The sequence below is a fragment of the Pongo abelii genome, chromosome 17 (assembly GCF_028885655.2).
Source record: "Pongo abelii isolate AG06213 chromosome 17, NHGRI_mPonAbe1-v2.0_pri, whole genome shotgun sequence".
Lineage (NCBI taxonomy): Eukaryota > Metazoa > Chordata > Mammalia > Primates > Hominidae > Pongo > Pongo abelii.
The window spans coordinates 49283064-49538482 of NC_072002.2; the positions used below are offsets into that span (position 1 = coordinate 49283064).

Sequence of the window (255419 nt, forward strand, 5' to 3'; positions counted from 1 at the left end):
GGAGCATGAGGGAAGAACTGAAAGTTCCAATCTTCTAATCATAACTTGGTCTTTCTGGTGACCAACTTCCATCTAGGAGCCCACAGAAAGTTGCCTTGTTAGAACAAAAAATGTTCCTATCTCCCCGGAAACTCCAAGGGATTAGGACCTCTGTGTCAGGAGCCAGGGCCCAAGACCAAACATCAGCACAAAAGATGCACCTAGCACCACTATCGCTCAGGAAATTAAAAGGGTTTGAGGAATTCTGTGCCAGGAACCAAGGCACAGACCAAATGTATATTTCTTATTATATCACAATATGACAGTAAGAAATTTGTAGAAATGGAATGGCTTGAAAGGCATTGTCATAACTCAATAAGAACATGCTTTGACAGTTTGTTTAATAAACAATATGGAGAGGATGGAGAGTTAAAGAGGAATCATGCTATGGTTTTACAATGCTCATGATTCCATAAGAAGGAAAGGTAGGGTCAGGTGCAGTGGCTCACGCCTGTAATCCCAGCACTTTGGGAGGCTGAGGCACGTGGATCACTTGAGGTCAGGAGTTCGAAACCAGCCTGGCCAACATAGGGAAACTGCATCTCTACTAAAAATAGAAAAATAAGCTGGGTGTGGTGGTGCATGCCTGTAATCCCGTCTACTCGGGAGGTTGAGGCAGAAGAATCATTTGAACCCGGGAGGTGGAGGTTGCAGTAAGTCAACATTGTGCCACTGTACTCCAGCCTGGGTGACAGAGTGAGACTCTGTCTCAAAAAAAAAGAAGGAAAGGCAGGATCAGAAAAATCATTATTTCTATAGCACAATGAAAGAAAATAAATGACCCATTTGCACAAGGTTTTAGGTGATGCAAGAAAGACTATCTTACAATACACTGCAGTCTAGAGAACCCTTGAGGAATAACAAAATAGTAAACATGGAAAACCAGAAAAGAATTATATACTTTTAAAGAGGTCATTAGAGTGCAAAACTAGCCTAAATGTCCACTTAAAATTCTAACATTGTCTGGTAATGATGTATTGCCATTACCATTATACAATGCAGTAATTGATTATTAATCATTTTCATTATAAATAATTATAAATGTTAAGCTGTTACATTAATTTATCTTTAAAGGAAGGGCTATTTTTTAAGGTCAGCTGTTGTAGAAAGGGCTACAGATTGAGAAATTACAGCTACTGCAAAATCTGTATCTTTAAGCTCTCCTGAGCTTAAGATTTTTATTTAAACCACCCATTAGACATCTTTCCAGAATCCCTTAGGGATCTCTGACTTGACATGTCCTAAAGTGAACTCAGTATCATGCTTGATATCCCATTTCATCGTCTCTAGTAACAGTTCTACCATCCACTTAGACTGGCTAGCTACAAACCTGGGAATAACCTCTCTCTCTCTCTCTCTCTTTCTCTCTCTCTCTCTCTCTCTCACACACACACACACACACACACACACACACACACTCTCTCTCTCTCTCTCTCTCTCTCTCCTACTGAAGATCACGTGTTTGGTGATCTCTCCTCTCTATCATCATTATCACTGTTTCAGGCCAGGTCCTCATCAGTTTTCATCTGGATCACGATACTTGCCCTCTGGCTGATCTTCTAGACTTCAGTCTCTCGTCATCTGTTTCATCCTGTGGCTGAAGTCATCTTCCTAAAAACAAACCAGATCATAGACACCATTTCTCTAATACCGTTTTTGGTTTTCCTTCTGCCCATGCACTCCTATAAGTAAAATGTTTATCTCAAATACACATATCCATTTGTAAATAGCATATATTATACAAGTACTGCATTAATATGTCATACACATAAGAAAACATAAAAATTGAAAAATTAAAGGATGAGATGAAGATGAAATAACCCCTATTTTACATGCCATTTATTTATTATTTTTGTTATTTTTTTAAGAAATAATGTCGTGCTCTGTTGTCCAGACTGGAGTGCAGTGGCATGATCATAGCTCACTGCAGCTTCTAACTTCTGGGCTCCAGCAATCCTCCTGTCTCAGCCTCCCTAATAGCTGGGCCTACAGGTGCATGCCACCATACCTAGCTAATTAATTTATTCCATTTATAATGGTAGATAAAAACCTTTTGCCATTACTAAAATGTTGTTTAGTGAGAGTAATATGGTTGAATATTCTTCACATTTTTTGGAAATTTTTATTGTGATAAGGCAACTTACAAATATGAGTACAGCTTATTTATGTTTAGTTTTTATGGCTGTCAGAGCTACAGAATACACCTCACATAGAACCACATATACAAACAGAGGAAGCATTCATTGGATGTGCTTATGAAAGTATGATACTCATTTTTCAAAGACCATCCACCAGTTTTGCAAGGACTTTTGTTAAAATTTATTAACATTTGAAATATTCATGTTATTTCAATCTTTTTAAGTCATTTGTCCATTCTGTGAGGCTTAGGTTTGTCAATCCAGATAATATAATACATAAATCCACTTCACTGAGTAACATAAATTGCTGATAAATTGTAATTTGCTTTAAGAATGAACAAGGTCGTTAAGGACACCCCTCAGTGCTGTGGATCCCAACCTTCCCTCAGAATTCCTTGCACGTAGCAGTCCCTCTGTCTGTCTGATATACGGACCAAGTGAGAGCACCAATGTCAATCCATGTTACTTATTAGTAAAGCATAAATCCTTTCTCACATTTTTGGGTAGATAGCCAAGTTTTAACACTTTCTTCCCACACCCCAGTATATCACTCACAAAGCCCTCGAGTGGTTCTCACCCCATTTTGGAGACCACTGGCCAATGTATTACATTCAAATATAATATCAGCTGGACATACAAGGACTTTCCTGGTCACTCTGAGCAATCTCTCAATTCCTCAAAGCCTACTTATCAGCCACACTGAACATTTCATCATCCTCGAATCTGGTAATAGCTTTGTTTTTCACATTTTCTGTCTAGAATACTCTTACCCACACAATGCCTTATCCAAAAACATCTTCACCTAGTACACTCTTCTTCATCCTTCAAGACACACACAAATTAGAGCACTTTGATGTTCTTTCTGCCTGCCCAGTGTTCTGGGCACTCTGTTCACACCTTTTAATGCCCCTTGAGCCACACTATGGACACATATGTCTTTCCCTATGCTGGAAGCCCCTTGGAGCCAAAGACCATTTGAGTAATCACAGAGCCTAACACAGAGACTTCCCAATAGAAAGCACCACAAAAAATATTTTCTGGATATTACAACTTAGAAAGATTGAGCAATTTTAAATATAAAAAGCAAAGAACAGCAAATATTTGTTGAAGAATTGAAGACCAAGAGGAAAAAGCTTCTGAGGAGAGTCAAGGAATCAACTCCCTGTTATTCTTACACTGGCTGACCAATTCATAGGTAGGATATAAGGGAGCTGCAAAGAAGATGCAACTGGCAAGGTAAGGTTTAATTAATCAAGAATAGCTTTTGATTCAACAAAAACTGGCTGCATTGTCTTCCAGAAGATCCCACGATGAGATAGTGGTGACCCCAGTGATCCCTAGAAAGCATTTGGGCATTGTACTCCATAGAGCTGCAACAGAAAACTGGAAATTCCATGTCAGCCTCAGAGACTGAGGGGGACTGAAAAGACAGCTTTACCTTCTAAGAGATAATTACTAATTAATAAATTAATTAAATCTATTGACTTCAAAATGTATGGAACTGATTACCTTCAGCTACACCTGTTCCAAGCAGTATATAAAAAAAAATCCAACTTATTTCTTTGCATGTGAGTTTATTTTGAGTGTGACATAAAATCATAAACATTTCTATCACACGATGGTTTTGCATGAGCCAAAGTTACAATTTTTCTCCTTTTGATATACATTAAACATAGCTTATAATATACATCCCAATGTATATCATATAATAATTTTGCTTTTCCATTCTATGTTATCTTATGGAGGCAGCAGTTTTTGCCAGTGGTCATAGCTAGAAATTAGGACATGGGTGAGTCATTTAAGCTTTCTCCTGAACTTCACTTAAAAAATGATGACACTTTTTAGCTAACTCACAAATACTCCTAAGAGCCCACAGAGTTCTTTGAAGGTGGTATTATTTTTTATTGCAACACTTACTCCGTGAATAAACGCTAGAGTCATCATAAAGCAGTGATCCCTGCAAGCTGTCATTTCATGCCACCTTTGCTACTCATCTTAATAAACACTATCATATCTTGGTAATGAACATTTCCATCTCAGTTTCACAGGGTATTGCCGATATATTTATAAGTAGTCTACTGTAGCATATTTCTTGAAGTTATGATTTATATTTAAAGCAATATTACAACTTAGCAAAGACTCAGAGGCAAAAATTAATTATATAAAATAAAAATAATTTTAGTAAACAGCTTAAAACATTAATTGACAAACTCTGCCTCTCCTTTTTAGTCCCTTGTGCTAGATATTTTTGGAAATGTGTGTTTGAAATTCTCAGAATATCAGCTTTGGGAAGATGCTCATATTATATAAAAATACTTAATTGGTAACAGTCTTATAAAGAAGTAAATGTTTTAAAAGGAGAGTAGATGTCACTGATGGATGTGGGCAAAGACAACATAAAACTGTTGAGATCAAGAACACTATTCAGTGCCCAGAAACACATTACAATATCCTAGATCTGCATAGCACTTTAGAGTTTACAGCATCCATCAGTCCTTTATCTCTTCTAAGCACGTGAAGTTTTGGGAGATGCAGGAAGCAAGTTTAGTTGACATAATCTCTGCCCTTTGGAGAAAGAAACCCAAAACTTATTGAAAACCATGATTTTATTTTTCTCACATTGATATCAGTGTTTTTTCCCTTTGTTTATGAACTGAATTTTACTCACAAAGCTTTATTTCAACATTCCCATGAACATGACAAGAAAATTATTTGGCAATGCATAATCAGATAACCATGGGAAAAACATAGGACAATTTGATACCACTAAAATATTTCATTTATACACATAACTTCACTCCTCAAGGAGAGAATGACCAACAATGTCATCAATATTAGCAAATTTATTTGTGTTAATGTCACCTTACTTACCTAATGGTTGGTGTGTTCCCTAGGGTATCATACAGACGATCTTTCCTGAATGCTGTGTCACAGAAGAGTTTAGATGATCAAACTGCACTCTTACCTGGAGTAGACTAACCTTGGCTAAATCATAAGATAACCCTGGCAGGCAGAGAGAGAGAATTTGTCACCTTTAAGTGTTTTTCTACATAATATTGTATAATGATAACAACAACATTAATGTTTCCCAAAGACTCTACATGTAACTGAGTACCTTCCTTGAACTGGTAACCTATTGCTTAGCCTCTACTATAGCTAGACTATTTTCAGTCTAACTTTATCCCTAACCCTCCTATGTGAAATGGATCCTTGTGGCAGGCATTACTCAGAATCACCAAGATTCCTATAAAGTAGGATCTAGAATCTTGGTGATTCCTAGAAACATAAACATAGCCCTTAAAGTTAAGCAATGACCATGTGACTTTCCTTGACCAGAGAAATGTGAGAAGTGACCTGTATCACTTCTGGGTGAAAGCACTTGAGGTTTGGTGTGCAGTTCTCCACATCCTTCCTCTGCCATGGTGCTCATGGAAATGTCACAGGAATGAAGCAGGCTAGAACAATGAGTCACTGTGATAGCAGCACTGGAAATTTTGCATGAGAAGGAAATTTACTTTTGTTGTACTGAGCCACTGATATTTTGATGGCATTTGTTACAGCAGCATAATTTAGCCTACCCTGACTGATACAATCTCTCACTAGCTCGGTCACCATTTATATAGCATCCCACAACTGCATATGTGACTGTCACACCAGTAGGTAGTATATACATATACATGAGTTCACTCCAGTCACTGTTGAGAGCAATGTCTCAAAGAAATACCTAGAAGCAGCAGGAAGGTAGTTGGGATAAATCACACTGGGTTCCACACCCTTGCCAGGTCCCTGGATTAGCACTGAGGGCTTCCCACTGCAAATAACCATCTTGATTTATCACCAAGGAGGTATCAGTTTTATGGGAGGAGAAAGGGGTTTAATTTAGAACACACTAAAATCTAGTGGGTAGCCACATTGACCAATAGAATAGAATAGAGAACACAGAAATAAAGCAACATATTTATATGTTTATATAAATATATATAAACGTATATATTTTTATATGTTTATATATATAAACGTATATATATATATAAACATTTACAGCCAACTGATCTTTGACAAAGCTGACAAGAACTTACACTGGGAAAGGACAGCCTCTTAAATTAATTGTGCTGAGAAAATTGGATAGCCACATGCAGAAGAGTGAAACTGGACCCCCTATCTCTCAACATATACAAAAATAAACTAAAAATGGATTAAAAACTTAAAGATAAGATGCCAAACTACAAAAATACTAGAAGAAAATTAGGGAAAACTCTCCTAGACATTGGTCTAAGTAAAGAATTTATAACTAAGACCTCAATAACACAGACAACAAAAACAAAAATAGATAAATGTGATTTAATTAAGCTAAAAAATTTCTGCACAGCAAAAGAAATAACAGAATGAAAAGACAACCTGTTGAATGAGAGAAAATATTTGCCAAATATTCATTTAAATATATAAACATTTAATATATGTTTATATATTTATATAAACATAAAAATATATATGTTTATTTATATAAACATATAAAAATATATATGTTTATATATATTTATATAAACATAAAAATATATATGTTTATATATATTTATATAAACATATAAATATGTTGCTTTATTTCTGTGTTCTCTATTCTATTCTATTGGTCAATGTGGCTACCCACTAGACTAATATCTAGAATACATAAGGAACTCAAACAACTCAACAGGAAAAAAAAACAAACCCATTAAAAAGTGGGCAAAGGACATGAGTAGACCTTTCTCAAAAGAAGACTACGAATAGCCAATAGGCTTATGGAAAAAATGTCCAACATTATTAATAATCAAAGAAACTCATATCAAAACCACAATGAGATATCATCCATCATACCCCAGTCAGAATGGCTATTATTAAAGAGACAAAAAAATAACAAATGTTGGCTGGGATGTGCAGAAGAGAGCTCTTTAATACACTGTTAGTGGGAATATAAGTTGTATAGCCACTATATAAAACAGCATGGCAATTTCTCAAGAAAACTATAAATAGAATTACCATCTGATCCAGCAATCCTACTATTGGGCATCTACCCAAAGGAAAATACATCAATATATCAAAGAGATACCTGAACTGCCATGTTTATTGCAGCACTATTCACAATTTCAAAGATAGGGAATCAACATAAGTATCTATCAACAGGTGAAAAGATAAAGAAAATGTAGTGTATATACAGAATGGAATATGATTCATCCATAAAAAAGAATGAAATTGTGTTATTTGCAGCAAATGGATGAAACTGGAGATTATCATAAGTGAAATAAGCCAGGCACAAAATTATATAGTATGTTCTCACATATTGTGGGAGCTAAGAAATCTGAACACATGGAAGTAGAGAGTGGAAATACAGACAAAGAAACTGAGTAGGGTGAGTGGAGTGACGGGGAGGAGGATGAAGAGAAAGAGGTTAAAGTGTACAAACATAGAGTAAGAGAGAAAGAGTAAATTTAATGTGTGATAGATAACAAGATGACTATGCTTAAAAATATATATACATATTATACTCAGGTGATGGACACTGTAAATACCCTGACTTGGTCACTACCCATTATATACCTGGGAAAATCTTTCGGGTACCCCATACATTTACACAAATAAAAATATAGTTCAAGTGGAAAAATAAATAAAATTTTAAAAGCTCGTGAAAATGGAAATTCCTAGCAACTAAGGGAAAGGCAGAAATAAGGCTTGCAAATGGGTTAAGAATGTGGGTACGGATTCAGAAGTAATCCGCTCACACTTGAAAGATGAACATAAGACACACATAAAATTTCTAAAGAAAATGGCAGAGTGGGAAAAAAGGCAAGAAATTCGTCTGAGGAAACACTCATATTTGGAGGACAGAAAGAGGAGGAGAAGCAAGGAAGGAAGATACGAGAACTATGATGACAACAGCCATTCATTTTGAGAGCTAAGAATACCATATCTTCATTAATAAATTCATTTAAATTTAAATTTCAAGGTTTTTAATGAGGATAAAAAATGTACTAAACCTTAACAATCCATGTACTGTCTCAGATATTAAAATAGATTACCCATGTGACAAGCAGCTGGACATTATCTGTAATAGAAAGCAAAATGATTTTTTAATTCAATGTCTCAGAACTAATTTATCACGATTTAAAGGAGAAGCAGAACTTTTTGAACACATATGATCTGTTCCACATTAGAGTCATTTATTTATTCATCAAACTTATCCTATACATCTGGCACATGCTAGGCATTACAGGGCACAGTCCTTGTTCTTGGGCAGGCTACCTCACCTTTGTGCCCATTTCACACATTGCTCCCCCTGCAGCCATGCTGCACTTGGTGCCAGCTTTCCCCCTGCAAGGATGACCTCTACAGTGACTTAGCTAGCATTTTCTGAACCCTAGGTTTGTGTGCCAGGCACTACACTAAGTGCCTTATATGGACTTCCTCACTTAATCTTCAAGATAACCCTATGAGGTGGAAATTAGTATCATCCCTATTTTACAGCATGTGAGGCTTAAATGTTGAGAAACTTGCCTAAGATCATATAGCTTGCAAGTGGTGTAGTCAGGACTCAAAATAGGCTGGCTAATGCCAAAGCGGTGATCAACACCTCTCTACTGAAAGTGTGGTCCTCAAACTAGCAGCAATGCCATTAACTGGGAGTTGGCTAGAAATGCAGAATCTCAGGCCCAACTCTAGACACGCTCAAATTTGGCTTCAACAATATCCCCAGGTGATCCCTCTTAAAATTTGAGAAGCACTGTGCTAAATCACTCCACTACGAAGACTTGGCTTTGATGAACGCTGGGGGAGACATGGACAATCTTTCCCCTGAGTAGCAATGTGTAGGGCACAGGGGGGAAGGTATATAATGTGTTTTCCAAGGGCTAACAGAAGGATTCAGACAAATCCTTGCTGTTTCAAACACTAGAGATCACTGCGATCAGCACCGATCGGGACCACTTCCAAAAGCAGCAGATCTTGAGCTGGGTCTTGAAGCCAGAACATTTTCTCATTTCATTAAAAATAGCTGCTGTTCCAAATGGACAAGCGCCCACATCAGTAAACTTCTGGAGTTCGCTTCTCCAGCCTGCACTCCATTTTCCAAATAGAACCCAAATACCAACAGCATCAACAAGCAGATTTGAAACCCCCCCCAAAAAACCACGCTATTATTAAATTGTTAATTGTATTAGAATTGTCTAGTTTAATTAGTAATATTCATGACAAAATTAGTTTGCCCCTTATCATCAATCGTGCTCCAGGTAGGAGTACAAACACTTGGTGTAAAAAGCAGATGCACCCCTGTTGGTGTGCAAGCCCCCGTTTGCAGGTAATTAATTCACAGTGTGGCGGCCCCTTTTCAAGCTCCCTCTGCAAGCCGCGCCGGCCTCCTCCCTCTCGAGTGGGGTCAAACCACTTAGTTTATTTCACCCGCTGGCACTTTCTTCCCTGTCACGAATTCAGCCTGGCTTCCTTTGGCCTGAGACAGCGTCTTCAGGCGGGTCGGCTCGGACCTGCCCAGTGGGGCGCCCACCCGCACCCGCACCCGCACCCGCACCCGCGGGAAGGGGCGGCGCTGGCCGGGGTCTCTCGGGTGGACTCGCGGAGCGGCGGCGGCGGTGGCAGACTGCAAGTCACGTGCGACAGAGGAGGCGGAGCGCGGCGGCCGGGTGGGTGGAGAAAACAAAGCCCCCAGCTGTCAGCAGAGGAAGGAGGCGACAGCGCCGGAGCAGGTGAGTCAAGTGCATTTAAAGCGGTACCGCCCTGGCGCACCCCGACACCCCCTGCCCTGAAGCAGTCCCTCCCAGGCCAAGGGCTGGCTGCGCCTCCTCCGGCCGCTGAGGTCTGCCGCCCGCGGGGCTCGGAGCAAGCGGAACCGGGGGTCCAGAGTCTAGCAAGAAGTTGTGCAAGGGTCGGCTAGGCGGTCTCCGGGTGTGCACCCCGCCGCTCTCCCGCGGGCCACATCTCTGGTTCGGTGCCCCAGCTCTGTGCACCCCAGGAAAGGGGAGGGAGGGAGTTGGGGCTGCCACGCTGGCAGAAGCGAAGTGGACTGGTTCTGAGGGGTGAGGCTGGGGCTGTCCAGGGTAGGAAGACGGCGTTGGTGAAGGAGGGGGGCTCGCAATTACGCGACCGCGGCGCACGACCCTCCAGGCTCTAGTTGGGGCGCCGGGACTGAGAGAGCTGGGGGCGCTGGCAGGGGCTGCGTGCTTGGAGGCAGATCAGGAAGTGCAGCGCGCTGGCGCTCGCCCGCTTGGGAGCATCCCCTGGACCCCGGGCACTTCCCCTTCGGCAGCCACCACTCTACCACTCCGACGCCGGCCACCATCCGCGCTCCCGGGACTCAGGAGCCGGGTGGGTGCAAAAGGAAGCGGGTTGTTATTCTGCGCCCAAGCGTCTCTTCTGCAGGGAGCCCCGGGAGCGCAGGGCGAAGGCTACTCAGCGACTTCGCACTGGGCTTAGTGGGAAATTCTTCGGTCTGCCCTTAGAAGGGCTGTGCGGAAGCCAGAAATCCCACAAAGAGCCGGGAGAGGGGTGGACGCGGAAAGCCGTCCCCTCTGAACCTGGGTCGCTCGATAAAGCTGACTTTCAGACCCCAAAAGGGCTAGTGGGTTTGGTCACTCCTCCAGTGACTTCGTCAATCCAGTGCTAAGGGCAGAGCCGTAACCTCGGAGAAGGGGCGCTGCAGCCATTTGATCAGGAGAAGCCTTTGTCTTAACCCCCAAGCCCCTCCTGCTAGTCCTCGCTGGGTCAGTAGCGCTGGGAGTAATTAATATTACGAACATTAGCCTTTCCTTCACCTCCGCACCAGCCAACACTGCTGTCCCCTCCCTGAGTGTGTTCTCTATCACTTGCTCACATCTCCTTTTCCAAAAAAAGAACAAAAGGAAAATAGTGTAGACCCGCTAGGCAGGAAGAGGTCACTAAAAATACTATCGTGCTGTCAATGTAGAATGAAGGGTTAAGCGCTCAAACCCGCGCCCGCGCGCACCGAAACGGAAGAACTTCCTTGATTAGCATAGTATCGACCCTGGGGCCGCGCTGCGAGGCGGAGGTTCGGTCCCAGCTGGGGTGAAGTGTGCAGACCGGTCGCGATTGTGGTCAGACGAAGCACCTACTTCTAATCTGAGGACCCGCGATTTACACCTTTGCTGAATAGGACACTGTGGAATGAAACAGAACAGAGATCAAAAGGTAATCTGAAGAATGGCAACATTTCCCCTGCTTCTCCTGAACGCTAAATTTGGCCAAATTTTTATCAAGCAAAAAGGGGTATGGTTCTTGGTTAGCCAGTGTCCCCTCTGGAAATGAAATGCTTCCTTACTTTGCTTTCGTTCTTTTCTGCCAAACTGATTAAAGACATCAGTAGGGGTAAGATAAGAGGTCCGGGAGCTCACCGAGTGATTGGTAGATAAGCTTAACTGGTAAATTTTCCTTGCGTGGGTAGAGCTATGCTTCTTCAAAGCACTGGTTCTCAAATTTTGCTGCATAGTGGAATCATCTGGGGAGCTTTGAGAACTCCTGATGTCCTGATCACATCCCAAACTATTTAAATCAGGTTGTTTGGGAGTGAGAAATAGGCATAGTATTCAAAAGCAAAAACAACTCCAGGTAACTTCATTGTGCAGCCAAGTTGGGGAAACTCTGTAGCAAAGGAAGATTTCAGCGGCCAGCAGCAGCAGGCATTGCAAGACAAGATGCCACTTTAACTACTTGAGTGGGTGAGAGGAAAAGACGCTGAAACTGGAGTGCGGATGACTAACACCCTGGGGCGGGGAACTGTCATCTAGCAGCCTAGCTGGTGGTGACACCTACCACATCATTTTTCCCTTCCCTGGCTAGGGTCTGATTGGAAAGATCGAAGCTTACTTCAATGCCTGGTTTCTGCACTGTTGTTAAGGGAGACGGATAGAAACTTCCATTCCTGTGATGACTCATGTGTAGCAGGCAGAAGGGAAACCCAGCAGAAACATACTCCAGCAGCCTGGTGAGTCAGCAGGCTGCACTGCGATCCCAGTGAATAGGAAGTAATTACAGCGAGTAGTTTGTTGACATGCACAAACTGCACTCCTTTGAAAGCATATTTTAATATCTGATGAGGATCTACTTGCTTGCAGGAGCCACTCCCTTTGTGGCACCCCATTCTGCCTGTTTCATATAATGCTCTCTTCTGTTAGAAGGGGAAACACAAAGCTAACTAGACATCCTGTAACTTCCTTGGTGGGAAGCATATAAAAAAAATTGTTGGGAAAGTGTAAACTGGTTTGGGTTATTTCAGTTATGTGAAGTAGAAAGGTTGAATATGTAACACATAAATTTTGCATACAGAAAAGTCAAGTACTACTTGATTATACATCCAGGAGTGAATTAAATGATCTATTTAAATAGAAATGGTTACACTTAACATTTTACATAAAACTTCATGTTGGCTATTAACCAAAGGTTTCCTGCCTTTAAAAAAGTCATCCCGAAAGGATTACTCCAGGATAACCTGTTATCTCTGGTTCTCTGGATCTTTAAACAGGTTATCTTAGAGTCATCAAAAAACAAACTTTCTCTTTCTTCTTTCAGTTTTAATACCTCTTCACTATTTTTAATGTCACTATCACTCTCTGTACTGTTATCTAAATGCTTTCTTCCCCATCCTCAATTTCTTTTTCTTTCTTTTTTTTTTTTTTTTTTTGAGACGGAGTCTCACTCTGTTGCCCAGGCTGGCATGATTTCGGCTCACTGCAAACTCCGCCTCCGGGTTCAAGTGATTCTCCTGCCTCAGCCTCCTGAGTAGCTGGGGTTACAGGCACACACCGTCATGCCCAGCTAATTTTTGTATTTTTATAGAGATGGGGTTTCGCCATGTTCGCCAGGCCGGTCTTGAACTCCTGACCTGAGGTGATCCACCCACCTCGGCCTCCCAAAGTGCTGGGATTACAGGCGTGAGCCATCGCACCGGCCCTCGATTTCTTTAAGGAGGAACAACAGTGTCTTGCACACAGCAAGCACTCAATATTTTTGGCCGTTGAAATTTATCTGAACCTCTCTTAGAGCATCTATTGTAGCTTGCTTGGTATTCTATTTTCTCATAGGGGCCTTAGTGTCTGTAGCCCCCAAAGCAGGGGCACAGACTCTGTGAGTTATTGATACTGCTTGTTCGTACTGAAGAGTATCAAAAGATGGGAAGAATATTGAAAACCAAAGCATCCTGAGTACATTCAGTTTGTTGTTTTCCAAGACAGACATTCCAGATATATAGAAGCCAAAGTCCTGTTACAATTCTTACTTGCTATGATAGCTTATTTGTTCACTTACATTTTATACCCAACAATTTAGCATTTTGAGCATAACTAATAATTGTTATCACATTTAACCACACTCTGATGGGCCAAAAAGCACTTCACAAAATTTCACTCTCTACCCTTTATTATGAAAAAGTACATACGAATTTATTGAGCTAGGAGAAACATTATAGAATAGATTAATAGTTAAGTAGCTTTTATTTTCACCTGTGTATTGCCCATTAAAATAGCATAAGTACATTTAAATAGCCACCATATTAAAAGTAAGAAGTTGGATGTATTTTATGATAAGTACAACCAAAACTAAATGTTAATAAGAATTTCCAAAGGCCAAAATGATATAAATACATTCATTCTCACTTCTTTGCAGCTTAGAAAAAGAATGGGGGAGGCACTTCTGAAATGTCAACACCTTTTTGGGAGGCATAAGAGATAAAGTAGTTTAGAAAAATAGAATTAACTTTGGGAGGCCCAGGCAGGTGAATCACCTGAGGTCAGGAGTTCAAGACCAGCCTGGCCAAACATGGTGTAATCCCGTCTCTACTAAAAATATGAAAATTACCCAGGCATGGTGGCACACACCTGTAGTCCCAGCTACTCGGGAGGCTGAGGTGAGAGGATCGCTTGAACCTGGGGAGGCAGCAGAAGTTGCAGTGATCCAAGATTGCACCACTGCACTCCAGCCCAGGGGACAGAGAGGGAGATGCCATCTAAAGAAAAAAAAAAAAGGCTAATCGGATTACTCCATATTAATCAGAAACTATTTCTCAGAGTATGATATATACCTAGCTCTGTAATATTTACAAGTAGGCTAAAAGAGGTAGAGTAGAAGTGTGTCATCTCAATTTTATAAGCTCTAAACTGTCTGAGAACAGACGAGAACCACCCAGTCTTATTACCTTGAATTTATACAGCCCTTTGGTCTTACTAACATATCAGGGCTTAAACATAATTGGGTAAATGGTATTCCCAGGTGCCAAATTACACAAGTGAATCCAACAAGTTAGGTGATCCTGGCAATGCCAAGGCATTGACTCCTGGATTATTGACTCCTTTTCCAGTGTTCATTGCATCATACAGGTTTTGATGTAGTCTTGCCTGGAGGCTTTGGCTACACAAGACTTGTTTGAATTAACTCCTTCCTCCTTAAAAAGTAGAAACTTCACATACATCATTCTCTCAGCGACTTTATTCTTCTTTTTTTTTTGGTGGGGGGGTGGGGGGGCACGGAGTCTCGCTCTGTCGCCCAGGCTGGAGTGCAGTGGCGACATCTCGGCTCACTGCAAGCTCCGCCTCCCGGGTTCACTCTATTCTCCTGCCTCAGCCTCCCGAGTAGCTGGGACTACAGGCGCCCGCCACCACACCCGGCTAATTTTTTGTATTTTTAGTAGAGACGGGGTTTCACCGTTTTAGCCAGGATGATCTCGATCTCCTGACCTCCTAATCCGCCCACCTCGGCCTCCCAGAGTGCTGGGATTACAGGCATGAGCCACTGCGCCCAGCCAACTTTATTCTTGAATAATTAACATTTGGAATTAACCAACCCCAAACATGTTGAGCCATCTTTAGCTTTTTATCTAGGTAACCAAAATAATAAGTTCTTCAAATCTTTTTCCAAGTCATAGAAGCATAAACTTCACTAGAGACCCTTAGAGATTAGTTCCACTGCCCATAGAAATCTTAAATGCCTGGTGCTTCTTCACTAAGGAGTCCTCCAACTTATGCTTGACTGTCTCCCTCAAAGCACATTCCCATCTCTCCTTGCAGCATTCACCTATCGGAGGCCACAAAGAATAAATCCAACTCTACATAATTCACCCGCAACCATCTTAAACATTGAAAGAGAATTTATACTCTTTAATCTGAGATAAGGAAAAGTCTGGCTTTGGTATTTCAAATCTCTTAATTTCACAAAATTTTTGTTCCAAATTTGCAAGATTTGAGAAGTATCCAAAATTGTGTTTCTTAAACCAGAGCTTTATAGAATAGAATTAATTGGTAAATTTGCTTCCAATAAACCTAATCTAGTAATCTATCACTTCTAAAATCACTGACAAACTTCATACAATTACATTAAGCTGTGTTGAGATAAAACTCACGACTCCATCTGTTTCTAGAATCAGCAAACTATGACCCGTTGCTTGTTTTGTATGACCTTGAAGCCAAGATTGGTTTTTATATTTTTTCAGTCATGGAAAAATATCCAAAGAAGAAAACACTTGAGAACACTTGAAAATTATATGAAATTCAAATTTCTGTGTCCAAAATAAAGTTTTATTGGACTGCAGCCATACTTATTTGTTTACATCTTGTCTGTGGCTGTGGCAGCATGGAATTGTTGAACCAAAGACTGTATGCCCACAAAACCTAAAATATTTACAGCAAAACTGCAGACCTCTGATTTACCCCAGTTTAACATACTTCAAATTTTAAATAAAAATTTGTTCACTTAATGCCTTAGTCTTTTTTGTTTTTGTTTTTGTTTCCCTTAGAAAAGGTTAAGAAAAAAAGTAGTTACCAACCATAGGTCAACTAATCACTAAAAATAAAAGAGAGTTTATTTTCATAATCTTCTTGTGTATGTACTTTGTGAAAAGCAGTATACTTCTAAATATATGAATTTTAGTGATATGGTCAACCATAAAACTTCTGAATCCAAACAAGCCCAAATAGTGCAATACTAACTAGTAATAGTTTCCAGAGCTCTAGAAAATGTGAAAACATGTCCTTAAGAGCAATCCCAGTGTGAACAGTTGCCTTAACTCTTTAGTCAATGTTTTTCCAACCTATGAGGGCCTTCGTATGCTTGTTTTAGTATATGAAGACATAATTTGGAAATTTATTCAGATTTAGAAACTTTTTATTGACTGTCACTTCAAACACTTAACATGATGTGGAAACTTGCTGTTTTTGGAAATAGCTCTACTATTTTATTTCTTTTCGTTTAATTTCATTTATTTTGAGACAGTCTCATTCTGTCTCCCAGGCTAGAGTGCAATGGTACTGTCTCGGCTCACTGCAACCTCCACCTCCCAGGTTCAAGTGATTCTCATGCCTCAGCCTCCCAAGTAGCTGGGATTACAGGCACATGCCACCATATCCAGCTAATTTTTATGTTTTTAGTAGAGATGAGGTTTCACCATGTTGGCCAGGTTGGTCTCAAACTCCTGACTTCAAGTGATTCACCCGCCTCAGCCCCCTTAAGTGCTGGGATTACAGGCATAAGCCACAGTGTCTGGCCTGGAAATAGCACTCCTTTTCTAAAACATGCATTTAATGTAAATTGCTTGCTACTTGTAATGGCAAGGATTACTAAATACGAAAAAGATATACACGGTTACTAACACTGCTAAAGCTGACATTGTGCTGCGGACAATTTTGTTTAAAATTTCCAAATTCAAAAGTAGACCAGATTATAATCCAGAAATTCAAAATTCATCTTAAATTATTTCCAGTCAGCTCAAAGCTGGAAAGATTACTATTAAGATTCTAGAAAGGATATTTGAAAATAATAACTACATTGATGAGAACTAGTCTCAATTTTTTATTGTAAGTGTTGCTTGTCATAAAACTTCCTTCAGCTAAAAGAACTTCCTCCTTTTGACGAATTGTTAATGCCACAGAATGGGAGTTTGCTATGAGTTTCACTTAGATAATAGAGCAACTTTAAGAGTTATATATAACTGGTGTTCTCTTCACCCCTTCCAGAATCAGCTGCAATTTATAGACTGAAAAGACAAAGGGATTCCTTTTTCACCAAATTAAAAAACACATTATAATTAATATAAGTTTTGAGGTACCTAACGTCAGCTAAATTATTTCTAAAAGCAAAAACTTGCAATTGTATTTAATCCCACCCTAACACTATTGATAGTAATGGCATGTTAGGTCACTAACTTCCACGTTAACCCCTAGTGCATCTGATGGGGGAAAGGAGGAAAGGGATGGCTGGAGATTGATATATAACTCCCATGCTGACTGGGTAAGGAACCAATCCAAGTAAAATTAACTGCCCTCGTTTATCATAATCTACATTCACATTTTAATAATGTATTAATATATACAATATATATTTATATATATTATTTAATATATAGTTATATATTATATAATGTATAATATATAAAAATATATAAAATATATTATACAATATATAAAATATATAATATAAAATATATAAAATATAATATATAATATATAATATATATAATATATAAACTATAAACTATAATATATTATACGTAAATATAATAATTAATATATAACATATAAATATATAATAATATAATCTATAATATATAAATATATATTATATAATGTATAAAATATAAAATATATTATATAATATATAATATAATAATATATAAATATATATTTTATAATATATTATATATTATGTAATATATAAATATATATTATATTTATATAATATATAAATATATATTATATTTATATAATATATAAATATATATTATATAATATATAATATATAAATATATATTATATTTATATAATATATAATTATATATTATATTTATATAATATATAATTATATATTATATTTATATAATATATAAATATATATTATATAATATATAATATATAATATATATTACATAATATATTATATATAATATAATATATAATATATAAATATATATTATATAATATGTAATATATAAATATATATTATATAATATGTAATATATAAATATATTATATAATATGTAATATATAAATATATTATATAATATGTAATATATAAATATATATCATATATTTGTTTAATACCTTGTTGAAATAATCCTTAATAAGCTGTCTCTTTTAACCCCCTAGAAAAGAGGTAAAGTATCTTCCAGGTATGAAATATATAGCCTATTCTATACATGTAGCACTAATAGTTCTCTCCAAATTAATTTCTATAATTAGAAAATAGTTAGGCTTACTATATTTTTACTAGAGCAGGGACTTCGTAATTATCAATTGCTTAAACAGAGGCAAATATCCAAAAGTCTTCTGCTAACAGGCAAATCTTGGTCCCAACTTATTATAAACATCATGGCAGGAATGACTATCGGTATTTGAAGTAGGTAGGAGGTGGGTAAATACACAAGAAAAGGTACCTAGAAATGAGTAGATTCCTTTGTTTTGCTGAAGTACCTGAAACTATTTACTGCACATCATACATAAAAATGAAATGAGATGATTAGCTTGCCCCTTTAAAAGCTGGTAAAGGCTTTCAAAAACCGGTAAGAGATAACAGGGCCTGAAACCACCTTGTACATTCCTTCCTTCTTTCAAAGATCATCTTAAATCTGATCAATTTAACAACATTTGATATTAAGAAGAAAAACCTTTCATGATTCTTACCAAGAAACTACTATCTTAGCTTTCCCACTGAGCTGCTTCAGCTCTCCATAAAGTGGAAAAAAACAGAGATCTTACAAGAAAGACCTTGCTGGTTTTGCTCCACCTGGTTCTTCCTGGGAAAGAAGCTATTGATATAAGTAAGGCTCTTCGGTAGTTTCACTTCCAGCTTGCCCTCTATTGTGATTTTTTTAAAAGTGTGGTCTCCTGGGCACAGATCCCCTAAAAGGAGCTTCCACAAATTAGCAGCAGTAATAACCAAGTGTGTGATGTAGTATTGGCAAATCCAGAAGCAAGTCCCTCTACAGTTGAAATGTTTAGGCAACACGGTCAGTGGGTCTGTTAATTCTCCATCCCAGCACCTGACCTTCAGCACTTCAAGATAAATTACAATCTGGAGATATGCTTTCCTCTAGGGTTGCCAGGTAAAATACAGGATAACCAGTTAAATTTGATTTTAGATAAGATTTGTTTTAGTGTATCTGAATTTGAATTAACCAAGCATTTCATTTTTCTGTTATTTGGTTTTTAATTTTTATTTTTGCTAAATTCAGCAATCCTACTTTTATGATACAATAGATTTCAAAATGACTAGCTTTCCTGGTCTGTAAAAGATCTGAGGTTATATTTATGAGATAATGAATTAAAAATGTCTTAGCTGCCTTCACTTACTAAAGGAAAAAAAGCCATTAACTGAAGTTTTTTTGCACAATTTACTAGATTGAGAGGAAATAAAAAGTAAAACAAGAACTAGAGAATTAGCAATCTTTTTAATTTTGTAAGATATTTTAAAGTACTTTCTATTCTTTCACCAATTTTTTAATAGAATAAATACTTCAGTAGGTATATAGTTCAAGTAGGGCTAACATGAGAAATCCATCAATGATGTCAACAGTATGTTCCTAATCAAAGTGAGATTCCAAGTGGTTGCAATGATGCCTTGCTACCTAGATGAGGCATCAGCATCACCTAGGAGTGTCTTAAAATGCAGAATGTGAGACTCCATTCCAGACTTCCTCAATCAGAATCTTCACGTTAACAAATGAATACAGGTGAATCACATGCATGTTGAAGTTTGAGAAGCCCTGAACTAGAGGATTCACTTTTTCCACACATTAAATTGGTATTTTTGTTTAATACCTTGTTGAATAATCCTTAATAAGCTGTCTGTTTTAACCCCCTAGAAGATAGATAAAATATCTTCCAGGTATGAAATCATTGTATTTCTATTTTATTCATACAAAATTCCTAAATGGCCATTTATAATATTATGAATCAATGTGGAAAAATATTTTTTTTTTTGAGACAGGCTCTCTCTCTGTTGCCCAGGCTGGAGTGCAGTGGTACAATCACCATTCACTGCAGCCTCCACCTCCCAGGCTCAAGTGATCCTCCCACCTCAGCCTCTTGAGTAGCTGGGACTATAGCCGCATGCTGCTATGCCCAGCTAATTTGTGTATTTTTTGTAGAGACGGGGTTTCACCATGTTGCCCAGGCTGGTCTCAAACTCCTGGGAACAAACAATCCACCCACCTCGGCCTCCCAAAGTGTTGGGATTACAGGCGTGAGCCACCACGCCTGGCCTATAAGTCAACTTTTTCAAAGACCTCATGGAATAAATGAACAACCTAATATATAATTCTGGATTGTCCTTGATTAACCTGTAAATTAGGTGGATCACAATTCCTGGCACTCAGATCACCAGCAAATCTCTTTTGTTTTTCATTTTATTATTGTAACTTACAGAACAGTATTTATATACCAATACCACATATTCATATACTTGTATCTCCAGATTCCTCTAAAACTGGACAAAAGGAGATCCACTTGGGTCTATGGGAGATTCCAAACTATTCTTGTGAAATTTAAAGTTTTTAAAAGTAACAAAAAGAGTCCATAGATAATCCTTTTTGAGTTCTAAAACCTCACTTCTTTATGCCTGCTTTCCTGTCTTTTAGAAATTATGGTATTGTATCATAGAATGAATTCTGAAATTGGAGGAAGAATGCCAAGTAGCTTGAGTTTTAAAACTGATTCTGCTGCTAACTGGGTAACTTTAGAAGTGTTATTAACATCCTTCATCAACATCCTTCAAATTGAGTTTTTTCATCTGTCAAATAGAGAAAGCGAAGTCTGACAAGAGTTACAAGATCAGATAACATCTGTGTACATCTTTATGACTGTAGGACGTACAGTGATGTCCTAAGACTTGTTTAATGATCTGCTTCATATAGGGCTGGCAGTTGACTATTATAGGATGTGGTTTCCTGCAACATGCCTGATTTTGAAGAAGGGTGATGTTCATTTAACTGTTCCATCTACACACTGGGAACAAAGCCACAGAGCATGTATCTTACATGTAGCTGCTGGCTATATATGTCCATGTCAGCCACACACTCCCTTCTGCTCCTCAGAACCTTAAAGTTCTCCTCATGGCTGGGGAACAGTGATGTGCTCCAGGGCACCAAGCAATGGATTCCTCAGCAGACATTGCTCTGTGAAATCAAAAGACAGGTTTTCTTTTGTTTTGTTTTTTTTCTTCTAGAATTCTGTATAATCTTGCCTGCACTCTCTCTCAGGAAATGATTATTACCACATTATTACATAATTGTGATTAGTTATTCAGTAGCTTTTTATCTTATCCAATCATACAACCCCAAATTGGAAGAGCCTGAACAGTCATTTTCTTAAAACATCCCAGGGCAGAATTTCCACCACTAGCACACAAAGGAGAAATCTATTTATCCTTTTGTTGTTTTAATAAACATAGATTCATTAGTGAGAGCTCAAACCAAAAAAGGAAGGAGGGGTGTGGGAGGAAGTACTCCTAATGTTAACCACCCTCATGCAACTATTACAAAAACTATTTTTATTATTGTGTAAAGTTCTTCTTGTCTGTACTTACATTCAACAATGTCTTACGTAAAATGTTCCCTTAGCATTTTTAATGTTCCCTTTATCCAGCTTAATGTCTCTAGCTTTGGGGTCTTTGCCTGTGCCTTCTCTCGCTCTTCTGTCTTGGATGTCTTAGTTGATTCAAGCTTGGACTTTGTCTTATCTCAGGTTCTTGGTATGCAAAATGTGTGGTTCACCTGTGTGTGGTGGCTCATGCCTATAATGCCAGCATTTTGGGAGGCTCAGGCAGGAGGATTTATTGAGGTTAGAAATTCAAGACCAGCCTGGGCAACATAGTGAGACCCTATGTTTACCAAAAAATTTTGAAAAAATTGCCAGGCATGGTGCTGTGCTTATAATCCCAGATGCTTGGAAGGCTGAGGCAGGAGGATCACTTGAACCTGGGAGTTTAAGGCAGCAGGGAGCTATGATCACGCTACTGCACTACAGCTCGGGAAACAGAGTGAGACATTCCCTCTCTGTCTCTCTTTTTTTTTTTAATTGCGGTCCACTGACCAGTGGCATCAGCATCACCTGGGAGCATCTCATAAATGCAGAACCTCAGGGTCTTCTACAGACATTCTCATTCAGAATCTGAACTTTAGGAGGATCCCCAGGTAATCTGTTGTTTAGTATTAATATCTGAGAAACATTGATATGGAAAGCCTTTCCTAACCTCCTAACCATGGTCTCCACCCATCTCAATGGGGTGAGTTAGGTGGCCCATATTTGCTTTGCTTTTCATCCCCCCTGCATGTCAATCCATTGAAGATTGCAATAAACTTGCATTCATCTCCACATCCCCAGATTCCAGCACAGTGCTTGATACAAGATTTTAACTTTGGGAATTGTTTCATTTTCCAATACAATGATTTATAGATGAAGAATTGCAATGAGAATCTTCTTGTGCACTCAGAAAGGGTGCTCTCCACCATGGGACTGCTGTTTGTTAGAGGGTCCCCTTTCACTGCAGTCTTTCTTATAAAAAACATGCTTGGTGGGGAATGCTTCTCTGTGAATAATTTCTGGAAATCCACTGCCAAAATTTCATTTCTTCTGTTTTGTTAAATACTAGTACCTCTGGGAGGTATGGCATTTGAGGCTTGGTGTGAGGGTTGACCAATTTGCAGGTTTTGGTAAGTGTTTAGAAGGAACAGAATGCTTATCTGACAGCAGAGGGTAAGGAACACTAGGAAAGATATATGGTGGACTCTTGGAGAATTGATTTCTAACTCTGCCAGGTGTTGGGATATTTTTGTCTGGAATCTTAATGTAGGTCATTTTTTTCATTTAGAAAAACCCACATTTCTTATCTAAAAATCTCAGATGTGACTTTTTTCTCCAATCCTGACTCTCATCTATGACAAATTTCATCCGGCGCTACATTCAATGTAAACCACTGATGCCCTAGGGAATTTTTTTAGATGTTTGTTTTAAAATTTTAGACAGTCAAAAGCACGGTACTTCTACACTGACGTTTCTAAGTTATATTTAGATTTATCAGGCTGGGCATGGTGACTCATGCCTATAATCCCAACACTTTGGCAGGACAAGGCAGAAGGATCACTTGAGGCCAGGAAATCAAGGCCAGCCTGGACAATATACTGAGACTCCATCTGTATAAAAAGAAACACACAAAAAATTAAGCAATAACTGAACTATAGGGAGCTTTCACTGTATCCATGGATCCCTTGGTCTTTTCATTGTGGAAGGAATGTTTTGTGAACTTGGGGACAGATAATCTGATGTGGGGAGGATCAGCTCCTGAGCCTCTGCTTTTTGTTTTTCAACTTCTATTTTAGATTCAGAGGGGCACCTGCAGATTTGTTATAATGGTATATTGCATATGCTGAGGTTTGGGGTACAGCTGAACACATCATCCTGGTAATGAGCATAGTATCCAACAGGTAGTTTTTCAACCCTTGTCCACCTCCTCCTCCCTCTTTCCTCCCCTCTCTTCCTCTTCTCTCTCTCTCCCAATTCCCTTTTGTAGTCCCCAGTGTCCATTGTTCTCATCTTTACGTCTATGTATACCCAGTGTTTAGCTCCTACTTCTAAGTGACAGCATGCATCATTTGGTTTTCTGTTTCTGTGTTCGTTCCCTGAGCCTGTTTTGAGTAACAGGAGAGACCGAGTAGAGCTTTGGAACCAAGTTGTGCTCAGAAACAAGAAACGTCTGTCCTACAGAACTATTATTTGCCTTATTTGAAAGGAACGAGAGGCTCCTGGTACTGCTTACCCACAACTCTCACAATTAGCCACACAGACTGCAAGACTAAAAGGAGTATAATTATATTCCAGAATGTGTGGCCTTTTTTCTCCTCTTGGGAGTCTACCACTATATTATACTTACCCATCACCATGGACACAGCTCCAGGCGAGTTGTGAATTGGAGGTAGGTTCATCTCTTTAGTGGAAGAGTATGTCAGGCTGTCTTTCTGGAATCTCTTATCTGAGTGTCTGTGATGATGCTATTCATGGTAATTTGCCCAGACCTGGGACCTTGGGTGGGGTTTGTTAGGAGTCATCTGGCACCTTTAGAGTATAACTTGTTGAGCAATCTGATGCAGGTAAGCCATGCGGGATAGGTGAAACAATTGTTGTGTTCTGTGCTCTATAATATCAAGTCATATTTTGAGTCATATTTTCCCATGGGGTTTGTGGCCCATCCCAACGGGAAGAGATTTTTAACATTATGTTCTTGTGAGGCCTAGTGGTGTTTTAAGGGTTGCTATTGGAATCTGAAAGCTGTGTGAATTTTTTTGTTTTTTTATATTTTGGGTTTTCTTTTAACATTAAAGAATGATTCATAGCCCTGAGCTTTGTTACCACCCTGTTAATAATTTTGTGTGACTTTGGTTGAGCGACTTTTGGACTCTGATTTCTCTAGCTGAAAAATTATGTAAATATTGTTACTAATCATGAGTAGAGGCTCTAGAGATTAAAAAAATTAAAACAGCAAAAGTATTACAGACAAGTAAAATTAGAGAAATGATAAAGTGGAGGCAGCAATAGCTACTAAAATATTCAAAAGAAAACATGAAGTAAGACAAAGAATGGTTGTCTCTAACTACCCCTCTTAGTTCAAAGTCTGTGCAATGATCTTCACTCAAAACTTTTGCAAGTTGAGCACAACATCATTCTTATTGTTCTTTATTATATGAACAATAAGTTAATTTGAACTGATTGTCAAGGGACCTAGTTCTTGCCCCAGCTGTGCTTAAAGTACAATCTAAGCCAACTCAATTCACTTTTGTGACCTCTGGTCTCATAATAAAATGAAAGCATCCTACATAACTTTACCCATCCTCTCTCCACAAAATATCCCAGTGCTTGGAAAGGTGTTTGTTAATTCATTTTCTTATAATAAAATATAATAGAAAATAGAGTGGGAACTATATTTTTTTCCTTTGGGGAATCCATAAATTACATTTTAAACGTGAGGAAAACATGCAGTTTTGATAGTCCATTAGCACATTGAATTCTTTAAATTGGAATAGGCAGATGCAGTGATAAGTTTAAACATCCATTTAACATATGGAGAATGCCATTATAGCTGTTCAAAATACGAAAGCGGTGTGATTTCCGGCAGATCAGACACATTTTAAAAAGCACCCACTCAGAAAACTTCCTGAGCTCACGTTTCCCTGTGCATGTGGTTTTTAGTGTTGGGTTGTCTCTCCCTCAGTTGGTCTAGGCTGACAAACAAAGAGTCCATATATCATATCCCATTAGAGATAAGGGAAGACATGGAAAAAGCAGAACCACTGATCGAGTCCAGGAGTGAGTTGGATTGTGCTGCCTCAAAGTACAGGTCAAGACACTAAGGCCTGAATCTTGTGATTTTGTGCTACTGCACGATTACTGGACACTGATTTATTTATAAATGAATGAATGAGTGAGACAGGATCTCACTCTTGCTCACATTGGAGTGCAGTGATACAGACATAGCTCACTGCAGCTTCAAACTCCCGGGCCCAAGTGACCCTCCCAAGTAACTGGCAATATAGGCATACACCACCATTCCTGGCTTTTTTTTTTTTTTTTTTTACTTTTAATAGAGACAAGGTCATGTTTTGTTGCCCAGGGTGGTCTAGATCTCCTCGGCTCAAGGGATTTTCCTGCCTCTGCCTTCCAAAGTGTTGGGATTACAGGCATGAGCCATTGTGCCTGTCCCGGGCACTGATACAGCACCTGCCTGAGGCACTAGAGCAAGCAAGAACAAGAAGAAAATAGACTTAAAACACAGGGAGTGAACCAACTATAACAACCTTTTCTTTAACCCTAATCAAAGGGACTTCCCCTTTTTAAGACTGTAGTTGTGTCATGCTAGTGAGTACAGAAAGACCATACATCAACAGTTGTGAACAGAAGTGGGAATCATTTCTTCTCTTATGGCCCTGGCACCTAAAAATTAATGCCAAATGATGCCCAAAGAGGGATCTGTGATGAGCAAAGCCTTCTCCTGGCCAGGCCGTGTTGTTACTGTACTCTGGACCAGAGGTACAGCTCCACGACACTTTCTCACTCCTGATGGGAACAAATGAAGCTAGTTGTGTTTCTACCCATCTTGAATGTCTGGTATAATCAGAGGGTTGACAGAGAGGGTCTCACAAAATCAGTACATAACTCTTGAAATATACACCCTTCATTATTTATGCCGAATAACAAATTAAATGAATCATGGTGTTTTAGAGCTGAGAGCAACCTTGGAGATGATCTCATTTAATGCCATTTTATAGATGAAAAACTGAGGCATGGATTTTCTTTTCTTTTTTTTTTTTTTTTTTTACTAAAACCACTAGTAATTGCAAAGTTTTAAACGTTTATAGCACATCATTTGCTTTTGACAGTGCTTTGCAGATCATCTGAGCTGCTTCCTGGCTCTCCAGTACATTGTACTAACTGGGAGCATGGGGAGACATTTGCTGTCCCCATGGGGAATGAAAAAGGAAACCATGTGGGATGGGCAGGGGCAAGAAAGAAGAAAAACAAGCTCCTCTACGCTCCAAAAAATTTGAAGGAAATAAAGATATTAAGAACCGTGTTCGATGAAGTGATAGCTACAAAACATGTAATCCGTATAACAATCTTATGACACTATTCAACATTAAGCTAACAGAAGAAGTCTCAGTTGTGGTCAAAAGGTAGTTTTGTTTTTTGGCTTCTGTTTTTTGCTTTTTTCTTTCTTTTCCTAGGCTGCCAACCTTAGAGAGATGATGGTCAAACTGGGGCTGCCAAGGTCATGTATTACAGAAGAGGCAGCAAAAAAGGCCTTGGCAGGGCCAGAAAGGCCAGAGAAGGTCCTGTTCCAAGGATTTCTTGGAGCCCTTTTTATCGAGTCCACATCCACATGATCCCTGAAGATAGGTATTCCCTCCCATTCTGTTTAAGCTGTTAGTTTTCCCTAGATTTGATTCTATTTTAATATTTTATGTCCCTATAATCAAGTCCAAGGAGATATTTTCAAATTCAATAATAATAATGATAAATTTAATAAGTATTTTCCATGTACATAGAAATTTATAGTTGCTAAAGATTTTTATATGTAGCAGCAGCTCTTTAAGGAGCTGTACTTTACAGAAAACTGTAAAAACTGGGTCCCAGAGTTTAAGTGGCATGCCCAAAGTCACATAATTGGGAAAACCTCAAACCCAGGGAATGATACCCCAAGTCCCAATGCTGTTTATACCAGGCAGCTTTACAAATGATAGTTGAATTCTCAGGGTAGCCCTCAAAGATCCCTTTAACCCATAAAAGTATTAACTTATACCAGTATCTTAACCTCTGACCAACTCATATTTCCATAGAAACAGGCATAGGGTTTTAAAAACTTAGGTAAATACATTTTCTGGACACATCTCCCTGTGGATGAGGACTCCTGATATTCTAGCATCAGTGGTCACTTCTTTTCCCTCAGTTTGAAAATGCAAGTGCACCAAGAGAGGAATGTTATTATAAAGTGCAGACAATCTCAAAAGTCATTTTGAGCCTGACACTTTTAGGCAGAATAATGGTCCCAGTACGGTATACAGTTGTGGAATCAAGTAATGCAAAGTTTTTAAGTTTTTTAGCTCATTGTTTGCTATTCACAGAATTTGGCAGGACATCCAAGCATCTTCCTATCTCTCAAGCACTCTGGATATATGTGTGGCAACTTCATCTGATCCAATTGCCTACACAAAAAAATAACAGTGGCTTCACTGAGGGTGCTCATGTAACAAGATCCAGAGACAGCCATTTGAGTCAGCAGAGAAAAAATAACAAATTTTTGCTAAAACACTCTCTAATGCATTTGCACAAACTAGTTAATCAATTTGATACATATCATCTTCAAAAGGGGAGAACTTCCCTAAGAACCTGGAACTCTGGCTGAGTATGTTACCACTGGGGGCTAGGAATAAATACAGGAAGGAGGAGCAAGAAAAAAGTGGTGTGCACCAAGGATGGACTTCACAACCTTAGTTTTGCTTGCTTGGTGGTAAGGTCTAAGCTGTATGTTTGTGTCCATTGTTTGGTAGTAAGGTCTAAGCTCTACATTAGTTTATCTCAGTTGGGATCATGTGAGTGAATGGCTCCTTTACCAAGCGCATGTTAATCTGTCACCATAGCAGATTTTAGAAACAGCCTGAAGCACAGAGAGTGTGTGTGTGCCTTGCAACTCAAGGTGTGGTCTTTAGACCAGCAGCATCACCTAGAAGATTTTAGAAAGGCGGATTCTCATACCCCTCAACCCCTAGACGTACTGAATCATAACCTGCATTGTAACAAAATTCCCAGGTGATTCATAAAGTCAGGAAAGCGCTGTCACAGATGAACCTGATAGTTAAAATGCTTGTTTTCCTCAAATTTTCAGAATGAGAAAAACAAATGATCTTCAAACTCTATATGCTCCCCAAGAAAACAGCAGTCAGGAATTTTTCCACCCCTGCTGTCAATATCATTGCATTCACAGCCCTGTGATATGATTATTTTGTGTTTATTACCTCGGTGGTCCTCAACCTTTTTGGCACTAGGGACTAGTTTCGTGGAAGACAATTTTTCCATAGACTAGGGGTGGGGTGGAGGATGAGGGATGGTTTCGGGATGAAACTGTTCCACCTCAGATCATCAAGCATTAGATTCTCATAAGGAGCGCGCAACCTAGATCCCTCATGTACACAGTTCACGATAGTGTTTGCGCTCCTATGAGAATCTAATGCTGCAGCTGATCTGACAGGAGGCAGAGCTTAGGTGGTTACCCAACTAGACTTAAGTCCTGGGTGCCTGTTCTGTGTCTTGTTCACCCTTAGAATCCCAGCACCCAACATGGTACCTGGAATCTAATAGGTGTGTATGGTGGTACTCAAGAGTCCCGGCTTCAAAGTACAACAAACATGGGTTGGAAGCCTCAGTTCATGCATCTATGAGATGGGATAAAGAATAACACCTCTTATAGGGTTATTGGGAGGAGTAAATGAGCTGATGCATGTGACATAGCAGAGCCCCTGGTGTTTTGTAGCTACTCATAAGTGGCTAATATGTTGAACAAATGAAAGAATAGAAATCTTGTATACAAAGTCTTCAGAGGTCTGTTGCTTCAAATATATGAAATTGAATTTAAAAACAATATGCAAAGGAAGCCTGATAAACATAAGAAAACGGTAGAATAGATCCATGAGAAAAGCCTGTGATTTGGAATCACAAGACCAGTGTTTGGGTTTCAACTCTCTCCTTTACTAGCTGTGTGATCTCATGCAAGAAACAAGCTTCCTGAGCCTCAGTTTCTTCACCTAAAGGGTGGAGTTAATAATCCTCTTCTTTTCATGGCGTTATGCTTAAAAAAGGGGGGTGGGAGGTTTACAACTTGCAACATTCATTCATTATTCATTTTTGTATCCCTTATTCATTTTTGTATCCTCCTTATTCATTTTTGTATCCTCCTTATTCATTTTTGTATCCCTACCTCTCCTGACAAATAGCGATGCTTGATAATGCCTGTTTGCTCGAATGGATTACAGCATAAACTCTCAAGGGGAATGAAAATTGGATATTGCAATGGCTTGTGGCCTCCAAAGGTTAAACTTTATGGACAAAATCTTATTCCACAGCATTTAGGGGATCCTAAAGGATTTCTTAGCATCCTTAGGGGATACAAAGTCTCCTTGTGAGTGGGGAGGAGGAGTGAGGAAGATGATTTTTAAAAACTTTGAGAAGCACAATTAGAGCTCTGACTCTTCAGCTTGGTACCACATGAGAGCTCTTCAGGAAAAAGCATAAGGAGAGAAAAGCAGCTAACTAAAAGGCAAGCAGAGTGAACCTCTAGAAGAAGTAATAAAAGAATTACCATTTCAGCTGGGCACGGTGGCTTACACCTGTAATCCCAGCACTTTGGGAGGCCGAGGTGGGCAGATCCTCTGAGGTCAAGAGTTCAAGACTAGCCTGGCCAACATGGTGAAACCCCATCTCTACTAAAAATACAAAAATTAGCCTGGCATGGTGGCAGGCACCTGTAATCCCAGCTATTCAGGAGGCTGAGGCAGGAGAATCTCTTGAACCCAGAAGGCTGAGGTTGCAGTGAGCTGAAATCGCACCACTGCACTCCAGGCTGGGCTACAAGAGTGAGACTCCGTCTCAAACAAATAAACAATCAAAATGAATTACACTTTCAAGATCTGGGTGATGTGATATATATAAAATAATTTTGCAAAACTAAGAGTTATAAACAAGTATAATTACTAAAGGAAAAGCCTTTAAGAAATATTTTCAAGTTGTATATGTTACCTGGATTTATTTCCATTAATATATTGATTTCCCCAGTAGTTGTTTTATCCCTGACAGTATAATTGGGGTATCTGCTCCACAACTTCACCGGGATATTTCCCAGTGGAGTGGAATTTAGCATGAATTTTTTTTCTATCAAGGAATTTAGTTACTGATGTGGCCCCCAAACCTTTTGAAAGTAGATTCCTTTGTAAGGCAGACCCCATAGCAGGGACCCCAAGAGCAAAGCTGTTTGTTGTTATATCAGCATCCTGGGGTCTTCACATTGGCTCAAACAGGCAACTTATGGACGGAGGCTATGCAAACATTCCCACAGGTCTCTACAAGTCCCATTCACTGAACAGCATTTTTCTTTTTTTTTCTTTTCTTTTTTTTTTTTTTTTTTTTTTGAGACGGAGTCTCACTCTGTCGCCCAGGCTAGAGTGCAGTGGTGCCATCTCGGCTCACTGCAAGCTCTGCCTCCCAGGTTCACGCCATTCTCCTGCCTCAGCCTCCCGAGTAGCTGGGACTTCAAGTGCCTGCCACCACACCCCGCTAATTTCTTTATATTTTTAGTAGAGACAGGGTTTCACCATGTTAACCAGGATGGTCTCGATCTCCTGACCTCATGATCTGCCCGCCTCAGCCTCCCAAAGTGCTGGGATTACAGGTGTGAGCCACTGTGCCTGGCCTAATTTTTTTATTTTTAGTAGAGACGGGGTTTCTCCATGTTGGCCAGGCTAGTCTCGAACTCTTGACCTCAGAGGATCCGTCCAACTCGGCCTCCGAAAGTGCTGGGATTACAGACATGAGCCACTGAGCCTGGCCAAGGCCGAAGTTGCAATTCTTTTTCTTTTTTTTTTTTTTTTAGACAGAGTCTCACTCCAGACTTGGCCAAAAATGCTAAAATATAATTTGAAAAGATTTCCACAGAGCACAATACAGCGCAAAAGGTCACAGTAGCCCTTGATACCCAATGTCTTTTCAGCCCTTTTGCTACTGTCAGTCTTACTTAGATTTCACATGTAACTCTTAGTATGTTACTGTGTTCCTTCTTTGCATGGTCAAAGGAATTACAGACTATAAAGACGGCAAGCATGGAAAGCAGGGCTTTAGTTTCCACTATGACCCAAACACTAAACTTGAACCCTGAGCTCTGAAATCGAACCTCTCTCTGTGCTACTTTGACACATAACATGCATTCTGCCACGTAACATGCATTCTGCCACATTTCATTATTAATTGCACACATGAGGAGAGGAGCTATTCTATGCTTACGACTCTATTTTCAAAAATATCTGATTAAAAATGGATAAAAGGATAAGTGAAAATAATGTAATTATAGAAACACTTTACGGAACTATAATATATGTGTTATTTCCCATATATGTAGTTTTGTCTCATGTAATTTTTTGAAAGAATTTTACTTTTGTACATTGAACACTATAAATATTCTATTCTAAAATAGAAAGGGCAATCTTAAAAAATATTTTAATTCTGATTCACATGGAAAGTACCAGATGGATAAATGATGATTCCAAGAAGAAAGGGCTCGGCTACATTTGTATGAAAAGAACTGAATTTTTATTTTATTGTAGCTATCATTTTAGGTATTTTCTGGGGATTATCTTTTATTTTTATAGAAACCTAAATCATATGACCATCAGTTTATAACATCATTACCATTCTTAATATATACCACCAAAATCCATTTAGCAGTGAACTGTAATTTTTTTGATGTCCTTAAATATACAATATGGGTCATTTGGTAGTTTGTCTTTCTTAAGGAGAAGAATGAGTTGTACCAGACTTAACCCAAGATTCAGTGTAATCTGACCTCCTTTACTTGCCAGATACGCTCATTTGGTTTTTGGTTTCCCTGATGTGTGCTCAGCTCTGTGCTTCCTGGCAGTCTTGCCCTGGGGGAGTTGCACAGGAGAGGGGAGGGAGTCTGGGCTTCCCCTCTGCTGCCCCTAGAGAAGGCCCTGAGCCCAACCCAAGACCATTAATTGAGGCAGTGCGTGGCGGAGGCAGAGCTCTCTGAAAGATTAATATCTAGTAGGCTCCACCTCAGGATTAATGGCCTGTGACCTTCTGCTAATGCTGCAAGCTGCTTTATTCCTAGAAAGCTATGGACCTCCCACACTAAAGAATGTGATCTACAACTGAAGGGATTCAATATCTCAAAGTGGCCATGGGGAGTTTGGAATTCAGGATACAGCTTATTCTGGAGATCCAAAGACAGCTTAGTAAACTCCCTAGACGAAAACTTGGGCTCAGGCCCCAGTAATGTTCTCTTCTTGGAAAAGCTGTGAACAGCTGGGGAGGTGGTAATGCTGTCTCTTTGTGAGAAGATGCTTTAACCTTGTGTTGACCAGAAGCCTCACTGGTTAAACACATAGCAATGAAGAAAGAATGAAATCTTCTTTCAATGGCATGGCATGATTCGAAATATTTTTACAAACATGTTTCTCATTCTGATATATCTTTCATGTTCCCGTAGTTTTTGTGGCCAGACATGAAAGTAGTAGTCTTTGCCAGAGGATGGGGGGACTCCCTAGCTAGGATAGAGGTTCTGCTGCTATGCCTTGGACATGGGATGCTGGAATTCTGGATTTGTTTGTCAAAGAAAGAGGATTTGACATTTCTAGAGGATGGGGAAAATGGACCTTTGTAGAAACAGAGAATGTGCTTTGTTAAAGAGTCATGACTCTTATCCTAACAAAGATATTTGGTCTTTTCAATGAAAACAAAACCAACAAACAAGCAGAGCCATAAGCCAGAGAAAGCAGTTGGCTTATGGCTGCTCATTTCTGAGGAGCTGCCCTAATGCTCAGAATGGCTAAAGAATAAAAGTCAGTATGATCTTTCCAAACGTGAAGGGGGATTTTGCAAGTTCCTCTGTGTGTGTTGGCGATTAAAATTCTGTCGTTATTTAGTGTATGGTCCAGTTTTGAATACAGAACACCTGCCTTGTCATCCATAAAATAGTACCACAAAGGATAAAATTCCACTCCATACACGTACCTGTAGTCCCAGTGACTTGAGATCGATCTGGAGGCAGGTGGATCACTTGAGCCCAGGAGGTTGAGGGTGCAGTACATTGTGATTGTGCCTGTGAATAGCCTCTTGTACTCTAGCTTGGGCATCACTGCAAGACCCCATTTGTAAAAATAAATGTTAAATATTCCATTTCTATGCAAATAAGATGTGGACATTTTATAAGATTTTGAAAATTCCTAGATAGTGTGAACTTAAGGGTATGAGTGATAAGTTAAAAAATACAGGATTTATCAGCTGGGTGCCATGGCTCACACCTGTTATCCCAGCACTTTGGGAGGCCGAGGCAGGCAGCCTCACTTAAGGCCAGGAGTTCAAGATCAGCCTGGCCAACATGGTGAAACCCCATCACTACTAAAAAAATACAAAAATTAGTGGGGTATGGTGGCACATGCCTGTAATTCCAGCTACGCGGGAGGTTGAGGCATGAGAATCGCTTGAACCCAGGAGATGGAAGTTGCCGTCAGCAGAGATGGAGCCATTGCACTCCAGCCTGGGCAACAGAGCCAGACTTTGTCTCAAAAAAAAAAAAAAAAAAAAAAGATACATGAAGTATCAAGCTGCTATTTCAAACTCACTTCTTGTTTTGAATATGTGTATTGTGAATTTTAATGGATTAAGAAGGTACATGAGGGAGAAAGGGGAATAACAGCAAAGAAAATTCCAACATAGGCAAGATTGGATAGCAGAACATTGGCAGTGGTTTCTGAATGCTAAGTTAGTGTGGGTGATTTTTTTTTTCTTGGATCTGTGCAAAATGGAGCAAACTCCTGGTCCATCTTGCCCACTGCTTTGGAGCTTTTGCTTTTCTTTGAAAAGGTAAGAAAATAAAACCAATGTATCTTGCTCAATTCTAGTTCCTGTACAATTACCTGATTTAAAAATATATATATTTTGAGATAATTGTACATTAAGATGTAATTGTAAGAAATAATATAGAGAGAACCCATATATTCTTTATCCAATCTGCCATGGTAGCATCTTGCAAACTTACAGCACAATGTCACAACCAGGATATTGATGTCAATACAGTCAAGGTTCAGAACATTTCCATCACCACAAAAATATTTGTGTTGCCTTTTATAATCACACTCATTTCCCTCCAGCCCTCACCCACTCCTCTTAACCCCTGGCAACCACTAATCTGTGCTCCATTTCTATAGTTTTCCCATTTTAAAAATGTTAGATAAATGGAATTATGCAGTATATAACATTTAAGGACTTTCTTTTTTCACTCAACCTAATTCTCTGGAGATTCATTCAGGTTGTTACTTTCTATCAATAGTTGGTTCCTTCTTATTGCTGGGTGGTATTCTGAAGTTTGGATGTAGCACAGTTTGTTTAACCATTAACCAGTTGAAAAATATCTGGGTGGTTTCCAGTTTGGGGCTACTATGTATAAAACTGCTATAAACAAGTTTTCATTTCTGTGGGGTATATGCCAAAGTGAGCAATTGCTGGGTGATATGGTAGTTGCATGTTTAGCTTTTAAAACTACAAAACTGTTTTCCACAGTAGCTCTACCATTTTGCATTCTCAGAAGCATTGTATGAGTGATCTAGTTTCTTCAAACCCTCACCAACATTTGGTGTTGTCGCTATTTTTTATTTTAGCCATTCTGATAGGTATGTTGTGATGTCTCATGTAGTTTTAATTTTCTTTTATCTATAGGCTAATAGTGTTGTATATCATTTAATATTATTTGCTCTCTGTATATCTATATCCTCTTCAGTTAAATGTCTGTTCATGTCTTTTTCCCATTTTCCGACTAAGTTGGTTTATTTGGTTGCATTTTGAGAGTTCTTTATTTTAGACACTAGTTCTTTGTCAGATATTGGGCTTGCAAATACTTTCTTCTAATTTATATCTTGTATTTATATCTGCTTCACATGGGCAAAAGTTTTTAATTTTGATGAAGTCGAATTTACCAATTTTTCCTCTTACAGACTGTGTTTTTGGTGTCAAGGCTGAGAACACTTTGCCAGCCCCAATACTAAAGATTTTCTCCTGTTTTTTGTTTTTTTTCTACAAGTTTTGTAGTCTTACATTTTACATTTATGCCATGATCCATTTTGAGTTCCTTTTTATGTAAAGTGTGAGACTTGCAGACAATAAGAGCTCTACTCCTACCAAACACAGCAGGAGCAAGCTTTGCCTCACTCCTATCCCCACTAGCAAAGGCTGCATGGGAAGGCTAGACCTCTATCCTTGCAAGGCTGGGACTTCTTGAGCACCTACCGTATGCTAGGTCCTGAACTTATGATGGTGGAGCGAAAGCTCTCCAGGTATTTCTAATCTACGTCAAATGACTGCTATTAAGGTATTTTAGTGTGGACATACAGATGAAAGAGAAAGGAGATAGATACTGGTCTGCCAGACTCAATTAAGATCTATCCCTTTCTAGCTGCATGATATTGGGCAAATTGCCCCACTACTCTGAGCCTCTGTTTCTTCATTTATAATAAGATAGTTTTGAGGATTAAATTAGATAAAATATGTGAAATGACTGGTGCATAAGGTGTTCAATAAATAATGTCATTCTTCTCCAAACTGATCCATTGCGGCTGCTGAAAAACTAGCAATGGATCATTGTCAGAAAATAGAAAAAGGCCAATTGTATACAGACAATTCTGAATTTACTAAGGGCTAATTATCTGCTTTATAGATAAACTAGAAACCTTATATTCCTGCTTCGTATCTTGGTGGCCAGTGGCTTGCACAGCTACTGGGTACTATTAAATAAAGTAGATAAATGAAAATTTCATTCTGATTCAGTTGAAATTTCTGAAAAATTGAAGGACTTAAGAATAGAAACTGACATGGATGGGAACCAATATTGTTAAAATCTGAATTTAGGTTTATCAACTATCATTCAATTATAGAAAGATATAAAGTATTCATAAAATTAAATTCTGCTGCAAAATATGTAAGGAAATTCAACTTCTTGTATCTGAAGGAAAAACTTAGATTGTAGTCAATATATCTAGATTTAGATATTGACACTATGTACACTATTCATGTTAAGTTTTCTGATTTTTAAACAAGCCCAAGTTTATTAATTATTTTTGAGATCCTTCACTGAGTAGTATAACAATTCAGTTGTCACCTTTACTTTTATTCTCTTGACTCTTGCCATTTTGTTTTTTGCCTTTTTTTAACTAAACATCTCCTTTTTCCCTTAGAGAAAAACTATAAAATGCCACCTCCTCCCTTTTAATTAAAAAAAATAATAATTCTACCAGCAACATCTCCAGAACTGTGTCTGGGAATAATCACATCGTGTTGGATCTATCAGAAATATTTTATTTTTACACAATTGATTTTAAGCTAAATAAACACCAAGTCATTTCTGAAATGGTCATAGAAAACACAGAAGAGCAATGTAGGGCTTAGGTGGAAAGTGGGGAAGAGAGTTAAGGCTCATATGTATATGCAAGTCAGGTCATTTATAGCAGCATCCGATTAAAACATAGCAACCTCCTCTGTAACCGTTCATCCCCCAAACACTGGATTCTCAAAGCAAACTCAGACTCCTGCATTTCTTAGCCTCCAGAATTGGATTTGTCCCTCATCAGTTTACTGTCTTACTGCCTCATTTAGTCAAAGCATATTTTGAAAATAAATAGCTAATTCATATAAAGAAAGTCAATTGGCCGTGCACGGTGGCTTACGCCTGTAATCCCAGCACTTTGGGAAGCCAAGGCAGGCGGATCACGAGGTCAGGAAATCGAGACCACCCTGGCTAACACGGTGAAACACCGTCTATACTAAAAATACAAAAAAATTAGCCGGGCGTGGTGGCGGGCGCCTGTAGTCCCAACTACTCGGGAGGCTGAGGCAGGAGAATGGCATGTGCCCAGGAGGCGGAGCTTTCAGGGAGCCGAGATCGCGCCACTGCACTCCAGCTTGGGTGACAGAGCGAGACTCCATCTCCAAAAAAAAAAGAAAGTAAATTACTGAATTACTGCTTATTGGTATGTACATTTTAAAGTCGTTTATAATGCTTATCCTGTCGAAATTAAAAATCTTTTTGACTAGAAAAAGCCTGTGTTGATACTAAATATAAAACCTGGATAAACCTAAGTTTGGGGAATTCAGTACTTTAATTGATGTTGGTATTTGATACCCCACTAAAGGCACTGCTCCTTGGGGTTATCCGCCGACATGATTCCCGTCACATCAGACTATCAGGGCAGGAGAAAAACAAAAGAAAAATTATTTTCATAGGACTGACATTATACTAAATTTTTATCAACTATTAATCAATATAAGAAATGATCTAATAATATATATTGAGAGTATAATTCTATTGTCTGGCTGACTTAATCGCTTTCGTATGGTAAGATCGATTGACTTTTGGATATTTGGCATGTATTTTTTCTTTATTTTTTTTCCATTGCTGGCCACACACACTAAACTAAATTATAACTCTTTGCTTCCATATTTTCATCATATTAAATGCTTGCACTCTTTTTTTCTTCCATTTTTACTATCCCAGTGTCCTGTTTCCCAGAGGAACAGTTCATTTCAACAGCCAGGGAGAAAGCCTGGATGCTCAAGGTAAGGCTTATATAAATTACATTGCATGACTCCTTGCTTAAAAATTAATTTAAAGTGAGTAGTAATATTGTTATTGTAACAAATTTATTTTCAAAATTCCAGTACACAATTAAAGCCAATATCTGAGTAAATATGCTCTTTTAAAACACTATTTTTCAAACCAAATTCCATTTCCCAAGTGTACGAAGGGCTAATTAATTGCTATTAGCAATTCCTCCAAAAATGGTCAAGCCAATTAATTAAAGTTTAATTTTGAAAAATCTTATGATAGGTGGGGAGGATAAAATATCAAGATATGGTCAAAATGAACTCATGACATCGCTATTTATAAATAAATGATTTTTATTTGGTATTGTTAAGAATCAAGAAAGCCACTCCGTTGGCTTTGAGAGGCAGAAAGAGAGAGTGAGAGTGTGCGAGCGTGCTTCTGACAGAGATGAGGAACCTGGAAAGCCTCATTTTTTTCAGTTTGGGATTTGTCTTTGAGATGCAATCATTTTGACCCTTAGTTATTTCGAACTAAGACTCTAAGTCTCTGTAAGTAATGTCTTCAAGAGTCACCTCCAGGAGCCCTTAGAACAAAGGAACAATTAACTGAAATTCCACCAGATGGCAATATTTGGAAAGCCATTCAGAGAGGTCCCAAAGCTACAAGCTATTATTGTTCACACAGAATAGTCTCACAAAGTGTGGTGTAACATCCTATATTTCATCAAAGGTACTCTAAACATCTTTTGTTTTACTCCTATTTCTCCACAGCATCAAACATTTTTACTTAAAAAAAAATGTGTGGGGGCGTATGTGTTTTCTTCTTTTAAAAAAAAATTCTGGAATGATTAGAAACCTCATTCTTGAATAGTAATTCTCTAAACAGTAATAGTGACTATTAAAAGCTCAAATCATGAATAATATACCATATTTGTTTTGGGGCCTCATTGTAATAAATGCTGTGACTGGTGGTAATTTTTTAAATATTTGAGAAGAGAAACTGAAATTCTTCCACTTAAGAATAGCATTTTAAGAAGTTGTCTTGATATTAAAATTTGCAGGTATAAAATTCACTGTATTGACTTGGAATAATTAGTTTATTTAGTGTGGAAGAATAGGTGTTTTCTCCTGTTGCTCTAGTGAAAGTGGAAATATGGAGCACTTTTGTAGGCTGAGGTGGGCAGATCACCAGAAGTTAGGAGTTCAAGACCACTCTGGCCAACATGGCAAAACCCTGTCTCTACTAAAAATATAAAAATTAGCTGGCATTGTGGCGCATGCCTGTAATCCCAGCTACTTGGGTGGCTGAGGCACAAGAATCACTTGAACCCAGGAGGCAGAGGTTGCAGTGAGCCAAGATCGTGCCACTGCACTCCAGCTTGGGTGACAGAGCAAGACTCCATCTAAAAAAAACAAACAAACAAAGTGGAGATATGGTACCCTGTATGATGTCCCAACAGCTGGAATATTCTGGGGCCAGAGCAGGCTCTAGGACAGAGTTGGGACAGGGCTCAGTGGAAAGGTACCTGAGGGCATTAGAAATAGGAAGAACCAGGAAGAGAAACCACCTAAGCTTTCTGTGTCTATAGCCACAGATCATAAGTGCCCTTTGAAAACTGATCTTGTACTGCTAGCCCTTATAGTAGATGATCCATATGTTGGGTTTGTATGGGACAATCCTGGTTCAAGTCTGTGTTCCCGGAAAATAGTCTAGTTAGTACTGCCTTTCACCCTCAAAACGTTTCATTTTGGATGATAAATCATATGATCAACTATCTTCCAGGCTGGTGAAGAAAAAGTAACAGGAAAAGGTGGCCCATTATCTAAATAGGGTGTTGCTTTATAAATCTCCTTATATATGGGGGTATGGGACAAATGTGTCTTTAAAGAGCCAAATTGTAAATATTTTTTGGCTTGCTGGTCATACAAGTCTCAGTCAAAACTGTTCAACTCATTGTAGTGTGAAAACAGCCAAAGATAATACATAAAGAAATGGCCTTGGCTGTGTTCAGTAAAGCTGTTTACAAAAACAGGCAATGGACTATACTTGGCCTGCAGGCCATCATTTGCACATCCCTGATAGATAACAGAGATGAGTTAAGGTGGTAGGAGATGGCAGAGAACCAAAGAGACAACCATCATTAGTCCCTCTCCCTTCTCTCTATATCCCTTCTGGGTTGCACCCTCCTTTATTTAACCCTTTCAGGAGCTAGTACAGTTGACCCTTGGACAGCATGGGTTTGAACTGCACGGGCTTACTTATAAGTGATTTTTTTTTCAATAAATGCAGCCGAACTTCCATATCCGTGGATTCCAGATCCGCAACCAAAAGTAAACTGAAAATACAGTATTTATGGTATATGAAATCAAAGGCAGCCAGCTTTTCATATCGCTGGATTCAGTGGGCCAATTGGGGGACTTGGGCATGAATGGATTATTGTGGGGGAAGGAAGGTTCTGAAACCAATCCCCTAGGGAAAGCTGTATTGATCATTTCCTTGAATGAGTAATCCTATCTGCTATTAAGTGGTTCCTGAGATTCCTTTACTGGGTGTCACTTCTTGTTTCTCATCCAAATCTGTTCCTGCACCACACACAACATGCTTGTACTTTATACCTCGTGATGTATAAGACTCAGGTGACACCTGAGTCTTAGTGTTAAATACTGAAGCAATAGCTCATTAGTAGGCAACTTCATTTTATGCTTTGATCCTCACTAAACAGTTATCTTTGGGAAATATAATCAGTCACATTAAGGAAAAGTTCATGTTGACTATACCAAATTTTTTATTATATTAATGAAAAGTAACATAATACATTTAAAGAAAACCTTGAGGAGAAAATCACCCATAACAACACCATCCTAAAATAACTATTTTTCTATTTTTGCATATTTGGTCTTCTCACAGGCATTCCTAATTTTCCACAGTGCATATCATAATGAGTGTGAACTTTGTATTTTACTTACTGTGAGTCACAGCGTCTTTTACTTTCATGGGTCATCAGAACTATCATTGGAATAGCAGTATAATGTTATATCAACATGCCATAGTATATGCTTTAATTCTTACTATCTTCCCATTTTCACTATAAAAAATGCTATGCTAAATTTTTATACAGATCTTCTTGTTGGTTTGATTTGGTTTGTGTCTATTCATCTATTTTCTAAGGTCACAATCCCAGAAGTGGGATTATTTGTCAAGGATAGACCATTTTTATGACTTTTAATCTAGTTTACTACAGAGATTTGGAATAATTTACAAACATTTATAGTTTTAGGGTACTAGTTTCACCATAACATTTTCAGAAAGCATTTAATTTATTCAATAGCATTCACTGAATGACTACTAACTGTAAAGCATTGTGCTGAGTTGAGTGTTTTGGGGTGTGTGTGTGTGCACGTGTGTGTGTGTGTACATATTATACGTATATATATATGAATGATGTGCTCATTCTACATTTATTTTGTGCCTACTATCAGCTAGGTATTATAGTTTTTCAATGGTGAGCAAGAGATAGCTTCTATCTCAGAGCATTTGACTTTACTGGGGAACTAAGATATATGTAAATGACTGTAATAAGAAAATAAGATGCACCACAGGAGAAATACAGTTACAATATAATGGGAGTTTGGGGAGGGGGAGGTACAGGTGACATCTGAGCTGAGCCATGAAGGTCAGTTGGTGTGGAATACTCAGGGATGGTGAGATTAGCTATTCATTCCATAAACATGTATTGATCACCAACTCTATGCCAAGTTTTATGGTAAAAGCTAGGGATATAGAGGTGACCAAGGCAGAGCTCTTAAAGCATACCGTCTAATGGAGTAAAGCATATTTTTAAAAAAATCATTATAAGGGTGATAAGCAGGCTAGCTTGCCTGGCAGAAGATACACAAGGTTAGGGACGAATGCGAGTTTCCCCTGGAATGAAACTTTTCCATGGCTTCTCTTTTGAAAGGCATAGCCTTCTTCATCAGTTATTGTGTCAGAATCTGTGGGAGCATCTGCTTCTGGAAGTTTGAAGGTTCTTGTAATTGCACTTGTACTGACCAACATTCCAACTAAAGTTGGCCTGCATTGACAGTCCCCCAAATGAGTACATTTACTGAGAATGCACAGAGGATAGGCCTGGGATCAGTGAGACCTACAACTTCGCCCTCACCAGATGATGATGGAAGTAAATCACTAAGAATTGTAGGTTTCATTTGTGTTTTGTCTTTAAAACAGCTGGAAGGAACCTCATTGATAATCTAATCCAACATCTCATTTTACAGGTGAACGTTCCTGAGTGAGGAGAGTTTGAGTGACTTTTCTAGGGATAGACAGTGGCATTACCACAGCACCAGAACCTTTGCTTCTGATTCTTCTTGTTCTATGGTCACTGCTTTAATTAGCCCTGCCTCATCTATACCATAGAGGTAGTAAGAATTAGGACTAGATTAACCTAAGCATCCCTTATATAATAAAAGCAATAAGATAAATTTTACCCATCTCATACCACAGTAAAAATTTTTTAATTTACAATTTTTAATTAAAATTTTAATTTAGACCAGGCATGGTGGATCACGCCTGTAATCCCAACACTTTTGGAGGCTGACGCTGGAGGATCATTTGAGGCCAGGGGTTCAAGACCAGCCTGGGCAATATAGCAAGACCTCATCTCTCTACAAAAAAAAAAAAAATTAAAAATTAAAAACAATTAGCCAGTGTGGTGGCCCGTGTCTCTAGTTGCAGCTATTCAGGAGGCTGAAGCAGGCAGATCCCTTGAATCCAAGAGTTCAAGGCTACAGTGAGCCGTGATCGTACCACTGCATACCAGCTTGTGAGCTGGACAAATAGCTTGACCTCACTAAGCTCCACTCTCATCTTAAAAGTAGAGATATAATACATCTTGTTTGTTGTGAGAATAATTAGAGGTAACATAATTGTTGGGTGCATCATGGACACTCAGAAAATACTGAAATATTGATTTTCTTTCCCCTTCCCTCCTAGAGCTACAGGTTCTTCATGGGATTCCTTTTGTTTATTAATCAAGTTGCCTTATAAGACTTCTGAGAATTAAATGATGGAATGAGGGTACATTTATAAACTGTGGTGCAGAGATTAACGTTCTCATTTCTGAGTTTTACTTAACTAGGCTTAAGTAGAGGTTTAGAGATTTTCTTTATGGTTCCTTTTCCTCCTTTTCTTCAGTAGCTTATCTTACGTGTTGTATGCATGTGTTGGTAAGACTTAAGAATTCACTTGTTTTCTCTGTGCTTTACCTTAAAATAATGTGTCAAATAAATATAGAGAGGTAGATGGTTAGATAAAGAAAATATGGCTAAATGTTAACAATTGCTGAATATAGCTGGTGGGTATGAATGTCTGTTATACTATTATAAGATTTTTTTTACCCTTCTGGAGATTTGAAATGTCTCAAGCAAAATTTTTTAAAGCATTATGTATCAGGTATTAAGCTTCTACCATGGCTGCATCACTGTTCAGAGGCAGAGGGTAGATTTTGTGTGAGACAGTCAGAGCTCTCAGCCCTGATGGAGATATGGCCCACTGTAGGGAATGTTAATGAAATAGGCAGTTCCATTCCAGAGTGCTGAGTGCTGTGGTGGGAGAAGTACAGGATACTGTGGGAGTCCTCAGCGCAAAAGCTAAGCCAGAACTGGTGTGCAGAGGCCAGACAAGGCTTCCAAGTTTTGAGGCGTCTAATCTGAGACCCGAAGGTAAAGGAAGAGCTAGCCAAGTGTTGGGGAGAGGAGGACTTCAGAGAAAGGGAAATTGTTTGGGCAGAAAGAGTAGCAGCTTCAAAGATATGGAGGGAAAATAAGAGAAGCATTTGGCATATTAATGAAATTGGAAGAAGTTAGGTAACGAGCTGCGGCATTGAGGGAATAGTGACAGGTAGGGCTGGAAAGACAGATCAGGAAGGGCCTTGCCAGGCTAAAGAAGAACTCTGGGTTGTATCGTAAAAGATGTTGAAGTCCTTGAAGCGTAGAGGTAAGACTACCTGTTTTATATCTTCGAATGGTCACTCTGATGGCTGTGTAAAGGAAAGATCAGGAAGGACATGATCAGACAGCAGACAGACCAGGTGGAAGATGATTAGCATCTGGCTATGGTGGTGACAGCTGTGGTAGAGGTTAATGGGTGGATTTGAGTACTATTTAGGTGGCAAAAAAAGGAAAAAAACCACAGTTACTTTTGCACCAACCTAATAGAAAGGATTGGGGAAGGAAGACGTCAAGGAGTTATTCATTCATCTAGCAAACGCATAATGAGTACTTGCTATGTGTTAAACGCTGTTTCAGTGCTATGAAGAGAAGTAAAGAAAGGGGGACAGGAATACAGCCTGGGGAGGCGCTATTTTATGTAGGGGGAAGTAATGGAGAGGGATTTTCTAGAGGAGAACACATTGACCTTTAAGGACCCTCTTAAGGGATGGCAAAGTGAGAAGTAGTCACCTAAAGATCTTGGGGTTCAGTGGGATCCCTGGGAGCTCCACAAGTGGCAGTGCTGTGGTTGGCAGAAGATAGTGCCCAGTGTCTGGCATGAGTAAGTGGGGGCTTTGGTGAGTGTTATTTACTGAGACAGGACACATTGTAAATGTGAGGACAAGAATCAGAAGCCCAGTATTGCCCATGTTGTGCTTAGGGTGCCTGTGACATTAAAAAAGATATAGATATAGATATCTTTATATATATATATGGATTTGAGACCTGAACTCTAGAAGAAAAAGAAATGAATTACAGCTTTGAGAGTCACTAGCATGTAAGCAGTAAGCCACAAGTATAGATAAAATTGCCCAAGGAGAGTATAGAATGAGAAAGGGAGTCCAGAGTAGAACCTTGAAAATCACCAATATTTAAAATGTAGATTAAGAAAAAGAGAGAGTACACCTATGTTCACAGCAGCAGCATTCACAGTCACCAAAAGGTGGAAACAACCCAATTGTCCATTTAGAGATGAATGGATAAACAAAATGTGGTATATGCATACAATGGAATATTGTTCAACCATAGATAGGAAATTCTGACTCGTGCTACAACATGGGTGAATCTTGAGGCCAATGCGTTAAGTGAAATACACCAGTCACAAAAAGACAAACACTGTATGATTCCACTTATGTGAGCTATCTAGAGTAGTCAAATTCGTGGAGACAGAAAGTGGAATGGTGGTTGTCAGGGGCTGACAGGAGGGGGAAATGGAGAGATAGTTATGGAGTTTCAGTTTAGGGGAATGAAAACGTTCTGGAGAAGGATGGTGGTGATGGTTGAACGAGAATGTTAATATATGTAATGCCACCAAACTGTACACTTAAAAATGGTTAAATTGGTAAAATTTTGTTACATGCATTTTACCACAATTTGAAAGTGAGAGAGACGAAGATTAGCCAGAAACACAAGAGAAAGACCAGTTGAGTATGCTATCTTGGAAGCCAAGGGAAAACAGCATTTCAAGAATAGCAGGGTCGGGAAATACACATGCCCATAAAGGTTATATAAAATAATAAGGACTAAAAATGCCTATTGCTTTAGCAACAAAGAGGTTGTTAGTGATCTTGGTGAGAATAATTTCAATGGCATGATCAGAATGGGAGCCAGATGCAAGAAGTTGAGGAGTGAGGGAGAAATTGAGAAGTGGAAAGGGCAGGTTTAGATAACCCTTAAGATATTGACTATAAAGATGGAGACAGAAAGCAGGACCTGTGGGGAAGAAGAGTTGATTTAAGGTAGAAGAGACCTGAGTGATTTAAACACTACCTGGAGGCAGCCAGTGGACAGGGCATAGGAGAAGCTGGTAGAAAGTTACAAACTAGAGCTTTTTAATTTTGTTAATTGACAAATAGTACTTGTACATATTCATGGGGTACATAGTGATGTTTTGATATGTATAATGTAAATAATTACATCAGGGCACTTAGCATATCCATCATGTCAAATATTTATCATTTCTTTCTGTTAGGAACATTTAATATTTTCGTTCTAGCTATTTGAAACTATATGTTATTGTCAACAATAGTCGACCTACAGTGGTATGGAACCCTAGAACCTATCCCTCCTGTCTAGCTGTAATTTTGTATCCTTTAACAAATCTCTCCCTAACCTTTCCTTCCCCAACCCTTCCCAGCCTCTAGTATCCTCTCTTCTACTTCTTACTTCTATGAAATCAACTTTTGTTTAATAATAGCTTTCGCATATTAGTGAGAATATGCAGTGTTCAACTTTCTGCTCTTGGCTTATCTCACTTAATATAATGACCTCCAGTTCCATCCATGTTGCTGTGAAAGACAGGATTTTGTTCTTTTTCATGGCATTGTGTGTATATACTACATTTTCTTTATTCATTCATCTGTTATTGGACAGCTAGTTTGATTTAATATCTTGACTATTGTAAACAATGCCACAATAAACATGGGGGTACAGATCTCTTTGACATAATGATTTACTTTCTGATTTAAATATACCAGGGCTTTGAAAAGGCAGGAGGCAAGAGGGGAGGACATAGCCCTTTATTGCAACAAGCAAGAATCTGAATAGGATGACAGTCCTTTAGGTAAATATGTAGGTTTGGGGACAGAAAAGTTAAATTCTGGTCTAATGGCTTCAATACCTTCTGCAAAGTCAGATGCAGGGCCATCTGCTGAGGGAGGTGAAGGTGGTAGGGTCAGAGATATAAGAACACTGAAAAAGTATCTGGTTTATGAATAATGACAGAACCCAAACTAGGGAAACAGAAGGGTGATTTAGAAGCATTGAGACCCACTGGGTTTGGAGGCCATCAGTTTACAGTTGTGCTAGTCTCCTAGGCAGGGTGATTTTTTTTTTTTTTTTTTTTTTGGTCCCAGCAGGTCTCGGCAGTCCATATAAGGCATATGTACCTGGCAGATAAAAATAATATAAAAGCTCTTCTTTGGGGAAACGTGAAAATTGATCATGAGGGTGATACATTTATTTTTAAATGGACTAATGCTTTATTTCTTTCTCTTTACAATGTTGTAAGAGCCAAATGACTGGGTTAAGAGTTGCAAATTGTTTGGCTTATAATGAGTTTGTTATTGGTACAGAGATTGTAACTAACTCTCCAGGGCCCTCTGTTGACTACAGAGATAATTGGAGACCAACCTTAATTATCAATTGATCACTGATCGGAGTGAAACTTTGAACAACTTACTGAGTAGTTTGACGGTGTTACATCCCCCCTCACAAACTTGTATTCTCTTTTAAGGGTACTGTGGCCCCAGAGACAAGCACTGTGTTGCATATACAAATACCTCTGCACTCTGCTTAGTGCACCTTTACCAAGTTGTAAATCTATGGCATTGCCATAGATTTTTGCCTTTTGCATCGAGTACCAGGATCTAGTTAAGTAATAGTCATTTTTGCTAGCAAAAATGTCACTAAAATTACTCTGAAGTTGACATGTCTTATCAAAATTTTCTGTACAAGTAGGCTGCGGTATGTGGAAAGAATGCTACTGCTGTCTCACAGGCCAGTGCCTAGAATGCTTGTATATATTCAGACCCCTAATCAAGAAATGTGTTTCCTCTACCGCCCTTCACTTTCTGACTTTACTTTCCTGGCCAGAGAGTCACTAAAAATAACAAGTCCTGCCATCAACAAGTTGGTGATAGCCTAGGGATTCTGGTCCTGGTGAGGGTGAGTACAGGGGAAGGAGAAAGATCTGTAAACAATCCACCAAGCCAAGGTGGATTCACCTTCATTTCCTAAACTGTGTAATACCTGAACACCAGACCCCTGTATATAGGGGAAAACATGTGGGAGAATAAACTTTATTTGATGCCTACGGTGTACCAGATACTCTGCTAGCAACTTATCCTCATATGTTCTACATGAAACTTTGTTATTGCTTTTTACAAATGAGGAAATTGTTTCAGAGAGGTTACTGACTTGTTCAAGGCATATAGTTAGCAAGTGGTAGAGCCAAGATTAGGACCCAAGCTGGTGTGAATGCAAATTTGTTATCTACCCTAACAAATCACGTTTTATTTTCCTTCTAGTCCTCATTCACATAATTTTACACAGTTGGTGGGTGTGTATAGGGGTGGCAGTGTGTGTGTGTGTGTGTGTGTGTGTGTATTTTTGCCTTTAAGCCCTGGTCGGGAAGAATTTTTTCCTTTCTACAGTTGTCAGATCATGAACAAAAATTCAGAACAAACCCCAGTAAATTGCAGAAACACTAACTAAAATCAAATGCTATTTTTTACAGTTGTACTTTTATTTTAGATTCATGGGGTACACGTGCAGGTTTATTACCTGGGTATATTGCACGATGCTGACATTTGGGGTATAACTGATCCTGCCACTTGTGTACTAAGCAAAGCACCCAGTAGTTTTTCAACCCTTGCCCCCTTCCTTCTGCACTCTAGTAGTCCCCAGTTTCTATTGTTGCCATCTTTATGTCCATAAGTACCCAATGTTCAGTTCCCACTTACGAGAATATGTGGTATTGGTTTTCTATATCTGTGTTAATTTGCCCAGGATAATGGCCTCCAGCTGCATCCATGTTGCTGTAAGGGACATGATTTCATTCATTTTTATGGCTGCATAGTATTTTATGGTATATATGTACCACATTTTCTTTACCCAGTCCACTGTGGATAGACTCCTAGGCAGATTCCACATCTTCACTATTGTGAATAGTGCTGCAATAAAGGTACAAGTGTATGTGTCTTTTTGGTAGAATGATTTATTTTCCTTTGAGATATATATATATCTCTCCAGTAACGGGATACCTGGGTTGAACGTAGTTCTGTTTAAGTTCTTTGAGAAATCTACAAACTGCTTCCAACAGTGGCTGAACTAATTTACATTCCCACCAACTATGCATAAGCATTCCCTTTTCTCGACATCCTTGTCAGCATCTGTTGTTGGTTAACGTTTTAATAATAGCTATTTTGATTGGTGTGAGATGGCATCTTATTGTGGTTTTGATTTGCATTTCTCTAATTAGTGATGTGGAGCATTTTTCATAAGTTTGTTTGCCACTTGTATGTCTTCTTTTAAGCAATGTCTGTTCATGTTTTTGCCTATTTTTTGATGAGGTTATTTGTTTTTTGCTTGTTCCGTTGTTTAAGTTCCTCAAAGACTCTGGATATTAGACCTTTGTTGGATGCATACTTTGTGAATATTTTCCCCCATTCTGTAGCTTATCTGTTTACTTTGTTGATAGTTTCTTCTGCTGTGCAGAAGCTCTTTCATCTAATTTGGTCCCATTATCAATTTTTGTTTTTGTTGCATTTGACTTTAAGAATTTAGTCATAAATTATTCCTCAAGGTCAATGTCCAGAATGGTGTTTCCTAGTTTTTTTCTAGGATTCTTACAAAGTCTTCACTTAAATCTTTAATCCATCTTAAGTTAATTTTTGTATATAGTGAAAGGTAAGAGTCCAGTTTTATTATTCTGCTGCATATGGCTAGCTAGCTATCACAGTATCATTTATTGAATAGGAAGACCTTTCCCCATTGCTTATTTTTGTCAATTTTGTTGAAGATCAGGTGGCTGTGTCCCTTTATTTCTGAGTTCTCTACTCTGTTCTGTTAGCCTGTGTGTCTGTTTTTGTACATGTACCATGTTCCTTTGGTCTGTATATACAGCCTTATAGTTTAAAGTCAAGTAGTGTGACACCTCTGGTTTTGTTTTTTTTTTTTTTTGCATAGGATTGCTTTGACTATTTGAGCTCTTTTTAGGTTCCATATGGAATTTTATATATTTTTTTTCTAATTCTTTGAAAAAAATGATGTTGGTAGTTTGATAGGTATAGCATTTAATCTGTAGATTGCTTTGGGCAGTGTGGCCATTTTAACAATATTGATTCTTCCAATCCATGAGCATGGAAAGTTTTCCATTTGTTTGTGTCATCTCTGATTTCTTTCAGCAGTGTTTTGTAGTTCTCCTTGTAGAGATATTTCAACTTCTTGTTTAGATGTATCCTTAGGTTTTTTTCTTTTGTTTTTTGGTGTTTTTTTTTACAGCCACTTTAAATGGGATTTCAACCTTGATTTGAGTCTCAGTTTGAACATTATTGGTGAATGGAAATGTTACTTATTTTTGTACATTAATTTTATATTCTGAAACTTTATTGAAGTTGTTTATCTGTTCCAGCAGTATTTTGGTGGAGTCTTTAGGATTTTCTAGGTGTAGAATTTTATTATTCATGAAGAGAGATAGTTTGACTTATTTTCCTATTTGGATGCCTTTTATTTCTTTCTCTTGCCTGATTGTTCTGGGTAGCACTTCCAGTACTACGTTAAATAGGAGTGGTGAGAGTGGGCATCTTTGTCTTGTTCCAGTTCTCAATGTGAATGCATCCAGTTTTTGCCCATTCAGTATGCTGTTGGCTGTGGGTTTGTCATAGATGGCTCTTATTATTATGAGGTATGTTCCTTGAAGGTTTTTATCATAAAAGGATGTTGGATTTTTATCAAAAGCTTTTTTCTACATCTATTGAGATGATCACAGGGTCTTTCTTTTTAATTCTGTTTATGTGGTGAATCACATTTATTGACTTGCATATGTTGAATCAGCCTTGCATCCTGGGAACGAAGCCTACTTGATCGTGGTGGGTTAACTTTTTGATATGCTTTTGGATTCAACTTGCTAGTATTTTGGTGGGGATTTTTGCATCTATGTTTGTTAGGGATATTGGCATGTAGTTTTCTTTTTTTATTGTGTCTTTGCCAGGTTTGGGTATCAGGTTGATGCCTGATAAAATGAGTTAGGGAAGAGGTCTTCTTCCTCGATTTTTAAAAATACTTTCAGCAGAATTGATACCAGTTCTTCTTTGTATATCTGCTAGAATTTGACTGTGAATCCATCTGGCCCAGGGCAATTTTTGGTTGGTAGGGTGTTGTTTTGGTCTTTTTTTTTTTTTTTAATTACTGATTCAATTTTGGAACTTGATATTGGTCTGCTCAGGGTTTCAATTTCTTCCTGATTCAATCTTGGGAGACTGTGTATTTCCAGGAATTTATCTATTTCCTCTAGATTTTCTAGTTTGTGTGCATAGAGATATTCATAATAGCCTCTGAGGATCTTTTGTATTTCTCTGGGGTCAGTTGTAACGTCACCTTTGTCACTTCCAATTGTACTTATTTTGATCTTCTCTCTTTTTTTCTGTGTTAATATAGCTAGCAGCTATTGATCTTGTTTATCTTTTCAAAAAACTACCTTTAGGTTTCACTGATTCTTTGTATGGATTTTTGGGTCTCAATTTTATTCAGTTCTGCTAGATTTTAATTTATTTATATTCTTCTGCTAGCTTTGGGGTTAGTTTGTTCTTGTTTCTCTGCTTCCCTTTGGTATGATGTTAGATCATTAATGTAAGGTCCTTCTTTTTGAGGTAGGCATTTAGCACTATAGACTTTCCTCCTAACACTGCATTTGCTGGATCCCAGAGATTTTGGTATGTTGCATGCCTGTTTTCATTTATTTCAAAGAATTTTTTTAGAATTTTTTTTATTTCTGCCTTAATTTTATTGTTTACCCAAAAGTTATTAGGGAGCGAGTTGTTTAACTTCCATGTTATGTACCTTTGAGGAGTCTTCTTGGTATTGATTTCTATTTTTATTCCACTGTGGTCCAACAGTATGTTTGGTATGATTTTGATTTTCTTTTAATTTATTGAGACACTTTATGGCTGAGCATGTGGTTGATATTGGAGTATGTTCCATGTGCAGATGAGAAGAATGTATATTCTGTGGTTGATGAGTGGAGTATTCTGTAGCTGTCTATTAGGTCCAATCGTTGAATTTGAGTCCAGAATTTCTTTGTCAATTGTGTATTCTGTGGTTGGTGGAGTATTCTGTAGATGTCTATTAGGTCCAAGTGTTGAATTTGAGTCCAGAATTTGTCAGTTTTCTGCCTCAATGATCTATCTAATGCTGTCAGTGGGATGTTAAAGTCCCCCACTATTATCATGTGGCTAGTTTTATACAGTTGTAACCAGGCCTTGTCATATTTCATTTTCTTCTTTTTTACTTTATGTCATAAGCAGTTTTCCATGCTACAGTACATATTCATGATTGTAGACATGTTTTAATGTCTGTCAAATACTCTGTACAGTTGACCATTATTTATCCAACTTGCCATTGTTTGCCATATGGAGTGTGTTTCAAAGTTAACTTTGGTGTGCCTGAAACTTATAGATCATAACTGGTTAAATAATACTCTGAGTGGCAATCTCATACCTATGTGTCCCCATATCCCTGTGAACATAACATGTTTTCTATTATAGCATGGAATTCCTGATTGGATATTACCTCAGATTTTTAAAACCTTTTTCACATGTATAATTTTTGCTTTCCGAATAATAATATTCTTAAGAACAATGGATGAGGCATTCTAGTTTACTTATCTCCCCAGACATTAGATACTTAATACATACTTCTGAGTTCTGTGTAGTCTATAAAATCAGCTTGGCCTCAGGTTGCCTGGCTACTTGTACTGTGGATGACACAGATTTTCAGCACCCCTTACCTCAACTATCATTCTGCTTAAAATGTGTGCATGACGTGTTTGTCTCTGTTCTAAAATTAGCTGTGCTTCAGTCTTCAAGAAAGCAATTCAGATGAATCACAGATTATCAGGATAACATCAAACTACAGAAGGAAAAATGAATAATACAGGTCAAGATAAGCCCCAGAGTGCCTCCCTAAAGAACTCGATTCTAGGCCATGAGAATATTTTATTCTCCAGCTGAACTCTAAATCCTACTTGGGATGCTGATTTGTTATTGTTATGATTTTTCAAGGCAATGACTATGCTTTATATTTGCTTGATAGTTTCTCTCATGGAATTCTTTAGCTTTATTTTCGCCCTTGGTAAGTGCCATGTTCAAACCTGTGTCAGGTAATGCCATTCATGCAACATTACTTCGGTTTATAAGCTGGCCTGAACCATTTGCACCCTCTTTTAGTGAGTGCTTAGCTTACAGAAAAGCTTTCCTTGGCTTGTCAAAAAAAAAAAATGCGCAGTGAGTGCTTAGAACATTTGTATACTGATATTATTGCCTCTGACCAGAAGCAACCTATTTCTGTAAAGGTGTCTTCGAATAAGACTATCTAACCACTCTTGCCTCCTACTCAAGAAAACATATCCCCTCAATTATAAAATAAAAATTTCCTGGGTCAAGAACACTACTTTATTTAAAAAGCTGTGTCCATAAATTTGATATTTTCATTGTATAGTGAGACATAAAAACATGAAGCATTTGCTTTTAAAATTTCATTTAGGTAAAATGATTTTAGATTGTATACTAAAAATGGCAGAGAAGAAAATTCTGGTTGGAAAAATTGCCATTGCTGGCACAAGAAACAGAATTATTTATCTGGATGGAACTCAATACATATTTTTAACTGATACAGAATTAGAGGTATCCTGGAATGTTCAAAAAGACTTCAGAAGATGTGGTCTTTGAGCTGAGCCTACCTGTGTAAAATGGTAGATGAAAGGAAAAAGGACATTCTAGGCGAGAAATGAAATGTAGGCCATCTCAAGGGGGCAGAGAGAACCTGATACTTTAATGTGAATAATGGAGGATTAAGGAAGAAAGATGCTAGGGTCAAACTGTGCAGAGTCCCAAATACCAGACCATTACTTAAGCTTTATATTTTAGACAATGAGGGAAATATTGAACATGATGCAAGTATATTCTAGAAAAATTCGTGAGTTTTAAGATGACAGTCTAAATACAGTTTTGCTCCCATCTTCCCAGCTCTTCAACTGAAATAACAAAACTTAAAAAGGAGAGCAAATCCATGACACTTATGGAAACATGAATGGGGACCAGAAATGTACAAAGTTCTGGAAGATGGAAAGGGCATAGGATTATATTACCAGCTAAATAAGAGCAAAAACTGAAAAAAAAAATAAAATAGCTAATTTAGATGAAGTAATTCAGAGAATAGAAGAGAACATTTAATAAATATCCTTAAACAGACAAAAAGTATTGCATCCCTTAAACTTCATGGCCCCACTCCTCCCAGAAAAAAAGAGTTGCTATGAATAAGAGGCGATCAGAAAGTGCAAGAGCTTTGGCGAATTAAAAATATAATTAAATCAAAAATCAGTTGGACTTAGTGTGGCTCAGAGTATCACAGGGTACAAAGCAAAAGATGAAAAGACAGAAAATACTAGAAAAGTATTAGAGAAATAGAAGAATGATCTAAATGGCCCGGCATTCTTTATGAAGAGTTTCAAGAAGACATTGAAGACAAAGAAATAAAGGCATAAAGATTCAGATTAAAAGAGGCTACTGAATGTTGACCACGATGAATTAAAAAACCCAAACCTAGGTCCACCCTCATGAAATTTCAGAATAAAAGAGATGTTAGAGCTTGAGGGTCAGACAGAAGAGTGATTACATACAGAAGAGTGATCACCTGAATGTTATAGACGTCAATATGCAATTCTGAAGCCTCAGAAACAGTGGAACCGTGCTTTCAAAGTTCTGAGGGAAGTGATTTTGGATATTTCAACTATCAATAAAATATAAAAACAAATAGATAACTTCTAACATGAAAAGGCTTGAAAACTTTACCTCTCTGTATCTCTCAAAAAATAATTTCTAGATGGACTCCAGCAAAGTAAAAGAGAAAAAATAAAGAATAACATAACATCTAAAAAACTATGAAACTAATGAAAGAATCCAATTACAAGAAGTATAAGAAATACCAGGATGCTAGCAGGGATATCAAAGCAATTTGTTCAAATTAGTAAGTTTCATGAAGAATGTTTTGAAGAAAAACCCAGATTCTATGGTTTATACTTAGACCTAGAATCTGAGTATTTTTTATCATAAGATAATGGTATATGCTTCTTCTGTCAATAAAAAAGTAGTTAAGAGCTCTAGAAAAAAATATATGTTAAGATTCAAGTTTAATCTTAAATTGAATCATGCTTTTGAACAATAAATGGCATGTGAAAAAAATCCATTTGACTTTGATGTTTTCATTGGAATATTCTTCGGGTTGCAAGATTTAATGAGAGGATTATATTGCCTTCTCTATGGAGGTAATACCACTTGATTCTGGAGAGGATAAGAAATTACATAATCATAAATCCTCTTTACTAGATTTCAAGCTTAGAAGCAATCTGTGTCAAAACAGGGAAGATAACCATAGTCACAGAACATAATCTAGATGCTAGTCATTTTTATAAAGAAAACACGATGAGAAAACCATACAAATTAAAAGTAGGAAAGGCTGCGAGAAAACATAGTAGAGAGTCAATAGGTACTGTGCCTTGGAATCAGCCAAGAAATGTAATTTTAAGAATTTTACTTAAAGGTTGTAAAAGTAACCACTAGAATAATTAAAACTATTACCAATAAAATTCAGAGGGGAGGTGAGAAGTAATTAAAATGTGTAATAGAAGCACTATCAATTTCTTTTATAATACAAAATAGATACTATGTTGATAAGAATAGAATATACCTGAATTTTTAGAGTGACACTCATAAGCTCAGAAAAACTAAAAGCAGAAATAATTTTAAAAACATTAACTCTTTAAAATGGGATTGGGTAAAGGCAAAGGATAATAGTTAAGAAAGATGTTCACTTTTCATATTATACATTCTGTTCCTCAATTTTTAACATGTGTCTGTCTTATTAAAAATATAAATTGTTGGCCGGGTGCGGTGGCTTACACCTGTAATCCCAGCACTTTGGGAGGCTGAGGCGGGCAGATCACGAGGTCAGGAGATCGAGACCATCCTGGCGAACACTGTGAAACCCCGTCTCTACTAAAAATACAAAAAAATTAGCCGGGTGTGGTGGCAGGCACCTGTAGTCCCAGCTACTCGGGGGGCTGAGGCAGGAGAATGGCATGAACCCAGGGGACAGAGCTTGCAGTGAGCAGAGATCTCGCCACTGCACTCCAGCCTGGGCAACAGAGCGAGACTCTGTCGCAAAAAAAAAAAAAAAAATATATATATATATATATATATATAAATTGTTTACATATATTAATGGATTGGAAGGAAGGGGAATAGAAGTAGAGAGATTCTTGGAAGTTATTGCAGTTGTCTACATTTCAGGTAATATGAATCTGTTGGAAATGAAAGATTGAGAGAGGCAATTGGAGAATTGGTAAGATTTTGTAGTCCAGTAGATGTTCTAAAGAGGACAGGTTAAAAAATGAATATGAAGCAGAGATGAATAATATTTTTAGATTCATTAAAGAGATAATTGAAACTGAAGCCACTGACAAAATGATGCCCAGGATAATTCTTAATTTTTTTATTTACTGATGCCTTGCTGTTTTTCAGAGTACTATGTCTCCAGGATAGCTGAGAAATCAAAATATAACCATTTTACTATATTGTCAAATACTGTCAAGTATGTACCGTAATAAGAATATGATAACCTAAATTTGTTTTTTATTTAATCACAAGTGTCAGATATACTACAATAAAGAACCACCATAGGGCACAGTAAAAAAATAATTTAAATAACATAATTTTTTGGTCATAATGTTCATATAAACAAAGCGTTGATGCTTCAGGCTAACAGTGTATGCTGGCTCTATCAGACACCTTTCAATGATTTGGTTTGTAGCAGGGGGAAAGTGCTCAAGTGTTATTGCATTAGAAGCAGTCAGAGTTCTGGGGCTATCTTGTTCTGGTACCATGAGCTGGGATTTTTAGGAACTTTCAGGTCTTTGTCCTCATTCCTAAAAACCTAAAGGTTTTTAAACTCCTAACTTGAAACTAGGAGGAATAGAGATTTTCTCCAACCCCTCTGTAAATGATGAACTGTGTGTCCCTCTCCCTTTTATTCATGCCCCGACAGCATCCTTTACTCATGAAGTATCTTTTGCAATAGTCGCTGAAAGTCTTTTGACTATAAATGCTGTTTTCTTCAGACTGAAGTAGAACAAAGCATTTTATGCAAATGAACCTATTTCAGTTCTATTGATAACGATATAACTTGCTTTTCTTCAGTAAATGAAGAAGAGAATCTGAAGATGAATAAAATTTACTAAGAATATCTGCAGTTCAGGATCTGAAAGTTAATTTAACCTTCATTTCCCATTTTGGAGAGAATTATAATCATGCAAAAATTTGGTTCTTACATTTGCCTGGCTGATATTCAAGAGGAATTTGGAAATAGACCTTTTCAGTAAATTTAGTATTGGCCTTTATATCATAGACAATATTAAGGATGGCAACATTTCTCATTGCTATAGGACATTCTCTTTTGTCAGATAAACTAGTGTTAACCTCTGAGGGGACCGATTCTTTAATTTGTTGCTGCTTGTTTTCTTTCTCCATGTTGTGCATAGCTATTAATACTATGATGAATTTGCTTGGAGGGTGAGTGAGAAAAACATAAAAAAATACAGGTTAACTATAAATTTTAGAATTATATAATTGGGAAACACTAGAGGGTTATTCTGAAGTCTTTTTAGTGAAATCCAGCTTCTCACCTTGATTAGTACTAGCAAAGCCATTTTTCTGCTCTTGATCAAATGTGTCCTTTATAGAGTATTTGTACAAAGCATGACATAAGCATGGATTTGCAGCTGTTTCATAACCACTGTGAAGTTTCTTGGCTCCGCTCCACAGCACTGTGTCCAAGTTTCAGGAACTCTTCTCAAGTACTGTGAATGTGGAAGGAGGCCACTTGTGGAATGATTTACTTTACCCAGAGTTGAGTGTTTTGCGTGCAGAATGTGAAGCTGCTGTTCAGCTGGTTGTGTCCAAATGTAAATGACTGGCCAAAGAAACTTTTTTTGGAGCTTGTCATCCAGCCTCAAAACTTACCCTCTGTGGATCTTTGCATGTTCTAACCATCAATAGGAAATAGCAATGCTATAACTTTTCATTTCTTCCAGCCAATAATCCCCTATGAATTTTTAGCTGATATTTTAATGAGCTTAAAACATTGTGATTCTGACTTTAATGATGTACTCAATTGTAATTAAAGCAGTTATAAAGATGACACAGTCGCGGCTGAATGTTCCCAACTCTATGTCCTCTTCACCCTAGGAGGACAGGAACCCAGCGGTAACAACTCAGATACTGTTAACATTTACATTTACATCATCAGAATTCATTTCACTAAATTGCCATCCTCTCTGTAGCTTTTTAATAAAGCAAGCTGAAGTTATTTTCAACAGTAGCTTAGAAGTCTAGCAGTTCCACTGAACATAGTCCAATGGAATAATCAGATGTAGTAATAGATTCTTCCAAGAGCATTTATGAAGGATTCCAAATAGGAATGTTTACAGGTTCTTCTCTTTGTTTACCAAGTACAGAGGAAGCTTTGCTTATGCTGATACCAGGTGGCAAAACTAACATTCCAGGTTAGGCCGAAACCAAATTCAATCTTACTCTTTCTATACATGGTGGGGAATAAGTTTCTAAAGGTAGTTAGTTTTATAGTGCCAAAAGAAAAACTTAGAATTTTTGTCTTGAAATGATAGGGAACCCCTGAAGACTTCTAAAAATGAAAGGAGGGAAGATAGAGCTGGTGGTGAGATGTGAATTGATTGTGAAGCAAGGAAACCTCTCCAGAGAGACTCATGAGGTAGGTGAGAGGAAGGAGCGTGTCTGAAGCAGGGTGTGAGCAGCGGGAGAGGAATGGGTGGGACATACGTGTCCCCCTGTGAAATGAACAGGTATGATGTCTGAATCAGACAGATGGGTAGAGAGGGAAAAACATTCTGAGGATTCAAAACTAAGTGCTGGCTATCAGTTTAGTTCAAGCAGGAGATCTGGAGAGGGACCCAAGTAGGAGAGAAGCTTCCTCGTTAAATGTACTGTGTATTGTCTAAACCAATGGCCGCAACCTAATTTCTGTGCATGCCTCTGACCTGCTTATTCAGTAAGTGAGAGAATGCAGCGATGAATATAGACACCACACCACAGTCTCACATTTTTACAAGGTGCTTCTGGAAACCTGAATGGAGATTTGCCTTTTTTTTTTTTAGTTGCTTCCATGGCAACCCTCCCCATGGAAAACAGGCACAGTCTGCAGAGGCCTGTTCTTTTCTGTTGATGTTTGTCACTACCACATGGGGTCAGGTTTGTTCTTTCTCCCTCCCCAAAAATATTTGCTAGCTCTGCGGAAAAATTGCTCTTGCCCTAAACAGTTTACCTGAATCTGTACCCCCCTGTTCCTGTGCCAAGGTGACTAGGGACCTTCTGTGTGGCTTTGGCATCCCTCAGGGTTCCAGATATAAAGCAGAGGACAGGTTCCCTCTACCTTCAAATTCCCATGCCAACTTGGGGCATGGCTGGGGATAGGAGAGCAGGCAGAGTCCCTCTTCAAGGACACTCACCAGCTCCTAACCCAACATCTCTAACCAGTCATGTAGTCTCGTGGCTTATAGTACGAACTTTAGGTTCTGAGTCTTTGAAAGATCTTAAGCTTTTGATACTTGAAAATCAGACTCTGGGCTCATAAATATTTCTTCAGGGTTTTTTTCTCTGCCATGGGCTTACAAGTTGATTTTGAAACTGGGAAGTTGAACATTGATTCTTTTCTTCCTCTCTTGCATTCCTGCCCCATGCTGAGAACTCAGCGAGTAAAGAAGGTTCAGCAGGTGTGTGTGACAGGTTTTCCAAAGTGGGTTACTACAATCTCTCCCATCCCACAAGGTTTTCTTGCAGTGTGAGATTGACATTCCTCCTAGTTATGTTACCAGTGGTGTTGATAGCCCTTCCTCTTGAATCTGGGTGGACCTTTGTGGCAGCCCTGACCAGCAAAATACAATGGAAGTGATGCTCTGTGACTTCCAAGACTAGGTTTTAAAACTGCCATGCCCTTCTGCCTGCTCATTAGGGATGATTGTGTTAGGAACCCAGCCACCATGTTGTAAGGAGCCCAGGCCACATGGGGAAGCCTTGCATAGGTATTCCAACCAGAGCCCCAGCTGAGGCCCCAAGTAAAAGGCAACATCAGCCACCAGTCATGAGACTGAGGAAGCCTTTATGATGACTTCAACAGTTAGTCACCTTCCAACCATAGCTACATGAGAGACCATGGGTGACAACCACCTAGCCAAGCCCAGTCAACCTCCAGAATGACAAGAGATAATAAGAAAATGATTATTGCTATTTTAATCCACCAAGTTTAGAGTCACAGTAGAGAACCAACACGGTTTTTCTGTTATCTGTTAATGCATAACAGCCTACCACAAAACTTACTAACTTAAAATAACCATTTGTCATACATTACGGTTTTGTGGACCAGGAGTTCAGGAAGGTCTTGGCTAGGTGGGTCCTCTCTAATCCATATATCCATATAGTGTCAGCTGTGTTGGGTGAAGATGCAGGATGCTTCTTCAGTCACATATTTGGAGCCTTGGTACTCTTTGTGGTCTCTCCTGTCTTACCCTCCCTCTCCATGTGTCCCATCCTCTGGGCCTCTCTACATGGTTGGTACTTCCCCCAGAGTAGCTGGACTTCTCACAGGGCAGCAGACCTGCCTTCTTACAGAGCAGCATGGTAGTCCCAGGATAGCTGAACTTCTCACAGGGCAGCTGACCTTTAAGAGACTAAGGCAAAAGCTGCCTGTCATTGTAAGGTCTAGGTCAAGAACTGGTTGGCATCATTTCTACCAAAATCTATTGATCAAAGCTGCCGTGGTGATTCAAAGGGAGGAGAAATAAATCCAACCTCTAGAATGGAAGAGTAAGAAAAAATTATGGCCACAGGGGGCAAAGCAGGAACCTAGGTTTATATCTCAAACTGTTACCTTGCAAATCTTATTATACCTGTTTTATGGGTGAAGAAGCTGAAGCTAGAGGAGTTAAGTAATTTGGCCAAGGTTACGCAACTTGTAAGCACCTGGATTCAAATCCAAAGCATATGCATCGAAACCATGAACTCTGAATTTTGCTATTCTTCTCTGCAAAATATAGTAAATATATAATGTATACTATATTTTCTTAATTCCCCAGTACTAACTTTTATAAGGAAGATACCATCCCCCAACCCCCCAAACACATACACATTACAGCTCTGATTTTAGAAAAACCTAGAGAACTATTCTAAATGACCTGATTTGGGTCATAGGCCTATTTCTGAATCAATCCTCAGGGTCTGGACGATGGAATAATTATATTTGGCAAGCTCTGCTACAACCACAAGGTTTGAAGAAATAATTTCCCGAAAGAGGGAGGAGCAAACAAAATAATGTTCACTGTGCATGCTCTTTATACTACAAGGCATTATTTCTCATTCATGATTTCACTGCATCATTGAAGGCAGATAGGATCTGTCCCAACGAGACTGGAATTGTGGGCTGGTGGGAATGGCGTGAAGACAGGCTGTGTAGAGAAGTTCATTCCAAGCATTGATTCTAGATCTATCAGCTAACTATTAACTCATTATGTCTCACATATTAAGACTAAGACCTCTGGTTTTTCCTAGGGGGCTCATTCCTTTATGTAGAAGTTAAATGGAGACTTCTTAAAGGAGGCCCATTATGTTTTCATGTGCTACGCTATGCAGTTGGACCCTTCATTTCTACCTTCTGTACATGTTGAGTCAATGTGAATTGAGAACAGGAAGATGCTTGGTGTCTAAGCACTTGAGGAAACAAAACATAAGCTCTAATTAAAACATTTCTGATGGAAACTTAGTCTTACTTCATGATTTCCAGTTGCATTTTTTTTCCTAATGAAATAAGCTGCTTTAATTTTCTTTTTTAAAATTTTATTTGGATGAGGTCAGAAAATGAGGAATTTCTCTTCCATTACTCACACTGCTTTCCAGCTGCCGGCCTCATGTTCCCTTGACACACTGTCAAGGAGCCATCCACAAGCCATAGCTCCGCCGTGGACTTGACAGAGAAGTTCCAGGCTCAGGAAGACACTTCCTTCCAATGTCCCTGGTTGCCACTTGATGGCCTGAGTTCTGAGTAGCTCTGGAACTCTGGAAGTCCCTGGTACCTGATGGAATGACCATTTCCCCACTTTCTCCTGACTTCCTTTGTATGTATATTAAGGAGTTGCCACTCAGCTTGCACTCTTTAATATCAAAGTCACAAATAAAGCCCAGTGAGTTAGTTGATTTTTAAGAACCCTAAGGAAATCTTCTCTGGGAAGCTTCTGAATCATCTGCAAGATAATTTATTTGTTAGCAGTACTTGGAGTCTCTTCATTTCTCTTGCCACCCAACTGAGCCCAAGGTGCCTTTTAATCCCTTTTAGCTGTCCTACCCAGTCACTTCAACAAGATGCATTTTATTTTAAGATGGAAATAAAATAGAGAAAGAAAATAGAGGAATTTCATAAAATTGGACATAGACACATTTTAACGAGAGCACTCAAATAGATATGTCTGTAGCTGGATGGTTGAATTATAACAGTCTTGGCATAGTGAAAATGAAAGCAGATTGTAGCTTTGAATACAAATACCAAAAAAATGCCTGCGGTTTCCTTTCCCTCCAGAAGGTATCAAAGAAATGGACATTGCTAGCTGAGGCTTACTGAGAAATAAAATAGCTAATCACTATATAAGGATAAGAAAATTATTTTTTTCTTTATCAATCACATATACTGCTAACCCCAAATCCTAGCATTTCTTCCTCCTTCCCCCTCCCGTTTTCTTAACCATAATTTACAGCTCCTCTCCCTCCATTTCTTCCAATCTCTCACTTTCATGGACACTGCTATCCTGTACAGCCTCCCATCCCCGGGTGCTTTTTATTCTCTCTGTCTGTCAGCCCTTGTATGGTTTTATTTCCTTGCTTCCTACACGGAAGTGCCGTTTTACGGCAGCAGTCTCTTGCCTCTGCAACCATCTGCTATCTCATCCCTGCCACTCCCCACCCTGGATTCTGCATTCTTCCTTCCAGGTTAATCAGACCTTAGTGGAAGGTAGACAGAGCTAGGGAAGAAGAATGACATGTTTGACATCTGGCAAGTGTGTTTGTGCTCAGCTCTGCCACTTCCTGTCTGGTTCTCTGGCTAAGTTATTGAACTAGTTACCTCTTGTGACAATTGGGACTTAGAATAGCCCCTTTCTTGTGAGAATAAAGTACCTCCTCATTGTTAAGCATAGCACTTGGCCCATAAAAAGTATTCAAATATTAGGTGTTGCTATTAATGTGATTAGAGAATATTCCACATCTCTGTTGCCACTACTAACACTCCTGCAAATGCCTGGTTTCTAACTTTAGTTTTAAGCCAAGGTCTTTACAATAGACTTTAAAAGCCCTGAACATTCTGGTTTCTCTGTGATCTTTCTGATCTTATCTTCTACAGTTATCTCTCCCATCCCCACAATATGCACACATTCACACTCACTGTGCTACATACATGTGACCTGACTTCCTTAATGTTTCTTGAACAAATCATGCTCCTACCTCAGGGCCTTTGCACTTTCTGTTGGCTCTACCTGAAATGTTCTTCTGATATCACAGGTCTATGTCCCTCACCTCTCTCAGGTCATCGATTAAAGATTATCTTTTCAGGAATGTCTACCCTGGTCACCCCATTTAAAATTACAACACCCTTCCTCTGCAGTCCAAGTCCTCCTTCCTTGCTTTAGTTGTCTCTATAGCATTTGCCACCATCTGACACGCTACATGTTTTACTTACGTATTGTCTGTCTCCTGACCCTACCACATACACTTGCTCATACACTCAAGTGTAAGTTCAGGGAATTTTGTCTACAAATTTCTGCATCTCTGATGTCTAGAATTGTTCCTAGCACACAGTAAGTGCTCAATAAATATTTGTAGAATGAATGATTGAGGCCTAATTAAAATATTACTATCTTAGTGAAGCTTTTCTAGTATCCCCAGGCCTGGTTACTTTCTTTCTATATTCCTAATACTTAATACTCTTTTCTATCATAACTTTTATCACATTGTATTTTTATGGAAAACATATTTAAAGCTCTTAAATTTAGCCAGATGGTATAATTCAAAAGTACATTTTTATTTAATAGACTGAACCCTCACATTGTACAGATTTGATTGAATGATTACAGAAATCATAATGCTCTGAGTGTTTTTAAATTGCATTCACATCATGTTCTATGAGTTATTCTACAAAATTAAATCCAAGCTTGAGAAAATCTAAGAAAAAGCAAATTAGAAATAAATTCCAACACAGAGAGAAATCTTATCTCATGCAATGGCATGTTCTGTGTTTTCACATCATGGACACCTTACTATTTTGCTAGCAAGTAGGAAACTTAAAAATTCTGCCTTTTGAGCATAAATAATCTGCAAAGACAAGAAATCTCAAAAGTCAATTCTAGAGGAGCATACCTGTGCATGTTGGTTTTGAAGAGGGCTTTCTTCATCTGGAGGAAAATATTATTCACCAATTTTTCTTAAATAAAATGCTATTACTTAAGGCCAGGAGGTATTTGCATGTCGTGGAAATCTCACCAGATCCAGAAGAACTAATAAAATCTTCCTATGCCTCTGGGTTAAAGGTAGTGAGGAAGAACCAATCTCAAATACATTCTGTGACACCAGTAAAATTTCAGTGCTGGTACCACTGGCTGGCCAATCATATACTTTTTCACTGCTATCATTTTGGGTGTGGAGCATGTATTTCAGCCATTGATAACTACTGTACCTGCCATTCCCTATTGGAAAATATCTTAAAATATACACATGGGGGAAATGGCTTGTCCTGAGCCAGCAGAGGTGACTGCTAAGTGGAATCTTCTGTCTGTATTTGAGGTGATAATGATCTAAGGAAGCCCCGATCTAAGGTGATGTGACAGCTGTGAATGCCTTTGACAGCAGTGATTATCAGCTTCAGCGAACACATTTTTAACCTGAAAAAAGGCATTCATGTGATGAGTAGGTGTTTCTGGGATTGAGTCAACATTAACATTCATTCCTGGCTAGTGAATTCATGTCTTCTCTGCTATCATAGTTGAGAATTCCTCAAGTCCAAGGCAATGCAAAAATCCCTGTTCTAGATGAACCATATGTGTTAGAGAAGTGGAGGGATGGAGGGATGATGATTTCTATCAATACAGAACTATTTGTACTCTCTGGCCTAAGTTCTAAGAGAAACATGATTGCGCTATAAGCTAGGGACTCAAAATTAAAATTCGAGTTAATGCCGGGGTTCGGTCTTCCTCGATTGCACCTGTGTGGTGGGACCTCTTGCTGGGTTTTTTTTGGCTCCCTGTTCTCATGCTTCCAGCTCTGTATCCTCTGGGTCCATTTTAGAAATCCAGCTCTTCAAACAGGCACTTTAAACATTTGTTTGTTTGTTTGTTTTTTATTTTTGGTGGATCTAGACCTCAAGAGGGGCCTGAAAGTAGGATCAATTCATCTGATGCCTAACAGTTGGTCATTAATTAACATATCCTTACTGTATTGCTGGGAGCTTTTTAGTACAGATACTTGCTGATTCCCATTAATTGCAGATACATTAGATACACCCTTGATTTAGTATATCTCTTCCTGGAATATCTTGCTTCAGTCATAAAATTCATGTTTTTATGAAAAATTGCAGTGCCTCCCACCTGTTGAAAGATTTCATTATTTTCTTCAGTAGTTATTGATGTGTCTGACCTGAAACCCAGCCTCTTAAAAATATCTTTAAGAACATCTTATCAAATCTAGTAAACATATCTCTTTCCTTATCTGATTCATACTCTCTGTGACGTTTGACCTTAGAGACCTCTCCCTCCTTTGTGAGACCTGCTTCTCCTATAGGCCCACTGAAATCACTCCTTCCTGTGATTTGCCCTACTAGGTAAAACCCTTCACAGTCTCTTTTTGCAGGTTTCTCTTTTATCATCAGCCTTTAAAGAGTTTCATCTTGGGTCTTCTCTTTCTCCCTGAATGAGAGCGCTCACAGCTGTAATGACCACCTGTTACATAACTTCCTCCAAATAATATGTGTCTCCAAGTCAAACACATCTCATCACATTAAGACCTATATATTCCCTTATTCAACAAATACTTAGTGAACACCCACTACATGCTAGTATTGACCACTAGCATGTTCTAGAGGTACTTCTCTATGTCCAAAACGCATTATGAGAACCTTTCTTGCAAAAGAACAATTTAATCTGTATTCCTTAGCTTGATAAATGGTACTGTTATCTACTTGGCCACTCAAGCCATACACTTGGGATTCATTTGAGATGTCTCTTCCTCCTTCATTACCCACTCTTAACTCCCACCAACAATTGCATCCACATCCAATTAGTCACCAAATCCTGAGTTATACCCTATGAATTTTACAACACCTTGCCTCTGTCTTAGTTTAGGTCTTCAAAATGAGTCAAAGAGTGATGAAGACCTAAACTGCTTCTTCAGTATATCCACCATACTACTGTCAACATCAGACTTTTTTGTTATGATGCAAGTGTCACCATAAATTTCCCTTCCTACAGCACTTTGTGGTTCCAGGTCACCTTCAGAATTAAGATCGAGCTCCTTAGCTTGGCCATAAGACCTTTCTGCACCTTCATCCTTGCCCCATCTCCTGCCACTGTGTTCTCTGTCCATACTAAACAGCCTGCTGTTTCCCAGAGATGTTATAACTTTTCCTACCTCTGTATGTAGGAATAGTTGCATGAAAAGCCCTTTATCTTCCCTCTACACTGCCATTCCTCTTTTAAATGACAATATAGCCTAATGGATAAGCATGTGAACTTTTGGGCTAAGAAAACCTAATATCCAATCCTGAATGAGTTACTTCTCTTTGAACTTAATGTTTTCTCATTAGGGTTGTTGTGAGAATCAAATCAAATGATATTTGTTGAATAAATGAATTGATTATATATTCATTGAGTGCCTACTATCTGCCAGGTCCTGTTCTAGGAACTGCAGATAGAGCAGTGAACAAAACTCCTGAAGCCCTTGCTCTAAGGGATCTCACATTCTGTCTGGTGCATAGAAAATGAACTATAAAGAAAAAGGTTACTATTACTATTACTCATCCAAGATTTTAGGTGTACGTTTCGGACCTACTTCCAAGTTTCCATTCTGACTTAGGTGCTCACCTTTGACGGTCCCATCCCACCCTATGTTGCACCATTGCTATAGCACTTGTGTTGTAATCATAATTGACAATTATTTTTACCCTTGCTCACCTACAACACTGGGAGTTCCTTGAAGTGAAAGCCTGAGACTTTTCTTTTTTTTTTTTTTTTACCAGCTCCTAGTATACAAGGAAGCCAGTTTTAAGTTTCAAATGGATGAATGAATGTTTTAGGATAGGCCTAACATATTACTTAAAAATTACATTTACCACTAAGAGCATTTGCTATATAGCCACTGGGTTAAGTGTTTTAAATACGTTATATAATTTAATCTCCATCTCCACAGCAGCACTATGGAGAAACCAGCATTATTACCCTACTTTATGGATGAGGAAACTAAATGTTAGAGATACAAAGTAACTTGCCAAGGTCATAGAACCTGCACCTGGTGAAGTCAAGCCCAGGACCCAGGCCCCCTCTTTAATGCTGATGCTTGGTGACAGGAGTTATTTTCCAATAGGCAGTTGGAGATGAAGGGCAATGGTCAGCACATGCTTTATTTTAGATATGCCCGTGTACATAAGACAAAACCTAAATCCACAGTCATATGTACAAACACATTTTAGCTTAGTTTTTTTTTTTTTCCTTAGGATGACCTGGGTAGTTCTCCCTACCCTGCTGGGTAGTGGGGAACTGGAAATAGTCTTAAACTTGCTAGTTCACAGTATTACAGCCTCTTCCATTTTAGACCATCTTTGGATGGATGGCTTCATCTCTTGGGTGACTATTCGGTCTCTATATATCTTTCCTTTCCCCAGCCCCTCTGCAGGTTGGTGTCTGTAGGAATAGGTGAGTGGGGCTTATAGGAGCACAACAGGGTTGGGAGAGTAGGGGCCTCCTAGTCTCACACTGGTTCTTGGGCTTGTAATATCTGAGTCTGCTGAGGAGTCACTGGTCTGACCTCATCCATGGGCATCCTGCTGGTAGTCTATGCTGACCCCTACAGCTGTAGTATCTCTCTGTCTACAGGTGTGGCACTTGCCCCTGTGTAGATTCCTCAGAGGTAGCTATTTCTCCTATTTGGGCTCTGCCTTAAATGTTCCATCCTGTCGACCTACTTAAATATCACTTCACCTCTGCTGTAAAGACACTCCCTCCTGACACCCTCTACCACCACCACCATCACAAACTCAGCTCTCTGATAGCAACATCTCCTCCACTTCCTGATTATCCCCTTACAGGATGGACAGAAACTTCTAGATACCTTCTACATTGCATGCTAGCAAAAGAAGAGTCTGAGAGTGAAATTTAAGCCTACCCTTTCCTTAACCATACTAAGCCACTGATTTTAGTCTTTACTGTGATGAAGCTACACCTTGCTTGGTGTTGGGGAGACCCTCTTTATGGCAGTGGTTTCCTAGAGTATCAAATGGGAAATGATGCAAAAGGAAGTCCCTTAGGTTTAGGCTTTGCCTTTAGCCTATCCAATGTCTCTCTTCTGGGATTTGAGCCTGGAGACCTGAAGCTGGGAGGCCCTTCCTTGTTCTGCCTTCATCCATTCTTTCTACCCTCACTTGGGGCTGGAAAGAGTGAGTTCTTCCCTCATCCTTCCTGAATTTTCTGTACTTTCCCTATATCATACCATTCTGCTTCCCAAAGTGGAATTTGCCCTCCCTTTTCCCTAGGGCTCAGCTGGAAAATGGCTGCCAGGTAACCTGATTTATGAGGAGAGGAACGAAAACACATCTGTTTAATATTTTCAAATTATTACCCCTGTTACCCCTGCATCTCAGAGGGTAATCACTGGTCTCTGGAGTTCTGTGGGTCCCTTTATAGTAGTGTGGCTCAGAGCAGTCTTAGAGGAAGATTTACAGGGCCCTTAGGGCCCTTCACCTGACTCACAGACCCTCCCTTTTTAGATCATCAGCCCAAATTCTTGGCCATCATCCCATCCCTTCCTTCATGAGCAGACTAGAAACAAAGTGGGTGTGTTCTCTCCACAAAATTAGTTGGTATGATCAATGAACTATGCATTCAAATTCTGACAAATTTAGTCCCCACAATGACACAAATTATGTTTTACATACTACTTAAATATGGGATCATGGAAAAGTGATCTGTACTAAAGAACCCAGATTGAGAACATACTCTGAGGACATTAAATATTTGATTTGTAGACTGTGCCTTTCAATTTCAGACTGTCCCCCCAAAAAGGGGAAGTTTTGTGAAAGGAAGCAAATTAGTAAGGAAATTGACAGCAGCAGGTCAAGTAACAGAAACAGTAAGAGGAAGCATGGGTCTTTGCAAGAATGACTACACTCTCATACCCCTTTAGCTCGTAGTGCAATGTGAAGCTTGGTGTGTGTCTTTGGTGCTTAGATATTCATCTGTGTACCTTGTAAATCTTAGGTCAGAATTGGATCTGATTGTAAAAGAAAAAAAATCTTATGTAAAGTGAGATGTGGACGAAGGAATCAGCTTGTGCACTGTGGACTAACTGGAGAAGCAAAAGATAAAATTATTAAAATAATAGCCCAAGAGGAAAGTATAAAATAGGAAGAAAAAAAGTAGGGCCCCTTGTTTGAGATTATCATTACCATCTGGGTTGTAAAACATTTGATTCTAATTCCAGAAACTTGATACCAGAAATAATTTATTACCAGGGACATATGCTGAAGAATTGTCAGGAATGACAAAGTGTTTACTTGTTTTTAATATCTGTATCACAAAATGATAAAGCTGATAAACCATACAGTGATGTGAAGGAGTGAGTCATAGCTTAATACTTTATGACACATATATTTATGCTGTATCTTTTACACCCCAATTCTTCCCTTTTCATCCTATAAAAGGTCAGAGACCACTGCTGATAAGCAAAGAATCCTTCAAAATCTCTCCTGGCTGGGCATGGTGGCTCATGCCTGTTATCCCAGCACTTTGGGAGGCCAAGGCGGGTGGACTGCCTGAGCTCAGGAGTTCGAGACCAGCCTGAGCAACTCGGTGAAACCCTGTCTCTACTGAAATACAAAAATTAGCTGGGTGTGGCGGTGTGCACCTGTTATCCCAGCTACTCAGGAGGCTGAGGCAGGAGAATTACTAGAACCCAGGAGGCAGAGGTTGCCGTGAGCTGAGATTGTGCCACTACACTCCAGCCTGGGTGACAGAGTGAGACTCCGCCTCTAAAAAATAATAATAAAAAAAAAAATCTCCTCTCTGGAGGACAGTAATGAACATATGCAGGGTCTTTTGAGTTTATAATCTAATCCGTAGACTGCACAGTGCTAGCAAGTCTGTTCACAGTTATCTTTTCACAACAGTCATCTTGGAAGTACTTGATTCTTACCTTGATTTATAATATTTATTGAGCTCACATTACAGATCATTACTGTCCAGTCACATTGATAAAAGCATGTCACTTGGAAGCTCCAGTTCACCACTCCTAGCTGTGTGACCTTATGCAATTTACTTAATCTTACTAGTTTACTCATCTTTAAAATGCGAATAATAATAGTATCTGTCACATAGCGAATATATTTGAAAGCTGCATTGCAAGGATATAGAACAGCTTGAATGTTAAGCACTTTCAAATACTAAGTGAGGTGATCACTTGTGTAATTCAAATGGAAATAGAATAAATGGCAACAATTAATGATCTGTATCAGGAGGCAGCATAAAGAATTTGAATTGGAGGGTTTTGGGTAACTGGTAAAATGGTGGTTATCTTTTTTTAAAAGAAAAACCCTCTTTGGGGATTCCTTTGTACAGATGATCTCTTAATTTGCCATCTTTAATCCTCACATTATTAAAGGCTACATTGATTGGAAGAAAATACAGCTTCCTTGTAGGTTTTTAGCTTTTTGGCTTGTTTTGGGGAAGATGGTTGCTGCTATTTGGAGAAAGGGAGAAAGGCAGAAATTTTAACCTCTTAGTCTGATACCTTTTCTACAAGCTGGCCACCAGGTCCTTTTTAGGTTTTTCTGAAACCTGACCAAGTTTAATTGTCATGGCATAAAAACTCGGTATTGAAGGAGTTAAAGGGTCTCCCACACCCCTTTGCATGAATCGTTCTTTTGTGTACACAGCTGCAGTTGGAGCACGGGTCGGAAAGGAAATGGTTAGAGGAAGAGCTGGTTTTCAGACAAGGAGAGTCTGCGAGGGGGGCTGCAGGGTGGCCTGGGGTTTTACATGCCAGATGTAGGCCTGCCCCGGTGCCTGCCTGGAGCTGCTGGCGTGGTCACGCCGCGGCCCTGTGCGAATTGAGGCGAGGTGATGAGTTAGCGGGTTGCCATGGCGACAGGCCGGCCACGTGACCAGGGTGCTGCTGCCGGCGCTCTGACGTCAGCTGCCAGAGGGCGGGGCCGCAGGAGGGCGGGGCGCGAGCGAGAGCTGGGAGAAGGCAGTGAGCGAGCAGGCGGCAGGCACGGTCCGTGCGGAGCAGGCGAGCGAGCGGGAAGACGCAGCCACCTTCCTCACCAGCCAGCCAACAGCAGTTTGTTCCCCTTCTCCGGAGTGCGCCAATGCCTGGGCCGACCCAAACCCTGTCCCCAAATGGCGAGAACAACAACGACATCATCCAGGATAATAACGGGACCATCATTCCTTTCCGGAAGCACACAGTGCGCGGGGAGCGTTCCTACAGGTAATGGGGCTGGCACGAGAGCAGCGCCGGGGACCGCCGTGAGGGCGCGCGGAAATCCAGCCCGTTATATAATGGAGCAGACACTGCCTGCGACCCCTGCTGCAGGCATGCATTTGTGAAGGCGGTTGTGATTATTTGGTATCTGTTTCCATGTGTCATGTTGGGTTTGCATTGAGGCTCCGCGACTGCAGATGGAAAGCATTTTGTGAATAGGTTTGCTGCCTTCGAGGGGTCTCCCTCCATCTCTTTCCTTCCACACTGATAAAAATGCATGCTGTTTTCCCCCGCTGTCCAAAGGGAGACAGGCAATAGCACTTCCTTTCCTCCTTCCCTTTTAGATTTTAAAGGAGCCGTTAGGTAGCAGTGCCAAAAGGCAGAAAACGGGAGGATGGGGAGAAAAACGTTTGCGCTTAACCTGGAGAGTGTGCAGGAAAGATGGAATCCTCTAGATTAAGCTGCAGTCTGTGATGTTAAACCGCCAGATTGATGGAGCTTTGTAAGAATTCTGCTCGCTGATTGGTGCAGGGATTGACAGCAGAGGTCATAGTGTCAGACATTCACCAAAATTTTCTCCATAGAACCCTAGGTTTATTAGAAAGAGACTGGACTGCAAAGGACTTGAAAAAAACTGGGCGCTGTTATGCATTTTCTAAGGAGTTTATGGCCACCGCTTGGGTGGGGGAGCCTTTCCTTCTTATTTACAGTAGGAAGGTGATTCCTGGTCTTTTGCCGAGGTCTGTTTTGAGGATGGGACTGATCTTGGTCATTGTATTGTGAGCCTTTTGATTAATGAGTTGGCCTGTACGGTTGGCATCATTTTTACATTAACATATCTGGCAATATGTTCCAGTAGATAAGCTCATTAAAATTGTTTGCATTGTTTGATAAGGATAACAATGTAATGGAGAATGCAGCTAGAGTCTTATGCAGCTCAAGGCCAGACTTGAAGGGAGAGTGATAGCTTCGGTCATATTTCCCCTGAAGTTCTTTTGTACTGGGGAAGTTATTTTTAAATGTTACCTTGATAAATGCTAACAATGCTTTTGCTTTGAGGCAGAGCACACATACCTCTAAAGCGCATCCTCTCAGCTAATGAGCAACAGGAAATAACTCTTTTTTTCCTTTTTAGAGCCGTCATCTAAACATTCAGATGGTATTATGGGTAGAATATTGTGTGTGTAAATGTTGCATATCACAAAATAGGACCAGAAAGTACCCTACTTCCTTTATCTTTGGCCAAAGAAATGCACTATTTGTTGACTCAAAAAAAAAAAAATTATAAGCAACCTTTGCCCTGTCATCTCTGGCAGTTATATAAATACTTGGAGTTAATTTTGGCTGTGCCCATGAGGGCACCAAAATCTCATGCCTTATGGTTCCAACTAATGTGTTGATATGGCATTCTTACAGATTTCAAGTGCTTGTTATTCTCTTAATGTAAATCAAAATTGGTCCACAACTTCTGGGGCTCTCCTTTCAGAGACCCTGTGATTGGAAATTTGGGCCTCTTCTCTTCTTACTCCTCCACCTTTTTCCTCTGTGACCATCCCAAAGCCTAAAAATAGAATTTAAAAACAAACAACTTGAAGTGATTTTAAATCTCACTAGTTTGAACTTTTTTTATAGAAAATAAATTTGAAGCCTTCATTTTCTAAATGATTTAATCCCTGCTGTATAGGTAGCAGTTGCTTTTAAGACAGAATTCGAATTTTACCCCATGGGCCAAAGGAAGTTGCCTGGTTGGGTTTTATTACTCATGTAAACTAACTTGAAATGGCAATGGAAAATCATTTGACAGAAAGGTTAAATGTTACGTTTTGGTGACAGATTATTGCTTTAAAATGAAATTTTATTTACCTCTTTAATTCAACCCAGGCTATTATTTGCATTTCCTAAATTATTTCCAGTTTGCTTTCTGAGTCCCTATAATGGCATTCAAAATTACGTAAAAAAAAAAAACTGAATTTTAATAAAGATCTTACTGAACAAATTCTTAAGTCCCTAAGAGCATCACTGCATTTGTATTTGATATAATAGGATTACTGGATGATATAGTGAGAGGTGTCATAGGCTAAATGAAGAAGGAAGCCTCTCAAATTGCATTTATCTTGTGTTATACAAAGGGTGCACATGGAGACAGACACATTCGATGTTTTCCTTCGTCTGTTTTTCTTTCAAAGTGGATGTCCAGTGTAATAATTACCACTTATTTTTTTGGAGGGGCATAGGAAAAGGAAAAATGTGACACATTTTTCTATCCAGGAAGCATTCCATCATTATTTTGGCATCCCAAGACTGGAATAATATAGCCATTTAATTGCTGAGGAAACTTGGAAGGCAATTTGAAAGTGAGAGTAGAGATTTAACCAAATAAAAGTTTTGCCTTGGCTATAGGTTTGGTATAGCCCTCAACAAGGAAGATGTGCCTGGAAGTTCTGGATGGAGTCCCTTATGGTGGGGTTGGGGTTGAGTGAGCCCAGTTCCCTGGCAAGATCAGAGGGAATTCTCTCCCTGGATCCTTTACTGACTTCTAGGTAGGCACCCCACCCCCCGCCCCCCACAGGTCTTTATCTTAGGCTTTCTTTTCTTTTCTTTTCTTTTGTTTTTTTGTTTTTTTGTTTTTTTGAGATAGAATTTTGCTCTTGTTGCCCAGGCTGGCATGCAATAGCGCAATCTCTGCTCACTGCAACCTCCGCCTCCCAGGTTCAAGAGATTCTCCTGCCTCAGCCTCATGAGTAGCTGGGGTTACAGGCATGCGCCACCACGACCAGCTGATTTTGTATTTTTAGTAGAGAAGGGGTTTCACCATGTTGGTCAGGCTGGTCTGTAACTCCTGGCCTCAAGTGATCCACCTGCCTTGGCCTCCCAAAGAGCTGGGATTACAGGCGTGCGCCACTGCGCCCAGCCTTAGGCTTTATTTTCTACCTTTGCCTGTTATATATAAAAATATCTAGCCCCCATTCTTAGAGAGATATTGTGAGGCTAAACTCAATATTTAAAACAAATAATTTCCTAAAAGAGCTATGTAACATAAGAATACTGTTGTTACTGAAAAAGGGCTCTTGCAGGGGCTCTTGGACAAGAACACGTCTCACCTTGCTGGCAGCACAGGTGAGAAGAGGAGAGAACACCTAGAGGATAGGGTGGCTCTCCTGAGCATTGTTAATGGGCAAGCAGTCACTCTTTGGAGAAGGAGACATTACTGTTATAGCATTTGCACCATATTGTTCATAAGTAAGTCAAATTTGGTTCCTGACCCACATCTCTTAACCCAGGTATCTGATAGTGTAAACAAAGCCCATTTTCACAGCATGGAACAGAGTGGGCGGCAGCTCATTATTGAAACTAGCGTGCACCTTGATTAGAAAAGCAAGTTTCCTTTAGAAAATTACCCCTGGATTAGTAATTCCAATTGAAAAGAGTAAGTACAAAAATGGCTTAGCAGACTCATAGAGACATGTTTTCACTCCTGTGTGATCTCCTTCTCAGCCTCAGCTTCCTCACTGTGTTTATGAATGCTAGAAATCTATGTATTTTAAGAGCTGCTTAAAAAATAAATGTGGTGTGGGCCATCTGAGGTGACATTGTTTAATTCACAGAGCGAATGAGTCGTGCTCTGGATCTCCCTGGAGAGGATACTCCCTATAGCTCTGTTTCATGCAGATGCTAGTCGGAAATGAGATTTATTAACTGGCTCTCTGCCCACTGCATCTTTGTTTGTATACTCCAGGCTTTTAAGAATGAATGTATAAGTCTAGAGGACTATTTCCACATGGGTGTTTTGAGCATGCGACTACAGTAGCACATGTTTCTGAATACTTAAAAAAAAAAAATTACTTGGCCCCAGGAAATGGATTGCAAAGAAAAGCAAAACTAAAATTTAAGCCTAAAGCATTGGCCATAACATCCAGCTTTGCCAGTTTTAAAAAACATACTGTTGTTAAGAAAAACAAAGAGAAATATCATAATATCGTGCATGTGTGTGTGTTTTTTTGTGCACGTGTGTGTATAAAAGAGTTGTGAAAGTGTGTTCCATTCAGTAGAGGCTATTGTAACATGGCTCACTTTTATCAGAACATAGGCTTCACATCACATTCCCCAAAACAGCAGTTATAGATTGCAAAAGTCTACGTTCATGTCTTTATTATGTATTTATTAGTATCATCTAGGTTTAATACTGTCAAAGGAGGTTTTCCAAAAATAAAGATTTTTGTCCTTACTATTTTTCTTAGTGTTTGTAAAAATCAGAAGATTACTTGATGCTTTAGTACATGCCCAACTCTGGAACTTCTTTTACGGATTTTCAGAGCTTCTGTTAATGGGATGGTCTTCCGGGTGCTCTTGCTTTGGGGAGAGGCTCACGCCTGCTCTGTAGCTGGTATCTGTTGACAGTGCATTATCTTAGAGCAGTGCTGTGAGATTGTCCTCTGGAATTCAGAAGGTTGATTTCCTTATGCAGCATCTTTTCTTTATTTATAGGGACCTCTTGAAGCTGCAGTGAATAATTCTAAGATTAATTGGAAGTGGAAATTTGGAACTAATTTAAATATTCTGTTTGGTTTAGAGAATTAATTAATTGTACAAATATTTGAAAGTCTGCTCTGGCCAAGGTCTGTGCTAGATGCCCCTTGAAGGATCTTGAGTCCTAGTAAAGTCCGATGGAAAACCGCTCATTTTGTAAAAGACTTACAGTGTTGTCGGTATTTTGCTTAGTCTGATAGCGAAAGTGGTTTGCATTTCCTGAACCCCCAGTGACCCAAAGGGGGAAAAAAGTTTCTCTGAAGTCCAGTATGCTGTAGGAAGCTAAAAGACACTGTGAGAAACCAGAAATTTTGCTGAAAAGAATGTAGGCTTTAGGATCAGGCAGAATTTTCATGGGCCTGGCCAGGTGTGTTGGGCAGTGGTAGAAAATAAAAGCATTGAAAAGCAGGCGGGGTAGTTGGAACTTGGAAATAAGAAGCTACTGAAAGTTTATTGATTGAAGATAGTGTAATGAAAACAGATGCCTACTGCAGTGGATCTTCAGTATTGAAATGAGAGCTGAAAGGAAAATGGGGTCCACCAATGCCCCACTGTGTGGGTCTAGAATCACTAGAAAATACTTAATGCCATGCGAGAGCTTGAGCCCCCTAATGTGCAGAGATCAGGACAAGGTAGATGTTCTCTGGCTCAGGATGTCTTTCCTTGAGTAGAAGCAATGAATGCAGCTTTGTTCCATAATGAGACTGGTACTTAGCTCAGACAGTGGCTTTTATATTTGCAGATGCCCACTTCATAGCTATCAGTCTAACTTTTAGGAGTGGCAAGTGTGGAGAGCTTCCACTATTCTGATCTTCCCAAACAATGAACCAGGTTTCTGGTTCATTATGAAGCATCTTCCCTTGGCATTTAATGCTGTAAAAAGTACAGATGTGGCTGATGAAACTGCTCAGAGCAGTCCCTGTGACTTTGGGGCCAATTCCTCTGACAGTTAGAAGGTTATCACCTTGGTGGCAGACTCTAGAGTGGATGGAGTTTACCCTAAATAGTGTGTGTGTGTTTACTTCTTATTTTAGTCTGTTTCACTTTAAAGGACAAATTGATTTTCTTCTCTCCTATGAGAAGTATCTTTCTTCTACAGTGAATTAAGTTAGAATATATATCTAAGACCAGTTTTATTCTTCCTGACTTCAGGCCATCTTTCAGCCATCTGCCTCTGTAATAGTACATTGAGTATGTCAAACTTAGCCAATATCTGAAGCACTATTCCAACAGCCCTTTTTCTTTCTAACACTCCACACACATCCCATTGGTATCATACAAACCTTGTTTCTTAGCTTATTTTAAAATTCTGATTGTTTATCTTAGTATTTCTGGCCCTTGGTCTTTATTATTAGATTGAGAGAATTCTCTCAAAGTGGAAACCTGCAATTCACATAGGCAAGAAATTATGCAACATTTGCCTTATAGCATAAATCAAAGAAATTTCTCCTAAATATGTTTTTATAAAATGCCTCTCCAAAGATGATCATTTACTTTAATGAAAATAAATCATTAGCAAGGTAAAGACTAAACAGAGTTTTATAGGCCACCAATAAATAATTTCTTAGTAGGTTACTTAAAAAAAAAAAAAAAAAAAAAAAAAAAAAACCCTGTGTTTTCAGTGTCAAATCTCCCCAAGTGAATTAAGATTTTACTCACTTGAACCAGGACAGAGTTTCTTAAAGAATTACTGTCTTTTCTAAAGGAGCAGAAGTTTGTGATAAATACATGAAATGATCAAGTTGACAGCTTTGAGTGATGGTGTCCTCTAATGCTTATCTAGTTAAGAAAATATGGCAAAAACTCAAACTTTCTGTAATTTCTAGGCCTCTCTTGGTTCCAGCAGGTAGAATGACCATGCTGGAAGAATCTGATTTTAGCAATGACTTTGGAACAGAAAGACAACATGGCAAGAGGTTTAACTGGCTTACAGTTCTGCAGGCTGTATAGGAAGCTGGCACCAGCATCTGCTCAGCTTCTGGGGTGGCCTCAGGGAGCTTTCACTCATGGCGGAAGGCGAAGCGGGAGCAGGCATGTCTCATGGCCAGAGCAGAAGCAAGAGAGAGGGAGTGGAGGGGGAGGTGCCACACACTTTTAAGCAACCATCTCATGTGAGAAGTCACTCAGTATCATGAGGACGGCATTGAGCTATGAGGGACCCGACTCCATGACCCAAACACCTCCTACCAGGCCCCACCTCCAACACTGGGGATTTTAATTCAACACAAGATTTAGAGGGGACAACATCCAAACTATATCATATATTTATATAGTATTAACACATATACTATATATATGTGTGTGTGTGTATTTATACATATGTACACTATAGAAAGTATATATACACATACATATATACTTTTAGAAAGTATAATTATATATGTTACATATAGTATTAACACATATACTACATATACATATACTATATTCACACATGTAGTAACATATATGTATTATATATGTGTGTATGTATACTACATACACATAATATTTATAGTATTAACACATATACTATATGTGTATATGTGTGTTTATAGTATATGTATTAATACTATACATACACTATACACTATACTATGTGTATATACTATTATATTTAGTGTGTATATAGTATATATGTTAATACTGTAACACAGTAATGGTGAGAACTGGGCATATATAGTATGTGTTAATACTATATATAACACATATATATGTATATATTATTATACTTTCTAAAATTATACTTCCTAAAGGCGTTTTGGCTATCCATAAAAATTTATGCAGCAGAAAATACAAATTTTTATAGAAATTCAAATTTTAATTGCACACAGAATCGATCCTGAAGTTTATGGCCAATGTTTGTTGTTGTGTATGACTAAAAAGATGGTGCTGTTGATTTGAGACACCCTTTAGATTTCTGCGATCCTATTTCATTTTTCATAGAAGTAACACTTGTTTTTGTTTTGTTTTGCTTTAAAGACATTAATTTTTTGTTCTTTATTTAGTGTCAGACTACCCTGGCAAAGCCCTGATAGGTAATTTGTCAAAAATGCCAGGTAATTTGTCAAAAAACATCTCTGGGAGGCTTTCTTATGTTCACAGCTATAGTTTGATTATAAACAGTGGTATCCCTCATTGAAGGGCCCTCTGTGATTCCCTGCGAGGTCTTCATTTGGTGCTGTGCAAATCAGGAGAAAGTGAAGCTAAGTGAGCTCCTTCCCCCACTCCCTCACACCATCTACTTCCTTTTTATCATTTTGGAATGCCAGAAAGTGTTTTCAGGTTCTAATAATGTCATTTTAAAAATCCCCACTCTTGGGTTTTTACACAATTATTGTTACATCAAAGTTTAAGCCAAATATCCTTCTTTCAGTAGACTTACCGAGTTCCTTTAATGTGCCAACCTTCCTCCATGCTGGGCCCTTGGAATACAAAGATAAATATTGCACAGCCCACCCTTGATAAGAGCCTCCAGGGGCCTGGACAGTGGGCGAGAGTACGTGGTGGGAGGGATGTGAGATGGAGAGGTTCCCACACCTGACCCCAGAGTATACACAGGGTGTGTTTTGTTTTTTGCTGAGGTGTGGCTGTCATTGGTTCAGAAGTCTTCCTGATACTTGTCTGAATAAAAGTAATTTTGTGATTATTGTGTTGATACTTGGGAAGGGCAAAATTATCACTCCTATAATTTTCAAAAGCTTTCAGAAATGGAGCGTGTAAGTAAAAATGTGTGTGTGCCTTACTATGACCTCTATATTTGTCTTACGAACATAGCCTTGAGGCACAAGCTTGGGCATTATTGAGTGATTTTTGTGGCAGGAAGTTCATTTCTGCTTTTCAAAAAGTCGAGGAAAAGTAAAAGGCTTATTTATCTGTTTTGCACCTCCAATTTTTACATTTGTATTGGTCATCACTAGGTTAAAAATATTTCAGTATGCTATTACAAAAAAGTGAAAATGAGATCATATATTCATACTTTATTCATAGAGAAACTGAAAGGATATAAACTAATAATGGTAAGAACTGGGAAGATTAATCACTGTGTACGTTTTTATGTTTTTTTTCTAAACTGAAACTAAATGCATTACCTCATCAATCAGTGATGTTTCAATTAACCCTTTAATAGCATAGTTTTTTTAAATTAAATAAGTTTCAGTTTGAACTTAATGAGGTTTACATGTTGAAATATGTTAGGAAACATCTCATAGATACTCATGGACTTACCGAAGTCACATGGATGACAGTAAAGATTTGCCTAATGCAAGTACCATTCTTACATTAAACATCAGTAGTCACAAATGAAATGTGCTCCTATAGCATCTGCCTCATTTAGCCCTTTGAGGTTTCACACATAGCAATCCATAGTGGAGATTTTGTTTCATTTTCTCCAGAGTACATTGAAGCTGCCTGTGTGTTTTGTGATGTGTCCAGCCTGTTTAGTATGCTCTGTGAATCTTACACTAACTGCAAAATAATACTCTGTGAGGATTATTTTAAAATATCCTCTTTGCATTTTTGTTTTCTTCTCATTTATCAAGCTCCTGCCATTTATCAAGTACAGCAAGGGGCCCTAAAGGTGAGATTGCAGGTAATTGCCAATTTTTTGGCCACTCTGAGTGCAGTCCTCTGTCCTCCTCCAACGCAGCCTAACCTCCCACCTTAAGGAACTTAATTGGGCAATATCTGGCCTTCATGTGACCCCTGTATGTGATGATGGCCAGGAAACAAGCCATCTGCATTCACCATGCATTTCTGTTTCAGCCCCCTCACCCAGGAGTCTGGGTGAAGACTGAGAGAACCCCCAGGGAGACTGACCAATTAAGAAAAAACAAAGAAGAACAAAGCTTTGAATATATTATCCTCAATATAGGGACCTGCTCACTGTCAGCAACTCTGAATTAAAAAAGCTTGTGGAACTTAAGAGCTGAATGTCTCTGCTAGAAAAGGAGGAAGCAGAAGACAGGATCATTGGGAGATGGAGTGTAATGGGAAGTGAGTGCAGCATGGAGGAGGGTGAGGGTTTCTTGGGGTGAACATGCCAGCCTCTAGAGAGAGTTTAGTTCTCTGCCTCCCTACTCCTACCCCATCTCTCTCCTGCTCTTTTCAAGGGCAGAGTAAACCTTCCCTTCAATACTTGTTCTCCAAGGACAGAAGAAAATGAAGAGCTCTGTGTTAGCCTAGGTAGGGGTCTGGCAGCAGAAGGGAAACAGGACCAACAAGTCTCTTCCAAGGCCCTTAATGGGGCCTGGAATACACAGTAAATTGTTAAGTTTGAGTTTGGGAAGCCAATTTGGGAAGCCAAATTGATAAGTTTGGGTTTGGGAAGCCAATTTCTTTCCCCTGAAATTTTTGACAGGCAGATAGCATTGTCATAACAATGACTTTAAGATGTCAGCATGTACCTATTTCCAGCCTGTATGATAAGTGTGTCACTGCTACCTCTACTCCAGTTCAAAATTTGGTCTGTACCGAAAACGGAACCTGGATTGTCCCCTACCTCCTTTCCTAACCTCCAGGAGGACCAGTTGGGGTCCTCAAAGTGCACAGCTAGGAAGTTGCTTGAAGAGGCAGTGAGGTGTAGTGGGCAAAGCTTGGCTCTGGTGTGAGACTTTTATTTTCTGTCCCAGCTCCATCCCTTTCTAGGGCAAAATTTTTTTAGCCTTTCTAAGCCTCATTTTCTTACCGTGCATATGGAAATAATAGTAGCACCAATTTCCCAGGGTTCTTATGCAGATTAAATGTGTTACAGAACGTAAGGTGTGCCAAACGGTGCCTGGTGCAAAGTAAATGCCTCAAAGAATGTTAGCTAGTATTATTGCTTGCAACTTAAATCTACTCTTTTACCCTGTATTGATAAAAATCTATAATCTTTTTGTTCTAAGTACCCTGTACAATACTTTGCACATAGCAGATGTTCATTAAAAGTTCAAATTGAACCTGGAAAAAAGTCAAACAAATGATGCTATAGTCTTTTTTCCCCCTCATCAACTTTATTAAGAATTTATGTACAATAAACTGCAGCCATTTAAAGTGTCTGATTCAGAGTTTTGGCAGTGTGTCCACCCTGAAGCCATCACCACAGTCAAGATGCAGAACATTTCCATCACCCCCAAAAGACTCCTTGTACCCTTTGCAGTCCAAATCTTCTCTGCCCAAAGCCCCAGGAGCCAGTGATCTGCTTTCTGTCACCACAGATTAGATTACATTTTATATAAATGGGATCACAGAGAATGTACTCATTAGTGTCTGGCTACTTTGACTCAGCACAATGATTTTAAGATTCATCCATATGGGGTGTCTCAGCAGTTCATCACTCTATTGCTGAGTATTTCATTGTATGGCTATACCATGTTTTGTTTATCTGCTCACCAGTTGATGAACATTTATGTTGTTTCCAGTTTTCAGGAATTATGAAGGAAGTTTCTATGAATATTGTTATACAGGTCTTTGTGGAGGTGTTTTCATTTCTCTGGGGAAAATACTTAGGAGTGGAGTGATTGGGTCATATGGCTGGTGTTTAACTTTTTAAGAAACTGTTTGGCAAACAGTTGTCCAAAATGGTTGTACCATTTTACATTCCTAGCAGCACAGTATGAGAGTTCTGATTGTTTCACATCCTTGGCAACACTTACTATCAGTCTCTTAAATTTTGGCCATCCTTTTGGATGTAGAATGGTATCTCATTGAGATTTTAATTTCTATTTTCATGATGACTAATGATGGGTATGTTTTCATGTGCTTATTGGCCATTTGTGTGTCTTCTGTAGTAAAGTGTTCAAATCTTTTTCCATTTAAAAAAGTAGGTTATCTTTTTAAATAGAATTATACACATATTCTGCATAATAATACAGAATTATATTTTAATATGTACAGGTCTTATATTCTTAACTTGAATATAAAGTCCCCCCCCACACACACACACAAAAAGACCTAGTCTTTGTTCACAATGACTTTTACAGCAATTAGGTACATGGCCCATCCTCAGTAAGTACATATTAAATGAGTCTATTTAGGCCAGGCACTGTGGCTCACGCCTGTAATCCCAGCACTTTGGGAGGCTGAGGTGGGTGGGTCACTTGAGGTCAGGAGTTTGAGATCAGCCTGGCCAACATGGTGAAACCCCATCTCTACTAAAAATACAAAAAATAGCTGGGAGTGGTGGCACTTACCTGTAATCCCAGCTACCTGTTAGGCTGAGGCAGGAGAATCACTTGAACCCAGGAGGTGAAGGTTGCAGTGAGCCAAGATCACGCCACTGCACTCCAGGCTAGGCAACAGAGCGAGACTCCATCTCATAAAAAATAAAATAAAAATAAAAAAACAGTATTTAATATGTAAATAGAGGGTAAAATAGTGACAGAATAATTATTTTAGCTGAGAAAAAAAAAAAAAACACTGAATCTACCTTAGAAGTTTTATATGAACATGTTACATTTGGGAGGTAGTCTTGGTAGATAGGAGATGCTCTTCTAGTTCTGTGGAGAAGAACCCTATAATTAAGATATTCTTTTCTTTGTATTGTGTGTCCCCTTCTTGCTAGATTCCCCTATTAAATTTAAGAGGAAAATGTGCATAGAAAAATTTTTTTCTTTAATTGTAACAAGGATACCATATGTTCTCACTTACAAGTGGCAGCTAAATGATGAGAACTAATGAACACAAAGAAGAGAACAACAGACATTGGGGTCTACTTGAGAGGAGAAGGTAGGAGGAGAGAGAGGAGCAGAAAAAATAACTAATGGTTACTGGGCTTAATACCTGGGTGACGAAATAATCTGTACAGCAAACCCCCATGACATGAATTTACCTATATAACAAACCTTCACATGTACCCCCAGACCTAAAATAAACATTTTAAAAACCAAGTAAATAAAAAGAGGGAGGAAAAACAAATGTAACAAGGAGCCATTTGCATGCTTCCAAAATTTTGCCAAGAATAGCCAAAGCATTGGATACCCCCCTTTTAAAAAATTACGTGGTGAAGATCCCCAAACTTGACCTTGTTCCATTCCCATTCCATCTAATTTGGCAGTTTTGCTGTTGTTTCGCTCCTGACTTCTCTAACTCCCTAAGAAGAAATTGTCTCAAGTAAAATTTAGAGACTGGGAAACAAAAGCTTAGTAAGGTCATAGGTTTGCCTAAAAGGATCGACTGAGGGACCTCGTTTTGGAGGAGATGAGGATCCTTGGCTCCCAGAATCTGTTCAGAAATTTTTCCAGCTAAAAGCCAGTTTCTTAACTACATATGTTTCAAAATCCAAAAATGTGAAGTATAAGTTCACTAATGATTTCACAAATGTCCTAGGCCTATTACTAGATTTCGTGGGTGCCACTTATTTCATTTAACATTTATTCATTTTATTGCCAAAAGGTTCAGGCCGAATTTCAGGTGAGTCGCTGCCTCCATGATGGCAGCAGTCAGATGATTCTCTGTGTTCTCGTTGGGACTGAGTGGACCACAGCCACTCAAGGATCCCTTGAGAGTTGCAAGTGTTCTTTTTGATTTGAGGATGTGCCATGAACGGAAGCCAAATACTAATAGAGAGGACATCCTGTGATTCCCTTAGTTTACGATGGCCGAGGATATGTGGGGTTTTTTTGTTTGTTTGTTTCTTTTTTTTAATAAGATGATTACTTGCTTTTTTTCCTGTTAACAAGGGAGCCCAGATGATGATGTCCATTTGGCTTTTAGGACTCTAACTAGCAAACAACTAAGCCCCTGCAAAATCACGTGAAGACATTGGAGAATCTTTTTATGTAAGACAGAGATGATTTGGTCATAGTTCACAATGAAGTGACCGTCAGTTCTATTGGCTTGAAATAATAATGAACCAAAGAGGGGAAATGACCGAAGTCGAAGTTCTTGAAATTAAGGATGTTAAAATAAAATACTGAAACCTAGTATACTGTGGTATACCTATACAGTTAAGTATTATGCAAATATTACATGTGAAGAAAATATGAAAAAAGTTCACAAATGTACAAATGTTAACAGAAGCAAGATGATTATTACAAACGTTTATATGGATTATATTAGTTTTCCAGGGCTCCCGTAACAAATTACCACAAACCGGGTGGCTTAAAATTGATCCTCTCACAGTTGTGATGCGGGAGGCTAGAAGTCTAAAACCAAGGTGTTAGTAAGGCCATGCTCCCTCCAACAGCTCTGGGAGACCCTTCCTTGTCTCTTCCGGCTTCTTTTGGCCCCCATGTACTCCTTGGTTCGCAGCTTCATCACGCCCATCTCTGCCTTTCATTATCACCCGGCCTTCTTCATCTGTGTTTTTTACGTGGTCGTCTTTTAAGGAACCAGTCATTAGATTTAGGGCCCACCTTAATCCAGTATATCCTCACTTTAACTAATTATATCTGCAAAGACCTTTTTCCAAATAAACTTATAATCTGAGGTTCCAGGTGGATATGAATCTTGCGGGGACACTATTCAATTCTCTCTCTCTCTCTGTGTGTGTGTGTGTGTATGTGTGTACACATATGAACCTATTTTTATAAATAACTGTATGTGTGAAACACATACACATGTACCCCTCACCAGACACACATAAAAGATGTTTAGGGCCAGATGTGGTGGCTCACTCCTGTAATCCTAGCACTTTGGTACGCCGAGGTGGGCGGATTATGAGGTTAGCAGTTCAAGACCAGCCAGCCTGGCCAACATGGTGAAACCTTGTCTCTACTAAGAATACAAAAATTAGCCAGGTGTGGTGGCGCGAGCCTGTAATCCTACCTACTGGGGAGGCTGGGGCAGGAGAATCACTTAAATCCAGGAGGCAGAAGTTGCAGTGAGCCAAGATCATGCAACTGCACTGCAGCCTGGGTGACGCAGCAAGACTCTGTCTCAGAAAAAAAAAAAAAAAAAGATGTTTAGGAAAATATGAATATGAGTGTTATAACTGGGTGATGGAACAGTGGAAATTTTAATTTCATTTTTTAACTGTATTTTCTGCATTAGTGAAAATGGACAGATTTTTTTAATAGAAAAATCTGGCTTTTTGAATAAACAATAGGACTTTGACATCTTAAAAAAATTGTAGATTTTTATTTTTACTAGCATCCTACTTTAAGTTTGTTGTTACTTTGCCTCATCCAACTTTAATGAAATATTTTAACTTTAAATAATTAATCCTTTGTAGCATGTATACATATATAAATATACATAATGAACCATTAATATATTTGTGATATTAAATGTTTATTATGCTTATTATTGTAACAATAGCTAAAGCTGAAATAATATAAAGTAAAATAGGTCTTTGAGACATTGAATCAACCAGTGTGATTGTCAGGTTTTTGGTTTAGGTTTGGAAAGCCAAAAAAAGAAAAGAAAACTTATAATTCTTACTCAATTGCTGAACTCAAACCTTTTTTTCCTTAAAAATGTTTTTAAAGTCTCTAACCCTAGGAACCTAGAAACTCGGTATGGAGGCAGAATGGGGAGGCACTTTACCAAATTTTTAAATTTCATCTGTTCAAATTGGCTCAAATACTGGGTAACTTTTAACACATGTATCTACTCTAGAACTACTTCATCCACTGACACTTCTTATTTAGACATTTTTGCCTATAGTAACATCTCTAGTTATTTAGTCAAAAAGTTTACTAGGTCTTGTGGTAATTTCCTTTTTCTTAATTATCTTTGAATGCTTATTAACTAATTGTTATTGTTCTGTCTTTATCCCAAGTTTAACAAAACATTCTCAATTCAGTAGTGACCCCTATCCCTAACATTTGTTAAACTACTGCAGTATACTGTATTAAAAATTTTGTCTTTTGCTCCTGTAAGTCCTCATAGCATAGCACTGCAGAATCTAAAGAGGAGACTGCAGTTCAAAAAGCTTCCCTGCTTCCACTGTCCTTCCCAAACCCATGGTCTTACCATGTATCTGCCCCTCTGTTTTTTTTGTTTGTTTGTTTGTTTTGTTTTGAGACAGAGTTTTGTTTCCCAGGCTGGTGTGCAATGGCGCGATCTTAGCTCACTGCATCCTCCACCCCCCTGGTTCAAGGTATTCTCCTGCCTCAGCCTCCCAAGTAACTGGGATTACAGACATGTGCCAACACATCTGGCTCATTTTTGTATTTTTAGTAGAGATGGGGTTTCTCCACGTTGGCCAGGCTGGTCTTGAACTCCTGACCTCAGGTGATCCACCCACCTCAGCCTCCCAAAGCACTAGGATTACAGGCATGAGCCACCATGCCCTCTGTTATTTCTATACCTGATTTGGTTCAAACATGGCACAATTTTTATCTGCTTTTTACTGGAATGCTCAGTTTCTGTACTTCCCTTTGAAAATCGTAGTGATATTACACTGATGCTAGAAATGTTGTAACTTTACGTATGACCTGTGACAAGGTAGTAGAGAAGGAGAGCAGAGAGATACTGCGAGGAGTGTGTGCGTGTGTGTGTCTGTGTGTGTGTATGTGTGTGTGTGTGTAAACTGATTTTTGTCAGGGGCTGCTAGGTACTTCTAATGCAAAAGTCTGTCAGTTCATTCTTTATTCCAGTAAATAAGTAGAGATGTTTATTGATTTAAAAAATTCTTCTTCTGTTCCATATACGATATATACAATGATGGTACCTGATTGCCCAAACAAGAGTACCAGAAGAATAGGGAAGGGAAAAGAAGGATGAACTCTGATCCTGGGATGGAATTTTAAGAAGATATGGGGAAGTCCATTCTCTGGCTGAAATGAGAGAATCATTTCACACGGGAAAAGAAGTTTTGGGGACGATGCCCTAGGGAGCTGGTAGTGAAATAATGCTCCTAGTTTTGATAGTATTTCCCCACTGCTCCACCAACTTAGCTGAACATCGTTTATCTTAGCTCAGCTGTAGCAATGACCAAAATTTCCATTTGCTACTCCTCATAAAGTGCAAGAGAGATCCTGTCTTGTATGTAATTCGCAGTTTCTTCTTTGGGGTTGGAGCATGGGTTTGATGTAGAAACAGATCAGTACCTTGCCAACTGAACCCAAGGAGTTAAGTTTAATGTTGTGCTATTTCCCAATTTGAAGTTTTCAATTTTGTTTCTGTGTCAGAGTCTACTATGGAAATAATTAAGAAGAGTATATAAGCACAAATATAGCTGGGGGCATAAGGATGTCTTTTGGAGTCAGATTCACTGGAATATTTTTTGCCACTGGCCTGTACTTTGCTCGTCCTGTTAATAAGCTTAATTTTATTGGTACTTCATTTTCCATTTTCATTTCAAAATGTTCTCATGAGTTTAAAAATCAATTTTACCATAATGTAAATAGAGACCTTTGGATAGGCACCAATCTCTAAGAGTAGAATACTGAGAGGCTTGTCTATTTTTTTTAAGGAATAGATTTTTCTAAACACATAGTCAAGATACCAATCTGAAGTCTTTCATTAGCTTTGAAAAATTATAAGCAGTATAATGTACATGGTCTCTGTCCATTTTGACTAATTTACCACAAGAAGCAAATTGAGAGGCTTGAACCCCAAATCTGTAGTAACTAGAAATGTACGATGTGATGATTCCTACGATATTAACATAGCTTATATGTTACAGCTGGCAGATTTGCCAGCCAAAAATTCATTCCCAGCGATAAACTGAGTAACTACCCACCCAAATCTCTACATTTTAAGCTTTTCTTCACAGAAACTTAAAATCATCTTGGTAAAAGTGAAAATGTAAAATGAGATCTTAGTAGAATTTAAAAAGACAAAATGGCTTTATTAAAGACCACAATTGTGTCCTCACTTGGAATTATTTTTTCTTCCTGCTTAATCTCATGACATAAACACAAGAGCAGGGAGAGTCTTAATTAAAAGCAAGAATCCTGGAATTCGTCCTAGGTCCAAATCCCTGCTATTCCGCTTAATAATTGTGACTAGACAAGTCACTAAACCTCTCTGAGTCTGTATCTTTTCCTATATAACATAAAAGCAGCAGGGATCACATGGCATTGTTGCAAAGATTAAATGAGAAAATTCCTGTTTTACTCTTTCATTAGGCATGTGGAAAGTTTTCAATAAATATTAGTTATTGTAACTTCTAATCTAGTTCCCCTTCTTTACTAGTGAAGAAAAGGAGATCCCAAAGAGTTGAGACACATGTGCTCACATTTATCCAACTGGTTGATAGTTCTGAAACTAGAAGCTGCTGCCCCTGATGCCTAGAACAGAGCTCTCATTAAGCTGCAGGGCAGCTAGGGAGCTTTTGGTATCTGTGTTCCAGACATTTCCCTACTCACCTTTAAAAAAAAATACCTAGAAGACAGGGTCCTTTACTCACCTTTAAAAAAAAAAAATACCTAGAAGACAGGGTCCTTTAATTCACTCAACCCTAGTCTGTTCCTAGCCATCTCACATAGCACTAGGGGCACATATTAATAATTGCCTTTTGTATGATTTGGCACAACTTTGTTTGCATTCATTCAGCATTTATTTATTGTGTACCTACTGTGTGCCACACACAGTTCCAGACACAGGAGATAAAGCTGTAAACAAAACATATTCTATAAAGTTTCTGCCTTCATAGAGCTTACATCCTGGGGGCAAGAGGAGTGGACAGATGGTAAACAAACAAGATAATTACCAATGGTGTTAGTATCACCGAGGGCAGAGTAGAGAGATGTGGGAGTAACTGGAAGCGGCTATTTCAGAAGTGGGCATGGAGGGCTCACTGGGGAGTTGACATTTGAGCCAAACCTGAAGCATGAGATGCAGCCAACCTTGCCAAGTGCTGGAACAAGCTGCTCTTCCGTTGCATGAGGTCTTGAGCCCCAGTTATCCCTAAGGATGAAACTTGAGGCTGTGGTCTGTCATTTTTTTCTTATTATGAGAAGGTTTAGAAAAAGCAGACACTGAAGTACCTGACAAGGAACTAGCACCACCAAGAGTACAAGAGAGCTCAGAACCAGGAGGTGGGGACCACTCCTACAAAATGAGTGCACCACAGGACTTTGCCTAGTGGCAGCATGATTGTTTGATGACCGCATACGCTTCTGCTATATTGCATGCACCTGATTTTATGCAGTGGACTAACAACTGAGCATGACCACCCACTATGGTACCAGCAGCACCCATGTCCCGAAAGGTTGACCCAGGGCCCTGCTGGTTGGGGGCAGCGTGGGCATGACTGGAAAAGACTTGGGATCATGGGAAAGAGCTAAGGTCAGGGTAAGAGGGAACGAGGCCAAGTAGGGCTGGGAAAGTAAACAGAAGGCATATGGTCAAGAAGGAGTGCATGTGCTGGGAGCTGAGTTGGCGGGGGAGGGGGTACTGAGAAAAGTTGGTGCCCTGAGGAGACCAGCCAAGCCCTGTGGCATGGGAATGAGCTCTGGGTCATTGAAATTATTTTCAGAGCATGGATGAAGCCACCCACTGCTAGAAACAGATGGACATTTAGGCAAATATAATCAGCTGCATTTCTGACCATATGAAGAAGCGTATGTCTATGTGGGGCAGGGAAGGGTTAGCCTTTTACTCTGTCATTGTACATGTCAAGTTTCATTCACATCCATGGACATTATGAATGCCACAAAGAACTTTTTTAGAATTCCAAAATTTCGTCATACCCTGGATAAGAGCCAAATTTCCAAGTCATTTCAGGGCTGTAGCTATTGACTTGTTAAGTCTGAGTTTAGAAAACAAAACAAAAATCCACCCGTATATGCTGTTTTGAAAGTTTGTCTTTTTTGTTTAGTTACCATAGGGTGGCTAGCCAAACTAAGCTCTGTGTGCAAGGAGCTGCCTAATGAATAGTAGTGGATGAGGTTAATGCAGATAAATAACAATGAGGCTGTTAAAAATTGAGTTGATTTTCAAGGTGACTTATGGAATGTCCTATTGTAGGCAGTTGGAGACATCTGCGTTTTAATGATATTCTGTTGTTTTTTTTTTAAATCGTTTGTAGAATACTTCGTGATATGGCAAGAAAGAGCTTAATCTCCATGTTTTGAAAAGTAATCATTAATGGTAAAAGAGATGGGCACCCTGAAAAAGAGTATTATTTTTCTGTTCATTCTCTCTCGGAGGTGGCAGTTATTAGCTGTCGTTAGGAGTTCTGATTGTCAGACTAAATGGAACTTTGTATGCACATTAAAAGCATTATCATTAAGCAGTGACTGATAATGAAGAGCACATTCATATTGGAATGATAGGCAGCCTGGAAAAGCCTGCAGTAGAGAGCAGGCACCTCAACCCTGATAAAACTCACATTTATCTCATCTTCCTCTAAACAGCATAGTTTTCAAGATTCTTACATTGGTTTTCTTCACTAGTTCTAAACCATCAATGCCTAATTTTGAGAGAAAAAAATAGTATATTTCAGTGTCTATATTTTAATAAAGTATGTGTATGTTGTCATATGGACAGTGTCCTGATGTTTCTTCATCATCCTTGTGTGAAGTCAGTTCCGTGCTCACACCCCTGCCACATGGAGAGGCCTGGCTGCAGGGAGGGTCTGTGCCTGGAGGAGTTGGTCTTGCATTGTCTGTCTAATCCCATCACAGTCATAGAGCCCCGTAAAAATAAAATACGTGCAGGTCTGCCCACAGCAGCTTATGTGTGCTATTACCTGGAGACAATAAATGACTTCTTAAATTCCCATTCCAGCCCTAGAATCCATGCATACGGCAGTTAGTCCACAAGTTAAACAGAAGCTTTAATACCCAGTTTTAGGCGAAACTCCATAGTTCCTGTAATCTCTCTCCAGGAGATTTTATCCTGTCAAGGTTTGTCTTTCAGAGACACCCTCTTTGACTCCCTCTTTGCTCCATCCTGATCTCCCTCCTCAAATACTTTCTCTGTGCCCCACATTGCAGGTCACAAATGAAGAGAAAGTGATGAATCTAGAATGATCTGGTGATATTCTTTCCTTGGGTGAAATGTTTAAATCCTGCCTCTCGAGGTATTGAGCCTAGAGAATGAATTATGCGCAGATGAAAAGCGGGATGTTTCTGGTTCAGGAGACACATTTACACTGTCCCTCCCTGTGGAAGCCCAGTTCATTATTAGGGGAGGCTGTGGGAGATTTAACATCAGCCTTTTGTGGTGAGGATGCTGGGAAGGAGGCACACAGGCAGGAACTGTGTTTACAAGGCTTTTCAGAGGAAAAGACGTTTGGGGGATGTCTGTGATGGGACTGAATTTCTTCATTCCCCTCGGGAGGATAACATATATTCTAATGCAGAAGTAGTCTTTGAGAAAAACTTTTGAGGTTTCTTCCTTTGGCTAAGTATTTAATCTGTGGGCATGAATGTACAATTTGCAGGTTATTTTAGAAAGATGCCACTTCTAAGAGAAGAAAATATTGGTGATTGATAAATCTCTTTTTAAATTCTCATAATATTTGCAGATACTTAGAAATGTTTACAAAATGGCTATTTCTGTTAGAATAACACAAAATTCTTCTAAGTAAAATGCCTTCTTTACAAGTGCATTTGAAATAATGCACCTCACTTTACCTGCTACGCTGGAACAGGCCAACTTTGACAATCCTAAAACCTTTAACCAGGGAACAACTCTGTGAAATGAGAGCTGACAGTGTAGCCTTGACCTGGACTGAACGAAAGTCCAGTGACTGGCAAAGAAAGCCATTCTTTTGGATCACAGGTCCTTCTCCCCTGTTGGCATGTGTGGAAACACTTTGAAAGGATCTCAAACACTTGGTCAGTTGGACTTAATTTCCAAGGAAGCATCGATATTTCTAACCATTACCTTAATAAACCGCTTGGGTTATAAGAAATTCAGAAATCATTATATGCTCAAGCCCAAAGAAATAAGTTTCTTAGGTGAAAGGAAAATATACTTTTTCTTTATATCTCTCATCTAGTCTGCTCGTTGTTTCATTTATGTGAAACTGGGTGAAGAATGCACTGCATGTATTTACCCTAAACTGTTGGTAGTGGATTACTTTCCCCAGTGATGGGAGAACATGTTGAAAATAGAGCTTGTTATGAGAGAAAAGAAAGACAGTCACACATATCACACATATGGGTATGGTTGTCGCTGCAACATGTGTGAACAGAGTACATTGACATGCGGTGGGCTGAACTTTCAGAACTTTTTTTTTTTTTTTTTGAGACGGAGTCTCAGTCTGTTGCCCAGGCTGGAGTGCAGTGGCGTGATCTCGACTCACTGCAAGCTCCGCCTCCTGGGTTCACGCCATTCTCCTGCCTCAGCCTCCTGAGTAGCTGGGACTACAGGCGCCTGCCACCATGCCCAGCTAATTTTTTTTGTATTTTTAGTAGAGATGGGGTTTTACCATGTTAGCCAGGATGGTCTCGATCTCCTGACCTCGTGATCCGCCCACCTCGGCCTCCCAAAGTGCTGGGATTACAGGCGTGAGCCACCGCGCCCGGCCTCAGAACATTTTATGTTGAACATGAAGTTTCCAGTTGAATGTGGACTCCTTTAAGGAGTGACATAAAGAAGGTAACTTAAAAAAAAAAAAAGAAGGAGAAGAAGGTAGCTTAAATCCAAAAGGCCCTTTAAAGGCTCAGCCTCCAAGTGGGTTTGGTGTAAGTAAATCCAGGCCAAACGAGGTCTCCTTGCAGAGCAGCAGATAGCAGTCAACCACTTATGGAGGCTGTTCTTCTGCAGATGAGTTTGCCTGAATTTGGGAAGTTTGGTAAACTCAGACTTTAGATGATATAAAAACAAAAAAGTCAGGCTGGGTACTATGGCTCACGCCTGTAATCCTAGCACTTTGGGAGCCCAAGATGGAAAGATTACTTTTTGAGCCCAGGAGATTGAGCCTGCAGTGAGCTATGATGGCTCACTGTAGAGAGACCCCTGTCTCTACAAAAAAATGAAAAGTAAGCCGGGAGTGGTGGTACACGCCTGTAGTCGCAGCTACTTGAGAGGCTGAGCTGAGAGGATCGCTTTAGCCCAGGAGATTGAGCCTGCAGTAAGCTATGATGGCACCACTGCACTCCAGCCTGGACAGCTGAGTGAGACCCTGTCTCTTTAAAAAAAAAAAAAAAAAAAAAATTTGGCCGGCGTGATGGTTCACACCTGTGGTCCCAGCTACTCAGGGATGCTGATACAGTAGGATTGCTTGGGCCCAGGAGGCAGAGGTTGTGAGCCAAGATCTCACCACTGCATTCCAGCCTGGACTGCACTCCAGCCTGAACAACAGAGCAAAACCTCATCTCAAAAAAAAAAAAAAAAAAAAAAATCAAAATAGGTTCCACATTAAACCCTTTTCCTTATAGCCACACACCTCAAATGGGACCAGAGCCAGATCCCGGGACAACAATTGGCTTATCATGAACCCTGCTGGAAAAAATATACATATATGTATATATACTGTTTTGTCCTCCAAAATGAGTGATCAGTGAAAGTGTGAAAAGAGAAAATGAGGACAGGCAGCCCCCTCCCCTGAAGTATGGCTGATAGTATGTTTGCAAGGGGTGGGGCAGGGCAGAGAGACAAAATGAATTACATAGGAAATAATTTCAGTTAACACTCATTAATGCCAGCTAGCACATTTTTGCTTAATTTGGAAGAGCCACTTCTCTGGAATAATTCACAAACCTTGCCAAATTTGTTCTTGAACAAAATTGTTGAATATTTTGTAGTTAAGTTTTGGGTGCAGAACTGGTAAAGGTGGTAGAATTCATATTTTGCTCAGTAGGCTAAAACTCAGGTCTCATTGACTCACATAAAACTCCATTTATTTTAGTAAGCAGAAATACAGTGTCTAATGTGTCTGATTCAATCACTACTGCAAAGCATAACCTTGCTGTACCTCTCCACCCAACACCACTGCCAAATAGCAAAATCTACACATTGGCCCTCAGCCAGAGGCTGTCCTTTTTCTAAAGTCATGTGTATCAGTGGTCACTATCCACAGACAAGCTAGAATCGTGACTTTGCCTGCTAGAGGTCTGAAGGGATTTTTGTTTTTTCTGTGTGTTTTTCTCTCTTCTGTTTGCAAAACAAAACAAAAAACCGGCTGGGTGTGGTGGCTCACGCCTGTAATCCCAGCACTTTGGGAGGCCAAGGTGGGCAGATTGCCTGAGGTCAGGAGTTCCAGACCAGTCTGGCCAACATGGTGAAACCCCGTCTGTACTAAAAATACCAAAAAAATTAGCTGGGTGTGGTGGCATGTGCCTGCAATCCCAGCTATTTGGGAGGCTGAGGCAGGGGAATTGCTTGAACCAGGGAGGTAGACGTTGCGGTGAGCCAAGGTCGCACTGCTGCACTGCAGCCTGGGCGACAGAGTAGGACTCTGTCTCAAAAAAAAAAAAAGCGTATTTCCACCTTCCAAGAAAGATATTCTAATATTCGTGTAAAAAGTGTGTAACTATATTGTGATTATTAGTTTATTTTCAAGTAGGGGCAATAAATGCAAATTTGTTTTAAAATAAAATTTAAATACAATATTAAAGTATGGTGACCCAGGGACTGCAGTGCTAGGAAAGTGTTCCTCCCTTATCTCCTACTTGCTGTGCTGTTGCACTGACCAGATCTTTATTTTTATTGATTTATTTTTTTTTGAGACGGAGTTTCACTCTGTCACCCAGGCTGGAGTGCAGTGGCCCAATCTCAACTCACTGCAAACTCTGCCTACCGGGTTCAAGCGATTCTCCTGCCTCAGCCTCCCTAGTAGCTGGGACTACAGGTGCATGCCACCAAACCTGGCTAATTTTTGTATTTTTAGTAGAGACAGGGTTTCGCCATGTTGGCCAGGCTGGTCTCGAACTTTGGACTTCAGGTGATCCACCTGCCTTGGCCTCCCAAAGTGCTGAGATTACAGGCATGAGCCACCGCGCCCGGCCTGCACTGACCAGATCTTAAACAACACAGTGATCCGGTTGAGATTCCAATTGAAAGCCACAAAGTGGGAGACAGTGCTTTGACTTTCTCCTTTGCAAGGATGGGACAGAGAGATGCTTGTGTCCCAGAGGCCATGTGGCAAGTCACCTAAGAATAAACTGTTGTTTCCATGTAAAAGACATGCTGAAGATCCAAACATGAGAATAAACCCCGCACAGTGAGTTGCTCCTTGTTCTGTAATAGTTAGTATGACCTTACCTTTCATAACCATTTATCTTTCTTGACTGAGTCTTTGGGAAGTACTCAGAACTCTCAGGCCTAAAATCGGAAAAGCTGGCTTGTTTGGGTTGGGGGCAAACAATGGGAGCAAAGACAGCCACAGAGTGAAGTGCGTTTAGAAGTACCTTGCTGAAATTTGGGAAGAGGAAGATCGATTATAAGAATATTCCCATCAGCAGGGGTGTTAAATAGAAATTAACTATATTGACTTCATTGCTATTAATTTGAAGTAGGTATTGAAGTCTACTCATTTAATGTGTTATTATTTTATTTTAGGAAATGGTGAAAAATTTCTCACCTTCGTTGGTTCACTTATTCTTAATCTGTCTTCTAAACTAGATATCCCACAGGTCCCTTAACACATGGTAGCCCCTGCCACAGGGCTTGTGGGGACTACAGCTGTGTTGGCTAGCAATGGTGGAGATTTGAGTGGTATGCCTGGTAACTAAGTACCCAGAATTTTTCTAAAGCTCAGATCTGGTGCTGTTTTCATTGTTTATCTGATCATCTTAATGAACTGCTTGAAGGCAAATAGTGCCTTGACTTACCTTTGTGAGCTGAATGTCTGTTTACATTATGAAAGGACAATTGTTGTCCTTAAGTGAATGTTATCAACAAAGACCTGGAGGAAAGTGTGATTTATTGACAAACTGCAGCAAATGACTTGCTTCCTTGTTTATATGGATTTTTAAAAAGTTGTCATTACTCTTCTACCTGTACTTCTATTGTATATTACTTTCTCTTATGTAATCACAGAACGTTTTTACTCACTTGCATATGGGTTATTTTTCTAAAACACAGATCTGTTTGTGTCTTTTCTGCTTTGCATTTAGATTTTTTTAAAATCATCTTGATTAAAAATTTCGTCTCAATTTGGTTTGGTGCCATCTAGCATAACCCTGGGCCTCGACACCACATCCTCCATCAGTACATTGCCCGGTAATGCAGAAGCTTTCCATTACTGCCTGAAGAAGAAATCGCTAGAAAAGCCCATCAGCTGCCAAAAGTTATGCCAGTATATGATCATTTCATCAGTCCAAAATATTTTAAATTTTGTATTATTTACCCTAAGATTATACATAATTCACATAGGTGATTTTAAAAATTGACTACATTTAAAAAGCAAATGGTTTCATTTAATAAATGATAGACTAAAGAAAACAGTGGAAGTTATTAACCAAAAAGTAAAAAACCTTTAATAATAGTGTAGAAAGCAGTAATTATGGTCACACTATCTGAGATTCCAATGCTGTGAGACTTTTCAGATCTTTACGAGAAGACAATTTAGAGAAAAGGGTGCTTCTGGGAATGGAGGGATAGATATTTATTTTTACATTTATTTCTAAATAAAACCTTCATTTAGCACTTTAAAGTAGAAAGCAGATTTTTATTGCTTTCATGAACATAATAAATAGGAACTCCAAGCACAACTATTTCATAAAATATAGATTTTTGTCTAAAACCTATATACTATAGATTTTGCTATTATATCTAGTCATGTTTAAAAATATTACTTCTATATCTCTAAATACCATTTTTCACTAAAAGGAATCAGGAGCCCTTGGAGAAATTACTGGTTTTAGGTCTGAGGCAAGAAATATACAAGTTGGGCTTGGAACATCTCGTCATATTGGAAAAGAAGAAGATTATCAAAGACCACTAAGACTGTGTCAAAAGAACTTAGAAGCTAGCTTAAATAAGCTCTTGCAAGCTTTTATCAATAAAGGTATAATTTCAATGGATTGAAACATATCAAATATGTTTAAGTCTGTGGATTCATAATTATACTTCAAAATATAAGAACAAAAACTTCGTTGGTCATGTTTGGAGGATATTAGGGAACTACTCATCACTTTGAAAACTGGCAAATAGAGAAAAAGAGTTAGGCACCTCTCCTGCCTTTCCTCGATGACCTGTATCTCAGAGTACCTCAGAGGGAAATTTCTCTTTGTAGAATTATTCCAGCTAATAAATCAGGGATGAATAATAGAATATCACTTTGAAGTTTTAGTGAATTATTGGATTTAGGCAAATATCAGAGCTAAAAATATCATGGAAGCAGGCAGTCAGAGGTAATAGTTATCTGCCTTCTAATGGAAGTTCAAACAAACATGGCATGAAGTAGTCTGTTTGATGTAATTGTCATATACTGGCATAACCTTTGGCAGCTGATGGGCTGTTCTATTGGTTTCTTCTTCAGGCAGTAATGGAAAGCTTTTGCATTACCAGGCAGTGTATTGATGGAGGATTAGGTGTCAAAGCCCAGAGTTGTGCTAGATGGCATCAAATCCCCATCCCATTAGAACTTGAATAAGATCAAGGCTCTAGATGGAATTATCAGTCTATAGGTATGCAGAGGGCAGAGGAACATGTTAAACCACAGCAGTGTGATACAATGAGAAAAATCCAGAATGTGGAAACTATCAGACAACCGAGTTCCTTCAACAACAACTTTTTTTTAATTGCAAGGAAAGATTAGAAATAGAGAAGAAATTTTATAAAGAAATTTAAAGAACATATCAAAGAATCATAACGTATGAACCTTATATGAATCCAGATTCAAGCAATCTGAAGTTAAATTTGTATTATAATATATTGAAATGCATATTTGATATAAGTAATTATTTTTATTTTTAGGTGTGATAATATTGTGTTTTTTAAAAAAATTATTTTTCAGAGACACACTAAAACACTTATAGGTGAAATTATGTGATGATTGGCACTTACTCCAAAATAATCTGGCTTGGTAGGCTAGGATGGGATTGACACAAGGGGAGTTGATAGGAGTATAAATCAAACAAGATGGTCAAGTATTGATAATTCTTGAATCCAAGGGGTAAACCTAACTGGTTATTCTCTGGAGTAACAAACCAGAGAATAACTGGTTTGTTATTATCTTCTCTCTCCTTTTACATGTATTTGAAAGTTTCCAAAATAGAAGTTAATACATAGCTACAATATATACATGTACATACATATACAATATATCAATATATATATATTCCACAAACTAGGTAAAATTGCAAAGTTTCATCCGGGTTTAAATATTAAAAAAAGAATCCTTTATCACTGCACACCTACTAGAATGGCCAAACCCCAAAACACTAACGTTTCCAAGTCTTTGTAGTGTATGAAACTAGCAGATTACTCTGGTGTATACTGCTACAAACCTGGTAACTTTTTAATATCACACGTAGACTTACAGTCAAAAGGGAGACTCTAAATTGTGTTATAAATTAGGAATCTCGGAACCTGAAGAACATTTGGATTTAGTTGGAGAGATATAAAATGGTACTGCATGAAAAATATGTGAAATTTAACAATTTTAATGCAAATATGTAAAATAGAAAAAGATGCTAAAGGGCTTAGCCAGAGCAGGACTTTTACGTGCCCTGGAGTCCTGCCAGGATCTTGACCTCGAATGGGTATCTTTTGTGTTTCTGAGTTAATTTCCTTGTTGGTAAAGAAACTTCTTTGTTTTTTTTCTAGTTGGGGAATGGCGGTCAATGTGTATTCTACCTCGATAACCCAAGAGACTATGAGCAGACATGACATCATTGCATGGGTTAATGACATAGTATCTTTAAACTACACAAAAGTGGAACAGCTTTGTTCAGGTAAGACATATTCTTTTAAGTGTTTACCTAAATGTTTACAGTCTGTCACGTGGAATGTGATTTTATGAACCACAGCTGCTATATTTTGGGTAGGAAAAAGTATATATTGCTATTGGCATGTAATTAAAGGGGGAAAAGCTCAGATATAACTAAAGAACATATTGGGAAAAGTGTTTATGAGCATCCGGGAGCACAAGCACAGCCACGTGGACACGTATTGGAAAGGTCTCTTGCTTGAGCTTCGTAATGCATCTCACTGGCTCCTAGCCTCTTCTCTGTCATCCCATCTGCCATCACACTTGCCTCCTGAAAACACCAATTGGTTCTTACAACACTCCTCCTTTAAAATCTCCAGGGCTCCACGTTGTTCTCACTACAGGATAAACTTCAAACTCTTTTCATAGACTAATGAGGTCCTTATTAGTCTCAATTCCACCCTCCACATCTCTCTCCCTTATACCTCAGACCCACAAAATAATCTTTGTTCCCTAAAGACTCTTTCCCTTTTGTATCCCATAGCTTTTTTCATGGTTCCTTTGCTGAGATCTTTCCCCTTCTTTTCATTTGTGGGAAAATCTTGCTCACACTTTAAAATCTGGCTCACCCGCCACCTGCTCTGGGAAGCATTCCCCAGCCTCCCAGGCTCCATGGTGTTCCTGAAACACTGTGCTCATCCTCCAAAATGAAACTTGCCACGCCGTCTTAGGATGTCTGACTCCTTCTAGCCCAGAAGGTGCTGAGAGTCCTTGAGGACAGGACTGCATTTTGTTCTTTGTCGAATGCCTGTAGTTGCCTCTACTTGGTATGAGGTAGGTCTGCAGGGAATATATATTGAGTTAAACTTGTTTAAAAAATAAAAATATTTGACTTCAATGACAAAATAGGAGGATGTTTTAAAAAATGTGCTGCTAGGCCAGGTGTGGTGACTTATGCCTGTAATCCTAGCACTTTGGGAGGCCAAAATGGGAGGATCGCTTGAGCCCAGGAGTTCGAGGCTGTGGTGAGCTATGATTGTGCCACTGCACAAGAGCCTAGGTGACACAGTGAGACCCTGTCTCTAAAACAAAACAAAACAAAAAATATGCTGCTAGTAAATTAATCCATTCTTAGGTCTGAGTATTTATGAAAGAAATAAGCAGTCCTCCTTTGGAAACGGAATGTTTCCTTCCAGTAAACAAATAGATAAGAGATTTCTTCTTTCCCTTTGGCTTCAACATGAAAATGGTATTAGAAAATACCACTGAAATGTATTTGTGTGAAATTTCATGAGTCAGAATAGGTATGAAGAAGTCAACATTGCTCTTTTTCCCAGAGGGTCAAGTATAAAGATTTTATACAGTGCAGTTAGAATTTCAAAAGCCCCCAGTAGTCACTTTCAGATGTTGTCTGAGTCCAACACCCACCAGTGTAAATATTCTCCCTTCACCAGGTCTGGATTTGATCAGAATACTCCTAGAGAACTAACTTTGAGTATGATTGACATCTCTTTCCCTGGGATCATTTTTCCCACGAGGAAGACAGTAAGGTTGGCCAGAACTTAGGCGTTGCCTCACTCACAAATCTGTGCCTAGGTCTCAGACATGAAGTCTTGTGATTTATGAGGTCAGTAGTGGGTGCTAGCTAACCACTCCTTTGCCCTTCAATTCAAGATAGAGAAAAGCTGACTTAGACTACGATAATGATGTACGAGGCATATATATTGTTGATCTACTGAAATGTCTCTAAAAGTTACTTTCAGAAACAACTTGTATTGCAACTTATGCAACTTCAGATCTCTACATACCCAAATATTACTGTGCTGTTCTTGCTGTGCATTCTTGAGCTCTCTAATATTTTATTTTTAACTTGCTGCCAAAAAAGAAACCAAAAACAGTTTCTGTTATTAGCAGTCACTTTGTTGATAACACATACCCGTTTGTATTGTAATTGTGAAATTGTCTGTTTCTTCACAATGTCTAACACATGGTTTTCCCTCAGAAATACTTATTTTGGAGATGAATGAACTGCAATTTGCAACTGCTAAGGGGCAAAGACAAAAATGTGTATCTTACCCACAAAGTGGGTATATGTGCATTTGGATAAGGGAAACAAGGTTGGTTATCAAGAAAAAGAGACATAGGAAGGAAGGGGATAAGGAAAAGGCTCACAGAGAAAATCCCCAGGCATGAGTCTTAAATGTTAAAGGAAACCGTGAGGAACTTCCTATGCTGAAATACACTTGGAGAGTTTTTGGTAGCAAATGAAATAAGAACAAATTGTAATTTTTAGATACTGTAGTAAATGTATTTATAAGCAATATACATAATCTTTGCAGATCTTTGAAATTTCTCATAAAGCAAATTCAACAAAATTTTAAGGGACGTTTGTAAAGGATTCATATATGGTGATCTTAAAGCATTGGTATACATTTACAGCCTTTGTAGCTACACTGCCATCAAGTGTGGCTTGATTTAAAAACACAAAAAACCTGTAGAAGCAATTTTGATCACTATTAAACAGATACACATAATTACCATTAGGATAACTTACTGGCTGCCTAAAATTACAGGATTGATGGTTCAGAAGAATGAAGTAGATTTAAAGTTTCCTTTCTGCTCTGAAATATGTTTCTTGCTAGAAAAAAAAAAGGAAGTTAATCTCCATAGTAGAGAAACAGGTCTTTTATTTTAGGTAGCAGTTTTCTCAAGGTATAAACTATAGACTCTAGGCTTTTATAATTTCCTGGGGAGCTGCTGAAAAAAAGCAGATGACCTTCTAAATCAGTACCTCTGAGTATAGCCTAGAAATCTGAGTTTAACAAGTACAAGTTTAAGTACTTTTGTGCTGCAGCCTAGAGCTTGCAGTACATTTTACCCCAAACCAACAAAAATGAGGTTAAATTATCCAAAACGTCCTTGGAAGTTTCCTTGTTCATAATTTAATCTGTGACTTTAGTCTTTAGCAGGAGGAAGCTATCCTTCTATTTATTTATTTATGAAATTATTTATTTATACCCTTCATTGTTCTAGAAAATATTTAAGGCAGCTAGGACAGTGCTATTAGGATAGGAACAAAGCCAAGTATTATTGACTTAAGTGACTTATATTCCTCTTACTTATGAGTAGTCAGATTTTTTAGGTAATGTTTTTCTTCAATGTTTATTTTAATTTTTTTAGTTTACTGTGTGGGATTTTATTTTAGCAGTAGGCCCAGGAAAAACATACAGGAAATACTTTCTCATATTTAAAATGATTTAAAATGTCAACATCATTTCTTACTCTCTTTCCTGAAGACTTACGCTCCAATCCTGGTGGTTCCCATTTTGAATTTTTTTCCTATTGCATTATTTCCTATTTCTGTTTTTAAAATTTTCCAGCTAAGAGATCTCCCTCCAGCTCAATATTAAAACTAACACCAGCTTTTCTTTAATTCATGAAGAGCTGAAAGATTGCCTCACATTGGTGTTGTGTTTTACTCAGTATTTTCTGCCTTTATATAACATCTAATTTGCTTCCCTGTAGGCATTTTTAAAAGCTCTTTAAAGGAAAGATGGTGTGAGAAAATAGAACACTTGGAAATATGTTTGTAGTAAGTTGCAAAACAATGAAAATGACTCACCGTTATCTCCTGTTATTTTATCCCAAGAATATAACCTCATGAAAATTTTCTTTGAACATTAAATCTGGGTCATGTAATTATATGTGTATCTGGTTTTCATTTATTTCTTGTGACAAACAACCTTTAACTTTCAAGTAAAAAGGTAAGCTATATAAATGGAGAGTGGGCTATCAATGAATGTGAATACTACCTATAATAATTCAGCAATCTGTTGCTCACCTAAATCTATTTTGAAATGAATAATTGTAGATTTTCCATGGTGGAGTGAGAAGGTTGAACCACATGTAATATCAGATTGGTTCAGCTTATAAATATTTCATATTTTAATTCAATTGCTTTATAAAAGTTATAGAGCTTCAGGGGAGGTGATAGGGAACTTTTTTTTTTTTTTTTTTTTTTGCTTTAGTACTAGCTCAAACTAATTCACTAAATCTTTTGTAAGGTAGTGATGAGGGTGAATGGACAGCATGGTGCTAAAAATCTCTAAAAGCTTTAGCAACTTTAGATACATTAGTGGAGGTGATAGAGAAGATAGGGGACTTAGAGGGGAAGAAAAGGAAATGAGGAGGGAGGAGTAGGGTGGAGTGGGAGAAAGTGCATCTTTTCCTTCTTTTCCTCTCCCTCACTCCTCACCTCAAGCCTCCTTTGAGACTTCTTTGTGACATTAATTTTCTGTGTCCTGATCCTCTGCCCTAGGCTGGAGCTAAGCAGCAAAGTCACTGAGTCCAATGCTGGGTCATCCTTGCTGCTTGGCAGACTGAGCGCCTGCCTTGACTCCCATCCTCACAAGGCTAGTGCAGCCTGCCCTTTTCTCCTTGTGCACCTTCCCTCCCTCCTCCCCACCCCTCCACTAGCCGAGCAGACACCTGACTTGGGGCAAATGCTAGATACAGTCTGCATGTAGGGCTGGCACTGCCTGGACTGTCACTATATCCTGGACTGTCACTGTCTGTCACTGAGAGCTGTTATTTTCCTGAGCATTTGAGTATTTTAATAAAATGTCATTTGAATTAAACCATTTTTAGATGGAAAATTGAGATATTTTCTTGACTTGCTTTAAAAAAAAGAGAAAATGATCAGGATTTGATTCAGTTTCAATTTGTGCTTCAACAAATTGGTGCAAGCTTTGTCTTGGATCAAGTCACTGGTATTTTGTTCTTCCAGGAGAGCTTCTGAATTTGGCTAATGATATTGTAGTCACATTTGCAATTCTGGTTACGTGATGGCTGTGTGGAAGGAGCTGGTATTTAGAGTACACTCTGGGATTCACACGGTTGTAGCCATCAGATGGCCCTGGGACCTGTGGTGCAGGTGCTCCGGGCCCCACCCTGATGGCCGTCATTCCTGAGCCCATCAGAGTGTTCTTTGTGACCATTTTTGGCCGCATATTTGTGCCTGTTAAATAGGTTGATCCCAGCCTCGTGTGTTGTCCCTGTGCCTCCTCTCTTCCATCCACAGAGACCTCTGTCAGGACAGGTTACTGATGAAATCAGCTCAGAGTCTAAATTTAGTAGGGCTTCTCTTATTGGCTCTCTGGTATTGAAACCAAGTAAGGATATTCTGTCAGTGTCTGTAAGCATAAGAGTTTACTTAGCTTTATAAAATCATTGACTGTTATTTGCTGTAAGAAAGTTAGGTCATCTTAGATTATATTACTACTGTTAGGGAGGTAATTGTAATGGAATATTATTCATACTTGTGATATATTACATAGAGTCTTTTTGGTTTTTTTGTTGACAGTTTTTTTCTCTAATTATTTGACTTACACTAATTTTAAAAGTTTACATGGTCTCAGCATATCAACTAATTGGAGAAGGGAACAAAAAAAAAGAGTTGGATAATGGTGGGGAGGGGTCCAGCCTCATGTTCAGTTGCTTCAAGCAGTAATATATGGTAATATACTCTAGTGTCTCCACTAATGCGCTGGTTAAAAGGGAGTTTATTTTTGGAGCAGGATAGATAATACAGTAGGTTTTTTTTCCCTCTGAATTTGTTCATTTACGTCTTGACACTTTGCTCCTGAAGATGAATGTAAATTGATGTTTCTATTTTTCTTGGGACTTTTTGTTTGTTTACTGTCTTTTGTAATGCTGAATACCATGGTAGTGAAAAGTGTGTATGCATTCACCTTCATTTACCAAACTGCTCTATGATTTTTTTTACACATATGGATGATATATCTTTGAAAGCAACCAGCCACATCTTCGTTTATGTCCTTACTACACTCAATTCTGATAATCAATTTAGTTTTATTTAACAGGCATATTTTGAGCCTTTCTTTGGGCTAGGCCCTGGGGACCCAGTGATAAATAAAACATAGTCATTGCCCTCAAATAGCTCAGTACAGCAGAGTACTGTCCTACAAAAGACCAGAGACCACACTGTGGTAAGTGCTGGTTTGCAAGTGCTTTCAGCATACAAAGAAGGAAGTAAATGAAGGGAGGTAGGGACATAGGGAGTCAGTAGAGAGATTTACTCAGATTCTTTGGGAGTGGCTGGGTGCTTCTGGATGACTTAGAATGGCCATCGTTTGGGAAACACCTCAGAAATGCCGTCCTCCCTCTTGAGTCAGATGGAGTGATGAGTGTGTATGTAGGATAATGTGTGGGGTACTTAAAGTTTAATCTACCCTGACAGACTCCCCAGGCTAGGGTGGCCTTTGTCTTATGACACAGGGACTCTAGTCAGTAAAATGCATATGCTTTAGTAGGTACAGCCCTTAAGTACATGATGCATATTGTCATCTCTAAAGAAATATAAAGGATTTTCTTGATGATCTCATCACATGAGTATGTGAGAATTGTTTTTACTCTACTTGTTTGAAGGAACTAGGCATGCGTGTGGGATATTCTCAGGAAACCATAGAATTGGCCACTTCTTTGGGAGGAATGCACCAGATACTTTTAAATACTAAAGCCAAACCTCAGTGATAACTGCTTGGGTCTCTAACTGGATAGATGTCATGTGACTGCATTAGTATTTATCACAGGAACAGACCTACAGATACATTCCTACATCCTATTACCCATTTCTGCTGGAGCCTCTCCTGGTTAGTGATGAACACCATAAATGAGGGGAAATTAGAAAAACAGGCTTAGGGAAAAATAGATCACCTGGAATGCCATTATTTTATTGAAGACTAACAATATATATACTGAACAAAAAATCAAGGAACATGTGATCACAATTAACTTTATATAGTGCCTTAACAGGAATAAGCGAATCAGTGACATATTAGAAACAGGATTAGTAATTGCCTTTGAGAAGTCTCAATAAGTTCTCTCTCTCTCTCTCTCTCTCACACACACACACACACACACACAATTTGTACAAAGCAGTACCATTAGTGGGAATCTCATATTTTTTCCCCCATATGTGGGAAAATTCCCAGATGTCATAGTTGAGTGCAGTCTTCGAGGTTCTTATTGATTGTATCACTAATTCACAAACGCTGTTGTATCTACCCTACTATAGTAAGACCCTGCTGAGATTTACCTGCCCCAAAACTATGAATAGGTGGGTTGTTGTGAGCCTAGAGATGAAAACTGTTGTACCAAGGGATGGGTCATCAAAAGAAATCTAAGTTGGATACAGTTGATGAGTGATACTGACCATAGTACTAAGGAGTCTCTAAAGCCTCGTCATTGATTTCATTAACTTGAGCGACTAGACCCCTAACTCCATAGCCCCAAGGATCTTGGCAAAGGTTGTGAGAAACCTTGCTGGAGTCCAAGGACATGACAGGTTTTAAGACTCATTTATAATTCATAATTCTAATTACAGAAACCTTTAGAGCCCTTTCTCTTCTGATTTTGTCTCTGTTATATGATAAGTTGCCTTCTTTTAAAGTACATAATGATATGCTTATTTTGAAATCATTCACCAAGATCAATAAAAACCAGTATCTTAACAAGAAAAAGATTTATCTTTCAACATATTGAAAATTATTTTGAATTTTTAAAAACATGTTAGTCACTTTATATGATGGATATGTTCCTTATAAAACACTGTTTTGTATTTACTATGCTACTTTTTCTTTTTCTTTTCTCCCTTTCAGTTTAAATTATCTAAAGACTTTAACAGGAAGAGTGTAAATTTGGGGAAAAATAGTCATTTCCTTTTATAAATGAATTAATGATTACTTAAGCACCTCATTTGTTTATCTGAGGAAAGACTTAAGAATTACAGAAACCCTCAAATGTTTTTCCACAGATGAACTGGAGGATCTTAGAAATGTGTTCATACCCTTTCTTGTCTGGTAGGAAGCCAAGGACCTCATTTTATTCTTTGGTTCCTTGTCCTTTGAATCTAAAACATGCATTTTGGAGATTCATGTTTTGTATCTGAAACAGTCTAGTTCAAGCCCATTCATTTTTATAGCTCTGATTATTTTAACCAGTTACATACTATATAGTTTCATACATTAGGGGTATAATGATGTCATAATGCCTCAGCTTTTATTTCTCTCTCTCTGCCATTTTCAGTGTGTTTTTATATGTATTATTTCTTTTAATTCATATAACAACCCCATGAGGAAGAGTAGGAATATTTTATTCCTGTTTTATGAGGCTGAAAGCTCCAAGAAGCCATGTTCACAGCTGATAATGAGAATTGAGGTGTCCTTGGATCATAGCCCAGTACTCTCATTGCTGTATGTGTGGCAGCTGTGGATGCAACGAAGGGTTCACTGTATGTTTGCCCATGTGGATGTGTTTCTGATTCTTTCCATGTCCATTTAGCAGAAGTCCTTTAAGCATCTCCTCTAGGAAAAGAAAGAAAGTCTTTGTCTCCATCCTTTACATTCTACTTGAAGAAATGAGACATATCTGTTAATTCTACTAATAACAAGGATGTGTCCCAATGGTATCATCATTAAGAACTTTCTTACCAAAAGTAGCAAGACAGAGACATTTGCTCCTAGTCTTATGAAATTCTTCCTTCTCCACCTGCTGCAAGTAGAGTGGGGAAAGAGCCGCCTGTTCTCTCTGATTGTTCTCCTTGTTCCTTTTCTTCCTCTAACTTCTTTTCCTCCAAGCAAGATGAGGTGGCTCTGAAATTTTTCCACCTGCCCTGGAGGAACTTTGCAGCTCTCTCAGAATAATTCTTGGCCAGTGAAACAACAACCAGGATGATGCCTCCTTAGACATTTGCATGTGCACATCTCTGCACTGTCTACATTTGAATCCCAAGAATATGGTCCTTTTCTTATTTTTATCCCAGGCTAGCTTTTGAACAAGCTTGTACCTGAGAGGACTACACATCCTTATTTCCTCCTTCCTATGCTATTGAGGAAATTACAACATCTCCTAGGATAATTTTCTTACAAGCTTGGTTCCCACAAAGGATTTACTTATCAAGTTATCACTGTTTTCCATGTATTTAATCCAGTTCAATAAACCTGTATTGCAGTAGCCATGCTAAGAGGCTCCATCAGTACTTCTCCAACCCCTTCTTTAATATGAAAAGTTGATGGTTTCTTAGTCTTATCTAAAAGGACTTACTAATGCAACATTTAAGAGTAGACACCGATTTCCCATCCAGCTCTATCCCTTCCTTCCCGTGTCTGGTTTCCCAACTCCAGCCAGATTGTAGCTCCTGAACTTTTTCCATATAGCCATTCTAGATCTGCCAGTGGGTATGGTAGCAGACACTGTGCTAGTGAAGTAGAAAGATGAATTGAACACCATCCCCAGTCTTAAAGATTTACTCACCAGTTAGCCAGGAGAGATAACTAATTAAAATGTAAGTCAAATCCCTGTTAGATTTCTGTATCCAGTATAGTGAAACAATTCTGTGTTGGAAACAGGAAAGCTTCGTAGAGGAGGTGATGTTTTGACTAAGCTTTTAAGAATGAGAAGTTATTCAAGTATAAAAGAGGACAAAAGGACATTTTAGACAAAAAGTTTGATCAAGGCAAAAAGAAGTTGCAGTGTTTTGTGCATGTACATTGCATGTGTAAGATATCTGTAACATATTAAAATTCAAGGCAGCAAAAGAGGGACAGTAATGCTTCAAGTAATAAGTGCTGTATTCAAAGAAAGGAAAGATTATTTCCATCTAGAAAAGCTTTTTGTCTTACCCTTGTTTGGGTCTTTGGCCAGTCATTCAAATTTAGTGGATGGTCAATAAATATTTATGAAGTTGAATTGAATTGAAATGCTATTCAAACTAGGATTTTAATATGGATAGGATTCAGACGGAGAAGAAGATGGTGATTTTGAGGGAAGTTACCATTTAGATATCATTTTGATATTCTGCACATTGCTTTATTTATTCCTGCCGTCAGCAGATATTTTTTGAGTACCTGCGATGTGTCAGGTGGTGGATTAGGATTGGAGGATACACCACTATAAAAAACACAACACAGATCATATCCAGTTAGGACCTATCCCTTTACTACCAAAGTTCTCCCTGACAGGTCTTTTCAGAGAGAGCAAATTCCTTTTTCTCAGCTTACCTGAGTACGAAGCAAAGGCAGAGAAAGGCCCCTGGAGAAAGGTGGACGTCCAGCCTGTCTCGCCATTGTTCAGTGTAGGACACGAATAGGCAGTCTGTACATGGGAACATCTGAAATATTAGCAGGCATCTGGTTTCTACACAGTTAAGATAATCAAGCCAAACATCTCCAAATTCTTCTGCTCTTCAAAAGAAAACTTTTTTCCTAACCAATTTTTTCTCAATTGTGTTTTTAAATTTCTAGTTTATCAGACATGTAGACACTATTAAAAAGGAGTGTCAGAAATCACTGTCAAATGTTTGGGCTTGTTAGAATTGCATACCTGGAAACAGAATAATGAAATTGCTTGGCGACTCGTAAAGTCACCATCATTTTTCAGATTGGGTTTTTTTTCCACCCTGAAACCATTACGTAATTCTGACAAATAGCAAATTACCTCTGTTTATCCCCTCCCTCCCAAGGGTGTGTTCTTACCCAAATATTAATACTCATAAGCTTTTTATAACCAAATTATTTGACATGAGAAGCATATAAACGTGAAACTAATGCCAGTCCTGTTTCCTGCAGTTTCTCTTCGCGTTCTGCATGAGGAGGATTGTTCTCCATTTTCATTTCTTCTAGATTATATTTGTATGACAGCTCATGGAAGAACTTTACAAAACTGTAGAAGGAGCCAAATTTTAATGAAAAGATGTATATCAACTTTAAAATTGCACAGAATTGTGTTAAAATCCACTATTTAAAAACCTCACAGAAATCCTTTCCTGCTTCTTTTTTTTTCCAAAAATTATTCCATTCTTTTATTTCTACTGTGGTCATATGATTGAATCCCTGAAGTAAATACTGTACATTCTTCCTACTGATTTGGGATCCTTCTGATACTAGAGTGTACCTAGAAAGCAAAGTATATTTTGGGATTAACCTGGGAAATATAAAGAAAGCAACTCATGAAGAACAATATTCTGTTATGTATCACAGTCTGCATGAATGTTATGTGGTGCCTGAATGTGAGTTCCTCTCTCTCTGTAATTGCTGGAGGCTTCCTTTGGTGCCACACCTGGCCTTCTGGGCTTTCTCTAGTCAGGACTCTTCTCAGGGAGCTGCGGGGGAAGGAGCACCCTCCTCTGGAAAGTGGTAATAGGGGATATTATTGGTGTAGATGAAAGCTAGCGGACTGGACTGGGGAGAGTGGCCATACGTATGGAGTTCTCACCTGCAAGTCTTGGGGAGAGGGTGAAATGGCTGAGATCTGGGGAAGAATCCTGGAGCTTCTAGTCTCTAGTCCCAGGGATAGTGACCTCAGCCTCAAAATGAGCAACTTGAGAAAAGGGCGCATTGTGTAGACGTGGACCATGAGTTTGCGCTGGTCCACTCATACCAGTATATTTTACCTTATACTAAAAGCCTCTCTGTGGGCTACCATACATAGAGTTCATGTAGTGGCCTGGCCTGTATAACTGTTGATAGTATGATGTGGGTAATGGTCCAGTAGAAATTCTCTGAGAAAATGGGGAAAAGTGATCAGCCTTAGGTTTCTTACTTGTAATTTAATTTGACCTAAAAATACATATGTTCTGAAAATTAGAACTTAAAAATGGCATTCTCTAAAGACGTTTGTGCCCAGGAATCAGCATTGGTTTGCCTACCAAATTAGTTAAGCTTCTTCTTTTCCTGGCATTTAAAGCCTTGAGCCAATCTAGCTGTATTCCACCTTTCCAACATTTATCCCCACAGCCTCCCTACCCATAACCTATATTTCCTCAAACACACGTTTCTCTTATGTGCCCTGATTCGCTGTCTTTGCTTGGAGTATCTCCTTTGAAATTCATATCAAATGCAACTTTGCCCTATTCTTCCTGATCACATTCAACAAAATGTGAGCTCTCTCTCTCTTTTCAATGATCAGACCTTTACAAAGCCTTAGGCTCATTGAGTACTTGTTTTAAGTCTTCAGCATTGGGAGTTAAGCTCCTTGGGGACTGAAATGATCATGCAAGTTTGGCTTGATTTTATCTGTTTGATAATACTGATTACTCTTTGTTGTTTTTTTATTGGGCAAACTTTGAACTAACTGTATGGCCTAGATACTAATATTTATATATCTATATTTATAAATATTACTAATATTTATGTATCTAGGCCATACAGTTTAGCACTTATAGTTGTTTTGTATTTTTGCTGTTTTTCCATGTGTATTTCTCAAGACTAAGTTACTTGGTTCTTATTAAGACTAAGGTCATATTCCTCAATAAATATTTGCTGGTTTGTTTTACATTGCTAAATAAACAAAGTGACATCTCTCCATGCCACCTACAGATGGGCATTTCTTTAGAGGTGACCTATAACTACAAAAATTAGATAAGATCTCATATTTTTTCAGATTCTTACCTTCTACTCAAGCTCTTCTTAAGTCTTACCTTAAATTTGACCTTACATATTTAATCAATACTTTAAAAAAAAAAAACACCTTTTTGTCCATTAAAGTAGAAAGGTAATACAAGTGCGTGAGAATATGTGAGTGAACATGTGGAGAAGCTATATCCCATGATATTACAGCTTTATGAAACTTTCTATTTTCATGACCCTAATGAGAAAACTGACTTCTTCAGAATGGGTTTCATATGTAACTTTCGAACTTGTTTTTCATTTGTAATAAAAGCTTTTATTGTCCCCTTTGCTCCTCTATCTGGAATGTCAAATTCTAACTTTAGCTCCACTCTCAGACTGTAGCCTGTGAGACATCACACTGCCAGTTTCAATATCAGCCTCCCTGGAAGCCAATGACATTTTGTTCTGCACACCATTCCTGCCGTGTGCTCCCAGTGCCTCTCCTACTTCTTCTTTCTTGGCTCCTCTGGAGAAGCCAAATCATATTTTACCAAGTCAGACACCTTATTTTGTTAAAATTTGATGAGCACATTATCCTACAAGAAATCACTGGTGTTAGAATCTAGGCATGAAACTGAGCACTGGCCACTGGACCATTAATCAGCAGATGAAAAGAAGTCTTTGAAACCAATGAGATATTTTACTTGCCAGTAAAATCTCTATTTTTCTAAAATTTACTTTTTAATAAAAATATTGGTACCTAAATCTTAATCAAGGGCTATTTGTTATATAGGTTTTTACTCCATTGAAATTCCTTTTGAAAGATAGAAGAAAATATTCTTTATTCTTCATGATGTTTCTATGAAGAAGCACTTTTAAAGTCAATTTGTTACAGTAATATTAATATCTGATCAGTGTTCTCTACAGCAGGCCTAACATTTAATGTAGTTCTGCAGGCTTCTTAATAAAATTCAGATTTAAACATAACATTACTTTTTGGTGAAACCCTCTCTCTACTAAACATACAAAAATTAGTCAGGTGTGGTGGCACACACCTGTAATCCCAGCTACTTGGGAGGCTGAGGCAGGAGGATCACTTGAATCTGGGAGGTGGAGGTTGCAGTGAGGCAAGATTGTGCCACTGCACTCCAGCCTGGGTGACAGAGTGAGACTCCATCTCAAAAAAAATAATAAAATAAAATAAAATAACATTACTTTTAAAAAAGTATTCTTGGTTCTTGTTGAAAGCAGGTTATAAATAGAGGATACTGGCACCTTTAACTGCAGTTTGGTGCAGCCTTATAAGATTCTTAAAAAGGTTTTAAGATCATATGAATTAATGAAAAACTGAGGGCATTTATGGGATAAAAGACCAATCACATGGTTTGACAAGGCCTTTTAATTAATCTGCTGATACTCTTAAAAATCTGCCTCTCTGCCTGAATGATTATTGCTAGCTTATTTCTTTTCCTGTACAAGAAAAGAGATGAAAATGTCCTTCGACAGTTTATTCTGTGTGTTCAAGGGAAAAGATGGGGTGCTTTTCAGCACTCTCTTCAGTTCACATAAGCCGCCTCTGTGTCTGCAGGAGTTGAAATCTTCCTGCTGGCTATTACTCCTTTTCCTCTACATGGGATCGGTTTGAAAGCTACTTGTCTTTGGACTTACTTGCAATAGGAATAAAAAGTTTCTAACAATGTCAGGCAGTGGAGAGAAGCAGGAAGCTCAGCTGAGGACCATGGGAATTCAAAGGAGCAGTCTCAGTTGAAACCGCATTTCTGAACTCTTGATCTTTATTTTTGCATTTGTGGGTCGGGGCAGGTGAGGTAAACAGTGTCCAAAGTTCCCCTTAACAGACCGAAATAATACTGTGGTAACTGAAGCTATCAAGCTGCTCCTCCATGCCAGGAATGTGAAGGATGCCTATGAAAACAACAAAAAGCCACTACTAATTTAATCAGATTTTTGTTAGATTAGAACAATACAGTTGAACTTTGGGATTTTAAATTCCTTTAAAATGTTAATATTTCAAAGCATTATTTCACAATTGCCATTAAACTCCTTACACCATGTATTTCTGTAGGTAGAGAGATTTCTGCTGATGTGCTGGAAATATGTAACCTTGTATTTTGCAGCCTCACTCTCCTCTTTAGTAAAGCCCTGACTTCCCAAAGGGGAATGCTTCCTTCAACACGAGGTTTGGGCTTAGGTAATAGTTGCAGTTCTGCAGGAACATCAGTTCAAGGAATGATGAGCTGAATGCCAAAATAAAGCTGGGATTACTTTATGATTATTGCATATGAACAATATTCTAATATGAAGGAGATTTTTCATTGCTAATATTCAACTATTGGACAGAAAATATGGCTATGTTACTGAGTTTGTTAATGTCAAGATCTCAAAGAGAAGTACATGGAAGATAGGGTCACCAGAACTGAATCTGGAAAGGGTGTGTGTGCCCCCAGGAATATTCCACCAGAGGCAGCAGTGTTATTAGTAAGTCTCCTCTTATGTTAACTATGACAAAAGCCAGTGATGGCTAGAAGCAAGAGCGCTGGCAAACATCTTGGTCATATGAAGATGAGCATCATTGTCTCCTAATTAGCAGAAATATCAAGTATCCCTTAAAAGAGAACTTGGTGACAGACTGAGAATTAGAAAATCATCTAATTTTAGAGACCAGAGATCAGTCCAACACTGACGTTTTGCAGATAAGAATACTGTTGGCTTAGCAGAGTATGACGACATGTCACCGTTCATTCAGATGAGAAGGCTCAGATCCAAAGGCCAACATAGTTTTCTGTTTCCCGCCTCCCCATTCTTTGTTGATACTAGCTTGAGATAATAAGCTTTTTTACAAATCATTTACCTGTAATGATTCACATCAAGAAGAGTATGATCACATGGATGTGTCCAGTTAATTGAGGTTGTTGTGCTTTTCTTCTAACCCTTCATCAGTACCAGATAAGATTATGGAAAGTGAAAAGTTGTAACTAAATCCCTCAGTGATATAGGCATCTCTGTATAATAGTTCCTTGGCCTGTGAGGAAATCAGATGGGCAATTTGAGTGGCTGTTTGTGGCAGAACCCAATCTGGCTTGATGTGTTTTCCACAGATTGTGTTGCATTTCTGGAAAAGTGCTGTAGGACTTTTTTTGACAGCAATAAGATATATACATACATGTATATATGAGATACATATATAGATATGTATCTCATATATATGGGCGATCAATAAGATTATATATAGAGATGACATTTATTTTTATATACACATTGTATATATGTAAAATGAAATTCTTATTTGTATATATACTGAAATGGAAAGTCATGACATTGGAGCAGATTAATGATCTATCAAGCCCAAGATTCTACTAATAGGAAAGGTATAGCTGATACTCCTAACACCAGTCCAAAAGATTTATATGTTCTCTTGCATTGTCCTTTATATTTCCTTTTAGAATTATCTATAAAAATCTATAAAAATTTCTAAAACTTAATCTATAAAAATTTCCAAACACTCTTTGAACCTTTTAACTTTCACATATAATTTCCTAAAAGCAGCATAGAAAAAAGGAATGTTTTTCTTAAAAAGAAAAATGAAGTTCAGATCAGAGTTTAAATTCCACTCTGCAGTTTCTTAGCTGGGTGACTTTCTGAGCCTTATTCCCATACCTGTAAAATATGGGAATGATAATAAAAATACTTACCTCTTAAGGATACTATGGGATTCACAATGTTTAAAATACATATGAAAACGCTAACAGATTTTACACAAATGTGGGTGTTTTTATGTCTTACATTTCTTGCATAATATATTCCATAAATTTAATTTCCACTTTAAAAATGTCCATTTATTCTGATATTACTCTATGGTTGAAATTCTGGGATCTGGTGAAAATGAGATTGTCTTATGCTTTTCATGATTTTATAGACATAAATCATACACTCCTGAATCCTTTGAGTATGAATGTTCATTTTTGAGCTCTGCCATCTTCATACAGCCTCCCAGCTGTTCATTTTTTATTCCTGTCCCCACACTTGTCAGCTTCATTATGTCACTTTTGATGTATAACAACTGAAACCAATCTTAGGGCTATGGGGTACAGACAATGTAGAAAGACAGAATAGTTTTTTTCCCCCTACTTATTTCCAGGTCATTTCAGAATCTTGTAGGCCTTCATAATTGCAGCAGCACCATGAGCTTATGGGCTCAGAGTATATCCCATCATAATTAACCTCTTGGTAAGCGCAACATCCTACAATTTAGGTTGTGTTACTTGAATGTGTTACCCTATGCTTAGCTTTTAAAGCTTATCTTTCACTTCTCTGCAGACTTGGTCTCTAGGGTCATTCTTATTTTATTTAAGTGGCTTTAAAAATTTTTATTTATACCTCATCAATTCTTAAAAGAATTTTTAGCAACTCTTCTCATAATATCTCTTTGGGGAGTTTGGCAACATAAGAATTTTACTGTTTACCAGCCCTTGTTGTGGTTCAACTAGTATGCAGATCTTCATTCATTAGCCAGATATTTATTGAAACCCACTTATGCCAGGTACTGTATTAAATAAATGTTTAGATATATAGGGGACCAAGACAAATAAGGCACAAGTATTCTTGAAACTTACATTGCAGTGATGGAAAAAAATAAGCCACAAACTCTCTTAGTCTGTTTTATGCTGCTATAACAGAATACTTCAAACTGGGTAATTTATAATGAACAGTTATTTATTGTCTTCCTCTTCTGGAGGCTAAGAAGTCCAAGATCAGGGAACCAGCATCTGACAAGGGTCTTCATGCTGTGTCATTCCATGGCAGAAATGCAAGAGAGAATAGGGGAGAGAACAAGAGCCAAATCTGTCCTTTTATAATGAATCTGCTGTCCCAAGAATGGCATTCATCCATTCAGGAGGGCCAAACCCTCATGGACTGCTTACCTCTTAGTGGTCCCACCTCTTAATTACCATCACAATGGCAAATAAATTTCAACATGCATTTTGGAGGGGATATCCAAACCATAGCACCAACATGTGAGTTAATACAATGCCAACATAAGAGTTAATAAAACAGGATGAGGTGAAAAAGAGTGACTAGAAGGCTACTTCATATGGCATAGTAAGGGAGGACCTCTCTGAGGAGATGACATATAAGCCTTCATCTGAATGTCAAGAAGATCACCATGTCAAGTTCTAGATGAAACTGTGTAAAGGTCCTAATTCAGGAGCAAATCTAAAGTGTTCTAGGAACAGCAAGGAAGCCAGCATGAAGGGAGCTTCCTAGAAGGAAGTTAGACAAGGGAGAAATAGACAGAGGCCTGATAACAGGGTATTTTAAGCCAGGGAAGGAATTTGGATTTTATGATGGTTTCGTAGAAAACCACTGTGATATTCTTAGCAGGAGAGGGATGTGATCTGAATAATGGTAGCCTTGGCATAATGAGATAAAAGTGGGTTTATTCAAGATGTATGTCACATTATTGCAAGGGTAGTTAAATGGTACAAAAGTCTGTATATCTATTGATGAGGAACATTCTGATTTGTGGCTGGGTAAGACTTCCAGGACACTGGCAATGATTCCTGAATTTTTCAGTTTGTTGACATCTATTTTTATCTGATTAAAGAAGAAAATATAGAATTTCAAGAGCAAGAGAGGTGGTCAATAAGGCCAAATACTATTAAGAGGTTGAGTAGGATGCAGAAAGAAAAACAACTGTTTGATTTGATAGCAGAGAAGCTTTTGATGACCTTGACCAGAACATGGTGAGGTTGGAAGACAATTGAATTTGTACTAAATTGAATTGGATGTCAGACAAAACAATGAAAACAGGGACAGTTTGAAGTTTTACTGTGAAGAGGAGGAGATAAATGGTACAATAGCTCAAGGATGATGTGGGATCAAGAAACTTTGGTTTTATTTTGTCAAAGTTGAATGATACTGGAGCATATTTGCAGGATTTAGGAATAACATATGCAGGAAGAAATGTGCATTGCAGGAGAGAATGAGTATAGCAGCAGGAATGACTCAGTGAGTAAGAGGAGATGTGACCCAGAGCACAAGTAGAGAGTTGACCTTTGATAGGAACTATGCAGTTTCTAAAAGAAAGTGAAGTATAAATCGTCATGACCTTGGATTATACAGTGGTTTTTGGTTATAACAACAAAAGCACAAGTGACAAAAGAATAGCTAAATTGCATTTTATTAAAATGTAAAACATTTGTGCTTCAAATGATACCATCAAGAGAGTGAAAAAACAGTCCACAGAATGGGAGAAAATATTTACAAATCATATATCTGATAAGGAAATTATATCTAGAATATAGAAAGGATTCTTACAACTCAACAATAAAAAAGCAACCCAGTTAAGAAACAAGCAAAGAATGTGCATAGACATTCCTCCAAAGAAAACATACAAATGGCCAAAAAGCACAAGGAAAAGATACTCTATGTCATTAGTCATTAGGGAAATCAAAGCAAAACCACAGTGACATACCACTTCACATCCACTAGGATGGTTAGAATCAAAATGACAGACAAGTGATGATGAAGATGTGGAGCCCTCATCTGTTGCTGGTAGAAATATAAAATAGTACACCTGCTTTGGAAAACAGTTTGATAGTTTTTCAAATTGTTAAACAGAGGTACCACATGACCCAGCAATTCCACTCCTAGGTATATTGCCAAGAGAATTGAAAACATGTCCATGAAAAACCTTGTACACAACTGTTTGTAGCATCATTACTCAAAATAGTCCAAAAGTGAAAGCAATCTAGATATTCATTAATGAATGGATCAGTAAAATGTGGTAATTCATAAAATGGAATATTATTTGCTGTAAAGAAAAAAAAAATGAAGTTCTGATACATGGAACAACACGGATAAACCTTGAGAAGATTTTGCTGAGTGAAAGAAACCAGACACAAAGGCCACATGTTATATGATTCCATTTATATGAATTGTTCAGAATAGTCAGATCCATAGAAACAGAAAATAGATTAGTGGTTGCCAGGGCCTGGAGGGAGGAGATCATAGAGAGCGACTGCTAATGAGTAAGAAGGGTTTTTTTTGGCAGTAATAAATATCTGCTGGAATTAAATAGTGGCAGTGGATGTACAATTCTGCGAGTATGTTAAAAACCACTGAATTTTACATTTCAAAAGGTTGAACTTTAGGGTATATGAATTATATCCTAGCTTTACTAGGATAAGATCTGGAACAAGACAAGGATGTCCATTTTAACCACTTCTATTCAACATTGTTCTGGAAGTCCTAGCCAGAGTAATTAGACAGGAGAAAGAAATGAAAGGCATCCAAATTAGAAAGGAGGAACTCAGGGCCGGGCATGGTGGCTCACGCGTGTAATCCCAGCAGTTTGGGAGTCCAAGGCAGGAAGATCACCTGAGGTCAGGAGTTTGAGACCAGCCTGGCCAACATGGTGAAACCCTGTCTCCAGTAAAAATACAAAAATTAGCCAGGCATGGTGGTGGGTGCTTGTAGTCCCAGCTACTCAGGAGGCTGAGGCAGGAGAATCGCTTTAGCCCGGGAGGCAGAGGTTGCAGTGAGCCAAGATCGCGCCACTGCACTCCATCCAGCCTGGGAGACAGAGCGAGACTCGGTCTCAAAAAAAAAGAAAAAAAATAGAAAGGAGGAAGTCAAATTGTTTGCAGACAGCATGATTATATATTTATATCCCTAAAAACTCAATTTAAAAAAAGCTGTTAGAACTAATAAACAAATTTGGTTGCAGGATACAGAATCAACGTAACAAAAGTCAGCAGCGTTTCTATATGCTGATACCAAACTATCTGAAAAAGAAATTAAGAAAGCAATCCCACTTACAATCACTACCAAAAAAGTGAGACACGTAGGAATAAACTTAGCGAAGGAGGTGAAAGATTTCTACAATGGAAACATATAAAACATTGATGAAAGAAATTGAAGAGGACATAAATAAATGGAAAGTCATGCCATGTTTATGGATTGGAAAAATCAATATTGTTAAAAAGTCCATACAGGTTGAGCATCTCTAATCCAAAAATCATAATGCTTCAAGATCTGAAATTGTTTTAGTTCTGACATACCACAAGTGAAAAATCCACACCTAATCTCACGTGACAGATCACAGGCAAAACGCATTCAAACTTGTTTTATGCACAAAATTATTAAAAATACTGTATAAAATTACCTTCAGGGTATGTGTATAAGGTGTATATGAAGCATAAACAATTTTCATGTTTAGACTTGGGTCCTGTCTCCTAGATATCTCATTATATGTATGCAGATATTCCCAAATCTTAAAGTATCTGAAATCTGAAAACACTTCTAGTCCAAAGCATTTTGGATAAGGTGTACTTAACCTATACTACCCAAAGCCATCTATAGATCCAGTGCAATTCCTGCAAAAATACCAATGGCATTCTTCACAGAAATAGAAAAAGATAATTTTAAAGTTCACATGGAACCACAAAAGACCCTGAATAGCCAAAGCGATACTGAACAAAAAGAACAATGCTGGAGGGGACTGCAGAAGACGGGTGGGCTCCTTTGACTCCACTTTGCTTCCTTGGCAATGAGTGGGCTATCCCACTCTCCCACGGCATCTGTATTTAAAAAAAAAAAAATACCGAGGCATCACATCGCCTGACTTCAAAATACACTACAGAGCTATAGTAGCCAAAATAGCATCATACTGGCATGATGTATTAGCCTATTCTTGCATTGCTATAAAGAAATATCTGAGACTGGGTAATGTATTAATATTAAGAAAAGAGGCTTAATTAGCTCACAGTTCTGCAGGCTGTACATATTGGCTTCTGCTTCTGGGGAGGCCTCAGCAAGCTTCCAGTCATGGCAGAAGGCCAAGGGAAAGCAGGCACATCTTACGTGGCTGGAGCAGGAGCAAGAGAGGGATGAGGGAGTTGCTTCACACTTGCTACACACTTTAAAACAACCAGATTTCACGAGAACTCACTGCTTACTCACTATCATAAAACAGCACTGAGGGGTTGGTGCTCAACCATTCATGAGAAACTGGCCCCATGACCCAGTCACCTCCCACCAGGCCCCACCTCCAAAACTGGGGATTACAATTGAACATGAGATGTGGGTGGGGACGCAGATCCAAACCATATCACCTGAAAATAGATACATAGAACAATCCAACAGAATAGAGCACACAGAAATAAATCCACATGTTTGTAGCCAACTGATTTTTGACCATGGTGTCAGGAACATAGGGAAAGGACAGTCTCTTCATAAATGATGCTAAGAAACCTGGCTATCCATGTGCAGAAGAATTAAACTAGATCCCTATCTCTTACCACATACAAAAATCAACTCAAAATGGGCCAAAGACTTAAGTGAAAGACTTAAAATGATAAAACTACTAGAAGAAAACATAGGGGAAATACTTCATGACATTGATCTGGGCAAAGATTTTTTGGATAAGACCTTAAAAGCACAGCTAACAAAAGCAAAAATAGACAAATAGGATTATATCGAACAAAAAAAACTCCTTCACATGAAAGGAAACAATCAGCAGAGTGAAAAGAACCTACAGAATGGAAGAAAATATGTGCAAACTATTCATTAGCAAGGGGCTAATATAAGGAACTCAACTCAGTAGAAAAAAGAACTAAATAAAACTTAGTTAGACATTTCTAAGACTTGGTTAGACATTTCTCAAAAGAAAACGTACAAATGGCCACAGGTATAGGAGAAAATGTTCAACATCACTAATCATCAAGGAAATACAATGGGAACCACAGTGAGACATCACCTCACCCTGATTAGAATGGCTATTATCAAAAAGAGGCCAGGTGCAGTGGCTCATGCCTGTAATCCCAGCACTTTGGGAGGCTGAGGTGGGCAGATCACTTGAGGTCAGTAGTTCAAGACCAGCCTGGCTAACATGGTAAAACCCCATCTCTTCTACAAATACAAAAATTACCTGGGCATGGTGGCGGGTGCCTGTAGTCCCAGCTAATGGGAAGGTTGAGGCATGAGAATCACTTGAACCTGGGAGGTGGACATTGCAGTGAGCTGAGATCATGCCACTGCACTCCAGCCTCGGAGACAGAGCAAGACCCTGTCTCAAAAAAAAAAAAAAAAAAAGAAAAGGAATGGCTATTATCAAAAAGGCAAAAAAAAAAAATTGTTGGCATGGATTTGGAGAAAGGAGAACTCTCATACACTATTGGTAGAAATGTGAATTAGTACAGCCATTATAAAAAACAATATGGAGGCTCCTCAAAACATTAAAAATAGAACTACCGTATGATCCAGCAATTCCACGACTGGATATATAGCCAAAGGAAATTAAATCAGTATGCCCAAGAGATATCTGCACTCATGTTTATTGTAGCACTGTTGACAATAACCAAGAAATGGAATCAACCTTAGTGTCCATCAGTATGATTAATAGATTTTTTAAAAGTGGTATAAATACACAACAAAATACTGTTTAGTCATATAAAAAAATGAAATCTTGTCATTCGTGGCCACATGGATGAACGTGGAGGATGTTATGTTCAGTGAAATAAGACAGGCACAGAAAGACAAATACTGCATGATCTTCCTCATGTGGAATCTGAAAGAGTTGATCTCATAAAAATAGAGAGTAGAATAATGATTTCCAGAGACTGGAAAGGGGAAAGCAGAGGGAGGAATGGAGAGAGATTGGTCAGTGGGTACAAAGTTACAGTTAGGTAGGAGGAATAAGCTCTGGCATTCTATTATACAGTATGGTGACTACGGTTAACAATATTGTGTTGTATATTTCATATTCCCCTTGTCCTCAAATCCCAGGAGTGTACCCTATTTAGAGCCAACATCTCCCTGACCTATGTTGACCTTTCTCAAGACAAGAGTTTTTCAAATCATAGCATTATTTATAATTGAGAAAAATTGGAAAACAAGCACAAGGTTAAATAAGCAATGGTGAAATACCAAGTAAAATATTTTGCAGCCACTTGGGAAAAAAATAGCGACTTTGAATGTTCTCACCACAAAGAAATGATAAATGTATGAGGTGATGGATATGCCAGATACCCTGATTTGATCATTACACAATGTATATATGCATTAAAACAACACACTGGTACCCCACAATGTATATAATTATTTATCAAAAACAAAATACAAATTAATAAGTTACCTATTTTTTGAAAGCTATTATTTTTATATGCCATGAATAACAAATTCAAAAATATAATGGAAAGAATAAATGGCATGATAAAATTTAGGAAAATTTTGAGAATAAGAGGAGGGGAAATTATTCTATAGATAGTAATACATGTTATAGAATTTTAAATAAGAATGTGGAACTGCCATGGAGACAAAAAAGGCAATTTAAAGTCTAGAAAGAGATCTAAGTGCATGTATTAGGAAGGCAATATATAGTAAAAATAGTGCTTCTCATTGGTGGGGAAAGAATAGATTATTACATTGTGATGTTCAACACCTAGCTAACTTTATCAGTTAGTGGTTTAGGTTGAAAATAGTAGTTAATCCTGGCAGGTGTTAAGTAGAAGAATAATCTATAGGAAAAATGTTGGGTAGCTCAGAGTCAATGGAAAGCTGAGCTCAGAAGATGGACAGGAACCAAAGGATGCTAAGGAGCTGGGAACACAGCCTCCCTTGTGTCACAAGAATAGGATGGCACTGTGCTGCTTTTGCTGCTCAGGACGCTAGACCCCACCACTCTGCCACCACAACTGAAGTCTAATGGTCCCTGTGTGTTTATATCATTCCCTCAACTCAGAGACTGAGGCAGGATTCAAACACAGAGCCTAGGTCATGGGCCTGCATCCTTATTGCTATGAGAGAAAGGGATGCCTGGCCACTTTCAGCTTCTGTGGTGGGAGGCAGGGCACTATAGCATCTCCCCAGGTAGTAGGTGTCCAAATCCTGGGGAGCCAAAAATGACAGATTTCCACCAACATTTGGAATGACTAAAATTAGAACCATACTTTATATCATAGACAAAAATAAATTCCACATGGATTCAGAATTTAAATGTAAAACTTGAGACCATAAAAGTACTTGACGGAAATATGCATGAATATTTATGTATTCTTGGTTCTAGAAAGTTGATAAGCAAGATATAAAAGTAAGAAAGCCATTAAAAATATTGATAGAGCATATTAAATGACTCAGAAAGAGAATTATGGTCTGTTGAGTTTCAGAAAGTTTACATTAAAAATGGGTATAATGTGATTACATTTTTAAAACAGGATCACATTTTTAAGAAAACACACACATACACACACACACACACACACACACACACACACTCTCCCTTCCAAAGAGGATTAGAATGGCATACACCAGAATATTTCAAGTGGTTATCCCTGGATGATGACACTAAAGATTATTTTTCCTTCCTTCCCTCACTATATGGAAAAGCGTTTTTTTTTTTTCAAAAGCTGTTATTTCTTTTTAAATCTGAAACATGAGGAATTTGGTTGGTTGGTTTGTAAGAGTATATAGTATCTGGGTCTCCATAGATAAATTTTATGCTAAACTCTACAAAAGCGAAAATAACGTCTAAGACCAGGTAATGAGGCAGTTGTGTTTCAACAATCCCATCCATATAAAAATAATGTTAAAGTGGCAATTGGAATTTGCTCCATCTGGTGGCCCTTCAAAAGAAAGAACTGGATAGTGGATGATGACTCAAAGAATACCCTCCAGATCATGATGTTTCTCTTACCTCCCCCAGTGTCTTTTTTTTTTTTTCCTTTGATTTGTTTTATTTTGTCTTCTTTTTAAGAGAACCCATCTGCTTGACTAGGAACTTACTAGTTAGTATTCAGCGTATGTTATCTAAAGGGACGCCAGATGCAGAGACTCTAGAGATATTTGTTATGGCCTATGTTTCATCACTTTACGCTCTTACCTACAAAATAGGAGTTGCCCGAACATTTCATGTTTTAACAACCCTTAGATTCCTGATGTCTTGTTCTCTCTTATCTCAGATTCCTGTCTCAGTAAAGGATGCCTAACCTTTATTTCATATAAGAGACAAAGCAGGTCTTCCTTCCTAAAGTGAGTCACCCAAGTAGAAGGACTGGCTCTTCACAGAAGTCTTGGTAGTGTAAAGGATGAGGGGAGGCACTTCATGTTCCAGAAATACTGATCATGAGCACATCATAGAAATAGACCAAGAGATCTGGAGATAGCAAAGAAAGAACGAACCTAAAAATGGTGGCTTGTTCCTATTCTTGCCACTTGGTTTTCTTTCTTGTAAAAGAAAAGGAATCATTCTGGCTTCCAGTTTATTTTCCTAAATGCCATTAGCCTATATTAGTAAGAAGATATGAATCAGTAAACACAGCTTGCCAGAATTTCCCAGTTGTAGTGGTCATGTTCTAAGAGCTCTTCATATATTTTTTTAAAAGTCTCCTTTTTCTATGATCATTTCCCCAGGGGGCTCATTGGACATTTCTGTCATGTTTCTTAGTCATAAAAAACATGACTCTGAACTTCTATAGCTTTCAGTATCCATGTCTTCATACTTCATGTTAATATGGAAACCCTATTGCTCTGGACTGGAATTACATTAGTATTAATTTGGCTTATAACAAAATTTAACAATTAAATTTACCAATTTAATACTTAATGATTAATAAGTAGAAGTAATAGTTAATAAGTATAAGTAATAATAGTTAATAAGTATAAGTAATACTTATAAGTAATGTTTAATACTTAGTAATACTTAATACTTAAATTGGTGTTTATTGGCTTGTAGTTTTCACCTGGGTGGGGGTTTGTAGTTTTCACCTGTGTGGTATTTTGTAAATACCACAGCTATAGATAGAAAACAGCTTGAGCATATGTGTATTTTTTGAGCTACACATTTCATGAGAACTTTTGTAGTCTCTCATGTTTTCCTCTTAACTTTATTTTGATGACTTGGAGCAGGTGGTAGCCAGGTGGAAGAAAATGTATATTTCTTTTCTCTGGTAGAAGCTAGAAAGAGCTCCTCTTACCCTGGTTTCCTTGGCTTTATAGTGTGAGGTTCTGTTTGTTGATTGGGGAACCTGGTGATATTCTGATGCGTGCAGTACAATACACAGAGTTTAGGGTTGGGAAGTGGCAGGTGCTGTGTTGTTGAGGTACAGTCCCTTCCCTCTAGCTCCCAGATCCTGTGGACAAGGAGATATAAGTGCATTGGCAAGAAGGACGCACTCTGCTCTGAGTGATGATGGTGCCTGTAAGCACAATCCCCTTCCAGCCTAGCAGTCCTCTACCACATCTGGGTACAGTGAGACTCACTCCAGTACTGTTCTTGTTTCTTTCCAGGAGCGGCCTATTGCCAGTTCATGGACATGCTCTTCCCTGGCTGCATTAGTTTGAAGAAAGTAAAATTTCAAGCAAAGCTGGAACATGAGTATATTCACAATTTTAAACTTCTGCAAGCATCATTTAAGCGAATGAACGTTGATAAGGTAGGAGACTTGTACCTCCAGAAAATGTGTTGTTTTTTCTTAAAATTGTTTTTGTGCATAAATGCAAAAGTCCAGGAGCGTAGCAATGGGATATATCTTGATGTCTCAACAGTAGGCTGGGGTCTGTACCTAGCATAAAGCATTGCCCTAAGTTCTTGTATTTTTATGAAGTTTTCATTTCAGATTTTCTAAACTGGTAGCCAGCAGACTAAAAACTAACAGGGCTCACAAATGTTAAAGTGTTATTAGTTAAATTTAGCATTGCAGATGAGAAACTTTTAATGTTTGCCAGATGCCAGTGTGGTTCTTTGTATTTTGTTCTTTTGGAGAAACATCATGTCATGGCAGAAACAGTATGGTTTTGAATCCCAGCTTCATGACTTGAGCAAGTTATTTAAATTCTGAGTCTCAGTTTACCCATCTGTACAATGGGACTAAAAACCCCTTATTCATGGTTGTGAAGTTGACATGAGAAAACAGTGTCCAGTATAGTGTGTGTGCTCAGATTCTCAATGTCCGTAATTTGCCCTTTTTTTCTCCCATGAATTATACTTTCGTCCTAGAGTGGTACAAATGGCCTGGAGTACTTTTTCTCTCAATAAGGGATTATTGCTAAAACTCAGTCTCTTTCCGCATGTTTACTGCTATTTAAATACATACTTAATCTATATTCCTTATTTAGGATATATCTCTTAGCATGAATGAGCTTGGAAAGAAATGAATTTTGAATAAGGGAAAAGAGATAAACCAGCAGGGGAGAAATGGAAAACTGTTCTTTGCATAAACAAAGGTAATAAATAGGCTATGGAAATGAAAAATAAAATACCAGGTTATAAAAGATAGAGATTAAAGGGAAGTTTGATAAACTATGTATTTTGTAAGCTAAGGCAATTAATGTCTTCTTTGCATTCTTATCAATATATTAAGAAAATCCTGACTTCCATTGTCTTGGAATTTTTATTTCAAAACATACATTCTCTTCAACATCTTAGCCCTTTGGATTATTTCCAACTTTATGTCCTTTGTCATGGTTAATTTCCAATTAGCTCTTTCCATATGTATTTAAAACTAGGGATATATAGGTTCTCCTTACTTTTATAATACCTCTTGTGTCTTTGTCATTCATTTCTCTATACATGCTTCTAGATTAGAAAGAAAAGAAGCACCTTGTCATATGTTTATTGATGGAACTTGTTATACATCAAATTAGTGGGCTCCATATCTCTCTAGAAGTATATACACACAGAATGGATAAGCAGTTGTTAAGAATGTTGAAGAAAAAAATTACTGCAGTGGAAGGAGACTGGCCATGATGGCCTTCGTTAGCCTTTCTAGCTTTAGTATGCAGTGATTTGATCCAAAAGTACGGTGAGAGACAGCATTAAGTACCCTCATTCATGTGTGTCATAGCCTGATGGCACGATGGAAAGTTGTATGCTTTTGCTTGCCACCTAGGATTTTGAACTTTTGCCCTGAAGCTTTCATGTTGATAGGGAATGCAAAATTAAGTCAACAGAAGTAAATGCCTTCTTTTAACAGCTAATGTACCACCAGTGTCTAAAACTATTTACAAATTTTCATGTCTGGCAATAGACAAAATATAGTAGTTTGTTAGTTAAAAGCTTTTTATGCTCTAAAAAGCCTTTAAAAAGTTGATTTCTAACAATCAATATCAGCATAAACAAAAATTTTAAACTCAGAAGACATAAAATTGATTAAATAATACAATTAAAAGTCAATTGAGGCTGAGTGCAGTGGCTCACACCTGTAATCCCAACACTTTGGGAGGCCAAGGTGGGAGGATCACTTGAGGCCAGGAGTTCCAGACCAGCCTGGTCAACATTGTGAGACCCCATCTCTACAAAATTTTTTTTTAATTGCCAGGTGCAGTGACACATACCTGTAGGCTCAGCTACTTGGGAGGCTGAGGCAGGAGGATCTCTTGAGCCTAGGAGTTAGAGGCTGCAGTGAGGTATGGTCGTACCACTGCACTCCAGCCTGGGCAACAGAGTGACACTCTGTCTCTGAAATAAAAAATAAAAATTTTAAAGCAATTGAGTTTACATGTGGCAGGAATTCTTCCTTGTAAGCAGACTTCACTGAAGTTTGGGGGAAGTGAGAGAAGAGCAACATATCACCACCAAAGTCTATTACCCAAAGAATCTTCATGAAAACTATGGTATCTTCCAAAAGATTCTCTTCTCTTTTTTTGCTCTGTACTTGGTTTAGTTTCTATTTTAGCTGCATAAAAAACATTTGTGCAAAATTTATTGCTAATTATTTAGTTTAATGCATGTTTCAGTTGCTTTTTTCTTCCAAGTTTTCATTGATATGTAAGGTCTTTCTACATTTTCTAAAGTGGTCTTATTGATACATTTTAGGATATCAATGATGTATAGCTCCCATAGTGGCAAAGCCTTGTTCAAAGTTTAATTTCTATAGCTTCCATTCATATTGTCACATAGCAAAGCTGTGAGCTGTGTGCTTGTCTGAATCACATGCTCACACACTCACACACATTCACACACTCACACACACAATCTGACTCACACTCTAGCTTTGTAACTATCTTGTGATTCACATTCAGCTAGTATTCCCACCCGAAGATGTAAAAGGTAAGAATCCAGTGATAATATAATTCACATAGCTAGATATCTTTCCATTTTCTTTAAAAAAACAGCGAATTACACCAGTCAGAATGGCTATTACTAAAAAGTCAAAAAATAACAGATGCTGGTGAGGTTATAGAGAAAAGGGAATGCTTATACACCATTGGTAGGAGTGTAAATTAGTTCATTGTGGAAAGCAATGTGGCGATTCCTCAAATAACTAAAAACAACTACCATTCGACCCAGCAATCCCATTATTGGGTATATACCCAAAAGAATAGAAATCGTTCTACCTTAAAGACATATGCATGTGAATGTTCATTGCAGCACTATTCACAACAGCAAAGACATGGAATCAACCTAAATGCCCATCAATGACAAATTGGATAAAGAAAATGTGACACATATACACCATGGAATACTATGAAGCCATAAAAAGTATCTATTTTATTGATTTAAATCTTATTCATCCCCACTCTCTAGTAACTATAATCTTTATATGAGTTTATCTCAACACAACTGGGCTACATATTACAAAGAAATTTAGAAAGTTTATCGGCCAGGCACAGTGGCTCACACCTGTAATCCCAGCACTTTGGGAGGCCGAGGCGGGTGGATCACCTGAGGTCAGGAGTTCAAGTCCAGTCTGGCCAACATGTGAAACCCCGTCTCTACTAATAAACAAAAATTAGCCAGGCATGGTGGTGCATGCCTGTAATCCCAGCTACTCGGGAGGCTGAAGCAGGAGAATTGCTTGAACCCAGGAGGCAGAGGTTGCAGTGAGCCGAGATCGTGCCATTGCACTCAATCCTGGGTGACAAGAGTGAAACTCTGTCTCAAAAATAAATAAAATAAAAATAAAAAGCTTATCAGTCTTGAAATAGCACAACATCTGAGATGGCCTCTGTTTTTCCAGAGAGATGTTTTGATGATAAATGTACTATGAGTGGGACCAGCCCCTCTTGACAACTAAGGATATTCCTATTGTCTGGCTTGTTCAGAAGTACCAAATATTCCAAGAAAACCAATAATGATGTTTTGATTTAGTTCTTTTTTTTTATTTTTAATTTTTGTGTGTACATAGTAGGTGTGTATATTTATGGGGTACCTGAGGCATTTTGATACAGGCATGCAATATGAAAGAAGCACATCATGGAGAATCGGTTATCCATTCCCTCAAGCATTTATCCTTTGAGTTACAAACAATCCAAGTATACTCCTTAAGTTATTTTAAAATGTACAATTAAGTTATTATTGACTATAATCACCCTGTTGCGCTATCAAATAGTAGGTTTTATTCATTCTTTCTAACTTTTTTGTACCCAATCACCATCCCCAACTCCCCCTTTCCAGCCACTAGTAACGGTCCTTCTACTCTCCATGCCTATGAATTCACTTGTTTTGATTTTTAGATCCCACAAATAAGTGAAAATGTGTGATGTTTGTATTTCCGTGCCTGGCTTATTTCACTTAGCATAATGATCTCCAGCTTCATCCATGTTGTTGCAAATGACTGTGACTCATTCTTTTTATGGCTGAATAGTACTCTATTGTGTATATGTACCACATTTTCTTTATCCACTCATCTGTTGATGGACACTTAAGTTGCTTCCAAATCTTAGCTATTATAAACGGTGCTGCCACAAACTTACAAGTGCAGATATCTTTTTGAGATACTGATTTCCTTTCTTTTGGGTATATACCCAAACATGAGGTTTGTAACTCACATAGTGATTTTTTATTGCAGGTAATTCCAGTGGAGAAGCTAGTGAAAGGACGTTTCCAGGACAACCTGGATTTTATTCAATGGTTTAAGAAATTCTATGATGCTAACTACGATGGGAAGGAGTATGATCCTGTAGAGGCACGACAAGGGCAAGATGCAATTCCTCCTCCTGACCCTGGTGAACAGATCTTCAACCTGCCAAAAAAGTCTCACCATGCAAACTCCCCCACAGCAGGTATTGTCACAATGAGATTGCGGGAGTTGCTTTCATCTTAGAGAATGGCTCAGACCCTTCTGTGCTTTACCGTGTGTTTCTGATTGATTCTTCTCAGCAGTCAATATTTTAATGCCTTCGGATGGTTTCTACTATTGTCTGTTTCACCACATTTATCTTCCTGTGACCCATTTGTCATTAGTCTAACCATCTTCGTTTAAACTATTAAAAAGGCAGAGCTATTTGCATTGTATCACTGAAGCTGGTAGTGAAAATAATGCTCCCAGGATAGATTTCTTTTTCCTTTTAGTTTTTCGAGAAATTTCAAGTAGCCTGTTTAGATTTTGACTGAAGTATTTTTACTGCTTAATTGCTGGCAGTACAGACCAGCATATGTACTGAACTCTGTTGTTAAATATGGATCATCATCTCTAACCCTTCAAAGGAAATTTGTGAACTGTACATCCTACCTCCTCTGTAGGCAGTGGCAATTTTTATGCAGTAACATTCAGCAATACCCTATTTATCCAGCTTTGTCCAAAAGTGAAGTCGTTGAGGAAAAATATCTGGAACATTAAAACTTTTAAAACTTCTGTGGATAAAAAAAAAACACTTTCTAAAATATATTATAAACATCCTTGCCATAAACAGCAGACTTTACCAAGCAGAATGTATTCTTATAAAATTGGGTCATTATTAGAAACACAGTTGGGTACTGCACAATTAAGCATGAAATCATCCAAAATCATGTTTCCATCTCAATTGTGGAACCCAGTGTTCAAACTTGTTAAATCAGTAATTAATTTTGTAAATAAAACAAATTTCTTATTTATGCCCAAACTACAATCAGAATGAAGTAGAAATGGTTAACAGGACCACATAGGTGGTAATAGCTTTGAAATCAGTTTTGCTTACTGTTAAACAGCATTTTTATCATCTTATTTCTGGATTTATGGCTTTATTCCAGGTAGACTGAAACCATTGGAAAACTGGCATTACTTTTTGAAATTTTTTTAATATTTAAAAATAAATATTTTAAAAATATTTTTAAGGATAACATGAATACTCATACTCACTAGTATGAATTAGATGAATTCTTCATCTGCCTTAAAATAGTACTCATGTAGATGAAGAGGAATGAACAACTTTGGGAGAGTTGTTAGGAGGCAAAATAGACTGGATGTTGGTAATGGCTGAATACTGGGATAAAAGAGAAGATGTTAAACATGACTTCTTGTACAACTGGAAGGATTTGGGGTTTTGTTCAAGAAGTGCTGAAAAAGAATCAGATTTGGGAAGAAATCTTGAGTTTGTTTTGAACATACTAAGCTTGAGATTCTTTTGTGACGTTTAAGAGAAGATCTACATAGGCAATTTTTGTGTTGGGGGTGGTGCACATGTGTGTCTGGAGCTCAAAGGAGTTATAGGCTAAAGATAAACATTTGTGATTCTTCCATATATTGATGTAATGGAAGCTGGAAGCAAATACTGAGTGATAAAGGGTAGAGTGTCTTGAGAAACTTGGACATTTACTGGTTGAGTAGAAGAGGAAGGGCTTGCATAGGAAGCCAGAAAGAATGAAGAAAACTAGGAAGTGATGTGTCAGAGAAGCAGAAGGTAGGGAGCATAATGGTCAACAATGTCTACATCTGCTGAGAAGTCAAGTTAAATGAGGCCTGAAAGAGTTCATTAGATTTCTCAACTTGAATGATTTCTCCATTCAGTAGAATGGTAGAGCCAGGAAAAAGTTGGAGGAAGGAAATTGAGACAGTGGAAAGATCCAACTTTGGAGCCATAATGGGTGAGCCTATATAGAACAAAGAAAACTAAGCACAGGTCTTTGGAAATACATACATTTAAGGGGGAGGAGGAAGAAGAGGAAGCTGCAAAAAAGATGAACATCAGGAAGAAAACCAGGAGAGCTCAGCATTGGAGAACAAAAACAGTAGGAAATTTGTAGAAAGAGGGGTCACCAACAGTGCCAAATATTAATTGTGGCAGCATCAAATAGGATGGAGCCTGAAAAATAGGCCAAAGTCTGACTCTTAGGAGGTGATTAATAGTCCCTCAGAGAATTGGTCCATTAAAATACTGAGGGCATAGGCCTAGATTGGAGCAATTTAACGAGGGCTTGTGGAAATGGAGGCAGTAAGAGTAGATTCAACCTTTCACAAAGTGTCAGGAAAAAAATGGAGGAAAATAAAAACATTTGGTTTGTGTAGGGAAAAGAGTGATGTAGCTTCAGGAGATAAGATTGGAAGGAAGATGGTATTCTTTTTCAACTGTTCTTGTTTGCTTCTAGGATAAGGCAATATAAGCAGATTTGTAAGATGGGAGACATGTCTGTGGAGAAGGAATCATTGAACATAGAAAGAGAGGGGAAACTGGAGTATGATGCTAAAGCTGAAGGGAAAAGATATGTCAAGGGCATAGATAAAGGGTTAGAAAGGAAAAGAGAGGATATTTATTTTCTTGGAGCCAAAGCAATAGGAGAGGCTGGGTAAAAATTAAGCCACAAAGAGTTTGGGAAGCAAACATTGATGGCAGTTCAAATAGGCCTTCAACTTTTGTCAGCAATTTTCATCAGTCTAGGAGCTGGGGTGAAGAAAAGGAGGATGTTGTGCACTCTCCAAAACCTGGGATTCAGGAGGTATGTGGGGTGGGAGGACAAAAAGGTAAGAAAATCAAGGGTGTCTGATATTTCTCATCTTAATGTCATTTTCTACAGCTGTGAATGATGGATAGCTTGGACTCAAAACTCAACTGCCATTTTTTCAAGTTTTTGATAGTGAGATTGGACAGAAATCAGAATATTTTCTTCCACAATCATAACCTGTCCTTAATTTTTTTCCCATTGGTACCAATATTCCTCCACCCCCAAATAGCACTGTTACTATGCTACCTTAGCCTCGTTTTCTAGGAATTCCCTCATCTGTCTTTCACAAAAGCTGCAGATAAACGTGTGCCATTTTGATAGAATGTCCATCAACCTGAAAGAGAAATACATATTTTCTAGAGCTTGACCTCTTGGGTGACAATGCTCTGGAAACCCATTAAAGTCAACAGATAATAAATTTTATTTTTAATGTTCTGGAAGGCAGTGATTTCCTGAGACTATGTTCCTGATACCTTGACCCTGTTTACGTTATTGGTCTTAATCAGGGAGAAATGATATTTTCAGAAGTCAAACAGTCATTCCCTTTTTAATAAAATATGTTCTGATTTTTGGGCATTGTGGGGTAGTAAAACTATACTGGGGGTGTATCACATATAGAGTGTTATTATTAAAAGCCATGATAGGAGAAAGGCTCCTATAAATGCATTAAGACCTCATTTTTTCTAGAGGTCATATATCCAGTTATTGGGAATACAGCCAAGATAATATAAGCCAAAATGTCTTCTAAGAGTCAGAATAGGTGCTATAAAATGTATGCACTTTAGTCTTCATTCATGAGAGTTTCTGAGGTACTTACCCAGAGTGTGTTTGCTCTTTCTTAATTTAGACATAATTGTAATAAAGATGGGGATGTGGTTTCTTAGCACATAGTTCATTAGGGCAAGGAATATACAGGTATCAATAGAAAGTACAAACCTCAGTTAAAAAAAAAAAAAACTTAACAAAACCGTACTAAAGAGCCTCATAGTATCCTGGGATCTTTATTACAAAATCAAATCATTCCATTGCCTCTCAGTAGTCTTTAGTATATGTATGACACCAGCAGGCAGTCATCAATACTCTCATAGGTCCCTTACATTTCTTAGAATTGTCATAATTCTCTGTAATATTGACCCTGATTTATTTCCCTCATGAACTCTATTTTTACATTATCTAAACTGGCGCCCCTGCTTCTGGGAGTCACTCAAAGCCATTCTCTTTATACACAGTCTGTTTTTGTTCATCTGAAATTTAGAGCAAATGAAAGGTGATGGTCAGCAGTCTGGAAAATTCACATATCTGTATCACATTTATCTCACAGTGTTACGAGGTCACTAACATATAGCAGTAATTTTGTTCCCACCTCTAAGCCTTGGTCATTTCTTAATTATCTGCATTAGTGGACATAAGCAGTGCTGGTATCATTAAAAACAGGTGATAGTCCTTAATTTTTTTTTATTTTGAGTTTGGAATACTTCATTTATCTTTTTAGTGGACTTATCTGTCTCCCAAAATTTCCTTAGGCCAATATTAAAATTAGCTTGCATGTCCTAACTATTATACAGTAAGAGCAGTAAGTGGCAGCTCCCAAACATTTTGTATGACAGAGGGACCAGATTAGAGTGGAAAAAGTGATCCTGGAGTAGATTCTTACCATGAAAGGGCTCAGTCTACATTAGCAAGAAAAAAAATTGTGCTTTTACATTGTACAGACTACTTATATAAGCATGCACCAGAGATTGCTTATGTATGAAATAGATATATTCTAAATACTTGGTGCATCCTGTTTTTGTAAGAACATGCTAGATTTTTCAACCATTTTGATACAGATAAAAGCTTTTCTTTATGATTGAGAGAAGCCTTAGAATAGTTTGGCTGTGGCTTCTCTGTGTGTCGTTGGGGACTTTACTGTAACAAGCTTACTGTATAAGCAGAGGCTATCACCTAAGGGTAAATGGCTGCTTGGTAAGTTTTATTGTCTACTTTCTGAGGAGTTGCATCTTGAATTGGTTTTAATCTACCAACCAGGGGCATGTATTAAAATACACATTTTCACAATGATAGATATATAAGTACATGCTTCATTGTGAATCATGATGTTTGTAAATTTATTGCTATGAGCCATATCTGCACCTGAAGATAGCTGTTGGTGGGGATTGGTTTTTATGTGTGAACACTTACTAAACATAAAAGGAAATTCAAAGTTATGTAGTTACTATAGCAACGACAGCTAAGACACATTGCAGATTCACATACATTCATGTATTTAAATCAAACGCCCATATATAAATATAGTGTGATAGATTTAGAGTTGCTATGGAAATTGAGTTTGAGCTTTCTGCTTTCCTTAGGGACTTCAGTGTTTTAGCCTTAAAATCAGATTAATAGGAATGCTAGAAAAGTGGTTTCAAAAGGAAGCAACCTAAGTAGAATAGAATAAAGTATTTGAACAATCATAATTAAATCCCTAAATGTAGATTTGAATAAATCCTAAAGTGTTTTTCAAGAACATTGTTGAATATTTGAATATTCTCACTCAACAATTACCTTTAATGTTGGGTTTTCTACGGCTGTTTGTATGACTGTAAAATGTAATCATGTTTATTCATTTGTTTAGCAATGTATGAGCATTTGTTGAGCACCTGTCATCTTAAGTACTCATCACCTCTCACCTTCTTTTGGGAAATAAGAATTGCTTTACTTCGTTGGGTTTTTTGTTTGTTTGCTTTGCTTTTTACGAGAAGTAGTAAAAAATAGCAGTAAGGAGTGGTTTTTATCCTTGTTCTGATCTTGGCTTTATGGCCCAGAATATAGTCTTTTTTGGTCAACGGACCACATGCACTTGAAAAGAATGTGTATTCTGCAGTAGTTGGTTGTATAGTGTTTTAGAAATATCAATTAGATCAAGGTGTTTGATGGTATTATTCGGATCTTCTGTGTGCGTTTTTTTACTCACCTAATACCAGCGTCAGAGTAAACAGATCTGTATTTTATGGATTTTTTTGTTGTCCAGTTCTAACATTTGCTGCAGAGTCTGTTGAATTTTCCTGCATTGATCATGGAATTGTCCATTTTTCCCTTTACTTCTCTCCATTTTTGTTTCTTGTATTTTAGTGCTCTATTACTAGATGTATATGTATTTACGAGTGTTAAGTCATCCTGTTGAATTGACCTTTTTTGTCTTTTTTTCTTCTAAAAAAAAAAAAAAGGGATATATGTGCAGAACGTACAGGTTTGTTACATAGGTATATGTGTGCCATGATGGTTTGCTGCACCTATTAACCAGTCCTCTAAGTTCCCTCCCCTCACCCACAACACCCAAACAGGCCCCAGTGTATGATGTTCCCCTCCCTGTGTCCATGTGTTCTCATTTTTACCTCCCACTTTGAGTGAGAACATACAGTGTTTGGTTTTCTGTTCCTGTGTTAGTTCGCTGAGGAAGATGGCTTCCATCTTTATCCACATCCCTGCAAAGGACATGATCTCATTCCTTTTTATGGCTGCGTAGTGTTCCATGGTATATATGTACCACATTTTCTTTATCCAGTCTGTCATTGATGGGCATTTGGGTTGGTTCCATGTCTTTGCTATTGTAAATAGTGCTGCAATAAACATATGTGTGCATGTGTCTTTATAGTAGAGTGATTTATATTCCTTTGGGTATATACTCAGTAATGGGATTGCTGGGTCAAATGGTATTTCTGATTCTAGATCCTTCAGGAATCATCATACTGTCCTCCACAATGGTTAAGTAATTTACATTCCCACCAACAGTGTAAAAACATTCCTATTTCTCCACAGCCTCGCCAGCATCTATTGTTTCCTGACTTCTTAATAATCACTATTCTGACTGGTGTGAGATGGCATCTCATTGTGGTTTTGATTTGCATTTCTCTAATGATCAGTGATGTTGAGCTTTTTTTTTTTCATATGTTTGTTGGCTGCGTAAATGTCTTCTTTTGAGAAGTATCTGTTCATATTCTTTGCCCACTTTCTAATGGGGTTTTTTTTTTCTTGTAAATATGTTTAAGTTCCTTGTAAATTCTGAATATTAGACCTTTGTCAGATGGGTAGATTGCAAAAATGTTCTCCCATTCTGTAGGTTGCCTGTTCACTCTGATGATAGTTCCTTTTACTCTGCAGAAGCTCTTTAGTTTAATTAGATCCCTTTTGTCAATTTTGGCTTTTGTTGCATTGTTTTTGGCGTTTTTGTCATGTAGTCTTTGCCCATGCCTATGTCCTGTATGGTATTGCCTAGGTTTTCTTCTAGGGTTTGGGTTTTACGTTTAAGTCTTTAATCCATCTTGAGTTAATTTTTGTATAAGGTGTAAGGAAGGGGTTCAGTTTCAGTTTTCTGCATATGGCTTGCCAGTTTTCCCAGTACCATTTACTGAATAGGAGATCCTTTCCCCATTGCTTGTTTTTGTCAGGTTTGTCAAAGATCAGATAGTTGTAGATGTGTGGTGTTATTTCTGAGGTCTGCTCCATTGGTCTATATGTCTGTTTTGGTACCGGTACCATGTTGTTTTGGTTACTGCAGCCTTGTAGTATAGTTTGAAGTCAGGTAGTGTGATGCCTCCAGCATTGTTCTTTTTGCCTAGAACTGTCTTGGCTATACAGGGTCTTCTTTAATTCCATATGAAATTTAAAATAGTTTTTTACTAATTCTGTGAAGAATGTCAATGGTAGTTTGATGGAAATAGCTTTGAATCTATAAGTTATTTTGGGCAGTATGGCCTTTTTATTGTATGAAGTGTTCCTCTTTGATAATATTCTTTGTCTTGAAATCTATTTTATCTGACATTAATCTAGCTACTCCAGCTTTTATATGCTTACTGTTGCATGGCATCATCTTTCTCCATGATAAGTTAAATTTATACCTGTCTTTGTCTTTATAAAGTGTGACAGCATGTAGTCACGTCTTGCTTTTTTATTCATTCTGATAATCTTTACTGTTTAATTGGAGTGTCCAGCCCATTTACATTTCATATAATTATGTAATTATTGATTTGGTTGGATTTAGATCTACCGCATTGTCGTTTGTTTTCTGTTTGTCCCCTCTGTTTCTTGTTTTGTTGTTTCTCCCTTCGTGTCATCTTCTGGATTTTTAAAGTACTTTTTAGAATTCTATTTTAATTTACTTACCGCCTTTTAAACTACACCTCTTTGCACTAATTTTTTAGGGGTTGCTCTAAGGATTACAATATATATTCTTGTTTTTTCACACTGTCCTTTAAATTAATACTGTACACCTTTATGTAAAATGTGGAAACCTTGCAGCCACCCCTCCCCTTTGTTCTTTGTTATAGTTGTCATATGTATTACATTTACATACATTATGAACCTCACAAGATAATGTTATAACTTTTGCTTTAAACCTACACTGTCTAATACACGTTGGCTTTTGAACATTTGAAATGTGCTTATTCATCATTAAAATGTGCTGTGCGTATAAAATGCATGCTGAATTTAGAAGACTTAATATGAGAAACAGAATGTAAAACATCTAATAATTTTTGTATTGATTACATGTAGAAATTATATTTCATATATGTTGTATATATTTTGTATATGTTAAAATCAGTGGAGTTTTTTTACCTTTTTGATGCAGCTACTAGAAAACTTATGTGGTTCACATATTTCTATTAGACGGTTATGCTTTAAACAGTCATATCTATTGTAAAGAAATTACAGGAAAAGTTGTTTGTTTCATATTTTTACTATTTTCGATGTTCTTCATTTCTGAACACCCAAGTTCCCTAGCGGTTTCATTTCTCTTTAGCCTGAAGGACTTTCGTTAACGATTTCTTATACTGGGTCCAGTGGCAAAAATTATTTTAGATTGTCTTTTTCTGTAAATGTCTTTATTTTACCTTCATTCTTAAAGAATATTTTCACTTGATAAAGGATTCAAGCTGGGTTTTGTTTTTCCTTTTGTTTTATTTTTTGCCTGTAAGCACTTTAAAGATGTTATTCCACTGCATGTGGCCTCCAAAGATAAGAAGTGCATACTCATTCTACCCTGTATGTAATACATAGTTTTTCTCTGAGTGCAGTCAAAATTTTCTCCTTATCTTTGGTTTTGAGTAGTGTGACTATGATGTGCCTAATTATGGTTCTGTTTGAATTTATCTTGTTTCGGAGTTCATTATGCTTCCTGAATCTGTGAATTTATGTCTTTGGGAAGATTCCAAGCATTATTTTTTCAAATATTTTTTTCAGCTCCATTCTTTCTCCTATCCTTCTGGGACTTCATTTGTCCATATGTTAGAGCTTTTGAAATTATAGCACAAGTCCCTGAGGCACAGTTGATTTTCTTCCCAGTACTTATTTTCTCTCTTCTTTAGATTAGATGGTTTCTGTTGATGTAAATTCAAGTTTACCCTCTCTTTCCTCTGTCATCTTCATTCTACTGTTGTAGAAGTCTTCATTTTTAAATTTCAGCTATTGTATTTTTCTGTTTACTTTTTTTTCTTTCTCTGCTGGGTTTGCCTACCTTTTCATTCATTATGAACATATTTCCTTTACTTCACTAAACATGCTTATGGTAGCTGCTTTGAAAATTTTTGTCTGCTAATTCCATTATTCTGGCCATCTCACAGTTGACATCTGTTGATTTTATTTTTCTTTGAGAATATGTCACATTTTCCTGGCTCTTTATATGTCAAATAATTTTGGGTTATGTCTTAGTTATTGTGAATTTTAGTGCTCTGTAGACTGGATTTTGTTATATTGCTGCAAAGAGGGTTGATGCTTGTGAGTTAACGGCACTTAACTCAATTAGAGTCCAAGGGAAAAATACTCAGGAAGTTAACTCCCATTCAAGGGGATCTTTAAGGGGATCTAACCTTGGCCTCAGGCCTGTGCCTTTATGCAAGACTTCCTTTTCCTTATTATTGCAAAGTTGCGCTAAATCTTCATTTACCTTTTGAGAAGCTCCTTAATTTAACCACAAATGTTGGTCTTTCCCTAAAGCCATTATTTACTCTAAGAAATTCACTTTAGGACAGTCTATGAAGGCATTTGACTTCCCGGAGCCCTGTAGGGTGGGCACAGGTACTCTTCTTGTCCCTTGATGGTCTCGCCATCAAGATGAGTCATGCCTGTTTATTCTTACAATTTTCCAGTGGATGCCTGCTTGATACTGCTATTTTACAGTCCCCAGTCACTTATCCACATACCATCCTACCCAAGTACCTTACATGTGTCTTTAAGGATCAAATATTAATTTAAGAAATCATGTAATAATACAAGGAAAAGATGCATTTTTCTTACTAGCCCCATAATTAGCAAGACTTCTCTTCAAATAGATGTTAGTAATTCTCATTATTATGTAGAACACTGTTTCTTTCTTTCTTTCCTTCCTTTTTTTTTTTTTTTTTTTTTATGGACTGAGTTTCACTCTTATTGCCCAGGCTGGAGTGCAATGGTGCAACCTCCGCCTCCTGGGTTCAATCAAGCAATTCTGCTGTCTCAGCCTCCCGAGTAGCTGGGATTACAGGCATATGCCACCATGCTTGGCTAATTTTGTATTTTTAGTAGAGATGGGGTTTCTCCATGTTGGTCAGGCTGGTTTTGAACTCTCAACCTCAGGTGATCCACGCGCCTCAGCCTCCCAAAGTGCTGGGATTACAGGCGTGAGCCACCATGCCCAGCAGAACATTGTTTCTTTTACCCAACCCCTACCCCATATTAGCATTGCATCCTTTTGACCTGTTCATATTAAGAAACTATCCCATTGCTAAGCTGCATACCATTTAATGCCTACTCCCTTAGCTACATCAAGACTTGGAGCAAATAGAAAGAAATATTCTAACGGCCCAACTAATTAAATTATTGTAGGAGATCCTCTACTCCCTGGAAGAAGAGAGGTAGCAGTGGTTTTGTTCTTCTGGTTACATATGTAAGATGTATAAAAGACACTGCTAGACTTTTCTCCTCAAAGAATAACTGAAACTGCATTTCCCTACATTTTAGTCTGTTCAGGCTTCTATAACAAAATGCCATAAACTAGGTAGCTTTGTATAAACAACAGAAATGTATTTCTCACAGTTCTGGGGACTGGGAAGTCCAAGACCAAGGCACCAGCAGATTCAGTGTCTGGTGAGAACTTGGTCCACATACATGGTGCCTTCTCATTGTTTCCTCAGATGGCAGAAGAGGCAAGCCCCCTTAGGCCTGTTTTATAAGGGCATTGATCTCATTCATGAGGGATCTGCCCTCACAACCTAATTACCTCCCAAAGGCCCCACCTCTTAATACTACTTTGTTGGGGATTAGGTTTCAACGTATAGATCTGGGGGGGAGCACAAACATTCAGACCATAGCACCTACCTCTTATGATGATAAAAACTCCAGCATAAAATATGAGCAGTGCTCTGCCTTGCCAGGACACTGAATATTTCTGAGTTTAAAATATTGAGCAGAGAGAAGAGCAGAAAATTATGAAGAATTCTGGAGTTTCAAATAGGAATCTCCTGGCAGTGTCTGTAGAAAAGCTCAAGGGCTTCTTCCTAGGAAGAGCTATACATTTTTCATTGCCATCCTAATTTCTTTGCTTACTGAGGTAGCATTTTTGACAGATGATTTACTAATTCACTTTGCAATTTTTAATTATTTTGGCTTTCTGGGTCAAAGTATGTACACTGTTTTGTTTTGTTTTGTTTTGTTTTTTAAACTAGAGTGTTTTAAAGCTTAGAGATCAAAACCTACAGAATGTTGTGATACTATTACTTTGTAATTCAGAATCTGAATCTTAATATGAATAGAATTTTTCATGAAAGTTAAGGAAAATGAAAACAGTTAAAATGTAGAAGGAAGGCCAGGCACATGCCTGTAGTCCCAGCTCTTTGGAAGGCCAAGATGAGAGGATTGCTTCAGCTCAGGAGTTTGAGAACAGCCTGGGCAACATGGCAAAACCCCATCTTTACAAAAAATACAAAAATTAGCCAAGCGTGGTGGCACACACCTGTAGTCCCAGCTACTCAGGAGGCTGAGGTGGGAGGATCACTTGAGCCTGGGGTTCAAGGCTGCAATGAGCCATGTTCATGCCACTACACTCCAACCTGAGCAACAAAGTGGAACCCTGTCCCAAAAAAATAAAATATAGAAGGAGTCATCAGTAATATTAGCAAATATTTATTGAGCACATATTAAGTGTCAGCTATTATCCTAAGAACTTAATATGTATTCAGCGATTCTAAAAGACAGATCATATTATTACCCTCCACTTTAAAGTTGAGGAAACTGAGGCACGGAGAGGTTTAGTAACTTGCCAGGGTCACACACTAGAAGGAGAGGACTTAAGATTTAAGGCCTGACTCTTTGATTCCAGAATCCATGCTCTTTCATCATTATATTATATTGCGTCTCTCCTGTGTCATGGATGTGGTCTTGTTTTCTCCTCTTACCTCCTCCCCACACTATACTGAACCACAGTAAATTTCACAACCAAATTCAAATTACATGGTGTATGGAGGATATAAAAAGCTCTGCAATGTTGCTTAGGCTTGAGACAACAGAACACATGCTGTTCTATTGCGATGACATTTATTTTTTTTATCGTGTTTTTTCAAAAGTTCAAAAACATTTCCTTTCATCCTTACAGTAGGTTCTAGGGTGAGAGAGAGTTACTATACTGTAGAGTTACTGTCTACATTTATAGATGCAGGAAATGTTAAAACCATTTGTTCCAGGCCTCTTATTAGCTCAAAAGCAGAAGTGTATAGAAAGCCAAGAATATTGAGCCCTAGATTAGTAGAATTACTAATCTCTGATTTCTTAATCCTTCAAGTCAATTAGCTCTCTGTGTGAATGGTCTGGGTGATTTGAAAGTGAAGAATAGATGCGATTGGCATGTATTTGGACACACAGAGTCTGTTCCTTCGCACAGAGCTCTGCAGAGGAGGGCGAGGGTCTCCATTGTTGTCCTCCCTGCACTGGAAGGCAGACCATCCTAGCCCTTTTTAAAACAGCATTGGGTCATTAATCTTATATAGCTGTTCCTGATATGTGTTGAAATATTAATTCTATAACTAAACCCCATGTGCTCATCTGATGGATCATTCCTTTTCTCTCCATAGGAATAATATCAGATTTTACTTCTCAGCCTAGCTGTAAACCTCGCCAGGCCACACAAGACAGTGACTTAGCATTCATTCTTAGTTTCCACAGCAGCATATCATAGATTGTCTGTGAACCTATTTTTCTTTATTATTGATACTTTTTTGTTGTTACTTAGTATATTGGGCAGGAATAGAAAACAGCTTTGACTTACAGAATTTTCTAGAATCCCTTTGAATTGGGTGAACTACACTATAACTCAACTCTGTCTTGTTCAATCATTGTTCCCCCTTGCCTGCCTGTAGAAGGTCCTCATATAATTATTGAGTTGATGAGTTTAAGTTGAATCATTGCAGCATTCATCTGGATCAAGGAAGATGTAGTACTCAGTCAACACATGGCGGTTTTTGAAGGGCTCTCCAGTCATTTCCATCACCTGAGAAGTCCCTTACACTGTAACTTAGAAAGTATGCTAGCACACTACACAGTAGCTCAGAAAATGTTTCCTTTTGAAATTTTATTTCAATAGTTTTTGGGGTACAGATGGTTTTTGGTTATATGGGTAAGTCGTTTTATGGAGATTTCTGAGATTTTAGTGCACCCATCACCTGAGCAGTATACACTGTACCCAATATGTGGTCTTTTATCCCACACTCAGCCCCCAACCTTCCCCACCCCCAAGTCCCCAAAGTCTATCATATCACTCTTATGCCTTTGCATCCTCATAGCTTAGCTCCCACTTAGAAATGAGAATATGCACTATTTGATTTTTCATTCCTGAGTTATTTCACTTAGAATAATGGCCTCCAGCTCCATCCAAGTTGCTGCAAAATACATTATTTCATTCCTTTTTATGGCTGAGTAGTATTCCATGATGTATATATACCACATTCTCTTTATCCACTCGTTGGTTGATGGGCACTTAGGTTGGTTCCATATCTTTGCTATTGTGAATTGTGCTGCTATAAATGTGTGTGCATGTGTCTTTTTCATATAATTACTTCTAGAAAATGTTTCTTACCAGTTCCTACTTTTTGGATTCCTTGCTCTTTTTGTGAAAGCTTTACCTGAATTCTCATTCATTCTTTTTTACTAATTGATTTAGTTTGTCAAGGAATGTTTGTTGATGCACTGTAAGAGATTCTGGAGATACACAGTGATTCTGACAAGACCCCTGTTTTCAAGGAAATTACATCCTAGTGGGAAAATCTGACAATAAATAGGCAATAATAATAAAGAGAGGCGAGTTCCCTCCGCATATATAGGAAGAACACCTGGGCTAGTCTTAAACATCTTCTATAAAGGTTTCTGAAAAAAGTAAAGTTCAAGCAAAACTTAATGTATAAGTAGATGTTAGCCAAATGGAGGTGTGTTGAAAAGCATTCCAGGCAGAAAGACAAGGATGCTGAAGTCGAAAGAATGTACTCCATTCAGTAAAGTGCATGTCGTTCGGTGTGGATGTTGAGATATGAGACTGCAGAGGGAAGCAGGGCTCTTCTTATTGCTACAAAAATAAAATCACAAACTTAGCAGCTTAAAACAACACCTATGCATTATTTCACAGATTGTAAAGTCCAGGCACAACTTAGCTGGGTTCTCTGTTTTAGGATCTCACCAGACTATAATCCAGGTATCCGCTAGGGTGGTGGTCTCATGAAAGGCTCAACTGGGGAAAGATTTGTTTCCAAGCCCCCTCAAGTTGTTGACAGTTTCCTTGAGGCTGCAGGACCAAGGCTTCAGTTTCTTGCTGAAAGCCACCCTCAGTTCCTAGAGGCTACTTGCACCTCCATGCCTTATGGGCTTTTCCAACAAAGATGCTTACTTCATGGCAACTACTTCTTCAGGGCAGTAGGGGAAGTCTCTCTGGTGTGTTTGCCAGCAAGACAGTCATGTAGTAACATAATGGTAAGAGTGACTCCCATTACCTTTGCCATGTTCTGTGGGTTAGAGTCAGGTCACGGGTCTTACATACACTCAAGGGGAGGCTATCATACAAAAGCATGAACACGAGGAGGTGGAGATCATTAGGGTAAGGGGATTACTGTAGGATTTGTTTGTCACACCGAGGTTATACTTTATGGTAGGGAGTCATGGAAAAGTTTAAGCAGAAGTGTGCTTTGTATTATAGAAAACACATTAGAGAGGGCACAGTTAGAATGTCATAAACCAGCTAAGAGGCTTTGCAGCAAACCACGTGGGAGAAGACAGTGGCCTTAATGAAGGTAGTAGCCATGTGGGTGATGGAGACCGTAAGATGATACAGTCAGCAAAATTGGTTGATTAATGGGTTATGGGAAGTAAAGCAGAGGAGGAAATCGGGGATAAATGTTACACACATTTCTGACTTAGTAGTCGGTTGATAGAAGCAGAGATCCCTGGACCAGGAGCCTGGTGAGCATGGGGCTCACCTCGGAGTTCTCCCTTCCCTGAGCTCCAGCCTGCCCTGTGGCCTCAGACTATGTCTCTCTTAGCAGGAGAGTCTGGATAAGATGGTGTTAATGGAGCACAACAGGCTGGCCACCATCAGAAAAACAACCGCAAACACTGGTCTTGCTAGTTATTGGTCAACAGGGGCTCTGACTGGAGTCTAAAGGACAAGACATTATAAACTTAGTACTTATGTTCCCCCAAAATGACCATCCTAGTGTATAAGCTTTTTGGTTAAATGACTGCTGCGTACCAGGAGTGCAGTAGCACCCTCGATGTAGTTGTTGTGGTAACACCTGTGTGTCGTCTGCCCAGTGGGCTGGCTCAGTGTGCTGGGCTCTGTCACCATCTTCCCCTGTTACTGCAGTAAACAGGCAAAGGGGTACTCCTCTAAATTATTGTTGGGATGTGGTGTGTGTGGTTTTCACTGGGGTAAGTGAGCCTCACCATTTCTGTTGCTCTGAGAATGATCAAAAAATAATATTTTAAATGAAGATAGTGATTGGATGTGATACCTAATGTGTTTTAAAGGACACTTAATATTGTACCAAGATGTGAGGTGTGAAAAGTCAGTAGTTTATCGAAAGAAATAGCATGTTGAAATAACTATTTAAAAGAGAATTTTTAATACTTGAGCCATTTTAAGATGCAGAACGCTTTCCTGCATTTTCCCACTGTGAAAAATTCTCTGAAACCAGAGTGACTCAAGCAGAGCCTGGAAAATACTGGAGAATCACATGATGGCTAAAAATAAGCACATCATCTCTAGCAGGGACAGTAAGCAGCAGGGCAGAAGTAACTCAGTATGTGAAGGCTCACACTCACTGGACATGCTCAGGAGAGTCAGTCCCTCTGTCCTTGGCAGGGGCAGGCTTTGAGACCACCAGTCAGCGAAGAGAGGTCCTCAGGTGCTGGCCACTCTGTGCCACAGCAGCCATGCCCTCGGCAAGCCCCCGACCTGCAGCGCGCCTCACTCGTATGCTCTCCCAGGGGCAGAGCCATTTATTTTACACTGTAATGACCCCTAAACAGTGGATTGGGAGGGAAACAGGCTGACTCATAGCTCTTGTTACTGCCCGTTTTCTCTTAAGCCCTCCCCTTAGAATCAATAGCACATGCCATTGATCACAGAATGTCTTTTGTTGCTGTTAACATTGCAAAACATAGGTTTTGTGAAATCGCTGGACATTTGGCGACTGTTCTGTAGGGTATAGAATAGGGTTTCCTAAACTATAGCATTGCAAGTACTTTACCAAAAACACAACAAATCTTGTCTTGGGCACTCACTGCTCATACCCAGGAAAATTACTGCAATAGCCACCTAGCTGGCCTTTCTGCATCTCCCCTCAGCCTCCCTGGTCTGTTCTCAACACAGCAGGCAGAGTGAGCCTTTTGAAAGCAAAGCTAGATCGTGTCACTCTGTTCAGGATCCTGCAGTGGCTTCCCTTTTCCCTTGCGAGGTCCTTTGCGACCTGCCCTTCCAGTACATCTCTGACCTTCTGTCTACCTACAGTATCCCATTCTTACCCTGCCCCACCCACCTGACCTGGCTCCTGAGTGGAGAAGGCAGGGCCTTTGCACCCCCATTCAGCATTTCCTCTGCCTGGCCTGCTCTGCTCCTGGCTGTCCAGACGGCCACCTTCCTCTCCTGCCTCAGGTCTTGGCTCAGGTCTCACACTCACTGTGAGAGACCTTGAAGAAGGAAGGGTTACTCCTGCAACTGGCATGTTCCCTGCAGGGAACCTGGAAGTTGTGACTATGGAGTTTGTTACAAGAGCTGTTGGCTTCTGTGAAGAATGAGACTTTTGAGCCACGGTGACCCCACACAGGAGGTTCTCGCCTCCTGTGTCTGTGCCAGACTGCTGCAGAACTCCCAGTAAGAGGGGCACCTGGCGCTGCCCTGCTGGTGCTTGGTGTTCTGACCTCTGTTCTTCTGGGTGGCCTTGGTGTGAGTGTGGCCCATGAAAGTACCATGGGTCTGAGTTGAAAAACTGAAACTGGAGGAAGACCCGTAGTGGATGCTTAGGCCTTCCATGAAATTCCTATTTAAAATTGCTACTCACCCACCCCCAGCCCAGCTCTCTCTACCCAAGCCTGCTCTGCTTTTCTCTTGTTCATAGCACTTATTTTCTAGTTTATTCTATCACTTACTAATTTATGTTATTATTTATTGTCTAGTTCCCCTGTTAGAATGTTAATTCCACAAGGACAAGCATCTTGTGTGTTTCATTCATTGTTTGATCTCAACTGCCTGTTAGCTTCCCAGGTACATAATAGGGTTATGGCTCAATAAAAATTTGCACAAATGAATGAATTAGGATAATTTAGAAGAAGCACAGACGAAGATAGATAGGGAGTGCATGGAATGGAAGGAACCTATGCCTTGGAGCCCATTGGTGGGTTATGGGTTAATCACATTTTTTGTTTCTAAAAACAAATTTATTGAAGCTGAGCATATTTACATGATGCAGTTGTGCATCTTTATACAGTAGTTGTTCACTGTGTAAAAACTGGGTTAATCAATTTTTATAAAAATGTTCTTTAAATAAAAATAATCCTTATTTTCTTAGTATTTCAGCTGTTTTTAGTAGTATCTAGAAATGGGAAACAAGTGCACTTTTGCATCATTAGTTGAATCAGGTCTCATTTGCTGAGTAATAATAGAAATGTAAGCTACCATTTATTGAGCACATACTATGTGCCAGACCCTTATGTAAGCATTTTCCATGTATTAAGTCATGTACCCCTCCCAACTCTGAGAAGTTGGCACTGCTCCTCGTTTCTTAAATGTAAAGCAAGCAAGGTGGCCACAAAGCCACACCAGTCAGGAAGTAGTGGAGCTGGGGCCCCTAAGAAGGCTCTCTGGCTGTAGAGCCCCCACTCTTGAACACTGCACTCACTCCCTCCCTAGAGGCAGGTGAAGGATGTCCAATTCCATACCAGGTCTTCATTCCCACGAGATTGGTGTGGCTAGTGCCTGCTGTGTGGAGCTGCCCCTAGCTGCTGAAGGAGGACTGCCCACTCTTAAGAGCCTCCACTGAAAAGGAAGAGCTGCAAACCTCACCACTGGCTGCATTGGTCAGAACAGAAGTCATAAGGGCTGTAAACTGCCAATTTCAGAATTAAAAAACCAGCCTCCTAGTGATCTCATGAGACAGAGCATCCCAGAACCCTGTTAAAGTTTCATTTAGATGGAAATCTCTCCACTGAGGTGCTTTTCTGCCCTCAGCTCAGAGCAAATTACAGAATCTACAAAGTGACAGTATGGAGGCAGTTTTGAAGGAAAGACCAGGTCAATATACCTTGAATTTGCAGTAATCAGAATTCTGTAGGGACTGGCAACCCTATTGCAGTATGAGGGCTGTGGTGTCAGTTCAGTTACTGAGGAAGTCCTCTTCCTATGGAATTCACTCTCCTCATCAGTCGCTATAGCCCATACCCTTTCTCCAGCAATGACATTACTTTTTTTTTTAACCAAGCTCATTATCTGTTAAAAAATATAATCTCTTTGCCAAGGTGCAGGGGATAAGAAAGTAATATCAGATCCATCCACAATGAATCAATACAGATGCAGTGTATCTTCTGCCATAGTTGTTCAGCTCTGGGTTTTCTTCAATTGAGTGAGAAGGGCTGGGGGGATGGTTTGGGAGGGGAAGGGGCTGTCAAAGTAGAGAAAAATTGGGAATGACCATGACCAGAAGAGTGGTGGCTGCCTGCATGTGTGTGTGCACACGCTCATGTTTTTAATGTCTCTTATCAACAGTATTAATGTCATATTTTTAGCTCCTCTGTTTATGATTTTGGCAAAAGGAATAATATGGCAGATTATGTGAAAAGAATTTCTAAATTCCAGCACAGTCTTGGCCATGAAGGATAGAGCCAAGTCCAGTGCTTTGATTTGCTTCATCCTTCTGAATCCATTGGGCCTCATATGCCCAACATGTTGCAGCATTTTCCATAAACATTAAGCAAGCTGCTAGTTATTGACATTAGACACGGCAATGCCCTGGCTTCACTAAGGCAGTGAATCCGACCACTCCGAATTTTTTTACAACTATGGTTAAAATGTCTTAGAATCATATTTATACCCCCAAATCCTAAAGGCATTAATTAAGACACAACTGCTCAAAGACTAGCATTGTAAATCATGTCCAGTGAGCAAATTCAGAGAATTACAGGGACTTGGACAGAATTTATGCTTATTTTCCTCTGCTTCTGAGATTCCTTTTTATTTTGAAAGGTAAAATTAGGGAGGTAGAAAAGCTTGAGGGCAAAATGGTTACTTGTAAACAGGGCCACTACTAATTATGTTCTCAGGACATCATCAAATGCAGCTTGAAAAAAAATTTGAAATGTTTGAATCAGCTGCAAGAAAAAAAAATCTATATCTGTATTACAGCCAAAGTAGGTGCACTCTCTGTGAAAGCTATTATGTAAATGTTTTCCACATAAGCATCATTGAGCCAAGAGGCTTGGTAAAGGTACAGAAGTCAAATCACTGATGGAGTGGGGCATTCTGGGAAGCAAGAAGATAGCTATTGAGGACTTCAGTATCTAAAACCAGGATTGGATGCTGTCAGAGACATGTTTGGAGCAGTTTATGAGGTTGGAATACAGATGGTAGCTCACATAAAAGTATTCTATCAATGTTAAGTTTATGACATTGATAACTGTGCAGTTTTGTGAGAACATTCTTGTTATAGTGCCCAGGTAAGGGGGAAAGAGTATCTGGCAGCCCCAGAAACTTTAGAGTGTGGTTGTTAGAAGACAGCGAGACCTAGAAAGCAAATAAACAAAAACAAGTTCTTAACTCTAAAGAGTTACGCTATATGTTAGGATATTGTCTATTATTTATTCTGAAAAGGAAAACATGAAATCATTGAATATAATGAGGACAAAAGGTTTCATTTTTATTTTTATACATTTAGTATTTCTGAATCATGTGACAGCTGTGAGGAGTAAATTACTTCCGTTTCAAATTGCAGCTTGTGATGATTTAATGAGCCCACTTTACATTTATTTGAAAACGAGCTTTTAGTTTAACTGTTAATTATGGGGTGTTTTTGTTGTTGTTGTTTTACCCAAACCTCGAAAGATACTAAGATCTTTCCCATGGCTTTCCTGTTCTTTAATTTCTTCACATTTATTCATTTGAAGGTAAAAATGTAGTTAAGTAGGCCTGATCTCACATATCCTCATGCATCATTTATTTTCCTGTTATCAGTTTTTCTCTGAACAATAGAATTTCGAGATCCCTCTCATTTTAAATATCAAATACTAATTACCTAAGTGATTGATTATTAAATGTTTAGAATTTTTTTTCCATTTCTTCCTTCACTCAGCCTGCACTGTATCCCCGTTAGTGAGGCTTAACGGTGGGGCAGAAATGGTGCTTCCATCCCACATGTGTGTAGGTGGTGGAGCAGCAGAGTTTGCCAAGCCTGATTTTCATCGCCTGTACCTCTCTCATCTCAAAGGGATCCAGGAGGTGCACGTGTGTGTGCCAGTGGGAAAGCCCTGGGGCCCTAGGCCACCACCTGACCTTTGCCCGATTCGTGAGCACAGATGCCATTTTAGGGCTGAGACTCTGCTGAACCACAGCTTGGTGCATCCAAGCCACACAGGCAGGTTGAAGTTGGGCTCTGTTAACAGCAAGGGATATTTCCTCAAGGGAAGAAAACAAAACAAAACCTGTTTCCCCAAGTGGCTGTGTGTGGCTAGAAGAGGGAGAGCATCAGTAACTGCAGCAGCTGTGCCCTGCCTCCCTGCCATGAGCCATGCTGAGCGCCTCCCGCGGCCGGGGATTCTCCCTGCGTGTCTCGCTGCTCTCCTGGCCAGTGTCCTCTACTTCTTCATAGTTGCTCTTCCCTGATAATGTGCCTTTGCCCAGGAGTTTGGCTTGCCACGACCCCTTCTACATATTATCAAACATTTCAGTTTTTTTTTCAAGCTCTATTTGATAATACCCTGAGAATATAATTAGTGGTAGCCCTGTATTGTAAGCAATCAGCTTCTGTTTCTTCCATGATTTTTTCTTTTTAAATTGACATCAGACTGGATAAGGCCAGATACCAGAACATGAGTGTGTCTGATGATCCTAGCTCAGTTACTGTAACCACTTTGTTATTGCTGACCTGCCTATGAAAGACTGCCAGGGTGGGTGGGTCATCACATGCTATCTAGGGAAGCCCCCTCTGCAAGGCTGTGTCCCTCAGGAGGGGCCAGTGACCGTGGCACAGGCTTAGACAGCCCAGCATAGACCACTCAGAGTTGAGCATATACTGACTGAGTTTACTCCACCTCTCCTGATTGTGTAGGTAAGGAGCCTAATTAATTTACAGAAGGTAATCTTGAGAGGAAACCAAAGAGGAGCTCTCTGTCTGGGAGGCTGATGGTTTTTATTTGGTTTCCTTCTTGTCTTGCTGGTTCTTTGTGTCTGTGACTTTGACATTGGCATCAGCTCCTCAAGCTTCCCCCAGTGTCCTTACCCTGGAGAGATGCCTCTGCTAGGTCTTATATAATGAATTATAAAAACTATTATTGAATTTCTCTGGGTTAGGCACTGTGATTGGTGGTGAGAGCATAAGGTGACTAAAACAGATGAAACACCTATGTCCTGGGGTTTATGCTCATGGGAGAAGTAGGCATTAAAGAAATAACTGTACCACAACAGTGGAAAGTGTTCAGGGCACTGTGGCCTCCCAGACAAAGTGACATCTGAGCTGAGACTGGCAGGGTGGTAGACCTACTTGCTCAGAGGAGGTAGGGGACAGGAAGGAGGCAGAGAGAATACAGCCTGAACTGCATGGTGTATTAGTTCTTACAGTGCCATAAAGAACTGCCCAAGATGGGATAATTTATAAAGAAAAGAGATTTAATTGACTCACAGTTTCTCAGGGCTGGGGAGGCCTCAGAAAACTTAAAATCATGACTGAAGGGGAAGCAAACATGTCCCTCTTCACACGGCAGCAGGAAGGAGGAAGTGCCAAGCAAAGAGGGAAAAAGCCCCTTATAAAACCATCAGATCTCGTGAGAGCTCACTCAATATCACGAGAACAACATGGAGGTAACCACCCCCCCATGCTTCAATTACCTGCCACAGCGTCCCTCCCACAACATGTGGGGATTATGGGAACTACAATTCAAGATGAGATTTGGGTGGGGACATAGCCAAACCACATCACATGGGATGGTCATGGAGTCATAGAACCCTGGCTTATTCCTGAGAACATTGAAGGTGCCATACCGGAAATTCTTAGATAGCTGTTCCTCTATGTGAGACTGAGCTGGAGAACAAAGACTGCATCTTAGGCATTTTTAGGGGCCTCCAGTGCATGGCCCATGGCAGGCACTTAACAAATATGTGTGTAAGGGGTGTTGATCATAGGTAGTCTTCGCACTGCTTTCTGTTAGACTTCCTTTATATTAAAATATGAGGTATTGCTTATAAAAAGATCTGAAAGAACTTGATATTTCCGAGCTGTCTCCCCAGCTGTTAGGCTGGTGGCTGCCTCCGAGAAGATTCTTTGCCAGATCAGGTGTCCTCACCCTGCCTCCCCTGCCTGCTTGTCTACATTGTTTTCTTTACCCAGTTGGTTTGCCTTTGGGTTAAAGAACTTGGTCAGCGGGACATGGAAGTAGTGTTCCAGTAGTGTTTTATATGGGCTTCAACAGAGATGAAGCCCACATACCAGTCACATATACCAGTCACAAAGCAAAACGCCAGCTCTCTAGAACCCTTGGGAAGCTCTTCTGCACAGGTGAGTTTTCCAGGGATCTGCAGATTTACCCTGAGAATATTCAAACTATTTTAAGTCTGTCCCAATTTAACCATTCTCATTTTAAAGTATATTAGGCACCTCCCTGTGTTTTTAAAGAAGTTTATTTTTTAAAAATTTTTAACAGAAAGGCTTATATTTAAAGGCTGTAATGCTGTCAGTGCTTCTAGGGGGTGTGACTTGCATCCGGAGCTAATGACCCCAGGCACCTGAAGACACAAATATAAATTTTATGGTCTTTCTGTTTGCTACTTTGTAATTAGGATGTTGGTTGAAACTTGTAACTGCTGTCACATACCTGTCTTTATAACCCTTCGGCTCTTGCTAATATGTTGGTACTAATAAACTGTGAAGTTGGAAATAAACTGTAAAATTGGAAACCGCATCACTAAAAGTTTTATTTACTTGTTTATATAGTTAGTTAGACTTTTGCTCTTTAACCAAATACATGTTCAGCTGAGCATTGTGCTACGCACTGGGGTTACAAAGATGAATAAGATGTGTTTCTTGCTCTAAATAAGAGCAGGGGTTGGGGGATTAGGCCAGTGGGAGCACAGAGAAGGAACACCTACACCAGACTGAAGGGGTAGTAGAAAACAGAGATGCCACTTCACAGGGACTGTGTTCAGAGGAAAAGGGAATGGGCGGGCCCCCGGTAGTGGCTTGGAATTTCATAATCCATGAAGTACATTGCGTATACATTGGGACTTCTATTTTGGCCGCAGAGGCCATTCTTGTGTCTGTGCATTGTTCTAGGTAGTGAGAGTCTGTTGTGACCTGAGCTCCAGATAGGCGAGGTCTTACCTGAAACCAGTGGTTTTTCTTTTTTCCACTTCACAACATTATTAGTGATGCTAAGTGGATCACTTCCTTAAGGTGCTGACTCTCAGATCTCCCCATTGTAAGGGTGTGTTTTCCCCTTTAGAGTAACACATGTAAATATCTTGTTCCCCAAAACCCTCTCACCTAAAGTTTACATGTCCAATGATGAGCCCTTTGTGAATCGCTTATTAGTTACGGATGTTGCAAAATTGTGATTTATTTTCTAGTTCCAGCATTTCTTGCACATTTAGTGGCTGCCAGTGTTCCTTAAAAAGGATTGAAAAGATCTTTATATTCTTTTCTCTTCCCTCTCCTTCTCCCTGTCTTCCAGCCCATCTCTTTTTCAGTCATTATAGATTAATAGATTTTTATTTATCCAGTGCATTACAATAAATGAAGCTGTTGTTCTTCCTGATATTCAACTGTCCCAAGTGTGACTAGTTGGGAGCCCCTTCAAGCTCTTGATATAAATCCTGGAGCACATCCTTGCTTTTTGACACAAGATTTCCTAAACTTACCCTGAACATTCCCTGCACCATCCCTAGAATCAGCCATTTCTCAAGAAGCCCTTTTATTGCAGAATAACATTTAGAAACCAAAGTTTGGGCATCAGGAGTGCCCACTGCTATGGAGATGTCATTGCTCTTAGGTACTTTAGTGGCTAAAGCTAGGAAATGTTTTAAAAGAGAAAAAAATACATTTGGATTGATATTTCTTCTGAAGTATTAATTGATTATAAGATCTTTTCTCTTGTTTGTTAGAAATTCAATTAGGGTGATACTTTTAAGTTTATCTAAAAACCTTTCCTCTTAAAAATCTTAAAATCCCTTTGTTCTCTTACATCTCCAGAAGGAGAAGGGACAATGTCATTAACCTCATGTTACTTGGGGAAAAAAAAAACAGCACTCACAAAGGTGAGATAAGTTGCCCAAAACAACCGTACTTTAACTGTGTACACTCCTGCTGAAATATTTATACTCCTTCTGTATGGGAAGGGATCACTGGAGGTATCTCTTATATGTTGTTGTAAGCTCCTTTTATATCATTCATTTTCTATGTATCTAAAACATACTTTTAATGTTGCCAGTATTTATCATTTATTCTGATTGCTTTCAGGTGCAGCTAAATCAAGTCCCGCAGCTAAACCAGGATCCACACCTTCTCGACCCTCATCAGCCAAAAGGGCTTCTTCCAGCGGCTCAGCATCCAGATCTGATAAAGATTTAGAAACGCAGGTCATACAGCTTAATGAACAGGTAATGCATCAGCTCTGGCCACGCCTCTAGGAGCAGTGACGTGTGTAAGAGGTAGGGGGCCTAGGATCCCCTAGGACTGGGGTAAGGGAGGGAAGGTAAGGAAGAATCCTTGGTTTCAAGTAAGAAAGAATAAAAAGAATTGTTCTAAGACAAAATCAGTAGCCCATGATGAATGAAAAGTGTTAGTCACAAATCTCAAAGCTGTACATTAAGATGGGGCAGATGGCTCAGCCTTGCTGCAGACTTCAGGCTACCTTCCCCTCCCCTGCTCCTCAGGGCTGTCATGAGCTCCAGGCTAGACCGTAGCCCATCCTGCCCACTTCTGGCCATTCTAGATAGTGCTGCATTAGGGTGAGTCTGTCTCCCTCTCTCTCCCTCCCTCTCTTTTTAAAGGCTGGGTCAGGGTTAGTCTGTCTCCCTCCCACTCTCTTCTTTTTTCCCTTCTTCCTTCCTTTCTTCAGCTATTAGTAGTTGAGCTTATTCTATATGAAAGATATTATGCTTAATTCTGGTAATATAATGGTAGTAAACTGGATACCTTTCCTTCCTTCATAGAACTTGGAGATAGCAGTTGCACACAGTAAGTTATTACACAAGCAAAACAAAAAACCTGATACTTCCCACAATGGCAGAAGTTGGGTGCTGCAGGAGCACCGAACCCAATATTTGGGGGATCTGAAAGGCCACAATTGTGTTTTAAGTAGAAGAGCTTTCCTTTTAATTTAATATTCCTCACAGTTATGGTAAAATCTAACTAGCTCCACTGTCTTTGAAATTTTCATTATAAAATCTTAGGTACTGCTCATCTTTCCTAAGATTATATGTAGCTTAAAAGTAATAAAAGCAACGGGTAGTTGGAGGGCCCATCGAGGAGAGCCTTTTATCCTGGCTACCCTGCCGCTATGAGAGGAGCCTTTACTTCAGGGCCCCAGGCTGTTCCCAGCCGCTCACTGGGCCCGTCGTGGTGATTAATCTTATTCTTGATGAGCCAGCAAGAATTTAAAAACAGCTTTTGTGATAATTGTATATTTGTAATCAAGAATCTAGTTTAATGTAGGCAGTTTCTTAGCTAGGGTGTTTCTTTACAATTCTGATCACTTTATGGAAAAAGGTATAAAAATAAGCCATCCAGCAGGTAGGACTTGGATTTGGAAACTAGAATGTTCTAATTACCTGCTGATTCTCAGTTTGAGCTCTGTTTCCAATAATGACTTCTTCTCAATTAAAAGGCAGTAAGGACAGTCATAATGAACCTTGGTCCACATGCCTCAGGCTCCAAGAAAATCAGAGTAGACCTAAAGGCTGTAATGCCTTGGACCTAAAGTTGGTCCTCCCATATCCATGGGTTACCACATCTGTACATTCAAGCAACCAAGTATTGCAAATATTCAAAATAAAAAATAGCAATACAAACATAAAAACTAATACAAATTAAAAACAATACATCATAACTTTACATTGTATTAGGTATTATAAGTAATGTAGAGATAATTTAAAGTATACAGGAGTATGTGCATAGGTTGTATGCAAATACGATGCCATCTTGTATCGTCTTATATCAGGGACTTCAGCATCCATGGGTTTTCATATCTGAGGGACATCCTGGAATCAGTTCCTCTCAGATACCAAGGCACAACTGTAGAACTCTTTTTCCTTAAGGAACCCAAAATCTTTTGGTATCTTTCTTATCTTGTATTTCTTCATGACTCCTCCCTCTCTTCCCCATCTGCCACACCCAGTGTCCCACCTCTCTACCCAAAATATAACCACATGGAAACCTTGAGGTTCTCTCCCCCTTATAGCCTGAACCGCCCAGCCCCACTTCCCCTCCTTGGGGCTGGCTCTAGGCTCCCGCTAGCTCTCCAGATCACACACAGAGCCCCATCCCCAGGGAACTCAGACCTCTAAAATGCCTCCACTAAACCATCCTACTATCCACAATGCCACTCAGAGAACCGAGTGAGAAGAGAGAGGAATGGTCCAGTGCCGCCTTCCTGTTATAATCCTTTCATTACTTCCAAAAGGCCTCCCTCCCCGTTTCTGCCCCCGACACCTTCACACCGAGGAATGTGCCTGCCCCTGTCTGTCCCTCAGAAGGAAGACACACCCTGAATTGTGAGTCCTTCAATCAGTATTACTGAGCACTTACTCCAAATTTATATCCGTGGTTCACTGTTGCCGTTCCCTCCTTTTTCTGTCTTGGAGCCAACAGGATGCCCCCCGAGCCTGGTAGGTGGCCCCACAGGCATCATGGTGTTGGAACAAAGAACACTCGGGTGAGGAGAGGCTGAGGGGAGACCCTGATGCTGAGGGGAGACCCTGATGCTGAAGGGTGAAGCACAGTCATCATTGAGAAAGAGACAAGTGCCATAAACTTAGAGGAGTCTCATTTGCTTGGCCTCCTGCATTTTCTCAGGCAATTTCCCATGATGCACTAAAGAAGTACCACTATGCTAGACCATTCCCATGATAGAAACGAATCAAAAGATTTAGGAAAAGTCATAAAGAAAATAATTAGGAACTCATTCTGTACAGTGGGTTAGCCAACCAGAAGTGGGTTGGAGTCAGTGGATTAGCCAACTGGAAGTAGGTTGGTCATTGCTCAGGGAGGGCGGGTGGGGCTGGGGATGGGTGTCGGTTAGCCCAGGCAGAGACTATAGCCATGACTGAAACAGCAAGGCCTGCAGGAACCTGCAGTCTATGGTCACACTGGGAGGAGTTGGAAGAATCGTAAGAAGAGTGCTGCTTCTCGTTTTCTAAGATCGATCTACAGCATCTCCTTCATCGCTTAAGCATCTGCCACAACACAAGAGGGATGAGGCTGGCATTGGTCTTTGTGAGGGGGACTATGACAGTGGAATTTTGCTTGCCAATTGATCTTTCATCATGTAAGTTAGCTAGTGTTGGTTTTTACTAGGGAATGTTGGTAGTGGCAGCTGTTACCTAATGCATGTGGAATATCACTGAAGCCTGATTTGCACTAAAGGCTTGTCTGGAAAAGCCTCAGCTATTTGTTCATTGTGCAGAACAAAGCCCTAGGGAGCCAGACAGACCTAGTTTTCGTGGGTTGGATATGTCCTTGCCTGGTACAGGGGGCTGGGGGGTGGTGGCACATCTAAGCTGCCACAGATCCATCTGCTGGCACTAGCACAGGGTTGAGATAGATTTTGTGTCCAAACCTGGGGAGAGGTTGGTTTGTTTTAAAGCAGGAAAGGATTTCTAGAATAAGATTTTTCTTTTTTCTGGAATTTAAGCTGGTCGCCTTCAGTTTTTTGTACATCTTACAAATGTGCAAGCTGTAGTATTGATAGAAATGAGTTAAAAGCAGACTGGTTCTCCCCTGCTTTGCAAGCAGCCACATGGGGGCGTCAGTGAGGGTAACCCTGAATCTACAGGATGGATATGGTTTGCCAGGTGCACAGGAAGAGTAGGGATGCTGCATGGGCTCAGTGTGTGTTTGAATGAATCAGTAATTCCAGATGGATAAAGCATACACAAAGGCCCAGAATTAGAAGGAGAGAGGAGGGAATTTTGCATTCCACATATAATTTTTTGAAATTCTATTGGGGTGATTTTTAAGATCATGACAGAGATTTTACCTAAGGAGGGCTATGAAAGACTTAATTTACCACCTGAAGCATATACCCTACATACAAATAAACAAAGGGTTTAAATAAATGGGGATCCTCAGAGACCAGGAACGGGGTAATAGTTTGGGCCTGAGTGTAGCTGCTGTGCCTGTAGGACTATGGTAGATTGAGATTTGAAAACAGATCTAGTCACAACCCCGTCAGGGTTTCTTTAGCTCTGGGTGTCCGAGTTCTTGGACCCTCTTTTGACCATTGCCTCCTCCCTTCACTTGGACTGTTCTGTAGCCACCCTGAGAAGCTGCACAGCCCTGGAAACTCTGTGAACCAGGATCGAGGGGAAGAAAGAGGAATGAGGGCTACTGTGGTGAGGGAATAGGCCTTCCTTGCCCTCCTGCCTTCCCAGTGACGTACCCAAAGCCTGAACTAGAGAAATTGAGACAGATCCACTCAGCCAGGCTTTGGGTCTCACCCAGTTTTCCTCGTGTCACGAACCCTGTTTCTCCCTGGAGAGTGTTTGTATAATGTGGCTCAGTATCATTTGTGAAAGGGTCTAGCTAAGGGTGGCTTCCATGTAAGTGATCTAAGGGAGGGAGAGTCCTCAACATAAATCTAAATAGCCGTGCTTACAGCCTCTCTCTTCTGCTTCTCTTTCCTCTTCCCATTCTCCATTTCCTGCAGAAGATGAACAAGTATTTCAGTCTGTTCAGGCCGCTAGAGCAGAGTACTGTAGACAGGGTGGCTTATAAACAACAGAAATTTACTCCTCACAATTCTGGAGACTGGGATGTCCAAGATCAAGGCGCCAGTAGATTCAGCGTCTGCTTGAGGCCCCATTCTTCATAGATGGCACCTTCTCACTGTCTTCACATGCTGAAAGGATGAATGAGCTCGCTTGGGCCTCTTATCAGGGCACTCATCCTATTCATAAGGGCTCTACCCCCATGACAGCCACCTCCCAAAGGCCCCACCTCCTAACACCATCACCTTAGGTGTTAGGATTTCAACATACACATTTTGAGGAGATACAAACTTCCAGACCATAGTAACAAGTTAGAGGAAAGATATGTTCCAGCCTATGTTAGCAGGAGACGAAAGCTCACTCCCAGCCTGCAGGGAACCGCACAAGCAGAAGGACCACTCTGTCCCTGGTTAATAAACGCTCAGTTGCCTGAAGGGAATGACCAGAGTGCTGTGGAGAATTAGACGTTTTGGCCCAGGGTCAAGCTCCAGACAACAGCCCTGTTGTTTCTCCCTCAGACTTACACATTGGTTATATCTGCTTCTCTCTCTCTCTCTCTCGGGTTTTATTCACAGGAATTGCTGGTCACTTCTTATACTATATTTTGGGTGTTTTTTTTTTCTTCATTCTCACCCCCTTGCAGGTACATTCATTAAAACTTGCCCTTGAAGGCGTGGAAAAGGAAAGGGATTTCTACTTTGGGAAGTTGAGAGAGATCGAGCTACTCTGCCAAGAACACGGGCAGGAAAATGATGACCTCGTGCAGCGACTAATGGACGTCCTGTATGCTTCAGAAGAACACGTAAGTGTGAGGAGCATGTGACTCCTGTGTTCTAAAATGACTCTCTTGGTCAAAGCACAGTAGATCAGCACGCCTTAGAATACTTCCCCAGGACCTCAATGGGAATTACTGCTCTGCCAAGTGCACTTGATAGTCCCAAAGGAATAAACATCATTATCGTCATGATCCATTGACCCATGCCTGTGGGACAGGCAGTCATAAATTAATCTGGGAAGAGATGGGTGGGGTGGGGATGGCTTTGACAGAAAAATATGCTTATGCAGCCAAACTGCAAGTGGTCTGCAGCTCTCTGAGAAAATGAGCATTAAGAATTTGTATTCGGATTCCTCCTTCTTCATGCAAATACAGAGTGTAGTTAAAGGAGAAAATAATCTAGATGCTTTTCCCATCCCCAGAAGCCCCATAATTGACTGTTTTTAGTTCGTGGCTGGTTGTCTTGGTTGCTCATTGCCAGGACAGACCAGAGCTGTGGGACAGCCACATGCACACCTCCTTTATGGGGAGGACCTGCCACCAGAGTTGCTATTCACAAGTGCTGATGGAGACCCAGGATGTGGCTGTGTCAGGGTGATGAAAAGCAGATGTGAGAAACGGAGGAGGAATAAGAATCTAGGAGGCAAGGAGAGAAAGGGGGGCAGGATGCATGGCAGAGACTGAGGCAAGGCACCCTGGGTCTGCCAGTGCCAGGAGAGAGAGGCCCAGCAGCCAGAGGTGGAGGTGGGAGCCCGATGTGGCTTCACCTTCCACAGAGCCAAGTTGAGGGGTTGGGGTGTCCAGCTTCTCTTATGCCAGGCTGATGCTAGTGGAAGTGTCCCAGTCTCTGGGTGTTCTGAGCCTGTGATGTTCTGAGGGCCTCCAGTGGAGTTGTATGTGTTGATATTTCTATAGGACGTAGCAAGCCATCAGCAAGTTTACTCTCTTATTCCAGCTGAATCCCAGGCAAATGTTTACTCCATTTATGCCTCAAAATACTAGCAGTGAAATTCTCCTAAACTGTAAGGCACTGTATCTGGTTTGGAAGCTCTCTACCACTTTTTTTTTTTCATTTCTTCCAAATATTTTGGTTTAAATTATTTATTGGTTATCAATAGCTCAGAATTTGAAGCCCTGATAATCCACCTGGTTTCCATGATGGCTTCATAAAATATGGTTCTCAGTATTTTCAGATCTGATGGAAGAAACCAGAGACTGATTTGTAGTATGTCTGCAGCTGCCACAGTGTCACATATATGACGTCCTGTGTGTACAGAGTGCTTGCCCTCTGTAAGCACTAGATGGACTATGGTTATTCTCTTCACAAGCTTATTTGAGGCTAAATCAGCTGAGATCTCCAAGCACCGTGAGACTGAGCGAATGGCGCTGCTGTCTGCGATAACGCCTGCTAGTGGGAATAAGGCCGGCGTGCAGGATCGAATCTTCTTCCCAGCCCTGCACTTCAAATGGGGAAACCCTGAGTCTAACCTCATGCCAGATTTTGTCCCAAGAGGGAGTCCATGTGCAGGAGCACTGTCCGACAGTGAACTCCAAATGAAGTGTTGGAGAGGTCCATTGAATTCCCGGCCAAGGATAGGTGGACAGCCTCAGGCAAGAGCTCTTGCCTCCTGGGTGTGATTTCCAGGGGGTCTACCTAGATGACCGCACTCAGTTTCTGTTCTGCCATACCCATCACCACCCGACCCCACACAGACATACATCCCACCACCACCTTGCCACCATCTGGATTCAGAGAGCCATTCCTGCAATGTACATGCAACTAAAATGCAGGCACCCCAAGAAGAAATAACACTTTAAGGCCTCATCATTCATTAAGACTAAATAATAAGTTTAGCAGACACCTCTTCTGAGACACCTGGGTTGGGGTTTGAGGTAGAAGGGGTCTAGGACTTGACGTGTATTAGCTTATTAGCTCTTATAATTCTCTAGAGAATCCTGTTAGGTAGCTATTGTTGTCATCCCATTGTACAGATGAGGGACACTAAGGCAGCAGAGAGGCTGAATAACTTTCCCAAGTCTAGGAGCGGCATAATTTCCATTTGAATCCTGAAATCTGAATCCTGAGTTTATGTTCTCCCTTCTCCAAGTCTGAGCCACCTTTTAAGTGGTATTGTGACAGTAGTAATGGCTAACACTGATGGAGCATGTAGCATGTGCTAGGGATTGTGTTCATGTACTACGTAGATTTCTGACCTTAACCACATCCCTGTGAGGTGAGTAATTACTTATCTACATTTTACAGATGAAATTACTCACCCAATGGCTCATAGTTAATAAGCTCCAGCACTAGGATTTGAACCCAGGTTTATCTAACTCAGAGGCTAAAATCATAAGGACTGAGTTACCTCCCTCGCCGAGTACTGGGTACCATGGAGCAGGGAGGAAACGAACATAGTACCCGTTGGGGAAAGCCTCAAGATTAACTGTCTACTTGACAGTCTTCAGTTGAACACGCCCTGTGTGTGAAGAAGAAAGTTTCCAAATTTTTATGTGGGTTTTCTCTAAATAACTCCCCTTACCTCATTTTGTTGATTTTCACCTTCAAAAGCCTGGTTGTGGCCTCTTTTTCTGGGCATTCATCTGATTTTAAATCAGCATCCACAAAGAACTTCAGTTTTCTTCTAGCCAGTTTGTAACTTTTTTAAACCCATTTTGTTGTTGTATCTCTGGCACTGTGCTGACATCATCAAATAGATTTAAGGAAAGGAAGAGAGAGGGAAAGAGACAGAGGCATTGCCCTGTAAGTATATGCAGGGGAGTACCCAAAATTCAAGAAGAGAATTACTCAGAGTAACCAGGCAGTTGAATCTGGCAGAGAAAACAGCCTTAACATAAATTGCATGTGTGGGTTACCAGAGCAAGATGTTCAAATGCAGTTGCTGGCTTAATTTTTCTAGTTCCAGGATATTTTTATTGCAACTTTGTGTCTGTAAAACTCCAAAAGAGACACATCAGGCTATACTGAGTTTTCTACAGAGAGTAAGCCGTTGGATGTGGAATATGCCAGGTGTCCTTGTTTGGAATGTGACAAGACCCATTTGTTTAAACCTTGGTTTTTATGCAGAAAGAAAAGGAAGACTGCAGTGGGCCTGGACGCCGTGCTGGGTGCTTTCCATATCCTGTGCACGCATGACTCTGCCAAGAGGCTCAGGAGCAGCTAGATACTCTCCTTTCTGCCCCCTAGCACTCCACCTCCCAGAGGTCCAAGAAATCATCCTAGATACCTTAAAGCCTCCAAGCATTTTCGTTTCTTCCGGAGAATATGGAATCTGGTTTCTCTGGAACCACCCAGAAGCACATAGCCAGTCCTACACTGAGGGGAGTGAGCCTTCCTAAAGCTGTACCCTTGCCTGCCTTCCCCTATGTCTATGGTCTGGACAAGCATCAGTTTTGAAAAGAAATGTGCTTAGTGGTTACGATGCCACCATACACCACTGCCCCCATCTCTGGGAATCCTGCTTTTGTCCCACTGTGCTTTCCCCTGACATTGTGTCCTGTTTTCTGGCCAGCCCCACACTTGTGTGATGGGTAGATTTGCACCCATGTGCAGGGATGATGTGCATGGTGTCTGGGAGGAAGTGCCAGCACTTTGTTCATGATGCTGTTGGTACAGCTGTGTGTACAGAGCTGAGATGGCACAGATGCCTGGTGGTCTGCCTTTCCCAGAGCCCTCCTGGAGCTAGAAGGCCAGGTTGCAGCATGTGCTGTTCAGCTAAACATAGATGGACATGCTTTGCTTTGACATTTGAGGTAGGAGTATTTGCTGGGGAGATCTCTTCCCCTGAGTGATTACTTAACACTCTTATTTGGTGATGACTGGCCTCTGATTCTTATATTTAAGCCATCCCAGAATATGATGTTTGGAAGATGTGAAAATCCAGGTGGGAGTTTTGAGCAGAAAATCAACAGAGGTGGTTCAATTCCCAGTTGTAGAAACCTAATGGAAGTTTCCAGAGCAGATACTTATTCTCATTATGTTTTCCCCTGATACTTAACTTGGAGCCACAGGAGTCTGGGCTGAGGCATTGGCTACCTGCTCCCTGTGGATTCTGTCAGCTGAAGGGCACCAGCTTATGAACAGTTACTTGTTTCCTGCAGGGACAGGCTGTGCTTCTGTCACTGGAGGGCCTCTTGTCACTGGACTAAGTGCTGGCTATAGAAAAAGACCCAACCCTACCTCAGAGGAGCTCCCAGTCCCAGTAATGGAGACAGACAGGGACATGACTAACTGGAATATGTGTCAGATGATGACAAATGTGATAATGGAGACATAAATAAACTTGCGTGGGGAGCAGATAAAAGCTGCCTGGAGGACCACGCAGAGACTTCATAGCGAAGATGGCATTTGTGTTGGATGTTACAGGGTGACTGGGAACATCAACAACTATAGAGCTAAGGTAGGGAGAAACTGCATGAGCAAAGCAGAGAAGAAAGACCAGCAGCCACAGCTGGCATGGTGGCAGGAGACAAGGCTGCAGGGTGGTGCCTTCCACAGCTAGGAAGCCAGGAGCTGTTGGAGCTTCCTGATGGGCCTTCCTCTCTCCTTTGCCCCCATTTTCCTCCCACAGTGGCCTAGATCCTTCTTCAATACCATCTTCCAGTTTGCCTATCTAATGATTATAAGGAAACTAAAGAATGATAGTTTTTTACAGTCACTCACAGCTAAACGGAAGGATGGGAATAGATTGATACGCACATATTAGAACTATTAGGTGATGCTCTGGTGCATTAGTCTCATATTTGGTATAGGTTTCGCCCGGCCTCCTACTTAGACATGGGTTTAAGTTCTTCATTCTCGTATAAGGCATAGAAAAAGATTGTTTTTTCCTGTGAGCCTGCAATAGCATTGTGTGGGCTGTGAGCTCTCAGTTGTGATTTGTAACACCCCAGAATTACAGATGTGTTCTGCCAGACTCTCAGACTGCCTTAACTTGCAGGCCAAGCATGAGCAATCCATTGATAAATTGGGAGCTTTGCTGGTATTTCCCGGTGAGAGTTGTCTGGGGTCCACAGTTCCTGCAGATGCATGACATCACAGAGGGGTCCTGTGACTGAGACTTAAGCTGGATATGCATGAGGAGCAGCTGCCCTGGGCATCTGGAAGCCTCAGAGCCATAGACGAGGCCAGCAAACCTGCTGCCTTGTTGGATGTGTTTGGAAAGGAGGCCTAGCCTAGTGGCTTCCTGGCCCTCTAGTTTATTACAGGCTCAATGATTACTTGAATCTAGGTCTTTCAACTTTAGCTCCATTAGCCCACAATAAACTCCCAGTTGTGACGTGAGCAAATGAGAATTTCTGCAAAATGTAAAACAGATCCTCATTTCTGAAATCTTCTTTTCAGCAGTCTAACATGCACAGAAACAATTATATAAAGAAAAGCATACTTTAGACCAGCTGAAGTTTGAGCAATACAATATGGAAGACACCACACTCACGTTCAAGAGTTAGGATGCTGAATAAAACAACATAACTCACCGTGGGGGGCTCAGAGCCCGGCTGGAGAGACAGATGTGTAGCCACCCAGCAAGAACACACGCGGGACTGTGGTGCACCCTCCCACCGAAGCAGAAACTGAGGATAGGAAGCTTGGAGAGGGAAGCCATTATCTCGGGGCTGCAGGCAGTGAGAGAGGCTTCAGGGAGGAGTGACTTTCTCATAATTTAGAGGAGCATGTGGCGGGACAGACAGCTGGGAGTTCCCAGCCCACCATTCTTGTTAAACTCCCATGAATGTTAGTTTCATTCTTCTCCCCTGGATGAGAGGAGAGCACTGGCTTAGGAAGGCCAGTAACTGTTTCTTGTCCTGCGCTGGCCCAAGAAGAAGTTCTCTCCTGCTCTCCTGAGCATGTATGGCCACACTGTCGGTGAGGCACTGACTCTGAGCTGAGAGGACCAGCCTCACGTGTGCCAGGCAGAAGGCAAAGCAGTGTGCAGAGGAAGTGCCAAGAGCACAGCTGCTGTGATGCCCAGGGGTCTGGGGTCGATCTGGCAGAAGGGGAATAAAGAGGGGATCAGGGCTCTGAGATCTCCCTGAGGTCAAAGAGCACCTGCAATTAAGGAATTCGGGAGTGCAAGCGTCAGGAAGACACATGATGTGATCAGAGAGAGCAAGAGATCGGGCCTAACATTCCAGAGGTGGATCCAGTTCCAGGTGGTGAACACAGGGTGGCCATGGGATAGGGAGAGCTCAGATTTGCTGAATAAGGGGCCTGTTGGCACGGTAAGAGACAATGCCAGATTTTTTCCCGAGTTTTCAACACAATGTCACTGTCTACTGTTGGTTGACACAGAAAGGGTTACTTTTTTTAAAAAATTGCTTGCACTTCTAGAATATATTCCAGAGTTCTCCCACTAAGGAATAATAATCACAGCTCACATTTCTATTTGCCATGTGCCAAACACTCTTCTAGGCACTTTACCTATTTTAACTCATTAACTCCTCTGTTGGATTTGAGGAGTCCTTTGATTCATTGACTAATGAAATGCATTGAAAATGCTCCTACATGGATACTCTTATCCCCAACTTTACAGATGCGGAAACTGGGACCCAGAGCAGTTAAGTTCTAGACCCAAACCCACACAGCCTGTAAATAACAGAGCTGGGATGTGAACTGGAGTCCATATTGTAACCTTGACATTCTACTTACTGCCTCTCAGAAAATAAGTGGCTTGTGACCTTAGCTGATAGTCTGATAGTCTCAGTCATTCATTCTTGAATCCACTGCAATTTGTTCCTCTCAACATAACACGGACTGAGTCTTACATAAGAAAGATGTGGCACCTATCCCTGACCTCAGTAACCTCAGCATCCAGTGGGTGGGGCCAAAAGGGTCAAGACAAGATTCCAATCAGTGTCATAGCAGAGGAAGAAAACAAATGCTGCAGGAGAAGAGAGAAGGAATTCTGGCTCAGTGATCATGCCATATTTGAATTGGCTAAAGATGGGTTTGTCCTAAGCTCCAAGGAAGAGGGGCCCGACAGACAGGGAAGGGCTTGGGCAGTTCAGTGCTCAGGAGCCAGCGTGCCAGGTGTGGGCACTTCCGTATGTCCCAGCACATGCTCCAGACTGCATCACAGAAGCTGTGTGCCCTTACTGAGGGAACAGGGAACTCCTTTGATTAGCCATGCTCCCTCAGCTTGGGTAAAAAACAGCAAATATTTTGTGTGAGTTCAGAAAATGAATGAATGTGCAGATACGGCTGACTGAGGCTAGTGCTCCCTGGAGTTGGTGTTCATGCCATGCTTCACTGGTTTAGATAAAGGAATAAATAGGGCTGTTTATTTCTAAATAGTGGGAAGAACAATTCACCTATCTGATCCTCAGTTGATAAACATAACCTAAGCCAAAAGGGCCCCAAGCAGTCTAAGTAGATGTCCCAAAGTCCCTGAGCTAAAGCTCCTGAGCTCCCTCATTGGGAGGGGCCTCTTTGCCTGGGGCAACCCATGAAATGTGGCTGCTGTCCTTTCCTTAGCCTGGGAGCTTCTAACACTGCTGCTCTGGTATCTAAGCCTACATCAGGTTAGTAACATAACAAAGGGTCTCCTTCAGGCCGACACTACCGAGCAAGAAGAATGACAGCAAGGGAGGGACTAGGAAATGGAGCAAAAGCCCACATCCCTATCCATTAGTGAGGAGTGACACCCCCCACCAACATACCACGGAGGCCAGGGGTGCTGCTTTTATATTACAGCAGCTTTACTCATGGTTGTCATGATGCTCTTGGGTCATTGTGTTTGGTTTACTCTTTTACAAAAGTTAGGAAAGTATGCCATGTAGTCTAAGAAGATTTCCTTCCAAAACAAAACAGTTGGGTGCCTTGGGTGCCTAAAGCCTGATGACTGTGCTTTCTAGAATGATCTGTTCTTTGATCGCATGGGGAAGCTAAGGCGCCCCTGCACATGTATTGGACACCGGAAGCTAGGAGACGTTTGCACGGCGAGTTGTGCCTAACTAAGCCTGGTGCCCTCCACAGCCTTGAGACGCCATGCTGGCAGTGGCGGTGGGCTGGGACGCTGCAGGGCCCCATTCCCAGTCAATTATCTCAGCTGAAACTTCTCCTTTGCCCACAGGAGGGCCACACAGAAGAGCCGGAAGCAGAGGAGCAAGCCCACGAACAGCAGCCCCCGCAGCAGGAAGAGTACTGACCCACTCCGGCTGCTCTTGACACTTCCATTGTGCGTGGGAACGTTTCTTCTGGAGAATTGGAACATGTGTGGCCCCAAGCTCAACAGAAACCAGTTGTTCCCAATCTGCCGTTACCATCAACGCACTGTTGCATATGCCAGCCACTGCGCTTGGTTCCCATTTTCTTTGCCAAGGTATATTAGCGGACGGCCCTCTGGCCGCCTACCCGAGAGATCGTAAGGTCACATACATCCAACTTCACCACTTGGCTGCTTGAGATTGGTTCTGCTCTTTTCTTCATTTCTTTCCAGAACAACTCTTTCCCACCCCAACACCACTGCCACCACCCCTCTTTCTATCCTGGTGTGAAACAATGGTAATTTGATATATGGTATTTATATTGGCATTTTTCAACCCAGTGTCACTAGATGTCACACACATTTGTGGTGCTTTGATGTTTGCAAGTCTAACCTCTGAACATAAATTTGGTCAAATAATTGGAACAAAGGGAAACAGATACTTGATATGAAAGCCATAATGACGGTGACTTGTGTCGTGGGGGAAAACATAAGGTCAGTTTCTCCCTCTACTCACAATGCTAAAGGGAAAAAATGGATTCAAAGCTAGGATTTCCGGGCCCAGCAGTGTTCCTCCATCAGCATGTTAGACAACTACACAGTATGTTGTTAGTTTTGAAAGACATTCACTCAAGGAAAACACCATCTCAACTTTGCCCTCTCACCGTGTCCCTTGCCCCCATGTAGCTCATTTCCCAGGTTATGCTGTTTTCTTTCTCAGGGTCCTCTTTGGTGGGCAGCCACTCCCCGAGATGTTGCCATCAGTTTTCTGCAGTCCAAAGAGGGTCTGGTTAGGTACAGGTCTTCCTGCCTCATTCCTCTTCCTCTTTGTGTAGGTTTCAGTCACAAAACTGTCATTCACTCTAGGGGACCCCTACTAAATGGTAACTTCAGGTGTGCAGCCCTGAGCTCCAAGGCTCTGCACCATGCCACACACTTGCTGTAAAGCTAGAAGTGAAGACCTTATTAATAGGAGCATAATTGCAAGGGAGAATCATGGTTCTGCAGTCTGGTGTAGACACTGGACTAACAGCACAGAAAAATCTATGACTCCCAGTATCTTCTAGAATAAAGAATTTTCCCCCTTTAACACAAGGGCCCTCCTTGTCATTGACCTTAGCTAAACCATGGCAATTCATAAATAGAGGAAACATTAATGAATTAAAAGCATTCCTTATTTTTTTAACTAATATTTGCACATTTTCTTAGTCTCTTTCCAAGTCTTTGCCTCTTTTTCTTCTTTATTTTTATTTTTTCCTTTGACAGATGGTATCCCTTCCTGGATCATTCATTTCACCTTGGTTTCTAACTTTAGGTTTACTTTCACTTGTTATTTGACTTAGCAGGTGCAACAAAAACAAGAAACAAATGTGCCCACCCCACTTTCCGCTTAACTGAAAAGCTTAAAATAAATTTCTGAATTACGTATCCTGAAGCTTTGAAATTTCTTTATTAATCGATGAAATATGAATTCTAAATTCTAGCATTGAAGCTTTTCACCAAAAGAAGTCTCTCCAAAATAAATCTTTTGCAGCAAAGTGATATTTATTGAGTTATGTGGAAAAGATGATGGCTTGTATTTTTGAGATTATTACAACACACTGTGCAGAATTGGACAGATGTTCCGTGGTGTTTGGTTTCCCTTTCTTCTCTCTCCTGCTCACTCTGCATTATAGCGGCAGCTTATTTCTCTAAGGCTGGACAGCCTGGCTCTCGGCAGTGACGTCCTCCCACACCTGGTCACAAGTAGTAGTGGCTGTGCTATACACAGCATCATGCTTAACAGCGTGTTGCCCTTCTGAGCCTGTTGTACTCACTGATCTCTTTAAAAAAAAAAAAATAGCTCTTGTAAAAGGTCACAGTAACTCTATGCAGCTGATACTGCAGTGGTTCCTAGGCCATTCTTCATCTGCTCTGGACATCTCAGTCATACCCAATGCTCAGTGGATCATGACCAAACTCCTGTCATGTGGATGCATGTGAATGGGTAGCAGGGAGTCAGGATCCTGCCTTCTCCAGCAACCCCTTACTGCTGTATAACTTGCATAAGCCTCCCTGGTGACTCTTGCAGGAACCACTCCATTGCCCTCCGGCTCCGCAGCCTTCTCAGTTATAAACATGCTGGCCAGATCTCTTAGCCTGCAAAGAGAACTTTCCCCAGTCACTATAGACCATTCTCCTTCCTGAAGGCTTGGGGCAGACCATTCGTTTATTTAGAGAAGAGCTATACATTCTTCTTTCTGGTCCCATCTTACACGTCTTCTGTTGTGCTGCACCCCAGATGGTGTCTCCGATGCTTTGGGGAATCTTTAACAGCTGAATTTGAGTCAGTCCTCTTAGGCTGCACCTCCAGCCTCTGTGCAGACCCCCGCTCATTTCCCATGGATGGTGGGACCCCATCATTCTCTCATCTCGGCATTCAGGGAACACTTTCCTTGGCGGCCCCTGGTCACATGTCATCGGGCTGGGCAGGAAGCGTCCCTGGGTGCGTGCTCTGCTCCTCCCTCTCAGGAAGCCCAGTTTCATCCTTAGTCCCCGCTCATGCCCGCTGTCAGCTGGTTATAGCACTTCCACTGCTACTGGCAGGAAGTGATCGAAGCAGGGGGCAAAGAGAAAGCCCATATTTGTTCTAAGCAGAAAAGCAGGGAAAAAAAAAAAAAGAAAGAAAAACACCTGTTGACCTGAGAGAAGTAAATTCCAGAAGGGAACCAAGAACTCTTCCCTTCCCTGGTGAGTATTTCCATTATTCCGTTAAGGTTTAATATGCATTCAGATTACTTTTACTAAATAGTACACCATAAAGCTTTTGTTATATATTAAATGTAAACTGAAAGGAATGTAAACATATGTATTGTTAATTATAAATATAGATAAGTAATGACATAATAGATGAAAAAGTCTTATTCAGATGTATCACATTCATTTTACATTACCCACCTATTGTCGCATGGTAGAATAGTTTTTTGTCTCTGAATATGTGAATAACTTGACTTGCATTGATCTTTTTACATATTTAATAAAAAAAAAAGTATATGTTAAAATCTGCCTGGAGTTACAGATTCTTAAATTTTTATGCTGAAGCTTCCCTTTTCAGTCAGCATGTGAATAGGACTAGATATGTGTGGATTTACACATCTACCCACATTTTATTATGATTTCCCCAGGGTGGGGGTTGTCTTTGTTTTTATTGATGGCAAATGTTGTTAACAAGAGTTACAGACTCGTATTTGATATCAAATGTAGCAGCTATAATACCTTTTAAAAACTTTACCAAAAAAAAAAAAAAAAAGACATAAAAACATTCCCTTGGGAAACATTCCACCTGCAAGCAAACAGAATCCTAGCTCCCGCAGGCCCAGCATACTCCATCTGGACAAGACAGTGCTGGGCAAATAGGAAACTGTGGGAGAAGCAGGCAGATGTTTCTAAGTACAGCTTTGTGGCAGAATGACCTGCTTGACAAAAACCCTTTGAGTAAGTGTTTGTTGACTTTAAACGGCAATGATTTATCGACATGAGCTATAACCGTAATAACAATTTAACAGATACAGGAATAGGTGAAAAGAGAAATGTATTTCAACTGGCCCAGTAATCACCTGTGGAGACTGCAGAGCAGGCCACAGTGGGATGCAGACGTTACCCGGGAGCCTGCAGGTTACTGGGCTTCAGCTAATACCCTTTTCACCCTGAAGAGTGCCAGCCTTCCCTACGCTGCTTCCAAGCACCACCTAGAGGCCAGTTTGGTTTCTCTACTGTCCTTTGGCCACTATTTTCCAGTCACTTGCCTTTAGGCACATTTCTATTAAAATAAGTGGGAAAATAACAGAAAGCAAAGATGTTACCCCTCTTTTCCATCTACATTCATTTCCTCCCAAGGTACACTTGTGACAGAAGTTTGTGAGCCATTACCTGGGTTTGAAGTCTCATGCTCAAAGTCCATGTGTGTTTCCCATTTAATCCACGAACTCGGGTTTTAAACACTTGATCTTATACTTAGACATTTGTGCACAGACAAAAATGCATGTGATTCATCTTACAAAATGTACACTGGTGGACTCTAGTAAATCTGTCACTGATGGTTCAAAGGTGGTGAAATAACATGCTTGTTCTATTTTATTAAATCTGACATCATTTCTAAAAATTTGTTGCTTCTGGTACTATGGATAGGCTCAAGTCCAGAGACACCCCTTCCCAAAAAAAAAGTTAATGGAATTCCATTGACTTTGAGTTATAAAATGCCAGTTCTCTAAAACACACACACAGGCAACTTGGTTTCTGACTTGTTAGAACACAACTATGATCATTAATTAAGGCTGCTATCACTAGTAATAACTTTTACTGACCCAGTTTCTCAGCACTGAGGCCATGTTGCCAAATAGCACAAATGATGGATAAAAACATCTCCGTGGATGTCTAATAGCTCCTGTCTTGCCGAACTAGGAACTCATAAAAGACGTTTTCCACTCATTAGAGGAGTCCTGGCTTTATTTGCCTAAAGGAAAGCAAAGCTAAGGAGAAAATCCATTGATCCCTGGAGGACCCTCAGGAGGCATTGGGACTTTGGATCACAAGACTGCCCCACGGGCAGACCCCCCCAACTCTGAGCCGGACCCCATGTCTTGTATAGATTAGGAGTACACAGAAGGTGCATTTACTGAGGCTGTGCTTCTGTTTTTGGGTTTACAAATGTAATCAAAATGGAAGGCCCAGCTGAAGTTAATTTGTTGGATGCCTTTTTCTCTCAATTCACTGGAAAAAAAAAATGTTTAACTTTTTAGCTTCCAAGTTTTAATTTCGAAAACAGGTTTCTTGTGGTATTTTGCAACGATTTTATCATCAAGCCTGGTGATAAATTGTTTTTAAAGGGTAATGATTATTAATGTACCTTTGAATTTACGACTCTCAGTAGGAAACTAGCCCAAGACCTAAATGTTTTCTTTTCTAGAGAATAAAAAAGTTAAGTACATGTTTCCTTCTGTGTAGCTAACAGCCCTCATATTTTTACACTATGATATTTCTTTAGGTCTTGAAGGTTATCCATATAAAATAAAAAAAATTAAGGTATGTTTAGTAAAATAGTTTTTGTGAAATCTGAGAGCTTAAATGAAACTTTGGAAATTAAAAAGTAATGAAAAGGTCTCATAAATATGTTTGGAACTTACTACTAGGATGCTGTCTTCTAATCTGGTATATTTATTATGCAGATGAAACATGAACTTCTAACGGAACAGTTTTTCTTCCAGCTTGAAAGATCTTTTAGAGAAAGACCACAGAAAACCAGGCCAAATGTTAGTCTCTTTTAGGCTAAGTTATGTCAAGATAGGCTCAGAGGCCATCCTGTCCTGCAAACAAAGACATTGTCCAGTCACCTGAGCTTTAAAAAAAAAAAAAATGCAGAGAAGGAAAATGTGAATTTTTACCTCAGAACTTTTTTTTTTATATTTTACTTTAAGTTCTGGGATACATGTGCAGAATGTGCAGGTTTGTTACGTAGGTATACATGTGCCATGGTGGTTTGCTGCACCTGTCAACTCATCATCTAGATGTTAAGCCCCACATGCATTAGGTATTTGTCCTAATGCTCTCCCTCCCCTTGACCCCCCACTCTGCAATAGGCCCTGGTGTGTGTTGTTCGTCTCCCTGTGTCCATGTGTTCTCATTGTTCAGCTCCCACTTTCGAGTGAGAACATGTGTTTGGTTTTCTGTTCCTGTGTTAGTTTGCTGAGGTTGGTGGCTTCCAGCTTCATCCATGGCCCTGCAAAGGACATGATCTCATTCTTTTTTATGGCTGCTTAATATTCCATGGTGTATATGTACCACATTTTCCTTATCCATTTTCATTGACGGGCATTTGGGTTGGTTCCATCTCTTTGCTATTGTAAACAGTGCTGCAATAAACATACATGTGCATGTGTCTTTATAGTAGAATGATTTATATTCCTTTGGGTATATACCCAGTAATGGGATTGCTTGGTCAAATGCTATTTTTCGTTCTAGATCCCTAAGGAGTCACCACACTATCCTGCTCAATGGTTGAACTAATTTACATTCCCACCAACAGTGAAAAAGCATTCCCACTTCTCCACAGCCTCACCAGCATCTATTGTTCCTTGACTTTTTAATAATCACCATTCTGACCGGAGTGAGATGGTATCTCCTTGTGGTTTTGATTTGCATTTGTCTAAGGATCAGTGATGATGAGATTTTTTTCATGTTTATTGGACACATAAATGTCTTCTTTTGAGAAGTGTCTGTTCATATCCTTTGCCCACTTTTTTTTTTTTTTTTTTCCTGAGATGGAGTTTCACTCTTGTTGCCCAGGCTGGAGTGCAATGGCGCAGTCTCGGCTCACTGCAACCTCCGCCTCCCGGGTTCAGGCGATTCTCCTGCCTCAGCCTCCTGAGTAGCTAGGATTATGGGCACGTGCAACCACACCCGGATAATTTTTGTATTTTTAGTAGAGACAGGGCTTTGCCATGTTGGCCAGGCTGTTCTTGAATTCCTGACCTTAGGTGATCTGCCTGCCTCAGCCTCCCAAAGTGCTGGGATTACTTTTTGATGGTGTTTTGTTTTGTTTTTGTAAATTTAAGTTCCTTGTAGATTCAGATATTAGACCTTTGTCAGATGGGTAGATTGCAAAAATTTTCTCCCATTCTGTAGGTTGCCTGTTCACTCTGATGCTAGTTTCTTTTGCTGTACAGAAACTCTTTAGTTTAATTAGATCCCATTTGTCAATTTCGGCTTTTGTTGCAATTGCTTTTGGTGTTTTTGTCATGAAGTCTTCACCCATGCCTATGTCCTGAATGGTATTTCCTAGGTTTTCTTCTAGGGTTTTTATGGTTTTGGGTTTTACATTTAAGTCTTTAATCCATCTTGAGTTAATTTTTGTATAAGGTGTAAGGAAGGGGTTCAGTTTCAGTTTTCTGCATACAGCTAGCCAGTTTTCCCAGCACCATTTATTAAATAGGGAATCCTTTCCCCATTGCTTGTTTTTGTCAGGTTTGTCAAAGATCAGATTGTTGTAGATGTGTGGTGTTATTTCTGAGGTCTCTGTTCTGTTCCATTGGTCTATATCTCTGTTTTTTTACCAGTACCATGCTGTTTTGGTTACTGTAACCTTGTAGTATAGTTTGAAGTTAGGTAGTGTGATGCCTCCAGCTTTGCTCTTTTTGGTTAGGATTGTGTTGGCTATACAGATCTTTTTTGGTCCCATATGAAATTTAAAGTAGTTTTTTCTAATTCTGTGAAGAATGTCAATGATAGTTTGATGGGAATAGCATTGAATCTATAAATTACTTTAGCAGTATGGCCATTTTCACGATACTGATTCTTCCTATCCATGAGGATAGAATGTTTTTCCATTTTTTTGTGTCCTCTCTTATTTCCTTGAGCAGTGGTTTGTAGTTCTCCTTGAAGATGTCCTTCATGTCCCTTGTAGGCTGTATTCCTAGGTATCTTATTCTCTTTGTAGCATTTGTGAACGGGAGGTCATTCATGATTTGATGCTCTGCTTGTCTATTGTTGGTGTATAGGAATGCTCGTGATTTTTGCACATTGATTTTGTATCCTGAGACTGTGCTGAAGTTGTTTATTAGCTTAAGAAGTTTTGGGGCTGAGATGATGTGTTTTTTAAATATGGAATCACATCTTCTGCAGAGACAGTTTACAATTTGACTTCCTCTCTTCCTATTTGAATACCCTTTATTTCTTTCTCTTGCCTGATTGCCTTGGCCAGAACTTCCAATATTTTGTTGAATAGGAATGGTGAGAGAGGGCATCCTTGTCTTGTGCCAGTTTTCAAAGGGAATGCTTCCAGCTTTTGCCCATTCAGTATGATATTGGCTATGGGTTTGTCATAAATAGCTTTTATTATTTTGAGATATGTTCCATCAATACATAGATTATTGAGAGTTTTTAACAGGAAGGGATATTGAATTTTATCGAAGGCCTTTTCTGCATCCATTGAGGTAATCATGTGGTTTTTGTCATTGGTTCTGTTTATGTGATGGATTACATTTATTGATTTGCGTTATGTTGAACCAGCCTTGCATCCCAGGATTGAAGCCGACTTGATCGTGAGGCGTAAGCTTTTTGATGTGCTGCTGGATTCCGTTTGCCAGTATTTTATTGAGGATTTTCACATCAGTGTTCATCGGGAATATTGGCCTGAAGTTTTCTTTTTTTGTTGTGTCTCTGCCAGGTTTTGGTATCAGGATGATGCTGGCCTCATAAAATGAGTTAGGGAGGAGTCCTGTCTTTTCAGTTGTTTAGAATAGTTTCAGAAGGAATGGTACCAGCTCCTCTTTGTCCCTCTGGTAGAATTTGGCTGTGAATCCATCTACTCCTGGGCTTTTTTTGGTTGGTACGCTATTACTGCCTCAGTTTCAGAACTTGTTATTGGTCTATTCAGCAATTCGACTTCTTCCTGGTTTAGTCTTGGAGGGTGCGTGTGTCCAGGAATTTATCCATTTCTTCTAGATTTTCTAGTTTATTTGCGCAGAGGTGTTTATAGTATTCTCTGATGGTAGTTTGTATCTCTGTGGGGTCAGTGGTGATATCCCCTTTATCATTTTTTATTGTATCTATTTGATTCTTCTCTCTTTCTTATTAGTCTAGCTAGCGGTCTATCTATTCTGTTAATTTTTTCAAAACACCAGCTCCTGGTTTCATTGATTTTTCGGAGGGGTTTTTTTTTTTTTTTTTTTTTTTGGTCTCTATCTGCTTCAGTTCTGCTCTGATCTTAGCTATTTATTTATTTTTTTGTTTTGTTTTGTTTTCTGTTTTGGATTTGTTTGCTCTTGCTTCCCTAGTTCTCTTAATTGTGATGTTAGGGTGTCAATTTGAGATCTTTCCAGCTTTCTGATGTGGGCATTTAATGCTATAAATTTCCCTCTAAACACTGCTTTAGCTGTGTCCCAGATATTCTGGTACGTGGTCTCTTTGTTCTCGTGGGTTTCAAGAACTTCTTGATTTCTGCCTTAATTTTGTTATTTACCCAGGAATCATTCAGAAGCAGGTTGTTCAATTTCCATGTAGTTGTGTGGTTTTGAGTGAGTTTCATAATCCTGAGTTCTAATTTTATTGCACTGTGGTCTGAGAGACTGTTTGTTATGATTTTAGTTCTTTTGCATTTGCTGAGAAGTGTTTTACTTCCAATCATATGGTCGATTTTAGAATAAGGGCCATGTGGCACTGAGAAGAATGTATATTCTGTTGATTTGGGGTGGAGAGTTCTATAGATGTCTATTAGGTCCACTTGATCCAGAACTGGGTTCAAGTCCTGAATATCCTTGTTAATTTTCTGTCTTGTTGTTCTGTCTAATATTAACAGTGGGGTGTTAAAGTCTCCCACTATTATTGTGAGGGAGTCTAGGTCTCTTTGTAGATCTCTAAGAACTTGTTTTATGAATCTGGGTGCTTCTGTATTGGGTGCATATATATTTAAAATAGCTCTTCTTGTTGCATCGATCCCTTAAATTCCCTTCTTTGTCTTTTTTGATCTTTGTTTGTTTAAAGTCTGTTTTATCAGAGACTAGGATTGAACCTCCTGCTTTTTTTTTTTCTTTTTGGCTTTCCATTTGCTTGGTAAATTTTCCTCCATCCCTTTATTTTGGGCCTATGTGTGTCTTTGCACATGAGATGGGTCTCCTGAACACAGCACACCAATGGTGCTTGACTCTTTTTCCAATTTGCTAGCCTGTGTCTTTTAACTGGGGCATTTAGCCCATTTACATTTAAAGTTAATATTGTTATGTGTGAATTTGATCCATCATCATAATGCTAGCTGGTTATTTTGCACACTAGTTGATGCAGTTTCTTCATAGTGTCATTGGTCTTTATATTTCAGTGTGTTTTTGCAGTGGCTGGTACCAGTTTTTCCTTTCCATATTTAGTACTTCCTTCAGGAGCTCTTGCAAGGCAGGCCTGGTAGTGATGAAATCCCTTAGCAATTGCTTGTCTGGAAAGGATTTTATTTCTCCTTTGCTTATTGAAGCTTAGTTTGGCTGGATATGAAATTCTGGGTTGAAAATTCTTTTCTTTAACATGTTGAATATTGGCCCCCACTCCCTTCTGGCTTGTAGGGTTTCTGCCAAGAGATCCACTGTTAGTCTGATGGGCTTCCCCTTTGTAGGTGACCTGACTTTTCTCTCTGGCTGCCCTTAACATTTTTTCCTTCATTTCAACCTTGGAGAATCTGATGATTATGTGTCTTGGGGTTGATCTTCTTGTGGAGTATCTTAGTGATGTTCTTTGTCTTTCCTGAATTTGAATGTTGGCCTGTCTTGCTAGATTAGGGAAGTTCTCCTGGATAATATCCTGAAGCGTGTTGGTTCCATTCTTCCTGTCTCTTTCAGGTACTCCAATCAATTGTAGGTTTGGTCTTTGAACGTATTCCCCTATTTCTAGGATGCTTTGTTCGTTCCTTTTCATTCTTTTTTCTCTAATCTTGTTTGCATGCCTTATTTCAGCAAGGTGGTCTTCAAACTCATGGAAGCTGAGGCAGGAGAATCACCTGAACCCAGGAGGCAGAGGTTGCAGTGAGCTGAGATCGTGCCATCACAGTCTAGCCTGGGGGACAAGAGCGAGACTTCGTCTCGGGAAAAAAAAAATATTCATGTGTTCTTCAAGTCACTTGTTCCTGTTTTTAAAATAGCATGCTGAGGGATTTGGTCATATCATTAGCCCAGACATAGCCTGACAAGACCAGCCCTTGTGTAATGAGATTGGTTTGAGGTAGGAACTGTACTTGCTTTCTGTGATGGGCAAGAGGAGACCTCAGGCTCTGGATGGGAAGCTGAAGGCTGACCAAGGGTGGATGAGGCAGAGGACCTGCGAAGGGGACTCCACAGAGGCCACACGCAGGACAAGAGCAGCACTCGACTCCAGGCTTCATCCATCGTATGGAGGTCTGTGGTCATTTTGCCCATTCACCTTGCTCCTCTGGAGAACCCAAGCCCCGGAAACCACAAAGGGAATGGACTGCTGCTTCACAGGAAGGGTTTCATTCATGGTCACATTTCTTTACTGAAAAAGATGGGTATATTGAAGCGTTGACTGCCTCCTCAAGAAGAAACAGGAAGCGATCACTACCAAACAGAGGCTCCCTTTAAATTTAAAATATATAGCCAAGAAAGCAGCTAACACTACCTAAGAAACACCCCAAATAAATGTTTAAGCTAAAAAAAGCAGAGGGTTGGGGATAGGGCATGTTTTTGTTTTGTCTTCCAATTTCACTGTTTTTAAAGGCTGAGCACCAACTATGGGCGAAGCACAGGAGTCAAAAGTAACTTTACTCCTAAAATATCATATCATTATCCTTTTTTTTTTTTTTCTTGCTCTGTTGCCCAGGCTGGAGTGCAGGGGCACAATTTGGGCCCACTGCAACCTCCACCTCCCAGGTTCAAGTGATTCTCCTGCCTCAGCCTCCTGAGTAGCTGGGACTACAGGCGCATGCCACCACACCCAGCTAATTTTTTGTATTTTTTAGTAGAGACAGGGTTTCACCATGTTGGCCAGGCTGGCTGAAGTGCTGCGATTAGGCGTGAGCCATCATGCCCGGCCTCATGTAATGATCTTTAAGTTATTCTAATGGAGCTCTATAGAAAGGGGTATTCTGAATCCATTAAGTTAGGTCTTGCCTTAATCCAAAAAAATAAACTAAAGCTGTCTGCTTATTTTTAAGGCAGTATATTACATATAAATGAGGAAATCAGCATGAAGGGAAAGTAAGGCAGGAGGGAAAAGACAAAGCCAGAGGTAAAGTTAGGAGCCTTACACATGCCCTGAGGTCTTCTAGACTTTACTAGGACTAAAGGAGGAAAAATGACCTCTGTGCTTCCTGGTAGCCAACAGGCAGGAAAGTACAACCAGCCCTCCGTATCTGAAGGGTCCACATCTACAGATCAACCATGTATCAAAAATATTTTAAAATAAATAGAAAATAAATAATACAAATTTTTAAAAAATACAATATTAGAACTACATATAGTCCCTGATATACAATGGTTAAACTTACAATTTTAGGTCTTTATGATGAGTTTATCAGGATATTGAATGCATTTTCAACTTATGAAATTTTTGACTTAAAAATGTGTTTATTGAGAAGCAACCCCATTATAAGCGAGAGCATGTGTACTTAACTTTTACATTGCATTAGGTATTATAAGTAATCTAGATATGATTTAAAGTATATGGGAGAATGTGTGAGGGTTGTATGCAAATACCATAGCAGTTTTTACCAGGGACTTGAGCATCCGTGGATTTTGGTATCTGCAGGAGAAGTGTGTGTGGGGGCGGAGGGGAGGACGGGTGGAGGAGGGGTCTTGTTTAAACAAATCAGTTACTTGGGAGCACAGATATTTCTTGGTGTTACCTCCTAGGAAGAAATTGAATGATGTAGGGAGCCTAATCTTAACAACGTCTCACAGCAAACACAGTAACACTGTAATAGGACTGCTTCCAACTATCCCTGATGATATAATGCCAAGATGCGGTTCAGTCGAAAGCAATCTACCAGGGACTGGAGCTGTCTGTGCGTGTAAACAGCTCCTGGGAGGTCGGGCTTCATCCCAGGATAAACTATAGAATCATAGGGCAGTGATGGGGGCGAGGGGAAGGGCACTGCAAGTGCTACTCCCTGCAGCCTAAGTTTAGTAAATACTGAATGGCAGTGTGACCTTGGCAACTACTAGAGGACAGACGCTGAATGCTGCTGATCAACACCCGGTTCCTTTCCCAACAGTCAGCACATGGAGGGGAGGGACTGTTCTCAGGCTACAGGCTGAGGAGCCCAGCCAGGCCACAAGCCACAGGCCACCCCACCCCTGGTGGGTGGGAGGAGGGGGCCACGGTCCGGGTCACACTTTTCCCCAGAAGCATCATAAGGGTTTGACTTTTGTGAGTCTGTTTTGCGTTTGGTTTTGGTTTTTCAATTATCCTTGGCAATTTACTGATAGGGAAATTTTCAGTGTAGATTGTAGATATGAAGCTATTAGCTGTTCCGCACTCCTGTAAGCCTTAAAATTGTCCTGGAGAAGGCCCACTGACAGATAGTATGCTTCCTAAGTCAAAATACAAGTCTGTGGGGAAAAGAGAGTATTTTAATAAAAATCTTATTATATCTATAAAGCCCTTTACAGTTGCAAAATGGCTTCAAAGATGATAATTATTAGAAGAGAAAGAGAATAGGCTTTGAAAATTACCTAACTGGATTCCAATTCCAGCTACACCACTTCTACCTGTGTCCTTTTAAATAAATTACACATAATTTCTGAGCCTCAGTTTCCTCATCTGAACATATAGATACCTACCTTGCACAGTTGTTTTGAAAAATAAGTGAAGATGGTGTGTATAAAGTGCCTTGCACATAGTCGATACTTAATAAATGGTGGCCGGGCGTGGTGGGTCACACCTGAATCCCAGCACTTTGGGAGGCCAAGGTGGACGGATCATTTGAGGTTAGGAGTTTGAGAACAGCCTGGCTGACATGGTGAAACCCCATCTCTACTAAAAAATAATAATACAAAAATTGGCTGGGTGTGGTGGCATGCGCCTGTAATCCCAGCTACTCAGGAAGCTAAGGCACGAGAATCGAACCCAGGAGGCGGAGGTTGCTGTGAGTCGAGATTGCGCCACTGCACTCCAGCCTGGGTGAGAGTGTGAGACTCTGTCTCCAAAACAAAAGGCCGGGCGCAGTGGCTCATGCTTGTAATCTCAGCATTTTGGGAGGCCGAGGTGGGCGAATCACAAGGTCAGGAGATCGAGACCAGCCTGGCCAATATGGTGAAACTCTGTCTCTACTAAAAATACAAAAAATTAGCTGGGCACGATGGTGGTCGCCCATAATCTCAGCTACTCGGTACGCTGAGGCAGGAGAATCGCTTGAACCCGGGAGGCAGTGGTTGCAGTGAGCTGAGATCGTGCCAGTGCACTCCAGCCCATGTGACGGTGTGAGACTCCGTCAAAAAGAAGAAAGGAAAGGAAAGGAAAGGGAAAGGACAAAGAAAGGAAGGTTAGCTATTATTACTAATTTTGGCTTCAATAGCAATCCTGTGAGGGAGGTAGTACAGATATTATTGATATTATAATAATAATCTTATTAGCCTGATGCTAAACATTTCAACACTGCCCACTGCTTTCACTGCCCTGCAGCAAGAGCAGTTCTAGGCAGCCATATGTTACATGGTTCAGAGTGGGCGTCTAACCCAGGGCCAGTCAGTATTTAGGGTTTTCAAGTGACCACATGGTCTGCCTCTCTGATGGCAATTAGATCCTCCCTCTGCTCTCCCCTCCCCTCTCATTTGCACTAAGGATTGAGAACCTTGGCAGTGAATACCAGAGCTTGAAAGGATGCACAGGGAACGAAGCCATGAGGAAGGATCACAGCATGCTGATGTTATATATGAGCAGTTGCTCTGAAATAGAAAAAAGGTGAAAGTGGTCAAAAGAGAAGAGAGGCCTGGGCACAGGGACTCCCACCTGTAATCCCAGCACTTTGGGAGGCTGAGGCAGGAGGATTGCTTGAGGCTAGGAGTCTGAGACCAGCCATGTCAACATAGCAAGACCCTGTTTATACAAAAAATGTAAAAATTAGCTGGGTGTGGTGATGCACACCTGTAGTCCTAGCTACTTGGGGGGCTGAGGCAGGAGGATGGCTTGAGCGCAGGAGATTAAGGCTGCAGTGAGCTATGATTGTGCCACTGCACTTCAGCCTGGGAAGCAGAGCAAGACGCTGTCTCTAAAAAAAAAAAAAAAGAAAAAGCAAACACTCAGGAAAGAACCAAGGAAGTTTTTAAATACGATTTTCTGGAATCTAGTTGACCAGATTTATAGAGCTCACATTTATGTGTAATTAACATAAGTCAGAGGTAACTTAAATGAGTCGCTTCCTTGCAACCTAAGACATTCTCATGAAGTGAGGCTCTTGAGAGGGAATAACTTTCCCAAGTTTATAGAACAGAAGGGACCTTCAAGACAATCCAATGCCAAGCCCAGCTGAGCACCCAGATGACAGCTAGCATCACCTGCCAGCCCTGTGCGGGAAGAAGCCAACTTGGACATCCAGCCTCCTTGGGCCTTCAGATGACTATCAGCATCTGTCCATCTGACAGCAAACACAGGAGAGACCTCAAGCAAGAACTGCCCCGCTATCCCATGGAACCAAAAGAGATAATAATAAATTGGTTCAAGTCACTAAGTTTAGGGTGGCTTCTTGTGACACAGCAATAGAGAACTAGAACAATGTAGTTGACAGTGAAGGATAGATTTCATTTTGTTATTTTGTACAGGCATTATGCAAAAAGAATGTGAATTGAGTCACATTTATGCTGTAACAGCTGTGAAATAATTTGAGCATATCACTTTGGTGAGCTTCATAAAATTAAGTGTAAAATGAGGGAATGAGACTAGGTGATCTTTGACATCCCTTCTGGCACTTAAAAATTCTGATTCCCAATAAACTACACAATGAAAAACAACACGGCCCCCAGGGGATAGTTCCCTGAGCTAGGCAGAGCTTTCCTACCCTAGAAGCGGAGGATAGGGGGGTGGGGAGAAGGAGGATAGGAATCAAATACAAGTATTTTTTACAGGCTGCTTCCCAGCACATAGTAGATGCCCAAAAAAGTTGTTTGAATGAAATGTCCCTTTCCTGGGTGCTTTGATTTAATTTGTTTTTCTCACTCAGTTATTTGATCTGAGGTCACTTCCCATGCAAATGAAATAAGAAAGAGGTATCAGAAACACGGACAGGTCGTAAGTGAATTTTTGACAAAAATGAGTTTTTAAATGATCTCCATGTTGTTCCTTCACTCTCCTCTATCGACTTGTACTGAAGTTCCCAAAGTGTTCCAGGCAATGGGCATGTCTAAGCAACCTGTTGCCTCTTGGCTTATCCCTCTCAGGAGGCTGAGCAGGTGGAAGCCACAGAGAAGTCACACAGTATATACAACACTCATTCTTCATACACCCCCCTCTCCGCAATAAGGAAGTGGCCACATCTGCCTCCACCTCATTTGTGGCACTTTTTTTTCCACTTCCTGAAAAGAAACAAAGCATCATATATTTACCATGCACGCTGTCATGGCCATTACTCGGTTTTTGATGCAGTGGATGGGACAAGTGTCAACTCCTCCAGCCTTTCCAGAGACCCTGTAACTGCAGAGAGGAGGACCACAGGGCCAGGAGAAACAGGGCCAGTGAGAGACTCTGATGTCACTCCTCAGACCAACGTCACTCTGCACTGTTCAACAGCAAACAAGCACATATTATGATGACCAGGGAGGTAGCTAGGCTAAAAGAAGCTCATTAAAAATCACCTTTATCTATAAAAATGTCCTCTTCTTCCTGCCCTGCTCTCTCCCCACAACTTCCTTCTCCTGCAAATACCTTCGTTGAACTAAGGACTAGAAAACCTGGGTTACTTCCAAAGGGAAGGTCATGGGAAATGCTTCCTTTGGACAGATTTCTTCATTGGTTATGATTTAAAAAACAGCTCAGGGGTAATTTAAAACACATATTTAACTGGACATGCTGTTCACTTTCAACACAGAAATCATGCTGTATACCTTTCTCCGTATTCCCAACTTCTGAATATCCAAGGAGGAAATCCAGTCATTGCCTCATTCATGAGGATAATGGCTCCCAATTGCCCAGTGAGAACCCACAGCACACTCTGCTTTAGCCACCTCTAATGATAACTAAGGCAGTGACCCACAGATGGTCTATTCTCTGATCCTTCCCACATGCACTGAGTCATTCTCCTACCAGCACAGTGAATAAGGACTCATATTTTAAGTGTGGCAAGTTGTTGGGTTATTTACTGAAACTTACTCAGCTTCCTTCTCTGGAACCTAGAGACAATAGCAGTAGTCTTGTTGTATGCCCACAGCCTGGTATACAATAGGTGCTCAATGAATAATAGTGACATACATGTGCAGGGCACAGTGTCTCATGCCTGTAATCACAGCGCTGTGGGAGGCTGAGGCAGGAGTATTGCTTGAGGCCAGGAGCTGGCCAACTAGCCTGGGCAATGTAGTGAGACCCCATCTCTAAAAATACAATAATAATAATAATAATCAACTAGCCAGTCATGGTGGCATGCACCTGTAGTCCTAGCTACTCTGAAGGCTGAGCCAGAGGTTCAAGGCTGCAGTGAGCCTTGATCAAGCCATTGCACTCCAGCCTGAGTGATCTCTTAAAAAAAAAAAAGTTACGTACATGAGCACAGTGTACAATTAACTACCTATATATAATTACTAGTGAGATTATTTAGCTAATTTCTTTTCTTTTCTTTTTTTTTTTTTTAATAGAGACAGGGGTCTCACTATTGTTTAGGCTGGTCTTAAACTCCTGGCCTCAAACAATCCTTTCACCTCAGCCTTCCAAAGTGCAGAGATTACAGGTGTGAGCCACTGCGCCTGACCCATTTGGCTAATTTCTAACCTTTTACTGCTAAACTCCATGCACCATCACCATGTAGACTATGTCTGCCTGGCTCACCATCCTATCCTTAGCACTAGCACACTTAACTAACACAAACAAGGTGCACAATATACTTATGAATGAATGGAATGAAAAGTGCCTACATGTAAGAGGATGTAATAAAATAATACATGCAAAGAGCTTATTATTGTGCCTGGCACATAGTTGTACATTGTTGCCTGCTGCAATTAGTGGTGGTGATGGTGGTATTGGTATAATTTCTCTCAGTCCATACCCAAACTAAAGTGTGATGTGCAAGAGAGATACTCTCTCTGTTCTCCAGAGACAGCCACCCAGAGATAGCCCCTACACTACTGCTCCTTATTAGGCCCCCGGCACAACCATTAGCACTTATAGCTCGAAATTCCTGCCTCCCCTTCCCACAGTTCATGCGCCTGCCATACATTCAACTTTCTAATGTACGTTGAGTCCCCAGAAGAATAAAGACTTTCATGGCTAACTGCTAGGTGGTAAGCTTTCTGCGCAACACTAGGCACTGGATCTACAGTGCTTTTTGGATCTACACATGGTCTCTTTTGACAGAAGTGGATTGGAGATCATCAGTCACCTACTATTGCTTTAGAAGTCAGAAGTACCTTGCCTCAGGTCACCACAGGTTTCTTCTGAAGGGGTTAGATCTTCTGTTTTAACACATTAGGTTGTGATTGCTGGTGCTGAAGACTGTGTTCACCCTAGGGCATGATTTTAGGGGTGGGACCATTTTGTCTACGAATTTAATGTCCCCAGCACCTAGCAGTTTTGAGCACATAACAGAACTCGGTTTACCAAATAAAAATAAAAGAGAGAAGGGAAAAGGTGCAGTGGTGAAGTTTAACATCAGAGTTATTTCCTGTATATTCGTTTTTCTCTCCATTAACACAGAGAACAAAAGTTTAATTTTACATCAGAGAAAATTTACAATCCAGGTGGTCAGAACAAGAGAGATGAAAACGCAGAATTGCAGAGAGCCATGAAGCGTAACTTGACTCTCACGAGCATGGAAGTTTAACATCATGACTTTTAAAAATCTGTCATTTAACATATGATGTGTTTTCAAGCCTCAGAGACTGAATTCCATCAATGAATATTATATTCTGACTGCGTGCTTGTGTTTGATTTTGAACTTTCCTTATATAAACCTCGAAACCAAAATTGAAAAGCCGTGTACAAGAAAAATAAAATGTCAAATTAGAAAAAGATTTCGCAACACTGTATACCAATGATTTCAAATGTGATTCTGAGACCCTTGGGGAGGCCCCAGGAGCTTCTTAGGAAATCTTCCAAGTCAAAATTATTTTCCCAATGAGCCTGAGATGTTATTTGCCTTTTTCATTCTTATTCTTTCACCAGTGTACAGTGGATCTTTTCCAAGGTTACGTAAGGTGTGATATCGCAGCAAATAGCATGCAGAAGCAGATATCACAGTCCAACTGTCTAACAGTCCAACTGGCAGAAAAGTAGTGCTTCTAGCAGTTGAGAGCAGCCACATTGAGATTGGTGAAGTCAATGAACCCAGTGCTGGATGGCAGGTACTAAAGGTGGAGATGTCCTGCCGATATCAAGATACAGAACTGCAGTGGAGGTGAGTGGTCAGAACCAGTGATGTGGATTTAAAGGTTAGTCCTCTGTAATGACAAGTAGCACCCCGGCAGTGAATAATCCTATGGAGTAATGAATACAAAACATGGAGCTGTCCAAGGCAGAACCTGTGGAGACGGGCACATTTTGGAGTGGGAGATAAATAAGAACCTAGATGTTGGGAAAGACTCATTGAGCAACCAGCTATGCAGGGCCCTGAAAAAAGTACCTTGGCATGACATAGCTGATAGACAGAAGGAAGGACAAAAGAGAGAAAGATGGAAACCAGAGGGGACAGCTTCAAGGAAGATTGATCAACAATATCAAAGTCACATGAAAGACGCGAATGGTAAATTCCGATAAGCTAATGGATTTGAGAAGAACTGGGTCATTGTCAGCTTCAAAAGAGAATTTTTAATAAAGTAATGAGGTCAAAACAGCACATGAAAACTGCATGGGGAAAAGTCTAAAAGCAGAGCCCAGCACGATGGCTCAACTCTGTAATCCCAGCACTTTGGGAGGCCGAGGCAGGAGGATTGTTTGAGCCCCAGGAGATCCAGGCCACAGTGAGCTATGATGGCATCACTGCACTCCAGCCTGGGCAACAGCGTGAGATCTTGTCTGTAAATTTTAAAACTTTTTAAAAATAAAAATATCTAAAAGCAAAAGGAAAAAAATAAAAGGGATACAAAACCCAGGAAAGAAAGATTTTTGGTTTAAACCAAGACCGTATACGGACATGAAGGCAATCCCCAAGGACCTCAGAGCCACTGAAGGTGCTGAAGGCAAAGGGAGGGTACCAAGGTATCTTGTGGGTACCAGGACACAGACTCTTCTCTTAAAACCACCCTGCTCATAAGACTACTTCCTGGTCCATCAAAACAGAATCCTAAGGAATCCTATTATTCACAGGTCAGCAAATATTAGGATGATGATGTAATGCTTAAAAGATCTACTCTAGTCAGATATCATTTAAAAGGCAACATTCAGATTTGAATAGGTCTTTTCTTGACATGAAGTACAAATAATATAAATCCAAGTATCAGAATTTCATGTAGGAAAAGAAATTTGCTATGACAACCACAACTCAGTCTCCACAGAAAATATAAATAGGAACCAGAATGAGAAAATTATAGAGAATTTTTTCTGATTTGGAAACAATTTCAACTATGATCCTTTAATGTTTTGCTCATTTGGCTCTAATATGAGAACAAGAAAATATTCTTCCACTTCAATAGCTTCTTTGTATTACAAATTAAAATGACCAGACCAGCACGTATTGGAGTGAAACTAGAAACCAACACCATCTAGTGACTTACTCCACCAAGATACCCCTGTTCCCTTCACTGCTAACTTCTAATATTTAAAGGACCACACCTAAAATTAAAGAATAACTTTCATCAAATGCATTATATTTATATTACAGGCCAAATAGTAAAAGCAGATAACAGGGGATATGAAATCACTGCATCTTCAACTGCCAGGTTGTAAAGCTTCAAGTCAGTTGTAAAGGACCAAAGTTTCCTACCTTTTCTCCAGCAATTGCCTTTAACCATGACTATTCTGGACTCCTGCTATGAGGTTTGCTATTATTTGGATGACAAGAGAAGGCAGAGTAGGGCAGAGTCCAATATTCCCACTTCTCTCAGGATAACCGAGGCATTCCCCGGAGCCCACTCTCCCGAAGCCAGAACAACAAGACCTGCAAGCCCAGCTGGGGTCTCCAGGGATTCAATCTTTTGCACAGTGCTTTTGACTTAAGACTTTATTGCAAAGTGAGTGAGCGGGTTGCATATAGCTCTGTAATTAGCCAGGTTGTCCAGTGCTGCTTAGGGCCCTTTAGAGTTCTGCCTCTGACCTGCCCTTGTATATGCCCTCACTCAGTCCAGTGTCCTCAGATACAGTGCCCTCGCTTCAAGCCCAGTTTTTCTCTCCCTCCACTGGCGTGCTTCTCATCTGGTCTGGCACCTTACTCAAGCTTTGGCCTCGATTCTGTCATTTAATCGTCCATGGCTCTGTGCTGTGCAGCTCACGGGCCAAGCCAGCCCTGCTCTTCCCCTAAACGCATCTCCACCTCCAGGAATCTGTTTGGAACTTCAAGCCACTTCCTTGTTGGGTGGAGTGGTTTGGACATGGACCAATTCTAACTACAGGCATTCTCCAACAGTACCGAGCTTCCTCCCATGGCGCCCAAGTTCAACACCTTCCCAAACAGAAGGAAAATGATTCACTGATTCAGTGTGCCTGACAAAAACAATCAGTACATGAGAGAACTTTTGATGCTGCTATTGAACCATAAGGAGAATCATCCCCTGTATTAGCCAAACTAATTAAAATCTGTCAGTTATGCTATAATAAATAAATTATAAATTAAAACACTAATGTCATCATATTCAGAGTATATTTTGATAGATCTTCCATAAATAAACTTACATAACTTGTAATCATTAGCAGGTACAAATGTCAAAACATACAAGTCATCCGAATTAAGTTCAAGTTCTATGAATCCAAGATCTTTAGTTTTGAGAATCTTCTATATACCAACTCATATAAACTCCAAGTCTTAATATAGGATCATCAAAGCTCAGGGCATCCTGAGATAACTTCAGCCATCCCTAGCACCTGAAGGCCTGGGCAACAAAGTAAGAACCCCGTCTTTACTAAAAATTGAAAAAAAAAACCAAAACACCCAAATAGCTAGTTATGGTGGCATGCGTCTGTGGTCCCAGCTACTCAGGAGGCAGAGGTGGAAGGATTGCTTGAGCCTGGAGTTTAAGGCTGCAGTGTACCATGATAGTGCCACTGCACTCCAGCCTGGGAAACAGAGTGAGACTCTGTCTCAAAAAAGAAAAAAGATAGATAGCTAATAAATATGCAAGGTATATTCTGCCTGGATTTATCAAAGCAAGCCTGGTTCAAGGATTCACATCAAACTTTGGAGGAGCCTTTGCCAGGGAAATGACAGTAGTGAGGCCTTGAGATCCTTATCGACATTGGAGAAAACACCACCAGATATGAATATAAACATGGGATAAAGCCAAACATAAAGTAAGGACAAAAAACAAGAAGGCAGGAGACACCAAAGGGAGCAAAGCTTCCTGCAACCTATCTCTCTTCAGGCTTTTCTACAGATATGCCCTGCAAAGAAAAACACATAAATTAGCATTAGAAGACTTTCTAGTGATCATGCTAACTCTCAGAAGTCTAACATGCTTTCACCTTTGCCACACAGAAGTATTTGAGCTAAATACCATCTTTTAAAAACATCAGGATCAGGCCAGGCACAGTGGCTCATGTCTGTAATCCCAACATTTTGGGAGGCAGAGGTGGGTGGATCACCTGAGGTCAGGAGTTCGAGACCAGCCTGGCCAGCATGGCAAAACCACATCTCTACTAAAAATAAAAAAAAATAAAAAATTACCCAGGCGTGGTTGCAGGTGCTTGCAGTCCCAGCTACTTGGGAGGCTGAGGCAGGAGAATTGCTTGAACCCGGGAGGCGGAGGTTGCAGTGAGACAAGATCACGCCATTGCACTCCAGCCTGGGTGACAGAGCAAGACTCCATCTCAAAAAAAAAAAAAAAAAAAAGAATCAAGATCCCTATTATTGAGCATACTCCAGTTTTCCTGCCTCAGGGCTCTTTCCCCTTCCACCTCTGATCTCCTAGCAACCAGTGAACAAGGTGCAAGCCAATAATGGAAAAGAAAAAGGAGGATGGGAGAAGTTCTGACATTGCCTTTAATCTGCTTCACTGCTCTTTGTTCCCACTAAGGCAGCAGGCCCGGCTGGGAACTACAGTTTGTCTTATGAAAGATCCCTCTTACTGGACACAGAACCTATGTCAAGCAGAATTTCATGAGACTCAGTGTCTTTTTTTTTTTTTTTCTTTTAACACACCATTGCTGGCTTGAAGACTATGTCTTTTTCCAGAGGATCTAAGACGGAAACTGTGCCACACAGCTAGTGAGTTTCACAGCTGAGCTTCAAATTCAGCCCGATCAGAACCAACAGCCCCTTACTTTTTCCTCTAGTACCTTCTATTTTACCTTTTTAGGTTTAAATTTACCCGTAAATGCTGTGCAAAGTCTGCATAAAGGCAAGAGATGCACAGCAAGCTGACAGAAAAAAAACCAGACATTTATAAATGAAGACTTGTTTTAATTCCACGATAAGTTGTACCATAGTAAAAACAACAGAAATATTTTACTGTCTTATTATAAGATAATATAGTTCTTGACCAGACACACTAAATTGCTCCCTGTAGCAGTAATGGCATCACTAACATAATAATTGGTATTGTTACATATATATGTTATTTTAGAAGTACCAACTACAGGTTGTTAAGGTTTTTTAAAACCAGATGCCCAGTATTCCTAATGAGAACATGATAGAAATCTTAAATTTCAAAGAAAATGTCAATGCCAAAACAATAAATGATTTTAAATATTCCTCCCACAGAATGCTGATTCTACATACCATGGCCAAGTGTACACATGTCATCATTAGCAGCTTCACTGGCACACAATGGACCAGATGCGAATGGGACTCTAAATCACTCATTTAAGAATTCTGCACGTGTACCCCAGAACTTAAAGTATAATAAATAAATAAATAAATAAATAAATTTAAAAAATAAAAATCATAAAAATTATTTAAAAAAAAAGAATCAAGCTCTCCAGATGCTGTTGGTCCTGAAAGACTGAATCAAATCAACCAATAGAGCACGTACAGTGGGAAGGGGGATGTGGACGTCATCCAGACCAACTGCCCATTTGGCACATGAGTCTCCTTGTAAGATCCCCAACATTCAGTCACCTGGATGCATGCCAGAGTGAGGCCAGTCACCCAGTGACACTGACGCGGAGCTCAATACATACCGGAAGAGGCCACCGCTCCCCCTTTGAACAGCTCTGTTTCATAATTTGTTGTAACCATCAGAGTAAACAAATCAGTGATTGGTCTGAGGGCATAGCATTGAGTTTATTTTCCTCAGTAACACAAATAAACAAGAATGTCTCCAATCAAGTAAATCTAAAGGTAATTGTGACACGTATGTTTAGCCTAGTTGAAACAGATCAGGTAACTGGGCCAGCGAAGAAAGGATACCTAAACCATATGAACAAGCTCACATGTGGCATCCACATTATACAGAGTTTTGTCCTCTTAAATAAATTTGCCACCGACTTTAAAAAAAAAAAAAAAAACCCTCAGATTGCTGATTCAGTACTGATCAGTAAATGCAGCATTTCAGCCAAAGGAGCTGGGTTTCATAGTTTGTATTAGAGTCATTGGGTATAGTGGATCTTTCTCCAGCCAGCTGACCTAGAGAGGGGGGATGCGGCGTGGAGCTGAAATTGGCAACGTTAAAGTTGCTGAACTGCTTGTATGGTTTGTGCAATTCGCTGAAATAGTAGAAGAACTAGCTTTCTAGATAGAAAATATAGGCATTGTGAACTTGGAATGTAGAGTGTTAAAAGTAATATCTTACCCATATTACAGGCTGCCCAGGTAATGAACTGACACTCATACCAGTTAAAAACACACACACACACACACACACACACACACACACACGTGCACATTTTAGAGAACCACTTTTTCAGTTCTTAAGCACTATTTTCATCTTTAATATTTTTGTTTGTTTTTCAGTGTCTTTTTCTCAGAGGGAAGGTTTCTCCCTGAAATAGTGGAACAGTTTAAGGGTTTGTAATCTAAGTAAATAACCTAAATATATCTTCTCCACATGTACATGCTCAAGATTACAACTTGTATTCTCTGAGTTTAATAAGCACTAGAGTTTGACTGTTTCTCATTAAAAAGAGAATGGGAGTAAGGCAGAAATTCAATAAATGTTCAAGTAAAATACAGCCATCCTAACATCTGTATTATATTAGAGGAGACACAAGACAAAACATTGACTCTTGAGGTTAAATCTAAATTTCCTGCTGCAGTCCTGAAAGAGTTTGAGAATCTAGATCAAAAAAGCAACAAAGAAAATGGGACCAAAAATGTCTTCAAGCATATTTCAAAAGCTATTAAATGCCTACACTTAGTTATTTCTTAGAAGCACCAACTTAGTCAGCAGTTACCCAATAGCCACAAACAAAAATCAATAAAAATTATGTGCCATGCTCAAATCCTCTTCCAAGTCAGAGAATATGCACCTGGAGTCTGTGTATCATAGGAGGTGTCAAAGCACCTCCTCTGATTCTCATCTCTCTTACGAGATGTTATTGAATTTCCACATCTTCCTCTGTAATATATTTTTACATCACCCTTGAATTTCAAAAGATATTATTTCAGCCTCCTTTTGGAATTGACTGATCTTTAATTTTATAATTCATACTGAAAGAAGAAAATCCAAGCTCTCAATGGGTTAGAGGGCAATAAGCTACAACCTCTTCCTTGTCAAACTGGAGAGGGAAACTGAGTTTTAAGGAAGTAATGTTGATCTACTGTGTGGCTATGTGGAAGCTTCTCTAAAATGCTGCCATTAGTCAAAAGCATATATATATATATACACTATATATATATTTATATATTTATATATATTTATATATATTTATATATTTATATATATATTTTTTTATATATATTTATATATTTTTTTATATATATTTATATATATATTTTTATATATATTTATATATTTATATATTTATATATTTAAATATATTTATATATATTTATATATTTAAATATATTTATATATATTTATATATTTATATATATTTATATATATATTTATATATTTATATATATTTATATATATATTTATATATTTATATATATTTATATATATATTTATTTATATATTTATATATATTTATATATATTTATATATTTATATATATTTATATATTTATATATATTTATATATTTTTATATATTTATATATATTTATATATTTATATATATTTATATATATTTATATATTTATATATATTTATATATTTATATATTTATATATATTTATATATTTATATATTTATATATTTATATATATATTTATATATTTATATATATTTATATATTTTTATATATTTATATATATTTATATATTTATATATATTTATATATTTATATTTTTTATATATTTATATATTTATTTTTTATATATTTATATATATTTTTTATATATTTTTATATATTTATATATATTTTTTATATATATATATATATAGAGAGAGAGAGAGAGAGAGAGACAAAGAGTTTGTTATTCTGAACTCAGAATGAAATAGCCTCTCATACCAAATTCCAGGGGAGAGTGAGGTGTATCTTTCTAAACCTTGCACATTAGAAAAATTTTCTCAACCATGAAGATTCTGATTTAATCAAGGAACTAGGATTAGAAGGAGAGATTTACCATGAAGTCATTTTAGACAAGTCTTATATCAATTTTTTTTTTTTGATGGAGTTGTTGCCCAGGCTGGAGTGCAAGCGGCGTGATCTCAGCTCACTGCAACCTCTGCCTCCCAGGTTCAAGCAATACTCCTGTCTCAGCCTCCCGAGTAGCTGGGACTACAGGCACATGCCACCACACCCGGGTAATTTTTGTATTTTTAGTAGAGACAGGGTTTCACCATATTGGTCAAGCTGGTTTCAAACTCCTGACCTCAGGTGATCCACCTGCCTTGGCCTCCCAAAGTGCTGGGATTACAGACGTGAGCCACCGCAGCCAGCCCTGTATCAATTTATATTTCAGTTTCAGCATCTAAGAAATCTAGATTCTATGCTTGATCTTCAAGACCTTTTACTAATTTATTTATTGTCCTATCTCAACAGATTATTAGCTCTCCACTGGAGTCAAACACATCCTATCGCTATTCCTTCTACCTCACTGGTTACTCCTTCTCAGTCTGTTTTGCTGGTTTCTCCCCGTAATATTGGAAGGTCCCAGGGCTCAGCTCTTGGTTTTCTTCTCTGTCATTACTCACACCCTTGAGAGCTCATCCAATCTATGTATGCCCAGACTCTCAAATTTATGTTTTCAGCTCAGACCTCTCTCCTGAACTCCAGACTTCCATCAACTGCCTATTTAAAACTCCAATCAGATGTGTAATAGACATCTCAAGCTTAACATGTCCCAAATTGAACTCCTGATTTCTCCCTAACCCATCCTGCAAACATACTACCCCTACAGGCCTCCTGTTCTCAGCTGATGACAGCTCCATCCTTATAGTTCCTCAAGACAAAAAAACTTAGTGTCGCACTTGACTCTCACACTCCACATTTGATCTATCAGAAAACCTGTTCTGGAGGCCAGAAATCTGAAGTCAAGGTGCTGGTGTTGCTTTAAGCCATCCTGTTCGTTCTGTTGTTACAGCAGCCCTAGGAAACTAATACACCCATTATTTGGGGTCCATAGATTGAGCTGAGACCTGGTTAGATAGTCACATTTTGAAATTACGCAGGTTGTAACACATTCCCTGAAACTGAAGTTCTTCAACTGATTGTCTTATTTCTGAAGTGACTTTGTAATTATTACTTTAGAATCATTTCATTGATAAAATACATCATTGAGAATAAAGGAATTGTCTTTCTACTATAGTTATCATAAAGATCCTCTCATTGCAGAAAAATGGGAACACTTATAAACCGTTGGTGGGAGTGCAAATTAGTTCAACCATTGCGGAAAGCAGTGTGGTGATTCCTCAAAGAGCTAAAAGCAGAATTACCACAGCAATCCCATTACTGGGTATACACCCAAAGGAATATAAATCATTTTATTATAAAGACACATGTACAATAATGTTCACTGCAGCACTATTCATAATAGCAAAGACATGGAATCAACTTAAATGCCCATCAATGAGAGATTGGATAAAGAAAATGTGGCACATATACACCATGGAATACTATGCAGCCATAAAAAAGAAGGAGATCATGCCTTTTGCAGGAACACAGGTAGAGCTGAAGGCTGTTATCTTTAGCAACTAACGCAGGAACAGAAAACCAAACTGCGTGTTCTCACTTACAACTGGGAGCTAAATTATAAGAACTTATGAACACAAAGAAGGAAACAACAGACACTGGGGTCTACTTCAGTGGGGAGTGTGAGAGGAGGGAAAGGAATAGGAAAGATAACTATTGGGTACTGGGCTTAATACCTGCGTGATGAAATAATCTGTACAACAAACCCCCATGACACGTGTTTACCTATACGACAAACCTTCATATGTACCCTCAAACCTAAAAACCAAAAAAATAAAAAGTTTAAAAAAATAAAAACCAAAAACAAAAAGATCCTCTGTTGTGAGTCCAAGAGAGGATGACTAAATGGCCTTATAATTTCTACAGGCAAGCTGGCCTACAAAGCTGAAGGTTAGAAAACATGCTGCACTATTAATTGGCAAGTACATGTTTGAATTGGATTCACAAAGGGGGAGAAACTTTGGAAAATCATTCAAATGTTCCAAGTATGACTAAATTCAACCTAATTGGATCAAATTTTAGAAAAATGTCTGGCTTGAGTTACCTGGACCAACTGCCTACAGTTCCTTACTTTCTAGAATAATACGCAACTAAGTTCTTGGCTTTGACAGCGTGGTACAAACCATATTCTAAAAGGTAACAAACAAGAGCTACTGTTTTAAAGTTTATACTTCAGGAATAAACTCAGTTCCTTTGCAGGCTGAGTAACTCAGCTTATGAGACCTTTCATAGATAGGAGGATGAGAACTGAGTCACATTTGGGCATGAAGGACTTTGAATTGTTTTCTTCCTGCTGTGCCTTCAGATCAGATGACAACCGCCCAGACTCATTTCTTCCTAGAGCTAAATGTCAATAACTAAGTATTTCCACGACTGGACTGTGCACAGGTCTATAAAGAGAATAGTTAAAGTTTAAACACGCCTGTCAGTTACTGGATATTTTCCAGCAAATGAAGAATCACAATTAGCAAATCAGATAAACAAACGTCTTACTAACACTGCAAATTACAATATAAGTCTATCATCTATTGAGCAGTTTTACTAAAGCTCCAGATGTTTTTTAGACATTATCTCTAATCATCACAAAAACTATGCAAGGAAGATGTTATTCTCCATTTTACTAGGGAGAAAATGAAGTTCAAAAGGCTGACTGGCAGAATTAGGGTTTAAACCGAGACCAGCCTGGCTGCAGACTAAGCCACTGAACAACTACCATTACAAAGAGCCAGTTCCCACTACTTTCCAGAGCTTTACCTGTATTACCTGGGTCTTTAGTTTTCAGAATAACCCTCACAGATGGGTACTGCTATGATCCTATGTCACTTATGACAGAACAGGAGTTCAGGAAGGTTAAGGGACTTGCTCAAGGTCTCACAGCTAGTGGGCTATGGAACTCAAGTTGAATTCCAAAGCCTTTCTTTCATTAATATAAATACTTCCCTGTATTGAGCATTGGACTAAGCTACTTAGAACCACTATAACCCACTCTACAAGGTGGTCCGTCTTCTCCCCATTTGCCGTATGAGGAAGGTGAGGTTCACAGCGAGGACTTGACTTTTTGTGTCACAAAGCCATCAAGTGGCAGAGCTGGGGTGCGCAGCCGGGTCCGAGGATTCCAAGCCCACGCTCCCGCCACTGCCCCAGGGTCCCTTGCACAGGACATTTAATAATTAAGCCAGTATCTTGTAGAACACCAGGCTAACTGTCAAGGGCCTATTAAGGCAAAGGAGAGCACCTGAGGTAGCATAAAGGCTTCAAGTGAAACAATTTGATGATACAGTAACAGGAAGAAAAAGTAAGATCCAAGGCAGCAAAAGGCAAGTTCACACTGCCAATGCACAGAGCAGCAAACATTCTCTGTTTTCCAAGTAATCATGCTCTTAATTTGATTTGCATAAATTGAAATAAATAAATAAATAGGTAAACATACATAAGTAGAGGAGGAAGGTATACCTTGCAAGAAATGAGCTAGGTATCAAGTGAGAGGGGCCAATATCAAGAATTTCTATTTGTTTTATTGATTTTACTTCAGTTTCAGAGGCTCATCCCTGTCCGTATTCCAACCCTTGTTTTCAGTAACAGAATTCTCCTGCCTCTAACCACAATGTTGGTTTGGCAGGAAACGAGGAGAAGGTTCCTTTTGAATTCAGACTATTGCTCTATGATAAACTCTTCTCCCTTGGGTGAGAATCTGAGGTCCCTTTGCCAAAAAGGCAAAGAAAAGAGTAAGTTTACAAGACAATACTAGTCTTTCTGTGACATATTACAGTGTTACAAAATACTTCCGCATACATTCTCTCACTGGATGCCTCCTCTCACTTTAGCCTTATGAGGCAGACAAAGCCTACATCATAATCCTCATTTTACTGAGAATAAAACTGAAATCCAATTAAGTGACTTGTTCAAGATCATAATGCCAGTAAAACCCAGACTGGGACCCAGATATTCTGTTACTAAACCTCAGGTCCTTCCCATCCCACAATGGCACTAGGTTTTGTTTTGTTTTGTTTTGTTTTGAGGCAGGGTCTCGTTCTGCCGCCCAGGTGGGAGGACAGTGGTGCAATCACCACTCACTGCAGCCTTGAGCTCCTGGGCTCAAGCAGTCCTGCTGCCTCAGACTACTGAGTAGCTGGGACTACAGATGCACACTACCATGCCTTGTTAATTTTTTTTATTTTTATTTTTTGTAGAGATGGGGTCTCACTATGTTGTTGCCCAGGGTGGTCTCAAACTCCTGGCCTCAAGTGATCCTCCCACCTTAGCCTCCCAAAGTCCTGGGATTACAAGCATAAGCCACAACACCTGGCCAGCATCAGGCTTTAAATTACCCGTGAAGTATCTATAATCATGATTACTTTGGGAACTAATGTTACCTAGGTCTCTGTCCTCCACCACTACATCCACCAGCCTCTTCACCCCACCGCTCACTGAGCATGGGGTTCCCAGTCCTCTTAGTTCTGTCTAAACCCTCACTAAATCAGAATGCATAGTTCAGGCCAGACTGATTGGGGAAACTGAGACACATTTCTTTTTTTTTTTTTTTTTGGCTTTAAATTTTTTTTTTTTCTTTTATTATTATTATTATTATCATTATTATACTTTAGGTTTTATGGTACATGTGCGCAATGTGCAGGTAAGTTACATATGTATACATGTGCCATGCTGGTGCGCTGCACCCACCAACTTGTCATCTAGCATTAGGTATATCTCCCATTGCTATCCCTCCCTCCTCCCCCCACACCACAACAGTCCCCGAAGTGTGATGTTCCCCTTCCTGTGTCCATGTGTTCTCACTGTTCAACTCCCACCTATGAGTGAGAATATGCGGTGTTTGGTTTTTTGTTCTTGCGATAGTTTACTGAGAATGATGATTTCCAGTTTCATCCATGTCCCTACAAAGGACGTGAACTCATCATTTTTTATGGCTGCATAGTATTCCATGGTGTATATGTGCCACATTTTCTTAATCCAGTCTATCACTGTTGGACATTTGGGTTGGTTCCAAGTCTTTGCTATTGTGAATAATGCTGCAATAAACATACGTGTGCATGTGTCTTTATAGCAGCATGATTTATAGTCCTTTGGGTATATACCCAGTAATGGGATGGCTGGGTCGAATGGAATTTCTAGTTCTAGATCCCTGAGGAATCGCCACACTGACTTCCACAAGGGTTGAACTAGTTTACAGTCCCACCAACAGTGTAAAAGTGTTCCTATTTCTCCACATCCTCTCCAGCACCTGTTGTTTCCTGACTTTTTAATGATTGCCATTCTAACTGGTGTGAGATGGTATCTCATTGTGGTTTTGATTTGCATTTCTCTGATGGCCAGTGATGGTGAGCATTTTTTCATGTGTTTTTTGGCTGCATAAATGTCTTCTTTTGAGAAGTGTCTGTTCATGTCCTTCGCCCACTTTTTGATGGGGTTGTTTGTTTTTTTCTTGTAAATTTGTTGGAGTTCATTGTAGATTCTGGATATTAGCCCTTTGTCAGATGAGTAGGTTGCGAAAATGTTCTCCCATTTTGTAGGTTGCCTGTTCACTCTGATGGTAGTTTCCTTTGCTGTGCAGAAGCTCTTTAGTTTAATTAGATCCCATTTGTCAATTTTGGCTTTTGTTGCCATTGCTTTTGGTGTTTTAGACATGAAGTCCTTGCCCATGCCTATGTCCTGAATGGTAATGCCTAGGTTTTCTTCTAGGGTTTTTATGGTTTTAGGTCTAACATTTAAGTCTTTAATCCATCTTGAATTGATTTTTGTATAAGGTGTAAGGAAGGGATCCAGTTTCAGCTTTCTACATATGGCTAGCCAGTTTTCCCAGCACCATTTATTAAATAGGGAATCCTTTCCCCATTTCTTGTTTTTGTCAGGTTTGTCAAAGATCAGATACTTGTAGATATGTGGCATTATTTCTGACGGCTCTGTTCTGTTCCATTGATCTATCTCTCTGTTTTGGTACCAGTACCATGCTGTTTTGGTTACTGTAGCCTTGTAGTATAGTTTGAAGTCAGGTAGTGTGATGCCTCCAGCTTTGTTCTTTTGGCTTAGGATTGACTTGGATTTCTAACAGGACTTTTGCTTTTACAGCCTCAGAATAACTGCTATTGCAACATTATACTAAAAATAGTGCTGATGTTATTAATAATAATGATAATAATTTATTAAGTTCTGATTATATGCCAGGTACTTTACATATTTAATCCTCTCCAAAACTTTATGATAAAAGGTCCACAATCCTTATCCACAATTCTGAAATACAAAAAGCTCTGAAAACCCAAGTATTTTTCCGTAAGTATATGGCAAACTCTTCTTGTGGTAAAACTTGACCTGAACCAACATGAAATTTTAAAAAATAATCTTCATTTATCCACTTAGAGTGAACATTCATACATTTTGCTACCACAGAGGTCACATGTTTGAATTAGGGAGTGCTGTCCTAGGCCCTCTTGTCATGTCACATCTTATGTTCTTTGGAGTATATACACTTTTTTTCTTTCTAAAATCAAAATTATCTAAATACCAAAATACATCTGGCCACAAGAATTTCAAAGATCCCCACTTTTCAGATAAATACCTAAGATTCAGAAAGAATACATTTTTAGTACACATCTCCTCTAAGTCATCAGAGCCCTTTTACTAATGTAATAGTCAATACTTGTTACAGGCTGAATTGTGTCCTCCCAAAAGTCATATGTTGAGACCCTAATCCCCAGCATGACTGTATTTAGATATGGGGCCTTTGAAGAGGTAATTAAAGTTAAATGAGGTCATAAGAGTTGGGCCTTAATCCGATAGGGCATGTGTCCTTATAAGAAGAGGAAGTGAAACCATAGCACTCTCTCTCTCTCTCCACCTTCCTCTTTATCCACCTCCCCCTCCCTTCCTCCTTCCCTCCCTCTCTCACTTTCCCCCAAGTACCTCCCCAACCCACTCCACCCCCATCCCCACTGCCTTCCTGCACAAACACAGAGGAAAGGTTGTGTGAGGACACAGCAAGAAGGCAGCCATCTACAAACCAGAAAGAGAGGCTTCACCAGAAACCAATCCTGATTTTGGGACCTTGGTCCTGGTTTCCTAGCTTCCAGAACTGTGAGAAAATAAATGTCTATTGTTTAAACCACTCAGTCTGTGGCAGTTTTTTTTTTTTTTTTTTAGTGGCAGCTCTAGCACACTAATACAAAATTTATTTTTTTTTTAATTGGGAAAAGGGTAGCTATTATGTCTGCATATAAACTAATAGTTGTAGTTAAGTGGACCACTTCAATGTATATGCTCTTCAAACTATTTTAAAGGCCACTGGCTCATGGCTGATCTGAGAGAGCTGGGATTGCATTTATCATCTGTTGTCACCCTATCCAGTCTTTCATAAGAAAAATTCAGCAAACAGCAATGATTTACTGTGTGCCAGGCGCTGTTCTAAGTGTTTCATATATATTAACACATTCAGCCTTCACAACAACCCCTTGAGATAGACACTATTATATCCACTTTACAAATGATGAACTTGAGGCACAGAAAGGTTACATATATTGTCTCGCTAGTAAAACTGGCAGAGCAAGCATCTGAATCTCAGCAGAAACCAAACAGAAAAAAATCCTTTTCCTCATAGTGCTTATAGGGAAAGGTGGGGCAGAAGGCAAATAAATAAAATAAATAAGCAAATTATATAGTAAAGTAAAAGGTTATAACTCCAATGGAGAGGAATTGTCTGTTTAATAACTAGACCGGGCACTGTGGCTAGCTGGGCACAGTGGCTCACACTTGTAATCCCAGCACTTTGGGAGGCCAAGGCCAGTGGATCACTTGAGGTTAGGAGTTCCAGACCAGCCTGGCCAACATGGTGAAACCCCGTCTCTACTAAAAATACAAGAATTAGCTGGGCGTAGTGGTGGATATTTGTAATCCCAGGTACTCAGGAGGCTGAGGCAGGAGAATTGCTTGAACCTGGGAGGCAGAGGTTGCAGTGAGCCAGGATTGCACCACTGCACTCCAGCCTGGGCAACAAAGTGAGACCCTGTCTCAAAAAAAAAAAAAAACTGTCTCACAGTGAATGGAATACCAGGTCTGGTGTCTGAAGGGTAAAAGAGAAATTTCAGCACTATTATACTAAATAATAAATTCAAAGCAATCAAAACAATGCCTAAAAATAAATGTATTTGTTCAAAAAATACATAAGAACGTTATGTAAAACTACAGAATAACTATGATGGCGTCACAGGGACCAGATTGTCCCCTCCTACCTGAAGGAATAAAAATTTTTAAAAACCAGACTATATATATAAAACAATGATTCTCAAGACATACTGGATATCAGGTGATGAAGGACAGTGATTTCTGAGAGATGAGAAACAAATGAAGTGAGCCCTGTGATTTACCTGGCCTACTGGCTTAAGAGAATTTGCAGGCCACGGTGCAGGGATGTGGAACCACAGTAGAACCCATTATGAGATGCCACTAAAGCAGTACTTGAAGTCAAATGTGTAGCTCTAACTGCCTATAAGAGAAAGAGAAAAGAAGAAAGGTTTTCTTTGAAAACCTTTGAATCAATAACCTCAGCTTCCACCTTAAACTGGAAAAGGAAGAGCAAATTCAACCCTAAGTAAGATGAAAAAAAGAAGATGATAAAGATAGAGTTGAAATGATAAAGAATAGAGTTGAAATGATAAAGTGGAGAATGGAACAACAATAAAGAAAAATAGATGAAACCAAAACCTGGTTCTTTGAGAAGATGAATAAAATTGATAAATCTCTAGCCAGGCTTATCAGGGAAAAAAAGAGAGAAGAATCAAATTATCAATAATCAGGAATGAAAGTGGGGCTATCACTACATAGTCTACATATATTTAAAAGATTATAAGGAAATATTATGAACAACTTTATGCCAATAAATTCAACAACTTAGATGAAATTAACATACTCCTTGAAAGACATAAACTACCAAAGCTCACTCAAGAAGAAACAGATAACCTGAATACCCCTATAACTACTAAAGAAAGTTAATTTATAGATTAAAATATTCTGACCAAAAACAAAACAAAGAAACAAAACTTTTCAAGCCCAGCTGGCTTCACTGGTGCACAGGTGGATTCAACATTTTCTCAGCTACTAGGAAGGCTAAGGAAGATCACCTGAGCCCAGGAACTTGAAGCTGCAGTGAGTGGTGATTGTGCCACTGCACTCCAGCCTGGGCAACAGAGCCAGACAGTATCTCAAAAAGAAAGAGGTATCATAGACCAAAATATAAAACCAAAAACTATAAAACTTCTAGAATAAAACATAGATGAAAATCTTTATGACCTTGAGTAAGACAAAGACTTCCTAGATACAATATTAAAAGTGTTATCCATAAAACAACAAGTTGATAAATTAGACTTCACAAAAACTAAAACCTGTTGAGATTAAAAGAAAAGCCACAGACTTGGAGAAAATATCTGCAAAACATATATCTTATAAAAGATTTGTATGCAGAACATAAAAAGAATTCTCAAAATTCTAAACTGAGAACACACAAAACCAAATATAGATATGGGCAAAAGACATGAACAGACACTTTATCAAAGAAGATATACTAGTAGCAAATGAGTACATGAAAGGATGCTCACCCTCATTAGTAATTAGGGAAATACAATTAGAACAACAAGAGTTAGCACTACATACCAAATAGAATGGCTAGAATTACAAAGACCCACAATAGTGAGCGTTAGGGATGGTAATGAGTACCCTTCATACACTGCTGGTGGGAATGTAAAATAGTATATTCACTTTGGAAAACAGTTTGTTAGTTTCTTCAAAAGTAAAATATATACCTACCACGTGATCCAGCCATTCCACTCACAAGTATTAATATTTATCCTAGAGAAAAGAAAGTGTACATCCATACAAAGACTTATCCACAAATGTTCATAGCAGCTTTGTTTGTAATAACTAAAAACTGGAAATCATTTAGATGCCCATTAACAGGTGAATGATTAAACAAATTGTGATATATGCATACAATGAATTACTCCTGAACAATGAGAAGGAATTTACTTACGATACACATAACAACCAGGGTAAATCTTAAAACAATTATGCTAAATAAAAAAAGACAAAAAAGCTTTCATATATATGAAACTCAAGAAAATGCAAACTAATCTACAATGACAGAAAGCAGATCAGTGTTGCTGCCTGCGCTGAGGAAGGGGAAGATGAGGGTGGGAATCAGGAAGGAGAAATTATAAAATGGCACCAAGGAAACTTTGAGGGATGATGGATATGCTCATTATCTTGATTGTGTTGATGGTTTCATCAGTGTATACATAACACCAAAACTTACCCAGCACTATCTGCACATACTGTAAATGTGAAGTTTATTATATGTCAATTGTAACTCAATAGATCATTTTTTAAATTAAAACACAAAAAACTAAACTGAATTTTTCTGTCAAATTTAGTGATATTATATTCCTTTTACAGATAGGCATGACTGACTGCAAATAAACAAGTGGGCCCTGTACAAAAGCTAGGAAGGATTTAAAGTTCTTCAAAAGATTGTTATTAATGGGTCAGATTCAGAGACAATCAACTAATTCTAGTTCAAGGAGGAAGAGATTTGCTATCTTTCTTTGCCTTCCTTATAAAAAAAAATCAAGATTTCAAATATTTTATAAACAACTTTTAGCACATTCAATAAATTTGTTTATTATGTATTCTGATTATCTACTGCTGCATCAAAGCCCACTCTAAAACTTGGTGTCTTAAATGCAGTTTGGACAGAACTCAGCAGGAACCACTCATCTCTGCTTCACTCAGAGCAATTTAGACTGGGAGCTGGGACTATCTGAAGGTTCACTGATTCAGTTCTGATGGATGAAACTGGCTGTCAGCTGAGACCTCAGCCGGGGCTAGACCCACAACACCAAGCCTCTCCATGTGGCCTGGGCTTCCTTCCAACATGGTGGCTCATCCCAAAAGAGAGTCAGTCAGAAGCTGTGTCACCTCTTTTAACCTAGTCTTTTAAGTCAAAGAATTTGCAGACAGTTTTTTAAACCACCATACTGTGCTTATCAAAAATGCAGATTCCTCACCATTCCTTTCAAATACATGGCCGTATCAGGAGCCATAATAAAAGGAGCACTGCACCAAGACTCTGGGAAACTAGATTCAAATTCTGATACAGATTCAACACTTTCAACATTTATGGATGTTAATTTTCCATGTTCAGAATAGGGACTAGAAAACTGGTGCGTTACAGATGAAGTTGAAGTGGGACGGAAGAACAGAGAGATGCAAGGAGACAGATTGCACAGTTCAAGTATTTAGCAGAGAAAGGCAGTGAAGGCAACTGGCAAAACACCGTATCTAAACTCCAATAAGATGCTTAAAACCACTGATGGGTCAATCCCATGAAAGCAGAGTGGAGAAGAGTGGTAGGCCTGTCAGCAGCTACCAGCAGTGACATCTTGCAGCAGATAGCAGATGGCTTTGAGGCCACAATTGGGTTTTGGTACTCCTGTCCCTGGGCAGAACTGTGCTTCCTCTGGACCCTGAACTTTCTGCTATTATTGAATCAAATCATACAGAACTATCATTGCATGCTTATATGACCAACTCTCCTGCTAAACAAATATGCTCCATATAGGCAGGGAATGTATTTTATTCATTTTTGAATCTCAGCACCTGTCATGTTACCTTCATTGCCCGGGACTCAGCAGGTGCTCATGAACAAATGGAACTGAACTATCAAGGTCAGAATGGAAAACCAGTCTCAAAGGAGTAAGAGTTTAGGGCAGGTTGTCATGCCAGGATTTAGAACTCAAGATAATAAAGGCCCAGTTATTAGATGTTGTGTTGGTCTAAATTCTATAACCAAGACAGAACATCAGTGACCTGATTCAGTGCCAAGGTCCTGAGTATGAGTGGCAACAAGGCCAATCTGCCTGAACTCTTAAATAAGGGCTCCTTAATTTCCCCCAAAACGAATCCTAAAGCCTGGGGTATAAGCCCTCAGGAAGGGAACAAGTAGTAGGGATAGGAAGATCTGTAGCTATCCCATGTGAAAGAGAGCAGCAGGCAGCCTGTGAGCCTCTTTCTGTTCTTTGCTTCTAAGATCATTCTGCTTGGAAACGGGGCTGCCTAAGACCCAGTACACTCTGGATAACATGCCTGGGCAACTCCCATTGTGCCATGAGGCTTCTCCAGGCCAGACTTCTCTGCCGTGAGCCCATCTATCTGACTGCTTCTAGACACCCACAGGCATCCAATAGAGCTCATCGCCATCCCCCAAACCGCTGTGCTCCTCTGCATTCCCTGACTCTGACTCCAAGCAACAGAATCGCCCCCAACTAGCTGGCCAAGCAGAAGCCAGGCCTTGATCATGACTTCTTGCCTCACTCATTCCCAACTTGCAGTCCTGTTCCTTATCATCACTCAACATGGTCTCCTCTTCGAAGACACCCTTCCCTGACCCTGAAAGAGGTGCTGTGCCCTCTCTCCTGTCTTCCCATGGCATACCTTGATCCTAACCTGCCATACCTTGATCATACTCTGCCATACCTTGATCCTAACCTGCCATACTTTGATCATACCCTGCCATACTTCCGACTTCCCCACTGGACCGGAAGTATCTTCAGATCCTGGACCATGTGTTACTACACTGACCAAATGAAATGTTTGCTCAACAAATGTTTGTTGGCCAATGAATGAACGAACAAATTAATCCACAGTTCTTGTAAACCATGCTACCACCTAGCACTTCCTAACCCCTGACCCTTCTTCCTTTTTCTCCATAGCACTTACTGCCTTCTAATATATCATAAATTACCTTCTTTCTTTTGTGATCTCTTTGTCCTCAACACCACTCCTTGAATGTAAGCTCCATGACAAAAGGGATTTTTTTGTTGTTTTACTTCTGTATCCCAAGGGCATGAATCGTGCCTGGCACTTAGTAGGTACTTAATAAATATGAATGAATGCTGAGCCTGTGCTGCTCAGCAAGGTTCAGATGGCCATGGCATTGTCTCGGCAGCTATTCCCCTAGGTTCTCTAGCAGTCATGCCTCCCAGTGTGCTACCCTTTCCCCATCTGAGACTTACTTTCCTCCTTGGCCTGAACAACAGCTTATTTTAGGGCAGCTGCTACTGCTGCAGAATCAGCTACCAAAGAAAACACTTCTCATCTTAGCATCTGGAAAACTCACTTGGTGTTTCAACTCTTATGTGCTCATGTGCTAGCAACAGTACCTTTTTCATTTTTTACAGTCAAATACTCGAGTGACTAGAAAATATTATTTTCAAAATGCATTTATGAGGAACTAGTTGGTTCCTGAAAATTCAAATGTTTGTCAAATTTTAAGATTTTTTTTAGAATTTGGTTTCAGGGAATATTAAATTTTGATGTATGTTCCTAAGTCGGTACTAGGAAAATCACCTCTATTTTTATAATAACAAAGTCAAGGTTAGGGGCTGCCTACAGTCAGGAAAATTATGTTCTCTATCTTTTTAAAAAATTCTTATGAGGTCTAAAATGCCACTAAAATGATGTTTTCATGATTCCTTACATAAGAAAGGAAGAAACTACTGTTTTTCAGCACTTACCATATGCAGACACTTTAGATATGGCATACTGTTTAATTCTCATGACTCTGGAATATAGGTATGACTACACCCATTTCAGAGTTGAAGAAACTCTAAATCAGAGCAGTTCAGTAATTAATGTGAAATGTTAATCTTCAACAAAAAGAAAGAGATCTGAAATTAATATGGCAAAATAAGATTTGACACAGATAAAGGGTGGGTAAGTTGTTCTCGTACATATTTTTCTGTGAGCTTTGAGATACTTCCTAACAAAAAAAAAATCAATAAATGATGGCAATACTTCACCCTCATTACAGTGCCAGTTAGGAGCAGAGCCCACATGCAAATTCACACCTGTTTGATTCAGAAGTCTATGTTTTTTCCACAATATTGTGCTGCCTCCCCCGAGTAGAAGCTATTATATATGCTTGAAATAATGTATAACCAAGTTAGAAGACCTGCAAGGTCAGTGTAACTCATCATTAAATAGAATTCGTATTAGCAGTTCTAATAATACAAATGTGACAAATATTTTGGATTCATATACTACCTTTTATCCAAATCATGAGATGATTCCATAACCCTAGACAAGGAGATTTTGAAAAGTACCCCTGTTCCTATGCATCTTAGACTGTTGCCTATAAGCTTAAAAACCAGACTCTCTTTCTTACAATTCAAGACAGAATTAAAAATAAGGAGCATTAAATTTAGGAAATTTTATGGTCAAAGAAGAAAATGTGAATAAACCAAAGAAAGTAAGTAGGTAGGAGGTAGCTGACAGTGAGTTCTGGAAGAGGAATGAGAGAGAATTTTGAGACTCAAAGAATAAGAATAGGAAAGAGTGGGAAGGAAATGATTATATAAAGAAAAAAAGCATTAAAACAAGCAGAAAGTGAGGTGAAGTCTGAAGGTGGAGAAAGACAAGGGTTAGAGAAAAGAAAAGGAGAAGAAAAATTAAAAATTAAAGAAAAGAGAGGGGTAAAGAAATCGTGAGGTAAAATGAATGGCATAAAGGAGAAGGCAGACACAGCCTGCCAGTCATTTCAGAAATTAGTCCTATGTCCTGCCACGTGGGTTTTTCCCGCCCTTTACTTATAGTTACAAGATAGCAACTTTGAGTGATACATTTTGCAATAGCAAGGTGATAAATTAAAAGCATCAATGAGCAAACAGACCTCTCACAATGAAAATTAAGCACTGAGGAATGCTAATTTCAATTCCCACATGACGTAATGCTTAGAAATCTGGCGTGTGGCACCTAAACATGATGTTGTTCTGGAACCATTTTCAATTCTGCAGTGAGCTTCCAGACCGCAGGCTGCTGCTACAGACTTGATTTCTTCCATCCCTAGTCCAGTCCACCAAGCTGCGGATTGGAATCTGACTCCATCTTTACTACCAAACAAGCAGGAGGAATCTTCATAGCATACCCCTAAACCCACACCCTCTCCTACCAGCATTCTTAACCAGCATGATGATGCGTGGAGCATCGCATCACATCAGCAGGAACACACATCAGTGAAAAGGTGCACTGTTATGAATGAGTTTTTCTTTCTCTTTTTCAGGGGATTTTTTTTTTCAGAGATTTGCTCTGTCATACATACAATTATAATTTGTCAATTAAGAAAATTTTTCAAAAAAAATTAACCATATGCCAGATGATCTATTAAAGATGATCTTTATGTATAGGCAGTTTCTTTTCTTTTTTTTTTTTTTGAGATGGAGTCTCGCTGTGTTGCCCAGGCTGGAGTGCAGTGGTGCGATCTCGGCTTACTGCAAGCTCCTCCTCCTGGGTTCTCCTGCCTCAGCCTCCCCAGTAGCTGGGATTACAGGCGCCCGCCACCACGCCTGGCTAATTTTTTTGTATTTTTAGTAGAGACAGGGTTTCACCGTGTTAGCCAGGATGGTCTCGATCTCCTGACCTCGTGATCCGCCTGCCTCGGCCTCCCAAAGTGCTGGGATTACAGGCATGAGCCACCGTGCCCGGCCCTGTATAGGCAGTTTCTAAGGAAAAGTGACACAAACATATATACAACATACACACACATATGTGAACATATAAGCAATAAGCATAGCTCACCCACTTTGCCATTATTTCAACCTCCTACCATTGAGAACCACTAACTCCCAACCTCCCATTGTGATGTTGAAAACTACACTAAGCAGTACAACCACCTGGATCTTCAACAACACCCTGGATCTTCACTCCCCTGGCCCTTTCCTTGTACCTTCTGCCCCATCAACACTGCAGCCCCACTTGGCATATCCCACCCATCTCCATGACTGACCCAGCCTCCCACCTGCCCAGCCAGCGCTGTTTCCTGCATGGGACACCTCGTGTGAAGCCCTGGGGCTGCATTGCTGCTGCAGGTCAGGGGCGGAGTAGACACTGTCCTCAGGCTCAGAAGAGCTGGGGTGGAGCCTTACTTACTAATTGTGTGGCCATGGGCAATTGATTTAACCTCCGGAAACTTCAGTGTCTTTACGTTTAAAAATGGGGACAGGATCTCCTCTACTGTCTTCATAGGATTGTAGTGAAGATTTTGTGAGCCTAATGTATGGGTAAGTATTTTCTAAGTGCTAAAGTGATATATACCTACTCAGAAGTAACCTTTTTACAGATATAAGGTGGTAAACAGTGGCTCAGTTTTATAAATTACAGTATAGTGGAAAGGTCACTAGCCTGAAAGTCAGGAGATGTGGATCTGGTCTTGCCTCTGCTGGATAACTCTAAACAAGTCCCTTAACCTCTCTGATCCTTTGTACAGTTTAATGGTGTTATTAAATTTGACGATCTCTGACAACCCCTCAAGTACCAATAATCTGTGAGTTTAGAGCAGCGTTGTTCGACTGCGCATGTATTAAGTAAACTTTTAGGAGCCAGCCTGGGAATGGAACTAACCATATAACATTGCTTATATGGAAAAATGAGTTCTGAGTGCCAACAACTAGGTTACAAGTGAATTTTTGGAACAAAATCAATTCACAGTTTGGAGATTGCTTGTGTCACTACGATAGATTTCCTTTAAAAACAAAGAAAAAACTGAACTTGGGAAATATCTCCATGCTGTTCTGGAGTTGATTTTCCACAACATTGGGCTTTGACACTGGATGAGATTCAATTTTTAGTTAACCAAACCACCACCATTTCTAAGGACAAAGTGGATTTCCCCTTTGGCACATGATTGTGTGTGTGTGCGTGTGTGTGTGTGCGCGTGCATTGCAGGGGAAGCGGAGGGGACTGACATAGGATTTTATTCAAAATGTGACATTATATGAAATTATGTTATAAAAAGTGTACTGAATTTTTAGAAAAAGAAAACTGCAATAGCCAAACACACTTTTATTGCTAATCTTTATATTTTTCCATATATTATTCTGACATTACTCTTTAAAGTGAAAAAAGAAAGTGGGTAATGTATCCCTTAAAAATTATAATAAAGGCAATGGGATTATTACTGCTCTCTGGAATTAAAAATTAATATAAAATTAAAATACTTCCTTCCTCAATTGCCCTCCTCCTAGCAGGGAAGATGTGAACTTACGTTAATCCAAGGGTCCTGAGTGCAGCAGAGAATCTCTGGGCTGATTGCCCCTATTACAGTGATGAACAGATACGAATGTGCTGATGGATGGAATCCCAAAACATAGAAAAGTAAGTCTTTAATTTGGCTGGCCAGATTGAGCAAAATTTCAGTGGGGTTATTTTCTTACTATAAGAGAGACTCAAACGGTTGTAGTAACCATTTGAGGGTATGAAGGAGAGTGGAGAGATCCTAGGATATTGTTGTCATAGAAGCTTAGGGATATAGAACAAAATCTTATCCTTGCCAAGCTCTGAATGGGGGACAACCCAGATGGAGGAAGAACCAACAGACCCAGAAACCTGATTTTAAAATCCCATGTAGAGTGGCTCCCATCCAATTTCAGAACCCAGTTCAAGTGCAGCCTCCATTCTGCCAATGGGTGCTGTCTAACTCAAGGAGATCTGGCAAGAAAACAAAACAAAACAAAACAAAAAAACCCTTTTGTTCCTCCTCCAGAATCAAGAATCCAAGGAGCAATGAAAATGTAACTAAGGCAATATAAAGAAACCTCACTATTGTGACACTGGAAAATAATTCATTTACCCAACTGTCGATCCATTCCCTTCGAGGTCCTAAAGATCCCATGCTCTTCCTGCTCCCCCCATCCATCATAAACCTCCATGGCACAGGCAAAGTCTCCCTGAATATTCATGGCAGAAAGCCATTCCATCATGACCCAATTGATCACAGCTGCTGAGTGGCAGAGGCACCAAATATATCATCAAAAAAGGAAAGTTTATGGACGTACAGAGGGAAATAATAGACACTGGCGACTCCAAAGTGGGGCGTGGGATAGGAAGGGGGAAAGGGTTAAAAAGTTACCAGTTGGGTACAGTGTTCACTATTTGGGTAATGGGTACACTACCCATTATACCTCACCTCACCATTATACCATATACCCACGTAACAAACCTGCACATGTAACCCTTGAATCTACAAAAATTTTTAAATTTTAAAAAATAAAGGAAAGGTTGTAAACACTGCTTCCAATCTCATAGCTGTTTCGTTACCTAAATTGATTGTGAAGATGGCAAAATGTAAGTGGTAATTTTTAATTATTCTAGAAACAGAAAAACATTCTCCACAGAACACTATTGGAAATAATTAAATCAATGCCCCACAGACACAAAGAAATTATAATATTCTTTTTCTGGTGTATTAGTTTATTTCTCTATGCTGGATTTCATTCCAGAAAGGACTTATGGTAATCAGAATGCCTTACAATCGTGTGTTAAAGGCTCTGTTCTTAAAATGGCATTGAGTTTGTTCTTCAGGGTGAAACTACTTTGTTCTTGGCATTTCTTATGGGAACTGAAGTCAGGCCAAAGTGTTGCCAAACCAGAGCTGAGAATCTCTGGGCTGACTGCTCCTCCTACAGTGATGAACAGGTAAGAAAGTACTGATGAATGGAATCTCAAAACATAGAAAAGTGAGTCCCTAATTTGGCTGGCCACATTGACCAAATTTCAGTGGGGACACTTTCATATTATAAGAAGAGAGAATCAAACTAAAAGAAACACAGAAAGGGCCTGTTGTTTATAATGGAAAAATTGAGTGTATATAATAAGTAGCTAAAATGCAGTGTTCATGGGCTCATCTTACATGTTCCAAAATTAATGTTTTGGTGGATGGTTTTTAGGATAAAAATAACCACAACCTAAGAAATCACAATTATGAGGACATGTTACTCTAAGACATTTTTCTCACGTATTTTCTTTCTATTGTGGATTAAGCTGTATACACTGTTGAGAAGTTAATGCCTTCCCATTCAACAAAATTTTATGTTCTACTCATTTTGTGGCTTATAATGAGATGCACAGATGTTTTTCCCAAAGTCATGTTTAAAACATCATATTTCTAAACAAAAATAAAATGAACTATCCATGGTTAGGTTCCAGAAATAGTCCGCCACACAGTTTTTTAGAAACAGTGCCAAGAATCCTGGCAGCTAATGTATAAAAGTCATTATCTTTTTCCCAACCATGGTGGTATTCTGTGTCTCATGTACTTTCCAGAAATTATTACCATCCAGTAGATATTAACACTGTCACCCTCTGACAGTGTAACATATTCATGGAAATGAAAAATCAAAAACAAAAAAGGTGAGTAATATCATTTTGTCAATTGTCAGACCTCTATCTAATAGGAATCAAATTAGGGCTTCCAAGATTTAGCTGACTGGGCACAATGCTAGGCAAAGCGACAGCACTAGATGCTACATCCCCTCTGCAGGAGGTCAAAACAGCCCCTCAGGGGAATCTTTGTCTTAATCAATAGATCCTTCTGTGATTAAGACCAAAGCAGGCATGTGTTAAAAATATGATTGTTGGAGGATTTGATGAGCTGATTACAACAAAGATGACACTGAAGTGGCTAGCATGTACTGATCATTGCATGAGTGAAACATCATACCAAAGGCTTTATATAAATTAGCTTGTTTAATCCTTACAACAACCCCTTGGGATAGGATTATCAATGCCATTTTACATATGGGGAAATAAGCTTGTAATGACTAATTTGCCCAAAGGTACATGGCTAAGAATTAGTAAAGCTGTGATTCAAATTCAGATGGGTCTGTGTGCCGACCTCTTCATTTGCCAGATTCACTCTCCACCTAACTTCAGTGCTAGGCGGTCAACCTCTATAAACTGCATCCATGGGTGTCGGTGTCTTTCCTTCTGGATTCCAGTTGATTCATCCAATGGGAGCCAATCAGGAGATCAGAGGCTGGGGTGCTTATTCCCTGGGCTCCCCTGCTGTGGAGTCACCTCAAGCTGTCTATGTCCCTCAACTGAAGATCACTGTGCTTCCCAGGATGGCACTCTCTACAAGACTCTCTCCCTCAGCTTCCAGGAACCAGTCTCTCCACTCCTTCACCCCTTCAAGCCAGAGGCAGTAACACCTATACTGTTGCTAGCTCTGAGGTTCTGCACCATCCAATGTGATTTCACTTTATCCTTGTATATAGTCCCTGAATTAAATCTCACATAAATTAAAATAATTTGAATGTATCTGTTGATTCCTGCTGGGACCCTTATTAATAGAGTCTGATTCCAAAAATCATGCTCTCAACCACAAGGTTAAACTCCCCACTAAGTTATTTGAGAGTCTTAGGTGTTTGTGCTCTAGGATAAAATTAACTGGACCCCAGTATTACCTTATGTATAGCTTTGAACACTGTGAGGTCCCTGGAATTAGAGTCTTTGTTAAATCATTTCCTTACACCTTACTTGTATTACTTTATTCCTTTCTAAATCATATTACATTTTATATTATGGATGGAATTATCAGTTTAAATAGTAATACTTATAAAATCGATAATTTCTGATGAAATTTGATCTTTCAGAAAAAAATGGCATGTTTTTCCTTTCTATGTCTCAATTGTCTAGGACTTGGCTTTCTTTCTTTTTTGAGAATCTAAGCAGTAAAATAAAGACTGCTGTGAATATTCGTGTTCAAATTCTTTAGAATATTGAATGGCAAAGTAGCTTCTGCTGTCTCTTCCTCTTTCTTTTAAGGATAGTGGCCATATTGGATTAGAGCCTCATCCTTATGACCTCATTTAAACCTAACTACCTCTTTAAAGGCCTTACTTCCAAATACAGTCACATTCTAAAGTACACACAATTTAATCCACAATAGACACATTACAGATTTTGTTGTTATAACAGCTTTTTATTGTTGTAACAATGCTGCAATGAACAGTCTTGTAAATGTATCTTTGTACATGTGTTAGTATATCCATACAACAAACTCCTAGAAGTAGAACTGCTGAGTCAAAGAAATACATTTACATATATACTGCCAAATTGCCCCAAATTTGAACCTCCATCGACAGTGTCTGCGAGCAGTCATTTCCCCTCACACCCAACACATGGCATATTATTGAGCTCTTTTTTATCTTTTCCAATCTGTAAGTGAAAAAATACCTTATTTTAATCTGCTTCTTTTAATTATAAGTGAGGTTTTCTACAATATAATTTTTTATAAGATGATACCATCCTTCTTTAATGCATGTTATCATTTTTATAGTGATTATTTACATTCTATATATTATTTTAGGGAATTAAAATTGCTAAAATATATTTACTTGAGTCTTACAGGCCACTATTGACACTTTGGTTCCAATATAAAGAAGCAAGGCCACACATGCTTTGCATAGAGTCTGTTCTAAATAAGTACTTGCTGAATGAAACTGGTAATGATCCCATTTACTATCAGTTCTCAATGCTAACAAAACAAGTCCCTAATTATCAGTCCATTGTTGAGTGGTTATGCGTCTCTCAATATCTTTAAATTAAGTCAAGTCTTTTTTCCTCTAGGGATTATTTTCCAGTTGGCATGTAGGTATGACCTAACCTACTGTTGTCAAATTGGTTGAAAGAAAAAAAAGATTGGTTTTAACTTTAAACTTACCTGGAAAAGTTGGGCAAATAAATCAAATTTAATTTTTAGCCTAGGACTAGAGCACACTAAACTGTTCTTGTGCACCACTATGCTTTTAGAGCATCTGTAAGGCATGATACCAGAGCAGCCTCAAGATAGGAGTCCCTATTGGAAATGGGCATTCAATAAGAACCAGGACAAGTTCAAATGAATAGGCAAGTTGTCAGGAGAAAGATAAATATGTTTACTATAGAACATAAAATTTAAAAAGAAAAATTGCCTGCAAGACTTTGGTGTGAGTGTATTTATTGGGATGGGGGCCCCACAGTGAGGGAGGAGATCATTTTTATATTTAATAGAACTGTCCATGTTTCCCAAGTGCCTCTTAATAGCAGCAGTAATATTTACGAACAGATACACTAGTCAATTCTGTTTGCCACATGTAAATCTAAAAGTGCATGTTAAGTTTCCCATGTTCCAGGATTTCATCATGTTTTTGGCAAGCATACATACACATAAGGAGACCTTTTGTTAAACCACATAACTCTGATCTTGTTTATGAGCTCTAAAATTAAATTATCTTGCATAAATGCTCAGAAGGTAATTTTCATATTAGTCTCAATGGTCCACAGTACCACCACAAAAGATTCAGTCACAATTCATTCTGTGACACTGGGCAGCCTGTCAGCTTCATTGGTGGTACAATGTGCTGCTTCATGGGAGTTTCATGACCTACAGACTCTCAGGCATTTGCAGAGGGAAAGAGTAGCTGGAAACACTTTTGCCAGATCTGTGGCAAACACATTTACCATTGAATAAAGAAAATATACTACATACCAATGCAACAGAAGGAAGACTATAGTTCAGAGCCTGCAAACTTTTTCTGTAAAGGGCCAAATAGTAGCTATTTTAAGTTTTGCAGACCATACAGTCTCTGTCACAGCTACTAAACTCTGCTTTTGTATCACAAAAACAACCATAGACAATACATAAATGAACAGGCATAGGAGTGTTCCAATAAAACTGTATTTACATAAAATGGATGGCAGGCCAGATTTGGCCTGTGTGCCACAGTTTAACAACTCCTGCTTGAGACCGTCTTGATCCCTCTCTTCTCTAGGATTTTCCCTTGTAAACATACACAGTTACTATGTGTCAAGCCCAGCTGAGCTTTTTAAAAATAATTCCATCCTCAAAACAACTCTGCTATTATGATCTCCCCAATTTCATAGATGAGAAAACTTAGGCACAGAAAGGTTGAGTAATTTTCCCAAGGTTGTACAACTAGTAAGTGGCAGAGCTAGAATTCAAACCCTGGCAATCAGACCTCAGAGACCACAGCTTGCCACCCTCTCCTGTGAGGTTTTAAACTGCGCTAGAGTTTGCAAAAATTCATCTGCCCTTCCAGGCTCTTCAACTCTGGCTGGTACCCAGAGCAGATTGTTCTTGGGGTCCCAGGTTGGCTCTAAGCCCTTGTTAGACTTCTAGAAAAGAAATACAAGGAGATTCTGAGGTTTCCAAGTCTACCCTGGTATTTGGAGTTTCTCAGATGCCTTGTAATGGGCTCTGGAGCTTTATCCAGCACCTTTTCTCAATTTGCTATAAGTCAAGATGTTACTGTGTTCCCTAAGAAATAATTTAGAACAATATTATGCTACCAAAACATGCTATTTAAAAAACAAGAGAAGACACTAGAAACTTGCCATATTTCAGGTAAAATTAATGACTCTAGAAATAAAAATGTAGGCCCGTTCATCATGTGAGGACATAGCTAGAAGGTGCCATCTATGAACCAGGAAGCAGCCTTCACCGGACCCAAATCTGCAGGCATCTTGATCTCAGACTTCCCCGCAACCAGAACTATGAGAAAAAATATCTGTTGTTTATAAACTAGGAGGGAGAAAGAGATTTACCCAAAGTTCTCCTATAACCCAAATGTATGGTTCATCTGAATGAAAACAGATGAACTTTGTCATCTTAAGTAAGGGGATACCATCATGAGGTTTGGAATTTATCTCTTGTAAATCTGAAAAAAGTAAACAAATCCTAACTATTGATATTCTGATAGCACTGAGAACAGGAGTTGAATTGTAAATTGCTGCTTACCTAGCATTCTGCATGACTTGGTCTTCCCTCACCACCCTATCTTACCATCTGGATTTTTCTTTTGATCGACACTTAACTCTTTCAGTAGGATTAAAACCACCATCCCAGATAATTAAAGATGAAAGTAAACTGAACATTCCCTTTTGGAACTTGGAAACTCCCTGCGGTTGCCAAAAAGAACTTGAAATGCTTTAAGATAGAGATTATACATTCAGTCAAATCAGCAATTATAAGTTACTAGCTTTGTGCAAGGCCTTAGAACATAAGTAGAATGAGAAAAGAGGTTATTCTCTGAAACAGCCTCTGGGAAGGGGAAGTGGGTGTTTTCACGTCCCATTCATAAAACCCAAGGATAAGTCCATAAACTTTTCTCTGGTCTTTACTGCAGAGCAAAGAAAATCCACTGTTTCTATTTGTTAAAAAGCTTCAGCTTTTATGTCTTGTGAGAACAGACAATGCTTGACCCTAAGGGGCCCACAAATCTTACGCAGGACCTTTTTTGTAAGTTAAAAAACAAAACAAGGATACTTTATCATGCAAATGTGTCTTGTCATTCATTAGAAAACACCACTGTGGTATTGTGACCTGGGTTCGTAATAAGCTCTGAAGTGTTCATCGAATAGGAAAGATATGAAAGAGTGGAGGAGGAGGAAACATGTGAGGCCTACTATGTGCCAGACGCTGTACTAGGAAATGTAATATGCACTGTTACACTAAGAAAATAGCTAGCTGTGGCCTGGCTCAGTGGCTCATGCTTGTAATCCCAACACTTTGGGAGGCAGAGGTAGGCAGATTGCTTGAGGCCAGGAGTTGGAAACCAGCCTGGGAAACATAGTGAAATTAAATTAAATTTATTTTAAAAAAGAAAAAAAAAGATAGTTGAAAATATCTTCTGTCTTCACTTTTTGTTTCATTTTCATTTTGAGATGGCGTCTCTTTATGGTGCCCAGGCATAAAGAACTCCTGGTCTCGAACTCCTGGTTCAAGGGTTCCTCCAGCTTTAGCCTCCAGAGTAGCTGGGACTAGAGGCACACACTACCACGCCCGGCTGTGTCTTCAATTGTTGAAGACTGCCGATGATCATTTCAACTGCTCTCCAGAAAATTTTAATTTTATTGGGAAAGCATTTCTTTCTTTTACACTAACACCCTCATTTAAAGCAGGCCGAGGAAGACTTCACTTTGAAGTCTTTATCCTGCTCGAGGTCAAGGATTGTACCTGCCCATTTTGTAACTGCTGTGAGAGCAATGGAAGCTCCGCAGCACTTTTAGTTATCAAGCCCTTCCTTTCCATTCTCCCAATCCCCATTATAGACTAATATACTTTTCAATATGAAGGCTTTTGTGTGTTCATGACTGTGATAAATGAAGCATGGCTGAAGTGGCTTTGCAAGCAGCTGGAATATCCCCTGGAGAAGTCATTTACATAATTAAACCTTGGAGTATCTGAACATTGTTCAGACCGTGACCTACTCTTGCATCTGAGGTGCCACAGAAGCAGTGTCGTATCATACACATCCTGCAGCTGCTTGATCAGCTTCGCTTCTCTATCAAGCCTTCTCATTGTGACCTGGAGAGCTTCTTCAAATACCACCTACGAGCTGCCTTTCCTTCTCATTTCCCACTTTGATTTTGCTGAAAACTCACTTTCCTTAACTTAAACTAATTTAATCTTTTTGCTGTTTTCTGTGTGCCCTGGATATCGGAGGGATTATTTAAGCGGTTTTAATTTTTAAAATAAAGAATATGAGGCTCTGATTATAATCATTTACTGAGTACCTAGGAATGAATGTCATACTCTTTGCTCTGCTTGGACAATTTGTGTTTCTTTATACAGATAATTCAGCTCCCTCATGTAATCCCCATAGCAACCCAGAGAGGTACATATTATTATCCCTATTGTACAGAAGAGGAATCTGACCCTTACAAGTTAAGTTAGAAATGGGTGGGACAGTGATAATGATTGAAACCTAAATTTTGACTCCTGAATCCCACTGCTCTTAACCTTTAGGCAATATTGCCCATCAACTTCTCTTTATTCAAAGTGCCTAACACAAAACCACACATAAATGCATCCTCATAAATTATCTTCAGCTATATATTTAAACTATATCTTTTTAAAATTACTGTTGTAAGGCTACATGTAGATAAGCTAGTTCTCAACATTATTTTGTTTGTGGATGCCATAATTTGACAAACACTATGGACCCTCCACCCAGACAAAAGCACACATGCCACATACACAACAGGTCTAGATGGCTGCCAACTTTAAGGGTCTCTTTCTGACAGATTAGACTCCTTCTCAGTCACAGGCTAATGTTGCCAGGTCATCTCTCTGCAGAGGTGAATGGCAGGCGCTCTCATTGTTTACTTTCATTTCTACTGAAGCGAAATGTACCCTTTCCATTACTACACCCTGGCCATGACACAGGGAGATGACTTACAATAGGCTTTCACACTGCTGAGTCCCTATGTCTCTAACAATGACATTAAAAACATTGTGACCTTCTGCTCCATCAACCTCAGGGATGTGGTGTTGTTTTGCTATGCCAGTACATTTTTCCCTCCTGTTGAAATAGTCTTGACTTGTATATTACAACACATATAATAATAAGGCACAATTCGTTTTCCTAACATAGAAACTTTCAGAGAGAAAGGGTTTGACCACAAGGCATAATAAAAAAAAAATACGCAGATATGAAAGGCAGTCTAGAATTGTATTGTAGTTAAGAGACCAAATTTTGGCTTAAGGCGGCTATGAATTCAAGTCTAGGTTCTGCCACCTACTTCCTATGTGACCTTGAGCAATTTACTTAACCTCTCTGAGTTTCTTAATCTGTGAAACAGGGACAATACTACATTCTGCATGGTGTGAGTTCATGTTAAATGAGATTTGATGAGAAATACACCGAGCATGGCATAGAGTAAGCACTTAATGATGGGTGCTATTATGATGTTATTCATAATAACAATTTTCGATGCACTGGCTATCTGGCATGATTATTAAAAAAAGGTATTCTAGTCAATAGACATTTTCCATATATATATTTATCATTGTTAAAAGTAATATGTGGAATTAAACTGCGGACTTTTTGCCTGTACCCAAAAGGAAATTCAATCAACTGAATTACTTCTTTTTATGGAATTAGAATATAATAAAAATGCTTAAAGATGAAATTATATGATTACCCTATATTTTAATCATTTGGAAAGATCCTCTGGGCCTAGGGGTATAGTAAGAAATATTCATCATCATTATTATATAACAGATAGGAAGAAGTACAGAGTAAGAGAGGCTACCTGATGATAAAATATAAATTATTCTTTTACTGTAGTAAAATATTCTATGATGTATCCTTTCATTAAGAAGTCATCTGGAAGATTTACTTTTATTGAATTAAAGGTCAAATTGAAAACTATACATACCAGGCACTGCCTGAGCAACTTTATGTATTCTCTGTTATCATGACTCACAACTCCCTAGCAGGATAAAGATTATTATGACTCCTTTATGTTCAAAACAATTGTGTAGTACACTGTGTAAAGTAACTAGTACACTTGGCCCTCTATATCAAAGTAACTAGCACAGTTCTTCCTGGATATTCATGGGGAATATCCTCTGTAAATACTAAAATCCAAGGATGCTCAAGTCCCTTATAAAAAAATGGTGCAGTTTTTTTTTTGTTTGTCTGTTTTGAGATGGAGTTTCACTCGTCACCCAGGCTGGAGTGCAATAATGCCATCTCGGCTCACTGCAACCTCGCCTCCTGGGTTGAAGTGATTCTCCAGCCTCAGCTTCCCAAGTAGCTGGAATTACAGGTGGCCACCACCAGGCCTGGCTAATTTTTGTATTTTTAATAGAGACAGGGTTTCACCATGTTGGCCAGGCTGGTCTCAAACTCCTGACCTCAGGTGATCAGCCTGCCTCAGCCTCCCAAAGTTCTGGGATTACAGGCGTGATCCACCATGCCCAGCCTAGTATTTGTATATAACGTACACATATCCTACCATATGCTTTGTTAAAATAAAATAAAATATAAAGAAGAATCTCTAAGCAAAAGGTTTTATTTGCGAATATATATATAAACAGAATTGCAATTCGAGGCGTACTCACAGACCAGGGTGGTCTTCAGTATGTCCAAAGAACAAAAGAAAAGATTGAGGTTTCATTGGGATAGACAAATGTAAAACATTTCTAAAGAAAGTTCATTGGCGCTAATGAGGTCTTTCTGAGTGGACAAACTGTGATTGGTGAGTGATGGCAGTAGGTAAAGCTCTTAGAGTCAGGGCAGGTCCATTCCGCAGCTACTAAAGCTGGTCTTAAGATTACAGCAGGTCATTTCAGGGACTGGGCTTGCAAGACAGTTCCTGCAGCAGGCACTTTGTGCCCTGAGTGCTTTTTTTCCCTGTTCCTTTGAAGCATAACTCCAATTTGTATAATCAATTTTCACAACTTTATATACTCTCTATATTACTTATAATACCTAATACAATGTAAGTGCTATGTAAATAGTTGTCATACTGTATAGTTTTTTATTTGTATTCTTTTTTATTGTTGTATTTTTTCCCAAATATTTTCCATCAGCAGTTAGTTAAATCCATTATGAGAAATCCACAGATATAGGAGGGCCGAGTGTAATTAGTACATCAAGATTCCAATCTCAGCCTAATTTCCAAAACCATGTTGTTGCTACCATTCTCTGCTGCCTGCCAAATTATACAAAGAAAAATACATAAGTTTCTTTTTCTTTTTTTGAGACGGAGTCTCGCTGTCGCCCAGGCTGGAGTGCAGTGGCGCAATCTTGGCTCACCGCAAGCTCCGCCTCCCAGGTTCACACCATTCTCCTGCCTCAGCCTCCCGAGTAGCTGGGACTACAGGCACCCGCCACCATGCCCGGCTAATATATTTGTATTTTTAGTAGAGATGGGGTTTCACTGCCTTAGCCAGGATGGTCTCGATCTACTGACCTCGTGATCTGCCCGCCTCGGGAAAAATATAGAATTTTCAAACCCATCAGGATCTCTGCAAACAAAATGTCTTACTAGTTCCATCATCAATCTGATAGCCTCCTGAGGGGGGAAATGGCAAATTTTAAAGAATATGTATACAGAATCTTCTCTCTCTAGAGTAAAGAGGGAGATTTCAAATTTGAAAAATAGAAGGTAAGAAGTTCAATAGAGGCTGGAGTGGTGGCTCACACCTGTAATCCTAGACCTTTGGGAGGCAGAGAGTGGAAGATTGCTTGAGGCCAGGAGTTTGAGACCAGCCTGGGCAACAAAGTGAGACCCCCCCTTCCCTACAAAAAATACAAAATTATCTCAGCATGATGATGCACAGCTGTACTTCCAGCTATTCAGGAAGCTGAGATGGGAGGATTGTTCGAGCCAGGAGTTCTAGGTTATAATGAGCTGTGATCGTGCACTCCAGCCTGGGCACTCCAGCCTGGGCAACAGAGTAAGAACTTGTTTCAAAAAAAGAAAAAGAAAAAGTTCAATAGAACTCTGATCTGAGACAACAATTCAATTCAAAAATACAATGCTCTTTTTCTGGTTTGTAATGTGTCTTCATATGAATAAGCTGCCATCCCAAACTAATTAAAACATCAGTTGTAAACCAAACTTGGCAATTTGATTACTTACTAATTTGGATAAAGCATCGCAAAGGGCACATAACTGTATGCATAAATCACAAGAATTTCTCCAATTTTAATGAATCATATTTTTAGGAGATAAGCCACAGTTAAAAGTTAGTTTATGTGCCAATTAAGGAAGCTGTAATCATAAATAATTTGCCTATGCCTGGAATAAAATTTAATCAATTTAGAATCATTTCCTTTTCTTCTGTGCAAAGAAAAGAGTACCAACTTATTTATGTAATTATTACCAAGAATTTGAAAAAATAAAAAGTATTAGAATTCAAGGACTAGAGTAGAACCGAGCATCAACTGGCAATCTAACATGAACTAATAATTCAGGCACTTCTATAGGTGCTGCTTAGCCCTTGAAATGTCTCCTGTATAGCCAAGAAGACTAATGAAAGATAAAGATCTGCTATGAGTTTTGTTAAGTCTCACAGCATACAGAGAATAAAGAAATTCTGTAGATTTAATTGATTTTATCCCCTTGATACCCCTGGCTTCTCAAAATGGTACCGGGCCCCTTTGTTGTAGACGTTATCTGACTTAATTTTTCTGTTAGGATCAAACTGTTATCAAGAGCCACAAGTGTAGGTACAAAATGAGGTAAAATGTATAGAGGTAAAATAATGCAAGTTAAGGCTTAGTTAGAAAAGCCAAGAAAAGCACTTAGATGCTTTGTTTTATTCATGAGACTGTGCCAGCAATCACTGACAGAAATGAACCAGTCAGGAAATCTCAGCCAAAGCCAAAGATTTCTCGAGAATTCAGTCTTCTCTCTTGAGCATAGCTGTGTCATGCAAACTAATAATAAAGTCCAGAAACCATATTTTTCATAATTTTATGACAATACACAGACATGTTCAATGCTATAATGACTGTATTAATAGAAATCAAAGCATAGCACTCTGTCTCTGAATATAACAGAGGCAATGAAAACTTGCAGCCTGCACAACTGTTCTAAACTTTAAGTAGCAACAGAATTCAATAGTGTAGGAAGGGGTGATCAGAGTTTAGGAAACCTCCCCTCATGGTTGCTTAGGCATTCATTTTTCCAGCTCTTCATTTTTCCTTAATTTTCCTTTTTAAGCCACAGAAGCACTAAAGAAAGTTTGGGAAATAATTAAAGATCATCACCCATATCCCTGCCACCTTAAAACAATTACCACTTGTAATATTCTCATGTAGTCTTATTTCTTCATATATATAAAACCCCGTTTTTTACATCAATAGGAATATATTACATGCACCTTGCTTTTTTTCACCTAAAATGTTTCTTAGAGAGAATTTAATATTGGCATGTAGAGCTGTCTCATTCTTTCTAACAGCTACGTATTTGTTTGATGTATGGATGTAGCATAATTTATTTACCCAATTCCTACAGAATAAAAGGAATTGGGTACATTTTGCTGTGACAAATAATGCTGCAACAAGCATTCTAGTACTTAAATCTGTATGCAGATATGCAAGATATTGGTGGGATAAAATCCTAGGTGTGAACCTTTCACTTGAAGCTTTATGTAATTAAAGTCATTGAATAGACATATAGTATCTATTCAATTTTGCTTCCTGGATATCTCATATTGGATATTACACACAGTGAACATTTTCTGTGGTGTTGTATAGCCTCCAAGATTAAAGTTTTAATGGTTTATTATTTCTTATTATGCAGATACACTCAACCTTTCCTCTATTGTGAGACAGTTCAACTGTTTCTAATTATTTGCCTCATAAAGAATGCAATGACTATCCACATCCCCTGTGTCTTACCCTTGGCCCACTTGCACTCTCTTCTCACTGCATTTTTCTTCACAGGGAGAGGCACCCCCATTCTAGAACATGGGAGAGGCAACCCCATTCTAGAACACGCTCCAGGTCCCCAAGACCCTGGAATTCCCTAACTGATCCCAAGTCCAGTTTCTAGGCCCATGCATCCTTCTTCCCTGCATGCCAGGGGTGGCTGTTTGGGGAGGTGCAGCGGGATGTGGAACTAGGGCTGCCAGCTGGGTCTCCACTTGCATGCACACAAGGCCTATGTCCAGTAGGACATAAGCTAGGAGTGGCAGGAGAAGCAGGGAGCAGTCCCTGGACCTCCACTTATACTAGCTTACCCAGGACCCCTAAATGTTGGAATGGTTCTGCTATGACATCCTTACCTTCTTTTCCCAGATTCAATAGAGTTCTCTAAAGTAGATCGCTGGATTAAAAGTAAAACTGATCAACCAACCAACAACAACAACAAAAACCCAAAACTTCATTTTCCAAATTTATTTGTAAACTTACCTCTTTTGCACACCTGTCATATATTGCCAAAAATTATCATTTGCAAAATTTAAAGTCCTGTGCCATGAGAGATGATTTGAAATTGCAAAAAGGACAGTGGCAGGGGGAGCAGTTGACTTCACTTCTGATCAGTAGTATCAAAATCCTGCTCTAGGGCCGGGCACAGTGGCTCACACCTGTAATCTCAGCACTTTGGGACACCAAGGTGGGCAGATCACCTGAGGTCAGGAGTTCGAGACCAGCCTGGACGACATGGTGAAACCCTGTCTCTACTAAAAATATAAAAATTCGCTGAGTGTGGTGGTGCACACCTGTAGTCCCAGCTACTAGGGAGGCTGAGGCACAAGAATGGCTTGAATCTGGGAGGCAGAGGTTGCAGTGAGCCAAGATCACACCACTGCACTCCAGCCTGGACTACAGAGCAAGACCCTGTCTCAAAAACAAACAAACAAACAAACAAAAAACCACCTTGCTCTATGAATTAGAGATCACTTTTCATGCCTGCATTTTGTTTATTTTTTATTTTTTTTGGAGATTATATGAACTCCAATGTCCTTTTTTATTTTTAATTTCTATGATTCTACATAACCAATTCAAACTTAAATTTTAAAATGCATTACTTTTTGTTCAATCTCCTGGAGACTTTTACTGATCCCCCTATTTTGTATACAAATGTTTGGGTGTTTGTTCTTCGCTTTTCATAGTTCATTTGAACTTGAGTTCCTCTTACGTGAAGAACACTATGGTGAAGAGAACAAAGACGAAATGAATGGCTTCTCTCAAAATACTTATAATGAGGCTCACATTAAAAATGAGGCTCACAACCTGACACTTAGCTTTTCTACTCCTAGGCAAACAGGGGGCAATGTACATCTAGTGCTAATTAAATTAAATACCCAAATACTGGGTTTTCAACAAACACAGACAAATTCAGAAGAGTGAACTATACTACTTTACTTGGAATATCAATGATAGCCTAAGTAACAGAAGAATAAACCTGGATAAGAAAAACACTCTGCTTAAGGACTTTCCCTGGTTATATGCTGATTACTATCGCAGTTGATGCTGATCAGCGGGGTTTTCATCCCTAGGAAAGGAATATCTATTTCCATCCCAGGATCCAGACTTTTACTCATGACTACAATTAAAGCCACTGTTCAATTAAGGCTTGAACAGTGGATGGTAACTACATAGTATAACTATTGGCCAATTTGGAGAATTTGGAACATAATCAATGAAACAATATCAATATTTACCATCCTAATTTTAAGTGACCTCCAAAAAACAACATGATATTACATAATCCCTTTTTACTCTTTATAAATTATGAGAAATTCTTAAATTATGTTTTCTGTAAATTGTTAGCAGAAACATGATTTTCCCTGAGTCTTGTTGCTTGGTATAGATCATAACCCTAAGGAAAAAAGGAGCCTCCAGTGTTGTCCTTCTCTGGTGGGAAGTTAAATAAGACAGTGCTCAGGAAGGGAACATCGTATGCACAGACATTTGTTCTCCCAACACAGAACTAGACTGAGATCTCCTCACATGCTTCTAACTATGGAATCTAGAATGAAAAAGAATTTTAAAAAGAAGTCGAACTCGAGAATGTTTAAAAAAATTCTACTTCGTGGATTTTTACAGTCAATACAAAATAGTCTTATGGTTCTTTCGGCGTATATACTTAAATTCAGCCTATTAAAATACTATAAGATGAATTAAACCTATTAACCAAAATTAAGAGTACATGGTGCTAAAACGATTGGTTGATTCAGTGGCAGTATTTATAAGTACACTATAAACAATTCCCAAACTGGCAATCATCTTTAGAAACTTTAAATTTTTAATGTGGCTCAAGTCTGACTCTAAGCTTTTGGGTTTTCCATCTTAAGAAGCTTCCCTCCCTTACTCCCACATTGCCGCCTACTACATTATAGAAATATTCTCATATAGCTTTATTTGTTACATTTATATCTTTATTGCATCCCACTCATCTGTATTTGAACAAGCATTGCAAAAAGATACACAGCAAACTGTTAACTTTGGTTATCTAGACTTTGCCTTTATACTGTATAACTGGATCTGTTATTATATATATATATATTGCTTAATAAAGAAAGAAAACAGGCTGGGTGCAGTGGCTCACGCCTGTAATCCCAGCACTTCGGGAGGCTGAAGCTAGAAGATCGCTTGAGCTCAGGAGTTCCAGACCAGCCTGGACAACATGGCGAAACCCCATCTCTACAAAAAATACAAAAAATAGCCGGGCATGGTGGTGTACACCTGTAGTCCCAGCTACTATGGAGGCTGAGGTGGGAGGTTCACTTGAGCTCAAGAGGTGGAGATTGCAGTGAGCCATGATTGTGCCACTGCACTCTAGCCTGGGCAACAAAGAGAGACCCTGTCTCAAAAAAAAAAAAGCAAGTAAGAAAAGAAATGAGAAGAAAGAAAAAACAAAAACAAAAAACAAAGAATACTGTCTAGCTCTAAAAAACCATAAATGTAAACATTACCATGTTCACTGCCAAAATGAGAAAAAGAATAACATAAAACAATTCACTGGGGAATATTCAAATGTAAAAGCCAAATATTAATCCAGATTCTAAACAACCAGTCCTTGTAAACTATAGAATAGTAACTTTTTTTTCTTTTTCCTCAAATGATTTAACTAAATGGAACAATAAATAAACCCATATTCCATGCCAGATAAAATTAAACTGTGGTTCACCTAAAGATCAAGCTTAGGCTAATTAGTAAAAGGGGCCAGACCAGACGGTGATAACCAGCCCAACAGAAAGAGAAGCACATGATTAAGCAAACAGATGGCCACTTGCAATTTAATGAGCAGACACTTTTTGATTTGGTTTGATGGCCCAACTAGGGAAGGTCTTTAGCTTAAACTTTTCCCTTGAGAGCCCTGTATGGCTGGACTCCAGTGAATTGTTCAGGTTTGAGCCCTTTTCCTCCTGGAAATGGCTTCCACAATTCATAAAAAGCTTAATGTTTATATCAAACAAGCACAGACCAGGGCTCGACACTCCTTTAGATGGCATGCTAACTTACTCTTCACTTCTGGCCTCCAGGAAAAGCAGAGTGGAAGGAAAAAAAAAAATGCTTTTTCATCTTCCAGCGATCTTGTTTAAAAAAAAAAAAGATTCGACAAAACTATATCTTACTTAAATCATTTCAAGACCCACCTTAAGTCAGTGTTAGCAAAAACTTGTTGACAGCCATATGAAGGTAGAATCAGGCCACAGGATAAGGCCCAAGGATAGAAGTGGATGAATTCAGGAGAGAGAAACAAGGTATAGATTTAAGAAGGGGCCAAAAACATGCCTTCATATATTTCTCAATTTTGTTTAAAATAAGCATATCCTGTACCATTTATGATCAGCTCCAAAAAGTCTTCCCTGGAGCGAACTGTCCCTACAAATAAAAAAGTGCCTGTTTATTAAATTGCAAGTGGCTATCATATGTAATAGAAAGAAATTCCAAACAAAATCATAGATATTTCTGACAAGGTATAAGCAGAATATATACACCTTTAAGTATTTTCTCTTTCACGTAAACACTTATAAAAACCAGGTGAAGAAACAAATGTGTAGAAAAGGAATTATGGCTCAGTCCAGCTATGAATTTTTCAAGGGGTTGCAGCTCAAAAAGTATTTAAATAAATAAAAACTGGTGGTTTTTAAAGTCAGTCTGAAGTTACTGCCATAGTCTCTTGGGTTTTGTTTTTGTTTTTGTTTTCTAGATTTATATATATACAAAGCTAGGGAATGTAAAGAATATAATACATATTATAATATATAATATAATATATAATAAAATATATATTGTATTCTTTTTCTAGCTTTATATATGTACATATGTGTTACATATTTATATATGAACATATATAAAGCTAGAAAAAGAATATATATTTAAGTGTATATATAAAATATATAATATATGAAATAATACATAATATATATTTAATCATACATATATATAATTCTCTGTATTAATTCCCCTTAAAAACCAAAATTTTCCAAATTATTTCTCCCAGAGTCAATATCCTTTTCATTCACAACAAGTTCTAAATTGAAGACTTACAAATTAAAACTCAAACATTTTTTTCCCAAATAACTTCACAAACATGTTAAACAGGAAAAGGAAGTTAGAGTTAGGAATTGCGAGGCTATAAGAATTTTTCTTTCCTAAAGGATTGGATATGACTGCCAACAATTCCGTGGTTTTAGCTGCTTTCAAAAAAAGGAATGTGATAATAGCTCCTGGGTGGAATAATTTTGGCTGGACTTGATTAAATCTAAGCTTAAAACTTACAGAGAACAGCTTGGACTGCATTTTTTTTTTTTTTTTTTTTTTAAGAAACAGCATTGCATTTCATTTCACTGTGTCTTTGCCAGATTTGGGCCTTTGGGGAGTCTGGCACTAGATTAGACACTAACAAAGCGAGCTGTAATACCCTGGGTAATATGAGTTACATAACTCCAGTCAACACTAATGAGTGTGTGTCTCTCTAAAACCCTGCACGTGTAATTTTGGAAAGGAGTCCTAAATGATTTTAAGGCCCCTTCCTTTCACAAAGCTCTATCTTATTCAGCTCCCAGAAAGTAATCATTCCAAAAAGCACTAGGCACACCCAGCTGGTATTTTTGTTTGTATTCTATTATCTTTTTCTTTTGGTAAATAAATCACCTTACATTCCCTAGAAAAGCATCTACATTTTGCATCCAATATCTTAAACTTTGTTCTTGACATTTTTCTGGTGACTTCAGGACACATGATTTTAACACCACTGGTGAGAATTTTAGAATACTTGAAAAAAATCAACTATATATTAGAGAGCTCCTCAACTCTTTGTTTTCCAAATTCTAATACAAATAATATTCAATACTAAATATTGTTGTATTAGTTTCTGGGTCCAGTACAAGATGGATTCCTCCCCACTCCTTCTGCTAAGTATGGCTAGAATCTCTGGATATTATATATTAAATACACATAAAAAGACTCTGAAAGGTAGAACAAAAAAAAGCAGCCTGTCTATGGACCTCATGATCCAAGAAAGATGCAGTGATAAGTTTCTTGGGTTTTCTTTTTCTTCACTTATTCCAGACGTGGAGCTGGAAAAGCCAGCAGCTTACAAACACCAAACAGCCCAGAAAAAAACAAACAAAATCTCTCAAGAAAAGCAAGCACTCTCTAGCCAAAAGACCTATAAGAAGCAGCCTAGAAGGAGAGAAAACTTTTTAAGACAATAACTACTCTACTCCAACCAAACACCATGAAAAAAAAAATGTGAACCCCACCAAGCTCCATTAGCAAAGGCCAAAGGGCAAATGGGAAGCCTACACTTCCATCTGCATCCAGCTGTAATAAGGTATCACTCCCTCTGCCAAGCCTGTGTCAGAGAATAAGAAGTGGGGAGCTGGGACTTTCATCCCTGCTTGACAGTAACAAGGTACTCTTCTCTCTACTCAGGTAGTTTCAGAGAAGGCTGAATGAAAAGCCTGGACTTTCACCAGCACCCAGAGTTGATGACACCCCCAACAATACAGCATCAGTGGAGGCCACCTGGAGAACAGTAACAAGATGCCCTTCCCTGTCCCAGCCAGTGTGGTGTCAGCAGAGGTCTAGCAAGAAGACTGAACTCCCATCTCTATCCAGCAGTAACAAGGCAGCCTCTCCATCCTGGGTGTCAACAAATGCCAAGTGAGGAACCTGGACTCCAACTCCAATATGGCAGTAACAAGGTGGTACTACTCTTGCTCCACCAGTGTGGATTCATAGGAGGCCTGCTGAAAATACAAGATTTAAATAGGATCCAGAGTAGTCTCACAACAAAATACCTAATATGTGCTGGATATAATTGAAAACTCACTCATCATATCAAGAACCAGGAAAATCTCAGCTTCAATGGGAAAAGATAATCAATAGTCACTGACGCCGAGACGATACAAATGTTGGAATTATCTGACAAGAATTTTAAAACAGCCATCACAAAAATGGCTACGAACCCACTTGAAACAAATGAAAAATACAAATGAAATAAAGCAAGTCTCAGCAAAGAAACAGAAAATATAAAGGAGAACAAAATGGGAATTTTAGATCTGAAAAATGCAATAACAAAAATTTTAAAACTTACCAGATGGAATGAACAGCAGAATGGAGAAGACAGATTAAAGAATCAGTGAATTTGAAGATAGAGCAATAGAAATGACCAATTTACCAATCTGAACAACAGAGAAAAAATAGACTGAGAAAAAGATGAAGAGAATTTAAGAATTTGTGGGACTATAACAAAAGAACTAACATTCATGCAACTGTGGTCTGAGAAGGAGAGAGAAAAAAGGGCAGAACTGAAAGGTAGTTTTTAGATGTATGCCTAAAAATTTCTCAAAGTTGGCAAAAGACACAAACCTACAGATTCAAGATGTAAATAAACTGTAAACAGAATAAACACAAAGAAATCTACACCATGACACAGACTAGTCAAACTGAAAAACTGAAAACTAAAGATAAAGAAGAAAGTCTTGAAAGCAATGACAGGAAAAAAATCTTACCTATTTTGGGTGGTGAATGGGAGACGGTGGAAGAAACAGTTTCATTGACAGCAGATTTATCATGAGAAACCATGAAGGCCAGAAGGAAATGGCACAATATTTTTCAAATGCTGAAAGAAAAAAACCCCTTATCTAGTAAAAATGTCCTTCAAGAATGAACAAGAAATCAAGATAGTCTCAGATGAAAGAAAAGTAAGAGAATTTATTGTTAGCAAACCTTCTCTAAAAGAATAGCTAAAAGAAGTTTCTGAAACAGAACAGAAATGATAAACGGTATCTTGAACATCAAAAAGAACAAAAAAAGTAAAAATTGGAGTAAATACAATAGATGTTCCTTTACCTCTTGAGTTTTCCAAATTGTGTTTGATTGTTGAAGCAAAAGAAATGTTAACATCATTTGATTTGTTTCTTAATATAGGTAGGGGAGATAATTTAAGATCATTACATGATAAATGGGGGTAAAGGGGCTTTTAAAAAGTAAGGTTTCTATACTTTATTTGAACGGTTAAATGTCAGTACCAGTAGACTACAATAGGTTGTATATATATATATACACACACACACGTGTGTGTGTGTGTGATATAACACCCAGAGCAACCACTAAGAAAACAAAACAAAGACATACAATTAAAACGCCACAGATAAATTAAAATGGAATTTTTTTTTTTTTTTTGAGACGGAGTCTTTCTCTGTCGCTCAGGCTGGAGTGCAGCAGCGCCACCTCGGCTCACTGCAGGCTCCGCCCCCCAGGTTCACGCCATTCTCCTGCCTCAGCCTCCCGAGTAGCTGGGACTACAAGCGCCTGCCACCATGCCTGGCTAATTTTTTTGTATTTTTAGTAGAGATGGGGTTTCACCATGTTAGCCAGGATGGTCTCGATCTCCTTGTGATCTGCCTGCCTCGGCCTCCCAAAGTGCTGGGATTACAGGCATGAGCCACCGCACCCGGCCAAAATGGAATTATTTTTAAAAGTGTTTTAATAACTCACAATAAGGCAAAAGAGAAAAACAGAGGAAACAAACAAAAATAAAATGGAATAATTAACTACTAACATAGCAATAATTGCATTAAATAAAAATAGTCTAAATTTACCAATTAAAGAGATTGGCAGAGTAGATTTTTTTAAAAATTAAAAGCAAAAACATGACCCAACTATATGCTGCCTACAACAAACTGCACAACAACTTGGATGGCGCTCAAGAGCATTATGCTAAGTGAGAAAACCCCTTCTTGAAAGAACACATGATATATGATTCCATTTATATAACATTCTAAAAATGACAAAATTATAAATACAGAGAACAGATTAGTGGTTGCCAGGGGTTAGGAATAATAGGGCTGGAAGGTGGAGTAACTATAAAGGGGTAGAATGAAAGAGATCCTTGTGGTGACAAATAGTACTTTATTTTGTTTTATTTATTATTTTTTAAGTCCTCTCTCCATCTGTGCTGAGGGAAGCAGGAGGTGAAGGGCTAATTCTTTAATTGCAGCGAAGGTTACACAAATCTACACATTATAAAATGGCATAGGTCTATACACACACATTGTATCAGTGTCAATTTCCTAGTTTTAATACATTTTTCCAATTTTTTATTGTGGTAAAATACACATAATACATAAAATAAAATACATGTAAGAATAAAAATCTTAACCATTTTTAAATATACACCTCAATGGCATTAAGTACCATTCACAATGTTATGCAACCATCATCTCCAATAACTTTTCATCTTATAAAACTGAATCTCTATATCCAGTAAGCAATAACTCCCCATTAAGTAACCCTTTCCTCCCCCCCATGCCCTGGCAACCACCATTCTACTTTCTGTCTCTATAAATTTGACTACTCTAAGTATCTCATATAAATGGAATCATGCAGTATTTGTCTTTTTGTGACTGGCTTATTTCACTTAGTGTGATGTCCTGATGGTTCATCCATGTAGTAGCATATGTCAGAATAGCCCTCTTTTTAAGACTGAATAATGTCCTAGTGTATGGATAGATCACATTTTGTCTATCTATTCATCCATGATGGACAATTGGGCTGCTTCCATGTTTTAGCTATTGTGACTATTGCTGCTATGAACATGGGTTTAGAAATATCGCTTCAAGTCTGTATTTTCAATTCCTTTGAGTATATACCCAGAAGTGGAATTGCTGGGTCACGTAGTAATTCTATTTTAAATTTTTTGAGGAAACCACAATATTGCTTTCCACAGCAACTAGACCATTTTACATTACCACCAACAGTCCACAAAGATTCTAAGTTTTCCACATCCTCACAACACTTGTTATTTCTGTTTTTTTTTTACTTGGTAGTAACTATCTTAATGGGTATGAGATGGTATCTCATTATATTTTTGATTTGCATTTCCCTAATAATTAGCTTTTCATGTGCATATTGGCTATTTGTACATCTTCTGTGGAGAAATGTCTATTCAAGTCCCTTGCGCATGTTTGAATTGGATTGTTGTTGTTGTTGAGCTTTAGGAATTCTCTACTTATTCTGAATATCAATCTCTTATCAGATATATAATTTGCAAATATTTTCTCTCATTCTGTAAGTTGCCCTTAGTTTTCTTTTTTTTTTTTTTGAGATGGGATCTTGCTTTTTTGCCCAGGCTGGTCTCATATTCTTAGGCTCAAGTGATTCTCCTGTCTCAGCCTCCTGAGCAGTTGGGACTACAGGTGTACACTACTGTGCTCAGCTATAGGTTGCTTTTTCACTCTTTTGATATCATCTTTTGATGCACAAAAATCTTTAATTTTTAAAAAATTTTTTTATTTTTTGAGATGGGGTCATGCTCTGTCACCCAGGCTGGAGTGCAGTGGCATGATCAAGTTCACTGCAGCCTCGATCTCCCAGGCCCAAGCAATCCTCCCACCTTAGCCTCCTAAGTAACTGAGACTATAGTCCCATGCCCCCACACCCAACTAATTTTATTTTTTAAGTAGAGATGAGGCCTCACTATGTTACCCAAGCTGGTCTGAACTCCTGAGCTCAAGCAGTTCTCCTGCCTTGGCCTCTTGAAGTGCTGGGGTTATAGGCATGAGCCATCATGCCTCGCCAGTTTTTAAATTTTCATGTAGTCTAATTTGTCTACTTTTTCTTTTGTTACCTGTGTTTTACATATCAGCCTACAGAGTTCCTAGCCCTTCTGCTAACCCCCAAAGTTTCTAATGAGAAATCCGCTGATAATCTTATTGAGGATCCCTTGAAAGTGATGAATCACTTCTTTCTTACTGCTTTCAAGGTTCTCTATCTTTGTCTTTTCATGGTTTGATTAAAATGTGTTTCAGTGTAAGTCTCTTTGAGTTCATCTTACTTGGAGTTTTCTAAGCTTCTTGGATGTTTATATTGATGCTTTTCATCAAATTTGGGGGACTTTCAGCCATTCTTTTTTTTTTTTTTTTTGAGATGGAGTCTCACTCTGTCACCTAGGCTGGAGTGAAATGGCACGATCTGGGCTCACTGCAGCCTCCACCTCCTGGGTTCAAGCAATTCTCCTGCCTCAGCCTCTCTAGTAGCTGGGATTATAGGTGCCCACCACCACGCTCAGCTAATTTTTGTATTTTAGTAGAGACAGGGTTTCACCATGTTGTCCAGGCGGGTCTTGAATTCCTGACCTCAAGCAATCCACCTGCCTCAGCCTCCCAAAGTGCTGGGATTACAGGCGTGAGCCACTGCACCCGGCCAAGCCATTATTTTTTTCAAATATTCTCTCTGTCCCTTTCTCTCTTCTTCTTCTAAAACTCCTGAAATGTGCATAGTCATCCATCTGCTTGATGGTGTCCTACAAGTCCCTTAGGCTCTATTTACTTTCCTTCAATCCTTTTTCTTTCTGTTTCTCAAACTCAATAATTTCCATGCCCTACCTTCGAGTTTGCTTATTCTTTCTTCTGCCTGCTCAAACCTGCCTGTGAATCCCTTCAGTGAATTTTTAATTTGTTATTGTATTTTTCAGCTCTATAATTTATTTATTTATTTTAGCCTTTCTATTTCCTTACTGATACTCCCATTTTGCTCATGCATCATTTTCTTGACTTTCTCCACATCTTTCTTTTGTTGTTTGAGAATCTTTAAGACGGTGGTTTTTAAATCTTTGTCTAATAGATCTGCCATCAGGTCTTTTTCAGGGACAGTTTCTGCTTATTTTTTAAATGAGCCAAACTTTCCTGCTTCTTTGTTTTCCTTGTGATTTTGTTGTTGCTGAAAACTGGACGTTCAAATCAAATAATGTGGTAACTCTGAAAATCATATTCTCCCTTTGCTGTTTGTCTGCCATTGTTTCTGTTATTCTTTTTGTTTTTCTGATTGTTACAGGCTGTTCCAGTGCCTTTTTCTAAGCAAGTATGGTCACTTTCTAATTGTGCTCATATATCCAGTTCCTTTTGAATGTTCCAGTCTTTAATGTCTGGCTCCCAAAAGGGAGAAAAAGAAAAACAAAAAAACAAAACTCAAGAGTAAGGGAAATATAGAACTGGCCCTTTAAATCCCCTGGATGTCACTTCAGCCAGAAGGAGAAAGGCTTGCAACAATGGGGGAGGTGTAGCAGAAGCAGCAACAATGGAGCCAGGTGATCAGAAGCAGCACTCAGCAATCAGAGCACAGATCCCCCATATTTGTAGAACAGGGTCCTTTTTGCCCTCCTTGGCTTCCACAAGCTATGTGCAAGCTGCTCCAGGAATACATAACTAACTATCCCAGGACTGGAGGTGGGGGATATGAACTGTTACTGTCCTAAGAGCTGAAATTGATTTAACTTAACTGCAATTTACTTGTGCAAGCTATTCTATAGAAATTGTAAGCCTTCAATTCAATAGATGCCAGAGTTCCAAAAATATTTACATCAGACAGATTCTGCCAGTGCAGTTGCTGTCTAAGTGAGGAGACAGATTCCTGAGACTTTTTACTCTGCTGTCTTCCCAGAATCCTCCTAGTTTTAATATTGTACTCTCTAATGAGATGTAACTCTTTACCCAGTTTCCCCAATTGCTACAACTTATGGTTAAATAAGATGGCTATATAAGTTACATAAATGTTTACATCTTATGTGCATCTTCTCCAATGACAAAACCACTGGGGAAAACTTGGTAAAGTGTACATAGGACCTCTCTACCATTTTTGCAGCTAACTGTGAATATTTAGTTATCTCAAAAACAAAACAAAAAACAAACAGGAAAAAAAAAATTGCCAAACTTGAAATTTAGGCTCTAACACTGTCTGTGTGAACTTGGGCTCATTTAACCAATCTGTGACTTGGTTTTGTCATCCATAAAATAACAGTATCCACCAAGTTATGGTAAGAAATAACCGAAATAACATATCAAAAGAAAAACTGTTTACTTAGGTCCCAGTTATCACTTTTCACTTTCACTAAGCCATCATATCCCCTGTGACCTGCATGTACACATCCAGATGGCCGGTTCCTGCCTTAACTGATGACATTCCACCACAAAAGAAGTGAAAATGGCCTGTTCCTGCCCTAACTGATGACATTACCTTGTGAAATTCCTTCTCCTGGCTCATCCTGGCTCAAAATCTCCCCCACTGAGCACCTTGTGACCCCCACCCCTGCCCACCAGAGAACAACCTCCCTTTTTTCCTTTACCCACCCAAATGTTATAAAACGGCCCCACCCCATCTCCCTTCGCTGACTCTCTTTTCGGACTCAGCCCGCCTGCACCCAGGTGATTAAAAAGCTTTATTTCTCACACAAAGACTGTTTGGTGGTCTCTTCACACGGACGCGAGTGAAATTTTGGTGCCGTGACTCGGATCGGGGGACCTCCCTTGGGAGATCAATCCCCTGTCCTCCTGCTCTTTGCTCTGTGAGAAAGATCCACCTACAACCTCGGGTCCTCAAACTGACCAGCCCAAGGAACATCTCACCAATTTTAAATCAGGTAAGCAGCCTCTCTTTACTCTCTTCTCCAACCTCTCTCATTATCCCTCAACCTCTCTCCTTTCAATCTTGGTGCCACACTTCAATCTCTCCCTTCTCTTAATTTCTGTTCCTTTCCTTTTCTGGTAGAGACAAAGGAGACCCGTTTTATCCATGAAACTAATACTCTGGCGCCGGTCACAGACTCGGGAAGTGAGTCTTCCCTTGGTGTTTAATCACGAGGGGATGCCTGCCTGATTATTCACCCACGTTTCAGAGGTGTCTGACCATGTGGGGATGCCTGCCTTGGTCCTTCACCCTTAGCAGCAAGTACCGCTTTTCTGGGGGGCCAGAACCCCCTGACCTCTTCTCTCTGTGTCTCTACCCCTTCTCCACTTTCCTGGAGGGCAAGCACTCCCCACCCCTTCTCTCCATGTCTCTATGCTCTCTTTTCTCTGGACTTGCCTCCTTCACTAAAGGCAACCTTCCACCCTCCATTCCTTCTTCTCCCTTAGCCTGTGTTCTTAAAAACCTAAAACCTCTTCAACTCACACCTGACCTAAAACCTAAATGCCTTATTTTCTTCTGCAATGCCGCTTGACCCCAATACAGACTCCACAGTGTTTCCAAATAGCCAGAAATGGCACTTTCAATTTTTTCATCCTACAAGATCTAAATAATTCTTGTTGTAAAATTGGCAAATAGTCTGAGGTGCCTGAAGTCCAGGCATTCTTTTACACATCGGTCCCTCCCTAGTCTCTGTTCCCAATGCAACTCGTCCCAAATCTTCCTTCTTTCCTTCCCGCCTGTCCCCTCAGTCCCAACCCCAAGCATTGCTGAGTCTTTCTAATCTTCATTTTCTACAGACCCATCTGACCTCTCCCCTCCTCACCAGGCCGAGCTAGGTCCCAATTCTTCCTCAGCCTCCGCTCCTCCACCCTATAATCCTTTTATCACCTCCCCTCCTCACACCCGGTCCGGCTTACAGTTTCGTTCTGCCACCTGTCCAGCAATTTCCTCTTAAAAAAGTGGCTGGAGCTAAAGGCATAGTCAAGGTTAATACTCCTTTTTCTTTATCTGGCCTCTCCCAAATCAGTTAGCGTTCAGGCTCTTTTTCATCAAATATGAAAAACCCAGCCCAGTTCATAGCCCGTTTAGCAGCAACCCTGAGACACTTTATAGCCCTAGACCCTGAAAGGTCAAAAGGCCATCTTATTCTCAATACACATTTTATTACCCAATCTTCTCCTGACATTAAATAAAGCTCCAAAAATTAAATTCCAGCCCTCAAACCCCACAAGACTTAATTAACCTCGCCTTCAAGGTGTACAATAATAAAGTAGAGGCAGCCAAGTAGCAATGTATTTCTGAGTTGCAATTCCTTGCCTCCACTGTGAGACAAGCCCCAGCCATATCTCCAGCACACAAGAACTCCAAATGCCTGAACCGCAGCTGCCAGGGGTTCCTCCAGAACCTCCTTCCCCAGGAGCTTGCTACAAGTGCTGGAAATCTGGCCACTGGGTCAAGGAATGCCCACAGCCTGGGATTCCTCCTAAGCCATGTCCCATCTGTGCAGTACCCCGCTGAAAATTGGACTGTTCAACTCACCTGGCAGCCACTTCCAGAGCCCCTGGAACTCTGGCCCAAGGCTCTCTGACTGACTCCTTCCCAGATCTTCTCGGCTTAGCAGCTGAAGACTGACACTGCCCGATTGCCTCAGAAGCCTGCAGGACCATCACAGATGCTCTGGGTAACTCTCACAGTGGAGGGTAAGTCCATCCCCTTCTTAATCAATATGGAGGCTACCCACTCCACATTACCTTCTTTTCAAGGGCCTGTTTCCCTTGCCTCCATAACTGTTGTGGGTATTGACGGCCAGGCTTCTAAATCTCTTAAAACTCCCCAATTCTGGTGCCAACTTAGACAATACTCTTTCAAGCACTCCTTTTTAGTTATCCCCACCTGCCCAGTTCCCTTATTAGGCTGAGGCAGTTTAACTAAATTACCTGCTTCCCTGATTATGCCTGGGCTACAGCCACATCTCATTGCCGCCTTTTTCCCCAGTTCAAAGCCTCCTTCACATCCTCCCCTTGTATCTCTCCACCTTAACCCACAAGTATAGGACACCTCTACTCCCTCCTTGGTGACTGATCATGCACCCCTTACCATCCCATTAAAACCTAATCACCCTTACCCCGCTCAATGCCAATATTCCATCCCACAGCATGCTTTGAAAGGATTAAAGCCTGTTATCACTCGCCTGTTATAGCATGGCCTTTCAAAGCCTATAAACTCCTCTTATAATTCCCCCATTTTGCCTGTCCTAAAACCAGACAAGTCTTACAGGTTAGTTCAGGATCTGCACCTTATCAACCAAATTGTTTTGCCTATCCACCCCGTGGTGCCAAACTCATATACTCTCCTATCCTCAATACCTCCCTCCACAACCCATTATTCTGTTCTGGATCTCAAACATGCTTTTTTACTATTGCTTTGCACCCTTCATCCCTGCCTCTCTTCGCTTTCACTTGGACTGACCCTGACACCCATCAGGCTCAGCAAATTGCCTAGGCTGTCCTGCCGCAAGGCTTCACAGACAGCCCCCATTACTTCAGTCAAGCCCAAATTTCTTCCTCATCTGTTACCTATCTCGGCATAATTCTCATAAAAACACACATGCTCTCCCTGCCAATCATGTCTGACTGATCTGTCAAACCCCAGCACCTTCTACCAAACAACAACTCCTTTCCTTCCTGGGCATGGTTGGATACTTTCGACTTCAGAGACCTGGTTTTGCCATCCTAATAAAACCATTATATAAACTCACAAAAGGAAACCTAGCTGACCCCATAGATCCTAAATTATTTCCCCACGCCTTTTTCTGTTCCTTGAAGACGGCTTTAGAGAATGCCCCCACCCTAGCTCTCCGTGACTCATCCCAACCCTTTTCATTACCCACAGCTGAAGTGCAGGGCTGTGCAGTCGGAATTCTTACACAAGAACTGGGACCACGCCCTGTAGCCTTTTTATCCAAACAACTTGACCTTACTGTTTTAGCCTAGCCCTCAAGTCTGCATGCGGCGGCCGCTGCCGCCCTAATACTTTTAGAGGCCCTTAAAATCACAAACTATGCTCAACTCACTCTCTACAGTTCTCATAACTTCCAAAATCTATTTTCTTCCTCCCTCACACCTGACACATATACTTTCTGCTCCCCGGCTCCTTCAGCTGTACTCACTCTTTGTTGAGTCTCCCACAATTACCATTGCTCCTGGCCCGGACTTCAATCTGGCCTCCCACATTATTCCTGATACCACACCTGACCCCCATGACTGTATCTCTCTGATCCACCTGACATTCACCCAATTTCCCCACACTTCCTTCTTTCCTGTTCCTCACCCTGATCACACTTGGTTTATTGTTGGCAGTTCCACCAGGCCTAATCGCCACACACCAGCAAAGGCAGGCTATGCTACAGTAGAAGCCACTAGCCCACCTCTTAGAACCCCTCATTTCCTTTCCATCATGGAAATCTGCGCTCAAGGAAATAACTTCTCAGTGTTCCATCTGCTATTCTACTACCCCTCAGGGATTAATCAGGCCTCCTCCCTTCCCTACACATCAAGCTCGTGGATTTGCCCCCACCCAGGAATGGCAACTCTTAACTCCCTGTTAGAGTGGATAGATGATCTTTGCTGGCAGGGGACCCTCCAATACTTTCACCCTGATGAAGTTCTATTCTTTACTTTTATACTCACTCTTATTCTCATTCCCATTCTTATGCTACCCTCTACCTCTCCCCAGCTATCTCCACCACACTATCAATCTCATTCACTCTCTCCTAGCCGTTTCTAATCCCTCCTTAGCGAACAACTGCTGGCTTTGCATTTCCCTTTCTTCCAGCGCCTACACAGCTGTCCCCGCCTTACATGCAGACTAGGCAACATCTCCTGTCTCCCTACACCTCCGAACTTCCCTCCTGAAGAACTCATTTACTTTCTAGACAGGTCCAGCAAGACCTCCCCAGACATTTCACATCAGCAAGCTGCCGCCCTCCTCCGCACTTACTTAAAAAACCTTTCTCCTTATATCAACTCCACTCCCCCCATATTTAGACCTCTCACAACACAAACTACTATTCCTGGGGCCTCTCCTTTACGTATCTCTGGGCAAAGACCCACTGGAATTCCCCTAAGTAACCTTTCACCTTCTCGATGTTCCTTCACTCTTCATCTCCAAAGCCTAACTACACACATCACTGAAACAATTGGAGGCTTCCAGCTCCGTATTACAGACAAGCCCTCTATCAATACTGGCAAACTTAAAAACATTAGCAGTAATTATTGCTTAGGAAGACACCCTGTATTTCACTCCATCCTTCGCTACCTTCCCGTTGCTCATCAGACTCTCCTCCCAGGCCCTCTTCTTATTTACTTATACCCAGCCCCAAAAATAACAGTGAAAGCTTGCTCGTAGACACTCGACGATTTTCTCCTACACCATGAAAATTGAACCTCCACCTCTACGCAGTTACCTCATCAGTCCCCATTACAACCTCTGACAGCTGTCGCCCTAGCTGGATCCCTAGGAGTCTGGGTACAAGACACCCCTTTCAGCACTCCTTCTCATCTTTTTACTTTGCATCTCCAGTTTTGCCTCACACAAGGTCTCTTCTTCCTCTGTGGATCCTCTACCTACATGTGTCTACCTGCTAATTGGACAGGCACATGCACACTAGTTTTTCTTAGTCCCAAAATTCAATTTGCAAATAGGACTGAAGAGCTCCCTGTTCCCCTCATGACACCGACACGACAAAAAAGAGTTATTCCACTAATTCCCTTGCTTGTCAGTTTAGGACTTTCTGCCTCCACTATTGCTCTCAGTACTGGAATAGCAGGCATTTCAACCTCTGTCACGACCTTCTGTAGCCTCTCTAATGATTTCTCTGCTAGCATCACAGACATATCACAAACTTCATCAGTCCTCCAGGCCCAAGTTGACTCTTTAGCTGCAGTTGTCCTCCAAAACCACCAAGGCCTTGACTTACTCACTGTACTCACTGCTGAAAAAGGACAACTCTGTATATTCTTAAATGAAGAGTGTTGTTTTTACCTAAATCAATCTGGCCTGGTATATGACAACATAAAAAAACTCAAGGATAGAGCCCAAAAACTTGCCAACCAAGCAAGTAATTACGCTGAACCCCCTTGGGCACTCTCTAATTGGATGTCCTGGGTCCTCAATTCTTAGTCCTTTAGTACCTGTTTTTCTCCTTCTCTTATTCCGTTTAGTTTTTCAATTCATACAAAACCGTATCTAGGCCATCACCGATAATTCTACACGACAAATGTTTCTTCTAACAACCCCACAATATCATCCCTTACCACAAAATCTTCCTTCAGCTTAATCTTTCCAACTCTAGGTTCCCACGCCACCCCAATCCCGCTCGAAGTAGCCCTGAGAAACATCGTCCATTATCTCTCCATACCACCCCCAAAAATTTTCACTGCCCCAACACTTTACCACTATTTCATTTTATTTTTCGTATTAATATAAGAAGACAGGAATGTCAGGCCTCTGAGCCCAAGCTAAGCCATCATATCCCCTGTAATCTGCACGTACACATCCAGATGGCTGTACACATCCAGATGGCTGGTTCCTGCCTTAACTGATAACATTCCACCACAAAAGAAGTGAAAATGGCCTGTTCCTGCCCTAACTGATGACATTACCTTGTGAAATTCCTTCTCCTGACTCATCCTGGCTCAAAAGCTACCCCGCTGAGCACCTTGTGACCCCCCACCCCCACCCCTGCCCACCAGAGAACAACCCCACTTTTTCCCTTTACCTACCCAAATCTTATAAAACGGCCTCACCCCTATCTCCCTTCGATGACTCTCTTTTCGGACTCAGCCCACCTGCACCCAGGTGATTAAAAAGCTTTATTTCTCACACAAAGACTGTTTGGTGGTCTCTTCACATGGATGTGAGTGAAAGGGGATATGAACTGTTACTGTCCTAAGAGCTGAAATTGATTTAACTTAACCGCAATTTACTTGTGCAAGCCATTCTATAGGAATTGTAAGCCTTCAATTCAATAGATGCCAGAGTTCCAAAAATATTTACATCAGACAGATTCTGCCAGTGCAGTTGCTGTCTAAGTGAGGAGACAGATTCCTGAGACTTTTTACTCTGCCATCTTCCCAGAATCCTCCTAGTTTTAATATTGTACTCTCTAATGAGATGTAACTCTTTACCCAGTTTCCCCAATTGCTACAACTTATGGTTAAATAAGATGGTTATATAAATTATATAAATGTTTACATCTTATGTGCATCTTCTCCAATGACAAAACCACTGGGAAAAACTTGGTAAAGTGTACATAGGACCTCTCTACCATTTTTGCAGCTAACTGTGAATATTTAGTTATCTCAAAAACAAAAAACAAACAGGAAAAAAAAATTGCCAAACTGGAAATTTAGGCTCTAATACTGTCTGTGTGAACTTGGGCTCATTTAACCAATCTGTGACTTTGTCATCCATAAAATAACAGTATCTACCAAGTTATGGTAAGAAATAACTGAAATAACATATCAAAAGAAAAACTGTTTACTTAGATCCCAGTTGTCACTTTTTGCTTTTGTTGCAATTGCTTTTGGCGTCTTCATGATGAAATCTTTGCCTGTGCCTATGTCTTGAATGGTATCATCTAGGTTGTCTTCCAGGATTTTTATAGTTTTGAGTTTTACATTTAAGTCCTTAATTCATTTCAAGTTAATTTTTGTAGATGGTGTAAGGAAGCGGTCCAGTTTCAATCTTCTGCATACGGCTAGCCAATTCTCCCAGCATCATTTATTGAATAAGGAATCCTTTCCCCATTGCTTGTTTTTGTCAGATTTGTCAGAGATCAGATAGTTGCAGGTATGTGGTCTTATTTCTGGGATCTCTATTCTGTTCCATTGGTCTATGTGTCTGTTTTTGTACCAGTACCATGCTGGTTTTGGTTACTGTAGCCTTATAACATAGGTTCAAGTTGAATAGTGTGATGCCTCCAGGTTTTTTCTTTTTGCTTAGGATTGCCTTGGCTATCCAGGCTCTGTTTTTGTTCCATACGAATTGTAAAATAGTTTCCTCTAGATCTGTGAAGAATGTCAATAGTGGTTTAATAGTAATAGCTTTGAATCTATAAATTGCTTTGGGCAATATGGCTGTTTTAATAAAATTGATTCTACCTATCCATGATCATGGGATGATTTTCCATTTGTTTGCGTCTTCTGTGTTTTCTTTGAGCCGTGTTGTTTTGTAGTTCTCCTTGTAGAGATCTTTCACCCCCCTAGTTAGCCGTGTTACTATGTATTTTATTTCTTTTGTGGCAATTGTGAATGGGAGTTCATTCCTGATTTGGACCTTGGCTTAACTGTTGTTGGTGTATAGGAATGCTAGTGACTTTTGCACATTAATTTTGTATCCTGAGACTTTGCTGATGTTGTTATTATTAAAAAAATCAAAAGATAACAGATGCTGGTGAGGCTGTGGAGAAAGGGGATAGCTTATACACTGTTGGCGGGAGTGTAAATTAGTTCAGACATTGTGGAAGACAGTGTGGTGATTCCTCAAAGACATAAAGACAAAAATACCATTCAACCAGCAATCCCACTACTGGGATCCCATTATACCCAAAGGAATATAAATCATTCTACCATAAAGACACATGCATGTGTATGTTTTTGCAGCACTATGCACAATAGCAAAGACACGAAACCAAGCCAAATGCCCATCAATGACAGACTAGATAAAGAAAATGTACGTATACACCATGGAATACTATGCATCCATAAAAAAGAACAAGATCATGTCCTTTGCAGGGACATGGATAGAGCTGGAGGCCATTATCCTTAGCAAACTAACACAGGAACAAAAAAACCAAATACCACATGTTCTCAGTTATAAGTGAAAGCTAAATGATGAGAACACATGGGCATATAGTGGAGAACAACACAAACTGGGGCCTTTTGGAGGGTGAAGGGTAGGAGGAGGGAGAAGATTTTAAAAAATAACTAATGGGTACTAGGCTTAATACCTGGGTGATAAAATAATCTGTACGACAAACTCCCATCACACAAGTTTACCTATGTAACAAATCACTTGTACCCCTGAACTTAAAAGTCAAAATAATAAAATAAATAAAAAATAATAATAAAAGAAAAACCGTTATGTGAGTACTAAGTGATTATTCTTATATTTCTGTTTTTCCTGTGTTGTAGAGCTGGGCAAGATCAATCCTTCTTTCAATCTTTGATTATTTGCATGATCTAGTGCATGTCCAAATTATACAACTATTATCCAGAGCCTACATGACTAATAAAATGTTTTCAGCATTTCTCCATCACATCTTAGAAAACATTATCCTTCAGGATAAACACAAAAGGACTAGACACTGAGTATACCAAGGTGCAGGCACAAGCAGACTTATCATCTGACTTTATTCACACCCTACCTTAATGATCAAAATATGCCTTCCAAAGCACAGAATGCTTACAACCCCATGTTATTCATCCAATAAAAATGAACAAAAACCATATTAATGTTTAATAGATCAAAAGACAATTAGGAAAACTGGCACATGTATAGCCAGACAAATCCAGAGGAAAAGAATAAAACATGAAGCCAAGAAATAAGTCAAGCACATATGGGGAGTTAGTATATGAAAAGGTTGTCATCTGAAATTAATGGGGGGAAAGATGAACTATTTAATAAATAGCATTGTAATAATTAGATAACCACCTAGAAAAATATATATGTTACACCCACATTCTACATCAGGACAAATTCTAAATGGATCAAATATTTAGATGTAAAAATGTAACAATAAAATTCTAGAAGAAAATAGAATTTTTTAAATAATCTTGAAGTAAGAAAGACTTTTCTAACCATGACACAAAATGAAGAACCCATAGAAGAAACAAATGATAAAATTCACTATGTGAAAATCAAAAAGTTCTGCATGGTAAAAACAAAAACAAATCCAAAAACCAAAACACAAATACTCATATAGCACAATAACAGAAGGTCAATAATCTTCTTTTGAAATGCATATAGTTATTTCTTATAACATTGCTTATAATAGTAAAATATTGGAAACAACCTAAATTTTCATCACTAGGAGGCTGATTGAATAAATTATGCTTTCATAAATTATATGTTATAGAATATTAGGCAACTGTAAAAAAACTGAGAAAGCTCTTTAAGTAAATAATATGGAAAGATCTTTAGGTATATTATTAGCTTTCTAAAAAGCAAAGTGAAAACCGGATGTATAGTATGCTACCTTTTGAGTAAAAGGGGTAAAATAAGGAGACGTATTTTTTCATTGCTTCTGTAGACATAAAGAAACTCTGGAATGATTTATAATAAACCAATTATGCTGGCTATCCAGAGGGTAGGCAGGCAAGTGGGAAATGAATCGGTAATTACAATTTTTCATCTTATACCTTTTGCAATTTTTTGAACCATTAAAAAATTTATCTGTTCAAAAACTGGATTACAACAACATTTAAACAGACGAGAAAATATTATTTTATTCATTTTAACCTCCACTAAAAAATATCCCAAGAGATTATTTTTTAGACTGAAAATATTCTGGAAAACACCTTCTAATCAGAGACCAGGAGACTTAAGATACTACAAAAAGCCCCTGGATTAAAATGCTGAAAGATGACTTCCCATTCAGCTGTCTAAGACATTAGTTAAAATTTACTTTAAAATATGAACAATGGGCTGGGCGCAGTGGCTCACGCCATAATCCCAGCACTTTGGGAAGTTGAAGTGGAAAGATTGCTTGAGCCCCGGAGTTCAAGACCAGTCTGGGCAACATGTCAAGACTCCGACTCTACAAAAAATACAAAAATTAGCCAGGTGTGGTGGCACATACCTCCAATCCCAGATACTTGGGAGGCTGAAGCAGGAGGATCCTTGAGCCCAGAAGGCGAAAGCTGCAGTGAGCCATGATTATGCCACTACACTCTGGGTGACAGAGCCAGGCCTTGTCTAAAAAACTAATAATGGTAAAGTAAAATAAAATAAAACATGAACATCGTATAATTTTTTGCAAATCTTAAATGTATTAACAATTGAACCATATAAAATTCTGAGACCTAGCAATGCCATACTATATTAAAGGGACATAAAATATAAGAAAAAGATAACAATGAAGGTAAGCAATTGTGGGAGGGGAGAAAAAGGCTTTGCAGTAGACAGGTGAATAGTAGAAAAATATCAAAGATCTGCAGTTCATTACAGGAGTAACTAAAGTTTGAGAAAAATATTCCAGCAGGTCATTATATGTGTGTACTCTGTGTGTGTGTGTGCTTGTTTATTTGTTCATTTATTTATTTATTTATTTTATTCATTTATTCATTCCAAACTGGCAACTTTTCCTTTCATTTTAAATACACAATTTAAAAGCAGGAGGGAACTGTATTCCCAAAACTTATACATCTACAGAAATAAAAATTGACTTAGAGGCCAGGAGCCCTGGCTCATGCCTGTAATCCCAGTGTTACTGGTGGAGGGTGTCCAGGTTCTTGGCGTCTTGAACGAAGAATTGGACAAAATGCACAAACAAAGCAGGAAAGAATGAATCAACAAAAGCAGAGATTTATTGAAAACAAAAGTACACTCCACAGGGCAGGAATGGGCCTGAGCATAGGGGCTTAAGAGCCCCAGTTAAAGAATTTCTGGGGCTTAAATACCCTCTAGAAATTTCCTGTTGGTGACTTGGTGTACACCCTATGTAAATCAATCAGTCCTAGTGGTTGCAGAAAGCAGCCAATCAAAGGCTGAAGTGAAGTTACAGAGTTACATCCTATGCAAACGTCTGATTGGTTTTGGAAAGCAACCAATCAGAGGCTTAAGTGAAGTTACAAAGTTATACTCCTATGCAAATGAAGACTTGGCCCACTACCAGCCTGATTGGCTGCATGAGGGGACCAATCAGAGGTACTTTCAGTTTTTCATCTGCCAGGCAGAAAAGCAGGGGCAATACAAAGGGAATAGCCTCTCGTCCTTTTGTTACTTGGATATGAAGAGTTGGGGTTTTCCTTTTGCTTTACTTCTAGGAAGTCAGTGTGAATTGGTCTTAGGTTCTCTGCCTCCAGTCCCTATTCTTCTGCCTTGCCAGCACTTTGGGAGGCCAAGGAAGGCAGATCCCTTGAGGCCAGGAGTTCAAGACCAATTTGGCCAACATGGCAGAACCATGTCTCTACGAAAAATACAAAAATTAGCCAGATGTGGTGGCACATGCCTGTAATCCCAGCTGCTCGGCAGGCTGAGGCATGAGAATCACTTGAACCCGGGAGGTGGAGGTTGCAGTGAGCCAAGCTCACCCCACTGTAATCCAGCCTGGGTGACAGAGTGAGACTCTGTCTCAAAACAAACAAACAAACAAAATCTATTTATAGAAGAAGTCTTTACAAAACATTAACCTAAATTATAAGATGGGGAACAGCATAATTATAATATTGGTAAGTGACCACAAAAAGTAAACATGATCATTCCTGAAACACCGACTATTAAGTCCAGAGACATTATAAACATACACACTTTTATAACTGCTACTCATTTCTGTCTAAGCTTTAGTTATTAAGTTAAACTATTTACATCTAAACCATGAAAAGAATTCACAATTTTTCTGAAGTTAAGTTTTTTCTTCAAGAGAAGAGAAGGAAATTTTACAATGAGTAACATACACTTTAGATGGAAATCTGACAATATAAAATTGGAGTTTAAATTTTTTGTGGGGCTGGGCACGGTGGCTCATGCCTGTAATCTCAGCACTTTGGGGGGCTGAGGTGGATGGATCACGAGGTCAGGAGATCGAGACCAGCCTGCCTAACATGGTGAAACCCCACCTCTACTAAAAATACAAAAATTAGCTACGCGTGGTAGTGCACGCTTGTAGTCCCAGCTACTTAGGAGGCTGAGGCAGGAGAATCACTTGAACCCAGGAGGCAGAGGTTGCAGTGAGCCGAGATCCTGCCACTGCACTCCAGCCTGGGCAACAGAGCAAGACTCCGTCTCAAAAAAAAAAAAAAAATTGTCGAAGATGTAAATTTAAGTCTGTATTTGTCAGCTATAAAGTAGCTTACCAATTAAAAAATATTTACATTAATCTGGTGATATGGTTTGGCTATATCCCCACCCAAATCTCATCTTGAATTGTAGTTCAAATAATCCCCACATGTCATGGGAGGGCCCCAGTGGGAGGTAACTGAAACATGGGGGTGGTTACCCCATGCAGTTCTCATGATAGTGAGTGAGTTCTCATGAGATCTGATGGTTTTATAAGGGGCTTTTTCCTCTTTGCTTGGCACCTCTCCTTCCTGCCATCATGTGAAAAAGGATGTGTTTACTTCCCTTTCCTCCATGATTTTAAGTTTCCTGGAGGCCTCCCCAGCCATGCAGAACTGGGAGTCAATTAGACCTCTTTCCTTTATCAATGATCCAGTCTTGGGCAGTTCTTTATAGCAGCATGAAAATGGACTAATACATCTGGTTTGTTTTTTATTTTCCATAATCTAAGGTGGGGTTCAGAGTTCTTCCTCAATTCTTCCCAAGCACTCTATATATACTGTACCTACTTTTGTTGTTCTAGAATACTCTTGATGTCTCTATCTTACCCTAGATGGATTCTAGAGGCCCAGTCCCTGTGTCTTTTATTTATGGTTGACCCTTAAACAAAAAAAATTTTTTGAACTGTGTGGGTCTGCTTCTATGTGGATTTCTTCAACCTTTGCCACCCCTGAGATAGCAAGACCAACCCCTCCACTTCCTCCTACTCCTCAGCCTACTCAACATGAAGACGAGAAGGTTGAAGACCTTTATGATGATCCACTTCCACTTAATGGACAGTAAATATATTTCTCTTCCTTATGATTTTCTTAATAACATTTTCTTTTCTCTAGCTTACTTTATTATAAGAATACAGTATATAATCATATAACATACAAAATATGTTAATCAACTGTTTATTTATGGGCAAGGCTTGCAGCCAACAGTAGGCTATCAGTAGTTAAGTTTGGGGGGAGTCAAATATGGGCTTGGGCACGGTGGTTCATGCTTGTAATCCCAGCACTTCGGGAGGCTGACGCCAAGGCATGAGGAGCACTTGAGGCCAGGCATCAAGACCAGCCTGAGCAACTTAGCAAGACTCCCCCATCACTCTCCTCATAAAAAATGTATATGTATATATGTTAGTCTGGCCTGGTGGTACACACCTATAATCCCAATTACTCAGAAGCTGAGGCAGGGGGTTCATTTGAGCCCAGGCGTTCAAGGCTGCAGTGAGCTATGGTATGCCACTGCACTCCAGCCTGGACAACAGAGTGAGATTCTGTCTCAAAAAAAAAAAAAATTATATGCTTTTTTTTTTTTTTGAGACAGGTTCTCTCTCTGTCACCCAGGCTGGAGTGTGGTGGCATGATCTCAGCTCACTGCAGCCTCAACCTCCCAGGCTCAGGTGATTCTCCTACCTCAGCCTCCCAAATAGCTGGGACTGAGGTGTGTGCCACCACGCCTGGCTAATTTTTTATATTTTTAGTAGAGATGGGGTTTTGCTATGTTGCCCAGGCTGGTCCTGAGCTCCTGGACTCAAGCAATACTCCCACTTCGGCCTCCCAGAGTGCTGGGATTACAGGTGTGAGCCACTGTGTTTGGCCGATATGCAGATTTTTTACCTATCTGTAGGTGCATGAGTTCCCCTAACCCCCAAGTTGTTCAAGGGTCAACTGGTACTGTGGTATTCACAGAACCTAGTAAAGTGCCTGGCTCATGGATGCTTAATAAACATTTTTTGTATTTAATTATTTAAAAATTAAGACATAGTAATATTTTGTATATTAATGACATTTTAAATACCCAACATTTTCATTTAGGCCAAAGTTATTCAGTTTTCACATACACCATCACTTAATAAGTGATGCTGAATTTATAAGACTAAATAAGTTTAAGAGAAATTCAGCCTTAGGAGATTCACTGTAAAATTCTAGTAAACAAATTCTTCAGGGCTAATTTTCTTTCTCTGTTCATATAACTCAAAAGTAGCTATAATAAAATTTGTTGCTTTTTGTTTGTTTTTTGTTTTTGTTTGGACAGAGTTTTGCTCTTGTTGCCCAAGCTGGAGTGCAATGGTGCAATCTCGGCTCACTGCAACCTCCATCTCCCAGGTTCAAGCAATTCTCCTGCCTCAGCCTCCCGAGTAGCTGGGATTACAGGTGCTCACCACCACACCCGGCTAATTTTTTGTATTTTTGGTAGAAACGGGGTATCACTATGTTAGCTAGGCTGGTCTCAAACTCCTGATCTCAGGTGATCCGCCGGCCTCGGCCTACCAAAGTGCTGGGATTACAGGAGTGAGCCACTGCACTCAGCCATAAAATTTATTCTTTTACAGCATCTTTATATTCAAGTATTTTGTAGAAAGTATTCAAGATTATTTAGTTCCTTAGGATGTTATATAATTTTTATTTATAATTAAAATATTTGATAAAGCCTTTAGACATTTAAAATCCAAATTTCTATGTCCAGAAATTATGTGTTATTGGGAATGAGAAATTACACTGCAGGCTTCGCCAGGATCCTTCTGAACGTGCCCTGCTTTAAATGGCCAACAGGGGGCAGCATGTTCTAGGGAAATGTCTCGAATCCTGCAACAGTCTTTGTGACGAAAAACAGTCGCAGAACTGCCACCAGAACTCTTGGACTGTGGAATGCAGGGTAAACAAAAATCTATTTACTGGCTCCAGTCAAACTACTTCTAAAGCAGTAGAGGTCATCTTATGGTTTCAATCATTTTACAATTAGTTTCAATACCACCACTAATTATCACCTGCTTGTTAATGTATAATAGTAGGTGAATATAATACAAAATAGCAAGTTTCCTGTCAAGCCAGCGAGGAGAGAAGAAAGAGCTAAAAGAATCTTGGGAACATGAAATATTGAAAAATGCTTAAGTAACCTGGAACACTTATTATTTGCATACTTTATGACCTTTCAGTCTAATAAACATGATTAATATGTGATTTTTACTGTTTATAATACTAACGCCTTATATATATTATTAACATAGATACTACTAATAGTAATGCACTCAAATAACTATAAGAACTAGTGAGGATTTTTAGGCTAATGTATTCATTCTTTGTACAAGTAAATTCTGTAAAAACAGAAAAATTTATCCTATGAAATAGACTGACATTCAATATCATATATTTTACTATAACTGTAGGATGTTACTAGTATGGGGTCCTTTTATAGACTAATATACAGTAGTAAAAATTATGGTAAAATTGTAGGCAAGTTAGATTAGAAACGTAATTACTTTTTTATTTTGTTCAATTTAGTTAG

At 39.3% G+C, this 255419-nt stretch overlaps 1 protein-coding gene and 1 long non-coding RNA gene across 5 annotated transcripts; both read left to right on the forward strand.

The window, feature by feature from the left end:
* Positions 1–9665: 9665 nt before the first annotated feature.
* On the forward strand, positions 9666–172568 carry MAPRE2 (microtubule associated protein RP/EB family member 2). 4 transcript variants are annotated; one of them, XM_054537547.2, is made up of 8 exons: positions 9666–9907; positions 38028–38089; positions 99697–99824; positions 126511–126656; positions 131013–131226; positions 156067–156206; positions 161179–161337; positions 169401–170967. In XM_054537547.2, exons 3-8 carry the CDS (start codon positions 99704–99706, stop codon positions 169473–169475), a joined length of 855 nt encoding a protein of 284 aa, XP_054393522.1. In that variant the 5' UTR covers positions 9666–9907; positions 38028–38089; positions 99697–99703; the 3' UTR covers positions 169476–170967.
* A 19720-nt stretch (positions 172569–192288) lies between these two features.
* LOC134760331 (uncharacterized) lies at positions 192289–193237 on the forward strand. Its single transcript, XR_010137679.1, has 2 exons — positions 192289–192552; positions 193048–193237. It is a non-coding gene; the product is annotated as an uncharacterized LOC134760331 (long non-coding RNA).
* Positions 193238–255419: the final 62182 nt, after the last annotated feature.

What these genes read in the sequence shown, in the direction of transcription:
- MAPRE2 (XM_054537546.2), top strand. Translation starts at nt 11,343, where the DNA reads ATGAAACAGAACAGAGATCAAAAG. An exon ending in TGCAAACTCCCCCACAGCAG is followed by an intron (nt 131,227 to 156,066) that starts GTATTGTCACAA and finishes GATTGCTTTCAG; the next exon opens with GTGCAGCTAAATCAAGTCCC. An exon ending in TGTATGCTTCAGAAGAACAC is followed by an intron (nt 161,338 to 169,400) that starts GTAAGTGTGAGG and finishes CTTTGCCCACAG; the next exon opens with GAGGGCCACACAGAAGAGCC.